This window comes from Oreochromis niloticus, linkage group LG4 (genome assembly GCF_001858045.2).
Source record: "Oreochromis niloticus isolate F11D_XX linkage group LG4, O_niloticus_UMD_NMBU, whole genome shotgun sequence".
NCBI lineage: Eukaryota > Metazoa > Chordata > Actinopteri > Cichliformes > Cichlidae > Oreochromis > Oreochromis niloticus.
In genome coordinates, this window is record NC_031969.2 from 28,738,362 (window position 1) to 28,955,219 (window position 216,858).

At 40.1% G+C, this 216,858-nt stretch overlaps 12 protein-coding genes, 1 long non-coding RNA gene and 4 other non-coding genes across 23 annotated transcripts; 10 read left to right on the forward strand and 7 right to left on the reverse strand.

The window, feature by feature from the left end:
• Positions 1–40,309: 40,309 nt before the first annotated feature.
• On the reverse strand, positions 40,310–42,182 carry ndufa4a (NDUFA4 mitochondrial complex associated a). Its single transcript, XM_003441995.5, has 4 exons — positions 42,024–42,182; positions 41,331–41,419; positions 41,155–41,215; positions 40,310–40,812 (listed from the first exon to the last, which is right to left on the reverse strand). Exons 1-4 carry the CDS (start codon positions 42,063–42,065, stop codon positions 40,756–40,758), a joined length of 249 nt encoding a protein of 82 aa, XP_003442043.1. The 5' UTR covers positions 42,066–42,182; the 3' UTR covers positions 40,310–40,755.
• A 3,626-nt stretch (positions 42,183–45,808) lies between these two features.
• On the reverse strand, positions 45,809–52,458 carry slc35b1 (solute carrier family 35 member B1). The gene is made up of 9 exons (XM_003441994.5): positions 51,745–52,458; positions 49,847–49,938; positions 49,531–49,661; positions 49,382–49,412; positions 48,739–48,899; positions 48,466–48,592; positions 47,068–47,174; positions 46,781–46,934; positions 45,809–46,494 (listed from the first exon to the last, which is right to left on the reverse strand). Exons 1-9 carry the CDS (start codon positions 51,867–51,869, stop codon positions 46,442–46,444), a joined length of 981 nt encoding a protein of 326 aa, XP_003442042.1. The 5' UTR covers positions 51,870–52,458; the 3' UTR covers positions 45,809–46,441.
• A 228-nt stretch (positions 52,459–52,686) lies between these two features.
• On the reverse strand, positions 52,687–61,872 carry fam117aa (family with sequence similarity 117 member Aa). Of its 4 annotated transcripts, XM_005468941.4 has the most exons (9): positions 61,766–61,865; positions 61,243–61,586; positions 59,714–59,859; positions 57,045–57,140; positions 56,739–56,852; positions 56,328–56,435; positions 55,741–55,966; positions 55,425–55,599; positions 52,687–54,093 (listed from the first exon to the last, which is right to left on the reverse strand). In XM_005468941.4, exons 2-9 carry the CDS (start codon positions 61,364–61,366, stop codon positions 53,880–53,882), a joined length of 1,203 nt encoding a protein of 400 aa, XP_005468998.1. In that variant the 5' UTR covers positions 61,367–61,586; positions 61,766–61,865; the 3' UTR covers positions 52,687–53,879. The 4 variants fall into 4 exon arrangements, with proteins under 4 accessions (XP_005468998.1, XP_025762416.1, XP_013125103.1 ...); XM_025906631.1 differs by having other exon boundaries at positions 59,714–59,856; positions 61,243–61,872; XM_013269649.3 differs by having other exon boundaries at positions 61,243–61,868.
• A 1,505-nt stretch (positions 61,873–63,377) lies between these two features.
• rundc3aa (RUN domain containing 3Aa) lies at positions 63,378–77,277 on the reverse strand. Of its 2 annotated transcripts, none has more exons than XM_005468943.3 (11): positions 76,992–77,277; positions 69,033–69,160; positions 68,707–68,840; positions 68,516–68,601; positions 68,229–68,318; positions 66,106–66,186; positions 65,851–66,016; positions 65,608–65,765; positions 64,896–65,009; positions 64,689–64,795; positions 63,378–64,331 (listed from the first exon to the last, which is right to left on the reverse strand). In XM_005468943.3, the coding sequence occupies exons 1-11, from the start codon at positions 77,096–77,098 to the stop codon at positions 64,189–64,191; spliced, it is 1,314 nt and encodes a 437-aa protein (XP_005469000.1). In that variant the 5' UTR covers positions 77,099–77,277; the 3' UTR covers positions 63,378–64,188. The 2 variants fall into 2 exon arrangements, with proteins under 2 accessions (XP_005469000.1, XP_003442039.1); XM_003441991.4 differs by having other exon boundaries at positions 69,045–69,160; positions 76,992–77,276.
• On the forward strand, positions 69,496–75,402 carry LOC102079656 (uncharacterized). The gene is made up of 2 exons (XR_269170.4): positions 69,496–70,408; positions 73,063–75,402. It is a non-coding gene; the product is annotated as an uncharacterized LOC102079656 (long non-coding RNA).
• An 885-nt stretch (positions 77,278–78,162) lies between the features above and the next one.
• Positions 78,163–85,123, forward strand: rnf113a (ring finger protein 113A). The gene is made up of 10 exons (XM_003441990.5): positions 78,163–78,320; positions 78,735–78,814; positions 82,473–82,571; positions 82,832–82,939; positions 83,125–83,234; positions 83,559–83,665; positions 84,137–84,226; positions 84,308–84,401; positions 84,485–84,591; positions 84,934–85,123. The coding sequence occupies exons 1-10, from the start codon at positions 78,215–78,217 to the stop codon at positions 84,999–85,001; spliced, it is 969 nt and encodes a 322-aa protein (XP_003442038.1). The 5' UTR covers positions 78,163–78,214; the 3' UTR covers positions 85,002–85,123.
• Positions 85,124–85,294: 171 nt separating this feature from the next.
• Positions 85,295–95,834, reverse strand: strada (STE20 related adaptor alpha). Of its 3 annotated transcripts, XM_005468947.4 has the most exons (13): positions 95,597–95,834; positions 94,922–94,985; positions 94,396–94,453; positions 92,100–92,128; positions 90,260–90,362; positions 89,370–89,491; positions 89,075–89,183; positions 88,811–88,934; positions 87,155–87,326; positions 86,897–87,001; positions 86,441–86,694; positions 86,282–86,324; positions 85,295–86,118 (listed from the first exon to the last, which is right to left on the reverse strand). In XM_005468947.4, exons 2-13 carry the CDS (start codon positions 94,931–94,933, stop codon positions 85,963–85,965), a joined length of 1,287 nt encoding a protein of 428 aa, XP_005469004.1. In that variant the 5' UTR covers positions 94,934–94,985; positions 95,597–95,834; the 3' UTR covers positions 85,295–85,962. The 3 variants fall into 3 exon arrangements, with proteins under 3 accessions (XP_005469004.1, XP_013125106.1, XP_005469005.1); XM_013269652.3 differs by lacking the exon at positions 92,100–92,128 and having other exon boundaries at positions 95,597–95,832; XM_005468948.4 differs by lacking the exons at positions 92,100–92,128; positions 94,396–94,453 and having other exon boundaries at positions 95,597–95,833.
• A 1,514-nt stretch (positions 95,835–97,348) lies between these two features.
• On the forward strand, positions 97,349–104,003 carry ddx42 (DEAD (Asp-Glu-Ala-Asp) box helicase 42). The gene is given in 18 exon segments (XM_025906632.1): positions 97,349–97,565; positions 97,684–97,834; positions 97,919–97,980; positions 98,340–98,376; positions 98,666–98,818; positions 98,950–99,054; positions 99,210–99,329; positions 99,414–99,590; positions 99,683–99,811; positions 99,912–100,011; positions 100,115–100,162; positions 100,253–100,350; positions 100,621–100,897; positions 101,071–101,297; positions 101,424–101,534; positions 101,656–101,769; positions 102,704–103,079; positions 103,082–104,003. Coding segments are annotated over 18 exon segments (2,727 nt in total). The 5' UTR covers positions 97,349–97,350; the 3' UTR covers positions 103,309–104,003.
• Positions 104,004–106,138: 2,135 nt separating this feature from the next.
• limd2 (LIM domain containing 2) lies at positions 106,139–117,410 on the forward strand. The gene is made up of 4 exons (XM_003441988.5): positions 106,139–106,329; positions 114,091–114,129; positions 114,335–114,471; positions 114,570–117,410. The coding sequence occupies exons 1-4, from the start codon at positions 106,327–106,329 to the stop codon at positions 114,727–114,729; spliced, it is 339 nt and encodes a 112-aa protein (XP_003442036.1). The 5' UTR covers positions 106,139–106,326; the 3' UTR covers positions 114,730–117,410.
• Positions 117,411–120,603: 3,193 nt separating this feature from the next.
• map3k3 (mitogen-activated protein kinase kinase kinase 3) lies at positions 120,604–143,413 on the forward strand. Its single transcript, XM_005468949.4, has 18 exons — positions 120,604–121,140; positions 121,356–122,020; positions 127,482–127,557; positions 128,028–128,149; positions 131,624–131,664; positions 132,104–132,203; positions 132,639–132,752; positions 132,968–133,088; positions 133,741–133,874; positions 134,256–134,329; positions 134,551–134,618; positions 135,062–135,157; positions 135,302–135,463; positions 136,949–137,097; positions 138,302–138,433; positions 138,971–139,100; positions 139,250–139,427; positions 140,691–143,413. The coding sequence occupies exons 3-18, from the start codon at positions 127,554–127,556 to the stop codon at positions 140,917–140,919; spliced, it is 1,854 nt and encodes a 617-aa protein (XP_005469006.1). The 5' UTR covers positions 120,604–121,140; positions 121,356–122,020; positions 127,482–127,553; the 3' UTR covers positions 140,920–143,413.
• Positions 143,414–149,171: 5,758 nt separating this feature from the next.
• gfap (glial fibrillary acidic protein) lies at positions 149,172–155,446 on the forward strand. Its single transcript, XM_003441987.5, has 9 exons — positions 149,172–149,733; positions 151,228–151,288; positions 151,388–151,483; positions 151,578–151,739; positions 151,897–152,022; positions 152,616–152,836; positions 152,923–152,966; positions 153,181–153,263; positions 153,717–155,446. Exons 1-9 carry the CDS (start codon positions 149,213–149,215, stop codon positions 153,756–153,758), a joined length of 1,356 nt encoding a protein of 451 aa, XP_003442035.1. The 5' UTR covers positions 149,172–149,212; the 3' UTR covers positions 153,759–155,446.
• A 4,850-nt stretch (positions 155,447–160,296) lies between these two features.
• kcnh6a (potassium voltage-gated channel, subfamily H (eag-related), member 6a) lies at positions 160,297–188,834 on the forward strand. The gene is made up of 16 exons (XM_005468950.4): positions 160,297–160,840; positions 163,621–163,851; positions 165,580–165,729; positions 166,012–166,115; positions 166,932–167,241; positions 168,953–169,155; positions 177,600–178,028; positions 178,698–179,115; positions 179,577–179,776; positions 180,636–180,888; positions 181,520–181,713; positions 182,601–182,700; positions 182,786–183,073; positions 183,294–183,477; positions 184,258–184,474; positions 185,125–188,834. Exons 1-16 carry the CDS (start codon positions 160,765–160,767, stop codon positions 185,410–185,412), a joined length of 3,645 nt encoding a protein of 1,214 aa, XP_005469007.1. The 5' UTR covers positions 160,297–160,764; the 3' UTR covers positions 185,413–188,834.
• Positions 165,473–165,544, forward strand: trnac-gca (transfer RNA cysteine (anticodon GCA)). Its single transcript has one exon. It is a non-coding gene; the product is annotated as a tRNA-Cys (tRNA).
• trnac-gca (transfer RNA cysteine (anticodon GCA)) lies at positions 180,233–180,304 on the forward strand. Its single transcript has one exon. It is a non-coding gene; the product is annotated as a tRNA-Cys (tRNA).
• trnac-gca (transfer RNA cysteine (anticodon GCA)) lies at positions 183,740–183,811 on the reverse strand. The gene has a single exon. It is a non-coding gene; the product is annotated as a tRNA-Cys (tRNA).
• Positions 187,705–187,776, forward strand: trnac-gca (transfer RNA cysteine (anticodon GCA)). Its single transcript has one exon. It is a non-coding gene; the product is annotated as a tRNA-Cys (tRNA).
• dcaf7 (ddb1 and cul4 associated factor 7) lies at positions 188,016–194,577 on the reverse strand. The gene is made up of 7 exons (XM_003441985.5): positions 194,184–194,577; positions 193,730–193,888; positions 191,982–192,093; positions 191,756–191,874; positions 191,456–191,665; positions 191,108–191,225; positions 188,016–189,265 (listed from the first exon to the last, which is right to left on the reverse strand). Exons 1-7 carry the CDS (start codon positions 194,319–194,321, stop codon positions 189,093–189,095), a joined length of 1,029 nt encoding a protein of 342 aa, XP_003442033.1. The 5' UTR covers positions 194,322–194,577; the 3' UTR covers positions 188,016–189,092.
• Between the last annotated feature and the right edge of the window lie 22,281 nt (positions 194,578–216,858).

Consider the following 216,858-nt stretch of genomic DNA (forward strand, 5'->3'; position numbering starts at 1 on the left):
AATTCACTGAGTTATGCTAAAGGGTTTGTAGTCTGAGTTGCTCTAAATTAAAAATTGAGTCTTTCAAACAAGGAGCTTTTTCCTTGACCTCGAAATAATTTAGTGGCCCTTAATTATAACCAGAATAAGAAAAGAAGAGAGGACATTTTAAAATAATTGTTAATTGAAAAACCAGAGATTGCTGAATCAAACCATTAAGGACTGTCATCCTTTCTCTCCAGATTATTATCAAACCATCAGGCAGAAACCATGAGTGCATTTTGAGACAACAAGCTCTTTTGTCCTCCACACATTATATCATTGCTATAGATAGATAGATATATACATATAGATCTATCTATATGTATATATCTATATATTGATATAGATATATAGATATATAGATATATATAGTTGATATTTTCTGTGTAGTATATTTAAATACTTATAGTCACATTAGATTAAATTTCTATTCATGGATGTCATATTTATATGCACTGATGTGTGAGATTCACTATATTATTAGTTGTAAAATCAAAAAATAATAACAAAAAATGTTATGTGTGAAATTCCAAAGAGTTAACAAAATATGACAAAGCCCTTTAAGTATTTCAGAAGTCACATTCTGCACAACAAATAAACATAACATAATAAAAAATAACTTTATCATATCTTCAACTACTGCAACCTTTCAGCTTATTATCCACAATACATTTTGATCACCATACAATTTTATATAAATGATGCTACATCTTTCTGTCTTTGCACCTTTTGCTAATTTTATAAAAAGCTAAACACTATCAGACATACTGCCTTCACTTACTCAGAGCTTAAAATTAGTCTACCATACAGTAAACAGCACCAAGTATCATCTCAGACTTCTTATTGCATTGTCTGGATGGGTATACAGGCTGTTATTATGAAGGATGTTTATTTTTAACAGGACTCCAGTCTGTCCCGCTTTAGCAGCTCTAAAAAATATTCTGAATTACCATGTACTGTAAATAAAAGATGGTCATAGCTTTCAGATATGAAACGTGAAGAAAAAACAAAAGTGTATTCTGTCTAATGGTCATCGGGTGGTGTCTCCTCTGGTTGCAAAAATACATTTGGCTGTAGAAAGTGGTACTTGGCTCCCACGATTCATGACCTCAGCAACACTTTCCTGAGGAGTCATCCTCAGTAAAACACAACATTCATTTTATAAATGATGGCCCAATTAAAGTAAAAGAGCAGGATAATTTGGTATGCTTTTCTGTGTGACTGACAACTTGATACAGTCTGAGTATGCAGTATCCCTTTGTTGCTCTGTCCGATCCACCCCTTACATATCACAATGTGTTCAAAACATTTGAATTGCAAAAGCACTCTGCTTCAGTGTCATTCAGTAAGGACAAGCAAGGCAAGCACTGCTTGCTTGTCTACCTTTAACAATGACTTGAGGTGAGCAAGCTAAGAGGCCAGTAGCTGTTTTCTGGTTGAGGATAAACCGCTGATCTTTCATTGTAAACTGATGGGAGACCAGCACGCGAGGAGAGCTGCCACTGGCTCTGCTTTCACTGCTCTGAGATTAATTACAACCTGCACTTTGTGTGGAAACCCAGCTAGCATTAGCAAATCAATGAGCTTCAGTGATTTAGCATCATAACAGATGAGTTTCCTCTTGCTAACCAACTTGAGAAGATGGAGTGTGAAAAAGTTGTTAATAACTCATTTAATACACTAGTGAGGAAAGCAGATGATGATGGAGAGGGGACGGCAGCTCTAACCATGTCTGGCCTAATAAAACAGGGAAGTTGAGCAGGTGCAAGTTCAGTAGCACTTTCAGATTAGCATCTATGAGAATGTCCGAATTTAGTAGGTTTAACCAGCTGCTTTGCCAACACTCCACCTTCATTTTCCTTTCATATTCTAATAGCCCCTGCAGATATTTACAGTTAACTGTGTCACAGACTGCTCGGGCCTTTTCATTCAGCTAATTTATTTTCATTCTTGTTGTTTTTACTATACTATTTTAACATACTTTTAAAAAAATCAAGATATAGGCATTTGTTTTTGTTTTTAGACATATGTGGTCCTCACCAAACAGGACAGCCAGTAGAAACAAGAGATTTAAAGATTATGCTTAGCATTAAACCAGGGGTGTCCAACTCTAGGCCTCAAGGGCCGGTGTCCTGCAGGTTTTAGATGTGTCCTTGATCCAACACAGCTGACTTAAATGGGTAAGTTACCTCCTCAACATGTCTTTAAGTTCTCCAGAGGCCTGGTAATGAACTAATCATTTGATTCAGGTGTGCTGACCCAGGGTGACATCTAAAACCTGCAGGACACCGGCCCTTGAGGCCTGGAGTTGGACACCCCTTCATTAAACGGACTATAAAGTATTTAAAATGAGCTCAACCTTAAATATATGCAGCAGTAATATTCATATGTTTAGCACAAATTATTTCCTTAAACACAACAGAATCAGTGACAAAGCAATCCAACTCCCACAGGAAATAAGTCTGACTTACTGCCGGCAAACCCAAGCTTTTGCATCAGTTGTACAGGGACCGAATGGCCCGTAGAAATGGACCAGGCAGCCCATACTGAAGGGTGGCTGGCCTCTCTGTTAGAGATAGGATGAGGAGTTCAGTCATTTGAGAATCATGTCAGAGTATAGCCGCTAATCCTCCACGCTGAAAGGAGCCAGTTCAGGTGGTTCGGGCATCTGATCAGAATGCCCCCTGGACACCTCCTGGGTAAGGTGTTCCAGGCATGTCCCATTGGAAGGAGGCCCCAGGGCAAACCCAGGACAAGCTGGAGAGATCATGTCTCTCGGCTGGCCTGGGATTGCCTCAGTGTTCCCCCGATAAGCTGTAGGAGGTGGCTGGGGAAAGGGGAGCTCTGGGCCTTTCTGCTTAGACTGCTGCGGCCTCAACGACCTATTCGCAGATAAGCAGAAGAAAATGCATAGATGGTTGGATGGATGGACTTTGTGTGTACAATTTTCCAATCCAGTTTTAATTGTACTGAACTGTTTTCATGGTGTTTTATTCCTTCTTTTCCTAAAGAAATGGTTTGAAAAATTCTTCTTTTTGGGGTGGGGTGGGGGGGGTGTAATATAATCGATCTACGGGACATTGGGGACCTGTCCAGGGTGTACCCTGCCTCTCGCCCTAAGACAGCTGGGATAGGCTCCAGCCCACCTGCGACCCTGACAATGATAAGCGGAAGAGAATGGACGGATATAGTAGATATTTATTTAACTATAGAAGTAATAACAATTTACAATTCTTCAACCACAAAGGACTGCAGAAAGACATCCACGTAGGATGCAGACAGGCAGGATAAATAGTATGTTTTAATCTGATCCAGTTAATCTTGCGAAATAGGTAAATAGTGGTTGAAGATGTTTTTGTTGGTGTGTATAGAGGTGGGAGATCGTCTCTGCTTACCTTTCTGTAAAAGTCGCCACATGCCACTGCTCAACTTGGCTTGAGGCTTCACAAGGGTGGCTATGTTGATCTCTTATACGCAAACTCTGTGAATAATACTGTATATGTTTATATGTGAAGTTTACTTATGAAGATTAGGATTCATGAAATTTGACAGATCCTGGGGTTGAAATTAGTTGTAGACCATATATAAAATGCTATATTTATAAATACAGGGTTGTGCATCAATGCTGTACCCATACATGGAATAAAAATCCCTTTTTTTATTGCAACATGCTGTATCCATTTTCCTTTGAAACTAGGTGCTCAGTGATACGTCAAGCACACGCAGTGTAGGGGTTACATTGACTGAATTGGGGATTTGCTGTTTTGTTTTGTTTTTATTTCTGTATGTGTGTGTGTTTGTTTTCAGGGAAAATAGTATTAAATGTAAGCATTTTGCAATGCATGTGGTATTAGGGATTTTTTGGCCCCAGGAAAGTGGGTCATCACAGCAGGAAATAAATGCAAGCAAGTCAAGAAAGAATTTAAGAGATAATGTAATAAGCAATTAAAAATCTGTGCAGAATAATGCAAGCTATAACTTACAGTGCACTGTCTTCATAAAATGTGAGCTTTACTAGTTTGATCACATTATGAAAAGATGTGCTATAATGAGATTATGATCTTGATGCCAACATTTAAAGTGACTTTGAAAAAAAAGGTGCTTGTTTATGCTGCAGATGTGAGTAGGCAGTGTTGCAGATACTAAGTCATCACTCGTGGGTAGCTGCCCATGTAGGGTATCTTGGCAATTTCACTGTGTTATAAGAATATTGTAATGTGATTTTCTCTGTTGAAGATTCAAATCACATTCATCAAACTTTAACAAAAGCGCTTGGGATGTACTATGAATTTGCTGTGAAGCTCATCCAAAAGGTTGTCTGACGGGATATTTAAATTAAGGCAAAGCAATTTGAAAAAAATAAACAACAACAAAAAAAAACTGAAGACAATTGGCAATTGAATAAAGGAGAAAAGAGACAAGTTGTTATGATACGTGGATTGTTTTCTTCCTGGGAATGTTTGATCTGAGAAACACAACGCTATGGGGATGCTATCACAAGATCTTCTCACAACAGGAGTTTGCTTTTGTTTCCACAGTTTTTAATATGGACATTGATAAAGACTTTGATATTAGAGTTTGAATTATATGTGGGTTTTTTATATATATAGATTTTAAAATCAAAAAACTCCAAGGCACTCTATTTAAAACGGCATTTATTCTCAGTGTTTGTTCTTGTGAAAAACAGGTTTCAGCACCTGGGGCGTAAAATAGATTTCATGGAAGTAACCTCTCTTTTTACATGCTCCACTTGTAGCGTTTTACCAAGAAGAATCTTCTAGGAACTTCAACAAGGACAAAGTTTCATCCATCCATTCTCTTCCACTTATCCTTGCATAAGCTGAAATATCACTAGCTGAAAGAATATGAATGTATTTCCACTGAAGAAAAAAGTCTGCGTTCACATTTTATACTTGTTCTCCAGTGAATTAAAGTCGAGACTCATTTTTCAGCTACTCCTTGTTTAATGTACAGTGCATTCTTATGTGATATGTTGAATTTTCCTAGTCAGTGGGACGTTGCAATACACGAAATTGTATTACTGCGTGACAATCCCAGCTTACTCCACAGGTCTGGCACCGTGTTCAGCCGTGGCTCAGCTCTGGAGTTTAATGCAATTATAAATGAATAAGCATGTGGTCGGGAAGAAGACAGGGCCCTATGGGGACAAGCTGAGAGAAAATAGAGGAAGTTTAATTAAAGCTGCACACTGCACTCCTACACAAACACACACAGATACACACAGTAATATGTGCAAAATCCATATACTTATATGTGTTTGCATGTGCACTTCACTTGCCATTATCCAGCTTTACATGCCTGAGTGTGTCTACAGCTACAGCTATACAAAAGAGGAAGTTGTCCACACGCTCACTGATGTGTCTGCCACAATGTGTGCACATATCTACAGGTAAACCAAGACACAGGGAGGAAATTTTCAGCACAGAGAAATCCCATGTGGTATTCAGATAAGATTCTCTAAATTCCTTCATCACACTGAGGATTGGTGTGTAACCTTTCTGACAACAGACAGGGAGGCCTTTTTGTCTTGCTCAGTATTTCACCCCCAGTAACCCAGCTATCACACTCCACACATCCACTGTAAAATTATGTGCTGTGCGTCGCTACATTTTTGTAACATTATTTCCTGCAAAATGATTGAACTGCCAGTCTCCTTGTAATTACCTAAGGGGTGCAGGCAATGGCACAGCCAGTAAAAGGCTGATGAGGGAGTATTGAATTTGCACTTCAATTAGAGTGCTTATAAAGTGTGGATTACACAAGGACTCCAGGGCCAGAGCTTTCACTCAATTACCACAGTGCACTATGGGAGGAGGGACAGCAGGCAGGAGGGGTGGACAGCAAAGACATGGGGGTGAAGGAGCAAGGTGGTGGAAGAAGACCTAAGCCAATACTTTAATCAGGATAGATTCATGCAAAAGCAAGTCCAGAGAAAAGGATTAAATGTGGAGAAACAGTTGGAGGGAGGTCCATTCATGTGTAACTCAGGTCTCCGTCCCTGTGCTCTAACCTTGGGTTGAACAAGGATTTCTGAAAGCACAAAGCCATCTGAGTTATTAAACTTCCCAGCACCATGCTGATTTGAAATGCCTGTGTATGTGCATTCATTTCCATTTTTTCTGTTGTTTAAACAACTCTCCTTCAAGTTGAAGGGGGTATACAGAGAGATCTGTTCAAAAGGAGCAATAAAAAAAACTGAACAATGTGTCTGAGTCCCTGAGTAAATTCTCAAATGGATTATTGAGCCAATGAGTGAAAATCACCGGCCATTTAGAGTGGATTTGTCTGCAAGGCAGCGATAAACGGCAGCTCGCCTTGCTACGGCTTAGCCTCTCGATTCTGGGAAGGAGATGCTTGAAGGACACGCTTTTGGAGTAAACAGGGCAGGGGAAAATAATAAAAGAATTTCAATTTGATTGCTTGGCTGAACTTATAAAGACAATGTCAGATGATGTGACTGTGAATGATTAATTGTTTTAGATTCTTAAGAGGAGCTACTGGTTCTCAATTATTTGTTGTGATTTACCAAAGAAGAATGAAGAGAGCAGAGTAGACTCACAGAAACAAAGAGGGGCTGTTCAGTCAATCTCAGAATCCCTTTTAGGGTAAAATAGTTAAGTGGGCTAAGAAACACATTATGAAATATCTCGGCTAAGTATAGGTAGGTTACCTGAATATAATTTGACAGCCTTATAAGATGCAACTGGCAGTTACTGGAACACAAAGCTCATGCTAATTGGATATGTGGATGAACAAATAAAGGGAAACCTAATAGCTAACTGTAGAAAAGGATTTTATATCTGTAAGGTACCTTTAATCTCCCAGACTCCATCCCTTTTTCTGTCTGTTTAGATCATCTCCTTCCCCTCTACCTTTCTCTCCCTCTCTCTCACTCTCTCATTTCTACTGTCAACAAAGAATGTGCAGGCTTCCCACAGGCCCTAAAGGAATCTCTCACACTGCACTCACATAATCACTTCAGACCCGGCTGTTTAGGCCGACATCTCCACTGGGACTTACCAGCCGCACACTGCAGGCCAAATCAGACCGCTGAGTTAAAAAAAAGCACAAAAAAAAAAACAACTGCAACACTGAAACAAAGAAGTGCAAGTCAGACAGAAGAGCGTGACCAGTCTGAGAACATCAAGGACTGGTCTTTTGGTCGCTGAATGTCATACTCTCTTCCTTCAGTAATGGGATGATTTGGTGCCCTCCTGTATGGATAGAGCAGACTTTAAGAAGCTTCCTTTGAGCACACAATAAACACCCACGCATTGTGTATGAGCAGAGAATGCATGCATTTATGAGACTGTTTGTGTTTGTGCAGCAGGGCAAGCACCATCCTTTGGCTGTCATCAGCCCAGTTCAAAATCCACCATGCTTTCCAAAGACTAAATGTGATCTAGCGCTTCCTCTACTTATATCAAAGAAGCAGCATTTAATGACATGTGTAATGACTCCTTACATTGGCAAATGGGCTTTATTTGAAACCTCCAGAGCCGTCAGAAAGAAGAATTCTCTCCTCCAATTAGAGGCATTCTTTGGAAGACAGATTCGCTGTTCTTAGCGAGGATCATTTTTTCAAAGATAGAGAAAGAGGAGCAGTTGACGCTTTGTCCCTGGCTAATGTCAGGCTCAAGCAGGCTGGAAATGCATTAAACTATCAAGGTGGGAAAATATTTTTAACAAAGGTAGGCAACTGCGAAAGCCTTATGGGAGCTGACGGCTTATGAAAATGAGTTAAATGCATATTGTGATTAGTCTCAAGCTCTCGCTACTGTGTTTAATGGTTGGTATCGTCACTTCATATTACCATAACTTTTTTCCTCCACTTTTTGTGTTTGTCTAAGGTCGTTTTCAAATTTTGTCAGGATCCACACTTGCTGCATTAAAGCTTAGTGGTGGCTGAAAGTTAACAAAAAAATATGATTAAGATAAACTGTTAAAAGTAGCAGGTCTTTGCTACAAGCATAGATTGACTGAGTCAACTAAATTATCCATCCACCCACTTTATTCCACTTATCCAGTTCAGGGTCACTGTGCATCTTAGCTGCAACCAGGTGAGAGGTATGGCACACTGTGGACAGGTAGCCAGTCTGTCACAGGGCCAACAGAGAGACAACAACCATTCACTCTTACATTCACATCTACAGCCAATTTGGAAACACCAGTTAGGCCAACCAATTATGCTTCAAAACTGTAGGAGGAACCTGGAAAAGTACAAAGAAGGTGATGCAAACTCCACATAGAAAAGACCCAGCTTGGATTATAATTTAGCTCATAATGCTTGTTCTCATAACAAAGAACAAGCATAACAAAAATCGCATTTTGCATCAGTTTTGTCTTATATACAAATATTTGTGTATTAAAGTCACGTTTAGAAACTGAAAGGTTTTCAGAGGAAAATGTCTGTCATAATAAATGTGAGTTCAAATACTGTAACAACCTGGCTCAAAAGCAGTAATATAATGTGGAAACTAAAACCAGAAACGTGGCTTTCATTTTAAATTGCTTAATACACTCAGGTAAAGCGGTTGCAAGCCAAAGAGTTTAAAGGCAAGAAGTGCCATCTCCCCAAAGACAACCTCAGGCATGCCTTTATGCACACATCATCAGTTGTAGTCAATCAGCAATTAAACCCAGGCAACACCTGAAGACTCTTGCACTGCCACTGCAAGGCAGGGGTTGAAAAGGAGTGTAATAATACACATTTATTTTTAATAAGAAATATTTAAATCTAAGCAAATGCATTTCTGTGCTATGGTTTCGAAACTGTCTTTAAAGCATTATCTCAGCAATTTGATAATGTTCTTCTCTAATGCTGGGGAACTCTGAAAGGCAGATTAAAGAAGAAAAATGAAAGCAGCAAGTGTGACGTTGTTAGTTCTTAGTCTCACAAGAATGAGCATAACCATGCACCAATCCAAAATATTTTGATTCCCAGCTGTTCTTAACTGCTGTTCGTTTCAACAAAACTATCGTTAGTAGAAAGGAGGGTACTAATGACTGCAGCGCATCTCACTGAGATGTGAACATAGCGCACGGAAACACATCTGTGGAGCAATGAACTACTTTTCTGCAGACTACAGTGGTTTTCTTCTTCTTTTGACTGCTCCCTCTAAGAGTCACCGCAGTGGATCTTCTGCCTCCATCTCAATGTATCCCCAGCATCCTCCTCTGTCACATCAAGCCTCTGCATGTCCTCCATCACTACACCCACGAAATTTCTCAGTGGTCTTCCTCTTTTCCTCCTGCTGGCAGCTCCATCTTGAGCATCGTTTACCCAGTATATCCACTATCCCTCATTTGTACATGTCCAAACCATCTCAGTGTCTCCAAACCGCAACCTCGAGTTGTCTCTCTGATGTACTCATTTCTAATCCTGTCCGTCCTGCAAAAACCCAACTCCTCAAACCAGGTAACTCGAAAGAAAGAGAATTAATATAACAGAATACATTTTGAAATGTATTGTCTGTGTTGAGTTAATGCATGTTTAGCTACAAAACAAAACTAATGATGTGAGGACATATTTTACCAGTGTTTGGGTGAGGTCGTCACACCCAGGCTATAAAAACTTTGCACACTGGATTCAGTAAAAGCACTTTGCACATCATGTTTTGTATTTCCTTTCTTATGATAAATGATATCATTAACTATTAATTCATTTATATTTATATACACATGTGTATACTATGTATACTGTAGATACCAGTGGGGGGGGGTGCACAGCGAGTGACCATTATGAATTCCTCATTTGTGTACAAACTTGCAATAAAACTGATTCAGATTTTGATTTGATTCACCCTTCTACTTGCCTCCTTCTTATTCACACACATGTATTCTGTCTTGCTTGTACTGACACTGGGGACTGTGATGGTAACAGGAGAAAATTCCCGTTTGGTCAGAGAAGGGTATTCTCACTCCTAAATATATATGATGCCAGCTCAGAAAGACACACCAGTCACAGCAATAATGAGACAGGTCTCCCTCATATTTGGTCTCATCACATATGAATCAAGACCCTATTTTGCTACATTTTAACAAACTGGGTACTTAGTAATGTTTAGCATGCAGGGTTACGGTAATGTAAATAAACATAAAAATATTACTGGTGCTTATTTTAACAATCAGAAAAAACAAATAATGAAGAAGAAGTGCAAACACAAACACAAAGCTTTCAAGCAGGACACAAACTACAGTCCTCTCACTAATAATCTTGTGACTGAAGCCTCTTCAATTTCACCAGCCACCTTATGCAGACTTTTTCAGACTGTTTGCTCTCAGAGTCGAGTACTGCCATGACCAGAGTGGCACTAACAACAAAGAACATCTTGTACATAGCTTTGTAATGAAAGCTCCTGATAAAATGATGTATTTTGACACCTCAGGAGAAGAACAGGCTGGTCAGAGCTCACAACGAACTGTGTGTATCATTGAGGTAATTTGTTTGAACAGCCCCATTAGTCCCTGGTGAGCCCAATTCCCCAAATCCCATAATCCAGCATTCCTATAATTCAACTTCATAGCATTTTTTATAAGATCTTCACTTTGTCCACACCTTGAAACTCCACAACCCCACAGGGTAAAACTACTTTTCTCTTTTCATTTTAAATTCTCAATCCCAAGCTGAGAAATGTCGAAGACATCATTAGAGGTTTTTAAAAATTGAACACTCCCTCCTGAGCCAAGGAAGACATTAAACAACTTTTTTCACTGGCGGCATAGCAGCCAATAATTAACCTCAAATTTGTTTGTAAAGTAGTTTATATGACCCTTTTAAATAATGCTCATTTAACAATAGCCAGATGCAACAGCAAACATTTATTTCTACTAACAGAAAAAAAAGGAAAATGGGAAGAAACAGTCATATAAGTTCAACATTTTTTAGCCAAAAACCCATAGTGCAAAGACACATCCTTGAAATCAGTATTAAAAATTGATTCTCCTACAATTACTCCAAAGAGGCCCTCTCTGTGTCTTTCAAACTGCATTCATTAGCTTCAACTAAAGTAGTTTCTGAGACAGAGAGGACACTGGATGTCTTTCAAGGCTTTGGCACACTTGGCTTCATCTCAAACAAGCTGCACTATTACTCTGCATCTCATTCAGTAGATAAACAAGGACATGAGACAAAATGCCAAAAAGTCATGGTATGAAGAACAAACCGAGCAGAAAGCTGTCAACAGCCATTTGATTTGTCATTTAAATTAACTCCTTCATCTCCATGTTGGTGGGGTTTCTCTAAAAAGACTTCAACTGATTATTCAGCAGCTATTTTCTGCTCACTGACCAGCAGCCAATGCACACTGGAAAAGTACAAACTGGCTTATCTGTTTTCCTGACACAGCCGGGGCATAATGACCTCATGCTACAGGTCAAAACATTTTTCTGTCCGCCATCCCCCAAATGAGGCTGCCTCTGGTCATTAGGGAGCCAGCGTTTTAAAAACACAGAAAAACAACCAGTGCTGTGGCCATTAAAGATGCCATCGACTTTTTAATTAAGTCTCATAAAGGGTCTATCAGTGCGAGGGGGATAATGAACGACGGCATAAAGCCAATCCCATCCCATTTCTATGCTTTTTGAGGCTTTAACAGATCTGTTCTCATTTCACGCTATTAGAGGAGGTCTGGGACCGTAACACTTAACATCTCAGCAGTCTCGGGTCTAATTTCTCATCATGTGCTATAATCCAATTCTGCGATTTCATGCAACCATTTTATTTTTCTTCTGAAGCTCAACAATCAAAGCAAAGAAAGTTTATCTAAATAGCCCTCTTTCAAAGATACCAGAATACAGTAAGATGTGTGCAGGACATAAAAAAGCCTTAAAGCAGCTATAATTGGAACATATGACTACAAACTGTATTTTCCATTACCTTTGAATCATGTTTCTGTGTTGTTTTTCAATTTCCTGACAGCAATTATGCAGTTTTGCAGAAAATAGTAATAGCATAAGGAAAAATAAAAGACACCACACAGTTAAATACTTAGAAGCTCAAGAGACCACATTTTTCAGGAGTTGGGGCGGTGAAATTAAGCTCAAATTGTTCATATGACTCAGTGTCACAGTTCTTTTACTAGCTTAGTTAACAGATGCCCAAATTAACTTATGGTCAAGTTATTCAAAAGGCTTAAAAGTAGCATTCAAAATACAGAGAGAAGTAAGATTTTTACAAAGTAAAAGCTTTCAAGTGCTACATGAACTACATTACTCTTGTCGACGTCAACAGGTCTTCTATCAGTGAACAGTGCTGTTCAGTGGGCTGCTTAGATTTTTCTGCATAAAAATGACCTACATCTGATTTTCAATCAAGTCTTAAAAGCATAAAAGCCCCATTTTTAAAAAATCAGATAAAAAAGATATACAGCTACCTGCCACTTCATTAGTTACACCGGCTAGTAGCAGGCTTTTGCGCTCAGAACTGCCTTTATTTTTTTATAGATTCAACAAGATGCTGGATAGGAATCCTTAGAGATCTTGTTCCATTTTAACATGGAAATTTGTCATCTGCACATCCATGATAAGAATCTGCTGTTCCACCCGTGTCCCACTGGTGCTCTATTGGATCGAGATCGGGTGACTGTGGAGGTTATTTGAGTACAAAAACTCAAGGTCATGTTCTAGAAACCAGTAAGAGATATTTTAATTTTGTGACATGGCGCGTTATCCTGCTCGTAGAAGCCTTTAGAAGATGGGTACACTCTGATATTTTCTCTTTTTCGGATCATTTTCTGTAAAAACTAGAGATGGTTAGATGGGACGATCCTAGCAGATCAGACTCAGGCCACTCCTTTTGGCTTCAACAACCATATCACATTCAAAGTAACCTAAATGATGCTATTCTGATGCTCACTTTGACCTTTGACCTGAAATGTGATTGGCCAGTAAGATATTTGTAGTTGCAAGCGTAATTATGTAATTTATTTACTGAGGGACATTATTCAACATAAAAATAAACTGAGTGTGGTTATTGCCCATACATTCATCTTTTACGATTTTCTTCTGTCATTATTAAAATGTGTTTGAAACTGGATCAGGCCACACAGCTTCAAAGTCTGCTACAGATATGCGATGTATAAAAGCTGTTTCCACACACAGTAAACAACCTGACAGCCTGACATGGCTAGAAGCCAGCTGCAGGTCATGAATGTACATTTTGTCTCTAAAGCTTTTAGTGTTCTGTAAACACGTATTTTAAAATGAGTCCACTGGCATGGAGTTAGTCACTGCTGTGATCTGAGAACTGTCGTACTGTGCTTTGCTTTCTTAGCCTGATAAAGTGTTCCAGCGCTACCGGTCTGGCTGCTTTGGAGAAATCTGTAAAGACACTACTATACTCGTCACAGATAAACTTTTCTTAGTCGTCCATCCTTCCTTATTTCATGTTTTTCTCTTCTTTTTTTATTGTATTTTATCAACTGATAAGTTATTCAAAAACTGCCCACAGTATTTTTTATATGTTTGTTTCACTGAGTTACAATTAAGATCATGACAAAAATGTATGACCTGAATTAACAACTTCATTTTCCCAGAACACCACACAGACTTTGAAAGACTTTATTTCTTTGATTCCTTCTGTAAAGGACTCATCCAGAGGGAAGGTGGCATTGGAGAATGTTCACTCACCCTTACTGAGGGCACAGTGACCTCAAATCTCCACAGAAAGTTCTGAAGAGCACTCGGGCTACCAGTGTGCAATAACAGAACCGACCTCCTTATCTCCAGTTGGGAAAAGATATCCGATCTGTTACCCAGAAGACGTTAGAAACTCTGAAACTGGGTTGGATTTTGTTGTGAAAGTTCAAAATTATTATTATTATTATTAGCAGTAGTAGTAGTAGTAGTAGTATCAAATAAAATGATTTTGAACTCTTTTGTTACTTTTTTTTTTTTTTTTTTTAAATTACCTTAACTGTTCAGGTATAATAGCCATTTTTACACATAGTCCCCTATTTTCGGAGCCTTAAAATCAAGTGGACAACTAAGAAATATAAGGATTTATCTCAATACTTGGATGAAAATCTTCTGCAATCTGCCTGAAATCTACAACCCATAAATACAGTATTTCATTTCTTGAGATGCTCTGCTAGACCTCTACTCTATTGAATAACTGAAAAGCACTGCTCTGTTGGATTGAGATCAGGTGACTGACTTGGCCATTGAAGAATATCCCATTTCTTTGCTTTGAGAAACTCTTGGATTGCTTTTGCAGTATGCGTTTGGTCAATATCCATTTGCACTGCGAAATGCCATCAGATCAGTTTTCCAGCATTTGGCTGAATGTAAGCAGAGAGCATAGCCCTGTAACACTTCAGAATTAATCCTGCTGCTTCTATCACAACCATCAATAAACACTAGTGACTCGGTTCCACTAGCACACATACTGTACATGTCCACGCTATAATACTGCATATCCGTGTTCGACAGATAATGGGATCTGCATCAGATTGTTCTTCCCATCATTCTGGTACAAGTTCACACCAGTTTCATTTTTCTAAAGTCGTTTGTCCAGAACTTTGCAGACTCTTTTAGATGTTTTTTGAAAAAGTCTAATCTGGCATTCTTGTTCTTGAGTGTAACCAGTGGTTTGCATGTTGTTATAAACCCACTGCATATTCATTCATAAAAGTATGTCTTGATTATAGGCTTTGATAATGATGCACCTGCCTCCTCAATAGTGTTCTTGGTTTGGTTAGATGTTGTGAAGTTGTCTTAAACATCATAATAATTCTGTTATCATCCACTTTCATTGTCTTGTGTAGTTTTTTTAGACTTTTCGGTGTTGCTGAGCTTGCCAGTCCATTTCTTCTTTTTAAGAATGCACAGGATTGCTGAGTTAGCCATTCCTGATGTTTTTGCTATGTCTCTAAAAGATTTATGTTTGTTTTTTCAGCCTAATGATGATGCATCAGCATTTCTTTGGGCCTCATACTGAGAGCGCCACTGAACAGCTACCAAATCCAAGTTCACCTCACCTGGCCAGAGATTTGTCTGTAAGTCTAGTTAATTTTGAGCCTTTAAAATTAGGGAACTATGTATAACCACAATTCCAAAGAATTTTGATTGCTGTGGCAAAAGTAACTAAAAACAGAACAATAAAAAATTTATGAGATGTATTTGCAAATCTCATAAACTGTATTTTACTCACAATAAAACACAAACAACATACCCAATGTTTAAATGTTTGAATGGAAAACATGGGTTCATTTTTAATTTAATGGCAGCAATACATCTCAAAAAAGTTGGAATGGGGGCAACAAAAGGCTGGAAAAATAAGTGTTACTAAAAAGAAACAGCTGGACAAACAGGTTAAGGCTCTAGGGTGCAAAAAAAAAAAAAAAAAAAAAACCATATGTGAACGTGATTCAGAAACTCTGCTGTCGGGCCAAAGCTTGGACTGAGTCAAAGAGGAAAACTGTTCTGTGGTCAGACAAATTGAAATTTGGAAAACATGGACACTGCGCTCTCCAGAGAGGGACTGTCCAGTTTCTTATCAGTGCACAGTTGAAACTCTGCATCTCTGATGGTGTGGGGGTGTATGAGTGCCTATGGAACCTTTTACCAACTGAAAACATTTGATGCATTATGCAATAAAAAGAAGAAGAAGAAGAAAAAGAAAGAAGACTCAGGACTGTTGTGCAGTTACAATCTTATTTCAGACAATAGTGGGACAACATTTCTCTCCTAAAAGTCCAAAAATTGATTTCAGTTCCCAGACCTTTAAAGACTGCCGACTACTGTAAACATGGAACCTTTTACCAACTTTTTTTGAGATGTGTTGCTGCTCTCAATTTCAAAATGAGGTACTTTTTTAATGAAACAGCAAAATATATTTCCTCAGTTCAATTGCGAATGAAACATGGTTGTATGAGATTTACAAATCATTGCATCCTGCATTTACTTTAATTGTAAAAAAAAAATTACAGATTTTTTCAGCTGGTGTTGTATAAAAATGGCTGTTAAAAAAAACAACAGCAGTTGATGCAATACCAAAACCCCTAAATTAACTTGAACTGTATATTTATTGTTTAAGTTAAAATCCACACTGGCAAAGAGTCAAAAATGATGTCATTGTCCAAACACTTTGATGCAGTTAGATCAGAAAAAACTCCCACACTCAGACCTTGTACTGTAACACTGCTAAGGTAAGAAAAACAAAAAACCACTTAAGCCACTTTGCTGCACGTCATTTTGATTTCACACACATCACACAAGCAGCAGTAGAGGACATTTAGAAACAGCCACCTAATCGCACTTGCCTTTCAGTCACAACCAGCTGCTTCTTATAAATACAAATAAGCTTTTGCATTGATTTTACCGTGATACTAATGACTTTTTGAGTTGTCTTTTTTGAATCATTAAGGAAGGATGCCCTGTTGCAGTCACTCTTAATGCCTTAAGCAATCAATCAGCAAACATTTAGCAGAATGGTTGCAGTTTATGGACAAACTTGTCTTGCATATGAGGAAAAAAAGAGATAATGTGAGTGGCTGTGGTGATTCTTACAGAATGGCAAGCAGAGACAATGACAAGCTAAGCCAGATTCCAGCTATAGCCAAATTTGACCAAAAGATGGCAGCAATTTAGAGGATGGGGATTCTTTAATTAATGTATATTTTTAGATTTCACTGGACAAGCACTGCCTGTTTTGCATGCCCTCATGGAAGACCACATATATATCCTCAGTAAACTAAATCTCAGATATTCTCCTGGTGAGAGCAGACAAACCAGGATTCAAATCGTAATCCTGAATGTTGGAGTAAAACCTGACAAAAAAAAAAAAAAAGAAGGGGGGGAACACTCCCACAAGTTGCACATGTGGCTCTGTGTCTGTTGGATATATTAGCGTTAGCAGAGTTTGGTCACATTGTAGTGACAAGCAACCTAACTGTAAGTATTATGCAATTATTATGTCAGGAGAGTCAGGTACTTTTAAGAGGCCAGCTCCAACATGCAAAATAATGCCGACACCAATCTGGGTTGCATAATGTTAACTGGGGTTGAGGATATAATGTGTGATAAATGTGAAATCTTGGTCATGACTTTTGACTTCTGCAACTTATTAGAAGTGGTGTTTTCTTTGTAGAACACAGTATGTAAATAGATTTACAGTGCTTTGATGAACACAAGCTGATAAGCTCTTTTAACTTTAAAGCATAAAAAGTAAGCCAAGCTTGTGTTTTGCAAAGAGAATGGGTAGCTTCTTTTCTTCCTTAGCACATTGTGCGGCTTCACTAATCAAAGACCTTGAGTCAAGTCCAGCACATTATCTTCAACCAATTGCATAAAGGAAGGAGAAAGAAGGTAATGGGGTTAGCAATATAAATCAGTGCACAAGAAACTCTATTATTGGTAAAGTAATGGGGACCGACATTGTTTGTAAGCTTCAGCTGTTTGCCTAATTGCAGATCTACAGGCAACACTGGCTCTCATTTACATATGTAAATTCTAAGCAGGCCAACAGAGCTGTTCTTGGCAATGTTTCCTCTTGCCTGCAGGAGGATTTTTTTCTATGTGGTTTCAGAAAGAAAAAGAGATAAACAAACACAAGGAAGCTAAAATAGAAAAAGAAGATGGAAGGGACCAGTTAAGAAGTGATGAGCAGATACCAAATCAGAACTCTAGGGTGAAGTGACAGCCTAGCGAGGATGGTGTTTGGTAGTGAAAGGGGGGCTTTGGCACGCTAGAAGCTCAAGACTTTACTTGAGCACACAGAAACTGCAGCACTCAGATGGGTAAATAAAAGAACGTGTTGCTCTTTACTGTAGGTTAAACCTGGGAGCACCCCTACAGATTGTCTGACAGTTGCAAGTGTCCTTAGGGCAACTTCCCTGCTAAGTTCAAGGACTCTCAGACTCACACTGATGTGCTCAGATGTGCACAGATGTTGCCGTGCCTCAGACTGTGATCTGCGAGCATTAGTGGCACTCTGTGTTACTAATTTATATAGACAGCTGGGGACAGTAGGAGCAGGTCCCCAGTGCTTTAACGGCTTCCAGACAGCATGCCGTCAGCTAATATAACCAGAGCAAGTGTGTATTTGTGTGCACGGAGGAGAAAGCAGCGACAGGTAATAGTACAACTGAGGAGTACAGCCTATAAATGAGAGCGCAGAGATTTTTTTGCAGCCAGACACACTTTGATCCTTATTGTTCCAGTGAGATGTCAGTAAACAGTAAGCGCGAGCCAACATGGGAACATGTTCTAAGTTCAAATTCACCCATCTGACAGAAAGAAAAACAAGCTTAGTTTAAAGGAGTATTTGGCAACTTTATCTCTGAAAAGAAATACTCATATATCTAGTCCATCTATTCCTGAACATGAACCTTTTTGCCTGACTACATCAATCAGTAACAGAGATTAGATCACATAAAAGCGATACAACCTATTCCCAGCTCATGAATATACATTAGCTTTTCCAGTCATCAGAAGCCAGGGTAGGGGAAAACATGTGTGTAGGAATTTATGGGATTTACACCCACTGTACAGCATGACATATACTACGAAGAAGAAATGGGTGGTTACCCTTAGGAGTGACCACCTACGGTATGTAAAGCATCTAATGAGGGAGCTTAAAGCTAGACAAAATAACATGTTCTTGGATGTTTACACTTTAATTACAAGGGTGAGCATTTAAATAAACTGGGTTAAAGCTACTCCGACACCAAAATAAAATCACTAGATTTCTCTCTCACTGTGGTTTGTGAAATAATCATGGTATCACTTGAAGCAGCATCCAAATATGCTGCAGTTCGGAGGCATGAAAGGCAGCCGCTGATATACAATTAATGTGACTTGGCAGCAGAGCGGGCTGGTGTCTATGGTCAATGTCTCAGACACTCACTTTTTGCCTCTTATACACACACACACACTCATGTGCAAAGACACACAGTCAGGAAAATATCAATAAAATTCATTGCCACGTCGCCACATATTCCCTCCTGCTCTCCTGCTGTTGACAGACTCCTCCTATCTTCTGCTGCTGATCGTCAGGCTGTCCTAATTCATAGATCCTCCTGAGGAACCATCAAAGTGGTATCTACTGTATTACACAACTTTCTGTTGCTTCGCTCGTTCATTATACCCTTTGTTGCACACCCGGACTTTCACACATTAAGGGAGAGGAATGCCTATAATAGTGGAGGTTGAGTAACAGTCCAGAAATTAGACTTGTTCCCAGATGGCAACGCTTAAAGTGGGTGTTTTAAGATGTGTCTGTGTGTTTTCATAATCTTTAATGTTCTTTTATATTACATCTCTTCAATTTATCTAAAGCATTTCTGTTTGGACCTCTGCATGGAGAAAGATATTTACGAGCCAGTAGCAGAGCACGACATGTTTAAAGCTGGAATGAAGGGCATTTGTGCATGCGAGCTAAAAGAAATCACCTTGAGTTTTACACAATAAATGCTGCTAATGGGACTTGTTTCTATGTATGAGGAGACTGTATAAAATTATTTTGTGGTTCTAAAGGGAGCTCTAGAAAAACTCACCCTAATGTTATCTGAGGCAGCATCTAGTGGTGCTGAAGACTAAGGTTGCCTTTTTTCCAACGACAATAGTGTTTTCACCACAGAAAGCACTCAAGTTTGATTTACATAGGGAAGGGTGTTGCTTGATTGGAGTGCACAGGAGGCAGCACACTGGACAATCACTGGCTGTCTGTGAATTCAGCAGATAATTACCTGCACTGTTCTCACAAAGGACCAATTTGACATCGCACAGACTTTGTAGAAGGGAACTGGCAGATTAAAGAGCGTTTAATGACTGATCCGACTGCAGACATTTACATTCTCACTTGTATCGCTGTTGTGTAATGTCTACAAAAGTTAAGTGCTACAGTGCATGTGTGAAAACTGTTTAAAACACTTAAAAAATAAACAGGTGTGGAGGTAATTTCAGATCTTAAGAGCCACCTACTCACACCTGCTTAAAGCTAATGGTTTAAGTGGTGGTATTAGCCCACAGACACTATTAAAGGTGGTTCTGGGTCTGACAAGTGACGCCAGCACGCAGGCGTCTTAAACCTGCATTCTTTGTAATAGCGCAGGGCAGCCATTCTGTTTGGTTGTATTTAAAGAATACGCTTCCTATGTAATCAGTTGAATACTTTATGGGCTCAGTCTTTAGTTTCACATCACACTAGACGAAACTTGAAGTTCATTTTTTTAAATTGTGGTCACTTTTAGAGTCATTAAGGAAGCTTATATAGGATCGTTTCATTAAAATGACTTGTGATTGACAATTTCAGTTTCAAAACACCAAGAGAGCAAAAAAAGGCTCGACTTGAGTCATCATAGCAGGGCTTGACTAATCAGTGAGGGACATCACAACAGCTACATATATTGTTTATGCTGTATTAGCTGCTTTACTAGCATTACATTATTGGCAAAGGTCACGTTCCATTGTGGGTAATGTTTTGAATGCTTTTAACTGTCTATAATGGGGTCAGCTGTGTTACAAGATGATATTTTATAACGCTGGCATACTCTTTCAAAAGTAAAACTAAGGTACAGTTTCTTCTTGCAGTTTCAGTCTGTAATGGAAAAATATGTAAAACAGCACCACGGACAGCTCCACTCTGGAATTTGTCAAATGACTGAATCCAAATAGAATTAAAATTCTGTTCAACTGTGCATTTTATTGGGTCAAAGCGGGGCTACAATGAGCATGTTAAGCTTCTACAGACAAGCGTGAATCTTGGATTCCCTGCAAAAACACATTCCCTCTCCGAATCAATAATCCAATATGTTCAGTCAGAGATAACAGATGATCAGAAGATAGGTACCACACAGTGCCAAGAGGCGCCTCCATCACGCCTGGCTCACACATTTCAAGCAAAGAGGGGGCTCGCCAAAAAGGATCTCAAGGGACTGCCAATCTCCTCCAGTAATGATAATACCGGAGACAAATGAAGGCAATAACTAGCAATGGGATTAGACCTCTTATAAAAGTGTGAAAGGGGGAGATTTGGGACATCTGTCTCCTCCACTATGGTGCAAATATGGCAGCGCCGAGCAGTGCAGTGACAGCAAGTGTGAGACTGTTTTTAATGGGTGAGATTTTGCTGATGTTATCATTTCATATTTTTAGTGTATGCCTATTAATGTCTATTTAGAAAACCCTAAACTAGACTAAGAACTGGATTTTTTGTCAGCTTTGAGACAGAGATAAGGACAGTATTTTGTACATCTTTCTAAATAGAGACAACACTCTAATATTTAAACAGTGTAATTATTTTCTCTAATAAGAGGATTTCAAGGCCTGTCCTGTACTCAATCCAGTTATTACATTTCCAATTACATGCACAATGTTTTGTGTTTCATATATTAACCAAAGTCTTTTCACTTTATGCAAGTAGAAACTAATGTCCATGTTGGAAACATGTGCACTCTGTCTCCAAGAAGAACCAAGTACACGTCTGTCATTTCTAAAACTCTTTCCTCTCTAATATTCAGCCTATTGTCACTTCATTTGCAACTTTCCCTTCGTACTTTTACCTGCAGGAGAAATAGGATTCTCCAAAGCATTTATAATAGCACCATGTGCTCACAGAGGTGTGTTATCACACCTTGAAATACATATTTCCACCTCATTTAACTTCCACTGACTTCAGAATGTGCGAGCTGGTCACATATCATTTATTACTGCAGTGAGCATTATCCAAGTTTTTTAAAACCAGAAATCTGACGTTTCTGAGTCGTTAATTTTCATCCAATGAGTACAGTCTTGTGCATTGTGTTACCCATCTCACATGCTGCTGTGCATATTTTCTTTCTTTTATATAAAATATTAATTTTAATTCTCTAGCTAAAAAAATGGTTTATAAAGTCTTATTGCCTGAACTTGCAATGACAAGCTTTTTTTACAAGCATTGACAAAACCAAATATAGATCCGTAATACAAGGGCTGCATATTAATACACACTGTCTGTCTGTGTTCTGTGGGCGCTTTTAGTCATCATAGAAGGAAACCTTCCTGACTGCAGCTTAACGCATTTCATGAATGGTTTAGTCAACAAACAACTTGTGTCATCAAACAGAGTCCAACTGCACATCTGTTAAAGCTAATCATTGTGATCAGATGGACATTGGGGTCCACAGAGAGCTGAGATTAAACACAGCAGGCAGCAGACACAAACAGTACGTGGCACTGGAGCAACTACATATAAAAATACGACAACAACAGAAAAATCACAAGGAATATTATTTTGTGCTGAACATTCATTCATCATTTTTGCGTGACCGCTCATGTTTTTTGGATGATTAATTTACATTTGCTCAGACAAGCTGTTAATAAAAGTAGCACAAGTGATAAACTGCAGTATGTCCTGACTTCAGATAAAAAACTTAAGCTTGTTCTGTCAATTAGTTTTTAATTTCCTTTTGTGATGTAAAGGCAAGTTTGGATTTCACATGATGACATGAAAGCAATATATAGGATCTCATTTGCATGTTTTTTTGAGGGGGGGGGTTACCAGCTTATGCTGCTCCCTCTAAAACTTATTAAAAGCTTACAGGAAATAAGGAGCATGCTGTTAAATTGGCTGCTTCTCTTTTTTTCCAAGGGAATAAAACTCAAGGGATGTTATTTACAGTGAACATGGTATTAAAAGGCTATAAACAAAAGAAACATTAAGTAAAATATACCCGAGCTATTTATTTTCTATGGATTAAAATGTCTCTGACCACAGGATCAGTTCAGCAATAATGAGCAACATTCCAGTCAAAGTGATCAGACGGCACACTGGACGTTAACACTGAATCAGTTAATCCTCTGCTTCTCTTTGAACCTTTAAACCTCATGGACGTTGTTACTATTTTCTATTTATGGCAGAGAGCTAAAAGTTCAGTGTGCCTAGAATATGTATCTCCTCTGCAACCAAACTAGTTTCATATTAGCAAATCAGCTCATAAACCAGTGGCTACATCAAGATTACATTTAAATCTTGGACCTATATCTAACGCAAGGCATAAAACTGAACCGAATAATGGATGCTGGTGTGTTATGATTGTGGCTCAAACTGTAAATCTACAAGCTGCATTTTGCCCTTTCGGTTTTATTGCTCATCTGCACTTTAAAAGAACCTTAAATCTTACATGAATCCGATTAAATGTACCAGCATGGGCATAATTATGTTACAGGACAGACGAAAAGCTCTCCAGTAGGCTAATGTGCCTGCAGTTGCTGCTCTCTTGACTTCAGATGGAAGCCAGTAGGCCTAATTGGCTACATACAGCCTAATCAGACTTGTTGGATTGTCTTGCTTAACATTTTATCCCCGTTCTTATATCAATTTTCGACTAAATTAGCCTGTTTCACCAGAGATATGGCAGAAATAGGAAGGGGGAGCTACTAGTGCTGCACTTTACAGAGTGCCATGATGGAAGGCTTCACATACACCTTGTGTCATTCAGAGGCAAATGACTAAATACAGTCTTGGGTGAGTATACATCCTATGGTACCTGTTGTAAATGTTTCAAAAATTTGCAAGGCTTGGCTCTGCATTATTTGGAGGGGGTATATTGCCCCCTTATTCAGGCACGGTGTCATTACAGCACTGTGCTGGGCTGCGGCTACAGTTTTGCCTCCTTGGGTTAATCCACTGGGGGTACTGGCGACCTGCAAAGCTCTATAGTAAAGTAAACAATGACATTTTAGCAAGCCAGCAAAACCTTGTTCAAATGGCACATTTCATACTAGGTGAAAGCACAACGTGCTGAAAAAATGGGGAAATAGTCAGGAGATCCATAAAATGATGTAAACAGCGCAGAAGTGAAACATTTAAAAAAAATATCTGCCATATCTCTGCTTTAAACAAGCATGTAAATAAAAACCATTAAGCCCTATAAATTAAAACCAGTGAAGAAAAAGAAATAAATTTAAAAAATTGTTACACTCAGGAAAAGATCAATAAAAACGAGCCTGATAAATTAAAATGTATAAAATAGGCAGAAAATCATTTCTTTGACCATTAAAAAAACACAGCTGGAGTCATCAAATAGTGTCAGGCATGAGGCGACCTAGTGAAAGTGAATGTAGCATTTGTTGGGTGTCATTTGTGTTACATCAATTTAATTGAGTATAGCAGCAGTTTTTGGAACACTGAGTAAAATCGATGTCGCCGACTCATAGTTTTATTGCTGTTGTTTGCTTTCTAATTTACAGTTGTAATTTGGTGGGGGATCTCAGATGGGATTCTGAACTAATGATGAGGAAACCTATTCCTCCCAAGTGTCTCTTATTGATAAAGCCCAATGTTCATTTTGGCCTTACAGTTTTGCAGCTGCTATTTACTAAAATTTGGGATGTTTTTAAGGTAGGAATGTCAATCGATAGGTAAGGAAAACTAGACTACATTCAGCCAAGCTGATTAAGGTATCTGATATATGTGAAAAGAGCCACGTATTTTCCAAATTAAATAGCACACAGCCATAAATAGGATCCTGTGGATAAAGTCAGAGTATTAAAAGATGTTTTTAAAAAAACATAAATAATTTTTATCATTCTACATGGAAGATATTGCCAGACATTTCTATAAAACAAATATATACCTAATAAAAACCTTTCTCCATGGGATTCTCTATATAATGGTGTTTGTTTGCAGACTAGGGGGGCACATTTTCACAGTCCAATCGTGATATAGCCAGATAAACTCAACTACTGTTCAGATTTCCCACTGGGCCTTTAGGTCCTTTAAACAAAATATATGAAGTATCTTAACTTGTAGGCCTTTTTTTTCCTTTCTTCACATCTCAGTTGTCCCAAAACATACAAATCTTTTTCTAATTTGTTTTCTGTTTACATCCCTCTGCCGACTCCCCGCGCTTCATTTTTGCTGCCATTGATTTAATATTGAATCTGAGAACTGTGAACTTAAGACAACAGCAGCAGTGGAACAGCTCAGGCAGAGAGTATCTCTGATCTGTTAAAGCGCAGAGAAAAATCTGCATTTCTGATTTTGTTGTGCAACATTGTGAAATTACTCCAAAAAAAACGTAGAAGGTGAAGAAACAGCTGACTATGATGAGAGAAAACAAGAGGCTTTAAGCTGTCTGAGAAGTGATGATGAGGAGGCAGGAAAGTTATCTTGGTTGTGGGCAGATGCTGGTTGCAGTGCCAGCTGGTGGGAGGTGGGCCCACCCGTCTCAGGCTCTCCCCGTCTCCCTTTTCTCTGTTGCGGAGAAAGCGACAGATGGAGTCCGAAGGTTCCATTCTGGTCCCAACGCCGCTTCTTCCGTCCGGCCTGCTTTTTCCCACCCCAGCCTGAGGGCAACCTGCCAGGGGAACATGCAAGCCATGCCCGGCCTCAGCCCTCCACCGCCGCAAGGGTCAACTGCTTACAGAGAGGGGTCGCCCTGCCGCCTCGATCTCCCACAAACACTCTACTGCCTCCCAGTGGATGTGAGCATCCACTGCATATTTGCTTTGAAGTCCTGTGTGAGCTGAGGCATTTCTTTCTTCAGACAAAACATGCCCTCTCAAGGTCTCTCAGCGATGCCTGCTTTGAAATTACTAAGACTCCAGGCGTCATGTAAGCAGCTAATTTTTTACAAAGAGATAGAGAGGGAGAGCAGGGAGGGGCCAGATTTGGATATGTTGTACATGTCGATGTGAATGCGTGTTTTCTCTAAGGAGTGCTTTGGATGATTCATGTGGATTGCGTGACAACATAATAAGGGGGGGGATTGAGATGGAAGGTGGAGGTCAAAAGGTCATGTCAAAACCATAAAACACTGAAGTTCATCACTTGGTGGACACTGGCCTTTGTGTCAACGGTTTTGTGAACAATCAATGCGCAAGGTAGTGAAAAAAAAGCAGAGCGAGCTCATTAGGGATTCTTTAAGGAGTGAGGCACCCTCATCAGTTGTTCGGCTGGACCTCTTATTAACCTCCTGCTCATTTGTTTGTTAGACACACACAGCTCTTGTTAAAAGCAACTCATCCAAATAAAAGACAAGATTGGGCAAGTTGTCCCTATCTAAGGTTTTTTAGACCCCATATCTGTTTTCTATTTTCCTTTGCTTCTGCTTTTACTAGAATCAGCTTGATATTTGTGAGTATTTGTATTCATTAACAGCAGAGCTGAATTATTACTACGGTCCTCTCTCTAAACTCAGCATAACGGAGCTGTTTCTCCTCTGAGCAGCCCGTGCCGGTCCCTGAGGTACCCTTAGAGCACATTAATGGATTTTCTGCTATTCTACAAGAAAGTTATGGTTGCAGCAAAAGCTTCCTTTCAGTGTTAAAGATAGTTATCAATATTTAAATAACAGACTTCTTATATTGGGTATTCTACTGTAATACTGTAACACTGGCTTCCTTTAGGCTCTAAAGAGTGACAGAATGGATGATTAAGGAATGACCTAGACCTCAAGGGGGAGAGCCAAAGTTCCTCGACAGCCCTCTGATGAACTGCAGGGTTTCTTGGAGGTCGGTCTTTAGTCACAGGAGAGTATAGTCTCAGAGCACATTGCACTGGCTTTAAGGTTTCTGTTAAAGCCGTGTGGTATGGTAATACATTGATTTAATGGAAATTGTCTGGAGATTTTCCAACAGCACGAAGAATGAAATGAGTTTTCCACTGGCCCCCCAAAAAAAAGTCAGCTGTGAAAATATGAAGACTGGGGGATGTTTAAAAGCTGTCAGATGAACAGTTTGGTATTATCCAGACTGAAAAAGCTTCTCAATTACCACAGAACATGAAATGAATCTAAAGAGAGCAATTCTAACCAAATAATCAAGCCATTATCATTCATGACTCAATCACAGTGGAAATTATCAAGTCTCTGCTTGTGCCCAGCAGTGAGAGAAGATAAAAGAAGAGCAATGTAAGGAAACAAAAGGATGGTAATGGAGCTGTAAGGAGTAAATATTTAAACTAGACATTCTTCAGGCGAAATAAAGACACTCAAGACAGTTTAGATGGTAACAACGTGCGCACGCTGGGTGAGCGCTGCTGTCTCAGGCTCACAACCAGCATTTGTGGCAGTTCTTTATTTATAGCGTTTCAGAGTATGTGTGTGTGTGTGTGTGAAGTTTATGATCTCAGAGTGTGTGTGTGTGTGTGATTCTGAAGAATGGGCCCCTCTTTGTATTTGGGAGTGTATAGATAAGAACGTCCTGCTCTCCCCTTCCTGGGAGTGAAACGGCTCATAGAGAGCCAGGTGCAGAGGAAATATACTGGGTGAATCATATCTGAGAACACTATGCTTTTGTCTTTCATTTAAGCTTCACTTCAGCGAAACAGTAAAATCATAAAATACGATTAAATGGAAAGAATAAATGGGTAAACAACTATTAACACTAAAATTAAAGATAAACTTTCAATAACGTACAAATGGCAGTGGGAATAATACTTGAAACATTTGGAAATCTCTTAACATATCCCTCCTGTTGTTAATTTGTTTTACCCATTTTAACTTTTATCAGCATACAGTCTCTTGACAGTGCATTTTTAACTGTTGCTTTATTATTAACAGGAGTGTCTTTTTCCTTTTAGTTACAGGTTGTTTCTTCATCTTCGTCGTCGGTGTTTGAGTCAGTGTCGGCGTGCTCCAGCAGTGTCATAATTTCTTTTTGGCCGACAGGGTCCGGTGTAATAGCTGTGGCTATCAGTCTGTTGATCATGGATCTTATGCAGGGAATACAACAACAACCACATAGGGTCAATATGGCTGCAAAAACAGCTATTGACACTAGGATTGATGACACTAGGCTGCGGTACTTTCCAAACATGTCCATCCAGCTGTCCCACATGGAAGTGTCCACTCCAGAATGTTCTTTCATTCTCTCATTCAGGGTCTTCAGTCTTTCCAGGGCTCTGGTCAGACTGCCGTCAGCTGCAGTGTTGTTAGGTATGAAGGTGCAGCATTGTTCTCCACTTCTTTGTTTCTCGTTGCGCTGCGCGTTCTTCTGGGCATAGGCTGCAGCTTAAAAATGGTTCCCCTTTCAGGACACGTCACATTTGGAGCCTGCCGGTAAATCCTTGGGCAGTGTGGGTCACATGGGTTGCTGGTGCAGGCCGTGTTCATGCCTACCAGGGCCAGTGATAAGAATACCTCAGGGGCATCCTGGTTTGCATTTAGTATTTCCATCTCCATCAGGTCTCCCTCTGTGAGCGTTTCTCCTCTTCTCGACCGTGGACACACCCTTGGCCTCCAATGAGTAGACACCCAGCAAGAGGAGCGAGTGTCTCAGTGTCGCCACTGATAGCCCTTCTCCCCACCGAGTGAACACCAGAGGTTAGAGCGGTCTGCAGTCTAGACTTTACTGCTCACTTTTCTATTCGGGAGATTGTGGTTCTTGGATTGGTTCAACCCTTTTTCAACCTGCAAGAAACTGGAAGAGAATCACTCGGCAGTTGATTGTTCAAAACTATTTCTCTGTTTTCCAGCAACTTTGTCATCCACTCTGCTAGAGTTGTTTCTCTTATTGACTTGTTTGAAATTTAATGTATAGAAGTGTCTTTAACTAGTGTTTTTAACTAATTAGACTCCCTCCTGTTGACGCATGAACAACTTCATGTGTCACAAGAGCTACTGTTTTTGTATAAAGACTTCGGTTGTAACGGTTTCCCATCACATATGATCAGATCATCCTGTAGAATTGCTCCGCACCTCAACCATTTCTTTCGCTCTAGTAATGGCACAAATGTGTGGTTCATTTCTCAAGATATCCAGTGGAATTTGCATAGAGGTGTTGTCACCATAAGTGCGTCTACTGTTTGTACTGCTACTGATTTTGCTGCTTGGTCTGCAAAATTGTCGCCCTCTGTCATGCCATATTTTCAAAATGGCGTACTGCAGATCAAATTCATCATTGATAAGTCAAACCAACGAAAAGACAAAACTAGAAGTAAAAAAAAATAAAAAAAATAAAAATAAAAAAAAATATTCTTTCGTTAACAGAAATAAAAATAAAAACAAAAGTAAAACTATCTAAAACTGCAATGAGTGGTCACAAAATTAACTGATTTTGTAGCAAAAATGTGTTTAGTTTTAAAATCTTAAGTCAAAACTAAAGAAAAATAAAACTAATGAAAATTGCAAAACTATTAAAACAGTTAGAGTAAACATATTGGCTGTCTCTGTGTCTCTCTGTCTGTCTGCGTCCTTGACACAGTCAGCTCCTTTTATGGGCATGTAGTTCCTGTTACACACATACCACAGGCACACATATTTTCTTAAGGCATTTTGGACAATTTCTATTTCGTTTTAAAATAATTCATATATCTCATACATGTTACATATGTCAAACTTCTAAGTTGGGAAAAACTTTGCATTGCTTACAGCTCGTAGCTCACAGCTCTAAAACTAGGCATCAGTAAATCATGTGCCTAATCATTTCGTGTCACTGTGATCCTCAAGTATGATCACAGATTTGTTTTTCAAACCAACAAAACAAACAAACAAAAACAAGTTGCTGATGGCATGAAGGCCTTACACACGAGTTGGGACACAAAAAGAAAAAGAACTGCTGTCAGAAACAAAGCAGAAGTGTGAGAGAAAAAACTGAGATCACAGACTGCTGCATGTGTGAGCTTTTAATATCATGCAGCTTCTGCTCTGAAAAACAAAAGAAATTAATACAAAATAAAAAGTGTGTATCTTGCTCATTAGCTTGGTAGTATAGGTTTGCTCTTCATCTTAACAAAATCTCATCTAGGATGACAGGTTTACAAGCGGGTCAAGTGTCTCTATGCACTTAATTAGTTCACATATTTTCTTTATTTTCTTCATCTCATATATCATTATACTGAATTTGAGCAAACCTTAAGCTTGATACAGATTACTTTTAACAATTATCCACCTTACATCACAACTGACTGAGGTGCCTCTTCATATTTAATATTATTTCATTATTAATGTTATTATCTTTTATTTAACAGCAATAGTATATTACAATATTTTATTTGTGTCCACCAAGGGCTGAGGGTGAGCTGCAGTCTCACCCTTTCCCAAGCTGGAGACATTTTCCTTGGCTGAACAATGACACAGCCTTAATATGCCTTATGCATCTCTCTTTTTTTATTTAATATGTGTTTGTGTGAGTTATCTGGTTTCACGCATTCCATTCATTCAGCTTGGTTGTCTTCCCAATATTATTTCATTGCTTTAATTTAAGTTAACCTTAATTTAACCTTTTGTTTATTCCACTTCATTCCTCTTTCCATGCTTTAAAATATTACAACTCTTGTGTATGTTTTGATTTCTTTTTAGCATCCTTTTCAGTATTTATTTCTGCTTGGAGGGTTTCTTATAATTTAGTTAATGCATTTTCCCTCCCACGTGGGACATTTAGGTTTTCTTTAGGATTTCTCCATCTGTTTGCGCTTATTTGTCCTGCACCGGGGCATTTCTTTTCTAACCATAGTTCATCTGCAGTCAATTCAGGCTTTGCGGGTTTATTTCCCATTTTTTGGGCTTAGAGTTATCAATAATATTTTATTGTAAATTGCTTATAATTTTATTTTTATTTATTGTATTTGGAAACACCTTGTTTTGCTTTTATTTATTAATACTACCAACATACACTCTGTGTGACCTTCGCTGATATTAGAGTCGGGGGAGGTTATTAAGGCAGCCTTCTACCCTGGTCTAGACCCAGGGCGGCCTTAATTTTATGCGTTGAAGCGCAACCTTTGACCCCTTCTCACCAGTACGTCGGTCAACACAGGAAACAGTAAGAGTGGTGCAGAAACCTGTTGTTTCTATTCAAAAGGTCACTCACTCTTCAACAACACATAAACTTCACACGCGGTACTACAATCCTATTTCAGCTGACACGTTCTTTATTTACCATTCACTCTTAGAGTGAGATCCCTGACTTCCAGCCTTTTAATTGCGGAACGAGTCTCCCAGGGGACTGCCAGTTCCGTCTTACAGGCGAGTCTTAATACCCGACTTCCAGTCCTTAAAGGACGAGTCTTTTCCCGACTTCCAGTCCTTAAAGGACGAGTCTTTTCCCGACTTCCAGTCCCTAAGGACGAGTCTTTTCCCGACTTCCAGTCCCTAAGGACGAGTCTTTTCCCGACTTCCAGTCCCTAAGGACGAGTCTTTTCTTAAGAACCGTGTCAACCTAAAAACCGATTTTAGCCGCAATGTGTTCTTGAGTGTTTATATTCACCTGGTTCGGATGAAAATGCCGGTCAGAGAGAATCCTCCTCGCTCCCTGGGATCGTGGACCTCTTACTAAAAACGCTGGCCAACGGCGAATTCACGTAGTTGGTCTTTACTGTTTCACTAGAAACAGGCTGTCGCGACAGACTTTGCAGCGTGGGTTCACAAATCCAGGAAACGACGAGGTCACTCATCCGGCTCGAAGGACCAAATAAATGTAAGGAGTAAATATTTAAACTAGACATTCTTCAGGCGAAATAAAGACACTCAAGACAGTTTAGATGGTAACAACGTGCGCACGCTGGGTGAGCGCTGCTGTCTCAGGCTCACAACCAGCATTTGTGGCAGTTCTTTATTTATAGCGTTTCAGAGTATGTGTGTGTGTGTGTGTGAAGTTTATGATCTCAGAGTGTGTGTGTGTGTGTGATTCTGAAGAATGGGCCCCTCTTTGTATTTGGGAGTGTATAGATAAGAACGTCCTGCTCTCCCCTTCCTGGGAGTGAAACGGCTCATAGAGAGCCAGGTGCAGAGGAAATATACTGGGTGAATCATATCTGAGAACACTATGCTTTTGTCTTTCATTTAAGCTTCACTTCAGCGAAACAGTAAAATCATAAAATACGATTAAATGGAAAGAATAAATGGGTAAACAACTATTAACACTAAAATTAAAGATAAACTTTCAATAACGTACAAATGGCAGTGGGAATAATACTTGAAACATTTGGAAATCTCTTAACAGGAGCTCAAACCAGTCTGTGGCTCCAGTGGGACTAGTGTTCATGTGTGTCACCGGGTTTGACGAGATATGGGCGCTCTGCCACATACATGAGCCTGATTGAGTGCAAATTAAATTCTGTTTCATCATTTGATAGAAAGGCAAAGGTATGCGCACAAACTAGCCAACAATCCATTTGGAGGCAATAACTGTAAAGAAACTCCTTTCAGGAGAATATCCCCGGTTTGTGTTCTCTCTGAGCCATCAACAACTGGTGGGTTATGTTGAATATTTTTCTCACGTCAGCAAAACAAGAAAATATTGTCAGTATTCTTTTTTTTTCCAAAGAGTAGATCTGAAAGATGCTCTGGAAGCAAACAGCAGTGTTTCTGAGTGTTATTCAATGGAAAAAAAGAGGTAACTTGGGTGTTATCTGACCTGAACAGTGACACGGTCCAGATTGCAGACAAATTTAGGTCTAATATAAATACTTTGGGCCCTTTGGCAAATGTTGGGTGGGCCAGATGTGGCCATAAATTCATGACACAGGGCTGACATGGGTCATGGAAAATGTTGAGTGGGCCAGATGCGGTACAAATGTGATGACACTCTTGACATCTATCAAAGAAAAACAGAAGTCATAAGGGCTTTTTTTCATAGAAATCTATAGGAACAGAAATCTGTTTGCAAACAGCAGTATCGCCCCCTGTTGGCCATTAAAAACAATGCAGGTTTATGGCAGCTCAGAGTTGGCTTCACTTTTCAGAGCCAAAAGGTATATCCACCTTTTATAGTGTATGTGGGTGCGTCCCACAAAGTCACGACACCTGCTAATTAGTTCGCCTGCTAATTCGTTCACAAAATACACCCATACACACAAACAGACAAACAGACAAACACACACGAGCATAGGCTTCTTGGATACACAGCAACCCATGTTTGCTGTAATGGCTCAGTCACACTAGAGTAAAAATGAGATAGCAACTTCCTTGTGACTGGAAAAGCATACAACACCTTCAACCTTCTTGGCGAGTTCTTTCAATAACAAGGTGATTGCACAGGTCTCCTGGTGAGAAGCAGTCTCTCCCCAAACAAATGTGGTTGGACTGACTGCAGTCATTCTCAGACAGATTGAAAAAGGTTTGCAAATAACTGCTGTTTAATTTATGATTGCAATTAGTCTGAGCGAGACGGCACAACTCATCTGGGGTGAATCAGTAGGGGACTTGACTCAACTCGTTTCCAAATGGCTGTATTCTGGTTATACTTCTGGGCGTCTATGCCATTTTGTAGTTAAATCAGTATCGTGTAGCAACTACGTCGCTATTTGTGGATGAATGTCTGAATGTCTTCTTTTTCAAATCAGTTCCTGGCTAGGCTCAGAATGTAAGTAGCTCATGTGATTTTCTGTTTAATGTGTATATGTATATTATCAGTGATTGCTCGTAACTGCCAATATGACCCCCATTCAATTGCAAACTGACAGCAGACTGATTCCATCTTATTGCAACATGGTTGTACAGTGGTTAGCACTGTTGCCTCACAGCAATGTTTGAATCCACCAACTGGATGATGTAGCATTCGCATGTTCTCCCCATCCTTGCATGGTTTATCTAAGGGTAGTACAGTTCTTTCCTCTGTTCAAAGACGTGAATCAGGTTAGGTTAATTGGTAACCCAACCTTGGGAAATACCTGACAGAAAAGCTAGAGAAGACGTGGAAGATGAAGGCAAAAGTGGTCCCAGTGGTAATCAGAGGGCCCAAACTGGGCTAATGGTTCCAGCGGATCCCAGAAACAACAGCCAAGATCTCTCAAACAGCAAAGATACTGCCTACGGTCAAGCTCCCAGGCCTCTGGTAGGTAGAGGACCTGAACTTGAAGGATAAAGACCGCCTGTGGAGAGTGGGGAATTTATACGTGTGTGTGTGTGTGTGTGTGTGTGTGTGTGTGTGTGTGTGTGTACGGGTTTCTACTATCCTGGTGGGGACCGCAACCTGACATTTACTATACTGGTGGGGACTTTCTGCACCGTGGGGACCCAAGTCCAGGTCCCCACGGGGTTGAAAGCAATTTTCACACTCAAAATGTGGTTTTAGTGTCAGGCTTACAATTAGGTTATGGTTAGGTTTAGGGTAAGGGTCAGGGTTAGGCATTCATTTTTGATGGTTAGGGTTAGGGTAAGCGGCTAGGGAAAGCATTATGTCAATGGGATGTCCCTACGAGGATAGCAAACCCGCACGTGTGTGTGTGCGTGTGTGTGTTTAAAGGTGCAAGAATATTTTTTACTTTGAAAGCTGGCTATTTTTATATATTTCATCTTTTTGACAAACATGGGGAAAAAGCTTGTTCTAAAGTGTTAAAGTGTTGTTTTAAGGCCACTTCATGCAAAACTGCTGGGAGGAAAAATGTTCGATTCTGACTAATACAAGAACTTTCAAGTGCTCACCAATTTTCTCCAGCTAGTCTCAATGCGGAAACAGATGTTTTTAATGCAGAATAACATTCAAAGGCCTTGCTAAAACACTGACTCTTGTAATCCATTAAAAGTCAAATTCTGCATAAGTGTTACCACGTCTGACTTTTTTTCTCTACAGGTGCTCAGCATGAAAATAAAAGCTAAATGGCTATGGGAGCTTTTTGCTCTCCTTCAGCCTTCCTGCCAATCTTTAGACACGCTGCACACACTGATTTCGGTTACTCCGGTGCTGTGGGCTTGTCTCTATGTCTGGTTGCTGTTTGGATAGTTTATGTGGTTGTTGGTGATGTGTGGGATAAGCTGTTGGGATAGGTGGTGCTGGTGTAGCTGCTGGTGTGTGGAAGCGCTGTCTGGATGTAGTCTGGTTGCTGGTGTCAGCGTGGCTCTAATCAGCTGTTGGCAGGCGGATAAGCGGGCGGTCTCTCCCCGCGGCGGCACCCCGGGTCGAAAGCCGGTTTGAAGTTTAATGATGCCAGCTGCCAGCTCCACCAGGCTGTGAGCGCTAACGAGCTGGCACTGCCGGCGGACTGGGCCGCAGCGGCAGCACCTGGAAATGTAGCACACGTTTCAGAGGGGCGGGGCTCCGGCGGGGCTGTTGAGGGGCCTGCTGGAGACCCAGGACGGCTCCATCTCTTTGAAGAGCGCTCCAATTTCCATATTTCATTACGCACTGCTGACTGACAAGGCCCAGCCAGATGTTCTATTTTCAGCTATTTAAATTTTGACCTGCTTTCCTACCATGGATGCAAAAAGAAGAAGAAAAAAAGGGTGGAAAAAAAGCAGATTTCATCAAAACACAGATGCCAAGAATGATGAGAACTTGGATCGGGTTTGTTTGCTAGTTTTTCTTGCAATTCTTCATTCCTTTCCATCCTTGTCAAGCACTGATAGAATGATCACTGCAGATATTTGGTTGGCAGTCTATCCTGAGGGGTGCACTGTCTTACTCAAGGACAACACTCACTGATTGTTTCAGCGATAAAAACCTGAGACCTTGTATATATGAGACAGTCTCTAACCATCCAGCCAGTCCAATGCTGAATTGGCTCCAAACTGAGTGATGCATGCTGTGAAACACCACATAAAGCATGCTCACACAGCCTCTTTGTCCCTGAGATATCGGAGATGATTAATTCCTGCAGTATTCCTCTTGAAATGGATGTTAAATTGCAGCGTCCTTACTCAATCCCTCATGCAAAAATACATCGACAACCCTGACCTTTTTGTGCATCTGCTGAAAATGGCACTTTGTCATCCTCGGTGAGCAGACTCAAGGATCAATGTGATTTTATTCAAGAAAAAAAAACGTATACAGCAAACTCCCTCTCTGTTGGCTACGTGAGCATGTGTCAGTGTCTGAGCTTTATGGAAGTGAAACTGGAAAAAGTCCAAAAAAAGGAAGAATGATGAAGAGTAAAGGAGAAATGGTCACAGGGAAGGATAAACCAGGGATGAAACAAAACAAGAATAAATGGAGAGCAGATCCGAGTTGAACACCAAATGGTAAAAAAATAAGAGGCACTCGCCCTGCAAGAATCAGGAGGAGAAAGGCTTTCACTCATTACTCAGCACAGCTCACAGCAGGGGAGGGAAAGCAGTTTATTCCTTCAGTAATGCATCTGTGAGTGTGGATGTCTGTGTCTGAGTCTACTGAGCCAAAAACAGAGTGGTAATTGAGAAGTAACTAAGACATTACTGAGGCAATATTGACACAGAGATAAAAGTGGATGAAATCCATCACGATGTTTGTTCCTTTTCAGTCTGAAGCACTTGTTTGTTTTTCTCAGTGTCATTCTGTATGAAATATCTATAAGATGTTACACAAAAAAGTGTTTGGGGAATTTTTGTGTCTGCATGTGTGGGTATTTTAGATGTTGAACCTGATGTATTATTGTAGACTCTTTACCTTACACTATAAAGCGCCTTGAGGCAACTGTTGTTGTGGTTTGGTGCTATATAAATAAAACCAATTGAATCGAAATTGAATTGAATTGAAAGTGTCTCTACTGTGTGTTTAATGGAGGACATCTAAAAGAATGTTTCTCATTTGCATATTTTGTGTGTACAGACAGTTACTTGAATTACCTCCCGGGTTGTATACCTCAACCAGCTAATCAAGTTGCAGTGTTTTTTGCCATGCCTTTGCAGACTTGACCTTTAACCTTTAGAATACAAAATGTAATCACTTCATGCTTTTAGACATCTGTTTGAAACTTCATACAAATTAGAACTTAGTTACGGCCAAACACGGGTTTTGTGAGGTCACAGTGACCTTCACCTTTGACCACTTAATTCCGATTAGGTCATCCTTGAGCCCAAATGGACCTTTGTGCCAGATCAAATTAAAGTCCCTTTTGGTATTTCTGCCATTGTTTCCATGACAGTGGGAAGGATGGATGGACAACCTGAAAACAAAATTCCTCTGGCCTTGGCTGAAGCCATGAAGACATAAAACAGGAGTTAGAAATTAAGGTGTCAACATATTTGAGGGTTTGGTGAGGAGTCAGAAAATAGATATAAGGAGAGCACAAGGCAGCACATGTTATATAATAATATAGGAAATTGCAGTTCAGTTGTGTTTGCTGTTCATCAAGAGGTGTAAACAGAATGTTTCTCTTTCATTTAATTCATGGGCAACACAATAAATAAAACTACACTATTTGGTTGTTAAATGAGGGATGAAACTAAATGCTGCAAAGGTTAAATTGCAAATCATTTGCAAACATAGGTGATGGACTTTTATTTTAATGAAATGCGGGGGGGGTTAGCTGAAGAATTAACAATATTGAAAATAAAATATAAAATTAAAAAGATTTAAAACCATTAACCTTAACTTCAAAGTTAAAGTTTCATTATCTTTTAAACCTGAGCAGCTGCACTTATCAAAAAGCTGAACAAAAAGTGAAAGGAGAAAAAAAAAAGCTGAAGATTATTTTCGTGCTACTGATGGTTTCCTAAATGACTTTTTGAAAAGCAGTCATTTAAGCAGGCTAGTCACTTGTATTTCTGCTCAGTCGTCATGGCTAAACTTTGCTGATCACAGTCATAAAATATTCAAGATAATACTTGAAGAGAGAAAACGGGGTGTCTAGCTGTTGCTGACAGGCTTATACTGGGGTAGAATTGCAACAGCTTCAAGTGCATAGCTTTCAGATTAAAGAGAATAGAGGAGCTTTTTAATTGTTCCTTCTCATGCACAAACTTCAAAACTCACACAAGCTTTATGAAGATGCTTTGGTCGGGAGTTTGCTAATATGAATGGTGCAAGATTCTCTGCATTCTCCCATGTTTCTAGGCTACCTAACCTTTGGTTTGACCTTTTGAAGAAAATTTGCAGCACCAGCTGCCTAGTGTCTTGCCTCACACTAATTTCCCTCGTTATTTTTTTTTCTATGCTACCTTTGCAGTGTGGCAGAAAAAAGCTGAATTCAAGGGGTCAAGGGTCAGGAGTGGGAGGGTAAAGATGCAGGTCAGCTTGGCTCTGCAGTTATGTTCAGCCAGTTTCCTCAGAGGTGTTACTGCCACAAAGCAGTTTGAACTCTTCCCCTTTAGCTGCCTGTCAAAAACTGTCCCTCAAGAGATGACTGTTAGATTATTAGAAAAGCTCCTAAGCCAGTAATGTAATAATGGATCAGAATACTTGGTTTTAATGTTATCATTCAATTTACATTCACCACTTTGGTTCCAGATTGAAATTACTTAAATGTAATTTGAGATGCACTGCCAGGAAATTTTCTTCTTGCTTTGTATCAAACACCACCAGCAGATTAACACTTGGGTGAACCTTCCTGAGCAGCCATGGCATCACTTTGTTTTTGTGGTTAACTGCAAATAAGCCATACAAAGTTGACCAACTTACAGTTAAACTCTCTTTTTTCAGGGTGGAACAATCATACAGCGAATATCTTTAATGACTTTAAAAAAACAAGAATTGGGTACATACGTTTGAATTTATTTTGGATTTTCTGTAGACATCAGTAAGCTTCTGGCATAATTCTGGCTCGATATTCTTGGTAGAACTGATAGTGTTTTGGCTCAAAGATATGCATACACTCACTTAAATCTTGGGAAGAACACTCAACACATATCCCTCAGATGGGAGGAAATGAGGTCCCAGCAGATGGCTGCCCCTCCCTGAGCCTGGTTCTGCGAGAGGTTTCTTCTTGTTAAAAGGGAGTTTTTCCGTCCCACTGTCGCCAAAGTGCTTGCTCATAGAAAAGAAGCCCCTGCTCCAAAACTGATGTCTTCAAGCTTGATTGAAATCTGCAGCTGCCCACATGGACAAGACAAATACCTTCTGAAGAAAAGTTTGATGGTCAGCCGAGACAACGACTGAAGGTCACAGTGACAACAGGCATGTTTGGAAGAGTAAAGGTGAGGCTTTTAAACAGAAAGAATACTGTACGAGTCAAGCATGGTGGTGGTTCCATCATGCACTAGGGCTATTCTGCTGCCACTGGTACTGGTACATTGCATACAATGGATGGAATAATGAAGAAGGAAGACTACCTTCAAATTCTGCAAATTCACCCCAACTTAACAACTTAATGGCTGAAGCTGTTCCAACAAGACAATGATCCCAAACACACATGAAAACTGGGTTTGGAATGTATAATGGATAAATCAGGCTAACATTAAGTTTCTGGAATGGACTTCCCAAAGCCCTGACCTCAACTCTATTGAAAACTTATGGACTATGCTTAAAATCCAGGTTCCCACCAAAAAACCACCCAGTTAAAATGATCTCTTGTCTTGATACATGCTCAATCATCCAGGTAAGGAAATCCCAGAAAGTTGATTCTGTTGTAGCATTTCCACTGGGAGAAACGTTTTTGTCACTCATCCAAGTGAATTCTTCAGTCTCAACTGACTGCAGGTTTCTCTAATCTCATAAATGAACTCTTGTTCCAACCTGCTGCAGGACCAACATATATGTTAGATTGTATGTATACATGTATGTATACATGTAAGTATACATACTTTATGTATATTCTTGACCCTGTATGGACTTAAAGATGTATGCTGTGCAATCATTCCACCCTGAAAACATTAAAAGCCCCAAATTACCATGACATTCATGTCCATGATGGGTGTATGTAAGCTGTATGTATGCTTAACATTTACATGAAAGCAGCAAAACAATCGTTACAACAAAGTCTTCTTTAATTTAATGCATTTATTCTTCACAAACAGCAAAGTCAATGTACAAAATTCTTAAAAGGCCTAAAAAATCTTAAAAAAAATTTAGAAACCTGTTAGATAAAGTCTAAATGCCAATTTCCTTTTATTTTAAGGCAGTGATTTTGCATCATTAATTCACAAACAAAATGTCTGTACACATTAGTGATACTATGAATAAGGCAGAATGCGAGTTTTCTCTCCCCTGATGGAGTGTTCACTATGGACCAAGCACACCACTGGTTTCCATTCTGTCACCCCTTTAAAACAGATTTTAGTACCTCTAATAAGAACCTATTTGGAGTGAGGCTTGACAGCATATATATATATTTAGATTAAAAGCTGATATTGTGTTATACACTGTAGCAAAAGCCCCAAGGTGAAAACTGGGGGATTCATGTGTGTGCAGAACTACAGAGGATGGGTGAAGACTCCAACGAGGGCTTCCATTCAAATATGAAAGTGTCCTTGACATTTTCTGCACTGCATTGGCTGCTCATCCTTGTCGCATTTCTCCAGGCTGCAGACGGAAAAGCACGACCTGTTGACATTTACAAACTTATCTGGCTGAGAGCGATGGCATTCTATAAGAAGAAATGCCTCCAAATTTCCCACTGCCAACTTCCAGTTCCTTCCACTTAATGTGTAACATGAACACGCTAAGTCTTTTTACCACCATGTCTTCTTGATTGAAGCAGCTGCGACTAAAGGTGGTTCAAATACCGACAGGGGTTCCTTTTTATGTCAAAAGATTGGACAGCGACCAAAAGTAGTGTGGCACATAATTTACTGTTAACTGGGTTAAAGCACAACAAAGCTGAAATGAGGTGAACGCAAAGCAAGTATAGCAGCAGCAGAACATGACAAATGTAAAGAAGTTGTGGACATTGGCCTGAAAACTGATGCAATATGTATGCATATTAGACACTGGAAAGTGATGATGCAAATTAAGACAGGACAAGCATATAGCAGGCAACAGAACATGAAAAAATAAAAACAAATTCTTTTCTATGTATAGAGGAGAAAAGACTCCTGTACTTTATTGATGAGACCGTGAATAAATCAATTTCAAAAAGCCAATGTGATGCAATGAGGAAACTTAAATATGTAACATCTGTGCGGGTTAAGCCTCTGCATCATTAAGCTTTCCAGAGGAACGTTCACAATGGGCCGGTTTGTGCGGATCTGCCGATCTTTGTGCTTGTGGTCCAGCTGTTTAGAAATCAGGACGGTCCTTCTTCAGCTTGCTGTAGTCCATGTTGACTGTGAAAAACTGAAAATACACAAAAAATTTATTTAAAAAAAATAAATTAGTCCCAACACCAAGATTGCACAGAAAAATGCATGCACTACCATAAATGGTTTGGTCACTTGCCATAACAAACACGACTACATAAAGTTAAACTTGTTAATGATTTGATAAGATTTGTTAACACAGGTTAGCGTTAACAAGATTATGTTTGATTAGTCCAACTAAAGAGGGATTAGCCCTGGATCAGAAACTCCACCGCTAAAGCTAAACAATATAATCCAGGAGTAAAACCACCCCCACTGTTAAATACATCAGAGCACAAAAATCAAGATTGCAAGACAATTAAACATAAGGGATGCACACCTTGTACTGATCATTTGGGCCAAGTTTGTTCCAGGGCTCTGGATTATTCTTGCGATCCCAGCTGCAGAAAGAAGAGTTAAAGAGTAACTCCTAGGTACATGGCAACCAACTGTAAATTTCTCCTGTATGCAAATACGAAAACACATTTTTAATTAACAAAACGACACATGACTTACCAGACGTCAGGGTTTCTCAAGCCCAGACGGGCGAGGTACAACAGAGACATGGTTGCTCCTCCACCGATGAAGATGAAAAGGGGGATCAGCTGTAAGAGACAAAGGAAGATAAGGAATCTTATCAGCTGAGAGAAGCCTAAAGCTCTCAAGACAATGACACTCAACTACATGTTTACACTGAAAACACGCCCCTGCTCACGTAGGCAGCCTCTGGAATGAAACATGAAACGGACACGGGGTCAAATTGGCCAACTTTAACTACCATAACTATAAAATATATATACACACACACATATATTTTGTCGAAAACAGAGGCGCTTGTGGGTTCTACTAATAGTTCACAAGGACTTGCTAACCCAATGTAGCCAGCTAACTAGTGGGAGCAGCCATTTAGAGCACATGAAAACTCTCTTCGTGGCTAATAATCAACAACCATCGTATGAGTAAAGTCGTGACCTTATTAAACTGAAAGTCATCGGCTGCCAGAAGGCTCACTCTTAACCAACAAATTACACAGAAAAAATGAAAATAGAAAGACTGCTATATACTTTGATCTCTCAAAGTCAGTGCGGTCAAACGCAGAGCCTAATCAAGCTAACACTGCTAACTGGCAACTTAGCCTAGTACCAGCCTGGGCTCTCAAAAAGTCTACCAAAAAGACTTTTAACCTGAATATAACTAGAATGTACTTACAGCTGGGTGGTTTCTAAGTTGTTTGCGGACTATGGCGAGCATTTTGTCGTTCCTAACGTGCCGAGTTATCCGACTTTGCACCCAAATAAAAGGATTACGAGCAGTCTTGCCAGAACAGTGCGCAATTTAATCCTTGACAAAAGGGCGGAAGGAGGGTAGAGCAAGCACCAATAGGATGCTCACACACTGCCTGATCCAGCGTGAGTAAAAAACGGAATTAATTATTACTATGTTTATTATGCATATCGATAATTTTGTTAGTGCATATAATAAATTCCGAATAATTTCACATGGTTTAATTAATGAGCTGTTATATTGCTCGAGCTTTGATTTCCAGGCAACATTTTTAATCCGGCAAAATCAAAGTGGTTTAAAAGCCCCAACAATCGCTTATTTTGAACAAAACAAATATTTATTATATATTCTCTTTTTTCTTGAGGTCAAGAATAAAATTAACCTTCAGGACTGTCTCTGTTTACGAAGCCTAAAAATGTTCGTCTTAATTTAATTTGAAATACTTATTTTATGTTCCTATTTACCTACTCCAATGAAAAGAAGTATTTTATTATTCGTATTCCCAATATTTCGTTCAAATTTTATGTGATTATTAAACAAAGAAAAAGCTTAAACCTACCGAGGTTATTGTAATTAATTAAAACTAAAATAAAAACTAATAGTAGATGTCGAAAAAGCTTTTTAGTTAATAAAAATAAAAAGTACACTTTTGAAAAAATATATAAGCTAACTGAAACGATTTTGTGAATAAAATGAAAAACATATCGTAACCAGCCTGATGAGGCTTTCGTGGACATGTTTATTGAGACTTGTGCTGCTTTCAAAAAGTTCTTTTTTAATGTACTAGCTATTCTGATTTTTTCTCAAACATTCTCTCCAGTAGATGCTCTCCATATCCTGGAGGGCTAAAACAAACACTGAAGCTAATAAAAACTCAATGAAAAGTAAACATTTGTAACCAAAAGGAGCAAACAAATTTTGGGAGCTATATTAAACTCGACTGAATCAAATCCAGAAAGTCAAAACTAAAAAAAACAACAACAACAACAAAAAAAAACTAATCAGAAAAAATAAAACTATAATAATTCTGGTTCCCACTGATCCAGAACAGATATTTCTTCATTTATCAGCTTATACTGCACTCTAAATATAAATTGTGTTTAATGTAATATGTGCAATCAGCTATATCTGTTTCCTATAACAACACAGAAGTAGCTGTTGCTCATAATTATATCAAGCTACAGTATAAAGTACCTAATGTTAAATTCCCCTTTACTCTATTTAAAAAAATCTTTAATATTAGTGACATGATAGATAACAGTAGAGACACACACCATGATAATTATGATGTTTGAGAATAAATATTCAGAGTAATTCATTATGTATTTCGTTATTTACTTCTCAACTTTGTTCTAGGGACATGAAAAGTTTCATAACTCCTTATCTTGCTCTATGGCATCTACAGAGAGCAAGATTAGGAGGTTAGAAGTTTACATACACTCATCATGGGTATGGTCATGGTCATGGTAATTTCGTTTTTTGTTTTTCTGTTTTTTTGTTTTTTATAAAACATTTCTTTTTCCAGAGGGGAGTGATTGCACAGCTTAGATCTTTAAAAAACAAAGAATTGTGTGCATAAGTTCATCTGCGTAACTTTGTGCTGAACATTGGGGGGGTCAAGATCTCTGTCTAAATAAATAAATAAATCCGGGTAAATTCCCAAATGATTAAACATGCAACTATTTTGCTGGTAATACCTGAAATGAGTAAAGAAAATCAACAGCCTATTTATGCAAGATAATTCATAATTAGATTGGGGGGGTTATATTGGTTGGGTCTGATTATTTGGGGGGGGGGGGGTCATAACCCCCTAACCCACCTGGAAATTACGCCCCTGCATAAATTTGAATTTCTTTTGGATTTTTGCTAATCCACACAGGGTCAAAAGTATATATATATATATATATACATATATATATATATATATATATACATATATATATATATATATATATAAATGGTATAGATTCACCCAAATCTTTTTGGACAAGGCATAGGCCTATAAACTTCTCATCACAGAGAATGATTGGTTACAACAACTGGTAATTTCTCTTTGCCAGCATAAGGAGGATTCACTGGATTGACCAGTACTTAGAACAATGGGACACAGTTGGGTGTTCCAAAAGGATCACCAAACAATCCAAAGCACGAATCCAAAGCTGGGTTTGGAATGGATAAAGGAGGCTAGCATTAAGTTTCTGGAACAAATTTCCCAAAACCCCTAGTCTCGACTCTATTGAAAATTTGTGCAGTATGATTAAAATCCAACTTCTTGCCAGGGAATCAACCAGATTAAAAAAAAATTCTGCCAAGAAAAGTCAAATGTTCAGCCAAAATTATTCCAGCAGCTTGCTAATGGCTACCAAAACTGCATGGATGAGCTGAAACTTGCTAAACGGAACAATTCATGTTTTTAAAAGTCATTAAAGATGTTTGCCGTACAATCATTCCACACTGGAAAAACAACAGTTCAAAGAAATAATAAAGTCCAAAATCACCATGACTTTCATGACCTTGATTAGTTATCATATTTTTTTTTTAAGTTGCTATTTTGTTTTCACTTTTGTTTTATTTGGATTTTCTCCTCACAGTTAATGTTGTTAATTTGTTGTTGAGGCACTCACTGATTTGCAAATCAGTGAGTGTCTCCCCTCTGCACCATTATAATGAGTTGTAATTTTATTTTTTGAACTATAACTGTGTTATATTTAGTGATTGTACGCTAAATGCTACTTTCATATTATAATTTCCTGAGTACTTTCTCCCAAAGTGCACACAGATGAGTTTACAATTTGCAGTATACATAAATAGTGCTCACTTACTTCAAATTTGTTTTAATTGAATGGAGTAAATAAATCTCAGATTTCACTGTATGATAGTGGTGAACTATAATATTGATGTTGAAAGTTGGTTATAAAAATTTATTAATTAATCATGCTGAAGAAAACAAGATTTGGGCTTTGGACTGTGACATTTAGAGTGGATGTAAAACTAATCTAAGTGGAAGTTTAACCTCTGAAAATGTCATCAGATTTCAATTTTTGCTATCAAATGCACTTATTAAATTATGACAGATTTTAAAAATCCTGGGGGAAAAAACACTTATGTCCCCTATGTACTTTTAGGACCTATAACTTAAAATTTGTGTAGTATGAAGGTAACATTTTGCGGGCCTTTTTAAATACATTAAAGATTGGATATTTTGTTTCTTTTTTAGACATAAAGAAACAAAACAGGCTGCTGTTAACGTCTCTTTTATCAGTGCATCCATGTTTTAACAGCAGAGTTCACTGTCAGCTATTTCTCCTCCAAACACTGCATTGATTTTCAAGAAAAAACAAACCCTGGCTATTTAGTTTTAATTGTCAGGTTTAAGGACATTTCCCTTAAGATATAATCAATATTCCACAGTTTTTTACCAGTTCCATTCAAAATATTGATTCAGGGGCATTTCATATTTAGAGGTCCAGTGTCCTTTCATTCCTTAGGTGCATTTCCACAATCAGTGCATCTTTAAAAATACTATTTGAAGCAGAGGAAATTGTGTAAGCTACATATTATTGGAATATCGATGGGTGTTTAAAATACACTTAAGTGTTGGGTTTGGCTAACAAGTTCAACAAGTAGCTGGTGATTAGTGTCATGATGCGGTCAATATCATTCAAGAATGAACCGATTTGAACCAATTAAAAATAAAAATGACAACAAAATATAATAATTTCCCTTTTATGGCAAGTAATTTTCAACTTTAGAAAATAAAAGTAAATACAATTTAATAGTAAGACTGGACATAAGACAACAGGTAACATACAACCGTCTAAATTTTCATAAAGGACATTAAACTAATTGTTTTCTCAGACAAACTAAATGTTACAATTACACACATTCAAGCATCCATTTGTAAACCATTTGGTGTAATTTCATGGGTTAACTGCTGGAAATGTATTTCTAAGGCCTTGTTTGGTTCAACATCAATCCAAGGCAGGTGAGCTGGTTTCAGAAACAATAAAGATTTGTCTGAATAAAATAAGGTTTACACCTGTGCACTTCAGCCAGTTCAAATTCTTCCACAAAAAGGATTGTAAGTTGTATCGCAGCTCATTCTGGACTTGATCCCATGTAATGCATCTCTTCAGTATATCAACTGTACACAACAGAAGCTGGAGTTGAAAACTACAACGACTCTCTTTTAAATGCAGTTAAATATCTGACCGTAGTTCAACAAGTCATAGGCACATATAGTGTGCCTGTACATGATGTCTTGTGAAAATAATACACTGGCTATAGAATGTTTCCAATGTAGTGTTTCTCTTCTTTTTTTTTCCTCATGTGCGCCAGATGTTTCAGTGTGTAGTCTTCTTGGGAGCTTTGCCAAATTTAGCATCCATTCCAAGACCTAAAGTGAGAAAACCAAAGACGTGAATGGAGGGAAGACACAACATCTGAACAGATATTTTATATACATTTAACCTGACGAAATGTCTTGATGCATGTGCAATCAACCAGGTAAGTAAATCCCAAAAGGTTGATTCTGTTCATCTGGACGTAGCGTTTTCAATGGGAGAAACGTTTCGTCACTTAGACTGAATAGACTATGTCCAGATGAACAGAATCAACCTTTTGGGAACCTGATGAAATGGAAATCTAATATATTAAAATATGAAAGTAATACAGTTACTGACCGAGGAATACGAGAATGGTGCCAACCCACTGCATTGTAGTCATTACATTGCCAAACAAAATAACAGAGCCAAGGATGGTGAAGAACTTCCTCGTAGTTGTGACAATGGAGCAGGTCAGAGGCCCAAAGTACACAACTGTCATGAAGATGAAGGTCTGAAAAAGGAACATTTGAGCCAGCCAGTCATTACTAAGTCATTACTAAGCATCTATTCTAAAACACAAAAGGGTGTTTCCTGTTCTTTAATATGGCATCGCTAATAATCAGTACTCGCATTGATCCACCTACCTGTCCTAAAGCACTGGTGATTCCAAACAGAAGAATATTGTACAAGATGCCCGGGTGGCGCTCTGCAAAACTCAGGAATTCCCACACTTCCCCTGTCCACAACACAGCTGAGAACAGAGAGGAACGTAACATTAACATCTTTTCAAAACCACAGTTCATTTCTGACTATCTTTGGTAAGAAAACCAGACCGAGTTCACAGTGAATGTACAGCACCACCAAGTGGTTCTGTACAGTATTAGCAGAAATCTTAGTGTGGGGGTGTAATGGATTTGTAGGTGTGGAGGTATAAGAATACCTTTGCATCTTGGGAAATACTAGACATCAAAGTCTTGCTGTGCATGTTGAAACCAGGAGTATATCTGCATTTGCACACATTTGACAATCAATAACTAAAAGCTCTTAAGGCTGCATATTGAAACTGCACTTAAGGCTTACGAAAAAAAACCATAGCTTTATAAAATGTAATTTAGCATAATAAAGTGGTTCAGGAAGGACAGAAAAACACTCCAAGACGGCAGACCCTACCAGTTAGTTAGCTTAAAAGTGATGACAGTCCTCCAGTTCTCATATAATCTTTGACCTTTCGATCTTTATCTCACAGCCCATTAGTACCTAACCTTAAAAAACCCATCATTAAATTGTGTTTGTTTTATGTGCCTTGCTCTTCAGCATATTGTAGCAATCTGCTAACAGAACTGAGGGCTTTGAGGTGCAGGATTTCTTATCTAAAAAGATAACACTCCGCACTATGCCTTGACTGAATTAATGAGTTTTTGCCTCCTGAGGGAAAAGTGCACACATTTTCTGCTTCTAATGCAGCTGTTATTGGTTCTGTTTGAGGGTTTTTTTAAACTTCTTGCCACCATCTACTGCATCACACCCGCTATTCATCCTGGAGCTCATGTCAGAATCCAGTATGAGAATAAAATATACCAAACTCACAATCACCTTAGGAACACAGCACTACAACGGAGAACACCTTATGGTACTTTTGTAGATGCAAAATCACCATAAGGTGATTTCACTTTGAATTGGTGTTAAAAAAGTTTTGAGTGGAAAAGCACCTGAGGAAAACTATATTAAACATAGGATATTTTGTTCTTACCTTTAATCAAAAAATTTTTGTTAATTATAAACATTATAGGACCATAAGAAATTTTCTGCAGAAGCCTTAAACCAGTACTATGCTCTTAGATAATTATTCACAAAGAAAGCTTTGAAACTGTATATTCAATCCACCAGTGTTGGCAGTACTGAACCACACCAAGGTGAGTTTGCTCATTAGTGTCTCCTCTCTAGCTGCAGGTGAGCAAATCAGTGTAATGGCCAGATGTATTTTCAGTTGGAATGAGAGCCTGCATGCTCCTGACACATATTCTATTAGATGTGAGACTCACCTAGTCCCAGCACCAGACTGGACCACATGTTGATGTTCAGCATCATGTGGTTCGCACCCGTCTGGAAGCGAGCCCTCATGTGGTCCTGGGCCACACCAGTCAAACCGTCCAATGTCAGAGAGACCAGCTATGATGCAGCAAAACACAACACCGAGACGTGAGACGAAAGTAATGGGAAAGTCAAAGCACCCGTGAGGACACGAGGGAGATGCAGGCAGATGGGCAGCATATGAGGACAAATAGGTGAAATGAACAGAATATGTGTTAGCTCACCAGCAGAATCTCTCCAAAGCCAAAAATATGGTCATCAGCAACAGCAGAGCTCTTGTTGGGTTTATAGAGAAAAAGAGCAACACCGCTCACAATCAGCAACACACACAGGTATTTAGCCAGTGGATACTTCTTCCTCAGTATTGTCACACCGAGGATCATCACTGCAAGGACACAATAACAGAAATATGAAGCCGATTGATTTCCTGGACAGCGTGTCAAAACTTCAGCCCTGAGAGTGAAACGTATGGAAGGAAACAGAATTCAAGAGATAACCAAGCTGTGAGGGGTGAGAGATAACCTTCATGTATAAACAGAACATACTGTAATATGCAAAGCAGGCTCTCAACTCCACATGCCTAAGAAGAATATTCGAACTAAATGTATCCCTAATCTGTAAAAACAAAGACCTCAGAATCACTTGTGTTTGTTTGGTAGCCTACACTTAAAATAAAAGTAAATAATTTGACTTTGTATATTTCCTCATACACACCCTGCATACTGTAAACTTTCTGAATTAGTCAGTACAGACAGACTGCTGTCTACAGAAACAAAGGTAAGCAGTGACAAAATATTATGTAAATGATATGGTGATAGAAAGCACTTTAAAAAGCAACACTACAACACTGATTATTATTCAATTTACCTGGTATGGGCTTGCAGGATTTCCCCAAAACCTATCAAACAAAAATACAGTTATTGAATATGCAAGGCCCAAGCACAAATACACATACATTGAAAAAAGAAAAACACGTAACCAGTTACTGTTGACCCATTTAAATAGGGCATACTCACCTGGGTTGGGTAGTTGACATACTGAAGGGCAGAGTTACTGGACACCATAGCTCCAAGATAAGAGAGCGAGCACAGGCCATAGAGCCAGCTCTTCGTGTGATCTGGCTTGGAGCTCTCAAAAAACTGGATCACTAATTATAAAAAGAGAATTAAAGAAAAAAGTTCACAACATTACATTATTTTAATTATTAGGCAGAGAAGTTAACATACAAGAGATTCGACTGGTGTTGTTCTCAGGTGTTTCCTAGCAGAGTCAGTGGAGCATTTTAACCACTGTTATTAGTTTTTGTGTGCATTTTGTGCAGCACATACTCACAGATCTTTGCAAAGACACAATTGATGATGCACTGAATGAAGACCAGCGTCCGGGCGAATCTGAACTTCTCGTGACCATAATCACCTCGAGTGCTGGAAAATAGAGAGCAACAGCATGTTGAACACAACAGACCCGTCTTGGCAGGAGCATGCAAATAGCTAGGGTAAACATCTGAGTGGTTTCATGTGTCTCCTAGCTGTGAAAAGGGCATTCAGAAAAGGAGAGTGAAAGAGGGGTGTGGTGAGGGCAGCAGTCCGTTAAGTTTTTTCAGCAGCTGTCTTGCTTGAGTACTTGGTGTCAGTTTGCAATTGTTTTTAATGGGCTAATCTGAAGATAATATGTCCATATCCATAACAACATGTAATAACATGTAATAAAAGTTAGACACTGGTTTGTAGAACTGCCGCTTCACCTCACATGGCATTTTCAAGTCATCATTTTGAAACCAGAGAGTAGTCCTGTACCCTTTGTTGACAGCATACCATTTGTGTCCTTTCTCAGTATGTGAAAGAGAACACAGGCAGAGCTCTGCTTACTTTACATATGCCAAACTGCAGATTTTAAAGTTGCATGTATAGGAAAAACAGTATATATGCAAAAACTTATGACTGAACCAGTAAATCTCTGAGATTTTTAAATTTACTCCCCAAAAAAGAAAAACAACCCAAAACAAAAGTCTGTGTAATGCAGAACTTAACTTTGATTACCACAACTTGAAAGCTGAGCCCAGTTTCACTAGTCACACCCAGGCCAGATTACCACCAGACCCGTTGAATAAAGAAATCGCTTTGATAGTGTGCTGACAAAAGATCAACTTTTTAGAAAGTTTGAATCCCGTCTTATCTGACGCAAAACTAACACATCATAACAGCAGCAGTCAAACATGGTGCTGGTAGTGTTATGACCTCAGGCTGCTTCATGATCAGAACTTGCTGTAATTGATGGAACCATGAATTTTGCTCTACCAGAAAATCCTCAAAGAGAATGTTCAGCCATCAGTTTAAGTTCACTTGGGTTAAACAGCAAGACAATAATCTGAAACACACCAGCAAGTCCACCTCAGAGCTGCTAAAAATCAAAATGAGGGTTTGGGCATGGCCTAGTCAAAGTCCAGACTTAATTCAGATTGACCTGAAACAGACATTCATTTTCAAAAACCATTTAATGTGGCTAAAATAAAACAATTCTACAAAGAACAGTGAGGAAGGCAATATCTGCCCCACAGTGATGTAAAGGACTCATTGCCAGTTATCACAAATACTTGATTACAGTTCTTGTTACCAAGGTTGGCACAACCACTTATTAGTTTTAGGGGGTAATTACTTTTTAATGCAGAGCCCGGTAGGTTTCGATAGCCCCCCCTTTAATAAATTAAATAATAAGTTAAAAAATCCCAGTTTATATTTACAAGGGTCATCTTTGTCTAATAGTGAAACTTAAGTGTGACAAATATGTAAAAATAAATAAATCAATCAAAAAGGGGGAATACTGCTGGAGTACTGTATTTAGTTTTACTTAACAGATCTGGAGATCTACAAAGACACTGCTTCAGGTCATAGGCTCATATGATTAAGATTATGAGAACTGTGATTTTTTTCTAATGAGAAAACTATAACCAAACTCCAACTAAAATTTTAATTTAATTGAAATTTTAACATAGTCACTGTTACACCGGTAGCGACACCGTTAGATATTCCAAGACGATGCAAACACATGTTACGGAGTATTCCGTTATACCCTTCGGATTGTAAAACATGTTATGATAGGAAAAATAAACTAATTTAGATTTGATGACGTCTGTATGCATAGCAATATTAAAGTGGCAGCTTTTTGAATGGAGTTTTGGTTCACAGCAGCATAACAATGTATCTAGTTTAGCTTCGTTACTTGTTACTTACATTGTCTCTTGCAATATTCCGTAATAAAAGTAGCACACGAAGACTCCGAAGAAGCAAACGATGAAGCGTAACCTCATATTGTCCCACAGCGAGGCGGGCTTCCCAGCTCCCTTTCCCGCTGCCATGCCGTCGTCGACCACACCGGGAATGTTAACCGACACCACCGCTCCACTCCCCGCTCCTCTCGCTCCGACCTCTCGCTCCACTATAGCCGCTATCACGAGCCCGGAAATGGCGCTCGCGTGTTTACGTTGGCTGTGGATTATGCACCAGCTGGAAGACTTGCTGATATATCGCAGTAAATCTTATTTGCCGGAGCTTTCCAACTCTTGTCTTGAGATTCGAGTATCATGCCATAGTTGGTTGTCCTATATCACCCCAGACAGAAGTGCCTTCTAGCTGTGCAGCTGCTATATTAAAAGCATCCCGTTTTTCACACCCGAGAAACGGTAAGGATGTGCCGCTCGGGTTTTCATTGGAAAATTAAAACCTGCAATTAGCAGGAAGAAAGCGATCGCGTCAGGAAAAGTTATCTTCTAAAAGGACCCATTAGCTGACAGCACCTGAGCCTGTACGCTTATATTAAGTTTAATAAAACTACCGTGAGTCATACAGGCATAATAACGTGTTTAATATACTCCGCTCCAATCCTGCAAAGAAAACGCTGCCTCTTCTGTGATCGTTTTGTGTTCGCGTTAACCTTTAATGGTTAGTCGTGACTTGAGGCAGCTATTTAAAAAGCCGAGGTCCTTTCTTGAAAATGTCGCGTGCCTTTTTGTCGTCCTAGGATGTGGATTAAATTCATTGGTCCATGTAAGAACTATGGAGCCGCTTTCAGCCAATCACAAAGCTGATTTAGCAAAGGAGGGACGGGTTTAGATTTAAAAACCCACAGACACACGTGTCAAATGCAGACACAACAACAAAAAATAACCACAGGAATTATAATTACCGTAGAAGGCATTTTAACGCCCCCCAAACAATTTTCTTTTATTGTTTTCTATACAGGCAACACCACAGGTAACATTTTTAACTGCTATCACGTAAAAAGAATACCCCAAAAAAAAAAAAAAAAAGCTGACAAATTCTTCATTGACGTTTACTCCCCATTTATCCTGTAGGTCATTTCTTATTATGTTGAAAAAACACAACTGAATAATAATTCAATCAAAAGGAAGTCAAGCTCTTCACTAACACTGTGGTCTAAATTCCAGGGTTCAAAAAAGGCTCAAATTGACAAACACTGCGACCTGCTCTAATTATTAAAAATAGTTTGGTTATAACAAAGCCTCCTGTAGGCAAATAAAGCTATAAAATGTCTGCTTTTAAAACAGCACAAGTCAGAACAGTGAAAACAGAAGCAGTATCATCTGCTTCTTGTAAAGACATAAAAATATGTATCTCCCTAGAAACACATGTGTAGAAAAGTAGGCCATTGGAAACTTTAAGCCAAAAATATTTCAAACAGATATATGTATATAAAAAAAATCAACAAATATTTTGTTTTTCATCACAAATTAAGCTGAATGTTCATCTAAAATCAACAATACTCAACTAGAATACCCATCAATAGTCTGGATAGTAAGAAGGCAATACCTGTACCAGTGTGTGTTTTAAGTGCTAGGGTTTTTGACGGTAAATTCTCACGTTTCAAGATGAAAAATAAAAGCATCCCTTCTAGACTGCAGTCTCTAACTAGAACAATTTTAATGCAAAAGAATGATTTAATAAACGCAAGTATTTATAAAGCTTTTCAAGCATTTCCACAACTTAAATCCTGCAGTCGATTCCATGCCTCATACGGTTGAATACTAGGACAGTTTAAGTGCTGATGAGGTAAATATCAGCTGAATCAAAGCTTCCTGCAGGTGGAAAAAAACATTTAAAAAAAAACCCCAAACAAAACATAAAGCAGGCAGAATTTAGGCCACAGTTATTCTAAAGTATGAGAGCAACAAATCTTCACAGTCACAAAGGTTATTTTGATCACAGTGATCATGGCATGTTACAGCAGTGATGCAACACTGTCCATTGTCATGATGCATTAAAAATATATATATGTATCACATCCAGTTTCTCCTTTTCCTGGCAGTGCAATGTGGTTCAGTCTTGAGAGATTCTGCTCAGATATCCACCTACTGCATGCCCAGGTGCCTGGTAGGAGAGGCCTGACCTGAGCAGCCAGTGACGGGAGATACCGACAGGCCACGAAAGAGGAGGTCCATGGAGGGCAAGAGGGGCTTCAAAAGACTGACCGGGCAGAAAGCTGAGCCTCCGTGGGGGGTGAAGTTGACTTTATTGGGGTCAGGGCAGGATGGCTGGAGGAGAGTCTCATCCTGATAGGCAGAGCTGTAGATGGAGAGATAGAAGGTAGAAGCATGAACCCCCATACTGCAACACAGGACCCACAGCTTTATATGTAGTTTACATATTTATAACACCATAATAACAACTTCTACAAGCCATCAATTCCATTAAATCATTCAGTGAAAAATAACTGTCACACAAGATCAGGTTTCGAGTGTGCACTGATATTCTGACAAGACTAATTTAAGCTGTTTTTGTTGATTTAGCACACATTTTTAGGCCAGATGTCCTTCCTGATGTAACCTTCTCATTTATCCAGACTTGGGACTGCCCCAAGGCAGATACAGGCTCGTGACCTCCTGAGGCTGGGTTTGTGTTTCCTCCGAGTTGTGACCTTTTGCGCATTAGGCAATTTTGCTAATCAGCACACTACGGAAACCCAGAAATGTGTAGAATAAAATGCTTTTTCATCTCTTTCTGCTGATACAGTGACTGGAGATTTTTACAGAATAACAAATAAGGATGCCATTATTATTGCAATTCAAGTGCCACAAATAATAACTCATCCTAATTCGGTAACACAAACAAGGCTTCATTTTCCCTGTATATTTCATACTTAGTGACAGACAGAATTAACAGATGAAAACGTGGCATATAGGGAACCAGTCTAAACTCAGTGTCATAATTTGATAGCCACTACAGTGTGCAAATAACATCATCTTACTTAAATAATCATAGATTATATATGCATTTATGTCTCTAGATAACTATGTCCTCCTTAACGGGTGGGCCAATCCCAACAAAACTTTGTATAAATATCACCACACATATAGCAATTATTATCGTCTATATGTTTTTTTTAAGGAAACATTTCCTATAATCCAAATTCTTTGTATTTGTATATACATTATGTTTATTTAATGATTCTCCTGCAAATGCAATGTTATGGCCTTAGTTTGTACTTGTTTCACGTGTCACATGGCTGAATGTAAATAAGCTACATTTAAAAACAGATCCTCCTTGGAGACCTCTCAGACTGGAAAATGGCATAAATTTCATCAAAGTGGTGGACACTTGGTGCTCAACCTGGAAATGTTAAATTCATAAGGGACCACATGTAAATGCGTAGCAAGCTGTTACAAAAGTACACATAAATAATAAATTTTGCAACATTATTTGTCATTACTGGCTCCAAGGTTACGTGTGCCTTTTGTCTTGTGATCTGAACTTGATTTGGAGTGGTAATGACATCCTGTTTTGCTCTGATGGTACTTGTGGGAGGGGTTTAGTTGCATACAAAAGTAAATTTGTGGTATAGAAACTAGGAAATAATTGCATGATATGATCTATGCATGATGTTTTGGTGTACTTACACTCCTTCCTCACACACTCGAACTCGCTCACAGCCTTCTGGCGGTTCGCGTTGAAAAGAGTAAGTTTTGTTGGGACGAGGCGACGAGGAACAGGCCTGCAGCAGAGGAGGATCCAATGCAAACGAAGGAAGCGATGCTGATGGAGAGGGACACAAGATCTCATAGTCCACAGGCTCTGCATAACGAGAGAGAGATTTTTACTAACAGTACCAGAATTAAAGCAAACCTCTGTCTGTACATATTATTATTTTTCAAAAATATATCAGTTTATGGTTTAATAAAGCACTGCAAAACAGGAAATGTAAGCCTGTCTAACCTGGCTCTCCCATGGTGCAGGGAGATTGGGATGGGGATAAAAGTGATGGATTCAAAGGACAAGGTGAACCTGAAGGCGTTAGAAGTGACGCATCAAGAATACAAGGGGATTGAGAAGGAGAAAGAAGGGAAGGATCCAGTGGCCCCGGTGAGGGGTCACTCTGAGAGCCACTGCTGCATCTCTGGGCAGGGGCGGGAGCTCTGTGGCCATCTGGGATATCCAAAATCTGTAAAATTCAGAAGCAAATAAATGAAAATTTACCATAATAACACTGAAGTGAATGTGAATAAAGATTGTTTTCTTTTCTTTTTTTCATGTCAGTATGGACCAAAATCTCTGAGGAATGTTTCCAGCACCTTGTTGAATCTTTGGTATGAATAATTAAAACAGTTCTGAAAGCAAAAGGCGATCCACCCTGGTATTAGCAAAGTGTAACTAATGAAGTGGCCAGTGATGAAATATGGCACACGGATATTTTGATGAGAAAGGCCACTGCACTATAAATTGGTTGATACTGGTAGTTCTTATAGCCTTTTGATATTAAAACCTTTCTGGTTTTACGTATAAGCAAGTTTCAGTGACCTAACCTCATGCTGATCGTCTTGTTTTTCACACACAAACACTTCCTCCAGCTCTAAGTTGAGGCCCTCGACGCTCCGTCGCAGCCGTGGAGCAAGTCTGTTCAGCGGCATCGTCTGAGGAGAAACAAATTTTGGCGTAGACTAGGCTGATTATCTGGTTTTTCACAAGTGCAATGGTTAATAGTGTATGTGAACAGTACAGAATGATATGCTGGTTTCAAACTGTCTTTCAGAGACAGCATGGCAGTAGCGCGGCAGACTTGATGACAGCCAGTACTAAAAAAAGAACAAGTGTTTTTTATATCCCTGTTACTAAGCTCCTCCTCGTCTGCCTGTGGAACACAGTCTGGCATTGGGAGCAATCATGAAAACTTTGTTGTATGTGTTCTTTAATATCCTAATTGGCTAAAAGGCTACCTGAGTGACTCCTGCTGCATGACCTGCAGGCAGGGGGTGGTGGGGGAGCTCGCATCCTGCTGAGGGAGGGGCATGGCGGGAACGCTTCTGCAACTGGTGTCTCAGCTTGGCCACCTGAGGGCAGAGTGGAGAGAAAAATGATTCAGGGGTCGTTGTGATTCATTCAAGGTTAAGGTTCAAAGTTTGCCCTGAAGGAACCCTTTTGTTTCAGGCTATCAATGGGAGGCCAAAGAGAAAAAGAGTGTGGGTATGTGAGAGAAATAGAAAAAATGATTAATTAACTGCTTTAGTGTATACAATACTTGCCTCCCTTAGGTGCTCTGCACTGCCCCAAGAAGCTGAGCGCTTGTGCCCACCAGCACTTCGTCTTCCCCGGGTTTCCTCTGCCCAGGAACTTGGAGTCTTAAAAAAAAAAAGGAAGAAGGAAGAGAGAGAGCATATATAAATAAGGCATCCAGTGTTTTGCCTGACATGCTGTTGAGGGGCTCTGGTAGAAAATGGCCTAATTGGCAGTAATTCTGGCTGTCAGAAAGGGTGACCTTTTTGGAGACCCACTCTATTTTTTTGCCAAAACTAGCAAACTCCAATCGACACTCGTGTGCACAACACTTAAGTTGAACCCCACAGCTGTCTTGCACACCTGCCCCACAACAGCTGTACAGCGGAAGGCGACAAGAAACCACTATGAGCTGCAAAACAGCCCAGCTTACACTCTCATAAAAAAAACATCCAAACCACATCAGTGTAAAAACTATAAATACAGTGCATTCAACACCTCAGTGCACTTAGACACACAAATAAGTTATTTGTTGTTATTCACAAAGTCACACACTGTTGAGGAAAAACAAAAAGCAGCCAGCAAGCAGACTTTTTAGTGCACTTCTTCCTTTGTCAGTCACAACTCTGTAACATCCTTTCCACTCCTATATCCGTACCGATTTCTTCACATTGACTCTTGATCTTCTACCAGTGGGAGCTGGGTTGTTTGCTGCTGACTGTTGGTTGTAAGCAGTAGACTGGACATTCATCATCACACGGGTCAACTTAAGCAACAGGATCCGATACTCTAGGTTCTGGTGCCTCCACGTTTAGGGTCAACTGCTTCACACACTTTCAAAGAATCTGATCCACTCCCTGGTGTCCAGTCTATTCATAAGCCACTCACAGGCAGCCATACACCGTGATTGCATTGTGAATTTCTGTCTCCCGAAACACAAGGTGCTCTTTAAGTTTCGGCCTCACAGCTCAGGGAAGTCTTACTGGTGCCATTACTGCCTGTAGAAAAACACCGACATCATCTCCTCTTCAGTCGACTCATACGTAGTCTATCGCCAGGCTAAATAAGTCCGAATGCAGCATGAGTCAGTCATACAGTGGCATCGGTGTAGAGTTACGGCTACCAACCTCCCCCCACCATCCAACACCAAAAACCCCACCCTCCCCAAAACATGGACAAGGGATCATGGAACACAAACCTATAAAAAGACCCCAAGGTACCAAAGCACTTGGTCTGCATGGCTAATATTTCCAGCTTGAGGCACTGATTAAAATGTCCTTGGTATTTATTTATTTTTATATAGTGAACAAGGTGGAAAAAAATATTATTTCCTTTACATTTTGGGCTAATTCTACAATTTTGTTTTTCTTCATTTATGCAGAACCTCAGATTAAAGAAGTCGCAATCAGAGAGTTTGGCTTTCATTTTTAAAGGTTACTATATTTAACTGCTGCTACTTTAACAGGTCAAATTAAAGAAAACTCTAATGAGAACTGCAATCTCAACAACTATTGAGTGTGTCGAGATCATTTTTAACCACCAAGGTGATTAAAAGTTATTTAGAGAGGCAAGATTGAGATGGTTTGGACATGTGCAGAGGAGGGCCAGCGGACCTACTGGACAAAGGATGTTGAAGATCGAGAAAGAGTACAGAAGATTCATGGATGTAGTGAAGGAGGACATGGTGTGACAGAAGAGGAAGCAAAGAATAGGGTGAGATGCAGGGTGCTGTGTTAACCCCTAAAGGGAGCAGCCGAACGAAGATAAGGATGACCAGGACTAATGTCTGCAAAACGGATGAGATTCCATCAGCTTTGTGCTAATTAGCAACATGCTAAACCATAGTTGACTGTCAACATATTACTATAATGTTAGCATTTAGCTCAAAAACAAGCCAACAAAACTCAAAGAGCGGCATGCACTAATTCAGACTAAAAATCAAATGTAATTGCCTTAAACATTTAATTGATTAATTGGTTGCAGTTACTTTCGCTTGATCCACTAAGTGATTATTCTAACACAGGCTGGAATAAAAAGGTGCAGTAGTGTGCAAAGTAAAGAATGAAATAACACCAAACAACTAGTCATATCATCTGACATAATGCAGAGGAACTATGGCAGAAGGAGGTGCTGGGTGGGGTGCTGCTGAGTACGTGTTAGTGTGGTTTTTGGGGAGTGCTGGGGGATGGGGTGCCTGTATAATGAGGTCAGGAGGGGCCTGTGTCTCACAATGGAGGCAAAGGGGGTTTGTTCGGGTTTAAACTGTGTCAGGAGAGAAGACGAAGCTTGCGGAGCTTGGCGATGTTACTCCAGGCTTTGTGCACTAGTTAGGAGCAGATACAGTCGAGGGGGGAGCGAGGGAAGAGAAGCAGATTTTTTTTTAAAGAAGAACAAAAACGAGTATTTCCAGTTGGCTGCCTTCCACCCGCCGCGTCGAACTGGAACCACCAGACACCTGCAGAGCTAACATCAGATATCTTGTCCTCTATAGAAATCGTTAACATCCAGGAGAAGCACAGCAGACACAAGTTTGCTTTTTCTGCAATGTGAAGCAACAGGTTCACACTGTGTTCCTGCACTAACAGAAGCACTGGTACAGAACAAACTGGGATTAATTGAGACAAAGCTAATTCCATTATAGTAACTCCATCACAGTATCATAAAAGATTTGGGGGTTTCGGGATATATTAATCATTACCTGTGTGGCTTTATCATTGACACAGCTAACTACCGTCCCGTCTGCCTCTTTGGGCCACTGCCCCTGGAGATAGGGTCCGACAATCGCGTCCAAAGAAAGAGTCCGGCGGATGGTGGGTTTCGGTGGACGAGCCGTGGTTCTGTCTGCTGTGGAAACAGAGAAAATAGAAAGAAGCCAGAGGGCATGTTGAGACTGTGTAAGCTTCCACTCAGTACATGTCAAAACTGTTTCTGTGCTGAAGAGGGATTGAACTCCTGCCTGTGTAATCATGTTTAGCCTTCAGTAAGACACTGTATTGGACATGTAAGTGTAAATAACTCTTTAGCCCCAGTGGCAGTTGCTCACAGCCTCCTTCCTTTCCATAAGTGTGCAGACCACAGGGCTGTGTGAGTGTAACAAGTGTGTATGTGTGCATGTTGGCAGCGTCTTGTATCTCTGGCAGGTGTGGACCATGCCTTTGACCTGGAGCAAAGCCATCCAGCTACACAACACTGGCAACACTCACCACAGCCAGCTAGTACATTTACAACTAATCCAAAAGCACACCCACGGTATGTTGTCATCAGCCCATGCTGCAGGGCAGACAGGACACATAAATAACATGCAGATGTGAGTTTTGTGGATACAGTGAAAGAACAAGTACTCAAAGTAAAACAAAGAGGTCTTTAAAGCTGCTGCTGTGTTAGCATGAAGCATGCAGCAAGAATCCCACAGGTCAGAGTGCTAAGGGACAGCTGAGTGTCTAAATAACATTATGAGAACAGTGTTATGTTTCAGGGCTAGCAGCCTTCATTGTTGACTTAGCACGTTGGAATTGTACTCTTTTGAGCACAATCCAAGTAAAATGGCTGGTGCATAGTTAGGCACACTGAAACAGTTCATGCCCTCGCTTTGGGTGAGAAGCATGGTCGTCTCTTGTATTTGCTACTTAAATATTCTTCCTGCTTTTCTTCAGTGTGCTGTGGTTCATTAATCATTCGGTGTATGAATAGCTGGTCCTGATATTACATGCTTTCCCTCTAGAGCTCCAACTAACAGTTCTAGAGACTTCTGGAAGAATCTTTACAAAGGTGCACTGATTAAACTGCAGAGTACTTTGAGGAATTGAAAAATAATGCATTTCCTATTAAATATGTCAGAAAATAGCAACTATCCTCCCATCACAAATTCACAGTTTTGTCTTACCAGCTTTTCAAAATATAAAAATATGCAGTTTTTAATGACAAAAACAACTTAATTTATCCACGATAAAAACAGCAGCAGGGTCAGTTTTCATTAATCACCCAGCAATTCATGTTTAATGATTAATCACTCCGGCTCAGTTCCCCTTTGTGATGATACAAAGTCAATATTTTTGCTTGAATAAAATCCACTATATATCAAAACCACAAAACATTAACCCTTTGCCCCACTGGGTCACATTTCTAAGGAATAATGATGATTAAGTGATGCACAATCAAACTTTTCAGCTCTGGACCACATGGAAGTGAATGCAGATTCAAGCCCCCTCCTCCTGAGTGTGTATTTACCCGTCTTGACCTCTCTGCTGAGGAGAGCTGAGCCCCTCTGGAGCTGGTATGGGACTGTGGCTCTAAGGGGCTGCAGGCTGGGGTTGCTGCACCCCCGAGGCGCTCCTCCACTTCGGCTCGACATCCCCCCACTTGGCTCCCACAGCCGAGCGCAGCTTATGAAAACAGTCGTCCCTGCTTTTCTTTTTCCTCGTCGTCCACTGCAGCTCTCACGGGCTTTCTCACTGAGCGCGCTCACTTCATCCACACTGATGATCCAAAGCTCTGATCAGGCCTCTGGATGGAGAAACTACTCGAGCTTTCTTTTGTGATGTTGACCATGATGTTTGTTGCCTCACTGCTTACTTTCGGGAAGAAGAAAAAACACGCGTGTTAAGTGAGCTTTGCAGTTTAACGCATTATACCAAACTCCGTATTATTCTTCATGCTGCAGAGTGAAAAGGACACTAGCAGAGTCTGAGTGGTCCTGTGTCATATTGCGCTTGTTTCCCTTGTCTCCAAAGTGACAACACAACTACTCAACCTGTGCAACTATCTCGTGCAGCATGTAATTCCAAGGGAGGATGATGTGGTTGGTTGCTGCAGAATATTACTGAGCACTTATTGGCCATCACATCCATCTGTCTCCTAAAAGGAAAGCCACCGCCCCCCCGCCTCCCCAGCATAAAAAAACTTGAAGCTCCCACCCACTTTGTTGAGATTTTTTTTTTTTCCTTCACTATGCGGGGCATGCGCCATCCCCTCCTCCCTTTAAAACCCACGTACAAACCAAAATCTATTCACAAGGTGTACGTGTGGCTGTGTGTGTGTGCCTTTGTGGTCTTTCAAAGAAAGTTCAGAACCCCGCTAAAGGTCACTGCAGGGGTTCAAGGGATCGAGGGCAATTTTCTCTATTATATCAAAATAAAGCAATGGCACTGAAGTAACCTTAGAGCAACGTGCTTGTAGGTTTTGCAAGTTGTTAATCCTCCACAGGCTTAAGCAGAAATAGACAAATTAAAGTAATATTTTATTTGATACAACATTCCTAACAGATACTTTTACGATTCTTTTTTTCCTTCTGTAAAAAACGTCTTCAACACAAGTACCAAGATTCAGGTTTGTGCACAGTTTACATGATTTTGAACTATTTGCTTGGATTTTTCATTTTTATTCTATCATAACCACAAAATATAGTTGAAGTAATGCATAATCTCTGCCAGAGTTATAATTAAAATTTATAATTTCTTGTGCAATGCAGTTAATCATAGAGGAACATCTGCACTATTCAGTATGACTTTGATTTGCCAAATGGGAGCAGCTACAGACTAAACAAATGATATGAACACGTTTTTTTTCTATAATGGTTCATATATGCAAATTATAATAATATACTTTATAAAGACCTTAACGTTAAGTTAATGAACTACTTAAGAAGTCCCTGCAGGCATTGTTTGTTCCCAGCAATTTGTCCTGGCAGGATAACAAAAGCACAGGAAGCTTGCTGAAGGGCTGAGAGGTTCCTGTGAACTGATGAGGATTATGCTTGTAATGTTGAATTATTGCCCAGTTATTAAAGTGTCAGGGAAAATGACATAGTCAAAAATTAATCACTGGGTGTGTAGCTGTTTGACAAACTCCATATTTCGGTGACGTAGATAGAGATTTTCACAGAGTGACTGCTGGAGGATTGTGGTGCCCTCTGAAAAAAAAAAGCTCTGGTGAGGACAAAGCAAGTCAGGACACCCATGTTCTGCATAGACTAATTAGATCTGTCTATCATGAGTTATGAAGTCCCGGAACTCTTTTACTACTGTTTCAACGGTTTCTTGCATCAGCCATGAAATACTGACTATAAAGTTGGTAAAGTTTCAGCCTCATCAGCAGGATAATTCTTGCAGGTTGTTATGTTAAAGCTGGAATTTTTAAAAAGAAGTTTTGATCCGTGTAGAGGAAGTCAAGTCTGTTTGTTTTTTTTTCATTTTGTGGGCAAAATGCAAGTACTCTAATTTGTCACAAGACCCAAAGGCTTAGAAGTTATATGATAGTCGTATAATATATCTAACCAGCAGATGGAGCCACAGCGATGCAACTCCCTACTTAACATCTCTATTGCGTTTGCCACTGTTCCTTCTAAGACACACTAAAAGACACACTTCATGGAAAAAGGCAATTTATTGCAACACAAAACAAAATAACTCAACGTACTGCATACGTGTAAAAAGAACATACTGTTGGAGATGATAAATTAACATATGCGGTACTTTAAGACTTCATAATCCATAAATAGCTGCACAGATTTAAACCTACTGAAAATGTTTGTGTTGTTTGATTAGCCAGGCAGGAATGATAAGCACTTTCAAGGGTGACAGACCCTAATACCGTTCAGTCACACACTGCATACGTCTCAATGCTATGACACCATAAAGGCAGCCTGTAAAACCACCCACCCTCTGACTTTATATGGATAATCTGCATCTCTTAAAATTATCATCACATCTGTCTCTGCATCCAAAGAGCTGCTAGTACTGTCTTGGTTACACTTAAAATGGAATAAAAATGGTCAAAGGTGCACAAATACACAGAGAATACCATGAGAAGATTTTTAAATAAGGAGCAAGATGGGAAGATTTAGATGCGACTGGATGCTTTGGAAAAGGTCTGACAAGTGTTCCCGGAGGCATTGCATGATTTCAGATGAAGGGATTTACAGATACAAAGAGGGATATGAAGAAAAGATAAGGTGAGGGGAAAGGAAACAACCAAAAGAGAGAGACTCTTTTAGCTTCATGACAACTTCACTCTCATATACAAAAATCCAGATGTGGTGTCATAACCCTCCTGTTGTTATCCCATAGAGGTGGCTATAAGATGAGAGCAGGGTTTTGGTAGGGTGTTTGGACATGGTCAACGCAGCAAGGCAGACAGGCTGGGGTTCAATCTCGGCTGTTGTTGGTCTTGAAGCTCCTAGCTGGGAGAGAGCGCGGGACTGGGTTCAGTGCTGATGTTGACTAAACACTCACTGGACTTGAGGCTTGCCAGAGACTTCGAGCTCGGTAAAGAGGCCAAAGAGCCGCAAAGACCCAGCATGGAAGGAGTGTTATCTTTTCCTGCAGGAACATAACAGGGAGAACACAATAAAATTCAACTTATGATCATGCATAGTTTAAGCTGCCCACATGAGGCATTATAAATGGGCGTCAAGCTTGCATTTGTTATGAATATGTATGTCCATGTGTATGGGTGGCTGCTTCTGAAAGGCTTTTATGTAGCTGTGCAGAGAGGACGGAGCAGGATTATGGTTACTTTGTTAAGTATAAAAGCAGCTAATAAAAATCGACTCTGCCACTGCATAAAATTGCATTTTACTTAACAGTAAATACTGTCTACAAAAACAGAAAGATAATATCACCGCTAGAGCCACATTAAAATGCTCTACGTGTAGCAACCCTGAAAAACATTATTACCTGCAGAGGTCCAGGCAGCGTCGCCATTCTGCCTCCCGTCAGTCTTCTGTGAGTCAGAGTTCAGACTGACTTCAGCGGAAAGCTGCTCCAAGCTGTGGAAGCTCCTCCTAGTTTTCACAGAATATCACCAAGACACAAATATGTCTGAATGAGCATGCATTAAAATATATTTTTAAAAAAAGAGCTGTGCCGTTTATTTAAGCTCACCTGCGGAAGAGTTTGACATCGCCTTGGTTGTTTGTGATGGTTGACCACTGGTTGATGAGTGGGATGGAGAGATCTTTAGCCAGATGGGAGGAGTCACAGGGCATGAGGGCAGAGCTGAATGCAACACAGAGTAAAATTATTAAATTCCAAAAACTTTTAGTTTTAGTAGATAATATAATAGCCTGAACATCAAAGACAGAAGCAGCAAGCAAAAGCATCCACAGTTTGTTATAGTAGTCTTTAATACAGCTGTCAGTTAAATACGCAGACCCTGGTGTTGCTGAACATCTAGAATCATCCTCAGATTTTACAACAGATCCTCAAAACTAACAAAGATCAACAAGATCAGTGAGAATTGTAGAAAACTGGGGATTGAAAAAAGCAGGTTTTTTGTCAGGTTGTGTATCTTTATATTATATCTATAACATTTAAATATATTAAAAGTATTACAGACATAAACCTTTGCAGTGTCTTCATGGGGAAAGCGTCAGAAGCCAGTGTAATAGTGTCTTTTATTCTTCTAAGCAGAAGCAAACTTGTTATGTCAACTAAAAATCAGAATCTAACTGTGCCAAGCTGTGAGGTTACATTAAAACACTAGTTTTAGCTCCCCTTTTAAACTTGGCTCAACATGTAAACACACTGTATAATGGAAATCTGTGTGTGATGAAGAGCAATAAATGTAACGCCAAGCTTGTATGTGCTAACTCACAGTTGTGCCTGCAGCTCCAGGACAATGGCTTCCAGCTCCTTCTTCTCCTGTTGGCTCTGCACTGTCAGCTCCTCCACCTTGGCTCTCAGACGCTTATTCTCCGTCTCCACGTTCTTCAGCTGAGACTCCCGCAGGCGCACCAGCTCCTCTAGATAACCCTGAATAACACATATTGAATGAGGCAGGTAATTCTTTTCAGATGCTCGTAGCGATGATCAGATAAGTAACGTTGTTATGAGTCACCTTCTGAGCGTAGACAATCTTAAATCTTTGTTCCATCTTGCGACACTTGTTGCTCCAGCTCTCCTCGTCTGTCACCAGAGGGATGTAGGGATGCTCAGGGACGCTCTCCTCGCTGTTACTGCTGTCAACACTGCGCCGGTCCTCCTCATCACTAAGGTAGTCATAGCTAAACAAGAGAGAGGCTGGAGTATTAATGTGACCCCATTCCTGTGCATGCATACATGCACTGTTAGAAGTGGCATGATGAGCGCTCACCTCTGAGTGAACTTCAGGTAGGGTGTATAATCAATCACAGCTGGGGATTTCCCATCCAGAGTCTCACCCTTCAGGCAAAAACTACACAGAAAAAAATAAAAAATAAAAATAAATGCTTATTTGGAAAGTGCTGTGTACATTATCCATTAATAAACATGCCTACACTACTGGAAAATTTTATGCATTACTAGGTACTATGCTCAGATTCAGATGACAGCTTTAAGCCCACTATAAATACTGGGCTTAAAAAAAATTATATAGCAGACCTAAAAAGATGACATGCACATGGTAAGATACTTAAAGGGGGCCTAATATGCTCATTTTTACAGTAGTTTTGCAAGCAGTTTAAAACAACCTTTTATTTACTGTCTAAAACAAGCTGTTTTAGCTACTCTCCCTTGAGACAATTTGGCCAATTTAATTGGCTTCCCATCCCAGAACAATGTCAATTAGATCACAACATTAAAGACATGTAGATGAAACACTAAGACAAAAAAATGTCTGACAGCAAACATTTATAACGATTTATTGGTTCATTAGCTGACCTATTTATTTGAAATTTTGGCCATGATTAGTATTAGTATTCACCACTGTATCAGTATATATATTGCTGTGCAAAGGCTTTGAGTAACACTTCATTCATTTACATTTTACTTCCAAGGAGCCAGACTTTTTGTAATTTTTGAAGTGGTCTTGTGCAGTAGTTTTCCAGGCTTTCTGAAGGTCTTTCAAAGAAAGTTAAGAGTTCAAAGATTCTTTGTTAAGTTGTGTTGAGTGTTAAGTGTTTACTTAATAGTCAACACAACTTAACACAAAGAAGTGTTGTATCCACACATAACAGACAACTTAGCAAAGAACTGGTTTTAAAATAGTATCTTTAGGCACTTTGTTACTCAGATTCTGCTGCAAAAACACATAATTTGTTCCAGTTTATTTAATTGAATATATAAAAAAATGCCAAAGACAACACAGTTTTATTTTTGCACCAACAAGGTGATTCCAAAAGAGCTATTGGCTAAAAACTTGGTATATCTCAGCATGGTGGATGTGCAGCGCGTCCTTCAAAATTATAGAAACTGGACAAATTATCTACAAGTATCTATAAGTCAAGCCCATAAGAAATAGTTAAAAAACATCCAGCAAAGACTTGACACCGAGCATGAGAGATACATCTTGTGCACCAGCTGATCCGTCTACTGTTCAGTCTCACAAGAAATGGTCTCAGCGGAAGAGTGGCTGTCAAGAAGCCATTCTTATCAGTCAACCATCCTGCATTTCATCCAGTGGCGTTTGGGATCTTGTCAAAACATTATGTATGCAGAAAATGGTAAATGATAAATGGCCTGCATTTGTATAGCGCTTTACTTAGTCCCTAAGGACCCCAAAGTGCTTTACACTACATTCATTCATTCACCCATTCACACACACATTCACACACTGTACCAATAGACTTTGATCCATCATGCAACACAATCTGATTGGCAATAGTTTCATTTTTCAGGACGACAATGATTCCAAACACAAAACCAATGCTGTAAAAGAATACTTGGATAGAAAAAACAAACAATGGAACACTATCAGCCATGGCCTCAACAGAGCCTGCAGCTCAACATTACTGAAGCAGTGAGGAGTCATCTTAACAGAGAAGAGAACAAAAGGCAGCCAACATCCAAAAAAGAATGTCCTTCAAGAAGCCTGGAGAACTATTCCTGAGGACTACTTAAAGAAATGACAAGAAAGCTTGGCTAAGAGAGTCCAGGCTATAAACAAAAGAATAAAAGTGGTCACAACAGGCTTGAAAGTCAATGTGACTTTCAAGCCTGTTAGAATTGTACAAACTCGGTTTTTGCCTTATATCCTCTAATTCCATGTATTTCCACCTATTTCCTGTTTTCCTGGAAAAATATAAAGTGATGAGGGGTACCTTAGGACTTTTGCAGGGCATTATATTTTACAGAAAATAAGGAAAAAGCATAATGAAAGGATAATAGCTCCACTTTATGATAGCTTACCGCATTCCACGTAATACCATATTGATTTTAAAATGCCTGGGCTGGTGTATTTGTGCTTCTTTCAAAATATATTGTGTTCTGTATCACAGTCTCTGCACAGCTCCACCTCACCTGAAGTCAATGGCACTCAGTCCAATCAGCATGCCAGTCAGCACTGTGGCCTCCTCTCTCAGCATAATGGCACCATCATCATAGAACCTCCTGCCAAGTGAAGAGGTGATTATCACTTGCGAATTTCTAGTTATCATACTGAGTATTTACGTTCATTTTCTTATGAGTAAAACCCTGTATATAGAACCGATGTTTCATATTGAGATGCTGAATGTGAAGTGAAGGAAAACAGGACTGGGGATCATTTTAAACCAAAAGTTTTGTTTAAATTAAGAACTCAGTCAAACCTTGTTGTTCTTGTGTCCCTGAGAGCAGTGGACACATATTCAGAGAGACGTTTCTCCATCAGCGCCACTCGAATCCACGCCCGGCCCTGTAGGACGACGTATTAGTGAGTGGGAACAGAGGACCTTTTCTCACACTCATCCACACACAAACAGACACGCATACACTCTAGAGTGCATACAAATCTCCTTGCCTTGGCTCGTGATGTGCTGATGTTCTCTATGTTTTCAATGCTGGTGATGCAGTTGTTCTGCACCTTGCTGCACGCCAGCCGGATGTATTCCCAGAAGCTGCGCTGTCCATCTGAGCTGAACCAGCTGCCAGAACCTGATTTAAGATTAAAACACACCGATCAATCATTTCTGTTCTGACAGCAAGTGAAACTAAAATATACACCCACAGCAACAATCCAGCTGACTGTGTAATCGGACAATGCCTACTGCACTTTTGTTTCGAATATATTTCGACTGTCTCACAATCAAAGTCATATCAACTTTGTCCATCTTTCCTGTATGTTACCTGCAGTGTTACCTTTGAAGCGGTGGCTGAGGATGTGCTCTAAAATGGCAGCAAAGTTGATAAACTCCTCAGATGAGTCATCTATGGGCTCTGCTGTGTACTTTTCGAGGAGAGTCTTTACGGAGAATCTGAAATAGAAGTGCACCGAGAAAGAAAAATTAGACAAATACTGCACACTTTGATGGCATGTGTGAGGGGTTTGGACTCTTAGTTGGTTGTGCTGCACATGAAATGCAGTTGTGTACTGTAACCAAGCAGACAAATGTACTACTGTATTTGAACAACAGCTGAGAGGATTTTTTTTCTTCCTTTTTTGGGAACCACGCCATCTTATCATACTGAGGTCACCCCAATTGTCTTGTGTACTGCACAATGTACCCCTTCAGTGCTTTGGCAGTGTTATCATGAAAACAATACAATTAACTCCCTGTCCTTACAGCCTTTGTGCGTGCTGTGCTTCCAGGTCCCTTTGGGTCTTGTCTCTCTGAGGGACCGACGAGCATGAAAGAATGATCAAATAATTCCCTCCCCCTTATCTATACATTGTAGTGTGATCTATTTAGGGCAGCTGCCGGAGCTTTAGCTTGGCTTTTGACCTCACATGCTCACCCCACCGGTTGCACCACAGAAGGAACGCTATGCAGCGTGCATGTTAGGAGCCGGCATCCAGGCACAGGCTCGGGCGGGCTGCCTTGGATTCGATGGGCAACACTAGCATCACAGAGGGCAAGACTGCCCTGGCAGTGGGAAACACCTCCATAGCCAGGGGAAAGACTACAGTCTCCTTAGGCAACTCCTCCATCTTCAGGGGAGTGACCACCACCTCCATGGGAGATTCCACCATCCAAAGGCAAAAGACGACTGTGGCTCTGGGACGGGCCAGCTTCAGCCGGGGAACCACTACCACCTCCTTCCGTAAAGCCTTGACGTCCAAGCGGAGGAACACCTAAATGGAAAGGACCCCCGAAGCCAGGGCTAAGACACCCAAAGCAGCCAAGCAGTCCAAAAAAGACTCTAACAATGAGTGGAAAACTACATTTTCGTCAAGCAAAACCTCCTTCACCAAAGGCAGGGTTTCTATCCTGAGGAATAAGTACGCCATCTCCTGGGGTAAATACTCGATCTCCTGGAGCAGAACAACCACAATTTTGGGCAAAACCAGCATAGCAGTGGGCAATACCTCTGTTTCACGAGGAGAGACTACAAGCTCTCTCACCACCCTGACCTTCACCCATGGGACCAAGTCTGTGTCTGTGTTCAAAACCACTCTCGTCAGGGGCAAAGAAACGCACAGCAACATCTACTGGGATTTTCACACTTGAATCCTGCACATACTTAAAAACCCATGGATATATCTATGTGGTCAGTTTTAGAAGGTCAGTAGTGATTCAAAATCAATAAAAAGAGCTGCTATGTCTATGATGTGTATAAAAAAAAATTATAATGACCTGCAGATCTAATAGGTTCGCAATCAAACGCGAGCCGTCCCATTCGCAAAGTAGTGCTGAGCATGTTATGCAAATGTGACATTGATGAAATGAGGATTTATGGTGTCTTGACTTGGCAGGGAGGGGATGTGTGTGATGTACGTGGAGACAGAAGAGTATGTGTGTGCTTTTCATCAGCACTATTCTCCTATATGTTGTGCATCAACATGTCCACATCGTTGGTTTGAATGTGGTATTTTTTCTGCTGATAAGACTGACTGATACTTTACATTTCCATAACTAAGCTCCCACACTGCAAATCCAGGTTTCACCTCCAAGACTGTAAAGGTTGATCGATGTAACAGTGCTTATAAAAGTAACATGTCTAAACACTGATGAGCTTGACTGTTTTGTATGTAGACATTTCAAGATCTGTAACACATTAAAGGGGAGGAAAATAAAAACTTTGCATGAGTTGCAAAAAGTTCAGCAAGATTTCAAATGGATAATAAACACCAACTGAAGGAACCACACCCATATTCCAAACAGAGGGACGGCACAAATCCAGAAGAGGTGCAATCAAAGCTTCACATACATACGGAGAACATGAGCACATTCAGCATTCCTTTCATTTAAAACAACACGGTACAACTCATTTCACATATGGTGCATACAGTTGCACACAAAGGGAACATCTTACAATCACAGGCTATAGGGAACAATAGCTCAGAAGAAAGTGATGTCACCACAGACTGTCCTCTTTGCAACAATGTCTCCTTCAACCGTCCGGTGTCGTCGTGGCGCTGGGACAATCGCTTTACTGTCCCAGTCCCCCCAGATAGGCTGTGGCCACCTACGGCTGCCTCTGTCCATTCACAGGGACACATGGGTGGTATGTGGCCTTCCAAAGCCCACGTTGAAGAGCTCAACGAAGGCATTATGCGACACGGGGGTCGCACTATCCACGCTTAGCATTCTGGTCCACTCTGGATTGTAGCTGATGTTACTATTACTCCCGAGGGCTTGCAGAGCATAGAGTGCTGCATGAGTGTGCGATGCTTTGCGTCTAGTGAGTCCCAAACCCTGCCGTCGAATCTGGGTCAGGAAGACAAGCTTCTCCTCAATGGGCAACACCAGCTTCACGGAGGGGAAGACGGCCTTAACCCTGGGCAACACCACAATAAAGAGAGGGAAGACCAAGCTTGCCATGGGGAATTCCTCCATCACCCGGGGCAGGAGCACAACATCTCTGGGCTCCTCCACTATCACCAGTGGGAAAACCAAGATCTCACTGGGCAGTGCGTCCTTCAGCAGAGGTACCACCACCACCTCTTTTCGGAAAGCCATCTTCCCCAAACGCAAGACGCTCTAGATGAGAGAAGACGGCATCACGGGGTGGGGGGACTGACTCAAAATAAGAATCATCAGAGAGAACATATGGATAACACGACGGCATCGGCACTGAGAGCAAAAACTGGATTAAATTTACTTTTCGAGCCTTGACTTTGTCGGGTCATTTTGGATTTATCAAAGAAACAGGTTAGTGGCATCTGAATTTTGTCTGATAAAATGTTTTGAAAGCCATGTAGATCAGCAGATTAATGGATAACAGAGCTCCAGAATGCTAGGCTGGATCTCTTCAAGTGTGTTCTCTACTTCAGCTGGGCAGCTAAAACTGGCTTTGCTAAATAAAAAAAATCCACTTGGTGGGTATTGCCAAATAAGCACAAATATTGTGTGTTGGGACCGGGGGTGACAGCTTCACAAAATAATCGGCTTCATACTACCTGATGTTGTCTAAAGGGATCCCACCAGGAAGTTCTCTTCCTGATGGGATCCCTTCAGGAAGAAAATTAGAAATGTACTAATCTGTCTGAAATTTGAGATAATGAGTGAACAGTAAATCAGATTCACAGTACAATCCCTCTTTGTGATGCTTCCAAGTCAGAAAAATGCATCACATCAAATCTTTTCTCACTGTGCAGAGCCTAGATGCCATGGAAACCCAAGCAGTGGGTCTGGGCGCTCAGTATACGAACCAACATGTAACAGCTTCTCATTAGCAAAAGTTACAGCAATTAAAATCATAACAACAAAATATCAACAACTGCAAAAATCCTGTTTGACCTAATAATGCGAGAGCAACGTTATCTTAACAGGAACATTATAGCAGATGATTGTAAATGAACTGAAGTCCTTTGATCTAAAGGGAATCTCTGGCATGCTTCAAATGCAAATGGATGGAGTGGAATAGCAACATGTTCTTGGTACGATTTGACACTGAAAAACAACTGCAGGGCCTTCTGACAAGCTTCTTTTGTGCAACCTCTCAGCCTGGATCAATGCCAAGCCCACTCTCAGCTCTTGTTAAATGCCCTCTTGTTCTCCTTTCTCACCCCTCTACTGTACTTACAAACTTGCGTTTGATCCGCAGCACGACACGGGATAACCAAAACTGCATTCATCAGCGAAGACATCTAACCTAAACACACAAAGCTTCACATTAACTCTCTTGACTTTCATTTTTGTTTCTTTTCCCTCACAAGCATTTCCCTGACTACTTTCTCTTTCTCTGTCTTCTTATTTCTGTCTCTGTCTTCTAGCCTTGGCATAACCAGCAGGATCAGATGACACAGGTGAACTCCTCACTGGCCGAAGCATTGCACAACGCCAGCCAGTGCTGTTTATCATCGTGGACTGTCGGGGGAGGCGTCCTGCACTGGACTGGCATGAGAAAGAAAAGGCTTTGTGCTCTGAAGAATATTTCAAATCACAATTTGGGCCAAATCCTCAATGACAAAAAAAAAGTAAAACAAAAACCACACACAAAAAAAACAACTACAGCAGGGTGTGTCTCTCTTTCACCGATCCCCTCTGTGACCAAGTGTCCAGGAAGTGTTTCATGGTCAGAGGAGGTGTAGAGGGATCACGGCGTACGACGGACAGTGAGGGTGTTGAGCACAGAAGCACCGAGAGTGTGAATCAGATATTTGAGTATGACAGAGGGGTAAAAATGAGGAATAACAGGAGAAGTTAACAGTGAGAGGGGTAGACAGATCAGCTGATGAGTGGCATCCAAGTGTTCAGCCAAACTTTTAGACATTTCTGCTGTAATTTCAAATACTTGATGGTGTTGGTAAAAAAAAAAAAGAAAGAAAAAAGCGTAGGTTCAGAAATCAGGAAAAATGCAAAAGAAGGCTGCACAGAAGCTGAACGATTAAAATTAGTGTTACTCCATCTGCACACGCAGCTTCAAATATTCGTTGACTCTCTTGCCGAAGCACGTCTAACAGGCGTGCTTTACTACAGTCCAGAACATTTTATTCTCTTCTCTTGAGCCACGCCCCGGAAGGCCTCAGAGCTCAGCCAACATGCAGCACATCGCCCTCCCTTCTTGCCTCTCTCCCAGCTCTCTTTGTTTACAGGAAGCGGCTGCATGGATACCTCTTTACATCAGACTTGTCTCACTCATCTTATCTATTTTTTTCTCAGGTTCACCATGTCCACAGCAGCACCGTTTCTCCTGTCACGGACCGCAGCAAGAGAGCTCTTAGCCAGACTAAAAAAAGCAGCAAAACATTCAATTTTAAACATTAATGGATGGAAAGCGCCCTTAAAAACAAACCAACACAAGCTGGTTGGTTTGCTTCCTCTGATCCCCAAACGTTTTGTCAAACTGAGCTCAGATAAACAACGTTAATCCGAGAGTTGCACGAATGTCCTCCACTTGCTGCAAAAAGCCACATTTAGATGAACCCTGTTGCTACTGACAACAGTCCAGCTCAGTATGATACTGATACCACTGTGGATGTCATAAATATCAAGTCTCAACGTGGCCCTAAAAAGATTTTTGGGTTTTCAGATACTTTTTGGGATGTCTGGCAATTCAAAAGTCCCCCTAACCTAAAAAGAAGGAGCATTCTTCTTACTTACTATTTAGAATAGCCATCTCTTATTATTTTTCTCTGTTGTTATTCTTTTTTTGTCCATTCTTTTCTCTGTAGATACAGCACGTCTCATTAAAATAGGATTGGTCTGTTAGGTATGACACTGAAACACCGAGCAAAGATCAGTCAGATTTCTGTGGCTGGTACTCGTGACCCACATCATACCAGATCAACTGTACACACTTTTAACCGGGACTTTGATGCCAACACATTAAAGGAATTGTTGGGAGTAGAAATGTTAATCTCTGCGTGTGCTGACTGTATGTTAAACATGTATGATGTTGCAGTAAGAAAAAAAAAAGAGGGCAGACTTTATATATGCAGTAAATGCACACAAACACACTTAGGGTAAATAATAGCTTGGCCTGGTGAACTAATCAAGCACTAATGTCACAAACTCAGCTGTGGGAATGGCTGCATCTCAACAACCGCGACAGAGCCTGGATCCCGGATCGTGCAACACGATGCCCTGCCTGCACTAATGCACAGCCAGAGGGACGGTGCTGATTCAGGCTCTCTCCTCATTATCCGATCAGCGAGCAGCCTGTGAATCAGCTCTGACCTGAACAACATGTAAAGATCCAAAACACCATGAGCGGGGAGATCGGGCAGCAACTCGGACACGCCAAGAAGAAACTGCCCTCGAAGTGAACCTAATCAATGTCATGTTGTTCATTAGAAAATGGAGAAAAGTTGTTGTAGTCAGCATTACTGGTGGAAAGCTGTTTGAGATTTATTTCTGTCTTGTCCAGTTTGTTTGTCTTTAAAACGCTTAAATGATTAAATCTGTCTTAGCACAGCCAGGAGAAACTGAAAACAAAGGTGTTTTTGTGTCCCTGCTAATCCTTGTCTGTGTCCACTGTGAGAAGTTTTCTTTCTTTGCAGGCATGCTCTCTGTGATGTTGTGTGTTTTTGCCTCACTGTACATGCCACTAAAACGCAGGCAGGACCTTGGATATAAAGGTACTGGAATAAAAATGCTTGACTGTGAATCCATGTTGGAGTCCCTTTCTGTTTTGATTGGTGGTTTCTAGCACTACGGTGCAATAAATTACAAGAAATACAGCAGAGCTTAGACGCTGGATGCCACTTTTGTGAACGCTTTTTATGATTATAGTCAATTTGCAATTCAAGATGAGGAGTAGTACTATAATAAATTTTATGAGAACACAACAACATGATCAAAGCAGCATTTTCCTGCCAGTCTGTGGATATCACATAATTATCAAATACTCTAAAGTAGGATAAGGTCACTATAACCTAGTTATGTCAGACAAAGGAAAATAATCAGCAGCATTTTTTACAAAATGGGTAGTTCAAGTTATTTTAAGGCAAAAAAACCACCTGAGATGTGGATATTTGTGGCATTTTTCTAGATGTATACAGTATTAGGTTTTCTATCTTTGGGATGTGATGATTATTTGTGCAAAAGACGTTTGAGAAAAAAGCACCTAGGCCTCTGAGAACTTGTGATAACACGGTCGAAAAGTTAATTAGCCTTCAGTGAAATGAGCAGAGTCCCTTTTACATCAGGGATGCCTAATTTGAAAGGTTACAAAATTAATGCAAGGAGGTCATGAAGTGCTGAGAAAAGAGAAAAGAAAAAAAAGATTTCTGGGCTATTTTTAATAGTCTTTCTATATTTATTGTTTCTATATGAATATAAACATTGGTCTCATGTGGAAGCATGCAAATTAGAGCCTCTGGTCAAAAAGGATGGAAGCTGTTAAAGCTCTAAATATCACACGTGATGTAATAATGTGCAGACTGGAACCAGGAGGGTGTTACATTATTGTATAAAACTGGACTTACTGTGCAGCTGAAGAGCTCTCGTTGTGTGAGCTGTCAGCTCACACATTTACAGTGCTAACCTCACTGCAGAAGACAGTGATTTATTAGAGCCAATCAGTCAGAGGCCATCTCTGTAGTGCGTGGATGGTGGATGGAGAAGGATGGAGGGCCCCTGATGTGGGGAGGAGTCCTTGCACTGCCCCAAATGCCCTTGTCCAATTCAGGCACTGAAGCTCACCATGATGGAGGAGGAGACCTGCTGCTGACTGGCTTATCTTCCCTTCATCCCTATTCTGCAATTGATTTTGCAACACTCATCACTTGAATCACTTGAAGCTGCATTTCCTGCTATAGAAACAAACACGCAGGGGACTGTACTTTTAAACGACAGACAGAATTAATAGATTTACATCATAGCAAAAAAAGAAAGAAAAAGAAGCCCCGCAAGCAGTAAACGAGCATTTAAAAACAAACACTGGATAATTGAGTGGTTTCTTTAAGTCTACTGTCTCTATCAAACTGGGTGTGATGACAGAAGGTACGTGAAGGTGAACACGCACCTGCCCCCTCCTTAACCCTCGCCTTTCTAGAAATGTGGCCCTTTTTTCTGTAATATTTTCCATTTATATTGCTGCCATTGTTTCACTTTGGGAATGAGCGCAGGGGTGGGCTTCTTGGATGGAAAAAAAACAAACCTTGATCATGATCATACTGGTGAAAATATAACCCGAACAGCTTGCAAGGACAGGCTCCTTCTGATAAATACGGCACGTCGATGGTGTCGTGATGTATACCTGCAGACCGTGATGAGGTTTTTTCGCTCCACGCAGACGCTCCGAGCAGACGCCTTTTTCGATGTCAGACCCATAGCCATTGCTGTCTGAATACAGCCCGACTCCATCCAGCGGCGGCCCCGGGCCTCTTCGGGATTCGTGCCCAGGCCAGGACCTCTCCCTCCGTGGGCCCTGAGTCCTACAAACACCCGCCGTCCTCTGCGGGGAGTCACGGATGCTGCTACAGTCGCTGCTGGAAGAGGAGGAGGACGGGATCTAAGCGACTAGAACCAAGTTACACGTATTTATCACTGCAACTTCCGGTTAAAACTTTCAAAATAAAACTATCTTCCAGTTTTCATCACAGATTCATTCATACTAGAATTTCCAGTCTTCCGGTGTCAGGCAAAAAAAAAGTGATTGCTGATGTTTTTATGTGTTTGTATGTGTTATATCTTGGCTTACATTGGTAGATAGGCTGGGGTCAACAGAATTTTCAAAGGGCTAAATATGAAATAAAGAAATTACCTTTTTTGCAAGTATCTCGACTCAGCGTTATTGTAGCTACTCTGTGTCCTGCATTATAATCAATCCAGTCCTTTTTTGCTGCTTAAAATATCTTTTGTAGAACCGTTCTTTTACATTTGTCTGAATTTCTAAAGCCCTCTTTGACCAAACATGTTTATAAAAAGATATTTTTTAACACCAATTAGACTTTTTAATATCAATTAGACTTTTTACCTGGAAAAATAAAGGAAGTCACTATCTAAGAGTAACTTAGCCAATTACTGCCTGCAGCTTCTACCTTGTGTCTGGTCAGATACTTTTGCAATATGTTTGATAGATTATAGACCAACAAGTCATTTAAAACAGTTTAAATAATTAAAACTTTTTGACAAGTATCTAAATTCCCCTTTTGGCAGACGAATGTGTTTTGGCACAGCTCTAAAAACTTTACAGCACTTCATAGAGTTATAACGATTTCCAAGACATAACTTAAATTCTCATGAATTATTTTTAAATATGAAATAAGTAAATATCATTGAGCAACTTTTGATTAACTGGCTCGCAAAAATTGCAGCCACTTTCTCACTGAAGTATCACTGCTGCCTTTTTAAATCTAACTTCACAATGCCTAAGTAGGTGTGATTCTCCTTTTGACCAGTACAGGGACTAACTTAAGATGACTCCTAGACACTAGAGGGTGCTGTGGCGAAAGCAGATATTTACAAAACAGAGTCAAGATGGCGGAATCAGAGAAGCCTCGGGAGGGATCTTGTACTTTTCTGTTTAAAAAATCTAATAGGAAATTCTCTGGGCGAAAGAGAAAAGCAACCGATAGCGAGAAAGGTTTGTTATTTAACTCACTTTCTGATCATTTAAAGCCCAGTGAACTTCCGGTGTCGACAGCGCTCGAGCTTTTTAATGATCGACTACTTGTTTCTGTTCTCGTAGTCCTTTACAGATAACCACTGTGTTATTAACACGGTAAGAGGCAAAAATACTACATCTGATTCCAAAAATCGGAGAAACGATGTAAAGGAAGTACCGCAGATGATACATTTTTGTTCCTGTTATAAACAAATTTCACATTCGTGCCGCGTTTACGTTTCCTCGGAATTTGGAACGCTATATGCGCCTGCTGTTTCTTGTCCTCCCAGTTAACTCCGAGATTATTCTAAGATTTTGCAATTCTGCTGTCAGTTATTAGACAAGTTACTAGATTTTTTTTCACCAAATGTATCTCACTCATGTCCTTTTCAGATGAAAACAGTGATGAGGACCAGACCCTCGTAGTGAGAAAAGAAAAGAAAAAAACTCGCATCAACCCGATGATTCAGAGGGTAATTATGGGTTGTTGTTTTTTTAAATTTTTTAAATTTTTGTATATTTATATTTTTTAACATGTGTTTGTCGAAAATTGCGTTTTTCTGTCTTAATCACTGTGTACCTCAACGTGCACTGGAAATGGCAAGTATGTATCCAGAATCAGCTGGCATAGTCAGATTTGCAAAAGTCTAAATCTGCATTTAGATTCACAAGAGTACTAAAGTATTTAAAAGTGTGTTATGTTAATGCATATATAGATTTTTTTTTTTTTTTTTTACATTTAGAATATGGACAAAGGGTTTTATACACTTGCAAACCTGATATTTTTGAAAAAGTTTATAAATCTAATCATGCAAACACACATTTGCAGACAAGACTGCTATGACAGTAGCCTCAAATGAGACAGAGGTGACTGTTTTTGTCCATCCATCCATCCATCCATCTTCATCCGCTTTATCCGAGGCCGGGTCGCGGGGGCAGCAGCCTAAGCAGAGAAGTCCAGACCTCCCTCTCCCCAGCCACCTCCTCCAGCTTATCCGGGGGAACACCAAGGCGTTCCCAGGCCAGCCGAGAGATATAATCTCTCCAGCGTGTCCTGGGTCTGCCCCGGGGCCTCCTCCCGGTGGGACATGCCCGGAACACCTCACCCAGGAGGCCCCCCAGAAGGCATCCCTATCAGATGCCCGAACCACCTCAACTGGCTCCTTTCGATGTGGAGGAGCAGCAGCTCTACTCTGAGCCCCTCCCGGATGGCCGAACTTCTCACCCTATCTCTAAGGGAGAGGCCAGCCACCCTTCGGAGGAAGCTCATTTCTGCCGCTTGTATCCGCGATCTCGTTCTTTCGGTCACTACCCACAGCTCGTGGCCATAGGTGAGGGTAGGGACGTAGATCGACCGGTAAATTGAGAGCTTCGCTTTTACACTCAGCTCCCTCTTCACCACGATGGACCGGTGCAGCGTCCGCATCACTGCAGCCGCAGCACCAATCCGTCTGTCGATCTCCGGCTCCCTTCTCCCATCACTCGCGAACAAGACCCCGAGATACTTGAACTCCTCCACTTGGGGCAGGAACTCATCCCCGACCCGGAGTGGGCACTCCACCCTTTTCCGGCTGAGAACCATGGCCTCAGATTTGGAGGTGCTGATCCTCATTCCCGCTGCTTCACACTCGGCGGCGAACCGTTCCAGTGCGAGCTGAAGGCCTTCACCTGATGAAGCCAACAGAACCACATCATCCGCAAAAAGCAGAGATGAGATTCTGAGGCCACCGAAGCGAAAGCCCTCCGCCACTTGGCTGCGCCTAGAAATCCTGTCCATAAAAATTATGAACAGAACCGGTGACAAAGGGCAGCCCTGGCGGAGCCCATCACCCACCGGGAACGAGTCCGACTTATTGCCGGCAATGCGAACCAAACTCTTGCAACGGTTGTATAGGGATCGAATGGCCCGTAGCAATGGGCCAGACACCCCATACTCCCGCAACACCTCCCACAGGACACCCCGAGGGACACGGTCGAATGCCTTCTCCAAGTCCACAAAACACATGTAGACTGGTTGGGCAAACTCCCATGCACCCTCAAGTATCCTTGAGAGGATAAAGAGCTGGTCCAGTGTTCCGCGACCAGGACGAAAACCGCATTGTTCCTCCTGTATCCGAGGTTCGACTAGCGGACGAACTCTCCTTTCCAGCACCCTGGCATAGACTTTCCCAGGGAGGCTGAGGAGTGTGATCCCCCTGTAGTTGGAACACACCCTCCGGTCTCCCTTCTTAAAGATGGGGACCACCACCCCGGTCTGCCAATCCAGGGGTACTGCCCCTGATCTCCACGCAACATTGTAGAGGCGTGTCAACCAGGACAGCCCTACAACGTCCAGAGCCTTCAGGAACTCGGGGCGGACCTCATCAACACCAGGGGCTCTGCCACCAAGGAGTTGTTTAACTGCCTCAGTGACCTCGCCCCCGGAAATTGGCGGGTCATTCCCCTCATCCCCAGACTCTGCTTCCTCCTCGGAAGACATGTCAGTGGGATTAAGGAGGTCCTCGAAGTATTCCTTCCACCGCCTGACAATTTTCTCAGTCGATGTCAGCAGCGCTCCGCCAGCACTATACACAGTGCAGGTAGAGCACCGCTTTCCCCTCCTGAGACGCCTGACGGTTTGCCAGAATCTCTTCGAGGCAGTCCGAAAGTCTTTTTCCATGGCCTCTCCGAACTCCTCCCACACCCGAGTTTTTGCTTCAGCCACTGCCCGAGCCGCATTCCGCTTGGCCTATCGATACCTGTCGGCTGCCTCCGGAGTCCCACAGGCTAACCAAGCCTGATAGGACTCCTTCTTCAGCCTGGTGGCTCCCTTCACCTCTGGTGTCCACCATTTGGTTCGGGGATTACCACCACGGCAGGCACCAACCACCTTGCGGCCGCAGCTCAATGCAGCAGCTTCGGCGATGGAGACGCTGAACATGGTCCATTCGGACTCAATGTCCCCAGTCTCCCTCGGAATGCTGTTGAAGCTCTGCCGGAGGTGTGCGTTGAAGATCTCGCGGACTGGGGCCTCTGCTAGACGTTCCCAGCACACCCTCACTACGCGTTTAGGTGCACCGGGTCTGTCCAGCGTCCTCCCCCGCCACCTGATCCAACTCACCACCAGGTGGTGATCAGTTGACAGCTCAGCCCCTCTCTTTACCCGAGTGTCCAGAACATATGGTCGCAGGTCTGGTGATACGATTACAAAATCGATCATCGACCTGCGGCCTAGAGCGTCCTGGTGCCACGTGCACTTATGGACACTCTTATGTTCGAACAAGGTGTTCGTTATGGCCAAACTGTGATTTGCACAGAAGTCCAATAACAAAACACCGCTCGGATTCAGATCAGGGAGGCCGTTCCTCCCAATCACGCCCCTCCAGGTCTCGCTGTTGTTACCCACTTGAGCATTGAAGTCTCCCAGCAGGACAACAGAGTCTCCAGATGGGGCACCTTCCAGCACCCCCCCCAGGGACTCTAAGAAGGCTGGGTACTCTGAACTGCCACTCGGCGCATAAGCGCAGATGACAGTCAGGACCCGTTCCCCGACCCTAAGGCACAGGGAACAAACCCTCTCATCCACCGGGAAAAACCCCAACGTACCGGCAGCAAGCCGAGGGGATATTAGAATACCCACCCCAGCCCGCCGCCTCTCACCAGCGGCAACTCCAGACTGAGACAGAGTCCAGCCCCTCTCCAGGAGACTGGTTCCAGAGCCCAAGCCATGCGTAGAGGTGAGCCCGACTATATCTAGCCGGTACCTCTCAACCTCACGCACTAACTCAGGCTCCTTCCCCACCAGAGAGGTGACATTCCATGTCCCTATTGCCAGTCTTGGCAGCCGGGGATCAGTCCGCCAGGGCCTCCGCTCCTGGCCGCCGCCCAGCACACAATGCACCCGACCCCTATGGCGCCTCCTGCGGGTGGTGGGCCTGCGGGAGGATGGGCCCATGTCTCCTCTTCGGGCTGTGCCCGGCCGGGCCCCATGGACTAAGGCCCGGCCACCAGACGCTCGCCCTCGGGCACCCTCCCCGGGCCTGGCTCCAGGGCGGGGCCCCGGTAACCCTATCCCGGGCAGGGTAAACTGTTCCCTCGATATTCTCTTCATAAGGGTCTTCTGACTGTTTTTGTTTTGGGTTTTTTGTCCAGACAAAGAAAGTGGAGAGAGATGCTGTATCATCCAGTGAAAGTGAAGACGAGAAAGAAGACAAGAAGGTGACTGTTTCCTACAAGTCCACACGATCAGCGGTGAGTTGACTTTTTCTATCATACTGATTTTTTAAAGGCTGTCCTTTAAAAATAAAGCCAGGGATATGAATGAGCAAGGTATCCAACCTTTTTGTTGTTTCATCTGTATGCATGCTGATTTGGCCTCTTCTGATTTGCCTTGTGTGTGTGTGTTCCCTGTCCTGTATACTGCTTAAGAGCCACAGTCTTGCAAACTTATTGATGTGCTTATATAAACGTATTAAATGTAAACCTTTTTCCCAATCCTATCCAAAAACAAGAAACCAGAGGGACCGGAGGACATGGGTGCAACTGCTACATATCAGCTGGACACAGAGAAAGACAATGATGCCCAGGCCATTTTTGAAAGGAGTCAGAAAATCCAAGAGGTAGTAGATGCTATTTTTAATGTTAAAGCTTTGTAGAAAAGGCTACAACTCCTATCATATAATGACTTAGTTGGCTGTTCTGTTCATATTCACAAATTGTGACTTGAATGCTAAAATTAAAAAAAAAATGTCCAGTAGTTTCAACTGAATCTTGAACTAATGTTCTTTTTTTTCTCTTGTAATAGGAACTGACAGGTAAAGATGATGATAAAATCTACCGTGGCATCAACAACTACCAAAAATTCATCAAGCCTAAAGACACAACTATGGGCAATGCCTCCTCTGGCATGGTCAGGTGAGCATTAAGGCGAGGCATATCCATTCCATCACAGTCACATTGTGTCATTAAAAAAAATAAAAGTAAACAGAACACCAAATGCACTTCTCTTGTGGATGTGTGTATCATTAAAACTGCTAATAAACCACAAAGACAAAGGAAATCTTGAGCTTTTTAAGGAGCTTGAAATAGACATTAAATAATGCTCCATCTGCTCAAGAGTTTCCTATGATGGTGCATGGGTAATGATCTATCACTGATACAGTTTTGGGGGTTTTTTTTAGTTCTGAAATGTAATTAGTTAATACTGATATGTATAATTCAGTTCAATCATTTTAACAGGAAAGGACCAATCAGAGCCCCTGAGCACCTGCGAGCCACAGTCAGGTGGGACTACCAGCCAGATATCTGCAAAGACTACAAGGAGACTGGTTTCTGTGGTTTTGGAGGTGGGTATGATATTTTAAAATACATGGATTTCTCAGGAAGTCAAACCATGCAGTATTTTATTTAAAAGAAGGTCACTATTACAAAAAGGAAAATTCACAATAACGATAGAAAATCAGGGAAAAGTTAATGGCAATAATATCAAATTCCCTTACAACTTTGTTTTTATTGGGGTATTGTTTTTGTTTTGTGGGAAATTAAACTATTACGTGTATAAGTATCAGGTGGCACAAGTCTGACTGCAACTGTGCAAAAGCCTTTAAAAGAAAAATTTTAGCAGAATTCCCCTTTTTTTTGGTGGTTTTCATAAAACCTTATGTTTTTTCTTAAGACCTTTTTTTCATTGCACTTGAGTTGTGTTTTTTTATTCTATTTACCTATAGATAAGAGCAATTTGTAGTGTGGGTTAAACATTTAAGAAAATACTGATCGTTCAATAAAGCTTTCCTCATGATCATCTCGCCTGCTATCAGACAGCTGCAAGTTTCTTCACGACAGATCGGACTACAAACATGGCTGGCAGATTGAGAGGGAACTGGAAGAGGGACGATATGGAGCCAATGGTGAGTTGAGAAGGATTTAAACTGCATTTTTGTTCCTACTGTAAACGAGCTTTTCCTGAACACTGTCTTATTTTTATTTAGATGAAGAGAACTATGAAGTAAGCAGTGATGATGAAGACTTGCCCTTTAAGTGCTTCATCTGCCGGGAATCCTTTAAGAATCCCATAGTCACAAAGTAAGACTTTTCTGTCATTTTTTTTTCCTTGCCAAGCTGTTCCCCGTTTTTTGAAACATATTAACAAGTCTAATGTCTCTCAGGTGCAGGCACTTTTTTTGTGAGGTTTGTGCACTTCAGCATTACCGCAAGTCCAAGCGCTGTTATGTGTGCGATACTCAAACCCATGGAGTGTTCAATCCTGCTAAAGGTAGGCAAGATTTCTATAAAACAGACGACTTCTTTTAATGTCTTGATTGTCCTTTCTGTAAATAAATTTTGGCATTAGACTTTGAGTGAAGGAGTCAACGCAGATGTGTGTTTGCCTGCTTTTTGTCACTGCGCTCGGGTGTGGAGAATTTACATAAAAATGCATCAACTATGCATGCACCCCAGGCGATGGGCTTCAAAGTATAACAGCAATGATTACTCAGCCATCAGGTTTTCAGCTGTCTTTGACCGCAATAAGTATAATCAAGGTTATAAGATAGTATCGTAATCAGTGCAGCTTACCCATTAATCATGTTTTATTTTACCTTTTTTCCCCCCTCAGAGTTGATGGCCAAGCTGGAGAAGCACAATGCCATGACAGACCAACCACCATCCGATGAAGACAATTAGCAAAATCCAAAAATTTCCAGCCTCCCCTTACGTGTTTGTCTGTGTAAAATTTAAATAAAACATTTTTGATAAGGTTTAAAGCCTCACTGTGTGGTGCCATCAAAATAAAAAGTTAATGTCAACCACGTTTATTGTTAAAAGTCAAGTTTGAGTTTTGCAACACAATGCTTTGCCCTCACTTTCAAATATACATGCAGACAAAACAAGCACCAATAAAACATTCATTTTCGACATGAGATAATACCCAGAGTAAGTTCAAGCAAATACATACGTCTATGCTTTGATGGTTAGACTAACACGTTAATCTTAACCTCTGTGCAACAGAAGAGTTGCCTGAAACATGAAATGTAGTTTACACTGTAACACAAGCAGAGCTAAGAAATGTGTTTACATGCTGTTAATTTAGTTGACCCTCCGGGTAAACGCAAAACCTTCCATCTGGTGCAGAAGACTAACAGAGTCAGCTGTGAAGACCGCTGTGCACCATTATGGTGGTCTCACTGAGCATATGGGCCGCATCAAGCAGCCCTGTTCTCACACGAGGTAGAGTGTCCCCTCTGAATATTTAGTAGCAGCTTCAAACCAATTTGTTTTGTGAGACTCTTTAGGCTACAAACAGACTCTCTGACCTCAACACTAGCATGAGGAAGTGAGAGTCCTGTTTTGTTTTAGCTCCAGGGGGCTTGTAATGTGAGAGTACAATCTGTAAACAGGTGTAGGTGTGTGTGTGTGAGAGAGACAAAGAGGCAATCAGTGCAGTGCAAGAGTTTGTGCATATCTAAAGAACAAAAGCGTGAGAGATGTCAAAAGAGGCAGGATGGCTGCTGGGTTGTAACCTGGGTCTGAGAACAGCCACTCCTTTTAGTATTATATACACATAGGGGCCATAACAAAAACTAATCTTGTCCCATCTGCTCAGAGAGTTTCTCATATAAACATCTTCCCGCCAAGTCCTCCACTGTCAGAAGTCCCAGTCATCTACTTCCAGGTGGCTGAGACCGGACTCCAGACTGGCAAGTCCAGAAGGTGAGTCCTGAGGCTGGGAGCTTTCAAAGCTGGTGATAGGTGAGACGGGCCGCAACAGCTCAGGTAGGGCCTCTGAAGGTCGCCGTTTGATCTAAGAAAACAAAAAGATTTAGAGAACAAACTGAAACATGACCAATTCATATCTTATTTTTAACAAAATTAAATGTTCTAACTCTCCCACAATTGTCTAACACTTTAAATACTATACATGTACACAAGTGAAAATGTTATAATTAATTTGATATCTTGCACACCTGTTTGAAGAAGGGATGGCCAACAAGACTGGTTGCAGATGGTCTGAAGAAATGCAATTGGGAAAACAGTTAGTATCCCAGTCATAACACATTCCTAAAAGCAGTTGCAGTGCATTTATCGCATATATACTTTAAATATGCAGGGAGAGTTTCGCCAACCTTTTTTCTGGGTCTCGCTGTAGACACAGCTCAACGAAGGCGTGGAACTGCGGGGAGAACGTCCGGTTGTATGGGTGTCCTCCTGACGATGACGAGGGTTCACCGTTGGAGTGTCGGACTCCTCCTGCTCCAGGACCCTCACAGATCCCAGAGTCAGCACCAGAACGGGAAGGCTTCATGGACAGCTCCTCTGGTGGTATAGTTGTGGTATCCAGCAAGCATGGGACTGTCCCGTTTAGCTTCTCCAGTAGCATCTGTGGAAATGAGCTAGTATTAGTTTAACCCAATGACCTTCTTGCACACCTTAGAGTTTGTGGTTTTAGTGTTCAGCTTTGCCCCCAATCTTCAGTTTAGATCAAAATGAAAATAACACCAATATTGTTACCATTAAATTACTTTCTACAGTCAAAATGTAACATAGGAGACTATTTAGGGTGTTGACACATCTCTGCTTACCTGTGTAGCTGGCATGTCTTTGAAAGGAACGTGTCCATTGGCTAGTTCACAGGCTGTGATGCCGAGGCTGTAGATGTCTGATCGAGAGTCATAGCCTTGGAGATTCTTCAAAGAAATCAAACAGAAACTGTCAGTTTCATCCGTACTCTTCTTCTCATTTTTGGTCATTTTCGTTGTGCGTGTAGCATGAAAACTATAGTTCTGCAGCCTCTAACATTAACTGCAGAACAGGATTCTCAGTGTTGAAAAATGTAGTACCTGTTGCAGCACTTCGGGACTAAGCCACGGCAGCACGTTAACGCTATACTGGGGGAAGTCGTGGACCACTTTGGCCCTTTGGCCATGTCGAATGAGGCTAAAGATGCTCCGCAGACCTGACATGCAGACTTGTCCATCTGCAGAGATCAAAACGTGGCTGGCCTTCACACTCCTGCATAACCAAAACATTTAAGATAATCAATATCCTATGAGGTGTGAATGATTGTATTTTAATTAGATATGGACCAATCCGATATTACGTATCGGTATCGGTCCGATACTGACGTAAATTACTGGATCGGATATCGGAGGGAAATAAAAAAATGTAATCCGATCCATTAAATATCAAAAAAGCACCTCAAAAAACTTGCGACATGGCGTAACTCTGCTCATAACCGTAGCACGTCGGAGCAGTATGCCTCAAGTGATAGAGGCTGTGTGTATTTGTAGCCTCGCTAGCAATCCGGCATTTCATCTCCGAGGAAGTTATCCCAGAGAGAAGTAAAGCAAGTGTGTAAGTTCATCTCTGAATGTTTATAAAGCATTCTCGCGTTAAGCTTAACAACCGATATATGGAGCAACTGCCTCTTCTCTCTCCCTCCCTCTCTTGTTGCTACTTCAATCATGAAACTGATCAATGATCAGCTGACCGGCTTTTCTGTTGCAAGTCCGTCTCTCTTGTTTGTTTATTGCCCACTTCGCGCCAGAAAGAGGAAACCAGCGGCTGAACAACAGCAGCACGTTTAAGCTTGATAAGCTGTTGTTAGAATTTATTTATTATTACTTTCTACACCAGGATCTTTTTCTACGTAGCTGACGGCTGGTAACTGTGCAGGGGCGGATCTAGCAAAGTTTAGCCAGGGGGGCCGATAGGGCATTAACAGGGAAAAGGGGGCACAAAGACATACTTTTCTTTCTTATTCTCATTTAAAATGTCTAGCTTTTAATAAATAATTATCTGAATCTTACACCCAAAGTTTTAATCTGATGTAAAATGTACAGAAGTCCATCACTGTATATAGTAACTATTAAGTCTAATATACCCTAATAAGCTATAGTACTTTTTCCTTTGGGAAGGTACGATCTGTGCAGTCTGCAATTCTGTTGAAGAAAGATGTTGAATCCATTTAATTATTCTTGAAAAATAATTGATTTCTGTGCATTTTTTTTTTTTTTTCCCCACACTGCATCAAATTAAAGTTGATTACGTCGATTAAGCATCACGAGGTGGAGGGTGGGTGGTTCCCTATTTTTTTTTTTTTTTTTTTTTTGCTGGGAGTTTTAGAACCCTATTAGTTAGGTTGCTTACTCTTTAAAATACCAGAATAGGGAGGATGGAGTAGGTTTAAGTTTATTAGATTGATCAGTATTGCTGAACTATGAAATATTTTGGGTGCAGTGTATTTTTTACATACAGGTATAACAGAATAGCTTTAGTGTTGTTGTTTTTTTTTTTTTAACTTGAGTATGAACTTATACAAAAAGCAGCAAGATATTAACAAAACAGTTTTATTGATTAAAAACACTATCGGATTCATATCGGTATCGGCAGATATCCAAATTTATTATATATGTATCGGTCATAAAAAAGTGGTATCGTGCCATCTCTAATTTTAATGACAGGGTAATATAAATTAAACCACATGCTTGTCTTACCGGTGCACATATCCCATATGATGGATGTATTCAAGAGCTTTGAGCATGCCTAGCAAAATGTATGCTATAGTCAGCTCACTCATACCATCTGTAAAATGTGTGCAGATGAGATCTCTGGCTGACCCTGCAAGATTAAAAAAAAAACGATGATCGTGATCAGAAAGCTCCCCGACATTAGCAGAGGCTGCTTCATGAATTGTTAACATAAATTTAGTTGCATAACGTATGAGAAACAGCGATAAGGTAAGAAATTGGATTTCTTACCATAAGCCATGAAAGGTGTGATGACCCATAATTCATTTTCAGCTATAAAGACGCTCTTGTATGGTAGAATACTGGGGTGGTGAAACAACTTTGACACATGTAGTTCACCCTGCGAGACAGAAAGGAAACTACATCTTATTATGTCAGAATGAAAGATGGGGAGAAGATTACATAAAATGTAATAGACTACGAGGCTGGCAAACAGACAAATTCTCAAATAAGCACTAAAATGAAATATGGGGAGGACGGTGATAGAGTCAAGTCATGCACACTAAAGGCATTGAGCGATTCAAACCTGCAGGTAGGTAACCATGTCATTAGTACATGACTCTAAGTCAATCCGTCGGATGGCCACATGCTCCCCAGTGGGTCTATATCGAGCCAGGTTAACAGTCATTAAATTGTCCAAGCCCCGACCTACAAGACAATATTCAAATCACTGAGACAAAGTCATCCTCCAGTTCTGTTTGTTTGAATATTTATGTTGTTAAATGCTAAACAAACACAACTTAACAATACTTTTTATTTACATCCTAATACTACCTTTAACAGTAAAAAACAAAGCAAAACAAAACAACACATCCTTAAGAGTTAACTACACTTAAAACAATCAAGGCTTTAAAGAAGCTTTTTACATTCATCTTTAGTTTAAAAGGAAGGAAAAACCACCAGGACTCTAAACTACTAATATAGTAGCAGATCCAGCTCACGAGCTATCATAATTTACAGGAAGGTGACCCCAGTCTGTGTACATTTGATTACATTCTGATCAATACTGGAAAAAAAAGCAGTGATAAGAATTCTAAATGAATGGTTGATGGAGTTATTGCTATAGAAAAAGCTTATTGTTCCTTTGACCACTTTTTTTTATATGTAACTATTTTTAAGTTGAGCGTTCTTTACTCAAGCATCAATACATTTCGTTTAACAAATGGCCATAAATAACAAGAACGACATTAATGAAGGTCACCCAAAGCTACTACCTTAACTATATGGAGACCAGTTGTGCTTAAAGGGTGCATTAGGAGTCAGGAAAAACCCTAGGTGATCTAGTTTTATGAAGAGAAAAAAAAAAAAAAAAAAAAAACATCACGAGGAACTGTTCTTTAGCCAGTGCAGGCAAAACAAATCTGTTACTGCCAACAAAAACTGAATTAAGTGAGGCATGTCTTTGATTTTACTTACCAATAACAGCAAGGAGCTCATAAGAGCTGCTGTCAGGAAGGAAACTGCCCATAGTGTCTCGACGAGGGAAGGAGGTCAGACTCTCCTGACTGTCCTCATTGGCCTGGAGGAGAAAAGGAAACAGTGAACGAAGATCAGTTCTGGCATGAACCTCAGTGGTTATAGCACTGAACCAAAAGGATTTGTGAGTGACAGCTGGAGACTTAGTCTTATGTGTGATAGCTGTTAGAAGATCACTAGAGAGGAGACTCAGGTGTGTTAGCATGACCCATAGCACTAGTGGAATTAGAAAAAATTAGTAACACAAACTGGGCAAACTATAAGTTTAATCATTAAAATAATGACCAGAGCTTCACTTAATCAGAATACCTCAATAACCCCTAAGGACATATTTGCAATTTTAATTACTCCAGAGAATTACAGTGCATCCGTTGTATATGGTTACTCCTCTGAACCACAGACAGTATAAAAACATGGATGTAGCTTCCAGGCCAATTGTGAAGTGCCTTAACCCTGCCTTCTATCTGAAAGCCATGTGTGAATGCTCATGTGCTAAAAACTTGTCAATTACAAGTCACGAGCCAATAAGCAAGCAGTTTCAAAGTCAAACCTGCCCCTCTCCATTACATCTGATTGTTTGGTTTTTGGTTTTTTTGCAACCAAGAAGCTAATAGTGTAAATGCTCATTTCAAAGCCTCAGAACAAGACTTCACGGTAGCTGTACCATCTCTTATACCATCTATGCTATGAACTAATTCTCCAATAACAAAAACAGAAGTTAAACTAAAAACTTTTTACATAAAATGTAGAGAACAGTTTATATTTTTTTAAAGTGAGGACTCCTGAATTCCATCAGTTTACTTCTGTTAAAATGATGGAAATGGACAGACTGCAGTAGCAAGCTGTGGAGGCAAATGACAGCAAGATGTATGAATATTTGGACTGTCTCCATGGCGACCAGCAGTAAGAGAGACAGTCAAAATTAGAACAGCACCCTTCTTTGATCATAATTTACTCTTACAGGCTGGAGATGGCTTCAAGATCAAGATCAGGAACACACAACTCTGAAAATATCCTCACAGATAAAAACCAAGAGTTGTTTCTTGTGTAAACCAAGCCACAAGGAATTATCTTTATGTAGTTTAAATTAAATACACATTAAAACTGGCATGACAGCAAAGTCAAACATGCTTTGGCAGCCATCGCTTAAGGGCATGTCGCCGAATGTCATCTAATCACATGGGGTATACTAGACGCTGCCACTGTGATCAGATTTAGAAGGGGTTACCATGCATTGCAAAAGCTCAACACATGGAACTCCATCCATTAACAAACTGCAGGGACACACAGTCGCAGACATCAAAGTGTAACACTTTCAGCTCACCACCAACTCAACATAGGGGCCGTCACCTCACACAGGAAGTGTAAAAACACACAATAATGTGTTTAATGTTAGTCAAGACTTTTAGTACAGCTACAAAAACCCATCAAAATCCAAAACACAGCAGCTGCCTGAAGGCCAAAATGTAAACAGCAGCACACCAAAGGACTCAGAATATTTCAAATAAACTGTAGGAGGGAATTAATTCATCTCTTTCAGGTATGCTTGTCTATAAACCACAAAACAGAAGCCCTTGCGAGTGAGGTGAAAAGGGCTTTCTATGCTACAAGCATGTACAGTGTGTGTCATGAACTGGACAGTCATGCATATAAAAATGTGCAAAGCCTTGAGGGGGTAGTGGATTCTGCTTATTCTGTGTGCGCACATACATATACATGCATGCACGCACATACACAAAAGGCATATGGGGTGATGCAGTGGCAGGAGTACCACACTTACTTTCCTGTGAGAGACTCCCTGAGCTTGCTCTGGGGTAGAAAAACCACATCAATGACATAAAAACATGTACACAAACAAAACAAGAGAAGGATCTGTGTTTAGAGAAGCTTTTGAACTGGTTAACACAGCCTCTGGAAGTAAGGGTTTGCTGCATGAACCAAAATTTGATAAATGAGCTTTGCTGGTTTCACATGTCACTTGTCTAATTCAGCATCTTTGTCCTTTTGTTGACCACCCACACAGAATTCTGTTTTAAAGGCTTCATTCATTCTTAAAAAAAAATAAATAAATAAAATAAAATAAAACAAAACAATCTCGCTAAACCCATCTGGCTCTTCCCAGACGTTATTTTAACCATCAGGAACACAGACAAAACAGAAATTATACACTTGATCAAAATGCAGCTCTGAGCAATGATCTGCATGCATTAAAATGAAAATGAGACAAATACTGAACAACTTCTCATTAAAAACAAACACTTGACAAAAATAACAAGAATATCACAATTATAATACTAATTATTGAGGAGTCTGACAGCACAAAGATGAGTTTTTGCATTCACAAGATTTTCATAAAAATTGACCTCTGATCTTAAGGTCGAGATATGATCTTTTTTCAGTATTGATCAGATATGAACTACTTCGAGATTTTTTGGTAGCTATACATATGGTGTCAGTTTGAAAATTGTATGTTGCTTCGTTCTTCAGTTATTGCATTTACAAAATTTGTCCACATTGCCCACCTGGCAGGGTGACAACAATTCCCCATCAGCCCTTTATGGCTGAGAGGTAAAAACTATATAGAATATCAGAAACAAGAGTTAACAAATCATTACATCTCTCATCACATTAGCAAAGCAACTCTGTTGCCAATATCAAGATTTTATTATTTTTTTTAAAGTTGCATAAATGTTCCTTGTATGTACGTTGAACTATTCCAAATCTAACCTTAAATAAGTTGCTCAGAGTTAAATGACCTGTCAGCTGGGAAGAAGTAAGACAAAGTGAGAGACACAGACATCCACTGCTAAGGCTGTGTAATGAGTTTAACACTATACTCCTTGGAGCCCAATTAACTGAGACACCATACTTTGTAGTCTCTACAACAATATGGATGTTTCTTGAGTAACCAATTACATTAAATTATGTTACTGTGACATTGTAGCGCTATGAACCCTGCAAAACCTGGAGCACCCTCATTGCAATAGTCCCTCTACACCTCACTAAAGAGTTTCTTGTAGCTTTAAAGATGCAGTCATTAATGAATTAATGCATGAACTGCAGTCACTGAAGGTGGGGACTAAGAAATAGCTGCAGATTGTCCATCTACCTTAACTGTATGTCTCAGACCTCAGATCAGTTTTTATCAATGTTTGCATACTTTTCTGTCAGCTGAGCACTGCAAAACAGTTACGCCAAACTAATGGCTGTGGACCTTTTGCACAGTTCAGTCAAATGCATGCCTTTCTTCTTTTTTTCCCTTTTTGCTTTATTTCCACACCGTTTTCAGACTCAGAGTTGCACCAGTGCTGTAAACTTGTGAATATTTTTCATTTTTTCCCAGATCAGGAATCTTAGGGAACCAAAATAATCAAGACAAAAGCATTTTAATTCCCATCCTTATTTTAATACTATTGTACCCTCTTCCTATTTAAATAAATAAATCTCCCTCTCACCCCCGAGGCATGGTATGTGTATGTGCTCCTCAAACTCGGGTCCTCTTCTAGAGGCCTGGGACTCTGAGGGTTCTGCATCTTAGCCATTCCTAGGACTGCACTATTTTTTTTCTTTTAGGTATGTTTTATCTTTGTTTGTGACCACATGTTTAAATGATCTGGATTCTTTTCATTGTTTCACATATGTACCTACTGTATATCCCATTTTTAATGGTGTACAGTATATGTGATCAACTGCAACTTAATTCATTAAAAGGATAGTCACATTTAATTACTTGTGAAATAAAATATTTAATAATCAAAAATAAGCATTTTTAACGCCAAATACAACTTCAGAAGAAGCATGACAAATACGTGGCAAGCCCACATGACATCAGTTGTGGGTGCCATCCTCTCATAATTTTCCTTTGTAAAGTGAAACAATAAGTTAAGAACGCTGCTGACAGATGATTAGGGGATGGAAAGCTTCCATAACTGTGAAATTCACAGCAAAGTAAATACTCAACTAGAGCAAAGCTTCAGTGAAAACTGAAAGTTGTTTTCTGTTGGTGCTGTTGAATGGTCAGTGGTTTGTGAAAGGTGAACCCTGTGGTTAAAAATTAATTTGGCTTTGAGTCTCACCTCCAAACAACTCCAAATCCCGCAGGCTCTCCACACTCAATTTCTCAGATACCCAACGCTGACATACACAGAGAGTTAATGGAAAAAAGGAGAGAAATGCAAGCAAGAATAAGGAAAGGTTACACATAAATATAGGCACATTTAATGTTGCTGAATAAATAAAAGTTGGTTAATTTAGTAAGGTGCAGCTGTAGAAGTTTCTTTAATATTGCGCAAGAGAAAGTTGTGCAAAGCTCTGTTTCAAACACATTTAGCAATTGTGTCCAGTCTTGTATATCTATAAGCAGTGCTGGATCAAAAGGCAAAGTGTTTCTTTGCTGTGTGAATTTTAGAAACATGAATACACTAATGATGAATCCCTTAAAGGGATGAATCCTTCTCTTGGAACAGTGACAATCTTCAGTGGGCATAATGAATAAAAGCATACAATTAGACATAAGGCATGGTCTGGCTTAAGAATCAGTCCTCATGATGCCAGCCCTGCTAGACAATACAAGAATTTAGAAGAATTTGACCAAATACTTACAAGAAAAGACATCGATCCTCTCAAGTGTGTTACATTTGATGCCGAAAACACATAAAGGGAATAACTGTGGAAACAAGAAAGAAAGAAAAAAAATGTATGTAGCGGTCTAGCCTCACTCAGTTGTAGTAGTGGTTAATTAAATTAAATATAATCAAATTTAACACAAGTTGTAGACAATAACATGTCTAATGCTTTGGTACGTCGCCAAACAAGCAAAACCAGTCTTTCCTCGTTTTCATTTTGCATACAAGTTATCGCCGTTCATTAAAGCACTTACTAAACCTTGTATAGAAAAGTAAAAACAACCAGCTAGATGACCTGTAGAAGTAAATATTGGTTTGACGGATGACATCTCTCTTCTTGTCATTTTAAGCCTAGAAGCGGTCGGATTTTACGTTGCAGTAATGATGATGGCTACGCAAACAGATTTGCTGAGCGACCGTCAGCAACAACAAAAAAGAAGAAGGAGAAGCGTGAATAAAGCGAAAGAAAATAAAGAAATCATTCACTAGTACCACAATATTATCATTATTATTGTTATTATTATTATTATTATTATTAAACTCGCTAATGTTGCTGTGATGGAGGACACAGGCTGGCATAGTTAGCTAAAACGGCGACATTAACCTGTTTTACAGTCAGAAACGCCTTTACTTTAACACCTTGATAACTCACCCGTAAAATGCTCGGAGCAGAAATGCCTTGTTGCTGTGATACTATGTCTCAGATTAACTTATTTGGCGCACCATCCTCTCGGGCAGGATGTTTTTGATAGCTCTCTACTGTGCTTTATGGGTTGAGCGCCGTGTCGCCAGCGAATGACGAAACGCGCAAAAAGAAACCTCGCGCACACGGGTGACGCAAGCACCGTGGGGGACTACTGAAAACAGAGGCGCTTTTATTGGAATAAGAAACAGGTAAATAAATACTCCCTACCGTTTAGCATTACACAGGATCGATGCTTTCGGCTAATGAAAAAAAATGAAGCTCTATGCTGCGCTGGGCTGTGAAAGCGCCTCGTTCACGGCAAAGTGTCGATCCTAACGTCGCACACCTCCTCGGCCTTACTGCGGCCTTGAGCTAACGCTAACATTTGGTGCAGATAAATCATGTCCAAGTGCTGTTATTGTCCAACTGCTACGACGCAAACAACCTCTCGAAGCTATCAGGGCAATCAAAATGTATTGTGTTTACTTTTATCTTCGTATTTAGCTTATACGGTAAGCTTTAGGAACCGTAACGTCGATCCTTTGCTGTTGTTTTTTTAACAAATATGCGTACCGCCAGTAGACAGCAGTTTCTGTAGTACCGTCATAGATATCAATAAAGGCGTTTCATGAATTTTGTGTATTTATCATAATAGTCGTATTGACGTGAATAGTCGTAGATGCTCGTCTGCGCATCTGTTGTTCAGCTAAAGTTGGTTTCCGCAGTAGGGGATGTAATGTACTTACAATCCGTATTATTTGTTAGTAAACTCGTCATTATCCGCCGGAATGCCCGTGTTAGAAGTGGACATTATTGACCATGTGACCGGCTAAAGAGAGAGGTGTCAATAATGCTGAGTCAGATTGTGCTGAGGGCACCTTTAATAAAGAGCCACGAAGTATAGAAAAGGTCAGAAGGAGCTGCACTTTGTCTTTGTGAATCAAGAAAAAGTGTATGATAGGATGCCAAGAGATGAACTGTGTTATTGCATGAGGCAGTGGGGACTGGGAGATAAGCATGTAAGCTGGTGCAGGACATGTGTGAGGACAGAGACAGTGATGAGGTATGAAGTAGGTGTGACAGATGGGTTCACTGTGGGGGTAGGATTACATCAAGGATCGGCTCTGAGCCCCTTGTTGTTTGCAGTGGAGGTTGACATGTTGAAAGATGAAGTCAGGTTGGAGTCTTCGTGGACTATGATGTTTTCACAGATGACATTGTGACCTGTAGTGAGACTACGGAGCTGGAGGAAGAGAACTGGTGAGAGTTATGGTCTGGTGAGAATAGGAAAGAAAGTCCGTATAATCAACACAGAATACATGTACACAAATTAGAGGGAGACAGGTGTAGCAGTGAAAATGCAAGGTAGTCAAGGTGGATGAGTTTAAATACCTGGGGTCAACCATCCACAGCAACGGACAGTGGAGACAAGTGTCAGGAGTGTTTTGTGACAGAAGGTTAGCAGCGAGAGATGATGTTTGGCTTCCTAACAAAAAGACATGAGGCTGAGGGTTTTAAAAACTGAGCTGCCTGTAAGGAGGAAGAGAGGAAGACCACAGAGGTTCGTGGATGTAGTGAAGCACGGTTGGTGTGACAAAGGAGAAAGAAGAACTGAAAGAAGAACTATTTTTTAACTTTAAATTGGGAAGTGTAACAGGGGTGGTTTAAGATTTTAGAGACTTCTCTAGGAGCTCTTTTTTTAAATTCTTTTCAGAACAGCCATGAACTGGAACAAAGGTGGTCCTGGTGTGAAGCGAGGTTTTGGCTTTGGGGGATTTTCACTCGCAGGAAAAAAAGAAGAGCCTCACCTTACTCAGCAATCACACACATCATTTGGAGGCCCAGGATCTGGAAGTGGTGGATATGGGAAGAGCCAGCAGCTCCCATCATTCTACAAAATAGGGACCAAAAGAGCTAATTTTGATGAGGAAAATGCGTGAGTATTACATATCTCTTATATGTACAGAAATAGAAATATTGATTTCAGCCCTTGATAGCAGCACATACTGGGATTGTGAGTAAATGCATAAGCTGCATATTTCCTATTTTCTTAGATATTTTGAAGATGATGAAGAGGAGTCCAGCAGTAATGTGGATCTGCCTTACATCCCAGCTGAAAACTCACCCACACGGCAACAGATGCAGTCAGGTGGTGGCTCAGACAGCGAAGATGACCCTTTGGATGCTTTCATGGCTGAAGTTGAGGTTAGTAGAATTTTACAGATAAGCAGAGACACAAACTAAACTAAATTCTGCCTTTAACAGATTTATTTTATTTTCATTTTTCAGAACCAAGCAGCTAAAGACATGAAGAAACTAGAGGAAAAGGAGAAGGAGAAAAAGTCAGCCAAGTAAGACTCTATATTTGCTTGTTTTTTATGCTTGATTTAGGTGTTAGGCATTAAATAAAATTATTTCAACAGGAAAAAAGAAATTGCCCACAACTGGATCAAAATTACAATTAATTTTAAAAGTGGCTTAATTTGCCAAAAGCTGTTAAACTTTACTCATAACATATCATTCAAATTTCTCCAAGAAAAAAATGTAAAAAAATAAAATAAAATCCAGCAGTACCTTTGCTAAATAAACATTTAAAAAAAAAAAGATATTGTGAGGTAAGCAGATTGATCGTACTCATAGTGGGATGTGGGCTGTCTTTGGTGTACGAACGAGCCGCAGGGAAGTTTTTTTTCTCCGCTTGTCATTTCAGGGGTATTCGTGATGACATTGAAGAAGAAGATGAGCAAGTGAGTGAGCCCTCCAAAGTTTTTAATCCTCTACTTTGCTGGTCAGAGAGGTCTACCCTCTCTAATGTTATAAAGCCTCATGTCTTCCCTTTTGTTTTACCAGGTTGCATATAGGATCAGTATTTTTTAAATGCATTTCATTCTTGTTTTTAAATTGTTGAGTATTCTTTGAACTGTATGTTAAGCTTGTGCTATAAAGCTGAAAGTCTCATTTGTCACTTCACCTTGGAGGCTGTAGTAAGTGACAAACCAGCTCACTTTTTCACCTGAAATGATTTAATCTCTGCAGGAAGCTTACTTCCGCTACATGGCAGAGAATCCCACCGCCGGGCTGACACAGGAAGAAGAGGAGGAAAACATTGATTATGACAGTGATGGGAATCCAATTCCCTCTACAACCAAGAAAATCATCATGCCACTTCCTCCTATTGACCACTCAGAGGTAAAGTTCATAATTCTGACCGAAAACACACAGTTTAGTTTTCTGGAGGGTTGTTGTTGTTGTTTTTGTATTTGTCATGTATAATAACTATTTAATTGTACATTTTTCTTTTTTTTTGCAATTTTTCATAGATTGATTATCCACCCTTTGAGAAAAACTTTTACGAAGAGCATGAGGAACTCAGCAGCTTGACTGGAACTCAGGTGCTGGAGTTGAGGCATAAACTGAACTTACGAGTAAGTCTGTTATTCATTTTTTGTACCTGTGAATAAAGGGATAGTCATGTAGCTTTCTTATCTAGTTTTTTAACTTTATCACCAATATTACTAGCAACATGGATTGTGAAATAAAGATTAAGTTATTTGTTGCTCATTGTTTTGTTCTTTCTCAGGTATCTGGTGCGGCCCCTCCAAAACCTTGTACCAGCTTTGCCCACTTTAACTTCGATGAGCAACTAATGCACCAAATTCGGAAGTCTGAATATACTCAGCCCACACCGATTCAGTGTCAGGTATATTGCAATTTAATATTTTGATATCCACATGGGTGAAAATTAAATAAGTTGTTATTAATGGGGAATAAATTTGCATTTTAGGGTGTCCCCATTGCGCTGTCAGGACGTGATATGATAGGCATTGCAAAAACGGGCAGCGGCAAAACTGCAGCTTTTATCTGGCCAATGCTGGTTCATATCATGGACCAAAAGGAACTGGAGCCTGGGGAAGGACCCATCGCAGTCATTGTGTGCCCTACCAGAGAGCTTTGTCAGCAGGTAAGAGAAGGGTGGCGTATAAAGGGTATATTTGAAATTATAATGTTAAAAGCGATGGTTCAGTATGGTGTGTAACTGTTAATATTTACTAGATCCATGCAGAATGTAAGCGCTTTGGGAAAGCCTACTCATTGCGTTCAGTGGCTGTATATGGAGGAGGCAGCATGTGGGAGCAAGCCAAGGCTTTGCAGGAGGGTGCAGAGATTGTGGTGTGCACTCCAGTAAGAACATTTTTTTCATTTTTCCTGGTTAAAGGATGAAGCATTTGCTGCACTGTTGCAAAATAAGCATTAAGTTCACTGCACGTGTGTGTTTACGCAGGGTCGTCTGATAGACCACGTTAAAAAGAAGGCCACGTCTCTGCAGAGAGTAACATACCTGGTGTTTGATGAGGCTGATCGAATGTTTGATATGGGCTTTGGTGGGTTATCATTGTCACTGCTCTAAGAAAGATGTTGTGCTTTTAGTCTTTCTAATTTACAGTATGTTGAAATCATTTTTTGTTTGCTTTCTTTTTTCTTTAGAATATCAGGTTAGATCCATTGCCAGCCACGTTCGCCCAGACAGACAGAGTAAGTGATATGATTCATTATTTTTTTAATGCAAATAATGGAACTACTGAGAATTTATATATTAATATTGATTAATTAATTTCTTCTCAGCTCTTCTGTTTAGTGCTACATTTCGGAAGAAGATAGAGCGGCTTGCTAGAGACATTTTGGTTGATCCCATTCGTGTCGTGCAGGGAGACATCGGAGAGGTAAATATAGTGTTAATCCTTTTAATGTTAATGCTTCTAAAATGTTAACAGGGTGGTGAAGTACATAAAATTCAACTTTTCCTAACTTTAGATTTTGAAACGCAGTTTCATGTCTACTCAAATGTTCTGCTACAAAATAGAAAAAGTTTTTTAAGACATTTTTGTCTTTGAAGCTCTGTATTAAAAAGTACATAACATGTTTTTTTAGGCTTTCATTAAAATGCAGCAAAATGCCCTGACACTGCTTTTATTTTAATCCTCCCTAAAAAGGCCAATGAGGATGTGACTCAGGTAGTGGAGATGCTGGTCAGTGGGTCAGATAAATGGGGCTGGCTGACTCGCCGGCTGGTCGAATTCACCTCCACAGGATCGGTCCTCATTTTTGTCACCAAGAAGGCCAACTGTGAGGAGCTAGCTACTAACCTGAATCAAGAGGGCTACAGCCTGGGCCTCCTGCATGGTGATATGGACCAGAGTGAGAGGAACAAGGTCATCAGTGATTTCAAGAAGAAGAACTTGCCCGTTCTGGTGGCCACTGATGTAGCTGGTGTGTACAAAATTGTAGTTTGGATTGAGACTGAGGTTTCCTTGTTCCCTTTTCTTTACGTTTTCATCACTTTCTGTAGCAATTTAATTTTCAGCAAGCTGAGAAACACATGCCTGTATGAACACAATTGTAATCTTCTAACATTTCCTTGCTCCCCTTTTTCCTCTCACCAGCTCGTGGTCTGGACATCCCGTCCATTCGCACAGTGGTGAACTACGACGTTGCACGAGACATCGACACACACACCCACAGGATCGGTAGAACGGGTCGTGCTGGAGAGAAAGGTGTGGCCTACACTCTCCTCACCAATAAAGACACATCATTTGCTGGGGACTTGGTGCGGAATCTGGAGGGAGCAAATCAGTCTGTTTCCAAAGAGCTGATGGACTTGGCCATGCAGGTTAGATAAATACCTCAGAGCTTCACAAATAATACTTATCTGGACTAAATGCATCACTTTATTAATTGATTTTTTTGTAAACTTTGCTCCATTTGCATTGTTTTTGTTTTGTTTTGTTTTCCCCAGAATCCCTGGTTCAGGAAGTCACGATTCAAGGGTGGCAAAGGAAAGAAACTGAACATTGGTGGAGGTGGTCTTGGTTACAGAGAGAGACCCGGCCTTGGGGCTGAAAGTTCTGTAAGTTACTGATTAGTAGACTGTGAAACTCCTAATGATTGTAATCATTAATGCACACTGTAAATTAATTAGCAACATGCCCATAATAACAGATAATGACTTCTAACTGTTTTTTTTACAGGAACGTAGCAGCACTAGTAGCTTGTTGTCTTCCACTAGTAGCTATGAAGGCTACAGCAAACCAACTACTGGGGCAATGGGGGATCGCATGTCTGCAATGAAACAAGCCTTCCAGGTACTCACTAATTTAATTTTTCTGCCATTCTCCTTTATGCCCTATAATTATTCCTACCTAGAGAGATTTCAAATGCACGTTTACGACGTAGTATTAGGGCCACATTAAGAAAAAAATATTATTGATCATTTTCAAAATAAAATAAAAGTTGAAAATCGATTTAGAGAAAAAATTCGAAATGTGGAGATTACAGTTGTTGTTTCGAGACAAATTTCCACGGCTGCTGTATCCTCAGAGTTACAGACATCGTACTTCAGACTCAGCTTAAGTGACAAGGAAAGAAATGATTTCTCTTTTAGCACATAAACACAGTGTGGTGATAAGTATAAGGACGGTGAAAGGAAGATGCAGAAGCTGCATTTGGTCAAACAGAAAACCCACACAAACTTGGAAGAGTGGATTTGTACAAAATGAAAGGGCTGGTAATGGACAGCCCTTTATCGTTCTTTATTGAACGATGGTTCCACCCTCGTTCAATAAAGAGGATGTATGTTATATCATCACAAATCATCTACACAAGGCATTTTGTAGAGGGTATAGCAGCCGTGGCAGTTTGCCTTAAAATGACAGCAGTAATCTGCACGTTTCAACTTTTAACTCAAATTAGTATTTCGACTTTAATCTCAAAAATTTGACTTTTTTCTCAAAATGATCAATAATATTTGTTTTTCCTCAGTGTGGCCCTAATACTCCTTTGTATATGTTAGACTTACCTCCATGTATCATGTGTAAAGATTTCTGTAACTCCTCAGTGCTTAATTCAGTATTTTTTGTTTAGCAGCTTAAATCAAAGCTGAAAAGCAGTTCAGTTGCATCTTGATGAGTTCATTTTAAACCTACTCTGTACGCTTACTTTGGCCATTCTTTGTTAGAAAGGAATAAATGCCTTAGGTTTAAGGTAGTTAGTCATTCATAATGTCTCTTTTTCCTCTAGGCTCAATATAAGAGCCACTTTGTGGCTGCATCCAGCGGCCCCCCAAAGCTCAGTGCCAAGTCTAGTGGCTCCTCAGGATGGACCAGTGCCGGCAGCCTGAGCTCTGTGCCAACAGAGTCTGCCAATGGCTCAGAACGGTCTCACAGTGCTACCTTGTCCATGGTGGGTTTCACCAGTGCTGGCTCCCTGAGCTCAGTGGCCCCCACCAGTCAAACCAGTTCACACCACAGCTACACTCCCCCTGCACCTCCGTCACAGAGAGAGAGCTCACGTGATAGACATGGGGACGACCGGGGGCGTCATGGTGACAGTCAACACCGCCATAGCGACAGGAACGATCGATACAGTAGCGACGATCGCTACGGAGACCGGGATCGTCACGGGATAGAGATAGAGATCGTGACCGCCACGGCGACCGTGATCGCCACAGCAGCAGCCGCCACAGTGACAGTCGTAACGGAGATGGAAGCAAGAGGGACAGAGATGATCGGAGGAGTGATAGGGATGGGGGAGACAGGGGGAGTGGAGATGGGAGGGACAGAGGAAGCGATAGCTTTGCTGTCCCTGAACCACCTAAACGTAGAAAGAGCAGATGGGACAACTAAAGAGAACATAAACACATTAATCGATCTTTATGTGCACCCAACTGCTCCATAACAAGCTTGTCTGTATAGGCAGATAGCAGAGCATATCAGAGGCTGACACAAGCACAGAACCGTAGGGGATATTTTATAGATTTCGATGTCGAAGTGTGCCGAACCTCCTATCAGGCTGGTTAGGACGTCATGGTTTGGAGTTTAACAGTTTGGTCAGATCAGCATAAGCGGCTCCGAGACAGCTACTGTACATATACCATCTAAGACTGTTGTTACTGTAAGTCAAGTCAAGCAATACAGCTGTAATAAATCCTGTCCATTAAAAACAATCAAAATTAGGATGTGTTATCGTTGTTTGTCTCACTGGACTCATGCTTTTGGCTTGCAAACCTGATGCTTTATTTTTTTCAGTGGATTTTTGCCAAGTGTGTTTGTATTTTTGCATTTTGTTAATCTACAAAGCAAACTGTTTGATTTCTGAAGGCGCACTGTGATGATTCACAGTCACTCGAGTACATGTCAAAACAAATATGTATAGTTCTTTTTGTGTCTTGTATTCAAGTTTTAGTGAAGTGCCTTTCTTTGGCATTTAGTCTGTATTCCAAAATGTTTTCAAGAAAATGCATTTGTTTGAGAGGAATTTCAAGTGTAAATTCACATGGAAAATGAGAGGTTTTTGATTAAAAGGACTCCTTTGGCACGAACTTGTATATATTCATTTTTGGCTTTCATTACATAGTGATAGGGTCAGAAAGTTAGGATTGAGATGGGATGACATGATGCAAAGGGACTGGGTGAAATGAAACCCAGCCTGCCGCATTAAGAACTAAGCTTTTGTTGTATGGGCTGTTGCTTTAGCATCATGTGACATAAAAGAAGTTTTTACTGTTGATGTTAAAATCAAAAAAGGTGACATGGAAAGATGGGAGTTGTATATTTCTCTAAAGTGGTTTAAATTCATTTAATTTAAACTTTAAACAGTTTCTGGCAGCAAACAGCCACAAAAAAGTAGTTTTGTCATTTCTCACTGTGACCACTGGGGGGCATAAATGGTTGTGATACGCACACATACTCGTGGTGGTATCCATTATCATATTTTTGCAGACAGCTTAGATATTTGTGTATAATCCCTGCGCAAATTTTATTGACATAAACTACAAAACAAAAAGTAAATAACTAGCATGTTACAATTTTACTCCCCCTTTTCAAAAAAGTTTAACCAATTTTCTCTTCCATATTTGGCATTCACTTCACATAATGATTGGTTTAACTGCTTCAGTGTTTTGTACACTGTTCAACACTATGACCTGTATTTTCAAATTAGTTTTACTATGGCTAACTATTTAACTAACATTTACTAGCTTCAAGTTTGCAGCTTTTGATCCAAATGAAGTGTAATTTCCTGTATGTAAGAGCTTCAAAGAAGGCAACTGGACGTCTTTAACATGTCTCACCTTTCATCCAAGAGGCGTCTAAAAGGTGAAGAGTTCCAGGTATTTAAACCCTAGTGGGAGTTGTTTCTTAAGAGGGGATGATTTTTTTTTTTTTAAAGTCGATGATGCAATGTCCTCGAATAACTTAAAGACGTCCAATCACCGTCTAAACTTTCAAGCTCTTAAGACTACCGTGACCTGGATCACCAAGAACCTACACAGATCCAAGACTATCTACTTTTGATGGAGCATTTCTACATTGTTATAAGAAAATATATGGATATAAATACACATTTTAGTCTTCTTACAATATGTAATTTATTTTGGTAACTTGTAATCTCCTGGTTTAAGAATTGATTGAATCAGGAAACAAATATAATGAATAAGGTGAAAGCTGATAGTTGATAAAGCAAATAAATATGTGTGCTGATAATATATCACACATTACCACACGATTAGATTTTTGTGTTATGACGAACAGCCTAAGATGTCTAAAGAACTTTCACTATAACATCTCAGTTTATCCACATTGAGTGACTTTACTGTCATTAATTCCATATCACTCACATTTATATATCTTTTTGTTTTTTTACTCATACTGACCACTTGAAGTGTTTACCATACATTCACAAAACACTTTATTTTATGCACTTCAAGGACTTTACCTACCTCTTACCCATAGCCAATTCAGAATTCACAGATAATCTAATATGCATGTATTTTGACTGTAGAAGGAAGTCTAAGTACCCAGGGGAGAAGATGCAAACTCCACACAGGAAGGCTATAGCTCGGGTTCAAACAGTGCAGCTTTTAAAGGCACAAAACCTGCACAACACGCATTTTTGTAACAGATGAACACACTACAATAGTATTTTGCACCTTTATGATTAGAACTACGTGTACTTTAAGTAAGTAGTAAGTTAAAGATATTTTTAACTTATAACACAGTTTTACTCCTGTGTATAAATACTGCCATCGCATCACCCCACGAGGATTATCAGTGAATTACATTAAAATAAATAAATAAATAAAATAACGCACGATTCCGCGGTACATTTAGTCACATGGTTTTGACAAATTTAATGCACAGAAAAAAACCAAAAAGCGTCGAAAGCTTACATGACATGTTCACACACTTATGAATTCCGGAAAGACACGTCCAGCAATAATATGAATAATATCAGAAGAAATGTGCAGTTCAAAGCAATTACCAAAGAATATCTAAACCAATAAGCCAGAAATTATTATCGTTGTTCTTTAAAAACAATTAGATTACGATTAACATATATTTAACCCTTTAAAAAAAACTTTCTGTTCGAGTCTTAGTTGTGACTTGTCCGATAACCTGCGAATGTGTCAGAACAGATGAGAACCAATAGCGTGCGACCTCCTGCCGGAGGAAAAAAAAAACGTTCTGTTGAAAACCCGAAACGAGAAGCGAAGAGGAGGCAGAAATTCGCCGGCGTTGGGGTTACTGACTCCGAAAAAAATCTTGCTTTAACCCAAAAGTGAATGAGAGGGAAGGTATCTGCCTTCAGCTACTGAGCAAGCAGACTCCGTGTTATCAGCCAGTGTGTCGCAGACAAGAAGCCAGATGGTGAGTGTGTATTTTTTTTTTTGTCCGTTTGCACCGTGTGTGTGTCTGCAGCCTCCCTCCCTCCGCCGCGCGCCCCTCTTCTTCTTCTTTTAATTTTTTTGTGAGAAGATGTGAGGTGATGATGTCTTTCCACCCGGGAACGGTTAGCTGTGCAGAAACTGATTTGTTATGTAAACCACTGCGTGAATTGCTGGGGCAGAAGGAGAAAATCAGCTCTGAAAAATTTCCACAGAATTTAAATGCCCGCCGCCGCAGCCGCTGTGTTCCTCAAAAATGCTAACAGTGTGCCGCTTCTTGTCTGCTCGTTAGCTAGCTCGATGGCTAATTATTATAATCTAACCATAGTATCTAAATATACTATTAGTGCGTTATTACAAAGCACTCTTGCTTTTTATTAAGTCTACGACTTATTCATTTTCCTTCCTTTTTATCGGCCTACTTATACATGCGTTTAAATCAGTTGAATATTATGTGGCGTGCATTTATGTTTTTGTTTTGCTGGAGCTGCACCAGCCATAGCAGATTGTCATTACTTGCACCTGATATTTCTGTAGTAATTACACCAAACCATGGACGAGCATTCAAGAAACCTGGGAAAGAAAAGTACGCAAAAAAAAGTATAAAGGTGCATGTTGTATTCCGCTCACTGGGCATACTTTGCAGCCAGCTGGCTTCATACATGATCATAACATGAATGTTGACTAGTAGCATCCATCCAGGCATTCCTGCATCCCTAGGGAATAACTGTGTTCATTGAGGGATAAGCAGTTATCCAGGTTTGAATACAATGGATATACAATGAATATAATGGTCCTCTTTGACTTTACCCTGCAGCATACAAAGTCGCCTTCCAAATGTATAAGTGACTTGGTTTTAGGCTTTATTTGCACTTACTGTAGTGGTTTGTATTGTCAAACCATTATGTGCAGTGTGGTAAAACCACATTTCATCCATCCAAAGCACCACAGCTTTAGAAGTCTGTAATTATGGCCCTGGCATATGGCGAGAAGGCTTAAGTAAGTATACCGTCATTCTCTGATTTCCTACTATCATCAGTGTACTGTCTGGGTGTAATTTCAGTTGGAGTAGACTGCACAGATTGACACCCTGCTCTGCTGCCTGAACTACGTCAGTATCCTGCTGGATTTGGGAGCCTGTTGTTGCAGTTTGACTCACTTGTTTGGCCAGACAGTAAATAAATAAAGCAGCTTTCAGCAAACCCCATTTTCCAAAGCTGCAATGAGGACTACTAAAAATTGTATTTAGTTTGTCCATATGCTGTTCTGTCAAACAATTACCATTAACGGCACAAAAACCTGATTTGTTGGGCATGTCAGAAGTGCCATATGTTGGATGGAAGGGGGGGTTGCCTGCTGTCAGATGTGCAGAGGAGTATTAAATGGGTCGCCAGCAGGTCCATGGCATAGAGCTGCAGGAAAAAGTGGCACATAGTTACACTGGGTGCATACCTGTGCCTTTATATCCCCCTCTATCAATCATTTACTAAATTATAGTCATGGTTTGCTTTGAAAACAAGAAATATAGCCAGGAGGTATGTGTAAGCAGACAGGATCAGGCTTGGAAGGATGTTGAAACAATTTCACAGTTGATTTAATGCTTTCAACTGATTTTATATATATATATATATATATATATATATATATATATATATATATACGTATATATTGTGGGTGTGTATGTGTGTGTTTTTATTGTTGCGTGGAAACGTAACTTCTTTGCAAGCCAAATCAGCTGTGTAGAGACAAATCAGTATTTTTCAATCATTGGGCAAATCACTGATTGCCAGTTGAGCACACAAATACACCTGACCTAGTAAAAGGAAAAAAATGCACGTCTCTTTCGTTTCCTGTGGGTATGTGCAGTCTCGTTTTAGAGTCTGTAAACCTGCATAAAGACTCATTCCAGGAAGTCTTAGTACGTTACTTTCTCTTTGAGTTATTTAATTTTCCTGAGAAGTTTTATGGCATTCTCTTGTAAATCAGATCTCAGACAGATGTGTGGGGCTGGTAATAAAGCTTTGGCTGCTCTACTTGTACAGCAACAATCCGGACCATTGCCAGCAACTGCTCCAGCTGAAGATAAGAAACTTCCAACATGATTATAGTCTTTTCTCCATTCTTTTTATACAGTCCAGTCTCCCCAGCCTCCCCCACTGCCATTTAAAGCTCTGTGTGTCTCTTCTTTATACCAGTATTTTTCAGTCTGGACTGAAACCATTAACTCGCATTACGTTTTGTCTCTGAGGTTGTCAGCACTGGTCCAACGTCTAAAGGCCTCACAGAAAATAGTTTTGAAGTACTCCAGTTCCTCACAGCATTATAAGTCAACAGAGAACGTCTAAGATATCTCATGTCTGTGGGGGTCTGCAGACAATCACCTCACAAATGATTACTTTTGAACTTGAGAAGTAACTACTTAAGGCACTTTATTGAGCAACATTTAATTCCCTGTTCCTTACCCTCCAGTGCCACTGTGATGGAAATTTTGCTGTGATTGCAAAGCAGATATTTGCATGGGGCCATTTTTTTGTAGACGGGATGAGGCATGTTATGGTGAATTCCATTCAAGGAGAAGAAGTTGATTGTGAAATGGTCTCTCTTCTGAAGTCCCTGATAACATCAGATCATGTCTTGAACTTGCATCAGTTTCTGCTTTATCTCCAGCAAGCTTGCTGAAAGCAGTGGCCTAATCTACATCGAGTCAACACAGATTCCGGGTCTCCAACACATTCTTTCATAAGCTGGTTTTACTTCTTTCAGTTTTAAAAAGAAACCATAAACATACCACCTGCTGCTGAATACCAGGACCAACTGTTTGGTTTAGCACTACTGGGACAAGAATGATGCAGTACGTTTTCCCTTAAACCAACCTTTCTAATTTGGTCATTTCAGCAAAGGTATCCCTGCAGTGCATCTTATAAGTTACCATATGTTTCTTGCTTTTAACTGCAAGTGATAAGTCAGTAACACTTTCTCCTTTTGAAATGGCAAACTACTTCTCAGAAATGATACATGCAAATGATATTAAAATGTATGTTGTGGTTTTTGTACTACTGAAAGACTTCGCCTACTTCTTAAATTAACAGAACAGCAAAACCAAAACGAAAATAGAGATCAGAAATGGTTGGGATTGACTTGTTATTCATCAAAAAGTTAATGCACAGCCTATTTCCAAAAAATTTTCTGGTTGCAGCTTTCTTGTATGACAATCTTTTCATTTTCACAGTTAAATGCCAAGATAATGAAACAATGAAAGAAAGACTGAATCAGAAAAGCACTCAAAAGATGTTATCTTCTTCTGTTAGAAATGATCCCTGGCAATGATGTTTTATGAAAATAATTGGCAGATTAATCAAAAATGGATATAGTTTTATTAGTCTCACTGTTCACCCCTAAAGTTCATGTCGTCCTTCATTAACATAGGTTTCACGAATCTCTTTGTCAATCTTATACAGGAAGTGAAAAAACCTATGAGACGTGGACATGTGATAAATGGTCTATACTGTTAAACACAGAAAATGCTTCGTCATTTTCTTCTTTTATACAGGAAGTTCAAAAGAAGAAGTTAAGTAGTGGTCAAGCAAAGACCAAAACTTGGCTCAGATACGATTACTCTGCAGACTGTTGAGGCAAACCTCCATCTGTGCTCTTACGAGCGAGACCATGTCATCCTTCTTTTAGATGCTCCCCAGCCAGTAGCCATGTTCAAATATTTCTGCATCACAGATTTTGTTTATAATTAACCTTATATAAGATGAGTGTTTTATTTTTTCCTTTCTTGGCATGTTGTCCACATAGCTTGCTGTGTCTCTGCACGTTAAGCGTTATCGATTCTCTTCAGCAGCTGTTGTAGTTGTTGGATCATTGCCGTAGCTTGCACATCCATATTACATACAGTTAGATATTTTCTGTAAAATAAATATTCAGGCTCTAGGTTCATGTTGTAAGTACTGGTCTGGAAAATTAGCTCATTTACACTGTTGTGTGATGTGTTAATGACGACGAGGTACTTTGTTCAGTTTGTTTCACTCTACTTTCCAAATTATTAAACAATGATCTTGTTTCTAAAAATAAGAAAGTGAGAGAGAGAGAGAGAGAGAGAGAGAGACTGGGAACCTTATTTGATAAATGGCATTTGTTACATAGCTTCCCTGCATTCCCTTGTAGGGGCCTGCTGCAGTGAATTGTGCAGCGCTCTGTGTTTTAAGTGATAATCAAGTGTGAAGTGGTGGCGTTTGCCTTCTTGTTTTCTGTCCATCAGCACTACAAGAGAATAAATGTGTGTCCATTTTGAACTTCACTAGTATGTTGAACTTTCACCCCATAATACTCTTTTAGAGTTTTTGTAGCTAGTTAAACGTCTGTGATTTACATCAGCAGACAGGTCTTGTATACACTTTTAAGATTTAGAGATCGGAGGCCCTGGTTTGTAGTTTTGGTGCTTGTTTAACGTCAACATCAGTGAAGAATGTATACACTTTATTGCTATATACTTCCTATAATTCCTAAATGGCATCTCCACATACCCCATTACGACTCCTCTTGATTTTGACAGAATAAGAACAGACCTGAGGGCCATTTGACTCCCTGGTCAAACACATCATTCATGGCCTCAAAGAAAAGGAGAGTAGGATTTTGGGACCTTTGTATTTTAAGTCAAAGGATTAAAATATACTTCAACATGGAGATCAGGATGCGCAGTTGCTTAGCTAAGAGCTGTGTAGGAAGAATACTGTAGCTAAGAATATAAATAGGGAAAATGGCTAACATGCCTCTGCCATACTGTAACAAAAATTACCCTGTAGCGCCAGTACTAGCAAGCGATGGTGCTACGGGGTTGATGTGTCGCTTCTTATTTACTATACAAATGTAATAGAGGTCTTTAACCTTCAATCTAAGTCAACAAAAGTGAACAAAACCTCCTAGGTGGTTGCAGCATGAATACAAATGCACACAAGCAGACGTGCATGTGAGATTAAAGCGATGTGAGGGCTGAATGTGAGGAATGATGCTGTGAGCTAAGAGTAGAAGCTCTTTTCCAAGAAGATTTGAACACTTGAGTGAAAGTGCTCTTTGTTTGGTAAGATAACCACACTCCAGCTGGCTCTAGCTCCTCATACACTGGTATGCTGAACTGCCCCACAGTTAAAACAGTGTTATTCATTGCAGGCCTAATTAATCACTCCACAAAACTTTATTTATGTTTAGATCAATTTTTATCTTAAAAAAAATGTTTCTTGCGATTTATTCATACAGCACAAAGTTTCCTTTTACAGTCAGTTATTAGTAAGAAAGTTGGTTAGGTACATAGTGATTGTACTCCTTGTTGGGACTGTGTAAGACAGAGGAAGCCAGATGTGTCAAAACAACTTCCTGCCACATTCAAGCTGTTTGATGGCAACTGAGACCCATATAAGGTAAAAGAAGACAAGATGGCACAAGCTGATCTCAAGTCTTCCTGCATGTTTGTGTACATGTTTTTGGAATGAATGCCCAGGCCTAACATAGAAACTAATGCTGCTGGGTTATTTTTACCAAAGAGAAAACAAAACATTAGCTAGTCTTTGCTTTTGCTTTGATCACTTTACCCTTTTTACATTTATTTCATGATTTCATTTGCACAACTTCCTTATCAGCCTTTACAGCCTTCTACTGATGTAAATATTCTCTGCAAAAAACTTAAAATACTACAAAATCAAACTTGAGTTTCTGCAGTGTTCAGTCATTTGAGAAGATCAGAGGCATGCTAGTTTCTCAGTTGTATTGCAGCAACAGGAAGTGGTCTATCATGCGTTCTGCTAGATAACCAGAAAAGTGTGAGCTGTCTGCTAGCGAGCAGCAGCAGCATAATGACTGAGTTCAAGATGAATGGGGGATAACGAGGAGACGTCCAACTGTTGGGATGTGATTACATCTACAGGAAGCTGCATGGCCCCACTGTTAATGAACCAATCGTTTCAAAGTATGTCATCCGGTTGTCATAAATACAGACAACACCCTTGCTGTTCTCCCCTTGAGGGTGCATTAAAGGCAGCCCTGTTCAAAAACAGTATGCTAATTAATACAGCAACAGTTTACACCGTTAATCAAGTAGAACCTCTCTAATCATTAAACTAACATGTGATGTAAAATCCAGGAAGTGTGATTTAATAATCCATACATCGTGAAGCCACATTTGTCAATAAAGCTTTGCAAAACTTTATCATTTATGATTGTAGCCACAAATACTTGCTTAGCTGTGGCCTTGTTGCACTTCAATGAGCAGGAGTTCTGTGACGACGTGAATTGTGTGCTTAATGGAGACCAAACATTAGCCTGACTTTGACAGTAATATAAATGAGAAAATAAATAATAATTTTTTACATACAACACATAGTGCCAATATAGCTTATGTCTAGCTAAATTGGATTTTATGGGGCAATGGGACCAGTTGCTGTGATCTGTAAGACTTAATTTGCTCTACTGTTCAAAACAAACTTCTGACTACCAAGAAACCTCCTGGATCGTTGGCTCCTATACATAGTACAGGGAGCTAGTTTTTCAGGCATGTCAAGCACATTGCAATGCTATTTATCACAGGTTTGTTGCTTAACTTCTACTCTTGACTCGTGTCAGCAGTTCAAGAACGATTCATGCTCTAATGCGTCTTAACTGTTTGTTTGTTATTTTGTTTTCAAAGCTGTAATAAACCTGCAAAAAAACAGCAATCAGCATTTGTCTCTGATGCTAAAGAGCTTTAAAATTTATAGCAGCCTCTGAACCCCCATAACCTCACCCCAACGTCCAGCTCCAGCCAGATTGCCTTATATAACAGGGTTTTAGCAAAGTCTGCAGTGGACTTTCCCCTACCTCAACAGAGACTTCCCTTCTTCTGCACACTAAGTTTTCTTGAAGTTCTTATTGTGCTTGTTTTGAATGTTTTCCTGTTTATTATCTGCTTGATCTACCTGTTAATCCTGCTTAAAGATGTGATCATATTCATTGCTTCAGGAAACCTACTGCAGTACTACTGTCATTTCCTCCAGCGAGTTTTTCCTCTTTCTTAACCTTCTTCGTGTCTGAGAAGTGTCTCTTTTGCTTATAAAACTGAACGAAACTGCAGTTGCGTGACAAAAACATTCAACACCCGTAGTGTGCAGAAAACTGTGCTGACTTGTGTTGTATGGCAGCCAGAGAATTAAAGAGTAAATTTATGAATGTCCATGATTGTAGGGTTGAGTCAAACAAAATGGTTCATTACATGAACTGATTACAGATTGCAAAGTTGAGTCATTTTTAAGATAAAGACTGGCAGCAGCACATCAGTTTTATTACTTCAGTGAGAACTCTTCTACCTTTTGTAATAGAGTCCATGCCATTATCCCTTAAAATTTCTTAACTGAACGACTGAGTCTGAGTTGTTCTGCTATGTTGAGGGCAGATCCATGCAGAGCAACGCACAGCTCAAGTCACATGACTAAACAGAAGGCACCTGATCCTCTCCCAGGGGTGTAAAGAGACAGATGGAGTGAATAGAAAGAGATCAGATTGACACTATTAAAACACAGGCAAAGGTAACAAGAGGACAGTAAAAATACCCTTTATTATGATTTTTGTGACGCCTGTAATTTTATTGGACAGTTTCCTTTTGGCAGTGTTACCTAATATTTCTAATGCGTATATAGCATACACACACGTTATGCATTATACATATTTGAATCATTTATTTAATCGTTAAATGTATTTTTGTGTGTTTACACAGGACAACGCCACGGAAGAAAAATCAGTCCAACGATCTAAGGTAAATATATATGTGTTTGTTTTATCTCAAGTTCACGGCTCTGTGTTCACCTGCTTGTGATACTCATGCCCAACTTCACTTTCATCAGCTTTTGATCTTAGGAGAGAGCATTTAGTGTCTAGCCTTCAACTTGCTAAAGCTAAACGGCTGTATTAGGAACATTATGTGCATGCCTGGTAGTAAAGCAGTATATTTGTGTGCTCAGTCCTTCAGCTTCAACACCCAGAAGGAAGTGTGTACATCATGTTTGAAGACAGTCTACCCAATGGAGAAACTGGTTGCAAACAACCTTGTCTTCCATTCAGCATGTTTCTGCTGCAGGCACTGCAATGCCAAACTCAGGTGACTATATATAGTATACTGCTATTTTATTTTTTTTCCTGTTTTCTCCTGACCACTGTGATTGGCATGTAACTCTTTGATTCCTCCATTTCTGGCAGCCTTGGCAGTTTTGCATCTCTTCAAGGCGAATTTTACTGCAAACCCCACTTCAAACAACTGTTCAAGAGCAAAGGAAACTATGACGAGGGTTTTGGACGTGAGCAGCACAAACAGCTCTGGGCCGCCAAGGAGACAAATACTATAACAAAGACGCCATAATCATCTGCCTTTGTCCTGTCGCAGACCTGCCTCTTCTTTTCCCTCCTCCTAACACCTCCAATGCATCACGATGAACACATGCCTCATAAGCTGGGGCACTGTTAAATCACCCACGCACTCACTCGCTTTTTAAATGCCATCAAAACAAATACATGCACAGACATCTAGAAAATTACTGGGCAGTCATGATATATACCACTTACCGTAATTTTGAGTATAATTTGATGATAACTGTTAATTTCCTAATTGCATTTTCCAATTTCCTGTTTGAAATTGGTAGTTGATTGTGACCAAAAGCCTTCTCTAGTGTGGAGAGTGGAATAGTGAACAGTTTTTTTTCTCTTTTTTTATTTTGTTTTAATTAATTGCACCCTTTTTATTTTTAGAAATAAGTAAACTGTATGCTCAGGCAAACATATCTAAGGGGTTAAAGAGCATCACATGTTTTGCGTTAGGGCATACACTCAGGTCAGTTTTAACCCATGGGTTTAAAAGAAGACTTATCAGATTTTATTACTCATTGTAAAAACACACACATCAAATTAAAAAAAAAAGATCCTCTGTATTATGACAATGCTGTCAGACAGGTTTGTCAGGTTTCATATATTTGAGGAACAAACAGGGTACAATGTACTGTAAAATAACCGTGCACGTTAGCAACAACTCACCTCTTGTGTTTATATTTTTGCTTTCGTTAGTCTTATTATTGCTCACTTCATCACACAGTTCTTCATTATTTTAATGAGTCTTGCATGTTGGTATGACTGGGTCCTGATAGCCTTATCTTATGACTGTATTGGTCTTTTGTGGTGTAAGTGTTATTTTCATTTGTTTCTCTTACATAGCGATTCTCTTTAACATTTTTAGACCCACTTGAGTTTAGATTTGATTGATGTCATGGCATAAGTTGATCTCTGAGCTTTTTATGGTTAACATTGTAATGAATTTTTCAGATTGTGCTTTGTATACTGTCTGTATACTAGCTGTAGTTTGTGATTAGTAAACATTCCCCACTGTGCTGTACCCTTGTCATGCACATATATCTACACACGATCACCAGACAAAAGGTTAATTATGGCAGGGAAGCTGAGCTTTAGTATGTAAACATCCCTCCATCTGTCCTATGACACATTTTAAGAGGAATTGTAAACACCTGGATAAATTGATTATTGCATGTATGCTATAAATGAGGATGTTGATGGACAGAGCTTAGGTCTCACAGTGTGTTGCTTCATAATTTCATGCTTGTCAGCTTGTTGTTGTCTTGTGATGAAGTTTTAAAAGCTGTATTATAGCGACATAAACATCCAGTCACTCTGTCCTGAACCCCTGAGTCCTTTTTCAGTTAATGCCTTCTGGTTCTCCTGTCTTATTTGCTAAATGCAACTGGACCTATTTCTTAATATAAATGTTACAATGTTACAATAGATGGATGGATAGTTTGTCACATATATGGGCACCTTGATGTGTGGCTGCATGCAAAAGCCAGTGCAGAGCACCCCCTGCTGGGAAAAGTGTGACAATAGCATCTCACATGAGAGGATAAAACTATAACTTGCCCATGATTTGAGTATAGCCTTTTATTTTCAAGTTTTTGAGTAGGATCAGCAGCTAGCCGAGCCAACAGCTTCTTTTGATCTTATTTAGTTTTAACATGTAAGAACAATTAATTCAGTGTAGATTTCCATGGTTTTATTTCATTCTGTACAAAGGATAACTCCAAAGCCATTAAATCATCACATTTTAGAAAATACCACTGACACTTGAATGGCACAAAGTACTTTCTGTGACTGAAGGTTTACTGTTAATTTGAGCTTGTTGTGCAGAATAGGAAGCAAAACAGATGGACTTTTTTTTTTAAAGAGAAGCCTTAGAAGACAAAGAGCTGACCTTATTGCTTTTTCAAAACACCTTTGAATGCACAGATCTTTACAACAAAATCTTGTGATCATGCCTTTTTAAAAACAGATCTGGTTATTGTAGAGTCCAACTCTTTAACAAAGGATTACTTCACTCAACCAGCAGCCATTTTTCCCCACCTAACCATCTTTATTCACATGTACAAAAGTTCTAATTCTACTATGTGTGAACATGTATGTTTTCTTTATGTCATTTTAAAACGGCCCTCTGGATCCCAGAGAATGCTTTAAAAATCAAGAGAATTGTATCTAAAAATGCTGTGTTTGTCATTCTCTGTTAGCAGTTCGCCAAGGTACAACTGCAAAATCTGTGAATTGCAATGTCCAAGTCTAATAGAGCAGACAAGGTACACTTTACACTGGTGCCACAAGGCTCAGGTGAATGATTGCAGTGTGACGTTTTATTGTTAAATCTGTGAATCATTTCATTTCTGTGCTACACTTGATGTGGAATTCCTTTTTTATTGCCGTTGTCATCAAGACATTTTAAATGTATGCATCTTTGAAAGTGTATTCTATATTACAGACATGACCTGTGGATTGAGGTGGCCTTACAGCAAAAGGATGCTTGGACTGTATGCAGTCTTTCTCCTCTCTTCCTCCTCCTCTCTCTTGCTTAGTTGTAGTATGGTACATTTTAAAATGTGAGCGCCCTCTTTCTACGCCAATATACACAATCATTTGTGCATATTTTTGTTTTTATTTTTTTTTACATGCTTTTGGAAAAAAATAAATAAATAAAATGCTGGTGTTGATTTAACACACTGAGTTTTACATTGTCTTTATTTGCATTTTATTTGTGGTGAAATACTTCAATCTAATAAAGTTTAGCTGTAATGGAAGTAATCCAAAAGGTAATTGGTTACATTTAAGTACAACTTTGAAGTACTTGATACACTACACTTATATTCCAATACAGTGCAGTGAAAAGTACTGCCCATCTTCCTCTGCAACATTTAGATTTATATTACAGCTTTTTTGTAATATTTTGTAATATATTTTGTTTTTGAATGTGGCTTAGTTAGTTACTGTTCTTACTGGAGCAACTTTGACCACAAAATATCTGGAATTAACAAAGTATTCTGATTATGAATATAGAACTGTCACGGCTGCAAAGCCGGTGTGTTAAAGGAACGGACCCAAAATCAGAGACGGGAGAAAACGAACTAAGTTTAAGACAAAGTGAGCCGTTTATTTGGCTGAAAAACATGAATACAAAATCCAAAGCAAAACAAACAGTAGCGAAAACAAAACTAAAACCTAAACTGAAAAGACTGGACTATAACAGCTATAACCAAAGAGAACATGAACATGATTATGAGCAGGAGCATGAGAGAAGGTATAGGACCCCTCAAAAAAAAAAAACCGTGAACTTGAAACATGAACATGCCCTGAACAGAATCATGGAAAACACTTAAAACCTGATGTGGAGGAAGGAAAACAGACAACCTGACAAAGACTGAACGAAAACACACAGACTAAATACACACAAGAGGTGATCAGGGGAAGTGGAAACACATGGGAAAACAGCTGACTGGAATGAACATAATGACAAAACACAATGAACATGGAAACACCCGACTCTTCAAAATAAAACAGGAAACATTGAGAGATGTAGACATGACAGCACAAGCTTGGCAATATGGAACACACAACAGACATAAGACATATGACAGGCTAGGGAGACATGGAACGCCAGAAGAGACACATAAGAATGGATAAAGGAGATGAGAGCACGGGCATAACTAAAGGTAAAACACTAAGGACAAGACAACTACATAGAGGACAGAAAAAGACTCATAACTCAGGAAATGTAGGTGAAACAAAAACAAGATTAAAACTCAACTAAATCCTAACTAATAATAACAACAACACAAGAACTTAATTTTCAATATAATATAAGAAATCAAAAATACAAAATAGACTCAAAATGCTGAGTCACAGATTTTGAATATATAAATGTTCAAATATATGAAGCAAGATATATGGAATTATGTAGCAAAGAAAAAAATCATAAATAACTCTAAATATGTTTTATATTATAGATTCCTGAAAGTAGCCACTCCTTTGCTTTGTTGACAGCACAGCAAACTCTTGGCCTCTCAATGAGCTTCATGATGTAGTCACCTGAAATGGTTTTCACTTCACAGGTGGGCCTTGTCAGGGTATATTTGTGGAATTTCTTGCCTTCTTAATGGGGTTGGGATCGTCAGTTGTGTTGTGCAGAAGTCAGGTTAATACACAGCTGACAGCCCTATCTGACAACTGTTAGAATTCATATTATGGCGAGAACCAATCAGCTAAGTAAAGAGAAGAGATAGTCCATCATTACTTTAAGAACTGAAGGTCAATCACTCTGGAAAATTGGTAAAACTTTGAATGTGTCCCCAAGTGCAGCGGCAAAAACCATCAAGCATTACAATGAAACTGATTCACATGAGGACCAGCCCAGGAAAGGAAGACTAAGAGTCATCTCTGCTGCTGAGAATAAATTCATCCAAGTCACCAGCCTCAGAAATCCCAAGTTAACAGCTCCTCAGGTTACAGACCAGATAAATGCCACACAGAGTTCCAGCAGCAGACAGATCTCTCCATCAACTGTTTAGAGGAGACTGTGCGAATCAGGGCTTTATGGTCAAATAGCTGCTAAGAAACCACTATTAAGGAAAAGCAACAAACAAAGAGATTTGTTCGGGCCAAGAAAGACAAGGAATGGACATTAAACCAGTGGAAATCTGTGCTTTGGTCTGATGAGTCTAAATCTGAGATCTTTGGTTCCACCCGCAGTGTCTTTGTGCAACACAGAAAAGGTGAACGGATGGTCTCTACATGCATGGTCCCCACTGTGAAGCACAGAGGAGGCGATATAGTGGTGTGGGGGGACTTTGCTGGCAACACTGTTGGGGATCTATTCAAAATTGAAGACACACTGAACCAGCATGGCTACCACAGCATCCTGCAGCGACATGCCATCCCATCCGGTTTGCATTTAGTTGGACCATCATTTATTTTTCAACAGGAAAATGACCCCAAACACAGCTCCAGGTCGGTAAGGGCTATTTGACCAAGAAAGAGAGTGATGGATTGCTGCCTGGCCCCTACAGTCACTTGACCTAAACCCAAATTATATGATTTAAGACGAGATGGACCGCAGAGTGAAGTCAAAAGGGCAAAAAACTGCTCATCATCTCTGGAAACTCCTTCAAGACTGTTGGAAAACCGTTTCAGGTGACTATCTCATGAAGCTCACCGAGAGAATGTTAAAAGTGTCCAAAGCAGTAATCAAAGCAAAGGGTGGCTATTTTCAAGAATCTATAGTATAAAACACGTTTTGAGTTATTTCACACTTTTTTGTTTACTGCATAATTCCATATGTGCTCATTTGTAGTTTTGATGCCTTCAGGGAGAATCTACAGTGTAAATAGTCATGAAAATAAAGAAAAACAATTAAATGAAAAGGTGTGTCCAAACCTTTGACTGGTGTGTGTGTGTGTGTGTGTGTGTGTGTGTGTGTGTGTGCGCGCGCACACGTGTTTCTGATTCTTTTAGATAAATTGCATATATTGTATAATTGTTGCATTACACTGCGCAATAAATGTTTCAAATACATGCCGCGCAACAATAATCCTATGATATAATGAAGTACAACCCGTTGACCTTTTTACATAAGTATTCCACTCCCTCCAGGTCCAGTACTGCTGAAACCAAAATAAAATGAAAATACTTGACTTCAAATACTTCACGTTAGATTATTCTAACGTGTCATTTAAATTCAATTAGGGAATGCACGTTATTGTTCACTCTTAAAGGAAAACATTGGATGACTTAGACGGATGAGGACTGTTAAGTTAAAAGCTGTGAATTTCGGATTTTCCAACTCTTTTTCACGGCAGCAAACGCTTCACGACGTCACAGCTGGTCCGCCCCTCCAATAATATTGTGCGCGCTCCAGAAAGAAGACTTCCACCGAGTAACAGCGCGTCCCCGCGGCTGCACGGCTCTAATTTAGATAGTTTAGGAGTCAGAAATCCCCCCGGGAATAAATCATCGTTATTACCAGCGTTTGGATGGCGGACAGTGAAGCATCTGGGAAACATGGATACAACCTTTGCGAGCCGTTTTCATGACTTGTTGGAAGCATAAAAGCTGGTTCCGGTGGCGATATTTTTTCTGTCAGGAAGTTTGACGTATTCAGCTGAAGATTATTTCTTGCTTTGTTTTGGTTCGGAAAAGTTGTGGACGACCGCTGGCTCCTCTCAACAAACGACATCTTTGTTACTGTCGCTGAAAACAGACCGAGCTCGTCTAATTTATGTTTTTTTTTTTTGTTTATTTGTTTGTTTTTAAATATCAGTTTGCTGTTTATATGAATACTCCAGGATCTACAATTTTAGAGTCTGCAGCCCTGCGAAGTCTAAACATCGATGGACTTTATCCTACTTGGCTTCGCATGACATAACGCATCTGGTTAAAGTATATAATAAACTCAAAGGTAGTACTTTTTTCTGCCAATGTCCCTTTAGTCTGTGTTATTTTTAAGTCTGAACTCAGCTCGGTGCTCTCTCAATTAAATTCATCTGCACATTTTTATAGGCCAGATCGGCCTTCGTGTGTTCTTGCCTGATTATGTTTATATCATCATTCACGTTGCAATGCGATGCAGTTATGTGCAATGCAGCAATGAGAATAAAAACATCTTCTGCCTAGAATATTTTGGATTCAAACCTGGAACCACGGTCGAGGGAAATCTGCAAACTTAGCAGGAAGAGAGGCCATCAGAATCACGGAAATCGTACGGTCTTTCCTCTGGCGAGCTGCTACCCACAAATGGATTTCATACAGGCCATACGGTTACTGTTACACTTTGGTTTGGCAGTTTTTGTTCGTATTTAACACTGTAATGGGACACGGCTCTGAATACATTTCTAAATTCATCGATTTTTAGTGTGACTTCTAAAGATGTTTTGGAAATTTAAGTTTTCCAAGGATCCGAGGCTACAACGGCGCAAAAGTTTGCCTCTGGGCCACAGCTGGAGCTGTTTGATGTAGGTTTTCCCATCGGAACATTTTCTCTGTGAGGCTTACAGCTGCCTCATGTGACCGTGCTTGTTTTTACAACCTGGAAAGAATCGGTTTGTGTGTGTGATCTAACTTTCCGTTAAAGAAGACAAGCCCTGGTACCTGGGGGGGTCAGCCCCGCCGATGGCACCTTTACATTCACTCACACTCTTTGGTGTGTTGGTCTGACCGAGGACACTAATGGACGTTAACAACAGCTGGACCTACTGCGTCATTCCTGCCGCTAGACTACGGTGACCAGTCGGCTGTACGCGGGAGAACCTCGGTCCTGACCTGACCTGCTGAGACTACAGGTGAGGGTTGTGAGCTACACCTGAGAGTAGTGACAGGTGTAAATAATGCGCTGTGTTCAGTCGACAGGGAAAAAATGTGTCGGGATTATATATTTGAAATATTTTTTTTTTTTTTAGCTCTGTCTGCCAAAAACAGAAATGTAAGCTTTTCTAATTATTTACGTGGGTCGGTTTTATTGTTGTTGTTATTATTATTATTATTATTATTATTATTATTATTATTGTTATTATTATTATCATTATTATTATCATTATTGAATAGGCTATGTCCTTGAAATTATTTGTTTTGCTGAATTAGTTGAATAAAGTCTAAGAAATTGACGGTATAAAAAGCTGGGGGGAATTGAAAATTAATATAGATTGTAGTTGCTAATATTTTCTAAAAGTTTCCATTAAAAAAGGACTTGTCTGTGACCTCTTGTCTTAATCAGTCAGGGTTGAAAATGCCATCCAGCTTTCCACCTTTTTAATTGAGAAAAAATTTAAATTCATATTCCATAGTGAATATATAACAGCTGTGCTTACTAAATTTAATAGCTTATCTTCCTCGAGCATGTGTGTCATTCCATTCTGTTCCATTTTCTGTCGTGTATCCGGGTTCGGGTTGCGTGGGCAGCCATCTAAGCCTCCCTCTCCCTGGTCACCTACTCCAGTTCATCTGGGGGACTGCTGAGGCATTTCCAAGTCAGCCAAGACATTATCTCTCCAGTGTATGCTTTTTCTACCCTGGAGCCTTCTCCCAGTTTGGACATGCTCAAAAAAACCTTCCTAGGATGGGACCTGGAGGAATTCTAGTTAGATGCCCAAACCGCCTCAACTGGCTTTTATCAATATGGAGGAGTAGTGGCTCTAATGTGAGTCCTTCCCAAATCACTGAGCTCCTCATCTTTTCAATAAGGGAGAGCGTCAGGAAGTTTATTTCCACTGCAATCTCATTATTTGTTTTGGTCACTACCCAGAGGTCATGACTATAGGTGAGGGTAGGAATGTAGATCTGTGCTTTCAAACACAGCCCTCTATTCACCAAAACACCCTGATCACTACAGACACTGAGCCAATCTGTGTGTCTATCACTTGCGAACAAGACCTCGAGTTACTTAAATGCCTCCACTTGGGGCAGCAACTCGTCCCTGGCCTGGAGTCGGCACTCCACCCTTTTCTGGCTGAGGTTCATGTATTCAGACCTGGAGGTGCTGGTTCTCATTCCAGCTACTTCACACTTGCTTGCAAACCAACCCATGTTACGCTGGAGATCACTGCCTGATTAGGACGGAAAAACCACATCATCTGCAAAGAGCGGAGACGTGATCCTGAGACTGCCATAGCTGAAGCCCTCTGCCATGTGGCTATGCCTTAAAAATTCTATCCATAAAAGTCATAAACAGAATCTGCAACAAAGGGCCAGAAGAACTGCCCTAAACTTCCAAGTGATGCTGCAGAAGCATGTCAAACAAGACAGCCACAAGTTCAGAGTCTTAAGGAAGTCGGGGCAAATTTCATCCACTCCAGGGGCTCGACCTCTAAAGAGTTTTTGACTACTTCACTAAATCAGTCACAGTAATGGGCCAGTCACCCCTCCTTGTCCCCAGAGTTTGCTTCCACTACAGAAGGTGTGTCAGTGGGCTTGAGAAGCGACTATATCCTCTATTGAGGTCAGCAGAACTCCATCCCCATTGTAAACAGCGTGAGCAGGAAGCTGCTTCCCCTTCCTGAGTCACCTGACAGTTTGCCATAATTGCCAAGTGAGACCGAAAGTCTTGCTTCATTGCCTCGCCAGACTCCTCTCAGACCCGGGTTTTTCACTATATGTTTGGGTACGCCAAGTCTGTCCAGCATCTTCTACCACCACCTGTTTTAACTTATAGCCAGGTGGTGATCAGTTTACAGGTCTGCTCATCTCTTTACCTGAGTGTCCAAAACATACGGCAACAGGCAGATGGTCTGATAACAAAAACAATTACAAAGTCAATCTACCTGACCAAATCACTGCCGGTGGATTGCCCCCTTCCTCCCAAACCCAACCCCCAACCAGCAATTGACTCCAGGGTGGGGCCCCAGTAACCCTATCCCAGGGTATCCATGCCCCTTTTTGTTTGTTTGTTTGTTTTTCCTTCATCTTAGGGATTTTGTGAATCACTCTTAGTTTGGCCCCTCAAACAGGACCAATTTGCTTTGGGAGACCATACCAGGGGCAAATTGCACTCAACAACATAGCTCCTGGGATCATGTGTGCACACAAACCCCTCCATCATGATAAGGTGGCAATTCATGGAGGGGGAGGTGGCTGTACTATTTTGCAGCATACCCCCTTCTGCAGTTAAACATTAAATAAAACAACTGAACAAAAATCAACTCAACAGCTAAATTAATAACTTGTACCCAAAGCTCCACAGTGCAGTTATTTTTATTGATCTGAATTCCAGAGCAGCACAGGAAAGAGTGTGTCACTGAAGTCTGAAATGGCAACAAACACCTACACTCACGTATAGTCATTTTACAATATTCAAAAGTCTAAATTTAGGTGTGACAGAGTTTATCAGAATAACTTAGGTCAATAGGGGAAGTCTTTGGACCAGATTATTATGGGCATATAAAAGCATACATCTGTTTTATGGACGATAAGTCAGAACTTCTGTGTCAGAACTTCCAGATACAAAGTAACTTATGTGTATCTGGAGATGTAAGTTTGTTTTCTTAACAATTTCTGTTGAAAACTAACCTTGAATAACTTCATGTTACTATTTAAAGAAAAAGAGAGAATTGATAATGAGTGATGCAATTGCTCAGTAACTGTAATATTTTGCATGATGAAGTATTGAGAGGAGACATATTAGAGGATGCTTTGAAAGGCTAGATTTAAATGCGACTATGAACCTAGAACAGATCTCACTATAGGCTATTCCCCACGCCATCCTGGTTAGAGTTTGTATTGGTTATATTTGTATTGAGGAGTAAGCAATGGGCCCATTTGCTGGATACATCTGACTTTGATTGCCAACTCCTGCTACTAAGATAACTGCTACTAAGACAACTTTGTTTTAAAGCTAATATACAGTAGTATATTAGCTTTAAAACAAAGTTGTCTTTATTCACAACACTTTTGGAAGTTTATCCATGAATGCAACAGAAGGTGCCAGCTTTCTGTCTTTAAATCTTTTTCGGTGGTTTTCATGTTAACATGCACAATGAACAGGATTTCCAAAACTCAGATTTTGATGTACATTGTACATAAGCTTTGATTTTCAGTGTATTTCCATGTGTGAAAACACTACAGAGGACATTCTAAGACTCCACGTAGCCAACACAAGCACAAGCTCTTTGTTGAGATTGCAATATTTAAATGTGGTGGGTTGCCCTAAATGAAAAGCACATGTGCACCTGAAACAGGACAGACATCAGGCCATGGGATTTTGCTACGAAGCCCTCAGTCCAAATGCATCAGTGGCTTGAGACAGGGGACTGTGGCTGAGAAAAACAGCCTCAGACTAAACACCTCTTAAAGCAGACAGAGAAGAGAGGGTGGAGGAAAATCCATGTAAATCCTGCTAGTCCTGGAAATGCGATACAAGGAAAATAAAGCAGGCACAGCTGACTGGACTGGTACAGTGCAGCTTTGCTCTCCATTGAATTCCCCGAATTCCGCTTGGGAGGTAATTAAAATCAGGAGAAGCAAGAGAGAGATGAAGGTAGCTTGGGGACTTGACAGAGAAGCCTGTTGTTGTGCTGTTGACCATAAGGACCACTTGAGTTGAGGTTTTGTTTCTAAATACTGTGTTGACTGTTCTCTTTCTCACACATTTTCTTTTAGGTAATGCATGAGGTAATTGCTCTATGTTACCTCAGGTGTCTGTACACGAATGCAGCAGTGAGAAATACACACTGCATAAATTCAGTGTTATTTACTTTGGAATTAGATGCTATAAACAAGTTCAAGGACTGCAGGACAAAACTATTTGGCACCTTCACCGTTGGCAGGGCAACTTGAGAGTAGCATAAGCTTGAAAGCAATGTGGCAACGCTCCGGCGACCACAGACGGACATGCCCTGCATTCCTGTGGGTGATTATTACCCAGAAATCCACAAAGTCAATGAGTTGCCTCAGGTGCCGATGCTGCTTATTTCATGTACAGTAGAGTTTCTCGTGTTCTTGTTTTCCTTTAAGACAGCCTTTGACTACAAAATACAGACAGACAGCCTCTGCTGTTGGCTCCAGACTCAGACACTGTTCAACTTCTTGTCTGACCTTCTTTGACTGGGGTTTTTTTAGTCACAGCTATATTCTAAATCAAGCCAGTCCTTAGTTTTCAAGACTTACTCAGCAGCTAATGATAGAATTTGTGTAGAGGGATTGATTTGCTACAGTATATTTCAAGAAAAATAAAGCATGTGTCAGGATAAAACATGCTATTTCAATCTTTGGGTTCAAGTTGCTAGTCATAAACGTCTTCCTAAGGATGCTGTGTGGTACACAGTTTCTACATAATATCACCAGATATTACGTTGAGTTATCAGAACTGGGTGAGAAACAAGTCGGTGAATTTCTGGGGGAACAGCTGTTTTAAACTGTAGTTGCTGGCAGTGAGTCACTTGTATCTGATGGACCAAACAATACTAACTCATTATTTGGCGCATTTGTGAAAATGAAGTTTGTGTTAAGACCTCAAAGTCTCAAGAAACTCTAAAGTGCTTTGTATTTGCCTTTGCTGAATTAGTTTAAATTCCATGGTTTATTGGTACAAATATGAGGGAAACCCTCTCCATTGAAGGAAATGCCTCAGTTTATAATGCTGTTGACGCCTTGAGCAGGGCTGATAATATTGCCTTGTTAACATCAACAATGGAGTTATGACACAACCGACTTTGAGTTTTGCAGCTCGTGCGAAGGACGCTGTTTAAAGCTGGTAGATACTTGAAACGGCAGAAAACTCCTCACAAAGAACATTTTTCCCATATGAACAAGGCCAGAATAATCACTGCCAGGGCAGCTTGGATTTCAGCCGTTTCCAACTGTCATTCTTTCTCATGGGCAAACTCGCAATACACATTCTCACATGCACTGCACACTTTCACATTCGCCTAGCCTTCCAGTCAGAAAAACTCTTTAGGTCTGTGGTCTGCAGGGTTAGGTTACGTGCCTGCAAGGAATGAGAAGAGATTTGTGTTGTAAATGAAAAAGAGATTCTCTGAAACACATTAAACACTAATGTGTAATTTCATTACAGTAATTTCATATAAGACGGGAACAATATAACAGGTTCTTAGTCATGCCGACGTTCTGGTCTTATTCTGCGATTCCTTTTTTCTTATTGTCTCCTCATATACATAACATTTACCAGTAAGGTAGTGCAAGTTTTGAATGATGCCCTTTGTCATATCTGTTCTTTCTTCAAAACATGTGCTAACCTCAATTATTGCATGCTTTATTCTCATAACTAATTGATTTCTGTGTTTACCACTAAAGGCTCTGGGAGGTGGCTGGCACAGCAAGTTTCCGAAGACTGGTTTGTAGACCTCGATCACAAACAACGCCACAATGAGTAAGTCTTAGAGTATATTTTACTAAACATTAAAAACAGACACACACACCAAACACCATCCCTGAGGTCAAAGCTGGTGCGACTTGCTTCTCCAGACAGTCAGGTGAAGAGGACTGGTTTTCAGCATTCTGGAGATAGGGGTCTGGTTCAGCAGCCCCAGGGCTGTATGATGTCTGTCCAAGCTATACAAGGGGAATATTTTTCTTTCGTGAGCTTGTCCAGACAAGACAGAACTTGCCCTGAGATCAAATGTGGGAATAAGGATATCAAAAACAAAGTACTTCTTTCAAGCCTCCAATACTGAGTCACAGGATAGTTTCAATAAAGCTGCAGTTAAAGATGACTGATTGTCTTTTCACACCTTTTAGTGCAGAGCTCATATCTATTTCACTTTCTGCCAGACTCACACCACTCATTTGTTAATCTACTCTCTAATTGTCTGCTTTTTGCCAACCTATTTTCCCCTCTAGATGAGAGGCAGGCTCTCCACTCTATAATGAAGGACCTCGTTGCCCTCCAGATGACGCGGCGGCAGCCTGTGTCGTCTCATGACAGCGGTAAACCCAAAACACCAGCACAGGCCAACAGACAGGTACAGCATCAGTCCATTGCAATTTGGCTATAAAGTAAGAATTAATTATTTAAACTTTCAGAAAATTAATGAAACTGAAGAACTTAAAATTAAAAAAATGTAAATGGTCTTGAATTTTATCTCTTACAAATCAAAAACAAAACACGTTGATCCAATATGAATACACAACGTCAAGATTTTGTGAGTCTAAAAACACTTAAGGTGAGTTTTGCAATGTAGTTCTGAAGATGTAAAGTAGTCAATTATTAGGCAAGACCCTTTAGAAACGGGTCTAAACGAAGGTTAAACCCTATAAATTTGACTGTCTTCATAAACTGCTTCCTCAGTTGTTGTGTCTTAAATGAATGCGTTGTTATGTTGTGTTTTGAAGGAATATATTTTCTCTAAGTCATGTAGTGAGAAATGAGTGTAATAAACATAATCAGCCCTTAATCCACAGCATCACTCTTGAGCCAGAGTGAGATTTGCTCTATAATTCAATTTAAAACCCCGAGTCTAGAGATCAGGGGGGACAAATGTGTCAAGCAAAGAATTTTTATTAGAGAAAACTTCTTTCATAGAGCTCAGTGTAAGTGTCCAGAACTATTTGGCCAACATTTTTGATGCTTTTAGTATTTCTCCTGACGCACATGGTACATAGTTTTAGCAAAATTACATGAATTTCCAAAGCCACCACCAATTTGTCAAATAATTTTTTAGCTTCTCTAAAAACAAATTCTTCTGCTTGTGTTTAAAAAGAAAAAAAGAAAAGTCAAAAAAAGGGGAAAAAAGAAAAAGTGGCACTTGGCCCACCTAAAATTTAATTTTAGTGTTTGCCAAAGCATCGTTCTGGGAAATAAAACTTGTTCCTATTCCTGCAAAAGTTGCATCTAAAGATTGATATACATACTTGACTTATGTCTGTACAGTGTGTGTGTATATATAAAGCTTATGTGAGCACCTGACAAGTTTACAAAAGAAATTGGACACTAGGGAGCAAGGACCCTAGTTTTGTCCAAAGGTAGAATGGAAAAGTTCACAAGTAGTAAAAACAAATTCTTCCTCATTTTACAGTTTACTTGGGCTGTTTGAAGAATCTTTGCCCGGGATATAACAATGCATATTGTGGGGGATAGTAATAGTAGTGAAATGACAATATTTAAAAGAGAAAAATGCATCCAAGCTAAATTTGACCCAGGTTGTTGCTGTTCATGGGTTAATGGTCAGCATCCTGAATCCTAAGCTGTAGTTATGTCCTCAATTTCCAATATTACACTTTGGTTTTTTGTCCAAATGAAAGCAATGGGAAATAACTTAGTTGGTAAGATTTAGAGCTGGTGGTAGGTGTAGTTTGTTACCTTTGGACAGGACCATGTTAGCTGATCTCTCCGCTTCCAGTTTAAGCCAAGCCAGCCGGATCCTGGCTGTAGCTTCATGTTTTCTGATGGCCAGTCAGGAAGCAATCTTCTCATGTAACTCTACAAGAAGGTGAATAAGTTTGTTTCCTGTAGAATTATTGCTTCATAACAAGAAATTCTCTCTCTGCTTGGCTATCCATGTAATCTCAGTAACTTTATTTGCAGTTGTTATGAGTGTAAGTTCTCAAAGAAATGAAAGAGGTACACATTGGCTTGTCTTTGTGTGAGACCCACAGGTGAAGTCTAATTGGTATGATCACCGTTACTCCTCAATGCAGCCTGAACTCTCTTAGGCAAACTTTCTTGTAATTTCCTTAATTAATCTTCAGCAATAATTTTACAGACTTCTTGAAGTCAAAGGAATTTGCAAAGAAAAGCGTCTGGACTTCTTTGAGTTGCTTGAAGACGTTTCACCTCTCATCCGAGAAGCTTCTTTAGTTCTAAGGTCAAATGGCCGAGAGTCCCAGATTTAAACCCAGTGGGAGTATCCCCCCAAAGAGGGACAAAGGACCCCCTGGTGATCCTCTAATCACATGCGCCAAGGTGTGAAAGCGGGTGTGGGACCTAATCAGCCAGGGTTTCGGGTGAGCCCATTGTGAAACCTGGCCCCACCTTGTCATGTGAATTCCTGAGGTCAGATGGCCCAGGATGTGAGTGGGCGTTAAGTCGTCTGGGGAGGGAACTCAAAACTGGATTATAGATGGCAGACAGTTGGTGTCGTAAACCACCGCCTCTGTTCAAAGATGGTCGCTCACAGTGGACATAGATGGCCTCTTTCACTCCTCTTTCAAACCATCTGTCCTCTCCGTCCAAAATGTGAACATTGGCATCCTCGAAAGAGTGACCTTTATCCTTATCCAGACTTATTGAAAGACAATCTTAGGACGTTGGCTGCCTTTTGTTGCCTTCTGTCTGATTCCACGCCAATCCAGTAATAATAAGATCTATCATTTGAGGAGGCCAATCCATGACTGTTGAAGTTTCATTGTGTTTTTTCTATAGCGATATGCTTTTACCGCTCTGGAAGTGTGTTTGGGGATATTATCACACACTTTCTAGATGGTATTGCATGGTGGATCAAAATCTGACAGTATGGTTTTTTTTTTCATGCATAATTCCATCAGTTTTGACAAGATTTCCAACACCACTGGCTGCAGCCCCAAACCAGACAGAGCCTCCACTGTGGTTTACAGATGGCTGTAGACACTCATTCTTGGCCCTTTTTCCTGACGTCATTTGACGCACGTACTGACAATTTGAACCAAAAATTTGGAATTTGTATTGATCACTCTGTAAGACCTGTTGCCACTGATTCTCACTCCAGTTCTTGTGGAGTCTGGCACACCTCAGGCTTTTCTCCCTGTTTCCCTTCCTTAAGAATGGCTTCTTGACAGCTATTCACTGAGAACATTTCTGATGAGGGTTCAGTGAACAGTAGATGGATCAATTGGAGGACAAAATGCAAAGGCCTGTGTCAGGTCTAAATTTGATTTTTTTTTTCTTATTTCTTAAGGACATGACTCATCTGAATCTTGCCACCTTATTTTTATTCTGCTTGTCTAATTTCCTTAAAATTTTAAGGACACACTGCATAAGATATGCCAAGTGTGCAGCTAACAGCTCTTTGCGAATCACCTTACTGGTGTAAGAATACTGTTTAGGGCTTAAACTTTGTTCTCATTAGCATTTTACATAGATTCAGTAAAGAAACAAGAAATAATTATGTGCTTTTGCACCGGGCCGCTAGTAACAAAGAATCAGAAGACGCAATTTAAAATTGGTTCTTTGCTAAGTTGTTAGATATGTGTAGATACAACTTTGAATAAAACAACATTTCTCTGAAAATGTTCAGGTACAAGGACAACTGGTCTAAAAAATGAGTAAACAAACAGTCTCCAAAAGAAAATCTTTTAAAGACTTTCATAAAGATTAGAAAACCACTGCTCACTTTTAAAAAAACATTACAAGAAAATCTGGCTCCTGGAAAGCAAAATGTAAAGAAATGATAAGTTACTTGAGACTTTTGTGCATTACTGTACTAGCACTCTTTGACCTTGCTATTTCTGCTTTCTTTCAGGACGATGTCAGGATAAAGTTTGAGTTCTCAGGAGAGAGGAGGTGAGTTTGGCGTGGTTTGCATTAACATGCATGTAGTGAGTGTGTAGGTATCGTGCTTTCCAGTAGTATACATTCATATGCAAGTGAGAGGGACTAATAACTTATGGAGGAGACATAAACACATTCACTTAGGCATGCAGCTGTTGTCACATGTTCCAGTTCATGAAAGAGCACTTCTCACAGTCTGACACACACTTAATTCAGACTGGTATGTGAGCTGGAGAAGAGAAGGGAAAAGGACTGTGGTTAGCCAGTGACTGCCAACATAAACCACAAATATGCAAGGTGTACATAGAAAAATCTGCACACATTGAAAACATCAGCTTGTGTATTTTGTTTGCATGTGTGCATGTAATTTAACGCAGTTTCTTTACCAACTGGTGTAAATCTTTCATAATTTCTTTGTCTGGATGATTCATTGCTTCTTTTCCTTTTGCAGGATCCTGGTCTTTGGACGACCTGTGCAGTTTGAGGAAATTCAGCAGAAAGTCAAGACGGTCTTTGGCCAGCAGCTAGACCTGCATTATATGAACAATGAGGTAAAGTGTTATACTTTGCCCCACCCCCCCACCCAACTACCCACAGCTCCTTCTTCTTCAAGAATTTGACGGATCGTTGAGTCGAGACATGTTCAGAGTCAAGTAAAAGATGCAAGAAGACACCGTGCTATCATCCAAATTGTACTTTAAATCTTAAGATGTGTTATGTTCTTAAATAGTGGTTGTAAATCCTCTTTTGAGGAAGTGCAAGTAATTTGGTAAATGGAAACATGAGTAATGGATCATCCGTTATCAACTTTCCAATTCTCTTTCGCTCAATTGTACCTTCCTGTATGTCTGTTTTCTGTGTTGACTTAATGTTTGTGCATTTTACGTTGGAACAGCAGCCTGTGTATGCTTGTAAATGTTGGCAAGAATTAGTTTCCATGTCATTTTGAATGTGTGTGTTCTTTTTGTTGTCTGGTTTCTTGGCAGTTGTCCATTCCTCTGCGAGGACAGGATGACCTTGACAAGGCAATCGACTTACTAGACCGAAGCTCCAACATGAAGAGCATCAGGATATTGCTTCTCACTCAGGAGCACAGCAATGTAAGACTCAAGACAGACAGACAGACACACACACACACACACAGGGGCGTGCATTTACAGCATACAGTTGCATCACTACCATTTCTTCACCACAGCGCCATGTTGTGAAAAACCCAAGTTCCTGATTTACCGACACTAACTGGTTCGATGACATGATGAAATTGTTAAATGTGTTGTTCACATCTTCTGTTCTCCTGTCTTTTCCCAAACTACAGGCATCCTCTCCTTCCCACCACGTGCCATGTAAGCAGGTGAGGATCAAATCCTCCCAGTCCACTGGAGATGTAAGCACAGTGTACCAAAGCTCCGAGCCCAGGGGGCGTCACCTATCAACTGGTAAATACTGGGATTTCAGCTCTATTTAAAGTTCTTCCTAATTTTACTCATTTGGGAAAAAAAGAGATCTGATTGACTTGAATTGGATTATATCTTTTAACAGTTACTGAATTATCAGTTATGGATATTTTTGTTGTGCCTTACTGCCTTGATTTCCCTGCTTGTCTTATTTTACTCTCTTGTACTGGTGTTTCTTTTGCTTCCCCTTGTTGCAATGGGTCCTCTTCCTTTTCCTGTTCACCATCACTAGACGATGCCTGCTGGACAGCAGCCAATCAGATTACAGAATGCTATTAGTGTGGCGGACCAGTGGTCTGTTTTAGGATTTTATTTTTTTTCCCCTCTAGAGGAGGAGGGGTCAAAGTGGCTCCTAGAAGGCTTGAGAGCTTTGCATCATAACAAGTTTAAATGCTGAAACTAGTTCTCAGTGTTGCCTTATCTTTGTTGGTCAGCAGGACGAAAACCCCCAAAATTACAACATGGATGTGTCCTCGAGTTCTTTGAGTGTAGTCTCAACTGCAACATGTCTGACTTTCATGCATACTCCAGGAAAATAAAAATTAGTTTCAGTAGAGAGGAACAGAGCCTAACAGTTTTTAAAATCAGGCAAACATGTAACTAACTAATACACATAATTTCTGACTGATTCCAGGTTCTCAGAACACAGGGCGTAGTTCCCCACCTCCTGGCTACGTCCCTGAACGCCAGCAGAGGATCGCCCGCCAAGGTTCATACACCAGCATAAACAGTGAGGGAGAGTTCATCCCAGAAACCAGCGATCAATGCGTGAGCCATCTCTTTATTCATAATGGGGGGAAAAAAAAACTTATAATAGAAATCATATGAATCTTGTGTCTTTGTGATTATGACTTTTAAGATTTGTTTACATATGAGATTCAATTAAGATCTATTCTGACTTTGGTTTTTAATGGGCTGTAAGGCTGACATGATGAGATTTTGTAAACATGTTCCTAAGAAGTTCATATTAAGTTTGGGAGTAAAAAGCCAAACTAAGTACTTGACGAATTCCCCAGATTTGCTCATCTCCATTTTCCAGTGCAGCTGTTCTACAGAAAATGAACGTTTTCAAAAACATAGTCCTCTGTGTACACAAACCACACGCGCATAAAAACGGACACTCTGAATTTTCCATTGTGCCCTGTGCAGGTGCTGGATCCCTGGAGCAGTGCAGAGAACTCAATTTCTGGAAGCTGCCAGTCTCTGGACAGCAACTCAGACAGGTGACAAACAAGCTCTGCCTGCTAAATACAAACCTAACATTGATGCCGCCTGCCAGGAGCTTACTACTCATGCCTTATTTTATCATTTCTCCATTACATTTCCACTACTGGTATTTGCAAAATAAAATAAATGCAAAGTTTTGCTGATGAAATGCTTAGTTTATTATGGGAAGGCCTCTGAACATACCTCAGTCTTCATCCTTCCCTCTCCTCTTTCACAGCCCCTCACTGAGGAAGTCTCGCATGCACAGAGCCAAGAGTTACCCTGATAATCGTCAAGAGTGCTCAGGTAACAGCCAAGCCAAGTATTTCCATTACCTATATAGAAAGATGATTACAGCACTCATGTAATAAGACATACAATGTGTGCATGAAGTTTATATCTTAATATGTCTTTAAAGCCCTGAAGACAAGTTTTTAGCAAACTGCCCTGTGCTTTGATAAGCTGAGCGCATAACATTAATTGCTGATCTGTTATCTATCTATTATACACAATATAATCATTTAATAATAATTTATCTGTTATCTACTTTTGTTAATCAGTGTTTTCTTGTTAGTGATAATGTAAACTGGCTGCAAACTTACATGAACAGCATTTTTTGTAAGTACAAGCTACAAAATAGAGTATCAAAGAAGCTGAATGTAATGGTATGTGACACCGTGCAGCTAACTAAACTGTTGTTCAACTGCAGCTTCCTGCTGAGCTGTGACACTCTGGGTGTTTGTTTTCAGATCGGGAGAATCATGTGTATGACAGGGTTGCAGGGAAGGGAGGCACCTTTCCTCGAAGGTACCTTGTGTCCCTCCCTTATAAGGACAACAGTGAAGGTGAGATTAATGATATCTACTATATATGTAGCATTTTTCAAGTAGGTTAATTTTTTTTCCTACTGCCTCCATCTGTAGTATAGCCTTCCTTAGTGTCACCATTCACAATTAGAATCAGCCACACTCTTTCCTGTTCTCCTCAAGGTCGCCGAACATTTCCACGGATTCGTCGCCCTCAGGGGAACCTTTTCACTCTAGTGCCCTCAAGACGGTCACTTAACGGCAGTGAGGAGAGTCTGGGCAGCTGGCAGCAGGTCGACGCACAAGGCAGGCTACGCCCCCAGGATCGTTCTGTTCCCCATAAGTGTGAGTAAAACACCATCCATCCATCCATCCATCTTCATCCGCTTTATCCGAGGCCAGGTCGCGGGGGCAGCAGCCTAAGCAGAGAAGCCCAGACCTCCCTCTCCCCAGCCACCTCCTCCAGCTTATCCGGGGGAACACCAAGGCGTTCCCAGGCCAGCCGAGAGATATAATCTCTCCAGCGTGTCCTGGGTCTGCCCCGGGGCCTCCTCCCGGTGGGACATGCCCGGAACACCTCACCCAGGAGGCCCCCCAGAAGGCATCCCTATCAGATGCCCGAACCACCTCAACTGGCTCCTTTCGATGTGGAGGAGCAGCAGCTCTACTCTGAGCCCCTCCCGGATGGCCGAACTTCTCACCCTATCTCTAAGGGAGAGGCCAGCCACCCTTCGGAGGAAGCTCATTTCTGCCGCTTGTATCCGCGATCTCGTTCTTTCGGTCACTACCCACAGCTCGTGGCCATAGGTGAGGGTAGGGACGTAGATCGACCGGTAAATTGAGAGCTTCGCTTTTACACTCAGCTCCCTCTTCACCATGACGGACCGGTGCAGCGTCCACATCACTGCAGCCGCAGCACCAATCCGTCTGTCGATCTCCGGCTCCCTTCTCCCATCACTCGCGAACAAGACCCCGAGATACTGATGAGTAAAACACCTTTAATAAAAAGGTTCATACGCAGCGCTTATGACAGAGATGAATAAGTGAGTCACTGCAAGTCCAACAGCGGTAATTACATTTTTCAGCTGAAGCTTATCTCAATCATGTTAGTTCCTGCTATATTACATCATAAAGAACAAAACATTTGTTTCCATACTCTTCATAAAATTACTCACGGGAGTGAAATTATAGTGGCGGTAAATGAAACATGTAACTAAATTTGACAGGAAGTTGTTTTTTTGTTTGTTTGTTTTTTTTTCAAATTGTCAAATGACAATTTTAACAGCTTGGAGCCAGTCTACCGTAAAGACTGGATTTAAAATTGTAATTGGAAATGACCATTTGAGGAAGTTGTGTAATGGATGAGTAACATTTTGTTTAATATTCAGTTATATTTCTGAAAATGTAAGCTGGTAGTTAGCACTGTTACCTCACAGCAGGAAGGTCCTGACATCAATTCCACCATTAGGCCGGGGTCTTTCTGTCTGTTTAGTTTGCATGTTCTTCCCGTGTTTGTGTGGGTTCTCTGAGTACTCCGGCTTCCTCCCACAGTCCAAAGACATGCAGTTAGTGGGGATAGGTTAATTGGAAAATCTAAATTGCCCATAGGTGTAAATGTGAGTATGAGTTGTGCATGTGTGTGTATATGTGTTAGCCCTGCGACAGATTGGCGACCTGTCCAGGGTGTACGCTGCCTCTCGCCCTAAGACAGCTGGGAAAGGCTCCAGCCCCCGTGCGACCCTGAAAAGGATAAGCGGAAGAGAATGAATGCATACATAAAGCAACAACCAACAAATATTTTGTTTTGTTTTTTTGTCTGTCTGTTTTCAGCGCCCAGTGCTCCGGTGACGTGGCGCCGGGGGAAGCTTCTGGGCCAGGGCGCGTTTGGCCAGGTTTACCTGTGTTATGATGTAGATACTGGGAGAGAGCTGGCTGCCAAGCAAGTCCAGTTTGATCCTGACAGTCCTGAGACCAGTAAGGTGAGGAGCTAGGAGATATTCATTGACACAAATGGTTTAACTTTATGCATACCTTCACAAACACAGAATTTCTTTTTTCACGTGTGTGGGTGTTCTCACCATTTCTCTCCCTGGTACTCTTATTTCCACGGTGACTTTCTTCTTATGCTCACATGTTGTATATTTGCAAACTTTAGCTTTTGGTTGTACATTAAAATTGTGCTGTGTTTGTCAGAAGGTTACATCACATCCTCTTTTTACTGTACATCTCATGAATGATGAAATCGTCTTTTTTTTTTTCTTGTTTTTTTTAATGTCAAACTTAAGGTTGCACATTACTGACAAGTCATGAGTTGGGACCAATGTCCAGCTGAAAACGTGCCAAGTATGACTTCATACGATAATCTGTTCAGGTCATTATGCTGGAATGTAGATTGTTAGCAGGAATAGCTGAGCATGGGATTAATAAATCAACCAACATCCACAGTTTAGCTACGGCTCTGGATTCAAGCTTCCAATTTTATTTTATCCCCCGAGACAAAAATAAAAGCCTGCTGGAAGGAAAATCAACAAACTAAAAGTGGAATGCATCGTAGAAGTTGTCCTTCCACCATCAACCCCCCTCTTCCCCATTTTAATTTCTTTTCCTGTCTGCCACAGAGAAAACACGCACTGTCACTTCCTGTATCTGAGAGCAGCCAGATATTGCAGTGGTGACGGAGGGGCGATGGGTCAGCATTGCATTGACCTCTTGTTACCCCTTCACACCCCCACTCCCACCCCCTGCTTGTAGCAAATGTGATTCAGTATTTGTTTCTGTAAAAGCAGCTTCAGTGCTGGGACCTGGGGATTAGTCTGTGTCCCTCTGAGTTCCTACTCTTCCTTTCTCTGTCTCTCTCTCTGCTGTGGCCTAATTCTCTGAAGTAAACACAGGAACTACTTTTAGGGAACTGTGCTGTTGGCTTTTATTGACTCTCTGCATTAGTTTCCACATTTGGCTTGACTTCACATGCAGTAAAAAAAAAGTATCTTTTGTTTATGGCTGCATTTGTTTATGATGACTGTGTAATGGTAACTGATATAACAGGGCCTGGGGTGGGAATTAGCTGTAGCTAAAATCCACATTTTTACAATTTGCAAAAGATGTTGAAAAATTATAGATTTTCTGTTATTTGTTGCCCTTTCTTCAGTTTTTAATTTTCCCTCTGTTCACTGTTTTGTGCAGGAGGTCAGCGCTTTAGAGTGTGAAATCCAGCTGCTGAAAAACCTACATCACGAGCGCATTGTTCAGTACTATGGCTGTTTGAGGGATCACAACGAGAAAACTCTCACTATTTTCATGGAGTACATGCCGGGGGTGAGTCTCAGCAGCTCTCATTTTACAGATTCAGGCAGAGCAGTGATTGTTTTCATAATAATCATTTGCTCAACCGCAGGCTTTGTGTTCATTTCCATTGCATGTAGGACTGATGAAACATGAGGGCATCAAAGACACAAATGTCCACGAGTTAATTTTTTGCACTGCTGTGTTGACAATATAAACATATTTATTTATTCAGAAAAGTGATTTGACCACGGTACTTTTATTATAATGGTCACCACTACAGTTACTCCATTTAGCTCACAGTAACTGGGCAGTTTTTTAACTATTCCAGAAACTAGTGAGAGAAAGTGACAATGTGTGATTTTACTTAAGCAGGGAAAGTAAAATAATGTTGTTCTCTACTCATATACAGTGGTTTGTTATTGAATAACTGGCTGAGAAACACATTTTTGTTTCCTTTTCATTCTTCTGTCATCTTCAGCTTTTTAACTTGACTTCTTAGCTCATTGTTTTTACTCTTTATTGCATTCACTATCTGTGACTTGTTAACCTGCGATTTCTTCCTGTCAGGGTTCGGTCAAAGATCAGCTGAAGGCCTATGGGGCCCTGACAGAAAATGTCACCCGCAAGTACACAAGGCAGATCCTGGAAGGCATGTCCTATCTGCACAGCAACATGATTGTACACAGGGACATCAAAGGTAGTCCTGTTTAACTGCAGATACTGAAACATGCTCTGCAGAAAGAAAACGTTTAGTGTTTTATAATGAGACTCTTGGTTCTTACTGTGTGTGGATGATGAGTATTGACATGTAATATTTGCATGTTTCATATCAACTGTGGCTTTCAGGTGCCAACATCCTGCGGGATTCAGCAGGAAACGTGAAGCTTGGAGATTTTGGTGCCAGCAAAAGGCTCCAGACCATCTGCATGTCTGGCACCGGCATACGCTCTGTAACCGGCACCCCCTACTGGATGAGTCCGGAGGTGATCAGTGGAGAGGGCTACGGAAGGAAAGCTGATGTCTGGTAAGACCAAAAGATCCACTTCAGTTTAGTTTTGTCCAAGTTGATCAAGGCGGTGTGTTAAACTGAAGTTGACCTCTGCAGCGTTTCAAAAGGCTTGCTGACATACAGTTTATTTGCTAGAAAGAGAGAGAAGCTTAGTAGAAACTATGGAACTGATCCAAATGCATGATGGTGGTACAGTTTTTGGTGTTGATATGGATGCGTTAGTTGGGGCACAAAATAATGACTAAAACTACAAGAACTATATTCTTAATCTAATTTGTGTATTTACTCAAGGACTGCACCTTGAGGTACATCTTTTTATGCCTCCTTGCTTGCAACACGTGTGGCCATTATTCTTTTGGTACACTGCTTCTTTACAGCAACATCCATACATGAAGCATTCTCTACTTCAGTTTTTTGTCTCTCTTAGTTAACAAATCAACTTACACTCTGTAAACATGGAGTAAAAAAAACAAGGTTTAATGTTGTCAGGTCACATAAATCTTATTTTACATACAAATGTATCTTTATACATACCCAAATCCTTCAGTAGACTGGCAACCTGTACAGGATGCACTCCCTCTGTCCCAGTGACAGCTAAAATACGCTCCTGCAGTAGTGAATATAGAAACCAGCAGTCTATATTCACTAACAATGGGGTGTTTGTTGCTGCAGATAATGATACCTGTGATTGGTGCTGTAAACTTGTGTGAGAGTGAAACAAACACATGAAGAACCTTGATGGAAGTAACAAACTACTAAGTTTAATGGGCAGAAGTTAGGATCACACAATGAAGGGTTGGGGAGGCTGAGACATCTTAATGTAAGTGTGAAAATACCAGGCCATTACTTGGTAAGCAGGAGAAACAATGTTCTCTCAAAAGAAAAAAACAAAATTGTGAGTGGAGCCTGCTGTATGAAACCCACTTTCTACTGCACTCCCACACACAGAGCAGACCACATTCCCTCATGCAGTCTAATTGGGTGGTGACCCACCAGGCGAGTGATGTGATTGGCTGAAGGCCAGTCAAACAGGTCATTACAGAAGTTGGTATGTTCCAGGTTTTCAGTTTGTGCTGGAAGGGGAGTAATGCTTTTAGGGCATTCTGAACCGCCCAGATAGGTGGCAGAGGCCATCTGCAGACAGTGTGTGTCGAAGTTTCCACTAAACACATTCCTGTAAGGCTTTAGGAGTGAGTCGTGTGGTATTTGTTTCAACTTGTTTTGAAACTCCACTGTAAGTCATATTAAAGTTAAATTTATTGTCTATGTCTTTTGCAGGAGTCTTGGTTGCACAGTGGTCGAAATGCTGACAGAAAAGCCACCGTGGGCTGAATATGAGGCCATGGCAGCGATATTCAAGATCGCCACCCAGCCCACCAACCCGCTTCTGCCCTCGCACACTTCCGACCAGGCACGGGACTTCATCCGCAGCATTTTTGTGGAAGCTAAACACAGGCCCAGTGCTGAGGAGCTGCTCAGACATCCTTTCTCCCAGATTCTGTGTTGAGACCTGCGTGGTTTCTGAACTGAACCACAGAGTAGCCTCAGCAGCATGTGCAGCTTCCTTAAGATCCCAGAAATCCAGACATGGAGATGACTGAGATGTCAGTGTTAAGGGCACTGAGCTTCTTCCAGGACTCAGATACTTTAAAGAAGATTTCTCACAAGCACATCCAAAGAACACAAACAACACTGACCATGGCAGTCAACACGAAGCCTTAAAAATGCCAGCATGTGCTCTTACAAGAGTCTCCACAAGGGGGGAACAAAACACAGATTAAGTAGCTTGATAGATTCAAGCTCACAGAGTCACACACACCAAATGACGCACTCCAAAGGCAGAATTATATAGTTAAGGCTCAAGCACCAGTTGCATCAGCTCCCATGTTTACATTCACTTGTGCAGTTATGAGAAATGCCAGATATCCTTAAGTATTTAAATCTAAACATGCAGCTTCAGCTCATTTTAAAGCTACAGTGAGCCGAAAGTGTAAGCTGAACCACAATGTCGCTAAATGGACAGGATTGCTGTTCTGTTTTCCCCATCTTGTCCATCTCCATCTTTCTGAGACAAAGAAATCTCTCTTTTTTAAGCTATTTGTGATGCACTTTTTCAGGTTTTAGCCCATTAAAATTGAGAAGTTTTTTAGGATTGTTTAGTTATCTTGGTAAAAGGGAAGATAGGAAATTTGGATAACATCATGAGCAAAGCCTGATAATATTATCTTCAATAGACGATCATCCTCCACAACTCATTTGTTTTTCTGTTCATTGCATTTGAAGAGATCTAAACATCCGTTTGTCTGGAAAATAATCATCCTGCAGTCTTTGAACAGAATAAATATATATATATATATATATATATATATGAAAAATCTTAATCCATGACATTTTAAAACATCAAGTAGAAATCAAGACTTTGTAACTGCCAAAGAGTTGTCACATGCAGCTAAAGTAAGAAATGCACGTTGCTCCCAACTTGACCGATTAGTTTAAGTTAGGTTTGGTTCAGTTTCATTTTCAAAAACTACATTTTTGAAGCAAACTTTTCAAAGATTGCCAGGTGTTTTATTTTTTTTGACATGCTTCGCTCTTTCACTTGGAACTAGTTTTTATGTGTGAGAGGTGCAAACAGGAGCAATGCAGGTGCTTAGCCTGATCCAAGAGAGATTTTTCTAACAGTTAGTTTTCAGGTAGAAGAACAATATCTCCTCTTTCAGGCCGTCTTAATGGATTCAGGTAAATTCAGAAACTCAGTGCATTTCAATACAGTCTGGGGACTGAGCTGAATAATGTAATAAACAGTTTAAGGGACGTTAAGGGTGGAACTTCACCTCGTAGTAACTAATTTTTCTGTCAGACGTCCTCCTGCTGTAGCTCAGAGCAGGAGCAGATAAACTAACCTTGTATGTATAAAAGTAAATCAGATGACGCTTTTTATTGTTTGAAAAGTCAAACTAAAGGCCTTAATGTGATGGGCCTTCTTCGTGTTCACGTGTGTCTGGCCCAGACCTCCCTGACTGAGAAGCTTTAGCGTAAAGATCAATTTAAATCAGATGCACTTTTCTATAAAATGAATGTTTGTGATGTTTTGATTTGTTTAACTTCAAATGTGAAAATTCTTTCACTTGTATTTATATCCCCATGTCCACTCCAGTTAGATTTTTATAGGTATATATGTTTAAATATATTTTTTATATTCAGACTCTGTCAAAGCTAATGATACTTTGAGGACTTAGTTTTGTTAAAAGTGACTCATTGAAAGCAACTGGTTTTGCAGACATTTCAGAAATGGGGTTTATAAATGAAAAATGGATGGAAAACGAACTCAGGCTGCCTGGTTTTTGTTCCAGTGCAGAAAAATGTTTCCACACATCCTTAGCTATACATTCTGAAGGCAGTATTACCTGACAGGTTATGGAAATTTTGCATGATTGGCCATACTGTTTTGACTCATCTAGGAGACCCATGAATGAAACCTTTAGGGGTTTAACTTACAAAAGAAATTTCTAGGAATATTTCTCTGTGAACTAAGTGTTATTAAAGCATAATTAAGTGGTGTGTGAGCCAAAGACAAACAGGATCAGAGCCAGCGCTGAATGTCAGAGTTCGCTGTTCAACCCAGACGACGACTTTGTTTATCCCAGGGTTCAGACGAGTCCAGTATTAAATGATTTTTCTGGGCAATAAGCTTGCTACTGCCTTAACTGTAATAGAAAACAATTTCTGTGGGGCTGCTACATGCTAAAGGCAGCTAAAATGTGTTTTAGGTAATGCAGTTTTAAAGAAATTAAGGACCCTAGGATGATCAAATGAATACAGACTAGCTGGTAGAAATCAATATATGTAAATGTATTATATGTATCATGACAAGACTTGCAGTGCAAAGTCTAATGTATCAAATTTATTTTACAGCAAGAAAAGAATAGTATGTTATATATAAATATATACTGTATATATGTCCTTCCCTGTCTCAAAAACAAATAAATAGTTTTTAAATATGTTGTCTAATTGTTATCAGTGTATTTATATGCGTGGGAGGACGAGCCTGTCCAAACCCAGTGAGTCCTGTAAATGAAGGGACACAGGAGACTGAGCTCATTGTTGGCAATAAGAAGCTACTTGATTGATGCACTCGTTTTTCTTTTCTCTCCCTCCCTCGCTCTGTTTCTTCCTCTCTTTTGGCTCTTTCACTCCTCTCATGAGGGAAAACAGGAGGCAGACACAGGAAGAGGAGATTTCTACAGGCCGTGTCCGCCTGTGAGATGGATAAACAGACTGTATCGAACAAAGGGTCTTTTTTTTTCGTGAACTGGTGTCATATAGACATTCCCTTACTTTTGACAGGCTTTGTTTTTATTGTCTTTTCACTCTTTTTTTTTTTCTTTGAGAATGGCGTTATAGTGTAGAGTGAGATTTTAGGGTAAATGACAGCTTTCTTTTCTTTTGTTTCAACAGTAATCACTTTACCACAAATGTGCTGCATAGATTATCCATAAAGAAACCATTATCATTGGTTTTAATTGGTTCAAAACTTGTCAAAACTTTTTGTCAAAACACATCCTGTAGTATTCTCATCCTATCAAAATACTTTGCTAAACTAATGACATCTCTGTCTGCTATATAACTTAGAAACTAGTATTTGCAACATGTTAAACATGGAGAATGAGGCCTCTAAATATCTGAAGGTTAGGATTATTACTGTGAGCTGATGATGTTAACACTTATCTGACAAAATCTCTAGCGTGCCCTCTCTTTCTTGGTTTTAATGAGGCTATAAATTCTGACATGTTAATGATTTTCTGACCTGAGTATAATCAAGTGAAGCTTGGGTTGTTATCTGAGTGCCATCCTCATTATGTGATGTGTAGGGTAAGCAGAGCTATCTGTGTGTATTTGGGCCCCCAGCATTCCTGCTGACAGGCAGACTGGAGCTTGGGCTCTAAACCCCGTCTCTCTGACGTCTTCTTTGTGGCTACGCTCTGTTTGGACCTAGTGGTGCTGAGTCATATTGCTGTTCGGTCTGTCCCAGTTAAGCCCCCCTGATTTTCATTAAAACCCTTTTCCCACAAGGCCTTGCAGCTTCAGTAGAACCCAAGCATTCAGCTGTGTTGTTTTTAACTGTCAAGTCTCCATCGGCACCAGCCGACAGTCAGTACCAGCAGTGGAAGAGTGCTCAGATCCTTTGTTTATTGCACAAGAACAGGTGTTTTCATTTATTTTCCCCAATTAGTCCTCAATTTTTTTTTGTTGGGCGAGACTGTTATGGAAGTAATCGAAGTATGAAAACCTTCCCGCCGTTGAAGGTGAATGAAGCAAATAGGAGATTCAGACAGACAGGCACGCGCCACACACTCCTTAGATGGGATCTAATTAAGCAGATAAATTAAAGGAGCTCAGTGCCCCTGTATTATATGTGACCAGTAGCGAAAATTGGAAGTAGGTTTAAGAATTTTATATGCTTTTAATATTGAACTTATAACAGGATGTTTTTATATATAGGAAAAAACAATTTTTGTATAATGGCAGAAAATGAAATCTACTTATTTTCCCTCCACAAGTCTCAGTTAATCAGCCAAGAGCACTGCACACCAGGTAAATGTAAAGATATGGTAGGCTCATACTAATCTCATGTACAATGATTTCTCTCAAGAAAGAAAAGGAGTAAAATGAAAACTATACTACACCATGAGGATCAGTTTACAGACAGGAAATACACCTAGTTTTAGGCATAAATAAAACCTGCATTCAATTATGTTGTTGTTTTTTAATATTCCTAACAATATCAGTGTCCTAGATATGTTGGCTCAACTATGCAGGAATTATGCAAAGTCACTAAAAAGTATAATTTGTCCAGACCAAACAAGTACAGCAGGGGTGTGAGGGACACAATCAAGCACTCTCCCCACCTGCGTAGTCGTTGGAGGATGCAAGTCTCATGTTCACAAGAATTGATGCAGATAGGTTAAATTCATCTTGTTTAATTTGTTGCAGGACATCATTTTGTGGGTGTAACACCTTTTTTTTTTTAAACCCAAAGCAGCTAGTTTTGATTAAGGCCTACCCCTTAATTTACACCCTGTCTGTCCTTGATGTAGTGATGAAGGTGGGGCTGAGACAGTCGTATTTCCAGCTTGTTGGTCAGGATTCAGTTTGGTATGTGGCCATGTACATTCAGACATCAGCCAGGTTGAAGAATGGTAGCTGAGAGGTTCACACTGGGGTTTCTGGATGCAAAATGCCAGAGCAGTCAAACTTAGCTGGCTGCGATTTTATCTTGGCCTGAGATCATTTCAGTTTTAAGATTCTGCCCCACACCCCTTCTTCTTGTAATTCCTGCAGATAAGATGGTCTTCTTGTGCTGGATCTATGAATCAGCTGTTTGACTTGCAGCAGGGAGCAAAGAGAAGGAGAGGTCTGCAGCACCACTTTTACTCTCTTTCTGCCTGGATGTTTAATCATCAGGACATATTACCTCAGTGACCAGAACTCAGGCAACGGTGGTGATTGCCGGAAAAATTCAGAGGGGCGAAACAATTACTGTCACCTTAATGATGCAAGCATGCTATTACTCCTTAGAGATGGAGCCTTTTTAATCAACAAATCTCTGCCAGACTTACAGTGTGCCATCTTGTTTAACCTGCTTTAAGAGAGACCAATTAGAATTCAAGACAGTGTGCTGTTGTTTTTCTTCTTTACTAGCAACAACACTCAGAGGCCAAATAGTAAAGTCCTAGGGCCTTTATTCACTGTCTCCCACTGAATAAAGGCACTATGATTGGTCTACAGTCCCTGTGATTTTATGGCCTAGTAACAAAGAAATCCTTTATGAACCACTGCTGTTGTGGTTTTTACTACCTTCAGCAGTTAAATGTGCTACTGCCAGTTTGATCTTCCTAACACCAAACAAAAACAGAATTGATATTTTTGCTGGAATTTAACCAATTACTGGTACTTTTTTTTTTTTTTTTACCATGTTGCAACTGTTTTTTGGGGGGAATTTGCAGAGCCAGAATGTAGAACTAAACAAAAGGCAAGCCTTTATAGAGGTTGATCAAGGTTCCAAATGTGATACAAAAAGTCCAAAGAACTAGGAAATGCCAGGAAACATGAGGACACAAGAGCAGGACACACACTGAGGATTACACAAATGACACCAGAACAAAGAACAGAAGGAAGAGTGAGGTTTCTATAAACCCAGAAGGCTGATTAGGGATAAAGCACAGGTGGCAGAATCAAACAAAGGTGAAGAACAAAAACTTGCATGACCAAACATGGATACAAAAGACTTATGTGAAATATATAAAATATAAATTAAAGATAGTGAGAAGGGAACACCTGAGGACAAAGACATGAACACAGAAAGAGGAGATAGAGAAAAGAAAGAAACTTGCTACACAGTTACCGTTGCTTTTCTCATTAAAATTACTTAGGGTTATTTACTGTATCTTGTCAGCAACACAAAACCAATATTACTCATAGTTTTTTTTCCAGCAGTATTTTCCCAAACTTTTAGTACTTTTGTGTCTTTTTGAGCTCTGTTTTCAATAACATTATTGTCATGCCAAAATACTCTGTTCTTGACATGAGGGATATATTCTTGCAGAAGGAAATGGGCACTTGGTCAAAATCTCACTTCCATAAATCACATCTTCTTCAAAAAGATCAGCTGAGGTGGTCTGAGGTAGCCAGCTCTGTGGTTGTCAAGGTAATGGATGATAATGGTTTTGCAATGCAGACTCTGTTAGTCCTCATAGAGTTCAGATTAAAAGGCTTTACTCACCAACTCCCTTCCTCCCCACATCTCACCACCTGACCCCACTCATCTCTGCCATCCATCTGTCTTTGGAACCAGCAAGACATCTAATAACCAGACACAGTGAACATCTCCAAGGGAAGTGTTTTTCTTCTTTCTATTGAAAGTGTGCATGTACTGCAGTATATCTATCTATCTGTCTATCTGTCTATCTATCTATCTATCTATCTATTTATTTATTTAATTAAAAGCTCCAAAGCACTTGAAAATGCTTTGAGATGAAGTGTTATAGATTAATATTTAATGGCATATATAATGAAAACCCTGGGTCATAAATAATCAGGTGCCATCTTATCTTAATAGTACCATAAGGTACTATTAAGGTACTATAAGGTGAGATACCTTATCTTACCTTATAGTACCGTATCACACTATTACAGCACTTCGCTCTCGCACTGCAGACTTACTTGTTGTTCCTAGAGTATTTAAAAGTAGAATGGGAGACAGAGCCTTCAGTTTTCAGGCCCCTCTTCTGTGGAACCAGCTTCCAGTTTGGATTCAGGAGACAGACACTATCTCTACTTTTAAGATTAGGCTTAAAACTTTCCTTTTTGCTAAAGCATGTAGTTAGGGCTGGACCAGGTGACCCTGAATCCTCCCTTAGTTATGCTGCAATAGGTGTAGGCTGCCGGGGATTCCCATGATGCATTGAGTATTTCTTCTTCAGTCACCTTTCTCACTCACTATGTATTAATAGTAGTGCTGTCAGCGTTAATCTCGTTAAAATGACCGCATTAACACGTTAGCGAGTTAGCGCGGATCGCCCCGTGCGTGGGGCTGCATGGCGCTAATGCATTAACAAGCTAACCGCCGTAACGCGTTGACGCCATGCTGGCCCACGCACGGGGCGATCCGTGCTAACTCGCTAATGGAGATTTGCCACAGCATGTCTTTTATCCCGTCTTCCTTCTTTCTTCCCAACCGGTCGCAGCAGATGGCCCCGCCCCTCCCTGAGCCTGGTTCTGCCAGAGGTTTTCTTCCTGTTAAAAGGGAGTTTTTCCTTCCCGCTGTCACCAAAATACTTGTTCATAGGGGGTCATATGATTGTTGGGATTGTTATTGTAGGGTCTATCTTACAATAGAAAGCACCTTGAGGCAGCTGTTGTTGTGATTTGGTGCTATATAAATAAAATTGAATTGAAACTGAATTGAATATACTTTGTTGAAAATGTATTTTCTCCAGTCTGGGTAATATGAACTTTTTCATCATACTTTAATTTTCATTACTGAATAAGCACATTTTATAATAAATATTCCCATTAAGGATGAGTTAACGAATAATGTTATGCCCTTTGTTATATAACTGCTGCCCTAAACTGTGATCCAAAGAGGAGTGACAACAGCTCTTAGATTCTCTCCACACAACTGACCCTGTGAAATCATTTGACCCTAGTCTCAAATGATTTCACAGGCTTTTGTTGTGCACACTTCCAATACACTCAGCAATGTTTTTAATATACTAATCTTTCTTTGTATCTGTACCTGCTCCACCTGCCGATCTGAAGTTATTTTCTGATTAGAGAGCGAAGATCTCTCCCCAGCACCCTTTTGTTTGATCAAACTGTGTTTCTGTTTTTGTGAGAGCGCATGTGTGGTCAGCTTGAATTGGTGGCCAGACCCTGTCACACAAATTCCTTTTCATTCAGCTCAAACAGAAAGAAAGAGAGGAAGACAAAAAAGGGTGAAAGTAAGAGTGAGAGAGAGAGTGAGTTAGAGGCTGGGGAGAAGGGAGGAGAAAGGGGGAGAGGGAGAAAGCCAAGAGACATTTGTAGTTGAGTGGACGAGCACAGACAATCCCTGGCGCACAGCTTTTTGAGTGTCATGTAAACCACCCCTTCGCTCTCCCTTTTTGTCCCATTCACTGCCTGCCACCCTCCCTTCTCTCTGCCCCACCCTGTGGTCTCTCTGCTTTGGTCTTGGGGGGGTTGGTTGCCTGGCTGTATAAAAGCCCTGTTTGTGCCCAGAGCGAGCTCCATTCCCCAACATGGAGAGTCAGAGAGTCCAGTCCTCATACAGGAAGCGTTTTGGGCCCCAGAGCTCGAGCAGCTCTGGAGTCAGAATTGGTGGCCTTTCTTCTAGCCGCCTCTCCTGGCATGGCACCCCTCGCAATGTCACCCACTCCAGTCCCGTGTCGCGGATCTCCCTGGGCTCAAGCAGCACAGCCCTGCTGCTGGGGAGCCCTGTTGATCGGCTGGACTTCTCAGCTGACTCTCTGTTGAAGGCCCAGTACAAGGAAACACGAACTAACGAGAAGATGGAGATGATGGGCCTGAATGATCGCTTTGCCAGTTACATAGAGAAGGTGCGCCTGCTGGAGCAGCAGAATAAGGTGCTGGTGGCAGAGCTGAACCAGCTGAAGGGGAAGGAGCCAAGCCGACTGGGAGACATCTACCAGGAGGAGCTCAGGGAGCTACGACGACAAGTCGATGGTCTCACCAACAACAAGGCTCGAATGGAGATCGAGAGGGATAACCTGGCTGCAGATGTGGCTGCACTTAAGCAGAAGTAAGAGGTAGCAGGGCAGGACTTCTGTGGGTGGAGGATCATGTAGGTGTGATGCATGATCCCACAGTAGTACCACCCATTTGTATCTCTTTTAGAGATTGCATATGTATGTATAAGAATAATGAAAGAAATGCAAAGGGTTATTTTTTAGAGTTATGTACTGAATTTCAATTTCATATTTCATTTTTCAGTTAGTGTACAGATGTTTTGGACCCTTGTTTATGTTAAACCTTACCATGTTCTTGATTAAAGCATAGTAGAACCTGAAACACACTCTGAAAAACATATTTGGACTGTGAAAGAAATGCCCACAAAGTGTGTTTTCTAGACAAATGCTTTTGGTTAGCTGGTCTTTGATAGGAAAACACATTCAGCTGGAGTAGATTTTATGTATTTTGGCACAAAATAAGACAAACTCTTTCCAGTGGAAAGTTTTTTTTTCTTAGTTTTCTTTTATAATTGCCAGTTCATTTATATGCAGATTTCAGACCCGCTGGAATGCAGCCCACTGTGCTCTGCCCCAGCTTTACTCCTGGATCCCTCTTTACAAACTTGAACCCCTTGTCCCCATTGAGTGAGTGCGAAGGAATGAGGGAAACACAATGGTAGCCCAACACAAAGGGAACGGCCAGCCGGGCAGATGTTCACTAGTCCCCTGTTACTCCAAAATACTGATTCACTGCCATTGCATATGCATCTTTTTTAAAACTTTAGATGCATATGTGGCATGAATCTATACTTTAATCTTGTGAATGAGTGACTTGAAGCCTCTAAAGGTTCGAAAGGTCTCTCTCACACTATATCCTCCGATTACCACGCAGCTGCTGGTCCTCTAAAAGAATGCAGCATGAATAGTGATGATTCTGGTCAGAGGTCACTTTTGTGATTCATGCTGCTCTTCTTGAAGCCCTCTTTTCAGCAATCGCTCCATGAAGCCATACAGATGCTTAGAGTTCCATGTCACTGTGTGCATGGCAGATGGATTGTAGGGTGGTGCCTATCTGTGCACGAGGCTGTGCGTACGTGCGTCCTTTTTATGTCTGTGTGTGTGTGCTCCATCCCGTGGGAAAGGCCTCTGGCTGCTAGATTGGAGTGAATGTGTAATGATGCGTAAGCTGCCCTTTCAGCTGAGCCCCGCACATCCCCAGCAGCATGGGGAGCAGCAGTAAAGCTGATATCACGAATCTAATCGATGTGCGTGTGCGTGTTTTTAGTCCTTGCAGACGATACTCTGTTAGACATAAATGAGAAACTGTAAAAAAAAATGTAAAAATCCTTTCATGCTTGTTTCCTTTTTGCTGAGATGTGAAGGAGTTGACAAAAAAGGCTCATGCACAACAAGTTAACTCAAAATAAATGGTGTGTTTATGATTTTTGTCTATAAAAGTATTTTGCACAACAAAAACTGGAAAGACTGGATGTTCTGTTAACCTAAAAAAACCAAATTTGAGTAATTTTTTTAATTTGGTTATTTTTCTCCTTTGTGTGACTTAGACTGCAAGATGAAATTGGGCTCCGACAGGATGCAGAAAATAATCTAAATGGCTTCAGACAGGTAATTCTGTTCCCTGAAATCATCAACTAAATAATTTAGACATTCGGTATGACTGACTATCCAACTTCATCCCTCTGTGTGCTTCATTTTTTTTCATAGGATGTGGATGAGGCGTCTTTAAATCGTGTCCAGCTGGAGAGGAAGATTGATGCCCTGCAGGATGAGATAAACTTCTTGAAGAAAATTCATGAGGAGGTAAGAAAACAACTGAAGGAATAGAAGTCACGGAAATATTAAGGCACCAATAATTGCCACTAACCACAATCAAATTTGGATTTCCTCCTTGCAGGAACTGCGTGAGTTACAGGAGCAGATCATGGCCCAGCAGGTCCATGTTGATCTGGATGTGTCTAAACCAGACCTGACTGCTGCTCTCAGAGACATCAGGGTCCAATATGAAAACATGGCAAGTTCAAATATGCAGGAGACTGAGGAATGGTATCGATCCAAGGTGAGAAGAATTAGCTGTCGGACATAAAACACTTATTGTATAAAGTGAAAATGTGTGAAAATTTAAAAGAAATGCACAAAGATAAAGATAATGTTTCACAGCTAATAAGCTAATACACACACCACATACAAACGAGCTGTTTCATCTTTGTACACAGTTTGCTGACCTGACAGATGCAGCCAATAGAAACGCAGAAGCCCTCCGCCAGGCCAAGCAGGAAGCCAACGAATATCGTCGTCAGATCCAAGTGGTCACCTGTGACCTGGAGGCTCTTCGTGGCACAGTGAGTACACCAGATCACGCAGATTACACAGACATTTTGAATTCACAAATTACACTGCTGTCAGATGGACTTATGGCAAACACACACTTTTTTAAAATAGTTTGTTAGAACTGTAATTTAACAACAAGTGTGGAGCTGAAGCACAACTCAGAAACTCGTGCATAGTCTGGTCTTGAATTGAGATTGTGTGATAGGCCTAACCAATCAAGAACAATCAGTTTCTCCTCTTTGTCTTCTACCTGAACTCAAAGTAGCCTATTAAATCTTTTGTTTTGTTAATCCTGCATCTGTATTCTTGACTTTAAACTCTATAAATTGGAACTTTTTGAGTACTACCAGTCTTAGTGGTATGAAAAAAGCAGCTCATATAGACCAGAAACAGCAGTGGTAGATGCTGTAGAAGGAGTAAATGCAAAAGTTGTATTAGCAGGATTAGCAACAGAGACAGATCGTAATACTAGTGTAAAATTTTGCATTAGCAACTTATCTAGGAACAACATTAAACAAAATCTTACTTATCTACATTAAATCCTGGTGAACAGAATTTTCTCTTTCACTCCATTTATTATGTGGTCTTCTCTCTTTTATTTAAGAATGAGTCACTGGAACGCCAGCTCCGGGAAATGGAGGAGCGCTGTGCCATGGAAACAGCCGGATACCAGGATACTGTGAGCCGACTGGAGGAGGAAATCCAGGCACTGAAAGAGGAGATGGCAAGGCACCTGCAGGAGTACCAGGATCTCCTCAATGTCAAACTGGCTCTGGATATTGAGATTGCCACATACAGGAAGCTCCTGGAGGGAGAGGAGAGCAGGTGAGTTAGAGCTTGTCTGGTCAGATTTAACACAAGCAATAAATCAAAGTATGTGATACTGATTTTTTTGGTCACTTTTCTTCCAGGATCACGATTCCAGTTCAAAGCTTTTCCAACATGCAGTTTAGAGGTCAGTTTAAATTTTGAACCATGGTATTTTGTTCCCTTGACTGATTAAATTGTTTTTGCTGTAGAACACCAGCAGTTAAACTGGACAGTATTTATTGGTTGAAAAGAGATTAATCCCGTACCTGTACTCTAAACCAAATGTGAACAGAGGATAGTGTTTCAGCAGGTTTGGTCAGAGCTAATATCCTCTCTCTCTCCCCGTGTTTTTCCCTTAGAAACTAACTTGGACACTAAAACTCCTGAGGCCCATGTGAAGAGAAGCATCCTGGTTCGAACTGTGGAGACCAGGGATGGGGAGGTATGTGGATGAACACAAAGAGCAACACTGGATCATACAGACATTGCATGTCTCACTCTCCTCACCACGAATTTATTTATTTAACTTTAATTTATCCTTTTCAGTCTGCACAAATTTCTCATTTTCCATGGCATGTCAGTGGTCTGCAGCATATTTTCTAGGAGTCATGAGGACAGAACTTGGCAAACTAACTATATTCTGCTACTGTAATCAACCAGCCACTTAGTAAACCGAGTGAATTAGTGCTTGTATAAGTCTTTCACACTGCTTCAGGATTATTTGCACATTGCACCTCTTACCCATTCCCTCTGGAGGGCAATGTTGAACTCTTCTGCAGATTTTCACAGATTCACTGTGGCTCAGTACACCTGATGCCTTGTGCAACTGATACTAAAAACCCATGAGAGATTTGTTCTTTTTGTTATTTTTAACTGAATTTTTTCCCTTTTTCAGATCATTAAGGAATCAACCACTGAACACAAAGATCTTCCTTAAAGTTTCAAGACCAGCTCATCCATATTTTCCTTAGTCACTACCTGGGGATTCTGAATGCGCATTATTGGATATTACTACCATTTTTTGTTTGTTTGTCTCCAGACACAAAAGCTACCCCATCAAATTCACAGCATCCCTCTCTTTTCTCTCCTCCATCACCTGCTTCTTTTTATTGCAACCACAATATAACCACCTATTGTACTTAGTCTCCCTTGTCAGAATTTCTCCTGAAAAATATCTCGGCTAGGCTTTGTGTACAGCTCCACCATAAACCTGAAGTGTTTGCAGCCCAGTCACCTTACACCATCTTTAGATTTTTCCAATAAAAACTAAGTAAGCTGTGTTAATTTTAACTCGAGCTGCCAGGACAGATTTTTAGCGTTGATTCTGATTAAATGCCACAGAAGAGGCACAGAATCATAGTGATTATGTTTAGAATGTAGCATGGTGGAGACTGACGTACGGTTATGTGCATGTGAAATGTGGCAAGTGAAATAAAGGAGGGAGTTGCAGATGCAGACACTTTAAATGGATTTAGGCAAGTAATGGCAGATATGTGTGTGTACTGCAGCTTCTGTCAGAGCATGTGAGTCTGAATTGTTTTTCTTTTCTTTTAACCCTTCATTTGGTTTTATTTAGATTTTTCACTCGCTTTGTTCTAGTCCCTACTTGTGTATTACTTATTGAATGTAAAGTATAGCACACATGCATAGGTAGATACATTATATGCATTGCATTGCATTGACTGCCCAAACAATATCTGCTGCTCTGCAGACTTAAATCTGCACAACCAGTTGGGAAGACAAATAAATGTGCAGATACAGCTCATGAGGGAGTAACTATGGCGACTTCTAGAGTGTTCATTCGCTCTATAAAAAGTATAAGAGTTTGTCAGCATCAACATTTGTGTAGGGCCTCTAAAATGTCCTCCATCACTGTCCCTTCACTCTTCTGTCTGTTCTTTAGCATCCTCTGCCTCTTGAACACAACCTGATAAGGGCAGAAGTTTTTGACACCAGGATGCGTCATGACATGCCCACTTATCCAGTAGCGATAACAGGAAAAGACAGGCAAGTTTACAGGTGTGGGTACTGACACGGCTTTTGCCCTGCAGCCTCCACCAAGTGTCAGCCAGCTCCTGTATTTTAGGCTGATAGCACAGGAAGACACAGAGACAGGACCATGCAGTTGTTATAATAACCTCACAAAAGAAAATGCTGCAGTTCTGACTTTTGCTTTTTTTCTTTTTGAATGGGAGGAATTTAGATTTTTTTTAAACGGCTGGAAGCATAGATGGACATCACAGTTCAAACGCTGTAATCCAAGCCCCAACTTTTGTTGAAAACCCCACAGACTGAAGCAGTGTTGACAGGACCTGCCACTAATGAGAGTGGTGCTACGCCAAAGCCGGCTGTGTCTGTACTTGTCGCCAAGGACACCATGTGTTCATGCCTACCACCCTTTACACTCTGGAACTTTCACCCCCATGCCTCAGCCCTTTTCCTCTAATAACACTTAGCAATCTGTTGTGTTTGCTTTGATTTGTTTTGTTTCACTGAATGTCATATAGAAGTTTTTGCTCCTTTGCTCTTTAGAAACCTCTGCAGGTGTGAATATAACACTAGTTTTGACCAGTGCTACGAGCTGTGATGTCATGTTAACAAAAATAAAACATTTTGTTTGCTGATGCCTCTTGTTTTTTTATAAAAAGTCTCTCCTAACAGTGTTTTCATGTGTTCATAGTCATGTTCTTTTGCCTCTCATACAAGCCTGACACATTCATACAGTATATCAGCTCTCATCATCACTTTCAGCTGTGTTATATATCCTGACAAGAGGGCTGACAGCAGCGGACAGATATTATTCATTGTAACTGATTGTTTCTGCCCTTCAAGCAGGCTGTACCGCTGAGCAGATGGGTTCACTTCAAGTTATGTCATGGCCCTGTGTGAGTTTCACTGTATGTATGGGCCTAGATACCATTTATGGCAAAAAATAGTATGGCATGAGCTGCAGATAAAAATCTCTACTGGACTGATAAACACATGATCTCAAAAAGTGAGTTTCCTACAATCATTCGTCATTCGGGCTACAATTTGAGTTTGAGTTTTTAAAGGATAGATATTTGGATTTTTTTTTATTATTTTTTGGCTTTTGACTTTTATTTGCAGACAGGATAGAGAGTAGGGGAAAACACATAGCAAAGGGCCACAGACTCGACACCAGGCCACTCCATTTCAGGCACCTGCTCAACCGTGTCTGTCTCAAACTACTCGTCAGGTGTTAAAATATAAACTTTTTTGCTCCTGAAATTATTCCTCTTATTGATACTGGCAACTAGTCACTAATTTAATTGAAAGTTTTAATGAAAGCTTAAAGACTTTTTTTTAGGGATTGTTTTTTGCGCATATTCACTGTCTTTGATTTTTGAAGACTTTGGTCAATTTTAAAGATACAAAACTATATAAACTTTTTTTTATTTTTATCTATTTATTTATTCATTGCACCGGATTGGGACGTTTAATTTTTGATCACTTTTTTTTTTAAATCTCCAAACTGTTATGGAAGGATTTATTTTAGTAAGCAAAGCATTTTTTGATGTACCAACAATGGGAATATGAGTACTGTTGTAAGAAAATTAAAAAAAAAACCCAAACAACTAATACTAGTACTAATCTTCGATTTACTCTTTTTAAGCAGTTGTAACAGGCTCTGAATCTGGTCTGTTAACCAACAGTTACTGAAACGGGTCAAGCTTGAGCTGCCTAACAACACTCCAGTGGGTGTTTTTAGTCATAGAGTTCAAACTATACTCCAAACTTAAAGGATTTTCTTCGCCTAAAATAAGGATAAACAAAAGCAGCTAAAAGGCTGAAATAAGCAGCTGATAAAAAGACTTTAAATGTGATTCATTTGTTCTCCCTACTCTTGTTTGTCTTATGGTTTTTGTCTGCCAAATTTATCAAGAAGTAAACTGTCTCAAAATGGTCAAAAATACTTAAAAAAACATGTCTAAGTATGATCCGTTAAAGCAAACATTTGAGTAAATGAAGTAAATGCAATGTTTTTCAAGACCTAACATGGTAAATCCAAAAAGCTGACTGGTTTCACAGACAAGAACACAGTTTTCATCCTAAACTTAGAAAATCGTCACACCCTGCCTCACTGGCATTAGTGGTGAGTTCTTTTCATTTTCTTACCAGGTGAGTGGAACATGTGTATTAACTCTATAATGCCCTTTGTATCATATTTGATACATGTGTTTCTGAGACCTCTATCTCATCAACATGATCAATACTTGCCATAATTTTAAAATGTTATGGACAAAACTCTTTTTTTTTTGTCTAAAATTAACATTGTTTTTAACAAAAAGATGCCAAAAATGCCCAATGTGTCAAATTCAATACAAAAAATATATAATAAATATATAATAAAAATATATCATACGCAATATGATATAGCAAAAAAATAAAAAACTGTGGATTTTGCTATAAAGGTTAATAAACATCAATCAGAATTTTCTGGCTGTTTTTGATGGGTCGGGTCTTACAGGGTTAAAGTATGATCCAGTAACCGTCCATAAGGCACAGCATGTGTCTGTTTTGTCCAGCTTTTATCAGAAGAATGGAGGTTCTCGGGTCTTAGTTGAAGGCAACCCTGAGCTGAAGAAATTCCAAGCAGATAAAACTCTCAGGCAGTTGGCCCCGTTTCCCATCTAGTTCTTTTCCACAAGGTTGGGAAGGTACAAAGGGTTACAGAGACGTGCATTTTTCAGGCTTATCTTTTTACGGTGGATGTGAGGTGACAACAGCTGTCATGCATGCATATGTTATGTACAGAAGTCACAAATGCACACAGTACCAACACCTTTTTTGAACTATGTAAATCCGAATATTGAGAGAAAAAAATAAAAAATAAACCTCTGATATTGTTTATTTTCACCAGGGAATTCTATGTTTCTCCAATAAATTCTGCAGAGATACTCGACTGAAAGAAGCCAACTAAATCTTGGAGGTGAATTACAGAGAGGATTTATCTACACCATTTAGACAAACAATTTGGATTAGCTTGTTCTAGCGTCTCAGTTGTTAGGATTTGCTGCAAAATATGGTTCGAGTCACACGGACGACAGCAAAGACTCTCACAGCGGCCGTTTAGAGTATTTTGGCAGGTTTTGGGGTTTTTTTTGCCCAACAACAGGTGAGTCAAAATGACAGAATTACAGCCACTGGAGATACTGTCATGAAAATTTTAAAGTGTGTATCTGAGATCAAAATGAAGGTTGAGTTCAAAGGCTTGTCTGATCCCACCCACAAACACTAGGTAAAGGGCATCTTTACTAGAGGAGGCAGATGGTGCCTTATTTTACACTCCTGTCCCACATTTCTGTTAATTTGTAACTTAACCCACTTTTGTATCATTGGCATACCAGCTGGTATTATCTAGACATTTAAAGCTCAAACAACAAATCAAATTACTATGAAAATACATTTAAAAATTATACTTGGATGATCCAGAAGATATTCAGGAAAGTTAGATATTACACAAGCACCTAGATGCAAAACTAAACCAAAACTTTTCACCTAATTTTACATACTCCTAATTGGGGTTTTTTGTTGTTTTTTAAGACAAAAATAAGACAATCAAATCACACTGGAGTGGTGATAATACATGTTCGTTAATTTCTCATATGAGGAAATAGTCAGGGGGATGCCGAATCAGGACAAATTCACATGTATAGCCTAGAGTTCCAGTCAATGCTCTTTGTCTTTCGCTGCCCTCTTTAGTGCACATTCCTGTGTGAGAGCCACCAAAGGGCTCTCACACCACAGGGTCATGGGGAGGCATGTGTGCTCCTTGGTTAATTTTAGCCCTCATTTCATCAAGACCGTTGAGACAAAACACAGAGCCATTACCTCAACCCGTCTAGTGAAAGGTGAACCGTCTGATCTCCTAACACCTTTTTCTGTCTAGGTTTCAGTGAACACATGTCTTTGGACTAAGTGGAAGGATGACTTCTTAAACACATTTGTCTACTGCCAGCTCAAAGGGTCATGAGTGGCTTCCTGGTGGGATTCTGTCACATTGTTTGAGTTCTTTCATGGTGAAGATTAGAATAACATATTTACATAGACTCTGAAGGTTCAAAAATCATTTAGAGATATTGTAAGTGACTATATTTTTACTAGTGGTGGACAAAACATAGAAAAATTGGCCATAAAAAGAGGAAGGCCCAAGAAATATAACTCAGCTCTGTTCAACCTGCTTTGTCTGTGAAACTCTTTTGTGGTTTTTTCCAAACAAAATGTGCACAGTGTGTGAGTTTGAAAAAGGCAGCTGCAGCCTGCAGGTGACCTTTAACTAGGTACACAATAGAAAGTCTGGCCAGGATGTCTGTTCCGTCTCGGAAGACACCACCAGTGCCAGGTAAGTGTCTCCTTGCTGCTGCAATTTGAGGTTAAGGATAGGATTGAGGCCTTTGAGTTATAAGACTAAAGCCCAAGCAAGAACTCACAATATGAAAGCTAAACCCCATCTAGCCTTTGGTTTAGTCAAACTTGAATTTTTCATTTTTGCAACTCAGATCGAGTCACACTGTTTGAGTCTACACCCTCACGTCTGGCTATAGCACAATAAAATCCAGACTGAAAGTTTCCAGTCTCACAGTCTCAGGCTTGTTAAACACAAAGTAATTTATCTTCTCAGTTTACAACCATGTTTTGAATCCCTTTTTCTTTTTTTAGTTTTGACAGTTCAATGTTTTTTGTAGATGCACTTGTGCGCCTAACCAGTGCAGTGTATAATTCATTTCTCCCACAGAAGTCCTGAATTTCACTTACAAACTTAAAATGTGTTTTCTGAACAATTTAAAAAGGGATAAAAACCTCTCACAGAGGCACATGCAAACACAAACACATGAGTGCACTTTCAAGATTACCATCGCTAGTTTAATATAATACTTCAGAGGTGCAATGGCAGCCACAGAGTAAGAGGATGCTGCTATTTTCAGCACAGAGACTTCAGATGTAGGGTGAAGCAGAATAGACTGCTGTGGGTCTGCACTCTATCATTGTCATATCACTGTCGAGCTATCCACAATGCCATAAATAGATAATGTCAGTATATACATTTCAAAATAAAACATTACTTCAATGAGAAACAAAGTCCAAACAGTTATTAGATAAAAGATATGTAGCGCCTAAGGAATAAGGTCCCAGAAATGTAGAAGAAATAATTAATATGATTACAAAACGTGGTCTGGATAGCCAACCTTGGATATCCAGGATTATGAATAACCAAATTCTTCATAATTTTTCATCACAAATATCTTCTAACCTAACTGACAGTACAAGCCATCAGTGATGCTAATGAGTAATATTATGGTATCTTTTCCCTGATTTAAAATTCCATACGGTATGTCTTCTAAGATATAACTAATATATATGTAGAGAGATTTATATACTTATATATACACAACTGATGCTTCCGCTGTCTTCTGCCTTCACGCTGCTGATGGGCGACAGGGGGTGGTGCAAGGGGAGTGGATTGGGATCGGGCTAATGGGAGCTTCTTCACTGCCATCCTTATCGCGCATTGTCCAAAACTTGAGGGAGAAAGCAGCGATCATAAAGCAACTAACGGATTCTGCGCTCTGCAGCTTTTGTTCACAACTTGTCCCACAACAGGTCCCCTCACTGAGGAGAAGACTCTCGACTCGGTGTCATACAGCTTTTGCTGTATCCTAGTCTACTTTTTACCCCCACCTTATCAGCGTGCAACATCCTGCATCTGCTATTGCCCTGGCAACCAGCCCTCCTCTCCATCATTCTCCGGCGCTTCACCCCTCACCATCAGCGGCAGGCTCCGAGGGAAGCCAAAATCTGCTGCTTACGCTCGTCCTCCAAGTGGAAGTGGACCCTTTTGTTCACTGGCGTCAGTTCAAATCTCTTTGCTTTTCTACTTATCTAAGGTTCATGTGTCGGAAGTGTTTTGTCTCAGCATCAAAATGCCCGTGAGACGCGGTCATGTTGCGCTCCAGAACACTTACTTGGATACTATCATCAGGAAATTCGACGAGCAAAGTAAGTGCAAATGAAATTAGTTTCAGTTATGCGTCTGTGCTGCTGTTGAGGTCCGAACACAGGGTGTGATATTTAGATTCCAAACATTTTACCAAATACATATTTAGTTTTCCCATTTTAAACATTTGGACTGTTTTCGCTGCGATGGTTTAGCTCGCAAGTGCTTTAAATAAATCCGAAAGAGATGGCAGAGACGGGGGAACTCTAATTTACGCTGAATTAATTACATCCTCTATTTTAAAAGGGATGACTGTGCTCTTTGTCTATGGGAAAAGTGTTTCTGACAGCTAGTTCATCAGTAGGAGTGGTAGCCTGTATTTATTTCAGAGCTGTTAGTGTATCCAGTTAAATCTTGCTGGTATAGTTTTGTTTGCTTTATTTCTCACACGTCTGTGTTTGTTTGTCGGTCAGTCTTATTGCTTGAACAGATGGCAGAAGGACAGGCTTTTTATATTATAATAAATTAAAACATCTTATCTTATCTGTATCAGTAATGCTGACAGAACCCAGCTGCTGCTTTTATGTTTGCGGGGTTATTGCACCTGCATGTGAGTTTGCTTGTGAGAGCTCACCTTATGACTTACATTGTGTTCCATTAGCTCACATGTTCCATTGGCTGGAAGAAGAGACCACCTCTCACTTACTGGAGAGGAAAAAATCCCTTTCCCTGAAATCACTAAGGCCTCTGATAGAACACATATGTTGCTGTCTTCTTTTGACCTGACCATTATTTGTATCCAGTTTTACCTTTTTTCATTTTCTGTACTTAACATTTATTACATGAACCTTTAAATCTTTGTTAATGCTACTTTAGTTTAAAAACAAAAACACTGAAAGACACCATGCCACATTATATCTCATGTGCAATAATCAGTAGATTTCCTCACCACTAGCAGCGTGTTGACACAGGACTGAAAATAACCCTGCCATCCTGATTAGATACTGACCATACATGGAGAAATAGTTGATTGCTGACAACTCTCAGTCTCTTTTAGTATGATCAGCTCTAGGACCAGTAATGCTTGAATCTCCCAATATCCCCTAAGAAACCCGTATTATGTAATGCCTCTACTGTATCTCAAAAAGGTGTCTGTGCACGCGCAGTCACATACACGTGCACGATAAGGTGAGTGCACGTGCCACAGTGGTGCTGCTTAGCAACGGTGTGACGATCAGTGTTTTTGCTTTGAGCCCCAGATAATGACTTTGGACAGAATGTGCTTTTCCACTCTAGGAGCTCACCCGTTTACATTAGAAAGAGGGGCCAAGAGAAGAGTCCCCCGCTCTCATCTGTGTGGGCAGCAAACAGCAAACAGCTGTTTAACCCAGTTTCACCAGCGTGTAATAAAAAGGCCAATGAGAGGCGACAGAGGTTATGTATGTACTTTTCATTCAGATCGTTCAACTCCTCCATTAGCAGCCTTCGAACAAAACTGCCCCAATTCGCTGTCATGCAGCATTTTTGGGACAGTGGCTGTTTCTGTTGCCATGAACAGTATTATTCATTTCATCAGTACCAGGCACTGAAGGACATATGAGCTTGGAGTTACTGTTTGGGATGTTTCTGAAAGCAGGGTAACTCTGAGAGACTCAGAATCAAAGCTCTGACTGACCAGGAAGAGCCATTATTGTTGTAACTGACACTGTACAGCCACAGCGTTTCCCCCATGATGAAAGATCACTGATGGTGGTGGTCAACCCTCCAGTGAGTGTCATTAGCCGATGAGAAGTCCAGCAGCTACCATGCAGTTAGATATTTTATCTCAACTTTAATGGCATTATTTTATTTTATTATTTTGTCACACTGTCACATGTTTATCTTATTATGAAATTTCAATGTAAAATGATCTTAATATTGTGTTTTCATCCACAAAACTATGTCAAATGTAGGCTAGGTGTTACATTCACAAGTACTGACCTTCTTAAAAGACAAACTGGCAATATTTTTAATACAAATCAAAGCTGGTGACAAAAATATCAACTGTACAGTGATTGTACTTTTAATATTATTTACCACTGTTAAGATATGAAAACTATTTGATAAACAGTGTAAATCTGGAAATGTAATATTTGTACTGTTTAGGTAGCCTGGCTAAACAAACAAAACATATTCATAGGCAAGTGGCTGATACCAATGTAATGATGTAATTAAAAGATGTCAGGTAAACAGGCTCCAAAACCTGTAGATTCCCATAAGTTACCTGGCACCATGTGCAATACTCCAAATACCCTTATGCTGAAGTGCCCACCTGCTCCTTTTCAATCCCTTGGGAGGAATTGTGACGCTAATAACATTAGCACCATGGAAAAGTAGACTTCATTAGTTCCACTTCAGCTGATTGTCATGCGGAGAGGAGGAAGAACAGACTTTGTGGGCCGTGAAGTCGGCTGCGTATCCACAACAGTCTGCACTTCAGCATCTTTAAATCAAATTAAATCTTAAACAGTGTAAACAGTTTAATTGTCAGCATTAACAAACTATCTCTTTCAATCTTTCAGTGACAGGCGTAAGTGCAATCACTGGAATCAGGCGTCATTACCCTCTGCGAAGTAAAAGGCTAATTTAGTTGGTGAGATAGTCATGGCTAAGCCTAATTTATAAACCTCTATGCAATATATTATTTCTCCTTTAATGAGCAGAAAGTTTATTAATATTTATAAGCAAGAAAGTGGTTTTATCAGTGTTGCTTCTAACCCAGCTTTAATGCGTTGTCCTTGTACTGCCACATGGATATCTTGCTTTTATAAATTGTCAACTGACACTGTGTTCCTCCCTTCAGATCGCAAGTTTATTATTGCCAATGCCCAGATGAAGAACTGTGGCATCATCTACTGCAATGAGGGCTTCTGCCAGATGTTTGGTTTTACAAGAGCAGAGATCATGCAGCAGCCTTGTACCTGCCAGTTCCTGGTGGGTCCTGGCACAATGAAGAGTTCCCTGGCCCAGCTGGGACAGGCCCTGCTTGGGTCTGAGGAGCGCAAAGTGGAGATCCTGTACTACTCTAAGAAAGGTAAGACACACGAAAAACAAAATCAAGACAACGGAGCTGGAGCAAAAATACTGGAGTAAGCCCTTTTATAGCTCGAGACCTCATGAAAAGAGTCTTCTGGCTGTCACAAGATTTGGCCTGCTGACAGCTTGATTGTTATCAGAACAGTCCAAATAATCCTCCATATGTTCAACTAGTTTATCCTCTATCTTCTGACAAGAAACCTTGTTACAGAGATCTTAATCCAGACTGTTACCTCAGTCCACCAGCCATTCAATTGGATCTGTTTTAAAACATCTTTCCTGCTTTCTAAGACTAGTCCTTTCATTTTGATAATTCATCATGATAAATGTCTGGATCTGATGCATAAAGATGATTTTCATGTGAATATTTTTTGCTATCAAAACAAATAGATAGTAAAAGATCGTCTCCCTTTAAGTTTGTGTAGTTCAGGAGATTCTTTATTCATCTCAGACCAGTTTGTTTGGCAAGTATCTGCGTTTAGCTGCTATCTTTTGCTGGACTCCCATTGATCTTGCGAATCCGTCACCATGGCCAGATTATGCTTTTATATTTAGGCTTCAAATCACCTGCTATGTTTTCGAGTCACCAACCCAACGAGACCAGGCAGGCAGACTCAGCGTCTTAATCGCTTCTTCAAACCTGGTTTTTTTGGTGTATCCTTAATCCGTACTTGCCTGTATTCTCATCAGTCCTTAGCATGATTCTCTTCACATCATTAACCTCTTCTTTTTTTTTTTCATTAGTGGAAAAACCTCTTTCCATCCATTCATTTGAGCTTCAATTTAATCCACATGGTGGCGTTTTACTTTTATTTTTAAAGTTTAATTTCCCGTTTATCCGGAGTTATTTGGGATGCCAGTGACACACTGTCCTTTGCTGAGGTCTGTGTTTAACCTCCATCATCTATTTTTCTTTATCATCTTTTTCTGGCACAAAGGAATTGAGGTAGACACACATGAGTGAGCATGAGTAAGACAATGACAGTTACCGACTATAAACCATACATTTACTGTCTACATTTATACAAGGACATTCATAATACGTGTCTGTTAGAACTTTTGCCATTTGGGCATGAGGAGCGGAGTTTAGAGTGCTGTTGTCATGGGAATGGGATTGTGTGCCAGATCAAATCCACTAAGCATCCATTTGTTTTGTTCCCCTGCTTCCCACTGTGCTCCCAGGCTGAACAGACCGGAAAAAAAAATCTGAACATGTGATTGCAATGTGATTCAGAACAAGACTGCAGCGCTCACAGGCCGATTTTTTTCTTAACCTCCAAACAAAATCTCTGTTCCAGGTCTTTCAGGGTGAATGTATGAATGGGACTGAATGCATGCACTGTGAGTGTGTTTGTCCTATCTGCCCTCTCTCCTGTGTCTATTTTTGGAGCTCACTGATTGTGGAGTGAAGTTAGACCTGACAGAAGTGTTGCTCAATTAGCCTTTTTTTTTTTTAGCTTCCACAGTTTTTGAAATGATTCCTTTCTGTTTGCCCTTCTTTCTTTCTCCTTTGCTCATATTGCTTTCTCCTGTGTGACCTCCCTTAGAAGCATAACCTCGTTAAACTAGGCCAGCCTTCAGCTGATCACATTTTAGAAATAACTTCTGGGTTATCAACAGGGGGTATAGCTCAGTGGTAGAGCATTTGACTGCAGATCAAGAGGTCCCTGGTTCAAGTCCGGGTGCCCCCTGTGTAACTGCTGTTTCTTGCCTTTTGTGTCAATAGGGACCTGCAGACCCTGCCTTGTGGGAATCGTTCCAGTAAAGAATGAAGAAGGCCTTGTGATCATGTTCATCCTTGACTTCCAGGAGCTCATCGATCCCTCCCACAAGAAGACTGCTCTCAGGCAGAGAATCACCCAAGGATGGGCCTATTGTAAAGCCTTTCACACTGCATACTGCATGTTTTGTTTGTGTTTCACATTTATAGAAGCTAAACATTTTTCTGTCTTTCTCTTTTCCTGTGAATTCTGCAACTGTAAATATAAATTAGAAATTAATGTGTGTAATTAGTCTTGATTTTCTCATCATATTGGTCAGAATGTGCACTACTGTCTTATCTTAGCAGAAAAGTTGGATATTTTAAAGCAGAAAAGTTGAATTGAATACATTTTGAACTTCGATAACAAGTGAGCTGAAGATAAAGTTTTCTCTTTAGGCCAGAATCGCAGGCTGAAGATGAGGCTGCCGGTGCTGCGATCCATGCGACGACCTTCACTCTCAAAAGATCAGTTTGAAGGAGTGGTAGTAGACTACCTGCAGGTGAATGACACATGCATGCAGTGCAGTCCATTTGCATGAATGCATGCTTTGCATTTTGCTAGAGTACATAAACACATCTGGCAGTGGAAAAAATCAGTACAAAGATAATACATCATACTGTGACTCCTAGGCATGACATTTGCAATGATACAATTTTAAAACTTACTGACATATTATGCCTGCAATGCTTCTACTGTTCTTCAATCATGCATGAAGAGCACTAATCAAAAATATTCTACATACTATAGTAACAACAAAGTCTTTGATTTGCCTTTCAAGTGCTGTATATGCAATTTTGGTTTTATATGGAGTTCTAATAGTTAAATATGAACCACCTTAAATAGCAGAGAGATGTTTTTGAAGCAGAAGTTCTTGTTTCTCAGCCCAAAAAGACACCAAACGGAAGAATGAGGGGAAAAAGCAACTGGTCTGTTTATCTTTCTCTTCTTAGAATTTTCCTTTACTTGTGTTTAGAGTTCTTTCTTTTGATGAATGGCACCTTGTATGAAAGTATTTCCTGCCAGTATCCTTACCTGACACTGGAACTGTACTGAATCAGATAAATTGACATGTTGGGACTGTTTTACATTTACGTGCTGGCAGGGAGGTGACATTCCTCTCTGTTTCAGAACAGCGTTTGTGAAGTGCGAAATACGACAACGTTTTTAAGAAAACATTTAGAAGAAAAAAAATGCATTTAAAGCAAAAAACCAGCAGTTATGGTGTGTAATTATTTGTTTGAACTATAAAGAGACACATGACCTTCATTTACATAATATTCAAAGTAGCTTGTGCCTTATTGCCCTTCCTTGACAGCCAAACAGCGAGGAAGTCCCTCTGAAAGAGTTTCGGATCCCATCTAAGGAAAGCTGTATGCAGTCTGAGACGGAGGCTCTGATAGAACAGGACATGGATCCCCCATCGCCGGCAGCCCAGCCCTCTACCAAACGACGCTCCCTTCTGACAGATCGACTGGACCCCATGCATGCCTTCCCCCGAGGGTCATTACCTCGAAGTTGCTCGAGGGACAGTGTTCGGAGCCTCCGACGTGCCTCATCACTGGATGACATCGATGGCATGAGGGCAGAATGGAATAGCCGACCTGGAGACCCCAGGACTAACAGCAGTGAGTGTCTGATGGGGCATCTCAGAGGGAAACTAAAGCTGTGAATAAAATATAGAATTAGTAAGAGTATTATCAGGTCATCGTTGCTGTATTTGTGTCTCAAAGAAACTATGAAGTCTTTACAATGCATATTTTTTATGATGTTAGTGGAATTTATTATGTGTTTAACTGTTTTTCAGGTTAACCTTCTGACAGGAATATAAAGCAGCATCCTAATAAATTAAATCACACAAAGCACTTTTCACAGCTGGTTTCTCTGACTCAGAAAATGACACAGAATACAGATCAAATTTTTTTCTTCATTAGCCTTTTATTGTGTTAAAAAAAGAAACATCCTGCTTTGAGACATACATTTGCCTTATTATTATTGCCACTTTGGTTTGCATACAAACAAACATTTTCACTATGAGATCTGCTGGAAGGTTTGCTAGTGTTAAAGGGATCTCTAACAAGTCATGTCTATTATTTGCTATTTTAGGATACAGTAAGATCTCAGAGTCGAAACAAGCTTGCAGTGGTAGCAAACAGGTTGACAGATGAGGTCAGGCAGGATGTTCACAGATGACATTGTGATCTGTAGAAAAAGTAATGGCAGGAGAAGCAAGACAGAATACATGTGTGTGAATAAGAGGGAGACAGATGTACCAGTAAAGATGCAAGGAGCAAATAAGTTTAGATACCTGGGGTCAAACATCCAAAGCAGCAGACAGTGGACAAGAGAGTAGAAGAAGAGAGAGCAGGCAGGGTGGAGCAGGTGGAGAAAAATGTCAAAGGTGATTTGTGACAGAGGATGGTGGAAAGGTTTAATGCTATGATGTGTCGTTTGGAGATGGTGACACTAACAAAAGACAGAAGGTCAAGCTGGAGGTGGCAGAGCTGAAGATGCTAAGAATTTCATTGGGAGTGAGCAGAAAGGACAGGATTAGAAATGGGTACAGCAGAAGAACATCTCAGGTTGAGTGTTTCTGGAAAAACTAATTAGAGAGGCAAGACTGAGATGATCTGAATATGTGCAGAGAATGTTTAGGGGAGGAGGAGGGCTATGTATTGGACAAAGGATGTTGTATATGGAGTTACCAGGCAGGAGGAAAGGGGTGAGACAACAGAAATGGTTCACTGACGTCATTAAAGAGGACATGGAGGCAGATGATCTGCTGTAGCAACCCCTAAAGGGAGCAGCTTAAAGAAGAAAAAGAAGTTTGCATCAGATTAGAAAGTGAGGTGACACATCAAATCATTAGTATTATTATTATCAAGTTAAATGCAGTTGAATTAAATGTTTAGTAGGTTAAAATGTCCTTGGCATATCCTACGACACATAACTGCAAACTAATCAGAATCAAAATTGATTTTTTTCAGCTGAGCTGTAACAGCTTTCAACAGATTTCTCACCAGTTCGGCACTTGTCAGATTGTTGATGTCAGATTGTTGCTCTGATATTTATAACACAGAGAGGGTCCCTCTGTGCAGCTGCCTAATAAAAATTCCAGTAGAGACACAATAATGAATTCTTCTGTCAGTGATTGGGTTTGTGTTAAAATTGCTCATCACTGCACATCTATTAACCTCCGCTCTCAGGGGAAATACTTTATGAGGAAACGTTTTCTTTTGTACAGGTTCCAATCATACTCTTCCCATTTTGTATTCAATCTACTCTTCCACAGATTGTTTTTTTTTACTTGACTGCTGATGCTGTCCTTTTGTGTTGTAGATCTGAAGCCCAATACTCTGAACTCCACTTCAGACTCAGACCTCATGAGACATCGAACCATAGGCCGCATCCCTCAGGTTACCCTCACGTTCGGCTCTGACCGAATGAGACCGCCTTCCCCAACTGAGATTGAAATCATTGCGCCCAGCAAGATTAAAGACCGAACACAGAACGTCACAGAGAAGGTCACTCAGGTCACACAGGTGAGATGCTCTTTACCATCTCAAGAGAAAAAAGGGAGAATAAATACCTGTTTTCTTTGCACTTTACTCATCCTTACTCATTTTCTGTCATCACCAGGGTCTTAAATTTTCCATTTCACATTGTTGGCTGCATGTATATTTTCTTATTCAGTAATTGGCTACATCAACCGAATTGCTGTCTGATCTTTAAGAGGCGAAATTGCTAGAAATTGCTTGCTTCTCACCTGTGAGATTGGCCAAATTGTTAAATGACTGTAATAACAAGGGCCCAGCGTTCCTTTCTTCCCTTTGTTTGGTTAATACACAACAGCAGATATGTCTGCAGCCGCTGAACAGCAATCAGTGGTAGAACACACTGAAAGGAAGAAAATGTTCAAAATTACAATACTCATGTCCTGGAAAAGGAATCAGTGACACAGACTTCGGCTGGTATAATTGGTTTTTGTATCATCTTCTGCTTGGAAAATGTTGTGTTAAACTACTGCATTTTTTTTTATGTTTCAAGCTAATATAAGGAACAGCAATAAATAACTGGGTAATTGATATTTTCATTTGTATTTTTAGCTGTTTTTGACTCTTCCTGAAAGTGAAATTTATAATGTTTCTAACTGGAAAAAAAAGAAATATGATCATTAACATCATATTTCTGTCAGATAGTTCAGTCAAAGGTGTCTATAAATGGTACATGCTTCAGGGTGACTGAAGACGCGAGACATCCGAACTCACAGGGTGAAAGTGTGAACGAATAATCTCACCTGAGGTGTGACATCTATGGCACCAGCAGCAAAACACATTCATCAGCCACCTGTCATCACACCACGGTGTCTCTGTGTACATTTTGGCAAACTGCCTCACAAGAGTGAAAGAAAGACCACAATGGAAAATACCTTAAAATACCCAAGAAAATTTCCTCCTGCAAAGGGAAACCGTTATTTCCAGTAAAATACAGTTAGGTCGATAATTTCTTTTTTTGCAGGATACATTATTTATTATTAGCAGTCATTTTTATACACAGTCCCACATTTTTAGAGACTTAAAATTAAATGAAGTGCCGGCTCACAGGCAGTTTCATGGTGAGGTGAGGCCTGATCCCTTGTAAACAAATGCAGCAGACATAATATTTGAAGCTGATTCAAAAACCTCACTTGATGCTTTATAGCTTTGCACTTGAATTACATTTGATAGTCTGCATTTAACTTGTTAATTGTTTTAAAATTCACTGTGGTGACGTCATATGTTAGTAAGTAACATGAATAATCATTAAGAAAAGTGGAAATTATAGAAGAGCAGTTTATAGATGCCAAAATTATTTTTAAGAAATGCATTATTATTTGTCCAGCAGTATGTCATGTTTTCTAGTATCTTTCATATTATTAAAATTATTATAATTATTAAATACTTTTAATAGCTTTGATGAAGTTCTCATGTCGCACTAGACACGCTGCACAGCAGGTTGCTGCCATCAGTAAGTAAAAATGGATCTACAAACACTGAACATAAGATAAAATGATAAAGCTTTTATTTCTGACTGTAACAATGCAAAGGCCTGTTTGCTCAGGTATAAAGCAGGAAATCAGGCAATGCTGGGCTCCCTAAGTGCATCACATTAACCCGGTTTATCTGAGAGGCTTTCAGGAAGGTCAGTTGAGCCTCTTTTCAGCCAAACTGACCAAAGAAGGGTTTTTGTTTGTGTCCCATTTATCTTTTTTTTTTTTTTTTTGGACTGGCTGGTTTGTTATTTCAGCAGGATATCAGATATAGGAGCTATGGGTTCACTATGAGGTGTTTTGTAAGCCATTTACATTGTTCATGACTTGTAACATTTTACAAGATTTTAATTATCTGATTCATTAAAGTCTTTAAATTTAGAGCATCAGCTGAATTAATATACAGTATGATTTTTTAAAATCTGGGTTAATGATTCATCTATTAGTTCCTCCCCAAATATATATAATCCAGGCTATAAAACTACACACAGTAACTCACAGTAAGTGATTTGATTACATTTGATTGCAGTTCACCCCAGTTGAGTCTGCCTCTGGGCATTTAAGCGACCATGACTCGGTTAATCTTTATGAAGTTTACTAAATTACTTAGAAAGCTTAATAAATATTTCAATACGGATACCACCTTTTAGGAGATGTTAGTTGTTTTCAAATTTCAAAAGTGCATTTGTCTTTGCACAGTGCTGTGACCTCATGTGACTGAATGCTGCTGCTGTGGTGGTGGTGAGATATTGCTTCTTTGCACTGGGAGTGATTGTGGTATTGACAGCCGGCTCTGACTCTATATGCAAGCAACGTAGCTTCTGTGGTCCTGGAAAAAGTGACTGCACAAACAGAAGACCTCTCGAAAAGCCTGGCTGAACACTTCATCTGTTATCTTGGCTTAGCTGACGTCATGAACAAGATTGGTTAGAAAGTAAGCGTTCCTCTGTTTAACTACACAGACAGGGTTTGTCTGCTTGTCAGGGAGGTTTGTTTTAGTCTTGTTATGTTTTTGTTGGAAGGTAGAAGGTAATTATTACAACTATCTCTTTGGTATGCCACTTGCTGGCAGACCACACATCGTCTTAGATGTTTAGTTGTTTTTAGATTGATAAAGTGTTGAGATGAAGAAGATTATACAACATTAAATAAACTCAAAGCATTTCCATCCATCCATCCATCCATTGCTGCTGCTTTATTTAAAATTAATAATCTATTCCTGTTTTGTTTTTTGACAAAATTGAGATTCTGTGAATGTGAAAACATATTTCTTTTTCAAATATATAACAATGCACAAAAATTTTGACCTACTTTGTTGAAAATTGTCAGAGTTTGTGCACCTGAGGTTTCAGGTGTTTCCCTTCCTGGTTTTTATACCATAAAGTCACCACACTCATGTACACAACTTAAATACATATGAAACTGAACAGTAAAAACCCTTCTAACTACATGACTGTTCAATCCCTTTAGGGTTAAATTCTATAAACACAAAGGTCAAGCATCCAAGAAAATATGTTTGGGTATTATAGAAATATAAACTTTTCCTCCAACATTCAAAAATTAAAAAAAAAAGGTCTCATCAATTGCAAACGGCTAAAAGTATTTTGATATTTAATTATTTCCAAACTTCTGTGTAGTTATACTACTGTGTTTTCTTTATGTAATGTCAGTACATGAAGAATGCCTGGATGTATGTAGGGCTCACAGCTGCCTGTGAGCGTGGAGAGGGGTCCTGCTGGTGAGCTGGATTTATGAAAGGGAGTGAGACTATTGAGCGGCACTCGTGGCTTGACGCTGCCAGTGACCTTGGCTCCTGGAACTAATGGAAGTGGAGGACAGTGGGCTTGGTCTCTGTGCCTCTGTCAGACACTAAATCACAACTGTGTGTTGTTACTGCTGTGAGTTTTTGTCCTGTTAAACCAACTTGCTTGAGTATCATAATGTTGAGTTCAGGGACAAGAAGTTCAGGTCACAGTAACCATGGCTGCTGCCATGTGAAGTGTAGCAGTGGTCTTTTACTGACTGTGAGTTTTCTACAGGTACGTGATAAATATTAAAGCACATGTTGCCTTTCTCTGTGGGCCCAGTTTCATTATGCATAGAATGTTTTCTTTATGCTGCCTTTATAATTGAATTTCGATTGGCAAGTTAAAAAAAGAGGAATGATGGTTGTCATTGACCTTTGTTCATATTGATTTGTCTGCATAACACAAAGCACACTGCGATTGATTATAGACTGTGGCTTGTTAAAGACAGATAACTGTACAAGAGCCTCAGCACACTGTAACTAGTACTGTGTGTCGGTGTATATGTGGCGCCCCCTGGCGTTGACTGATCTTGCAACAGGGCAACTTGGAGATATTTGCAGAGTGGGGCTCTGTTTTTGCAGGTTGGCACAGTTATTTTTAGTATTTGTCTCCATGAATGTGTGTGTACAGGTTGGTAAGATGCTCGTTTGAGATCTGGTTGAACTCTGAAGCAGTCACAGCCATTCAAATAATGCATACTTCTGAAAAACAACATCCTCACAAGGCGTGTTAGAAACTAGGCAGGTAAAAATGTGTAAATACATTTTCCAAGTATCAGGGTTGAATAAGACTTAAAAAATATATTTTTTTAAAGAATTACATTAAGTCAGATGGGAGAAAAGACATGGTAATGTTACCGTAAACCATTATTTTTGAAAATATAATAAAAGTGATTGGAGGGTTGTTCACAAAATGACAAGACCTCGCATACACCGCATTAATTCAGATAATAATTTGCATATGCAAAAATACCAAACAAAACCAAAACATCAAACACACACAATATATTTGCATAGTTGCAAACAATTCACGCAAATGCTTTAATAATTATTTCCCCAGCAGCTGACAATGAATCTCACCTCCTATAAAGAGTGTATAGGGCTAAAGGGAAATTTTACTTCAGTCAAGAGCTTAAAATTCATTTAGCTGTCTAGCTTTTTATTGTCAGGCCAAACACAACCTTCTTTGATTTTTTTTCTCCAATAATTACTACTTGTTGAGCATGTGCCATCATCCATCACTTTTTATGTGCTTGAAAGAGGATCCCATGATGAGGGCAGGGCTACAATCAGGGAGGAAGAGCGAGAGGAGCAGAAGGGAGGGAGACACAGACTGACGGACGGAGTTCCCGTCTCCCTCTCTCTTTCTCTTGGTTGTAGTCTTGTCCTGCTTTTTACCCTGTGGTGTGTGTTTCAGCATGAGCATCAAGCAGAAACTTCAGCCTGTGAGTACAGCCTTACTGGGTCTTTCATGCTCCCTGCAGTTACCCTCAAAACTCCATTTCTTTTTCAGCTCCACATTCCTGTTTGTTAGCTGCCAGTGTTCCTTTTCCTGTTCTTCCTCACCCCATCTTTAGTCGTCTTCCGCCTCAAACTTCCAGCTTACTGAATATTTCTCCACGAGTTAGAAATGATCACTTGAGTCAGTTCAGCTGATGACATGTCAAAGTGACATAACTTCACAAACAGATTACACGAGAACTGTGCAGTTAGAGCACTTTCAAATTTACTGAGGGGTTGTTAAGCTGAAAATAAATGCTACTTTTATTTTTGCATTATATTAATGGGATATTCACATCTTAAAGGCTTAATTTTATCTTTACTTATTTTTTATAGATACTATTTAAACGTTGAACTAAAATATTTCAAATGTTTTGTGCTTTGCATTGTTGTTTTATCCATATTATTATGAATATTTTATATTTCTACTCTGAATACCTTAGAAGAAGCAGTTTCATATATATGTCTGTATCTATATGCATGTCTCTCACTTTTTCTCCCTCTTCATATTTATATGTGTATATATATATATGTATATATATAAATATACACACACATATATATATATATATAAATATACACATATATATGCATATATTATACAAATATATATAGAATATATATATATATATATGCTGGATTATTACTATTATACAATATATATTTTAAATCGTGTTCTCTGATTACAGCTCTGCTGTCTTTTAAATCTAGTACAACTTCAAATGTATCAGCTTGATCTCTTCTCATGATGACTTTAAAGTTGGAGTACCAACAGAGAGCTGTAGCGTGCAAATTAGAGGTGCCTGTCGTTGTCTGGTCGTCATTATGAAACAGAGCTGTGGTGGACATCAATAACGTAACATTTCTTGGATGAGTGAACCTTTGCTCATGTGTTTACATTCTCATTACTGTGTTGTCTCTTCACATCTGTTCAGCTCCTGTGGTTAGTTGCTTACACACAAAAGGTTGTCACAGTTTGTTGTCCTAGATGGAGAATTCATAAATTCTGTGCACTTTCTTCCATTTATGTCTGTTTTCCAAACTGAACGCTGTCTTGTTGGTCGTAAACCCAATTTATGAAGCAAGTGAAGCAGCCAACATCCCTTTACTGGAAATATTATTGAAACCTTGGTTATTCCTAGTGACCATCTTTTTTAATTTATATATAGTTCTCTGTCTTGAGAAAAAGTTTACTTTGACTATTTATGGAAACTGCTTTCATTCAAGCTGGGAAAGTGGAAGGGAAATGCATTTTTGAGGAGACTTTTTTTCCCCTTAACGAACAAAAAAGTCTAAATATATATTATATTTTGCAAGAGAAGATGGGTTTACTGGGGATAGAGTGACTAGAAAGTGGTTTCTGGTTGCAGTAGCTGTAAGCTGTGGCTATGGATATGTGACAAATTAGAGGAAAAAACTCCTCTCGACTTGTGGAGATCCAAAGGCCCTGTTTTGTTGTTGGGGCATTTTGCTGGGTGCATTTCTCCCCTTGGATGGATAGCTCATGTATCAATCAATGCAATGTTCTTCTTAGTCATCAGATTTATCCTGTGGTGAAACATTTCTAGCTTGAATTAAGAGAAAAGAGAGAGATCTTTTCAAGCTTTACAGTGTCATCTCCATCAACAGGAGGGGAGGGATCACTTAATAGTTTAAGTATAAATAAGATGCACATCATATGTCATGGGCTTCACAGTCATCAGACTCTATCAGCTGGGTACATATGGGAGATCTTTGGCCACAGGGTTTCACCCCACTCTCTTCACCAAAACACCAGATAAGAAGCTGTTTTGGTGAATATGGTTCATTCCCTGCAGTGGGCTTCAGGACTTGAGCCATAGCACGCCAAAAGCTTTTCCCTTTCAATTTCTCACTGATCTGTGTGCTTGCCGTACAAGTTCAGCTTCTTTTGCCATGATGACTATCAACATAATTATGCAAACTGAAATGTAAATGACGGTCTAACCACCAAAGGGTTTATAAGGACAAGAAGGACATGGAAACCCAACAGCATGTACAGCAGTTTAGCTCTCTGAGGTTCATGTAGATGTGAATGTCAGTTATAGTGCATTAGAAGAATAAAGCACTTTGATTTCTGCAAAGCCAGTTTGGCCAAATAGAGCTGACCTTTCCATTAACAGAAATTACCTAAAATCACTCCTCTGCATGAAGCCCAGTCGATGCCAGCACTTATTCCAGTCCGAAATTGATCAGATCGCTGGCAGAAAGGGTCACGTGGCTTAGACAAAGTGGCGATCACGTGGTGCAGCAGAGGCAGGTGAGGCTGCTGTGGACTCTCTAAAAAGGACAGTGATTTGGCTCGGTGAAGTGCATTTGAAGGGAGGATAGAAGAAGGCAGGAGCTGGGATGTCTGTTCATGGCAGTCAGCAGCAAACATATTTGTCTGGAAGAAAGTGATGAAGGAAGGGAGATGGGGAAGAAGGCAGGTGGGGCTGCAGAGAGTTTGGAGAAGCCTCCTCTGCTGCTGTGGACGCCAGGATGAGAACCTGGACATGGAAGCTCTCATTGTTGTACCGGTCAGTGGATCTTACTCATCACTGATTCAGTCATTGGTAATTTTCTGATTTGTGTTGGTCTGTATTTAAATGGTACTCGACATATGAGTGGATTTGTGTTTTGCTCTTTTCTGCCACTCTGAAAGAAGAGTCAAGAGTTGTTTTTGAATCTCTTGCTGTTTTAAAAATATTTCCCATAGTTGTTAGAGCTTTCTGCCATTTTGTGTGCAAACTTGCTTAGAATATTTTGAGCAATGCACCATTTATTATAAATCAAAGCCTGATAGAGTTTTTTTGTTTGTAATTTTTTGCACTTTACCCGTGTTCATGATGAAGTTCATCATCTGAGACGCCATGGCACTTTAAGGGTGCAGTGGGGTGTGGTTAATGTAAAAGTAACCCAGTATCTATCTATTTATCACAGTACTGCTACACTTTATGGATTTCTTGCAGCTTTTATTGTAAATACTTGAGTTGGCACTAACAGTAATAATGAAAATTACAGTTATTCTTGGGCTGTTGGTCTCTCGTGCACCATGTTCCTGCAATAAGTTCTGCTTTTTTCTGCTTGTTTTTCAGTTTTCCCAACCTTCATCTCATTTGGTCAGCAACAGCTACCAGACTGTTTTAACATACACTCTTTTAACTCTCTCTTTAACTCTTTTAAGGCACTATCAGTATGTTAGAATTTTTAAAAAATGACTGAAATGAGTTTCGGCTGTTTTGTAAAGAACATCATTTTCATTTTAACTAAGAAAATTGGAGTTTGTTATTAAATTTCATTTTAGGGATAAAACCTGAAAAATATTAAATTCTAATAATTAAACCACAGTGAAAGCTGTTTAAATGATAACTTTAGATGCTGATTTACAGACCAAAACCATTTCACATTTTTATGTCAGAATAAAGTTATTGTTTTTGAATAAGGATAGTTGTTTGTTTGTGAGAACTGTGCACTTCCTTTACTCTCGTCTCAGACATTAGCTAATGTACAAGCCTTCCCCTTCTTCCTGTTTTAATTGTATGCTTCATAAAGTACTCTATATAGTATTTATATTATACTTTCTAGCTATGGGCCTTGGTCTTTCCTCCATTATTGATAACCTCCTCTGTATCCCATTGGCCTCTTATCAGGTGTTATCCCTCGGAGCTGACGTGCTACCAGAGTACAAGCTCCAGGCCCCGCGCATCCACAAATGGACCATCCTTCACTACAGCCCCTTCAAAGCAGTATGGGACTGGGTCATCCTGCTGCTGGTCATCTATACAGCCATCTTCACACCATACTCTGCTGCCTTCCTTCTCAATGAAGTGGAAGAAGAAACACAGAGGAGAATCTGTGGCTACACCTGCAACCCTCTCAATGTGGTGGACCTTGTGGTGGACGTCATGTTCATCGTGGACATCCTCATCAACTTCAGAACCACCTATGTGAACCATAACGACGAGGTGGTCAGCCACCCGGGACGCATCGCACAGCACTACTTCAAGGGCTGGTTCCTGATCGATATAGTTGCTGCCATCCCCTTTGACCTGCTCATATTTCGCTCTGGGTCTGAGGAGGTGAAAAAGCTATCTGAATATCACTTTGTGTTTCAGACAAAAGATTAAATGAAAAGTCTCCTTTTATAGCCTTTATGTGTAACTGCTTTTTACAGTTTTGCAGTAAAACTGGAAAATTACCCAAAACACAACTTTTTTACTAAAGTCAAATACAGAAAGTCCCAAAATACATTAAACCAGGACATAAAGCAGAGATTCAAAACAGGTAACTCAGGAACCCCCCCAGCGCCATGGCACTGCTGTTATGAGTGGCAGCTCATCGCCTTTTAACTCTTACTAAGTGAACCAACTAACACGCCTTTGCTTTTTGTGCTGCAAATGTAGCTGTATTTGGTTTGGAGAAACTTTTATCTGTGATGTCCTTTTCCTTTTACCAGTTTATGTAAAATTGATATTTTTATAATAGTATGATAGAGTAATTATTGCAGGATAGCTGGAAGCATTATGGACAAATTAGAAGTGTTTATATGCATTTTAAGAAGATGAGTTACACATGGTAAACGTCCAGTCTCGCTATCCCTTTGTGCCCTCATGTAACCTAAAACTCACTGCTCAGCTTATTGACCAGTAGACAGTTTATTTCTGCATAGATTCAGTTCCATCGCTATTTTTTGTACTTATAAAAGTCTGCTAATAGCACTAACATTAAATCTTCTCTGTCTTCAACAGCCTCAGACAACCACTCTTATTGGACTACTGAAGACGGCCAGACTTCTGAGGCTGGTGCGAGTGGCCAGGAAGTTGGATCGTTACTCAGAATATGGAGCTGCTGTTCTTTTCCTCCTTATGTGCACCTTTGCCCTCATTGCTCACTGGCTGGCCTGTATCTGGTACGCCATCGGTAATGTGGAGCGTCATGGCTCTGCTCGCATCGGTGGCATGAAGATTGGTTGGCTGGACAATCTGGCCGACCAGATTGGGAAATACTACAATGACACTGACCCAGCATCTGGCCCTTCAATCAAGGACAAGTATGTTACAGCCTTGTACTTCACCTTCAGCAGCCTGACTAGTGTGGGCTTTGGCAACGTCTCACCCAACACCAACCCAGAGAAGATCTTCTCCATCTGTGTCATGCTAATCGGCTGTGAGTAGAAAGGAAAAGGATCAGAAACATACAACGCTTCAGACTTCAAATCATTGAAGTAGAATCCAGAATATTTTGCTCTAACTCTGAAGCTCATCTTAGAAACTCTGGAGTAATTCAATTCTTCTTGCATATATTCAATCACTTAGGTGATGAAGAGTATATTCATTTTAATATGAGGAAAATTACAAAGATAATGTCACACAAATCAACAAGTTCAAGGAGAATCATGTGAAGAATTAGGTCAGTCGCTGTTTGTTAGCTGGTAAAATAAGTCCTGCAAGCTCTTACCTGTTTTTATGAGAACAACTTGTACTGTTTGCATAAATCCAGTACATCTTGAGCATACATACAGCCTTTGCTAGCCTATTTGTTAATGGTACAGAGATAGACAGGAGAAATATAATCAAACTTTATCACAACCCCAGGAGTAAATTGTTTCTGCCTTCTGTTCCATGCAGCTTTGATGTATGCCAGTATATTCGGAAACGTATCAGCCATCATTCAGAGACTTTACTCAGGCACGGCCCGCTACCACACCCAGATGCTGCGGGTCAAAGAGTTTATCCGTTTCCATCAGATCCCAGGAGGTCTGAGACAAAGGCTGGAGGAGTACTTCCAACACGCCTGGTCCTACACAAACGGCATCGACATGAATGCTGTAAGAAAATGAAAAAACTCTGACTGCTACCTTCCCCTTATGAGCATGCTTTCGAAGTGCAAACATCAATGAATGTGCGCGTTCATGTACCCTGCAAGTACTTCTTGATATCTTTAAAGCACCTAACTGAAGGACAAAATAATGTGTTACAATTTATAGAAACACTTGCTTTCCTCACGTTCTCAAACCTTTTTTTCTGCATGTGCTTCATTTGACCTACACTGACTGCTTAGCGTATTCTATGCTGTTGCAATGGCCCAGTTTTTGTGTGGTGATCTTTTAATGTCATGTAGTTCTTAAAAGTAGTAATCAGTGCAAATCCAGGCTTTATTTGATGCACTCAAAAACCCACTTGCTCCCCAAAAGAGAAAGTTTTTGTAATAGTCAACTCAACCGCTATCACACCATTTATTTCAAACGTTTTCAGAGACTTTTAGGGGCATCTTTGTGTTCACAGGGGGTATAGCTCAGTGGTAGAGCATTTGACTGCAGATCAAGAGGTCCCCAGTTCAACTCTGGGTGCCCCCTCTTCATTTACAGAGACTCATTGTTTCCAGTGTCTCATAGAGAGACCCACTTTTCAGATGTGATGTGCGTCATGTTGCTGGTTGGGCCATCCCTGCTAACCAGAGCGCAAGAGCAGAATCAGTGCCTGCCAATTCAATGAGGGAATAGCTTATCAATTGTAGCTCTCATCCTTTATGCCCTGCATGCATCAATCTCATACACTGCTCCCCTCCAGTCCTTTTTCATGTGCTTTCACATTACTTATTTTTTTTATGTTATAGAAGCAAAAAAAAAAAAACATAACATGAAGAAAAAGTTAGATTTCCTGTGTCCAATTTGTTTCTTCCTGCAGGTTTTAAAGGGTTTCCCTGAGTGTCTGCAAGCTGATATCTGCCTTCATTTGAACCGCAGCTTGCTGCAGAACTGCAAAGCTTTTCGAGGTGCTAACAAAGGCTGCCTGCGGGCTCTGGCCATGCGATTTAAGACCACCCACGCTCCGCCGGGTGACACCCTAGTCCACAGTGGGGATATTCTCACTGCCCTATACTTCATTTCCAGAGGTTCTATAGAGATCCTCAGGGACGACGTGGTGGTGGCCATACTGGGTGAGCTGCAAGTTGCTAATAAAGACCTTCTTACTTGTTAACACTTTTTTAAAAAAAATCATTGACTTATTCATTTATTTAAAATAATTATGACCACAATACAATTTTCAAGTGTAAACAAAAAAAAAAAATCACCACTTTTGGGTAAAACCAGTTTAATTTGTTTTTTAATTTATCTGATTAATAAATGTTTTGTATCTGTTTTATTTTGTGGTCCTGTTTGTTTTCCCCTTGCTCGTTCTTTGTCTTCCTGCAAAGTCACAGCCAGAACTGACATTGGCCCTTAGTTCACATCAGCACACATTTGTGTGTGTGTGTGTGTGTGTGTGTGTGCGTGTGTGTGTGTTTGTATGTGTATGTGTGTTGTGTGGCCAGAGGTGTTTGGGCACAGCTCCACTTTCATTCCACAGCGATTGATCATCAATAGAGCCAGCACTGGCTAATCCAGGCTGCACAGGTCATATCTTTGTGGCTGTGTTTGTGGGGACCACTGATTTGTGTTGAGCTGCTGTACTGCTGTGGATCAAGTCATTAAAAAAATAATAAAACAACTGACATTACGCTGTTATTGCTGATACAAGGATGGGCTTGCTTAATTGAATTTTCCACTCTTTTGCTGTGATGTATGTAGGAAAGAATGACATCTTTGGTGAACCCATCAATCTGTACGAGAGGCCAGGGAAATCCAGCGCTGATGTCAGGGCTTTGACATACTGTGATCTTCACAAGATCCTGAGGGACGACCTTCTGGAAGTGCTAGACATGTATCCCGATTTTTCCAACATGTTCTGGAACAATTTGGAGATCACCTTCAACTTGAGAGATGTGAGTGTTACACAGCATCCTGCTTGTGATTCGAGTTTAGAGTCATAGATTTATGCCGATTCTATTCTGTCAGTAAAAACGTAGCAAATCAACTGAGATGTTGTCATCATGACGTCATAAACATGCTCAAACTGCATTTTCTGCCCCGGTTTTAATCGGTCCCCTATACCTTTCCTCTCTGTGATGAGTGTAAGGGTTAGGGCAGAGATACCTGCCTTTCTCTTTTGGAAACAGGAACTTCCAGTTTGCCTCCGTGCTGATTTCTAGTGCTGTCAGGAAGATAAACTAGAACCATGTCTATCATTTCAAAGTAAATGAATCTATTACATTTTCCGAAATGCTCCCATATGACTTCATGACGTTGTTATTTCTTGTTATTTATAACTAATATATATAACAGTACAATAAATATAATAGAATAGCCTTTTATTGTCATTGCATGTGTACAATGAAATTGTGATCAAACATGTATAAAATGTCCATTAAAGACGTTTCTTTTCATACATTACTCTGTCAGTCCTGAAATAATTACACTGGCAAACTGGAGCTTTCCTGGTTTCTGAGTGTGGTGCCGTTTCAACTTAAAACTAAATGGCTTGGAAAAGCACTTAATGTGAGGGCCCTCCAGGCGAACATGCAAATATAGGCAAAGTGTGCAGGAGGGTTTAAAGGCAGGATTAAAACTAGGGCATTTGCACAACACACTCAGTAAGCATTGTGCCACAGCGCTACAAATGGTCACCAATATCACAGGTAATCTTAAGTGGTAAAATCATAAAGATCTCACCTAAATTTTCTAAACATACTGACGGAAAATGTGCTGTATGTTTGTTTTAAGCTGGACATGTGGTTTGTAATTTTGAATTACTGAAGCTGATCTGTATCAGGTAGATAGAATAAACCAGCCAACCCCAGGCAGGGACTCTGAATGTGGCTATCGTCTGACGAGGCATCGGAGAAGCTCACTGCGTCGGAGAAACAGGCCAGGTGAGTAAGGGACGCAGCCTAACGCCAAATGCTCCTGTATCAACTTATTGTCTTATTCCTATCTGTGCTGACTCTGTGTGCACAGATGGGATGGATCGTGAAGACCCTTACCCAGATCAATCGCGCTCGATGTCAAACCACCACCGGGGAACAATGGCAGGATCTCATTGGGAAGACCTCTGCAGCAGTGCTAGTATATGTTCACAGTCTAGTGATGAAGAAATGAAGCCCATAGGACACAGCAAAGGGGAGTTGTACCCCCATGCGGGTGATACCAGAGACTATCCATCAGCAGTAGTCAACCTTCTGCCTCACAGTGGACCTTCAGCTGGAATTGGGCCACCTGTAGACCTTGGAGGACCTCCATACTCAGGTAAAATCCACTTAAAACACTTTCATCATCCACCCTTTACCTAACATCCAAGTCTTTGGAACCCACGCAGGCACAGAGAGCACAAAAACTCCACAAATTAAAATTTTCTGTTCCATTTTAAATTGCTGATAGATAAATAAAAAATAACTGTGTAGTAATACATTTGCATATTTTAACAAACGTTTTTCCAAGAAATGATTGTTCTTTTACTTCTGCACAGCAACAACCCCTATCAGCATGCCAGGCCTGTATAGCTACTGGCCAGACCGCAGAGCAAGCCAGTTTTCGGACAGCCAGAGGCGGCCGTCCTCAGTAAGGGCGAGTTTTCACCCTTCACCCTGTGCTGAAGATCGGCCGAGTGAGCTAGAGTCTCGATTGGAGCTGCTTCAGTCACAATTAAACCGGTAAGCTTGTCTTATGTCAGGGGTGGGCAACTCCAGGCCTCGAGGGCCGGTGTCCTGCAGGTTTTTGATGTGTCCTGAGCCAACACAGCCGATTTAAATGGCTAAATTACCTCCTCAACATGTCTTGTAGTTCTCCAGAGGCCTGGTAATGAACTAATCATTTGATTCAGGTGTGTCTAAAACCTGCAGGACACCGGCCCTTGAGGCCTGGAGTTGCCCACCCATGTCTTATGTTGTTTTAAAGTTAAAGAAAGAAACAATAAGGGGGCACCCGGATTTGAACCGGGGACCTCTTGATCTGCAGTCAAATGCTCTACCACTGAGCTATACCCCCGGTGCTGTGGACTATGGGAGGTGGATGCATTTGTCACTGTTGTCCCAAGGCGGTGTTTGCATTTCAGGAGTGTTTTAGAGCTCTGCCTTTCTTTCTGTGTTTGCATATCACTTTCCAGCTGAGTGCTTACTACATGGGGCTATTTTGCATGTGTGTGAGAGAAAAGGAGGAGTAAGAACAAAAAGAAAAAGAGATAAGAAGGGTCAGGGGTGAGACTGAAAATGTCCATCATGTGTATTTTCTTTTAATTGCCTGCCTGACTGCTTCTACATGAATGATCGTGATGATTCTATAGCGACAGATAGAGAAAAGTGTAGCAGACACTTTAAAAGGAGAGGAAAGCACTCTAAACCTTTTTAGAAGTGTTTTGACCAGCATCAAATCAAAGAAAAAAAGGTGTGAAAGAGTCTTGAAGCCATAAATCTTTGTCTTCTTGTCTTGTCTAGACTGGAGACCCGTATGACTGCAGACATTAATGTGATCCTGCAGCTCCTTCAGAGACAGATGGCTCCGGTGCCTCCGGCCTACAGCGCTGTGTCCCCCAGCCCTCACCCACCTCATCCACCTCATCCCACCACACTATACAGCACGGGCACACCCACAATCCACACCGTCCCTCCAAAGCAGCCACCACAGATCGACAGCACTGCCTCACTACTCCAGGTGCTTTACTTATCATATGCTGTGTCCAATAAGATTGCTCCTCTGTAGTCATCACTTTTTTGACACTTTTGCCAGAAATACTACTTAAGCAATTCAATTCAGTCCATCAGAATTGAAAAAGAAAATAAGACCTTAAGACATCCATAATTCTGAAAGGAAAAAGAATAACAGAGATATCTGATAAATCTACAAGTCAAACAATGATTGTCATCTCCAGGTTTCAAGATAACAGACTGCCTCTTCCCCCAATCATCATTTATCTCTTGCATTATCTGTAGCAAGAGATCAGTTAATGCAGGATGTTTCTTCCTTGCTTTTAGATTCAGAGCACTTTTTTAGCCCTAACCATCCATAATATTAAACTAACTTTTTTTTTTTTTTAAATTAAACTCTAAAAAAAGTACAAGCTCATACATGGTGGTACTATTTATTTAACATTTAGGCAGAACATAACAGTGTTTGCTTTGATTCAGTTCTCTTGTGCTCTTTAATAAATGTGGCCACATTCATAATGATTACAGTTGTACAGTAGGGCTTGAAAGATTCTGACCTTTGTGTCCATCAGAACTTTAGTCAGGCTGTTTATTTAATTAAATTATACACGACATACATCTAATCTTGTATTGACTAATACTTCTCTGTCTTTCCAGAGTCCAGACTCTGACTGCAAGCACAAATCCAAGGATTCCCTGTCCAGTGGGATCCATCTCACTGTGGCATCAGATGACACCATGTCCATGTCACCAGAGGCAGACCCACCACATCTACCTTCTGTGGACCTCACCCCGCCTCAGATCTTCTGCTCTGGAGACCCAGAGCCTTCGGGACTTCTGTGTGGCACCCAGCGCTTCCCCTCTCTCCCGGAGCACCTGGAGATCTCCACAGAAATGCAGGAGATCCAGAGGCATGTCTCTGATCCTGTCCTGCCGGGCAGCTAGAAGAGCTATCACCGACCCTGACACCCTACAGCCTGGTACTTTGGACAGGACAGCCATATTTCCCCCACATCGGTACTTCCTTCCCATTTAAACCTCCTCTCCTGTTCAGATGCTGCTGTGGAGCGTGGGATGCCTTGCCTTTCACATCACAGAGGGTACACAGTGCCTCGAGTTTCTCAAGCACAGACCAAACATTGCCCTCAAAGGCTGCTGTAGTTTTGTGCTCCAGCATCCCATCACTCCCAAAGTCCTGTGCAATAAAGAGCAGGATGGTGCACTGACATCTACAGGACATGCCAAGCAGTCACTGGATCTCAAAGCTACACCAACTGCTCCTACATGGAGGCGTCCTTGAAGAGAAGTGAAATGACAAGAAAGAATTAAGAGGTTTCACGTTTGAAGAATTATCTGCAGTCACTTTGTGTAAGAATTGCACATTTAGATTTGAACATAGAAAACTATAATCAGCTATTTGGAAATGAAATTATTTTCATATTGCAAATATTTATGGGTACATTCAGGACCATGCACTTAGTAAATGTAACAACTGTGAGTGGTTTAGGTTCAGTGTTTTGTCGTTGTTGTGTATGTTTAAAAATATCAAAAAGTCGTACAATAACTGTCTCACACACCGTGAAGGATGACGATTTATGGCAGACGTAGGAGAAAGCGTCATTTTCATCTCATATTTCCTGTTGCGGCATTTTGATGTGAATGAAAACTTGTTAAGCGTGTCATGAGAAAATATTAGAATATACACAATGAAGCAGCACAGAACAAAACAAAAAAACGTCAAAGTTTCATGTACATTTAAATATAGCTCTTACAGTTTTGTTTTTGGTCACGAATGCTTTGATTGCTCCCGTTTCTGTGTTTGTTTATCCGCTCGCCTCAGACGTGTGTCAACTATTTCTCAAAGCAGCGTGGTCACGCGGTTTCATAACGCTCCTGATGTGTTTATCTGAAAGTGCCAACAATGAAGGACTTGTTCTCTCAGTTATTTTGACTCGCAGTGGACAAACTGCACCCTGGACGCACGTAAAGGGAAATCAGCTTAGTGGCAGTTGAAGTGGATGGTAACTGTCAATCGCATACAGGCGCAGAGACGACATCTAAATCCGCGCCGAGATGATCTCTCAGTTTCAGCCACGGGGTGAATGTAATGACCTTTTAAGCATTTATAATTCTGTGAAAGGCTTCTTGAAGCACAGATTCCTGTTATTTGTCTTTTTTAGATTAAAGACACACCACAGTTACTTCCTTTTGTTTTCCAAGTAACTTACCTGAGCGCTGGGATAATAACTGCAATGCCAAATGGAACATTGCAAACACTTCAAAATAACAGAACACATTAAAGCTATGTTTAAAAAGTTTTTAAATGAATATATAAAATATTGTCATTTAGGAGGATAGGTTTTCCTAAATATTGTACACCTCAGTCTGATGTCTGTCTGTCTGTCTGTCTAAGCCCCGATCAACAAGTTGTAAGAATACGTGTATAAAAGCAAAAAGTCTTGATGTGAATTTGGCCAACCTCACATTCAAGTTCAACTTTTTTTTGCACCTCTGCACCGTTTTCAATTAGGCTGATGTTTTTACGTCTCTCAAATGAAGGGCGCTTATGTCCCCTTGCTGTTGTGTCACTGCAGTGGCAGCTGGATGTCCTCTAATTTGTCAAAACAGCGAAGCCAAGGGGAGCAGGTGATGAGGGAAGATGACTTGTGTGGCCAAAAAACTCAGGGCATCACACTAGAACTCCTTGTTGATAGTCTCACACTCGGGACAACTTTATAGTGCACAACAGGATGAAGCCAGTTTAGTATCCTCCTGGACTTCCTCTTCACCCGACATGTGAAGAGGAAACTGTCCACTGATGAAAAAGCTCAGTTCCTGGAAACCCAGCTTCCGTTGCCAGTGGTGAGCCTCCGCTCAAAATTTGGGTCAGTGCAATACAAAAGTTAATGTTTAATTTCTGTGACAAATTTAAAGCATGTGCCCAGCATAAGTGGTCATAACATGACTTCTAGGGAGTGATCTAAATTTATCAGCTGCACAGAAAGCTGAGTGGAAGAGCAGATTAGCCCAATTTAACATTGGAAAGCTGCAACTTCAAGACTTTTCAGGAGGAATAGTAGTAAATTCTTATGAAAAGCAAGTATCAGACCTTAAAATTATGGATGGGAAGTGCAATGTTGAGGTTTTTTTGCACTGAAAAGAAAAAAGCTACCTGTATTACAAGAACAGTCAGGGAACTGATAACTAAGCAGAGGAAAGGACAGTACTGCACCTGTAGGGGGTATAGCTCAGTGGTAGAGCATTTGACTGCAGATCAAGAGGTCCCCGGTTCAAATCCGGGTGCCCCCTCTTTTCACCCTTCTACCAACACAAACTGAAATTATGTTTATAGTAGTGAGGCAACTGAGCGGAAGGTGAAAATGACCCCGAACTGTAAATAGAAAGCTCTGGCTCTCTGAGAACTGCAGGATGAATGTGCTGACAGCAGTAGCTTTCTAAATAGATTAACTCGTGCCATGCAAAGGCAGCAACAGTAAAACAATCTTACAAAACTTGGGGGAAAAGAAATAAGGCAACACAAGGCTTAGTTTGTAAGACATGGAGGAATACAATTTATTTGAGTAAATTCCATATTAAACTTTATGAAAAGAAAAAAACTACGGCATGAACACTTGTCTTACAAACAACTTGAGTTGATATATTTATATGTATGTACAATTTGCCTTGTAATGGCATGCTACAAGGACATGACCCTTTAATTATTGAAAACAACAACAAAAAAAAAAAGAGGCAGACATAAACAGTCAGAAAGTTGTTTCCTCCCATTTTTACAGCTCACGCGCATGAAAAAAAAAATGCAGCTTTCCAAGCACAACATTCTACATGTAAAAATAAGACAAAGAGGAGAATAATTGAATAATTTGAGGGGGATAAAAGGCTGAACAACATTGCTCTGGTAGGTTTTGAGTGCTGCTGTACATGGCTGCTTCACAGCATCGCCAGCCGAACTAAAACACAACATATGATGACACATCACCGCAGCGACAATATGAACCCTCTCAGGTTATTTTACATTTTTCGAAAAGTTGCACCAATCACAAGCTCTAGCCTGGGCACAGTCATCTGGAGAGAGTACATACACCCAAATTTAACAGCTTTAACTGCCACAAGGGTAAACAAGACTGCAATATATTAATCCTCGAATTATCGATAAAAAGGTATGCATTCACGAGAAAGGCTACAACATATTCCTACATATTAGAGAGGTCATCTTCTGGCACCTACAGTAGCTGGTATCAACCTTTAAAAAGGAAACTGATGAAATGTACAAGGAAGGTAAACCCTTCATGAATATCACACGGCTGGCTACAAATCACACCGAGGAGTACAAAAATCGGACTTTCATACGCAGCAGCTCAAAGCATCGTGTCTCTTCCACCTGCTGAACACTACCTTGTGAGCAAAATAAATAAGTGCTTAAACACGGTTAATATAACAGTAAAGACGTGGAAAAAAACATTGTAAACCAGGTTATTGCGGAGCAGGTGTTTAATATTCCAAACACATTCAGAGAGTTCACTCGACACCTCATCCTCGTCTTGAAAACGTAGGAATGAGAACGGAAAAAAAGTCCAGATCTGAAATGGCGCTCCTTCTCCGTGACTTCACACACGCAGGATCTCCAGGCAGTTGTTATAGCAGATGGCGATCCAGTCCGGCTGCGTGGAGGCCCACTGCACGTTGTTGATCTCGCCTTCAGCGGTGTAGGCCAGGATCGGGTCCTCAATAGCCCGTGGCATCTGTTGGATGTCCCAGATCAGGGCCTGGTGGTCGTCAGCTTAGAGGAGACGGAAAGAAAAGGGAACAATAAAATTTAAACAGTCAATTAATTATTTTTAGAAAAACAAAAAGAGCACTCAGGAAGCGGGCAATGCAGAGATATCGGTGCTGAGATGGAAATAAAATGTTTAAGTGCTTCCTCTAACATAATTATGCCAGGGCTGGGCAAAATAACTTTAAAGAAAATGTAACAAAATGAGCACATTGCTAATATTGAATTTTCTTAAAAGCAGCAAAGAACAGTGCACCTTTCTATCCAGAACCTGGCTTAAAGCTGGAAAACTGCCCTTCTGATCTATTCTGACGTGATGATGTGCAGAAGAGTCATCTTAAATTGTGAATCGAATCTTTGTTGTGCTTTCTAGGACAACGAATACAACATTTGGATTAACTGCTGCACTGAATATTTGGCCTATCCACAGGCTTTTTATGACTGATTTTATTAACTTAATCACTCACATACTGACAACAAAGAGAGGGCTGTTTGAGTTCCCACAAAAAAAAAAGAAAATGGGACAGGCAAAGCACTCTTCTTTAAAGAGAAGTCTCGCCCAACGCACTTTTACAACACTAAAGTGTTTTTATTAAATATCGTTTTGTATTTCTGCCCAAACTTATTTTAAGTAGACAAATGTTGGTTTTGGTGTTTAAAGTAAAATCATTCCACTTTGTTAAGGTCATGGTTTACAAGACAAATCAAATCATTTGTGCAGTTATTTCATGTCCTAAAATACGTGAGACTCAGTAACAACCTCACAGTCTGCAAAACTTCTAAAATAAACTGTAAATAAACCATGCACTATTTTGCTCCATATCCTCATCCAGCAAACATTTTGGCTATAAGGGGAAACCCCCACTCACGGCGCGGGGAGTGAGTGCGACAGTCAGTATTTATCTATTTGCATTGTTACTAAACCAAAATAATTCAATAAACGGACACAGTTTGCGATTTTAAATGAAAAATTCTGAAGAAACAAACAAAGACAGATCAAATCTGTTTTTGCATGTTAATCTAGATGTTTTGAAATTTTAAGAAATCTAAAAAAAAATGTTTTGTAAAAAAAAAATGTAAAAATAAATAAATGAAAGTGCTGAACTTTAGGTTTTTGCATGCTGCGTCACTTCTTTTTGTTGTTTTCACTGTTGCTTGGCAGTAGGTAATGCATTGCCTTGCCCAAATATGGTCGAAGCTGTTTGCCATATATCATAAAACCACAAAAATAAAATAGCATGTTATAATCTTTTACATAATGCACCAATTAAACATTTCATGGCCCGTGACATCAGAAGCAGGACATATGACTACAGCCAAAAGCCTCAATTATAGCCCATTACAGACATGGACAGGTGGAGACCTGATGGCCAAATAATCATCACTGTTACACTTTTTAAAGTGTGCTTAAAGTCCGCTGCCTGTGGTGGATGGAGCGTGTTTGTAGTTGGTGGAAATGGAACAACAGTACTTAATGGGCCAATCATAATATTTCCCAATTTTCCCACTGAAGGATAAAGCCCCACTAAACAGTTAAAATACCCACACGTAGCTTTTGTCATATTGTATATGTCGCTATTTGTCTTAAGCATATAAAAATACGAGTAAATGACTTTGTAGCATGAGTCCTGTTTTTCTGTTTCTAAGAAGAGAATATAGTACAGTCCTGTTTTTTAATATTACAAATCAAAATCCAGCATATTGGCATCTTACAAGCCTTTAAAAACACAAATATAAACTTCTAGTTAAACACTGAAGTGTGTTATTTTATGTCTTAGCAGTACCTGAGATCACACATCTCCATGAGTGGTTCTAATTTTAATGAAGCCCTGCTTGCAGTTCGCTTACCTGCGGTGCAGATGTGACATGAGGAGTGCGGTGCCCACGCGATGCCGTTAACACAAGCGCGATGGTTGTTCAGCCGAGCCACTGGAGTGCAGGGCACACGTACGTCCAGGATAACCACCTATTAAACAAAAAGATTTCAAATTACATAATAATAAAACTATTTTCCTCATACAGATAAAATGTGGCCTGATGTTAAGGTCTTTGCTGGGAAATCTCCTTCTGCTGAGGTATTTAATGGAAAACTCTGGAGCAGGTACTTTGATAATTACATGCCCATAAAAATCTAAATGTTACTTTTTTATGCTCCCTAAAACAAAAAAGTGTTATAGTATTTTAAAGTAAACTCACCTCCATGCCGTCCATGGCCATCGTGGCCAGGTAGTTGGGGTCCTGTTTGTTCCAGCAGAGACGGAGGAGCGGGTGGTGCTGGGGGTCCTCGTAGATGATGGTGCTGTGCTCGAGGTGTCGCAGGTCAAACATGCGGACGGATCCATCGGCTCCAACAGAGGCGAACATGTCTCTGCCACCTCCTGCACGGCTGAACGCGATGTCATACACCTGCAGAGACAAACAGCTGGATTCAATTAAATATTCCTCTGCATACACAGCAACACAGGGATCACTTCTGGGCTCCAAACACACACACACCTCTTTGTCGTGGGCGATCAGCTGGGTCTTCACGTGTCCAGACACAAGGTTAACTCGTCCCAACACCTGGCCAGTTTCCAACCCCCAGATTGTGCAAGTGGTGTCAATACTGGAAGTACCTGCAGAAAAAGCAACACAGCTTAATGATTTCAAAGGTCACAAAAGAAAGAAAAACTACATTCAATTTAGTAACTCTTTACAGTTTATGACATACTGGGTTACTTACCAAGTAGATTAGGATCGACTTCATTCCAGTCGAAGGAGGTGAGGGGAGCGCAGAAGTCTGAGTTCTTGTTGTTATTCAGCAAACATTCAAGACGTGTTTCTGTGTCGCTGACCTGAAACACAAACCCAAGGACTCTTACAACAAGTGCTACCAGCTAATGTGCCACCAGCCAGCCACCAGGACAAAAAAAAAAGATCTTTTAGCCCTTTTACATGCAGTTGTGCATTTCAGCAGCAGACAAGTTAAATAAGGCTGGAAATACCGTTTTTACTTTTGCTATGAAAACATTAAAAAAAAAAAAAAAAGACCAAATGCATCTTCTTAAAAGTCCTCAACAATTCACAAATGTAATATTTCCTGCTTTGAAAACAGCTGGATATGTTTTTAGCAACTAAAGAGGATTAAATCATGCATTTGTTCCATGAGGTAATAGTTACAACAGCGGGACACTTTCAGTTCATAATAAAGAAGTAAAATGTGGGTCATTGATGTGTTATTAATAGTTTTTTTTAAACAACTGCAAAGTTCCATAGCGCAGAGACACAGAATAGTTCTTATTTGTTAACACAACTGGCTGTCTGATCCTCTAGATACATTTGTTATCTGCTCATTTTATCTCCTAAGACTTTAACAAGAAGAATCATGCATTCATTTCATCCCAGTTAAATTAATGCAAATTCTTCTTCGCCCCACAAGCTCTTACATTTAATCAGGTGACTTACTCCCCGTCTGTTTTAGAGTACAATTTAAAACATTATAGTAGGTATTAAAAATATTTAATGATCACTTTAAAAGCCAGTAGGTCATAAAGAGATGTCATCTTGATCTCTTCCCTGTTATTCTTCATCTTTCAACTGCTGCTTTTAGAGCACAGCAGCTCATCTCTCTCCATCTCACCCTGTCTCTAAGCATCCTCTTCTGTCACACCAACCCTCTGCATGTCCTTTCTCATTACATCTATGAATCTTCTCTCTGTAGTCCTCCTATTTTACTCCTGTCTGGCAGCTCCATATTCAGGCCTCCTTTGACCAATATTCACCATATCTCCCTATGCACATGTCCAAATCATCTCAGCCTTGCCTCTTTAAATCTGGCTCCAAACCACTCAACCTGAGCTTTCCCTCTGATGCACTCATTTCTAATCATGTCTAATCTCACTATCAGCCTGTAAACCTTCCCTCTCACTCCTCCTATCCTTGTGCTACAAATCACCCCAGAAACTGATCTCCACTCCCTGCCCGCACTCTCTTCTTCACCTCTCTTGCCTACCTATGCTGCTTGCGTCTTCATTGTTACACGTGTCCCCCTCTCATTCACTCACATATATTCTGTTTTGATTCTCCTAATAATTTAATCTTCTCTAGAACATACCTCCACTTCTCCAGACTCTCTTCCACCTGCTCCCTACTCTCACTACAGATCACGATATCATGTGAACATCACAGTCCATGGATGCGCCTGTCTGACCTCATCTCTCAGCCTGTCCATCACCAGTGGGGGCACAGAGCTGATCCTCACCACTGTCATGCTGTACTCATACACGTCTTCCAGCTTCCAGCTCGCTCCTGTGTGGTCACCCCTTTGCTCAAAACATACTACTCTAACCGTGTCTTGTTTGCCGTTTTCTTTTAAGTCACTTTTGGAAACTCAAGGTTTTAATTCATATTATAATTTCTATTATATTTTGCTTGTTCTCTTTGTAGCGTGTTCAGGATTTTCCTATATAAAACAGTTATCTGTATTCTTACCCTCCAAATGCGCAGGTAGTCCCCACTGGTGGCCAGTAGGTCTGGATAGACCCCCTTCGTGTCTGGGATCCACATGATCTTGGTGGTGGGGTAAGGGTGGTCAAATGTGTTCCTGCAGACAAACTCTGAGCTCTCTTCCTCCAGACCCACCAGCTGAACCTGTGCAGGAGGGAAAAACATCTCCTGTCATATCAAACAGATGACCTGATATACCGGGAATGAAACCAAATGCCTGTTCCCAAGGGGGTTCGGAGTGGCGTTACTACGGGATATTATTAGTAATACACAACAAAAGACGCGCTGGTTATTAACGCATATGCACACTGTTGCTGTTTTAGTTTTACTGGTAAATAACAACAGATCGGACATTGTTATTGTACGCTAGGGCAGCTAGCATTAGCATTAATTCGTCAACGCTGCGTTAGCTGCTGGCGGCCCAAACCACACTGCGCACCTTATTGTTGTATTCCTCCACGAAGCTGCCGAGAGCCAGCCGAAACCGTTTGTCCGGACGGACGCTCCAGTTCATGGCGTACACCGTCCATGGCGCTTCGTATTTGTAGATTTCTTTTCTTTTGCCGTGAAGAGACATCCCCCCTCGAACTGCAGCCAACACACCAGCGTCAGCGAACTGCGATTTAAGTAGTCCCACGAGCGAAGTTCGACCGCTTCTTTAACTTGTATGAACAAATGACGGCAGACACGGCGACAGCGGCTATTTAAATGAGCAAATCTTGTCTGAAAGCAACGTTTACCACCACGTTACTTAACAAAGAGTACCATCGCTGGCTTCAGCCTGAAGAAAAGGTCAACTCACACGATATCCAGATGACTTCCGGTTAGTATTTCCAACATAAAAGCCCCTCTACTCTTGAATTTATTGGCGGTCAGCGAAGAAGCTTAGAGATGCATTACCGCCACCTGCTGGTTGGATGTAAATAGCGGGTGATTAATTCAATTCATGAACACTGTGATGGAGACCTTTGGTTTGTGTAATGTTATAAATACTCAGATACTCCCCAGAGGCTCCAGACTTTTACATAAAGATATTATATTCAGTCCTGTAGAAAGTTATTTAAAAATATATGATCCTCTCTGGTTACTCTGGTATGAATAACTCTGAATCACTTTATGGTAAACAACACACTATCTGCAAAAAAAACTGTGAAAGAATTCCAGATGACAAGTTTGTAGTTCAACATACAAGTGATGACCTTTGACCTTCATCAGGTTTTATTTAATTGTGTTAGAGAAAATCTCATATGCTCTTCATGCAGCTGAGTACATCAAGTGTTTAAAACGGAAGCTGTGCAGGTCTGAGATCAGCAGCTTTGTGAAACACCAAACTGAGGTCCTGCTAATGCTGATAGATAGTGACACAGTTACAGGGGTGATTAATCCTTTTGGGGTTTTTTTTTTTTTGTCTTTAACTTTATCAGTAAAACAGCTGCAGCTTTCCCTACAGCACATGTGGTACTTTAACCTTTGTACTGTTTTCATCAGTTCATTTTGCAATTAACATGTTGGATGATCTGTCTGCTGTCACTGGGTGGTGCTGAGGTCTGAATCTGAGGGCAGCTCAGTATTTAAAAATAAATTTTATTTCATTATGTATGATCTGAGCATGCGCAGAATGATCCACAGCGCTCTTTGATCCTTTTTTAAAAAAAATTATTATTAAACTTTATTGAGAAACAGTATACAGAACGTGTACACAACCAGAGCAAAATTAACATATGCCAGGGGGTGTAATACAAAGAATTACATACATTCAAATAATTTGTAATTACTACAAATGGTAATAGTTTTCATAGCATTTTTGTTAAGTCATCCACAAATCAATTTTATGTAACATAAAACATCATTATAGTAATGTTTAAAATTAGGCTTTTGATTACTGTATTTGCATTTGTGAAAATAAAATTTAGCTAAGATAAAAAGTTTATTATAAAGTAAACATCTTTCTTTTTGCCTTCGAAAGAAACAAAATACAACATTGTCCCATTTCACAGTAAAGTCTTTGTAGAGATGTCCAGCAATGAATCTACTGAAGTCTTTCCAAAATGTTCTAGTGTATGAACAGATCCAGAAGAGGTGCTGCACAGTCTCAGGTTGGCTTCCACAAAATCCACAGTTCACATTTATGTCCCTTTTGAACTTTGTCACATAATGATTAGCAGGATAAAATTTATGCAGCATTTTAAATGAGACTTCCTTCACTTTATTCGTTACCAGATACTTGTTAGGAATTGTCCATGCTCTTTTCCAGTTGATGTCACTGACAAAGGAATTCCAATAAGAGACCACATGTGGAATAGTTGGAGATTCTGTCTGGAACAAAGCACGAATATTCTTATTACTTTTACTATGGTTTGTTAGATGGATTCACACATAGGAAGAATCTAAAGGGTTGGGGAGAGAAACAGACGATATGCAAGGTTGGATACCTTTAAAAAGCATTATAATACTCGTAGGTATTGCATCAAATAATATGGCATATTCTTTGGGTGTGGCTGGAAATTTATAGGTGTTTAAGAATTCTGAATAGGACATAAGCTGCACATTAGGATTAAACAGCTGATTCACTAAAACAATCCGTTTCTCAACCCACATAGAAAAAAATAATGATTTATTTTTATGCAATGTTCCTATTATTCCAAATTAAATACGTATGGGGTGTAAAGTTGTGTTTATATATAAGGGACCAAGCTAACAGAACTTGTTTGTGAAACATCGACAGGTTTTCTGGAAGCTTAGCTATATTATAATCACAACCGAAGATAAAATTTAGAGAAACTTAGAGAAGATGTGCTGAGGAATAAAATTCCAAATGGATACCGGATTTTTAAGAAAATGTTTAGCCCAATAAATCTTAAATGTATTGTTTAGAGTAGTAAAATCCAAAACATTGAGACCACCGTGTTCATAGTCATTCATCGCTACACTTTTTCTGATGTAATGTGTCCCGTTTTTCCAGAGGAAGTTGAAGAGCATTCGGTCAATATCCTTACAAGTTTTGCTGTGCAGAGAAATTGCTGCATAAGTCAGTCGAGACAGACCTTCTGCTTTTGAGAGCAATACCCTTCCTCTTAAACTTAAATCTCTCTGCAACCATTGATTTAAACTGGTTTGAGATTTTTTAATAATTGGGGGAAAATTTAGTGAAATTCTGTCTTTTGGATCTTTGCAGATAATCAGACCTAAATATGTTGCTTCATTTTTAACTGTTATATTACAAATACTCTGAACATTACTCTCTTTGACAGGTAATAATTGACATTTATTTAAGTTTAGCACCAATCCAGACCCTTTTGAGAAATACTCTATTACATGTAAAGCAATTGGCACTTGGCGGGCATTTTTAAGAAAAATTGTGGTATCATCTGCCAGTTGACTGATCACAGTCTCTCTGTCTGCTATATTTATACCTTTCACAGTGCTATTCAAAATATGAGAGGCAAGAATTTGGGTGCAAAGTAAAAAAAGATAAGGGCTAATTGGGCAACCCTGGCGTACCCCTCGATTAAGACTAAAACAAGAAGTGGTGCCATTTTTCATTCTAATAGAACTATTAGCATTGGAATACAGAGTTTTGATAGCTTTGCAGAAGATATCACCAAAACCAAATTCCTGAAGTGTAAGAAATATAAATTCATGCTCAATTGAGTCAAAGGCTTTATAGAAGTCCAGGAGAAGGATAAATGAGTCATCAGATATTAATGCTGAGTAGTCCAGAATATCCAAGACGAGTCTAATATTATTGGAGATGTGCCTGTTTGTCATAAATCCAGACTGTGTCTCATCTACAATATCATCCAAAATATATTTCATTCTTCTAGCTAGCAATAGAGCTAATATTTTATAATCATTATTTAGGAGGCTAATTGGTCTCCAGTTTTCTATAAAAAGTAGGTCCTTCTTAGGTTTGGGAATTAAAGTAATAAGTCCTTGAGTAAGGCTGGGGGGAAGAGTGCCCCTTTCAATACTTTCATTATAAACCTGCAACAAAAAGGGTGCAAGCTGAGAAGAAAATGATTGATAGAATTCAGCCACCAGCCCATCTGTGCCTGGAGATTTGTTGTTTTTAAGAAATTCAATAGATGTCAATATCTCTTTTTCAGTAATTGGACTGTCACAAAAAAGCCTATCAGCACTTTTAATCATTTCAACATTATTTACAGAGTCAATAAATTGGGTAGCGACCTTTGTGTTATAATTGGATTCATACAACTTTGAGTAGAAATTACAACAAAATTGAGAGATAATTTCTGCATCATCACTGACCGTACCATTTATATTCAATTTGTGAATAGCATTGGCTTTAGATCTACGTTTTTCTAAGCGGAAAAAATAAGCAGAATTCTGCTCTCCCTCCTCTATCCATCTTTTTCTTGAACGAACAAAAGCTCCTTCAGCTTTCTGGCGGTAGAGCTCATCCAGTTTAGATTGAAAGGACCTAAGATGTAATCTATCCTCCTCCGAGACCTCGTCTGGTGGGAGTTGATATATTGCGGAAATTTGAACAATTCGATTTTCTTCTTCTGCTGCCCTTGACTTAGCTATTTTTGCCCCATACTGTCTCAACATTTTACTCGTTTTAAATTTTAAAAAAAATTCCCAGTTTGTGCCATAGGAATTCTCAATGTTAGCCTTGTGTATAAAATGTTTTAACAGTTGTGTGATTTCAGATTTTACAATTGTATGGCTCAAAAGCGAACTATTTAATTTCCAATATGAGGATCTATTAATTGCAATAGTTGGAAAGAGTTGCAGGTTAATATATATTGCTCTATGGTCCGTAAGTGGAGTTGTAAGGATATTGACCGTGACACTGTCCTTTGATAGACTACTTGATATTAACCAGAAATCAATATGCGATTTCCTTGAACCAGAACGGTTACTCCAGGTAAATGATATATCGTCAGGAAATTTGTCTCTCCGAATATCTGTTACATTAAATTTATCCATAAATGTTTCCAATCTCAAATTTTTTCTAAAATGTTGTGCTGTGGGCCATCGATCTATAGTGTCATTTAGTGAAACATTAAAATCTCCTCCAATTATTAAATTTGAACTGGGCTATTTAGAGAGCCAAAAACTAATCCTTGTATCTAAAGAGTCAATTAATTTATCATTTTCAGGTTTGGTATTATAGCCATATAAATTGACAATTATGAAAATGGAGTGATTGTATTCTACTACCAGACAAATATAATGACCCAAAGAGTCACAATCTGAATGTAGAACAATACCTCCGAAGCTACCTTTGAGAGTTGTGACCCCAGCTGACCCCTCTGTGGCGTGCGAATACCAAACATCGTTACTCCACTGAGACTTCCAGAAGTTCACATCAGCAGATACAGAATGGCTGTCTTGGAAAAAAAAAACGAAAATCACTTTTACATTTCTTAGCAAACAAAAATAAGGCTTTACGTTTACAGATCTGTCTCAACCCCCTGGCATTAAGGGAAACAATAGAAAATGACAATTAAGAAAACAAAAAATAAACAGCTAGAAATTCAAGGAACCAATATTGTGTGCTTAACAAAACAATAAACCTCACTAAGGGACCGAGCATTGCAAGGATGAAAATAACTCGGCAGAAATACAAGAAATATTTTTTAAGGTACAACTCAGGTGCTGAAACTTAAGTGTCCTCGAAATATAAATGAAGCATAGACTTAATGATCCAAAACATCAGAAGGATCAATGAAAAACATTCAACCAAGTCCAAGCAACTGTGCAACATTGTAGGGACTTTTCTATTCCTTAGCTCCCCCCGTATTCACCTCATTCTGAAGACGGGAAAACTTCCGTCCCATTAACAAACCCCGGCATCCGACGTAACAGGCCTTTTTATTTTCTCTGCGAGCCTTCTCGCAGGCCACAACTTGCTCCGGCGCTTACTCTCTTCTCAGGAAAGGTCCTCAGCAAACTTGAGGTCCCGGTTGTCCTTTAAGAATGGAGATGTCTTGGCTGCTTTCCACAGGCTCTCTCTGGTTCTGCGGGAGATGAACTGGATGATAATAGGTCTGGGACTGATGTTGTTTGGGCGTTTGGAGCCGACCCGATGTACGGTGTCATTGGTGTCATAAAGTTGATTTTTACATTCAGGAAACACGGCCTGACAAATCTCAACAGCAACTCTCCATGTATCCTCCTGTTGCTCTTCTTTGACACCAAACAGCCTGAGGTTTCACCGTCTGGAGTATCGCTGGAGATCTGTGATTCTTAGCTGGTCATACGCTCTTCCTCTTTGGAGATTTTCTGTTTCAAAGTGCCCACTCTGCATTTGACATCTTTTATCTCTTCACATGCAAAGTCCACAGTTTTTCTGATCCAGGTCATCCATTCTTTCGTTTATTAGCTTTGACAGAGTTTCAACAATATCCACGCTATCTACCTTTGAATGCAACGCTTTCTTTGGTGCCGGAGACTGGCTGGGTGAGACGGGTAGAGGTGGAAACTCGTCCATTACGTCCTCGGTTATTGGGAGAGGTAGTGAAAGAGCCGTGTAGTCATGGCAGTTGTCAAGCAGTGGGTTTACCGACCCGGCTGTTTGGCTAGAATTAGCCTTTAGCAGTAGCTTCGTTGTGGAGCTAGCCGAGGGTCTTTTATTGTCACGCTGTGACATTTTGTCGCTTTATTGATCAAAATCAGTCCTTTTCTGGCTTAAATACCTAAAAAGCTTCTGAGGTCTGAGTTGACACAGTGTTCCTACCGTATTATAGGGTTACGTTTGCTAAGCTCGGCAGTAAGCGTGTACTTACTCGGCCATCTTGGAACGCCCCCTCGCTCTTTGATCCTTTGACCTTCAAAGGACCATTCTGACGTCACGGTCGACTTCACGGTCTCCGAGTCCTTAAATAGGGGAGCGCCTTTAACAGTTTACATTGGAGCATTTTCAGAAACAGCCAGTTGTTTTAGACAAAGCTAATACGTATTTAACCCGTGACACCGTTCTTTAAACCTTTAAAAAATGTCACCGGAATCATTAAATAACTTACCTTCTGGAAGCAATAGTGGATTGGAATTACTAAGGCTGTGGCTTCAGGCTTTTAATATTAGACTGTCTCAGATTAATGAATTAGTAAAGCTAAATGCTGAGTTAGACAGTATAATTGCTACTCAGCTGTCTGACGTTAGAAGGGACCGAGATAAAATCAACGAAGAGTATAAAGACAGTAGGAGAGAACACAGGGAAGAGATAAAAAAAATGAGGGAAAAACAAACAGAACTCAGAAGAGGGTACGAAAATATACAAACAAAAAACGGAGAACTCAGAAGAGAGTACCAAGATATTACAAAAAAAACCGCAGAACTTGGAAAAGAAAACGCAGAACTCAGAAGAGGGTACGAAAATATTACAAAAAAAACCGCAGAACTCGGAGAAGAAAACGCAGAACTCAGAAGAGGGTACGAAAATATTACAAAAGAAGACACAGAACTCAGGGAAGAAAACGCAGAACTCAGAAGAGGGTACGAAAATATTACAAAAAAAACCGCAGAACTCAAGGAAGAAAACGCAGAACTCAGAAGAGGGTACGAAAATATTATAAAAGAAAACGCAGAACTCAGGAAAACTGTGGAAAATCATCAGCGCCTAGTGGAAGAAGCACAGTGTATAATAAATAGCAATGCTCCTGAACCTGAGGAGGCTGAGACCCATGGTTCGTGGTGTCATGGTGCCAAAAGCCTACTTAAAGTAGGTCTTGCCACAGCGGCCATTGTTGTTCCTGCAGCTTGCTGGGCCATCTCAAAGCTTTTCGGCTAAAGTGAATGTCCCGCTCTGTGGGATCATGATTACTATCATGATCGCTACAATTGTGGATTCTGGTCCACATCCACAATTACAGCCCTACTGTAATTGTGGATGTGGACCAGAAACCCTTTAAAAACAGTAATGATGTTTTCCAGCCACAGTCCACCTTCATCCTGGCGTTGTTCCCGCTGGTGCAGGGTCCGCTCTTCAGCAAAGGTTTCTCCATTTGCTTCTGTCCAAGGCGTGACGGGTGATGCGTTGACGGTCTTAATGTCTTCCTTGATTTTGTCCATCCACCGTTTCTTCGGTCTGCCCTTCTGGGTCGATCCTCATAGCCATTTTTGGTACAAGGTTCTCATCGCTTCGAATCACCTTAGGTGGGACTCGAGCATCTTTGGACTCCAGCCACAGCCCACCAACCTGTCATAAATATTCTGTGCTCTCCTTTATGTTTGATTTTATTTTGCTCCTCACACCCCAACCAGTCATGGCAGAAGACCGCCCCTCCCTGAGCCTGGTTCTGCCAGAGGTTTCTTCCTGTTAAAAGGGAGTTTTTCCTCTCCACCGTTGCCAGAGTGCTTGCTCATAGGGGATCATTTGATTGTTGGGATTGAATTTTTGGGTTTCATTTAATTGGCTTGAACTGAAAAACCTAAAAATTCAGGTGAGGGTTTTACATACAGGAGAGCACTACATTTGTTAACTGCACTTTGTTTTTATTTGTAGTTTTTGCAGTGCTTCCTACTACAAAAACTACAAATAAAAACCTTGCAGTTAGCAGCAAATCAAAATAAAGAAAACACATTTTTAAAAGATCCACTGCTGCTCTGTGTGTTTACTTCAATGAACAATTGTATGTTTTTGTGGTAGAAGATTATAGATTGTCCAAATATGTGAGAGTTTTAAAAGTAGCACTGCATAAGATTTACTGTGGCACAGATCGTTGAGCAGATCGTGTGTTGATCTGAGACCTGTGATTTCCAGTAGTGCTTTATTCCCAAGACAAAATCAAATTGTCCTCTGCTGCCGTGTTGTTGCACAATGAAAATGATGGAGGTTTCAGAAACAGTCCGGCCCTGGTTACTGTCTCAGATATGACGCTAGTCTTATCCTGTCTGCTTCTGTGTGTATATATGTAATATGCATATCCACATAATTATGGATTACTATAATTATGATATTTAATAAACACACACTGTGTTTTAAAGAACATACATTAAGAAACTGATTACATTTTTATTTCAAATATATTTTATTATATTTTCTGTCATCATTTTATTATAGATTAAGTGCAAGAGTTGTTAAGTGTGGATAATTAAATAATAGTTTATTGCAATAGCAAATTGCGCCTTGTTCTCAGATGGACAGCAAGTGGAGAGTGATAGATGAGATGAGAAGATGGGAGGAGGAAGAGAGGCAAAGAGTGATTCACAGGCAGAGCCTAGTTTATTTACCACAGTTTTTGTTGCCTTATGGTTCCAAGCGCTTTCCCCAGTCTTTGCATTTTGTATTATCTCATAACACTTGTTTAATCAGCGACCATCTCTCCTATGGACGTTTTCCTGTCTACAGTCCCAGATCAACACAGCCCTGCCCTCCAGCACTATCAGCAGCGGGAGCAGCAGAAACCCCTCAACAGCAACATTTTACCCACCAGGTAAAACATAGGCTATATTTGCTTTGCCTTATCGCCACCTCACAACACTGATATAGTATGATGCGATCTCATATTAGATTCTTGATGAATGTGTGTGTTGTTATTCAGCCTGGTTTAATGTGCCCCTTTTTAACTTGAGCACCCGCCCAGTCACCGTGAGGGAGAAGCTGTGCACCTGAGACATCGAGCTTCTGGTTGTTTCCCTGTGCCCCTACTACCTCCTCAGAGAATTCCCACAGCTTTCATCATCTTGGCCCTGACAACATCAGCAGTGGAGTCCTGAGGCACTGTGCAGGGCAACTAGGAAGTGTGTTCCGGACTCACTGTTAGGATCCACTGATTTAGTCACTGATCAACCTTCAGTCACGTAGGAGGTCAGAGCTTCATGTTTATGGGATTAATGTGCAGTTTTATTGAATCTGTATTTATCTGTAAACAGGGTTCATACGGGTGCTTGAAATATGTGATGTTTGGTGCAGTTTTCCTGTTTGTGGGGGAAGAAATGCTTTTTAAGTCAACCTAAGATGATCGTTTCATTTTCACATGGTCTTAGTGAGGTGATGCAAAGTGAAACATGCTTTCTGTTTGTTTGTTTTTTCGGCCATGTGCTGGGAAAGCTTGAACATGGACCTTGAAAGTGCTTAAAAAGTGCTTGAATTCGAGCCAGAAAAAGGCGTATGAACCCTTGATTGGGAGGTATATAATATTAAAATTGAAAATATAATATCAAAACATATTTTAAACATTCTTTGAATCAAATGTGTTTAAAAGAATGTTTGTCTTGAATCCAAATATAAACATTGAAGGCAGCTCAACACTTTGCACATTACTGTGTCCTGTTGAAGGAAATACTGACAGGTGTTTGCTTCATACATGGATACAGAAGGAAAGAAAGAGAAGAGACTTTTAAAAATCGGTTTCAGGTTAGAGGGTAACCGCTGTGCCGTCTGGCTCACCAAAATTTTTTTAGATCAGACTGCGTAGTTGTGAACTGAGTTTTGTAACTTGTGTTTAGCATTAAGTGTTGTGTTGCTGATGAAAGTCCTGCTGGCAGAAATGACCTTCAGTCAGAAAGGTTGATGGTCTGGATGAAGGATCACAAACACGTGATTGCAGTTCTGCTGCAGAGGGTGGAACAACCAGTTATTAGGTTTAGGAGGCAGTTACTTTTGCAGATAGGGCAGGTTTGGAGAGTGTTTTTCCCTTTATAAATAAAACCATAATTTAAACAATACTTTTGTAATATCTTATTATCTTTGTCTAAATGCAAACAAGTTTTATAATCTAAACATGTATCAAACAGACAAATATGCAACAATATCACACACAGACCTGTTCAGGTGTAAATGTAGATAGATGATGTCAGCCCTGCAGTGTTCATACACTCGCTGAAAATGTTTGTAGCAGAGGAGGACGGGTAATACCTGGTGCCGCAGGTCACCCCAAACCAAGCTGATCCTCCTCCCATGATTCACAGCTGGATAGGGATCTTCTGGATCTTCCCGCCCACTTTGCCCCTTTGAGCCCGCCCACCTCATCTCGCTGAGCCCTCTGAGCCTGCAGCTGCTTTAATGAGTGGCGTGTGCGAGCCTCTCTGTTGCAGTTCTGACATCCTTCGTTTCAGCCTTTCGTTCTCTGCCATCGTCGCCAGTCAGCAAGCGTCCGCCCTGTCCATGTACCTGCCCGCACGGTGGTGAGAACGGTGACACACACACACACACACACACACACACACTCGAGCTCAACGTAAAACAAATGGAGAAATGTGCTTATGGATGTGGATCCATCGATTATTCACTTATTCAGTAATATTTGGCCTCGTTAATAAAGAACTGACCTGCCTAATGTACTGCAAAGCACATGTACATATATTTCAGGATCACTGTAACCTCAGTGGCTTGAAATAAACTTTATTTGGAGTTAAATATTTGATTTTGGGCAGTTTTCTTAGGAAACAACTTTTTCTAGTCATTCACATTAATTAATATGCTAATTAAGTTTTGGGCATTTGTGGCACCATGATATAGATGAATACATGAAATTGCAGCCCCCCATTTTATTTTATGCTTCATGTCACTTCCTTTGGGAAAAACTACTGTTAATGTCTATTTTGCTGTAATACAAGTTCCGCCAGCAGAGGCGCTCGGTGTCTTACACATCAGTAGCCGACACCTCGCTAGAAGAGTAGTGCAGAGCTGGCGCACCATGTCGTTCGTGATACCTGCTGTTTCTCTGTTTTTACAGGTAAGCTGGGTTCCAAATGATACATATGCGATAGACAACAGTAGCAATCGATCATAAACGTAAAAGCTAGAGAGCCAATCACGAGCTTAAGGGTTGATAGCGGTGAATCACCACCAGGTGTTGCAAATTCACCTTTGTTAGAGGGAAGCACCTTTGTTAGATTTAAAAATTAATTTCATGTCATTATGTATGATCTGAGCATGCGCAGAATGATCCACAGCACTCTTTGATCCTTTTTAAATTATTATTAAACTTTATTGAGAAACAGTATACAGAACGTGTACACAACCAGAGCAAATTAACATATGCCAGGGGGTGTAATACAAAGAATTACATACATTCAAATAATTTGTAATTACTACAAATGGTAATAGTTTCATAGCATTTTTGTTAAGTCATCCACAAATCAATTTTATGTAATATAAAACATCATTATAGTAATGTTTAAAATTAGGCTTTTGATTACTGTATTTGCATTTGTGAAAATAAAATTTAGCTAAGATAAAAAGTTTATAATAAAGTAAACATCTTTCTTTTGCCTTCGAAAGAAACAAAATACAACATTGTCCCATTTCACAGTAAAGTCTTGTAGAGATGTCCAGCAATGAATCTACTGAAGTCTTTCCAAATTTCTAGTGTATGAACAGATCCAGAAGAGGTGCTGCACAGTCTCAGGTTGGCTTCCACAAAATCCACAGTTCACATTTATGTCCCTTTTGAACTTTGTCACATAATGATTAGCAGGATAAAATTTATGCAGCATTTAAATGAGACTTCCTTCACTTTATTCGTTACCAGATACTTGTTAGGAATTGTCCATGCTCTTTTCCAGTTGATGTCACTGACAAAGGAATTCCAATAAGAGACCACATGTGGAATAGTTGGAGATTCTGTCTGGAACAAGCACGAATATTCTTATTACTTTTACTATGGTTTGTTAGATAGATTCTTCCTATGTGTGAATCCAAAGGTTGGGAGAGAAACAGATGATATGCAAGGTTGGATACCTTTAAAAAGCATTATAATACTCGTAGGTATGCATCAAATAATATGGCATATTCTTTGGGTGTGGCTGGAAATTTATAGGTGTTTAAGAATTCTGAATAGGACATAAGCTGCACATTAGGATTAAACAGCTGATTCACTAAAACAATCCGTTTCTCAACCCACATAGAAAAAATAATGATTTATTTTATGCAATGTTCCTATTATTCCAAATTAAATACGTATGGGGTGTAAAGTTGTGTTTATATATAAGGGACCAAGCTAACAGAACTTGTTTGTGAAACATCGACAGGTTTTCTGGAAGCTTATCTATATTATAATCACAACCGAAGATAAAATTTAGAGAAACTTAGAGAAGATGTGCTGAGGAATAAAATTCCAAATGGATACCGGATTTTAAGAAAATGTTTAGCCCAATAAATCTAAATGTATTGTTTAGAGTAGTAAATCCAAAACATTGAGACCACCGTGTTCATAGTCATTCATCGCTACACTTTTTCTGATGTAATGTGTCCCGTTTTTCCAGAGGAAGTTGAAGAGCATTCGGTCAATATCCTTACAAGTTTTGCTGTGCAGAGAAATTGCTGCATAAGTCAGTCGAGACAGACCTTCTGCTTTTGAGAGCAATACCCTTCCTCTTAAATCTCTCTGCAACCATTGATTTAAATTGGTTTGAGATTTTTTAATAATTGGGGGAAAATTTAGTGAAATTCTGTCTTTTGGATCTTTGCAGATAATCAGACCTAAATATGTTGCTTCATTTTAACTGTTATATTACAAATACTCTGAACATTACTCTCTTGACAGGTAATAATGACATTTATTTAAGTTTAGCACCAATCCAGACCCTTTTGAGAAATACTCTATTACATGTAAAGCAATTGGCACTTGGCTGGCATTTTTAAGAAAAATTGTGGTATCATCTGCCAGTTGACTGATCACAGTCTCTCTGTCTGCTATATTTATACCTTTCACAGTGCTATTCGAAATATGAGAGGCAAGAATTTGGGTGCAAAGTAAAAAAGATAAGGGCTAATTGGGCAACCCTGGCGTACCCCTCGATTAAGACTAAAACAAGAAGTGGTGCCATTTTTCATTCTAATAGAACTATTAGCATTGGAATACAGAGTTTTGATAGCTTTGCAGAAGATATCACCAAAACCAAATTCCTGAAGTGTAAGAAATATAAATTCATGCTCAATTGAGTCAAAGGCTTTATAGAAGTCCAGGAGACGGATAAATGAGTCATCAGATATTAATGCTGAGTAGTCCAGAATATCCAAGACGAGTCTAATATTATTGGAGATGTGCCTGTTTGTCATAAATCCAGACTGTGTCTCATCTACAATATCATCCAAAATATATTTCATTCATCTAGCTAGCAATAGAGCTAATATTTATAATCATTATATAGGAGGCTTATTGGTCTCCAGTTTTCTATAAAAAGTAGGTCCTTCTTAGGTTTGGGAATTAAAGTAATAAGTCCTTGAGTAAGGCTGGGGGAAGAGTGCCCCTTTCAATACTTTCATTATAAACCTGCAACATTACATTCAGGTAACACGGCCTGACAAATCTCAACAGCAACTCTCTTGACACCAAACAGCCCGAGGTTCCACCGTCTGGAGTATCGCTGGAGATCTGTGATTCTTTGCTGGTTTTATCCATACGCCCTTCCTCTTTGGAGATTTTCTGCTCCAAAGTGCCCACTCTGCATTTGACATCTTTATCTCTTCACATGCAAAGTCCACAGTTTTCTGATCTCGACAATCTGTAATGCAAGGTCATCCATTCTTTCGTTTATTAGCTTCGATAGAGCTTCAACAATATCCACGCTATCTACCTTTGAATGCAACGCTTTCTTTGGCGCCGGAGACTGGCTGGGTGAGACGGGTAGAGGTGGAAACTCGTCCATTACGTCCTCAGTTATTGGGAGAGGTAGTGAAAGAGCCGTGTAGTCATGGCAGTTGTCAAGCAGTGGGTTTACCGACCCGGCTGTTTGGCTAGCATTAGCCTTTAGCAGTAGCTTCGTTGTTGGAGCTAGCCGAGGGTCTTTTATTGTCACGCTGTGACATTTTGTCCCTTTATCGATCAAAATCAGTTCTTTCTGGCTTAAATACCGAAAAAGCTTCTGAGGTCTGAGTTGACACAGTGTTCCTACCGTATTATAGGGTTACGTTTGCTAAGCTCGGCAGTAAGCGTGTACTTACTCGGCCATCTTGGAACGCCCCCTCGCTCTTTGATCCTTTGACCTTCAAAGGACCATTCTGACGTCACGGTCGACTTCACGGTCTCCGAGTCCTTAAATAGGGGAGCGCCTTTAACAGTTTACATTGGAGCATTTTCAGAAACAGCCAGTTGTTTTAGACAAAGCTAATACGTGTTTAACCTGTGACACCGTGCTTTAAACCTTTAAAAAAAAAATGTCACGGGAATCATTAAATGACTTACCTTCTGGAAGCGATAGTGAAGATGAGTCACTAAGACTGCAGCTTGAGGCTAGTGAGATGAGTCTGTCTCAGACTCACAAAGACATGTTGCTTAAATTTGAGAACAAACGTAGAAAAACTGCAGACCAAAAGGAAGAGCTCGAAAATATTAAGAAAGACAACGCAGTTCTCAGGGAAGAGCTCAAAAATAGTAGGAAAGAAAACGCAAAGCTCTTTGAAGAGCTCGAAAATAGCAGGAAAGACAACTCAGAACTCATGGAAGAGCTCAAAAATATTAAGAAAGAAAACACAGATCTCAGAGAAGAGCTCAAAAATAGTAGGAAAGAAAACGCAGTTCTCAGTGAAGAGTTTGAGAATAGCAGGAAAGAAAACGCAAAGCTCCTGGAAGAACTCGAAAACAGCAGGAAAGAGAACACAAAGCTCAAGGAAGAGCTCGAAAATAGTAGGAAAGACAACGCAGAGCTCAGTGAAGAGCTTGAAAATAGCAGGAAAGAAAACGCAAAGCTCTGGGAAGAGCTTGAAAATAGCAAGAAAGAAAACGCAAAGCTCATGGAAGAGCTCAAAAATAGCAGGAAAGACAACACAAAGCTCAGGGAAGAGCTCGAAAATAGCAGGAAAGCGAATGCAGAACTCATGAAAACTGTGGAAAATAATCAGCGCCTACTTAAAGTAGGTTCAGGTCTTGCCGCAGTGGCCATTGTTGTTCCTGCAGCTTGCTGGGCCATCTCACAGCTTTTCAGCTAAAGTGAATGTCCCGCTCGCTATAATTGTGGATTGTGGTCCACATCCACAATTACAGCCCTACTGTAATTGTGGATGTGGACCAGTTACCCTTTAAAAACAGTAATAATGTTTTCCAGCCACAGTCCACCTTCATCCTGGCGCTGTTCCCGCTGGTGCAGGGTCCGTTCTTCGGCAAAGGTTTCTCCATCTTCCTTGATTTTTTCCATCCACCGTTTCTTTGGTCTGCCTCGAGGCCGGCACCCTTCTAAAATATGCTGTGCTCTCCTTTATGTTTGATTTTATTTTGCCCCTCACACCCCAACCAGTCATGGCAGAAGACCGCCCCTCCCTGAGCCTGGTTCTGCCAGAGGTTTCTTCCTGTTAAAAGGGAGTTTTTCCTCTCCACCGTTGCCAGAGTGCTTGCTCATAGGGGATCATTTGATTGTTGGGATTGAATTTTTGGGTTTCATTTAATTGGCTTGAACTGAAAACCTAAAAATTCAGGTGAGGGTTTTACATAGTGGAGAGCACTACATTGTTAACTGCACTTTGTTTTTTATTTGTAGTTTTTGCAGTGCTTCCTATTACAAAAACTACAAATAAAAACCTTGCAGTTAGCAGCAAATCAAAATAAAGAAACACATTTTTAAAAGATCCACTGCTGCTCTGTGTGTTTACTTCAATGAACAATTGTATGTTTTTGTGGTAGAAGATTATAGATTGTCCAAATATGTGAGAGTTTTAAAATTAGCACTGCATAAGATTTACTGTGGCACAGATCGTTGAGCAGATCGTGTGTTGATCTGAGACCTGTGATTTCCAGTAGTGCTTTATTCCCAAGACAAAATCAAATTGTCCTCTGCTGCCGTGTTGTTGCACAATGAAAATGATGGAGGTTTCAGAAACAGTCCGGCCCTGGTTATTGTCTCAGATATGACGCTAGTCTTATCCTGTCTGCTTCTGTGTGTATATATGTAATATGCATATCCACATAATTATGGATTACTATAATTATGATATTTAATAAACACACACTGTGTTTTAAAGAACATACATTAAGAAACTGATTACATTTTTATTTCAAATATATTTTATTATATTTTCTGTCATCATTTTATTATAGATTAAGTGCAAGAGTTGTTAAGTGTGGATAATTAAATAATAGTTTATTGCAATAGCAAATTGCGCCTTGTTCTCAGATGGACAGCAAGTGGAGAGTGATAGATGAGATGAGGAGATGGGAGGAGGAAGAGAGGCAAAGAGTGATTCACAGGCAGAGCCTAGTTTATTTACCACAGTTTTTGTTGCCTTATGGTTCCAAGCGCTTTCCCCAGTCTTTGCATTTTGTTATTATCTCATAACACTTGTTTAATCAGCGACCATCTCTCCTATGGACGTTTTCCTGTCTACAGTCCCAGATCAACACAGCCCTGCCCTCCAGCACTATCAGCAGCGGGAGCAGCAGAAACCCCTCAACAGCAACATTTTACCCCACCAGGTAAAACATAGGCTATATTTGCTTTGCCTTATCGCCACCTCACAACACTGATATAGTATGATGCGATCTCATATTAGATTCTTGATGAATGTGTGTTGTTGTTATTCAGCCTGGTTTAATGTGCCCCTTTTTAACTTGAGCACCCGCCCAGTCACCGTGAGGGAGAAGCTGTGCACCTGAGACATCGAGCTTCTGGTTGTTTCCCTGTGCCCTACTACCTCCTCAGAGAATTCCCACAGCTTTTCATCATCTTGGCCCTGACAACATCAGCAGTGGAGTCCTGAGGCACTGTGCAGGGCAACTAGGAAGTGTGTTCCGGACTCACTGTTAGGATCCACTGATTTAGTCACTGATCAACCTTCAGTCACGTAGGAGGTCAGAGCTTCATGTTTATGGGATTAATGTGCAGTTTTATTGAATCTGTATTTATCTGTAAACAGGGTTCATACGGGTGCTTGAAATATGTGATGTTTGGTGCAGTTTTCCTGTTTTGTGGGGAAGAAATGCTTTTTAAGTCAACCTAAGATGATTCGTTTTCATTTTCACATGGTCTTAGTGAGGTGATGCAAAGTGAAACATGCTTTCTGTTTGTTTGTTTTTTCGGCCATGTGCTGGGAAAGCTTGAACATGGACCTTGAAAGTGCTTAAAAAGTGCTTGAATTCGAGCCAGAAAAAGGCATATGAACCCTTGATTGGGAGGTATATAATATTAAAATTGAAATATATAATATCAAAAACATATTTTTAAACATTCTTTGAATCAAATGTGTTTAAAAGAATGTTTGTCTTTGAATCCAAATATAAACAATTGAAGGGCAGCTCAACACTTTTGCACATTACTGTGTCCTGTTGAAGGAAATACTGACAGGTGTTTGCTTCATACATGGATTACAGAAGGAAAGAAAGAGAAGAGACTTTTTAAAAATCGGTTTCAGGTTAGAGGGTAACCGCTGTGCCGTCTGGGCTCACCAAAATTTTTTTAGATCAGACTGCGTAGTTGTGAACTGAGTTTTGTAACTTTGTGTTTAGCATTAAGTGTTGTGTTGCTGATGAAAGTCCTGCTGGCAGAAATGACCTTCAGTCAGAAAGGTTGATGGTCTGGATGAAGGATCACAAACACGTGATTGCAGTTCCTGCTGCAGAGGGTGGAACAACCAGTTATTAGGTTTAGGAGGCAGTTACTTTTGCAGATAGGGCAGGTTTGGAGAGTGTTTTTCCCTTTATAAATAAAACCATAATTTAAACAATACTTTTTGTAATATCTTTATTATCTTTGTCTAAAATGCAAACAAGTTTTATAATCTAAAACATGTATCAAACAGACAAATATGCAACAATATCACACACAGACCTGTTTCAGGTGTAAATGTAGATAGATGATGTCAGCCCTGCAGTGTGTTCATACACTCGCTGAAAATGTTTGTAGCAGAGGAGGACGGGGTAATACCTGGTGCCGCAGGTCACCCCAAACCAAGCTGATCCCTCCTCCCATGATTCACAGCTGGATAGGGATCTTCTGGATCTTCCCGCCCACTTTGCCCCTTTGAGCCCGCCCACCTCATCTCGCTGAGCCCTCTGAGCCTGCAGCTGCTTTTAATGAGTGGCGTGTGCGAGCCTCTCTGTTGCAGTTCTGACATCCTTCGTTTCAGGCCTTTCGTTCTCTGCCATCGTCGCCAGTCAGCAAGCGTCCGCCCTGTCCATGTACCTGCCCGCACGGTGGTGAGAACGGTGACACACACACACACACACACACACACTCGAGCTCAACGTAAAACAAATGGAGAAATGTGCTTATGGATGTGGATCCATCGATTATTCACTTTATTCAGTAATATTTGGCCTCGTTAATAAAGAACTGACCTGCCTAATGTACTGCAAAGCACATGTACATATATTTCAGGATCACTGTAACCTCAGTGGCTTGAAATAAACTTTATTTTGGAGTTAAATATTTTGATTTTGGGCAGTTTTCTTTAGGAAACAACTTTTTCTAGTCATTCACATTAATTTAATATGCTAAATTAAGTTTTGGGCATTTGTGGCACCATGATATAGATGAATACATGAAAATTGCAGCCCCCCATTTTATTTTTATGCTTCATGTCACTTCCTTTTGGGAAAAACTACTGTTAATGTCTATTTTGCTGTAATACAAGTTCCGCCAGCAGAGGGCGCTCGGTGTCTTACACATCAGTAGCCGACACCTCGCTAGAAGAGTAGTGCAGAGCTGGCGCACCATGTCGTTCGTGATACCTGCTGTTTCTCTGTTTTTACAGGTAAGCTGGGTTCCAAATGATACATATGCGATAGACAACAGTAGCAATCGATCATAAACGTAAAAGCTAGAGAGCCAATTCACGAGCTTAAGGGTTGATAGCGGTGAATCACCACCAGGTGTTGCAAAATTCACCTTTGTTAGAGGGAAGCCACCTTTGTTAGATTTAAAAATTAATTTCATGTCATTATGTATGATCTGAGCATGCGCAGAATGATCCACAGCACTCTTTGATCCTTTTTTAAAATTATTATTAAACTTTATTGAGAAACAGTATACAGAACGTGTACACAACCAGAGCAAAATTAACATATGCCAGGGGGTGTAATACAAAGAATTACATACATTCAAATAATTTGTAATTACTACAAATGGTAATAGTTTTCATAGCATTTTTGTTAAGTCATCCACAAATCAATTTTATGTAACATAAAACATCATTATAGTAATGTTTAAAATTAGGCTTTTGATTACTGTATTTGCATTTGTGAAAATAAAATTTAGCTAAGATAAAAAGTTTATAATAAAGTAAACATCTTTCTTTTTGCCTTCGAAAGAAACAAAATACAACATTGTCCCATTTCACAGTAAAGTCTTTGTAGAGATGTCCAGCAATGAATCTACTGAAGTCTTTCCAAAATGTTCTAGTGTATGAACAGATCCAGAAGAGGTGCTGCACAGTCTCAGGTTGGCTTCCACAAAATCCACAGTTCACATTTATGTCCCTTTTGAACTTTGTCACATAATGATTAGCAGGATAAAATTTATGCAGCATTTTAAATGAGACTTCCTTCACTTTATTCGTTACCAGATACTTGTTAGGAATTGTCCATGCTCTTTTCCAGTTGATGTCACTGACAAAGGAATTCCAATAAGAGACCACATGTGGAATAGTTGGAGATTCTGTCTGGAACAAAGCACGAATATTCTTATTACTTTTACTATGGTTTGTTAGATAGATTCTTCCTATGTGTGAATCCAAAGGGTTGGGGAGAGAAACAGATGATATGCAAGGTTGGATACCTTTAAAAAGCATTATAATACTCGTAGGTATTGCATCAAATAATATGGCATATTCTTTGGGTGTGGCTGGAAATTTATAGGTGTTTAAGAATTCTGAATAGGACATAAGCTGCACATTAGGATTAAACAGCTGATTCACTAAAACAATCCGTTTCTCAACCCACATAGAAAAAATAATGATTTATTTTTATGCAATGTTCCTATTATTCCAAATTAAATACGTATGGGGTGTAAAGTTGTGTTTATATATAAGGGACCAAGCTAACAGAACTTGTTTGTGAAACATCGACAGGTTTTCTGGAAGCTTAGCTATATTATAATCACAACCGAAGATAAAATTTAGAGAAACTTAGAGAAGATGTGCTGAGGAATAAAATTCCAAATGGATACCGGATTTTTAAGAAAATGTTTAGCCCAATAAATCTTAAATGTATTGTTTAGAGTAGTAAAATCCAAAACATTGAGACCACCGTGTTCATAGTCATTCATCGCTACACTTTTTCTGATGTAATGTGTCCCGTTTTTCCAGAGGAAGTTGAAGAGCATTCGGTCAATATCCTTACAAGTTTTGCTGTGCAGAGAAATTGCTGCATAAGTCAGTCGAGACAGACCTTCTGCTTTTGAGAGCAATACCCTTCCTCTTAAATCTCTCTGCAACCATTGATTTAAATTGGTTTGAGATTTTTTAATAATTGGGGGAAAATTTAGTGAAATTCTGTCTTTTGGATCTTTGCAGATAATCAGACCTAAATATGTTGCTTCATTTTTAACTGTTATATTACAAATACTCTGAACATTACTCTCTTTGACAGGTAATAATTGACATTTATTTAAGTTTAGCACCAATCCAGACCCTTTTGAGAAATACTCTATTACATGTAAAGCAATTGGCACTTGGCTGGCATTTTTAAGAAAAATTGTGGTATCATCTGCCAGTTGACTGATCACAGTCTCTCTGTCTGCTATATTTATACCTTTCACAGTGCTATTCGAAATATGAGAGGCAAGAATTTGGGTGCAAAGTAAAAAAAGATAAGGGCTAATTGGGCAACCCTGGCGTACCCCTCGATTAAGACTAAAACAAGAAGTGGTGCCATTTTTCATTCTAATAGAACTATTAGCATTGGAATACAGAGTTTTGATAGCTTTGCAGAAGATATCACCAAAACCAAATTCCTGAAGTGTAAGAAATATAAATTCATGCTCAATTGAGTCAAAGGCTTTATAGAAGTCCAGGAGACGGATAAATGAGTCATCAGATATTAATGCTGAGTAGTCCAGAATATCCAAGACGAGTCTAATATTATTGGAGATGTGCCTGTTTGTCATAAATCCAGACTGTGTCTCATCTACAATATCATCCAAAATATATTTCATTCATCTAGCTAGCAATAGAGCTAATATTTTATAATCATTATATAGGAGGCTTATTGGTCTCCAGTTTTCTATAAAAAGTAGGTCCTTCTTAGGTTTGGGAATTAAAGTAATAAGTCCTTGAGTAAGGCTGGGGGGAAGAGTGCCCCTTTCAATACTTTCATTATAAACCTGCAACATTACATTCAGGCAACACGGCCTGACAAATCTCAACAGCAACTCTCTTTGACACCAAACAGCCCGAGGTTCCACCGTCTGGAGTATCGCTGGAGATCTGTGATTCTTTGCTGGTTTTTATCCATACGCCCTTCCTCTTTGGAGATTTTCTGCTCCAAAGTGCCCACTCTGCATTTGACATCTTTTATCTCTTCACATGCAAAGTCCACAGTTTTTCTGATCTCGACAATCTGTAATGCAAGGTCATCCATTCTTTCGTTTATTAGCTTCGATAGAGCTTCAACAATATCCACGCTATCTACCTTTGAATGCAACGCTTTCTTTGGCGCCGGAGACTGGCTGGGTGAGACGGGTAGAGGTGGAAACTCGTCCATTACGTCCTCAGTTATTGGGAGAGGTAGTGAAAGAGCCGTGTAGTCATGGCAGTTGTCAAGCAGTGGGTTTACCGACCCGGCTGTTTGGCTAGCATTAGCCTTTAGCAGTAGCTTCGTTGTTGGAGCTAGCCGAGGGTCTTTTATTGTCACGCTGTGACATTTTGTCCCTTTATCGATCAAAATCAGTTCTTTTCTGGCTTAAATACCGAAAAAGCTTCTGAGGTCTGAGTTGACACAGTGTTCCTACCGTATTATAGGGTTACGTTTGCTAAGCTCGGCAGTAAGCGTGTACTTACTCGGCCATCTTGGAACGCCCCCTCGCTCTTTGATCCTTTGACCTTCAAAGGACCATTCTGACGTCACGGTCGACTTCACGGTCTCCGAGTCCTTAAATAGGGGAGCGCCTTTAACAGTTTACATTGGAGCATTTTCAGAAACAGCCAGTTGTTTTAGACAAAGCTAATACGTGTTTAACCTGTGACACCGTGCTTTAAACCTTTAAAAAAAAATGTCACGGGAATCATTAAATGACTTACCTTCTGGAAGCGATAGTGAAGATGAGTCACTAAG

Bases quoted from the DNA above. Each gene is read 5' to 3' on its own strand.
- rundc3aa (XM_005468943.3), bottom strand. From the start codon at position 77,098: ATGGAGTCGGGCTGTATTCAGACAGCAATGGCTATGGGTCTGACATCG. The intron at 68,602-68,706 runs GCAAGGAGATTT...GTCGTCCTACAG, and splicing joins TCAGCACATCACGAGCCAAG to GGCCGGGCGTGGATTCGAGT. The intron at 65,766-65,850 runs GTGACTCATAAC...TGTGTTATTCAG, and splicing joins AGATTGTCTACGCTCAGAAG to GGTTATCTAGAGGAGCTGGT.
- dcaf7 (XM_003441985.5), bottom strand. From the start codon at position 194,321: ATGTCTCTTCACGGCAAAAGAAAAGAAATCTACAAATACGAAGCGCCA. The intron at 193,889-194,183 runs GTGCGCAGTGTG...CCTCCTGCACAG, and splicing joins TGGAGGAATACAACAATAAG to GTTCAGCTGGTGGGTCTGGA. The intron at 191,226-191,455 runs GTGAGTTTACTT...TTTGTTTAATAG, and splicing joins TGGCCATGGACGGCATGGAG to GTGGTTATCCTGGACGTACG.
- rnf113a (XM_003441990.5), top strand. From the start codon at position 78,215: ATGGCGGAATCAGAGAAGCCTCGGGAGGGATCTTGTACTTTTCTGTTT. The intron at 83,235-83,558 runs GTGAGCATTAAG...TCATTTTAACAG, and splicing joins GCCTCCTCTGGCATGGTCAG to GAAAGGACCAATCAGAGCCC. The intron at 84,402-84,484 runs GTAAGACTTTTC...AATGTCTCTCAG, and splicing joins AAGAATCCCATAGTCACAAA to GTGCAGGCACTTTTTTTGTG.
- ndufa4a (XM_003441995.5), bottom strand. From the start codon at position 42,065: ATGCTCGCCATAGTCCGCAAACAACTTAGAAACCACCCAGCT. The intron at 41,420-42,023 runs GTAAGTACATTC...TGTCTCTTACAG, and splicing joins AACTTAGAAACCACCCAGCT to CTGATCCCCCTTTTCATCTT. The intron at 41,216-41,330 runs GTAAGTCATGTG...TTCTTTCTGCAG, and splicing joins TTGAGAAACCCTGACGTCTG to CTGGGATCGCAAGAATAATC.
- strada (XM_005468947.4), bottom strand. The intron at 88,935-89,074 runs GTAAGAAATCCA...TTAATCTTGCAG, and splicing joins CACACCTTTCATGGCTTATG to GGTCAGCCAGAGATCTCATC. The intron at 86,119-86,281 runs GTGTGCAAGATA...TTGTTTTCTTAG, and splicing joins GCCATCCCTTCTTCAAACAG to ATCAAACGGCGACCTTCAGA.
- map3k3 (XM_005468949.4), top strand. The intron at 132,753-132,967 runs GTAAGACTCAAG...CCCAAACTACAG, and splicing joins TCACTCAGGAGCACAGCAAT to GCATCCTCTCCTTCCCACCA. The intron at 134,619-135,061 runs GTAACAGCCAAG...GTTTGTTTTCAG, and splicing joins TAATCGTCAAGAGTGCTCAG to ATCGGGAGAATCATGTGTAT.
- fam117aa (XM_013269649.3), bottom strand. From the start codon at position 61,366: ATGTCGAGCCGAAGTGGAGGAGCGCCTCGGGGGTGCAGCAACCCCAGC. The intron at 59,860-61,242 runs GTAAATACACAC...CTGTTTCCACAG, and splicing joins CAGCAGAGAGGTCAAGACGG to CAGACAGAACCACGGCTCGT. The intron at 55,600-55,740 runs GTTAGACAGGCT...CTCGTTATGCAG, and splicing joins CTGCACCATGGGAGAGCCAG to AGCCTGTGGACTATGAGATC.
- limd2 (XM_003441988.5), top strand. The intron at 114,130-114,334 runs GTAAATATATAT...TTGTGTGCTCAG, and splicing joins AATCAGTCCAACGATCTAAG to TCCTTCAGCTTCAACACCCA. The intron at 114,472-114,569 runs GTGACTATATAT...CATTTCTGGCAG, and splicing joins CACTGCAATGCCAAACTCAG to CCTTGGCAGTTTTGCATCTC.
- kcnh6a (XM_005468950.4), top strand. From the start codon at position 160,765: ATGCCCGTGAGACGCGGTCATGTTGCGCTCCAGAACACTTACTTGGAT. The intron at 167,242-168,952 runs GTGAGTGTCTGA...TTTGTGTTGTAG, and splicing joins AGACCCCAGGACTAACAGCA to ATCTGAAGCCCAATACTCTG. The intron at 179,116-179,576 runs GTGAGTAGAAAG...TGTTCCATGCAG, and splicing joins CTGTGTCATGCTAATCGGCT to CTTTGATGTATGCCAGTATA.
- slc35b1 (XM_003441994.5), bottom strand. From the start codon at position 51,869: ATGGCAGCGGGAAAGGGAGCTGGGAAGCCCGCCTCGCTGTGGGACAAT. The intron at 49,662-49,846 runs GTGAGTATGTGC...TTTTATAATTAG, and splicing joins TTGTGTCTTTGCAAAGATCT to TGATCCAGTTTTTTGAGAGC. The intron at 46,935-47,067 runs GTAGGTGGATCA...TTCCTTTTTCAG, and splicing joins TCACCAGTGCTTTAGGACAG to ACCTTCATCTTCATGACAGT.
- gfap (XM_003441987.5), top strand. From the start codon at position 149,213: ATGGAGAGTCAGAGAGTCCAGTCCTCATACAGGAAGCGTTTTGGGCCC. The intron at 152,837-152,922 runs GTGAGTTAGAGC...CTTTTCTTCCAG, and splicing joins CTGGAGGGAGAGGAGAGCAG to GATCACGATTCCAGTTCAAA. The intron at 153,264-153,716 runs GTATGTGGATGA...TCCCTTTTTCAG, and splicing joins TGGAGACCAGGGATGGGGAG to ATCATTAAGGAATCAACCAC.